At 43.1% G+C, this 288358-nt stretch overlaps 11 protein-coding genes and 1 non-coding gene across 30 annotated transcripts; 6 read left to right on the top strand and 6 right to left on the bottom strand.

Moving 5' to 3' along the window:
* Positions 1–15255: 15255 nt before the first annotated feature.
* On the bottom strand, positions 15256–18640 carry LSM11 (LSM11, U7 small nuclear RNA associated). The gene is made up of 4 exons (XM_078599275.1): positions 18097–18640; positions 17374–17513; positions 16433–16516; positions 15256–16350 (listed from the first exon to the last, which is right to left on the bottom strand). The coding sequence occupies exons 1-4, from the start codon at positions 18575–18577 to the stop codon at positions 15886–15888; spliced, it is 1170 nt and encodes a 389-aa protein (XP_078455401.1). The 5' UTR covers positions 18578–18640; the 3' UTR covers positions 15256–15885.
* A 3028-nt stretch (positions 18641–21668) lies between these two features.
* NOP56 (NOP56 ribonucleoprotein) lies at positions 21669–29413 on the top strand. Its single transcript, XM_078599271.1, has 13 exons — positions 21669–21767; positions 23254–23343; positions 23889–24003; positions 24205–24372; positions 24807–25005; positions 25300–25487; positions 25989–26140; positions 26562–26662; positions 27200–27348; positions 27548–27669; positions 27776–27880; positions 27981–28025; positions 28734–29413. Exons 1-13 carry the CDS (start codon positions 21765–21767, stop codon positions 28929–28931), a joined length of 1635 nt encoding a protein of 544 aa, XP_078455397.1. The 5' UTR covers positions 21669–21764; the 3' UTR covers positions 28932–29413.
* On the top strand, positions 27399–27471 carry LOC144721839 (small nucleolar RNA SNORD56). Its single transcript, XR_013585987.1, has one exon. It is a non-coding gene; the product is annotated as a small nucleolar RNA SNORD56 (small nucleolar RNA).
* SLC68A1 (solute carrier family 68 member 1) lies at positions 29326–35989 on the bottom strand. Of its 3 annotated transcripts, none has more exons than XM_078599273.1 (9): positions 35869–35989; positions 34338–34615; positions 33977–34056; positions 33128–33598; positions 32558–32678; positions 32278–32374; positions 31401–31572; positions 30709–30902; positions 29326–30060 (listed from the first exon to the last, which is right to left on the bottom strand). In XM_078599273.1, exons 2-9 carry the CDS (start codon positions 34479–34481, stop codon positions 29795–29797), a joined length of 1545 nt encoding a protein of 514 aa, XP_078455399.1. In that variant the 5' UTR covers positions 34482–34615; positions 35869–35989; the 3' UTR covers positions 29326–29794. The 3 variants fall into 3 exon arrangements, with proteins under 3 accessions (XP_078455399.1, XP_078455398.1, XP_078455400.1); XM_078599272.1 differs by having other exon boundaries at positions 35605–35987; XM_078599274.1 differs by having other exon boundaries at positions 32618–32678; positions 35605–35961.
* A 2625-nt stretch (positions 35990–38614) lies between these two features.
* LOC144721559 (BRISC complex subunit Abraxas 2-like) lies at positions 38615–46010 on the bottom strand. 5 transcript variants are annotated; one of them, XM_078599265.1, is made up of 9 exons: positions 45918–46010; positions 44010–44100; positions 43883–43919; positions 43688–43754; positions 43358–43548; positions 42494–42607; positions 42170–42254; positions 41917–42028; positions 38615–41075 (listed from the first exon to the last, which is right to left on the bottom strand). In XM_078599265.1, the coding sequence occupies exons 1-9, from the start codon at positions 45984–45986 to the stop codon at positions 40102–40104; spliced, it is 1740 nt and encodes a 579-aa protein (XP_078455391.1). In that variant the 5' UTR covers positions 45987–46010; the 3' UTR covers positions 38615–40101. The 5 variants fall into 5 exon arrangements, with proteins under 5 accessions (XP_078455391.1, XP_078455392.1, XP_078455393.1 ...); XM_078599266.1 differs by having other exon boundaries at positions 38615–41072; XM_078599270.1 differs by having other exon boundaries at positions 40379–41075; positions 43404–43548.
* An 11558-nt stretch (positions 46011–57568) lies between these two features.
* On the top strand, positions 57569–66643 carry LOC144721557 (hexokinase-4-like). Its single transcript, XM_078599264.1, has 7 exons — positions 57569–57727; positions 57892–57987; positions 58539–58638; positions 59756–59939; positions 62869–63024; positions 64274–64513; positions 65460–66643. The coding sequence occupies exons 1-7, from the start codon at positions 57659–57661 to the stop codon at positions 65602–65604; spliced, it is 990 nt and encodes a 329-aa protein (XP_078455390.1). The 5' UTR covers positions 57569–57658; the 3' UTR covers positions 65605–66643.
* Positions 66644–67080: 437 nt separating this feature from the next.
* On the bottom strand, positions 67081–121298 carry IDUA (alpha-L-iduronidase). Of its 8 annotated transcripts, XM_078599256.1 has the most exons (15): positions 120835–121298; positions 120443–120690; positions 114731–114871; positions 90160–90242; positions 89715–89822; positions 81277–81372; positions 80365–80567; positions 78665–78844; positions 74428–74644; positions 72084–72311; positions 70776–70897; positions 70182–70307; positions 69737–69813; positions 69511–69629; positions 67081–68487 (listed from the first exon to the last, which is right to left on the bottom strand). In XM_078599256.1, exons 2-15 carry the CDS (start codon positions 120583–120585, stop codon positions 68384–68386), a joined length of 1947 nt encoding a protein of 648 aa, XP_078455382.1. In that variant the 5' UTR covers positions 120586–120690; positions 120835–121298; the 3' UTR covers positions 67081–68383. The 8 variants fall into 8 exon arrangements, 7 of the variants coding, with proteins under 7 accessions (XP_078455382.1, XP_078455381.1, XP_078455383.1 ...); XM_078599255.1 differs by having other exon boundaries at positions 120443–121298; XM_078599257.1 differs by lacking the exon at positions 80365–80567 and having other exon boundaries at positions 72148–72311; positions 120443–121298.
* On the top strand, positions 91849–113872 carry LOC144721556 (sulfate transporter-like). Its single transcript, XM_078599263.1, has 6 exons — positions 91849–92066; positions 104920–105348; positions 106679–106882; positions 107780–108144; positions 108864–109047; positions 109728–113872. Exons 1-6 carry the CDS (start codon positions 91998–92000, stop codon positions 110748–110750), a joined length of 2274 nt encoding a protein of 757 aa, XP_078455389.1. The 5' UTR covers positions 91849–91997; the 3' UTR covers positions 110751–113872.
* A 1496-nt stretch (positions 121299–122794) lies between the features above and the next one.
* Positions 122795–134293, top strand: LOC144721554 (protein regulator of cytokinesis 1-like). Of its 2 annotated transcripts, none has more exons than XM_078599252.1 (13): positions 122795–123298; positions 125408–125543; positions 126098–126220; positions 127591–127824; positions 127965–128132; positions 129374–129523; positions 129627–129774; positions 129897–130033; positions 131282–131377; positions 131470–131607; positions 131748–131846; positions 132036–132113; positions 132791–134293. In XM_078599252.1, exons 1-13 carry the CDS (start codon positions 123282–123284, stop codon positions 132872–132874), a joined length of 1608 nt encoding a protein of 535 aa, XP_078455378.1. In that variant the 5' UTR covers positions 122795–123281; the 3' UTR covers positions 132875–134293. The 2 variants fall into 2 exon arrangements, with proteins under 2 accessions (XP_078455378.1, XP_078455379.1); XM_078599253.1 differs by having other exon boundaries at positions 123134–123298; positions 125411–125543.
* A 17318-nt stretch (positions 134294–151611) lies between these two features.
* Positions 151612–262076, top strand: HTR4 (5-hydroxytryptamine receptor 4). 5 transcript variants are annotated; one of them, XR_013585923.1, is made up of 10 exons: positions 210233–216063; positions 217936–218037; positions 220063–220153; positions 222575–222697; positions 225845–226045; positions 227775–227928; positions 228575–229221; positions 236203–236353; positions 249699–249751; positions 260097–260133. XR_013585923.1 is itself a non-coding variant. In XM_078599248.1 (9 exons), exons 3-8 carry the CDS (start codon positions 220125–220127, stop codon positions 236315–236317), a joined length of 1269 nt encoding a protein of 422 aa, XP_078455374.1. In that variant the 5' UTR covers positions 151612–151670; positions 217936–218037; positions 220063–220124; the 3' UTR covers positions 236318–236353; positions 260097–262076. The 5 variants fall into 5 exon arrangements, 4 of the variants coding, with proteins under 4 accessions (XP_078455374.1, XP_078455373.1, XP_078455376.1 ...); XM_078599248.1 differs by lacking the exons at positions 210233–216063; positions 249699–249751 and adding an exon at positions 151612–151670 and having other exon boundaries at positions 260097–262076; XM_078599247.1 differs by lacking the exon at positions 249699–249751 and having other exon boundaries at positions 260097–262076.
* Positions 262077–262816: 740 nt separating this feature from the next.
* PSMD4 (proteasome 26S subunit ubiquitin receptor, non-ATPase 4) lies at positions 262817–270168 on the bottom strand. The gene is made up of 10 exons (XM_078599251.1): positions 270030–270168; positions 266830–266970; positions 266401–266515; positions 266100–266186; positions 265730–265798; positions 265394–265609; positions 265158–265266; positions 264771–264914; positions 263579–263646; positions 262817–263121 (listed from the first exon to the last, which is right to left on the bottom strand). Exons 1-10 carry the CDS (start codon positions 270053–270055, stop codon positions 262930–262932), a joined length of 1167 nt encoding a protein of 388 aa, XP_078455377.1. The 5' UTR covers positions 270056–270168; the 3' UTR covers positions 262817–262929.
* A 3803-nt stretch (positions 270169–273971) lies between these two features.
* LOC144721550 (inositol 1,4,5-trisphosphate receptor-interacting protein-like) lies at positions 273972–278300 on the bottom strand. Its single transcript, XM_078599246.1, has 3 exons — positions 278180–278300; positions 276835–276960; positions 273972–275912 (listed from the first exon to the last, which is right to left on the bottom strand). Exon 3 carries the CDS (start codon positions 275862–275864, stop codon positions 274242–274244), a length of 1623 nt encoding a protein of 540 aa, XP_078455372.1. The 5' UTR covers positions 275865–275912; positions 276835–276960; positions 278180–278300; the 3' UTR covers positions 273972–274241.
* Between the last annotated feature and the right edge of the window lie 10058 nt (positions 278301–288358).

Genomic DNA, 288358 nt, shown 5'->3' with positions numbered 1-288358 from the left:
TTGCCAACTTGGACATGAAAGGTTCACAAAGCCACACACATTTTTCAAACGCCAGCTCAGTTAAATCAAATTTTGATGTTGAAAAAAAAGCGTGACCTGGGGGCATTTTCTCACAAATTCCACAGACAAAAAAATATGTATCGCTATTCCAGAACCCCATCTGGAAATGTATAGCGAGTCGAGGCCGCAGAACAACTCGGCCCTGGGCTGACTTTCCCGAGTCTCCCCCGGCGTCCTTGCGCCGATGACAGCTCCACTCCCCGGCTTCAAACGGGACCACATGCGGGGGTCGGCGATGCGAGCCCCATGCACAGAGCCATCCCCATGCGCCGGGCATTATGATTTACGTAGGGGCCCCCGGATCGCCGCTGTAACCGCTGCTGTTGCTTTTGCCGCTGTTGCTGCTGCTGCTGCTACATGGTGTGGCAAGAAAACCGATCCACGCAGCCAGAAACCCTTGGGCGCACTCAACAGAGGCGCTCAGAGCCAGCCAACCCATCCCCAGTGCCCGCTTCCATCCAAGCGCACTCAATCCGCGCACTGCGCACAATGCCGACTTTGTATGGCGCACGCGTTCGAAATGCTAGCTGTGTTGCGCCTTCTCTTCTTTTGTTTTGTTTGGGCCCTTTTTAACGTTTTTTCTTACACACACACACAACACACCCTTGGCACCAAGCAATATTATTTTTGCCCGACTGCTCGAGTAAATTAGTATTGCGCAACCTGGAACTTAGAAGCACACTGTGGATGTGTGCGTGAACGTGGAGGTGTATGCACATCATTCAGTACACACACCACACAATGATGCATACACACCTCAACAATAACGAGTTCGAGGTCCGAGCACGGCTGACATCAGTGGCGAGCGTCATTTGAACTGGTTCGGGACGTAGCGTTGACCACACCATCCACTGGTGCAACAAAGACAAATATCCATGTATCGTCTTAACAGACTGTTTGGGGGAAGTGATGTCAGCGAGCACCTATGGAGGCCTACACGGCACACGAGGAGGTGGGTGGTCAGCCCCTCGCATGTGTATGTGTGCGTGTGTGTGTGTGTGCACCATTATGGAGGTATGTGCGCATCATCATCATCCAGGCATCCAGTAAGGGCCTGGCCTTGGAGGGAAATGGGGTCGTTTGCTCTCCGTCCCTGGCTATCCCCCCCCCCTCGCCTCGCATTTCGCTCGCCTGCACGAGTTTGATTCACCCACCGGCAAAGCGAACGAAGGCGGCAGGGGGAGGGGACGCATCTGTTGATTATAAATTATAATCAGATGCATGAAGTGACACGCGCCAAGCGGCAGGGTCTGACGCCCAATCCTAGTTGCACCCGAGCGCTACTGCTTGGGCTGGCGCTGCCTAATTAGCTGGGAGGCTTTCCTCCGTGCCAAAAGACACCGAAAAATCTGCCAACACGTCCGCGCGTATGCATTTCCCCCGCGTGAACGCGAGCTGCAGGGCAATTGCCAAAATGCGCACTGTTACCTCGCAGTGCCATCTAGCGGGACGGGTCGATAGGTTACCCAGAGAGTGAGAGAGGGGTGCGTAAGTGTGGTTTTGTCCCGTGGGGAGCTGTAGTGTAGCGATACGCGCAATGCGCTACGAACCCGGCCACCCGAGTTCGATTCCACGCTCAACGACAACACCAGTGACGATTATTTTAACCGATCCTGGGCCTCACCTAAGTCGACTCAGCCTCAAATGAGTACCTCTCATGGTGTATAAACATCGCCACTAGGGTGACAAAGGCGGCCTGGTGTGGTACTGGGCCACCCACTCCCTCGTGTTGCCGTGCCGGCCCTTCATAGGTGCTCGCTAACGACACTTGCTCCAACAGTCTGTTAAGGCTATACGGGTGATCTTTGTCTTTGCATATCCTTTGACCTGCCAGCGGCGGGCCTTCGACACTGAGCTCTGAATTAGATTCGCCTCATTTCTATACTTTATTTGTCTTGCTTGTGGTGACTCAGATGAGTCTTGTAAATGAGACTATTATCCCGATCTCTTTTAGTTTTCATCCTGGCTAATAAACAAAACGAAAACTTCAAACTTAAACGTGCACCTAGCCAGGCACACGTGCTGTAGTGACGTCGTCTTCGGTGCTGTTGTTGTGGTTGTTGTGAGTGTTGTGGGGAGTGTCGGTGTGGTGATTATGGTGGTCACATATACGGAGACATAAGTTCCATACCCAGTCACGGCTTATATCTTCACTGGTGCTCGTTTATCACTTGCCTCAAAAGGGACCCTTTATAGCTGACAATCCGCCAAGTAACCCCACTATTAAAACAACAACAACAACAACTATTAAACACAAATGGGTTCTGTAAAAACCGTACCGATGGAAATATGGTGGCATTTAATAGCTTAAAGTTGACAAGAGGCATTGATGAGATCAGCAGTTCTCAACCTGCAGCAGCAGTCGTAGTATTCTCAAGGCCGTGGGAAGTGGTCCGCAGAACTGTCGTCGATACGATTGTATCAGCAAAACACGATATTTTTACGACATAATGGTCTACTAAAACTTGTAGGAGGTTGATAGGTCACCGCGGGACAAGAAATGTTGGAAACGACTGGTGTAGATATTTCATCAGAATGCGAATGTTGATACCGAACCGAATTATTTTCTTGGTAAAGGATCACTCGCAATGGTGTCCGGTGGGTCGTGGGAGTTGTTTGACCATACTTCATCACGCTGGGTTAGTGCAGCCTGGTGAATAGGAGAGGGCCGCAGGACCGGTTCAGATATCGCTCACCACGCATTATGTTCACCGCGGCCCAGTATCAAACTCTGGTCTCCATGTTCAAAATAGTGCAGGGCGCCAACTCACCCGCAACTGTTCTCTCCCGCGAGTCGATTTCATCATGAATTAATTGAATTGAATATATTATTATATGAAGTGCAACTTAGAGCATTAAGTACCCATAGAATATTTTCCGGCACCCTCTCACCCTCCTTCAATATCCCACCTCCACCCCTCCCAGGATGGTTCCGGCTGAATGAAGCCCTGCCCCCATCAAAATGTTGGTACCGGTCAATATCGGTTGTCGTGCAACATAGGATTCTTGAAACGACTCAATAAACGGAAGAGCACTGGGTGGGATAAACACGCTTTTATTTATCTTAACATGTCCCTTTTTATAACAGTGCACAGCTCAGGAACTGATTTGGGGTCTCGTATTATCGCGTCGATCCGCACATAGTCGATGATCCTCTCCGCAAGACCCTTGTTGATTGCATAGCCATGGGTACAGATAGAATGTCACATGGCGTGTACAATCCTTCGTGGCACTGTAACATCATACAAAGCGTCACTCTTCGTTACCTGTAATAATAGTCGTGTCTAGTTAACATACACCTGCTTATACACGCGTTGGTGCATTGGTTACATTGCAGTGATGCGCGCACTGCAATGTGAATCCGTTCGATTACAGGTCACGGCTAACATCAGTGACGAGTGAAATCTGAACTGGTCCGTTGCCCGTCTTCATCAACACGCACTGACACAGCACAGTGAAGTATGGTCAAACAACTCCCACGATCGACATGGGCAAGCCTTCGTCCTCTTTGTAGGTTGTACATCTCGGGGTCCCCAGATGACTGGTGTGGGTGGATGTGTCTCGCTGGTCGAACGTTGTTCCAACGTTGTTCCAACGTTCGACCAGCGTTAGTCCAACGTCCACTTTCCAATGTTGGCCCAACGTTACACGTTTACTGGGTAAAGGTTTCTTGCTGAAGTACGTGGAAGTGCAAATGTCAATCCACTGCTGGATGAGGGGTTTTTTTTCTCGCCGTGTCGACCATGGGACTTGTTTGACCATACTTCACCACGCTGGTCAGTACCGGGTTGGTGAATAAAGAATGGGAATTAACGATTCAGATATAATCCCTCTGATGTTAACCGCGGCCTGGAATCGAACCCAATCGAACAACAGGTCGCCACGTGCAGAGTGTAGAGCGTTAACCGCTGCGTCACCGCTACCCCCAGTCGCAGGTGTAGCTATACTGCCTAGATATATACACTGCTGCGATCTCTTAGAAACGTACAATTTAAACTACTGTCGTTGTTTTCCGTGTAATAAAAAAACGCTTCTCGTAAAATATTACAAAATACATAACATTGATTGTACACATTCCACTTTTAACAACACGAATCTATTGCGAGGAAAAACTGGAAACAACCGTGCAAATGTTGATCTTGACGAATAGTATATCGGCTTGTTTAGCGAAGCATACCTTTCAGACTCACCACCGGAACACAATGGCTTACACTTTAGTATAACGCCACGGGGCCTTTCACATCAGACACTGATTCGAGCAAGTGTCCAATCTCGCTTTGCTGATCACAGCAATAGTCCACATAGTCAGGAATAGTAAGAGTCAGGAATACGACTAATCAGTAGTAGTCCAACATCGTTCATCGAGCGCAGGAGTTGCAAATCAACCGCGTCCCGTTGCGCGTAATCCGTCGCATGATTTTGGAACGCTTGACGAGGGATGTTCTGATGATGGTCGCGACTAATGATGAAGCAGCAGCCAAGGGAAGTATAGCGCCAGAGAAGACACACACATACACCGAGCGGAGCAATCATAATCAGTTCGTGTATGTACACACTGTTGGTGCAGTGGGAGTGGTGGCGCGGTGGTTAGCGCACCGCAGCTTTCAAGCCAATGAACTTGGCGGCCGGATTTTTTTTTAAACCCCACCCTCATGCTCACCAACCTGCACCGACCAGCGTGGTGAAGTATGGTCAAACAACCGCCGTATCCGACTGCTCAGAGAAGCGTTTTGTCAGCAGTTGATTAACAGAGGGCTGTGAATTACTTACAATTGTTATATATGCAACATTTACATTTAACTTCATGTCCAGATGTAAATCGGTGCGAGGTAATTGTGTGCAACTCATTAAGCTCACGTACTGCACTCGATATGAATAGCCGTATGCCACTTTGATGGATAGAACACGGTGGCGCTTAATATATCACTGCGAATTGGATTACCAATGTGATCTGATTTTTTTGTAATAATCGTTCACTGATAAAGCTTGTTCATGATAATCGTAATTATTATATATAGTAAATTTATATATTCTGGAAGAGGCTCTTCATCCTAAATATCGAGCGCTTTCTTTCCTATTAGCGACAGTGGGGACATTTTTATTATTATTGGTAATTATCTTGTTACGTTGTAATTAGTATCATTGTGAATATTGTTATCGTTTGCACTTTTCAACGTACAATTATAACATGCTCACGCATGGTCGCTAAATTCGATATTGTTATATGAGCACTGACGTCACCCTTATAAGTACGTAAACAAATACTGGCTGATGCTGCGTTGGCAGTGGTGCACAAGCACAATCAACAACAACAAAAACTCTACACGCTCGTTTATAACTGCCTTAGAATAAAAATAAGGCCCATTGCCTGAAACGTCGCCGATTATATCCATTTAAGGCAGCGTTATCCACGAGCGTCTTTGGGGTTGAATGTTCACAGGAGTTCGGCGTAACGAAAACAAGAGGGTCGTCGGGCGATGCCGATGACACTTCGAGCGCTATAAACAGTGAAGGCGAGCTGCGTCGACTGCGCTCCGACTCACTCGGCGTTCACACTCCGAGCGTTCAATTTTCGTTATCGCGTGGCGATCCATTCATAGACACCCCATTAAACTCAACAGGGACACGCGATGTGCAGATGACACGGCTTATTTCAAAAGCTCTCGACACGTGTCCCCCCTATCCATCTCGACGTCGCTTACCGAAGTGTTCATTGACGCTCTCCTGTGCAGGATGTAAAATCATCGCTTTTGACAATATTCAAGCACCTGTTAATGGGAATGTACAGAGGGTCAATAGCAACCCGCGGGGTATCTATAACTGGATCACCTATTATTGTTATTAAACTCGTTCAATCGCATATCCGACGCTGACCGTTAATAGAAAATGCCACGCGTCCGATTGTGCTTTTGTTAGGAACTGGACTGATAAACTTTGCTCAGTGAAGACTGTCTATGTATGTACGTATATGTGTTGCGAAATTGTGTACAATATATGTAATCTGTACGCGAACAACAATACTTACGGGGGGGGGGGGGGGATAAACCAGTGCACACAAATCGTAGATGTATTTTGTTTGCTCTAAAGTGAATGCATTGAGAGGGAATGTATTTCTTTGTCAAATAAAAATGTTTATTTAGAAGTCGGCGACAGCCCGCTGGGAACGCGTTCGTCTCCTCTGCCGCAACAAGCGATCTCCATCCATGAAAGCAAACGGCACGAAACATTGCAACGCCCTTGGAATAAAAATAGTAAACGTTATCCTGCAGTGGACTGACAAAACAAAAAGAAACACAATTTGATTTAATCAAAGTAATGACCGTGACGTTAATCTAACCACGACGTCCTGCGCGCATAGCCCTACGGGTACTGCGCGCGTGTCCTAGCGGGAGTGCTGTACGCGCTCTCCCGCGTGTGTTTTCGTGTTGCGCCGCGTGTCGTTCGGCATGATGTCCGACGTTTCGCTCCACCTTGCTGGGTGCTTCTTCAGGAACTGGATTTCTTCGCTTGTTTCCCCCCTTCTTTAGGCACGTGCGGCGAAACGTAGGAACATAATGCCGTCTCACGCGCGGTAAACAACCAGAAAAAAAACACATCGGAGACTAAAAAAACCTGCATTGCATTCCAATGCAAACGTCTCGCACGTCTCACAAAACAAACTCTACAATTACAATGATTTATTTTGTTCCCATTGTTTGAAATGCGCGCCCACACGCGTGCCGCGAGCGTCTGCTAAGGAGGTCTAACGAGCGGCACAGATTTCTCTCTGTCTCTCTCTCCGTCTTCCCTGGGAAGATTCTATCCCGTTCTCTCGCGCGCACGTGCGTCGGAAAGGACTCCGCGTGCTTGCGCATCGCACGCGAGTGACGGCGCGGGGGTGAGAAGGGGGGTAGGTCCCACTCAAAGGCCACTGAGGGCCCACTAAAGAGGTCGCTAAAAGAGGCCACTTTGACCATTGGCCTCCCCGCAGGGCCTTCAAGCTGACCCACGGTTAGCTCTGCGACGGGATGGTGCCGGCGGGACAGCGGTGCGAGTGGTGGGAGTCAGATCTATACTCAGCCCTGAGGCGCAATCCGCCACCACGCGCGCAGCGCTGATTCACAAATAATAGCCACGGGCGCTCGTGAGCGTGGGGGACCCCCATCGTTATGAGCTATTTCTCGGTACGGAGGGTGGGAGTTGGATATCTGAAGGTCGATTTTTGAACATGATACAATTAGACTTTCCCTTTCCCCTACGTAGGAGCCGTACCTGTTTGCGTGCCCTCGCTTGTAAAGCCAATACCGGAGCAATATGGATCCTTTCACCACTGCGCAACGATCGTCGTGGTGAAGTATGGGCAAACAAGCCCCACGACCGACTCGGCGAAGGGAGACATTCATCCAGCAGTGTCCTCCTAGAATGACTGTAAATTGTTGTTATTGTCATTAATGCGATACTAATGCGTAGGAGGTGTTCGCGGTTGCGCTATATTTTATCAAATGTGTTCTCTGAATGTAGCGTGTGTTGGTTGTTCAGGATGCGTCGACGATTTGCTCCACGTTCAGGGATTTTTTCAGAAACTGGATTCAGAATAAATGCCGAACAACATCGTGGTACAACCCGAAAATAACACCGGAAAGATTATTATATAAATTATTTGTGTTTATGCCCGATATTCGCCATGGACACCTTCACTAAGCATGTGAATAATCTTTCTATATATTGTTTTGCAGGTCCCCGTTCTTTCCCTCGACCGCTCAAGCCACGCAACGGGCTTTGCGCCGAGCGCAATTCACACCATCGATGGAAAACCCATTAGCGTGTGGAGGGCAGACAGACACACGGATACGTGGAGAGAGAAAGACGCAAAGGGCACACGAGTTGGCGCGCGCGCCGCCGCCGCGGAGATCAGCTCGCCGTCCCAGCACTCGGCGTGTTTTGGAAACGCAGCTGCGCTCGGACGGGGCGTGTGTCCACTCATTCGCACCGGCACGGAGTCCCGTGATGTCGCGATGATGGTTGTGGTGCCTGTCGGGTGCTGCTGCTGCTGGAGGTGAGAGCAGGGATGGAAGAGTCGCCCCCCCCACCCGTCTCGTCTTTAAATTAAGTGAACGAGCGACGGAATTAACTTTTAAACCAAAATATTATTCATCGTAAGCAACAATTTTTTATGATGATTTATCAGCCCGTGATCTGTCCTGCAATATGAGTTGATCACGAGATGAAGCAAAACCTTTATATCCATTAAAGAACATTGGCCAAAACATGCAATTCCAGGACTCTCCTGAAAAAGAGTCTTGAGACTCATGACTGATGCTGTCCTAAGTAAATAAACGAAGGTATCGCCTCGTTTCGAGTTACACTTAGAACGCACACTCGCTCGCCACCCCCGGCCGCCTCTGCGTGAGCGCCGAGGCTCAATCTTTGCCTCTTCTGCCGCCACTCAGCGTTGAACGGATCCGGATCAAATCATTCGATACCATTCGTGACTCGTTGTCTGAAAGCAAATTAATGAACACGTGCTTCACGCTTTAGGTGAGTCTGCATTGGTTCACGCATGGCGCGGTGGTGCAGTGGGGAGCGGTGGCGCAGTGGTTAGCGCGCTGCGCAACGAATCCGTCGTCCCGAGTTTGATTCCCGCTCACGGCCAACACCGGTGAAGATTATCTGAACCGATCACGGGCCTCCCCTAGATCGACTCAGCCTCAAATGAAAACGTGCGGTGTGTAAACATCGCCACTCGGGAGACAAAGACGGTCGGGTGTGGTGTTGGCCACCCACTCCCTCATGTGCCGTGCCAGCCTTCATAAGTGTTCGCTAACAGCACTTGACCCAACAGTCTATTAAGGCTATACGGGGGGTCTTTGTCTTGTTTGCAGGGCACCAATGCGGCGTCCGTAACAAAGGAGGCTCAGCGCACACGTGCAGGCGATTATATCGATACGTGATTAGAGCAGGGACTATAACATTTCAGCCGGGTCTGTGTCCGGATCGGCGACCGCGGAAAATATCTCCGCAATACTTTAATTATACCTCTCATTATGGCTGTGACTACTCGCAACGTATCACCGACTCCAATATATTCAGTATTAAATTAAGCCTCGGGGTATGAGCAATACATGCGGACCAATCGTGTTTATTAATTACACGACCGTGGACAACAATGAAACCTATCTACGTGACTTTACCGAAAGACCCAAGGAATATGAATTCCCGCAGTCACGAAAGCTTTAAATCAAGATTTAATGAACGGCATGTACAATTCTAGAATCGTGCTCAAAACGCGCCGATAAATCCGTAGCGTTTAGAACGCGATTCTATAATAATAAATATACACATATTCACATACAGAATCTACTTTCACTTGACAATAGAATGCGCGTTGTTAAAATAACGTAATTTATCCGCGCCCACACCGGCTGCTATGGAAAGTGATCCATTGCGCCCCGAACAGTTGGAGTTCGCTGCACCTCCACGCCTGCACCGCGCCAGAAATTGCGCGGGTCCCGGCAAAGGTTTTCGGGAAGGCGACGACTTTGCGAGCGCTCGCGTCGATGTCAACGAACCATAGCCAATCGCAATCATCAACCGTGAACTATCCACTGCTGGATGACGACCTCCCCAAGCCCCGTTTAGAAATTATTCACGGTTAACGCGATGCCACAACGCGCGTGTCACGATCTCATCGCTTCACGTCCGCGGTGGACGTCTTCTCCTCGTGCGTATGCCGCTCAGTGCGGTTACATTCGCACGCCGGTCATCGTCCCATCTAAAGCGACGTGCCCTGCCCGAGCGTGAGCGGTCACAAGTACGCATTGAGCCGCTGTTAGGACGTTCTCTAATCGTAGCGTAACAGTAGTGTAGAGAATTGTAAGCACTGATTCGTATGTTTCAATTGGTGCTCCGGTCGCTCGTGCCGTCAACAATGTATCTTTACGTTGTCATTGTCATTATTGTCGTGGTTTTTTGTTTATCGTTCACGTAATCTATTCCAATTGTGCTACTGACATTATATGAATCAATTCGGAAATGTATCAGCGCAGTGCGCCCCGTGTTCATCAAAATAACGGATGATAAAAATCGATTACGCACAATACAACATTCCCACAGCTACAATGTATCAAAGTTAGGCGCAAAGCCAAATTTTATGCGATGGGGTTTTATGCGTTAATGACCTGGCTACACTTAAACTCAATGTAATCACGGGTGGCTGAAACCTGGTTTCTAACCCAGTATTTGTGCGGTGCTGGCCCAGGGCTCTAACCATTGAGAGTAAGCGACCATCTGATCGTAATGTTTAGTTTAGTGTTACAAAGATAGCGTCGTCGTTTCATGCAAATTACATATCACACTCGCTGAGGAACCACAGACAATTGGGAAGGCGTCCAGTCAGTGAACCGAAGCTCCCAACAATTGTCTAAGCCCTACCGATCTTGTTTATATTAAATTAATATTTCAACCAATTAAAGAGTGCGAATACATGTGGGAGGAATCCGGACCGCCTGGAGAAAACCTGCGTGTGCGAGGGAGCAACACTCGATTCCACACAGAAGGGATAGATGGAGATAAGTCCGCCTTTTAATGTAATGCCTTCTCCTGGCAAGTTGGGGTATGGCACCTCAACGCCGACGGTAAGAGGAGTTCACAACATTTGTGCGATCAACCAACAACCCTCGTTGCCTCCATCACGCTGGATCAGAGGGGTGCATAGCCACCACTGTTTACCGTCGTGTTATATTCACATTAAATCCGGGATTATTATATAGATATCAGTGCATGTGGAGTGGCGACGCAGTGGCTAGCACACTGCGAGTGATATCTAAACCAGAGTTGGGTTCACCTCCCCTCCTCCACCAACAAACGAACGCGGTGATTTTTTGTCAAACAACTCCAGCGTGATCGGTGTCCAGCACTGATTTGATTGACAAACGACCGCACGTTGCCCATTAACTGCTGTCTCCCATCCGCACGCTACCTATGCGCATCGCCCGATTCTCGCACGCGACCAGAAAAAAAACATTCCGAAACAAAGCACCGAGGGCACCCTAATTGGACCGGCTGGCCGTGGTCACTCTCAATCAAAAGGTGACGCCTTCAAAGTCCATAATACATTTTCTGAGAGCTGGTAACGATGCCGCCGCCTCTGCTAAAGACTGGAAGAGCTTTAATTATCAGCGCTGATTGGGGGTGCGCCGGACGTAACGTGAGATTAAAGGCAAGTCTTGCTCGGCTCCAGTTTCTTAAACCTGTTGCCGGGGGTCAGATTATTTGACCGGCTTGGAAACCCACAGGGAGCCGTGTCTGGCCGGGCTACCCCTCTTTCCGGCCACACATCCGCCATGCTGTTTACATTTTTGAGTGACAGCCGCCTGGCTTTAGAACCTTCCTCGCACTTTCCCAATAATGGTAAACATTCCTACGAAGAGTAAAAGCAAGAATCTTAGCGACAAGTAAACACAGCCACAAATGCACTTTGCTTACGCCGTTAAAGTGCGATAATAGAGCAGAACGCAAAGCAACTGATGTTGCTAATGTGACAGGCTTGGCGTGCGCTTGTGAAATATGAATGAAAATATTCTTGGTTCTTTCAGTAAAGTCACGGAGAACAATAACCACAATTTTCTTGCTGTGGTTATCACACCTGATGATGATTGCTTGTGTTGCAATCGAAACGTCGTGATAATTTTATTGTTTTATTTGTCTCATTTTATTATTTTCCTTCTACGTGACTTTACCGAAATAACCAAGAATATGAATCCCTGCAGTCACGAAAGCTTTAAATCTAAATATGAATGAAAAGGTAAAGGTGTGGACCTGAAATAGCTTGCTAACGCCACTGTCGGCAGAATGCCCTCCATTAGAGCGACATCTGAAGAGCTCATTAGATGGGTTTTTGGCCTCCTCTTCCACGCTGGCCAAACGTCTTGGATGAAGTGGCAGTCCCCAAACTTGACCCCACTACTGGTGACCTACCGATCAGCTGACTGTGGTGTACCTGTTTATACAGCCGAATGGACAGAGGTGGTGGGTGGGGTGGGAATATGGATGTGGTGTGTAAACATCACCACTGGTGAGACAAAAGGCGGCCGGGTGTGGTGTTGGCCACGCACTCCCTCATGTGCCGTGCCAGCCTTCATAGGTCCTCGCTAGCAACACTTGGCCCAACAGTATGTTGAGGCTATACGGGGATCTTGGTATTGGGCTCTGGGGGTGGGACAATAACAAACTTGCCTAGGATTTCAACTGCCATGATGGAGAATGGAATCGGTGACGTCTGGATTGCAAGGCCACTGTGATAACCTTTACATTGTTATATTAAATAGCGTTACATTTAATTAGTAATACAGCTTACGTGAGTGCAGACATGTATGAATGTTTAATCCATTCGTCTATGAGCGTACATCCACTTATTTGTAATAAGTCTAACATTTTGCTGTTATTACTCTGTATTATTATATATGTATTCCCATAAAGTCATCGTAATTTGATCATTTTTTTCAGCACCTATAATATATTCACCAGGCACATCTCAAAGCGCTCCATGGATTCACTTACCAGTTACATTTAATTACATGATTTACAAACTCAATACCAAGAACTGGATCATTAATTTGGAACTGGTTGGTGAGCGTATAAATTAATATTTCTACATTAACGTGGATTAAATATTAACAGCTATTTCCTCATTCCTCGTTACAGATTATTTTAAATATTGGCCATATGAATTTGAAAAATAGACAAAGAGAAAAGTACCAAAATCTTAATTGTATACGTAGGCTTTCACGACCAATGATTCATAGTTTATTTTGGGTTAGATTGTGAAAAGTATAATGTTCAATCTTTTAAAGAATGTAAAACCCTCCACCACCCGGCAACTTGATTTGATCGGCTCCGTCGGGTAGTGGAGGGGTTCTTGGTAAAAATTGGCATTATACCTACACGATCTAACCCAAAATAAACTAATTATGGACCAAACGTTTATAAGTGCACAAACAATAACAGAGTTGCATGCCTGGAATTAGAGACAGAAAGGGGAAAGCGTGGAATGGGAAACACAAATGTGACACCATATCGGCTGTTAAGCAAAGTGGACTTGGACCAGAGACATCATGGCTACGGGGGATGACGGTTGTGGTCATGGTTGGGGATGAAATAGCAGCTAAAGGGGAGAATTCGCCTAAGACAGCCACTGCGGAGATGCATCGAACATGGGGGATGAGAACGGTGTGGGGAGATCTTTAAGACGATCTGTTGGGAAATGAATATATGTAAGGGAAGTAGAGTAAATCGATGTAAGACCTGGAGCGATTTAGTTCAACCCAGCTTATAGGTGTGTTCTCTGCACATTCATATTTCAGTTTAACACGTAGGCTTTCGCGACCAATATTATTCATAATAAACGTTTTTGGGTTAGATCTCGTTATTCATAAATGTGTCGTAACCCTCCCACCACCCGACACGGCCAATCAGTAAAAAAGTGTCACGTTCATATTTCCTCCACTTTGAAAAAAATATCCCAACATGTTTTGCAAGTCTTTGATTGAAAACTACCGATACTTAAGAATACGTATGATTTATATATGTATACATCTATGCAACTCAATCTTAATTCTACCCCACTCTGCGATATTTAAGACGTCTTTGGGATGAGCTGTTGCGGCTCATGTTGGTGTGTTTGTTGATTTAGATTGACCAATTGCCCTACGACCAAATCACTCCAATCACTCGGAATGCATCCCGATTTCTTCAGATCTCGGAAGCTAAGCAAAGTCGAGCCCAGTTAGTACTTGGATCGGAGCACACCAGGGAATGAGCGTTGCTGGCTGGGGCCAGATGGTAGTCCAGAAATGGACTTAATCCAATTGTGGAGCTTTGAGTGATATCCCCTTGTACTCATTGCTCTTCTCCATCTACTCCAGTTTCTTCTCATATGACAAACACGCCTTCATGGAATTGGAGAAACATTACCAATGCAGAGCCCTGCTGTAAAACATAATCTGAAGATTTAGTGAAGCGTTTTGAATGCTGACTGAATAAAAGCATTAACATTCATAGTATAGTGGCAGTTGGGATTATTTGATAATTGTTCACCACAACTAGTCACTGTGGTTCAACACACCGAGCCCAAACACGTTTCGTGGCTGTGCTCTACACATATGCTGCGTGTGCATAAAAATGGCTCAGGGCTCGTGTCAATGTGAGGCTGTCTCGTGTCCCGCTGCGTTCCCAAAGATCCAGTAGTGGAGACGGCGGCGGAGGCTCGGGCACAAGGCAGACGCCTGGCGCTGTTTGTGCTCTGTTTTGTCTGCTTTAGGTCGACGTCTCTCAACAAGACCGCCTTAATTGCGTCCAAGCCTGCAGGGTTAAGCGCGCAGTCGTCGGTTATCAACTTGTCAGCCCAACAAGCGAGACATATGACTTACCTTCACAGACACTGCTTACACTTAACACTCTGCTAGGGTTGTTGAATGTTAACACTGGGATTAGTTGTAAGCACTAAATGTGCTCGATGTAGGAGAATATAACAAAGTGAGATTAAGGATGTCTGAAAAGTGAAAAATGTGGCCACTTGCAAAAAACATCTAGAAGACAAAATTCCTTGGTGGAGTGGTGGTGCAGTGGCTAGCATACCGTGCCAAGAACACGGCTACTCAATTTAAATTTCCAACTGCGGGAACATCAAAGGTGATCAATATCTTCATCGGTCCCTCTTCATCAACTGGCGTGAAGTATGGTCAAACAAGCCGGACAACTAACACGGTGGGGGAACCCCTTCACCAGCGGTGTATCAACAAAGGCTTGTAAAATGGTCGGAAGGGCAAATTTTAAATCATCACAATGGATCTGGCCCGGCGTTAGACTCCTACTAGTGACGTGGGGAAAAAATTGTTTTTGAAAGAGCGGTCCATTTTAACATAGCCATGGAACTCGATTTTTGCATCACAAATGACCCACGTCATGACCACAAGCAGCCAAGACACACATTAGCTCTAATGTGTGTTTTGGCTACAGCGAATATGGGGACATGCGCAGAGACTCCAGTTACTCGTGTATGTTTTCCACAACCTTTTTAGATGTGGTCACTTGGAAGTTGTGTCATTTCAATACGAAACGGGCGTTTTGTGTTCCACCTCAATACACAGGCATTACAAGTAAAACACCAGGCAAACAAATGCACTAAAATATCAAGAAACCCATCCCTTAAGCTCAATGCAGTTTGTTCATGAAAATGCAATGTTTATTACACGCCTAAGATTTAACTGGCATGTAAGTATGCAGGTAGTGCCACCTAGCGGCTACTGGTTAAAACAAACCCAGTGGATGAACACAAAACTACACAGTAGTCAACTGTACAGTGCACGTAAACACAAATAACTGTACACATTCAGAGTCCGCAAACGTGTAAAACAAAACACTATTTTCAATTGTAAACATTCCAAAAAAATAAAAAAAAGATGCCACTATAACGAAAATGCATATCTATTATTGAAGCGTACTACTGCTCCCACGTCTACGCTCTCCACGTTCACCAACCCGCACTGATCAGCGTGAAGTATGGTCAAATACCCCCACGGCCCGCACAGCATGGAGAGGTGCCCATCTCGGAGTGTATCGACAATGAGCCGTTCGCGTACACACACGCAACAATCACACGTGTATCAACAGTCACCAAAACAAATGTAAATATTTACAAATGTATGAATTCATTACTTGCCAAAAACTAAAATGACTTTACTCGTACTCTTTTGGTCTTTCGGTAAAGTCACGTAAATAGAAAAATAATAAAACAATATTTTATACATTTACTCTTTTAGGCCGACGCCAAAACACACGGCTGTGTTATCACGTGCCGTGCACCACTACCAGGATGACGCTGTCGCCTCGGATGAAGAGTTGATTGATGTGGCGCCGGTAAACGCGGTCCATTTCCTCCCGGCGACCGGGCCTCTTTTGCCGTTTCTTTCTCTCATCACTCTCGGCTGACAGCGCCGCTGCCCCGGATTCTTCTTTGGCTCCGCGGCAACGCCTGGCGCTATCGAGCGAGCGAGAGCGTTTGCATTCGCGGTCCGCGGCATCGGACCTACAACCCGTTAGCGCGCCCGGCTTTGAAGTGGATCTGCTGCCAGGGCGGTCTGCGGCGGAATCGGTGGCATAACCCCCGCGCGCGTCGCTCGCTGTGCAGCCGGGGTCACGATCGTCCTGCTGTCGTTGCCTTTGTTCGGTTTTCAGGCTGCTGGAGTCACAGTCCTGCCCAGCAGCCGCCACCGCTTCTCTTGCCTTGCTCTGAAGACTCAAATTCTTAAACAGCTGCAAGCAAAATAACGCAATTAAAGAGGTGCACTGCGAGACATGTGCCCTGTGCGTCTGTTGTGCAAGTGAGTGCACGCACCTCGTTCACGGTGAGTCTCGGCTCACTGTAGAAAGCTTGGCCCAGCAATGGCTTTCGGTATACCTCGTCCACGTCGGCTAGTGCCTTTTAGGAAGAGAAATGTTCATGTACGAATGTTATATAAGAATAGGCCATTTCACTCCGGAGCCTATTTAAAATAATTTACGTAAACACAAGTAAAAAAAAGTTAATCTTATTCCCATCATTATTGAATGTAGTAATTATTTCCTTACACTGGAGTTTAGAAAAGCATCGCATTTGAATGACAAAACTTTTCTTTTATTCTTGATTTGAAGCTTTCGTGACTGCAGGAATCCATACCCTTTGGTTCTTTCGGTAAAGTCACGGAGGTATAAAAAATAATATATCACGACGTTTCGATCGCAACACAAGCAACCGTTATCAGGTGTTCATTCATACGTGTGTTGAAAGCATTTTAACAAAAAAATCTGCTAAACACAATTATCTATGTGTACTAAATAACTTAAGAAGTTGTGCCTGTTTGGAATGTCGTACTCCCGTTGAATATTGAATACAATTTTACTTTAATTGCACCCATGTGCTACCTCTCCACGTTACATTGTTGGCTAAAGCTAATTGATAAACCCTATCAACTCCCTGTGGGGCTAGGGCAGGTTAGAGCCAGGGGTGTGATTGTTACATGTGCAAATCACATCATGCTTTTGAGCAAATCAACCACAATGCGCCTGATCGTCAGATCTCGACAGCAAAGCAGATTTGATCCTGGATAGTGGTTAGATATATGCCCACCATGCATCAATCGATTTGAGCACACTGCAGCCAAAATCAATCGTTTCACCGCACTTCCACGCTGCTAAGTCCACACTACCCACCTTCACTAACCCACGCACAGCGTGGTGTACGAATTAAAGTGGAATCGATCTGACCGGTGTCATGCGAAGAAGCGTGCAAGCACGCACCATGTTCCAGAATTTGTCAAAGGCCAGCAGGTAGCCCTTGCAAACGCCGCGGAGGCCCCGGAAGGTGCGGACGTGCACGGATATGGGCAGTCGGTTCTTCACGCAGCGGTAGAGGCCGCCGAGGGGACCGTGCTCCAGCTCTGCCAGGGAGAGGAAGGGTGGTCAGCATTTGAACATCATCGACGTTGCCGTCGTCGTCTGCTTTAACCTTTGTCGAGCCAAGATTCGAAGTGGGTAGTTCCTGGGTGCGTGTTTAAAGGGCAGTGCCAGAAGCAATTGTTACACCGTATTTCTATGCCCCCACGTCAAAGCACCACGCCTTCGACAATGCCACAATTGATCAGCGTGGTGAAATATGATTAAATAACCACATTATGGTGGTGACGCCGAGCATATCATGCATGAGCTAGACACACTGGTCACCCATGAGAGTATCTTTCTGCGCCAAATTCCACAATCCCATGACAAGAGGGGAGTTCATCCTTACAACCACCACCATTCTACAATTTTCCCAGAGCGATAACCATGCCCGTGTGCCACCCAAATCGTAGCGTGATTCGGATGTGACCTGGGGTCACCCCCCGGCTGAATTGCCCCTCCTTCCATCTGAGACACACGGTGCATGAGTCTCCTCCTTCCTCCCCGTGAGCACGGTGCAGGTGCACCGCCTGCACACTCGGTAGCCACGCCACGACTACCACCACCGCCACTAAACCCACGTACTCGACATCCAGGTGAGCACATTTCTGAGTTTCTTGCCCCGTCCGGGACCCTTCTCCGCATCCTCCTCATCCTCCTCATCATCGTCTTCGTCATTCTTCTTCTTTTTCCTCCTCCCATCGTTCACCATCAGCTTCTTCAGCCTCTCCACGCGCTCGGGGTCCGGGGCGGGACGACTTCGCCGCCCGGCCCTGCCCTTGCCCTTGCCCGTGGTCGCCGCCGCCGCCTGCCCCCCCGACTGCCCCGGCGTGTCCCCGCGCCCCCGACCGCGGCCACGGCCCATCGTGAAGGAGGCGAACTCGGCGATGTTGTGGAAGCAACGCACGTTGGGGTAAGGCAGCGTCACGTCGCGGGAGTAGAGCGCGGCTTGAGGGTCGAAGTTTGGCGAGATCAGGTCCACGTCAATAACTTTAACGCCGTCGCCGTCGTCACCGCCACCAACAACAACACCACCATCGTCGTCGCCGCCGCCGCGTTCCGCCATGTCGGCCCGAGTCCGGCACTCGCCCGAGTGCGGTGGCCACCCCCTTTGCGCCACGGCCACCTATCAATGGCCTCTCGTTTACGTCACGAGGGGTCCTCGCTCTGCTTATCAGTGGATGGTGGTGGTGTCGACGAGTGACTGGTGACGTCATCGGCATGTGACGTGGGGGGGAGGTCTCTCGAAGGACCCTGCCGAGACCACGTGCGTTTCCCCCCCCCCCCACGTAACATGGCCGACGAGTTGGCGCCGCGCACGTGGCCGTTCCCCGCACCTCTTGATGAGGGTACGGTCGGCTACGTACGGCGCTAAAGAGGTTCAACGCACACGTACGCAATTCGTGTATAGAAGACCATGGCCGTAGCCATGGAGTCAACATCGGGGGGGACCAAATCTTCCAGGGGGTTTGGGGGTCCCCCCCCAGAAAAAAAATCTGAATTTGAAAACGAATTTCCTGCCTAAAATATTTTTAAAAATCACTAACACGTAGGATGGACTTTTTTTACAAGAATGTCTAATAGTGTATTGTATTACATTTCTAAGTTTTTTCTTTTTTTTACCTTTTCTTGTTTCATTGTATGTAATGGCAGAGATTAGGGATTAATAAAGGACAACCATAACCGCAATCATATAAACAGAAATCTATTTTATAACACTATATTGGGGGGAGGGGGGACATTTTGAGCATATTTGAAAATTGGGGGGGGGGGGTGTCCCCCCCCCCCAGTATATGTCATTACGGCCTTGATATAGACCCTGGGCTCATGTAACAAATGCCACGTTCCTCTAACGAGGGATATATACTCTTCGTTTTTTTTCGGTAAAGTCACGTAGGAAAAAAAGGAAAAATAAATAATAAATGCAGATAAATCTATTAAATCACAATTCATTTTTTTCCATTTATTATTTTTTTCCTACGTGACTTTACTGAAAAAAAACCTAAGAGTATGAATCCTTGCAGTCACGAAAGCTTTACATCTAGAGGGGTATATAGTTTGACACGTAGGCTCTCGCGAACTGTGTTATTCATAATATATATTTTTTGGGTTAGATCGCGTGAATATTAATGTGTCGTTAAACCCACTACCACCCGACAGCCAATTAGTAAGGTTTGTCACGTAAACAAAACATGCCAAATCGTCACTAGTACAGCACACCGGTGTGTTGGAGAGTAAACCCACAACATGTAGGATTCGAGTACGACGTTTCGGCAGTAATTACAACAAGCATCATCAGGCGACAGCGAAATTTGGGGATAAATCATGTTTCGTTCTTAAATAGAGGGATACATGTGATGTCATTTGTGAGCCAGCCCGTTGCAAAGGCCAGAGGGGTGGGGGGGGCACCTCCGATTGGCTTCGTACAGTGCGAAAGAAGTTTAACATACGGGACATATTACTGGCAGGAACCTCCTGGTTACACCAGCCCACAGGGGATTATTGTGTCTGTCGTGCAGGGAGGGGCTGGGTGGGGAGGGGAGGGTGGGGCTGGGTGGGGAGGGAGGGGAGGGTGGGGGAGGGGCTGGGTGGGGAGGGGTGGGGCTGGGTGGGGAGGGGCTGGTCACCCCGTGGTGCCCTTATCAAACTCAACATTTAACCTACTCACGCCGGCTTGTGCCCGCCCTCACAGTCGGGCATATTTGCGGAATACACCACGCCGCCATTGACCCTGGCCATTGACCGAGCAACCCAACGTTCCTACCAGCTCCCTCCGCAGGAATGTTTATACTCTTTGGTTCTTTCGGTAAAGTCACGAAGGTATAAAATAAATTAAATCACATACATTGCTCCATACGTCGCGTATTGTACTTTACCTTTGAAGGCCATAGTGTTATTGATGAACGTATCGATTTTTTTGTTAAGTGTTTTTTTAGTCCATGAGCCTAGACCTTATATTTCACTTGTAGTACCTGATGTGGCATAATTTTAGTGGTTACAATTTGCGTGACCAACAATACTGAATTATGCGATAACCAGTTGAAATTAGTGGGATATCAAAGAATGAACTGTCATGAAGCAGATACATCTGTACTACTGTACTAAAGTATTTTTACTTTAGGTGGTACCAATTTCTGTTGTGGGGCGATGGGACTTTTTTTTGCAATTGCAAAACAAACGAAGGGCCATTTTCCGAAACGTCGCCTGTTACATACCCCTCATCAGTGCCTACCTTATTTCAGACTAATTCAGACCTTATTGGTCACCCCGTGCCCCTTATAAATCTGAACGTTCGTCCTACAAAGTCCCATCACAAGGGAGAGACGCAAATAGACAATTTTTTCTTTGTCCTTATTGAAACGGCTGTACGCCGTATGTACCTGAAAACCAAATTTCTCAGTACAAGAATACGGGTAAACCGTACGGGTTTTGCAGGTATGCTGTTACACACATTTGTAACCCTTTCAAAGTCTCACACACACACGGTCTCAACGCTGAAGAATAGGCTTTACCCTTTCTGGCAATAAAACAGGTGATAAGATGTTAACCAAACTGAAACCATTTTGCAAGGAATCATGTCTGGTTAAGATGCAAACATCTTGCATGTACTTCTGGTGAACATGCAACCAAAACACATGCTCTGGTAGTACTGTATATTCTAGATTTGAAGTTTTCGTGACTGCAAGGGTCCATACTCTTTGATTTTTTCGGTAAAGTCACAAGTATATGTGTTTAATGCAGACTTGATTCCTTGCAAAAGGTTTCAGTTTGGTGTTTTAACACCTATTTTATTGTCAGAGGGTAAAACCTTCTTATGTTTTGCTACTGGCAAGGGAGATCCCATGATGGTCTCAACATAGATTCTTTTTTTACATACTCTTAGGTTTTTTCGGTAAAGTCACGTAGGTAAAAATAAATAATAAATAATAAAAATACTATAAATAATATAAATAAAATAATAAATCACGACGTTTCGAAGGAAACACAAGCTTCCTTCATCAGGTGTAAAAAGGCACAGCAAAATAATTGTAGTGGGAGTTATTTGTGATGGGGCATTAATATATTGGGTAAGAGGAGGGGGGATGAGCCAAAGGGGACGGGTGCAGGATGGGGGGGGGGTTTGGGGTGGAGGAAGCAGAATAATTAAATTACAAATTAATTCAACCGGAAATGACGTCATATTCAAATGAGGGGAGGAGTCAATGAGAGGGCGCGCGTCGTGAGCTCCGCGTCTCCTTTCCACTCGCGCCGCCATGGTGAGTAGCGCGCTTCGCTCGCCCTCCTAACGGGAGGCATCGCTTGCGAGTAAATTTACGGCCACTCGGCCTGCAGGGTGGCGAGCGAAAGCCTAGAAACGCGATGATCTTCCCCCAAAGAAAAATAACCGAGAGTTTAATTTTATTTGGGGTCGAGAGTTTGGGAGTCGCGTCTCGATGCTTCGCCCACGAGGCGGAGAGGCCTGCGGCCTAGTTTGGGCCCTGCGCGCCGAGTCGCTACACGTGCAGCAATTAATACTGCTGCTGAACCCTCTTGCTAATTAAGACTTTAAACTGCTTGAGGGCTAATTTACGCGTTTATTAATTTGTTATGTGTTTAGTTAGATCGTTATTCGTCTGCGTGCGTGCGCGCGCTAAGGCGCCAAAGCACGCACGTGGAAAATAATTTTACTGTAGTAAATTACTAATTTAACAGTTGCGTTAGGTCATTGTGAATGGTATGCATATGTTTGAGTTGGGTAATGTTTATAATGGCAATGCTGTGTAGTCACCCTGCCGAGTTCAGAATATAAAATTATAAATATCACTGAGCAACACGTGGTTCATGCAGCACACGTGGCCATATGCGTGTCGTTCAGCGCGTGTGTGAATTGCAGTCGTGTAGATCTGAAACATTTGCGGAAAAAAACGTATATATGCTATAAATATATCGGTAAAAACATCCGTTATGATTAATTGGGATTAATATGTTGTGGGTTTTCTGTGGTTCTCGGGTTTCTTCCCACGTGTAACACCATTCGTGGGCTTGAACAAATGCCCGTAAAGGCACGCACGTGCAAAGGCAGAGCTTGAAATTTAGACTTGTGAAGGAAAACAATAAATCTATTAAGCATATACATGAATTAGATATAGCAAAATTATTGCAGGACACAATTTATTAAGGTTCTTGAGACTGGGGTTTGCTTGGAACCATATCTTTTAACCAAAATAATGTTTCGTCTCGTTATCTTTCGTATTTTGTCGGGACAGTCTTGAGTATTGGTTATACGGTAACATAATTACAGCGTGGGCCACAGCCTGATAGAAAATTTAACTAAAGCTTCATTTTGGCGATTTCAGTATATTGTTATACATGATGGGAGATATAAAATAACCAAATTCATAGTATTCATTTACAATTTGTGTAATTACATCAACGTTTAATCGATCATGCATTGAACTTGTATCTCCGAAGCTAAGCAGCATAGAGCCTGGTTGGTCCTTGGATAAGCGACCGCATTGCACAGAATAGGTATCGGACAACTATTTGTAAGGAAAGGAGATGACTGCAAAAACAATTGAAAGCAGTGCAGAACATTCTACCTGCGATAACCAGCGTGAAATATGGTTAAATCCCCACCACCCACACTGCATAATCAATCGGCTCTCATCCAGCAGTGGATTGACTAAAGGGTTGCTTCTTTACTAAACCAATGTATATCGATAGTGGTTCTCTGAAGCTGTGTGTGTGGTCTCGTCTGCCCAGGTGTTGCTCTACGTGCTTTTCGAGCATGCGGCTGGGTACGCCCTCTTCTCCGTCAAGGAGGCAGAGGAAATCGGGATGTTGCTGCCACAGGTGAGGTCATCCCATTCCCACCCACTCCCGAGATGAATTTATCTACAGAATAACTCGATGCACGTTGCAGTATGACTTAATGAATTCATGTGTTGTTTACGCCACTTTTCGCTGCCTCAACTGTGGAGTGCATAAAATGAGTGGCCGAAAATGGCGTAGCATTCCGCTATTCTGTGACTGATAAAATATGCAGATGTGCAACAAATTGTAATGCATATATTGGGACTTGTGAACCGTGTATTGTCGCGCTGGAATGCGGAGGTTGAGTCGGAATCTTAAGACAACTGGGCTTATTGGAGTTAATGCCACTGGTACCAAAGTGTTTGACCATTACCTTGGTTTGTATTATAATTGTCGGACAGTCATGGACACATTGAATTGGGTAGTGTTTTGTCGCTGTGAGTCATGACCATAATGCTTTTTTTTTTAAATACATGTGTTTTTTACTTGTTAATACATTTCATTAAAGCAACAGTTATCTTGAGTGTAATGAAATTCCTTTGATAGCATTTCATACAGCTAATTTATTAATTTTTGTACTGCAGGTGGAGGCGAGCATTTTGGACAGATCAAAGTTCAACACCATGGTCAAGTTGACTGCATTTTATCCCTTCAAGTCGGCTCAGGCTGCCCTTGAAAACATCAATGCCATTTCTGAAGGTATGCACGGTTGACTGTTTGAAATGTAGTTCTGAATGACATTTCAGTGCAATGATGCCTATTATAAGCTGTTAATTCACTGACTTTGATGACGTTACATCCTTGAGTTTCGGAGCACTTGTGATAGGATTAAAAATAACAGGCTTTGAATACTATGAAAACATGTTTAAATATTTGGATTGTTCTTGTGTCCTGTTTAAGGGATATTGCATGAGGACCTGAGGCTGCTCTTGGAGACTAACATGCCAGCACCAAGCAAAAAAAATAAAGTGATCCTGGGAGTGGCCGATGCCAAGATTGGGGCAGCCATCCAGGAAGAGCTGGGAATTCAAGGGCAAACTGGGGGTGTGATCAACGAGATCGTCCGTGGTGAGTTGAAAATACAAAACTCACTTTGCCCATTGTGAGTGCTTGTCACGTGACTTTAGGGACATGTTCTCCCCACTAAAATAATAACTCTTGCATGTATCTGGATTAATAGCAACTCTAACGAGTCTCCAGATTGGCTAACTGAAAAATGGCTTCAGTTGTGTGGTCGATTGCTTCGATGCCGTCATTTAATTTTAGTTCATTGGTTCACTACTGTGAGATGAATGGTCTGGTCTGTGTTTTTGTAATCACAGGGCTTTCTTTCAATTGCCACTTGTGAAGGGGTAGTGGTTAGTTCTGAGGTAGCTTAAACGTTCTTCAGCAGGGTGGGCAGAGCCAGGTGCTTAATTGGGATATTGGTGATGGAACCAAATCTCTCACCAATGATTTGAATGCTTTTGAAAGAAGACTGATGAATTCTTTATATTTTACAGGAATTCGCCTGCATTTCCACGCCCTTGTCAAGGGACTGACAGTCCAGTCAGCTGCCAAGGCGCAGCTGGGTCTTGGGCACAGTTATTCCCGTGCAAAGGTCAAGTTCAACGTCAACCGTGCTGACAACATGATCATCCAGTCAATCAGCCTGCTTGACCAACTCGACAAAGATATCAATACCTTTTCCATGCGTGTGCGGTAAGAGGGGTTTTATGTGCACATTTTTAAATTGTCGTACTTGTATTTTGTTTTGTGATCTACAAAAGGAAGTTGCAACCTCTCAACGCTTACCACCGCTAGAAGGCAACCAGCTCTAGCTGTACAGAAACGGGAGGAATAAAAACAACCACTGTGTAATGCTATGGGTCTGGTCCATTTCATCCAGACCTGTATTTGCAGAGTGGTGACATGACAAGTGGATGACGATAAAAGATTTTCATTTTCGGATTTGATGATGCTAACAATTTTTGTAAATGTCTCGTTTCACAACAGCGAGTGGTACGGTTACCACTTTCCGGAGCTGATTAGGATTGTGCCCGACAACTACACATACTGCCGCCTCACCAAGCTCATCGCCAACCGCAAGGACCTGTCGGAGGAAAATCTGGAGGCGTTGGAGGAGTTAACCATGGACAGCGCAAAAGCTCAAGCCATTCTTGATGCCTCCCGCTCCTCTATGGGTAAAGTCATTCATCTTCCACAGCTCAGCTGCTGTATGCAGGCAGGCAGCCAGTCGTTTGGAGTTTCATAGTTGGCACATTAAAGGTGACAATGATGTTAAACAAAATCTGTCAATCCTCTGAATATTTTTGAATGAAAACCTCTTTTCAGACTGAGTCACCAAATGCACTTTTTGTAACCTTTTGTTTTAAATCTCGTTTTTAACGCTATTTAAAGAGTGTCAGGCAAACGTCAGGAGACCTATATCTGTGCAGTAAGTAGTGAAATGCTCAAACTGGACACCATTTGCTTTACCAAACATCACAGTACGTTTCTCATAGCATACTTGAGCATTCAATCCTCAATGTGTCTACATTGATCTTTTGAAAACTCGTTTTTATAACACAGCATAGTGCTGAAATTGCTATGGATATTGACTTTTGGTGCACCCTGTAACAATATAGCAGTCAAAACGCTCGTGGAATTAAGGATGTAACTCAAATTTGTTTTATTTCTTCCAGGGATGGACATTTCTCCCATTGATCTGATCAACATCGAGAGCTTCTGTACACGTGTCATCTCCCTCGCCGAGTACCGCAAAGGCCTGCAGGAGTATCTCCGTTCCAAGATGAGCATGGTGGCCCCTAATCTTGGTACTCTCATTGGCGAAGTGGTAAGAAGTACGACTGGTGCACGTGGACTATGCTGGGCAGTTATTTTAGTTTTTACCCGGTGCCAGTGATGCAAAATCTAACAATCTGTCAATCCTCTGATTTACAGTGAAGAGAAAATGAGTTTGACTGAGGCATCCGTAATGCAACTACTTACACATTACTGTTATGATGTATCGTAATTAAGGCTATGAGTTTGACATGATGATTAGGGAAATCGTGAATTTGAATCGTCTGAAATATGGAAAATGACTGTAAAAACCATGAAATTTGGTACTTATAAAAATTCTGTGCTACGTATATTTTGCAAAAAAAATAAGTGTCCAAAAATCATTGCCTTAAATGTAAACGATTACCACAGTTAACACTGCTTTTTTGTAATGTAAGTGTGAACCTCAAGTTGTGTTCTCATCCCCTCTACAGGTTGGTGCACGGTTGATTTCACAAGCAGGCAGCTTGACAAACCTGGCAAAGTACCCTGCAAGCACAGTACAGATCCTGGGTGCTGAGAAGGCACTGTTCAGGTACCACAACGTCACCTGTATGGGGTGGGCAGCAGTGATGGTAACATCCCTGGGATTGTCGCTCTTGATTTGCCAATCGATCCCACTCGCCTCCCCTCCTGCTCGCTATGTGGGTATGGTGGTGGTTTGGTGGGTGTGGGGAGATTGTACTGATGGTTTAATGCCCAGGGTATGAACGCTGAGCTGCCCACCTCCAGTATGCACTGATGAAAAATATTTGCTTCTCAGTGCATAAAAGTCACATTTTCAGGTATGCTTTGAGATGCACATTATACATTCAACGTCGGTTTAGCTTATGTGCCATGTGTAAAGTTTGCAAACTTAACTCGGCATTTGAAATTCACCTTCCTAAACTACATTAAGATTTGGTTTTGCCAGTAATTGTCCTTTAACCATGTTGAATAGTATGTTGCATCGCATCGGCATATGATCACCTATGTTGAATTTGCACGTATCCAACATTGAATGGCTTGCGGCCGATTCATTACTGCTTTCTGAAAGGTATTGTAAGTTAAGTGTGGTAACCTTGTATGACAGAGCTCTGAAGACTCGTGGGAACACACCAAAGTATGGACTCATCTTTCACTCCACCTTCATTGGACGGGCAGCAGCCAAGAACAAGGGACGCATCTCGCGCTATCTCGCCAACAAGTGCTCCATCGCTTCCCGCCTTGACTGCTTCTCTGGTAAGGCTGGGCAGCATTCTACTTTGTCAGTACACTTGTAGATGTAGACTTTGCTATGATGGTACTATTTTTCGTCAACAGACTTTCACCTCCTGAATGTTGAAAGCATTTTTGTCTGAGCATGCAAAGTCTTCTGAGCGATAAACACTCAAAAAAATAATTGGGCAGTATTTTTAACAAATCGTTTTTATTCCTTCAGAGATCCCAACGACAGTGTTTGGTGAGAAGTTGAGGGATCAGGTGGAGGAGCGATTGTCATTTTATGAGACGGGCACTGCTCCTAGGAAAAACATTGACGTCATGAAGGAAGCTGCTGCAGAGGTGAGCACAGTTAATCACACACCCTGCCTTGTGGGCAACCTATGTTAGCAGTCTTAGATAAAAGCCATGCAATTTTCTCTGAACTTAAAATGCTGTCTTCTGGCAGGCATTGGTGATAACCGATAAGGTTAAGCGGAAGATGGCGAAAAAGGAAAAGAAGAAGAAAAAGAAAGACAAGCAGGATGCGGATGATGCTGCCGAGAAGGCTGAGGTGAGTGTGATTGGCTGTGAATAATTATCAGCACTTCGCATTCATTGATTTTTCAAATGTTGGTGTTTCATGTTGCATTATCGCTTCACTTTTCTTACAGGAGTCTGTAAACGGGGACACTCCAAAGAAAAAGGAACCCAAAGTGGTAAGCAATTGCAATACAAAAAAAACTAAATATATTTCACGAGCTTTACTACCCAGCTTTGCCCGGGACTTGGATTCTTGTCTAGGATTCATTTCATATTCCCTGATATTTAACTGAAAAACCCTAAAAAAATTGCAAGAAAGAAAAAAGCCGAAACAAATCAATTTAACTAAATCTGATGTTTTTCACTCAAGGAAATTCAACCTTAACCCATACTCTTTGTTTTTTTTGGTAAAGTCACGTAGGTAAAAAATTAAAATAAATTAAATCACGACGTTTCGGGTGCAACACAAGCGTCCTTCAGGTGGGGACAACTTAGCGAAGGCGCAACCGCTTAAGTGCGTCTCAGAGGTGGCTGTGACGAGTAATTATATAGACACACTTAAGCGGTGTGCTTTCGCGAAGTTGTCCCCACCTGAAGGACGCTTGTGTTGCGCCTGAAACGTCGTGATTTTATGTTTTACCTACGTGACTTTACCAAAAAAAACCAGAGTACGAATCCTTGCAGTCAAGAAAACTTCAAATCTAGAACCTTAACCCACTTATACATAAGGTCGATATAGGCAACTCGGGAAGGGAATGACGAAGTTTGTTGCATGGTCTGGAAGAATGCTAAACATTTCGAACAGACACACATTCACAAATTTCCCTTTTAGATATAAAGTAATTTTATGTGCTTCAACTGTATATTGAACATTGTGATTGCAGACTCCCATAGAGGACAAGGAAACTAAGAAAAAGCACAAGGCAGCAAAGGAAGAGACTGACAGCTCTCAAGATAATGGCTCTGAAGAGCCGGTGACACCCGTTTCTGACAAAAAGAAAAAGCGAAAACAGGACAATTTCACTGAGCCTGAAGAAGCTGTGAGTGAAAAGAAGAAAAAGAGGAAGAGCACTGCCAAGTGATTTCATGGGCTCCCCAATGCCCATCACACTGTTGATTTATATGCCTGGCATTGTTGGATTATTTTCCACAAGTCTGCCAGACCAATAACTCCAAAAATAAAAAGTTTAGCATTTTTTTTTACTGACAAATGATGTGCTAATTTTCTGGTCTGCTGAATTAAAATGTATACTGTAAATAATGTACCAATCCTTGATAGACCATTGCTATTCTACACAATGTAGTCTGGTTCTTTGCTGTGGGTCACCATGTAAAGGGTTGCATATTCCCAAAGGGGGGGATACATTAAGCATCTCTAAAATGGCTTTGTCCTGCTCCCTTGAAACCTGTAATGCAGTTAAGTGGTCATGTGTAGCTTCAGATGCCTTTTGTGAAGTTGAATAAAAACGCATTGCATAGCTTGTAAAATTTTGTTTTATTTTCACAGGTGTTTGCCAAACATTTTCATAAATAAAATATATTGTTTCAAGCACGTAATTTAAAACTGCATTTAAAGTTTGATTTTATAACTGAATTAACACTTTTGTATGTTTGCAGAGAGTACAGGTTGTCAAATTGCAGAATAGTTTAATTCAACCCATATCAAGTTAACCTCTACCCATGTCCTCCGCAGAAAAATCTTGTCTGATAAAAGTTACTTTGGATTAGGCATTGCAACTTTTATGGCCTTTAAAATTGTCAGTATACATTTTTCCAGTTTTAAGCTTGACCCAAGTTTAAAATTGTTTTGAGGTAGCTGCTACAGTAGCCCAAATTGGCATCCTATGATCAGTTAATTGGCACTGGCTATGTAGTGTCACTGTAATCTCCACTTGGAATTTTAAAAAATATGGTATAAATGTACAGAAACAAAGTTGGTCCTTGCTCATACAGACTTTACCCCACCCATCCATGATGAATTAACCCTGCGTTCCTTGACCCTGTGCAGCACCTTCCCATGTAGTCTAAACTGATACCAGAAGAGGATCTGCACAATGCCACACACCACAGGCACACACACCAGCAACACGAAGCAGCCCTGGCGCAAAGCCTCCCCAGATACAGTGGGGCTTTGTAGGGGTGGCAGGGGCTGCCCAGGTGCAGATGATGTCACTACGGCCAGTAAGGAGCTGCTTTGGAAGATGTCAAAGCCTGCATGCCACATTAAAATAAAATTTAGTTAGAATTCACAGGTTAAAGTCATCTGGCATCAAGTCGTGGCACAAGGTATTAAGTTTGGTTTGAATTAAACGGGGATGGACGCCCACAAGCATTTGTAGGAGACCAAATTTGTGAAGGCTAAATCTCATGCACTTGCATTCCATGGATGTCAATGTGATGAAGTTGGTCTTCCTGCTGTGCCGGTTAGGGTCGCACTATCTCAGGACAAACTTCCATTTTGAAAAGTTAAAAATGTATTGCTCACGCTACTTTCGTTTCTTTGTTAGAATCAGCATTAAACGAAAGTCCAGTTCAAGCATAACAACAAATGTGCACATTACCCTCAAAAGGTGAAATAGTAAAAACAAGTTAGAAAAATGCATATGCATGGATTCTATGCTTTCCAATATGCATTAGTCGTTGTATTTGATAGGTTTCAAACAACAATGGTTCTCCACGTTTTGGACAACCCATTAATCAATTTGGCCAGTTTTCTATAGGGTGTCTAACCACATCTTAAAAGTACAATGTTGCTATTGGATCATTTTTAAAATCCTGTAGTTATATCCAGCCTCAAGCAATGCATTCATAGCTGGAGCTTTTGTTGTAATGCATTGGAAAAAGCATTGGCGACTTTACCTGTGAAGGAAGCGAGCATCCATGTGCCAATAAGTGGAGCAAACGTCTGCCCAGGCTTGGTCACCAGAGCCACCATGCCAAAGAGCAAGGCAGAAGCAGCTTGCCGGCGCTCGTTGAGAACGAAATCCTCGTCCACCAAGTCACTTATGACCATCGACAGGAGCCGGCATGTTCCTTCCGTGAACACACGGTTGCTAAAGAGCACAACGCAAAATACCCATTGAGTAGAGAAAGTTCAGAGTAAACGGTAAGTGGTACAAGATGCGATGGGGGGAAAAAAATGGTGAACAATTTCAAACCATGTGTTTATATGCTAACGATAAAAGAAAACAGCTGTAGCCTAATACATTACTGCATTTATGACTACGAAAAAGATGGGATCAGCACCAAAAATCAGATTCAAATTACATGATACAGGCTTACAGTATTGGCATGTGTGCCAATACACTGCCTGCTTAATTCCTAAAGATGACTTTCAATTCTATATGTGGCACTAATTACATACCTTGCACTGAAAAAAGATGCAAAGGTCACAATAAAATTGGTCACACCTACACAAATAATGTTTAACTGCAGGCAATTTGGCTTCTATTAAAAGGTTATGCGTTCATAATGTTGCATGAGCTTTTACTATAATTAAGTTAACGGCAAAATACAACTGATTTTACAAAGAATGCCTATGTGTAACATACCTAGCAATAAAGAAGCATAGCAATGTACTATGATCAGGTCCAGCCATCAGCATGACCAGGCTGAGCACCAACTTCAGGTAGAAGAGCCCCATGACCACCTTGTAAACACCGTGCTTCTTGCACAGCGACAGGAAGTAAAGATTGTTCAGGTGTGGCGCGATGTACGAAATTCCTGCAACAGTGGAGAGGGCATAATTACAATTCAACAGCATCAAATGTAGAATATCTTTTGGTCAAGACTAGTGGAAAGAAAAGCACTAAGTACTGCCATCCCCAATCCTAAGCCCCAACCTTCAATTGAAACCATAACACTAAATCCTAACCTCAAAACCCAAACTCCTAAAACCTAATACTAAACTGCTAACACCTTGCCTTAACCGTTCAACCCCGACTATATCCCTAACCTCTCACCTGAACCCCATTAACCCAACACCTATGCAACTAAATAAACAGCTCCCTTTAAAATTGCATCAAATGAATCACAAGGTGTGCGACTGGATACATTTCTGGTTTACAATTGGACGAAGGTGCAAGGATAATAGTGCAAGAGACTGGGGAGGTGGGGGGGGTGTTCCTTGTATCAGTGGGAACCAGTAGTGACTTGCATACATTTCACATCCTACTCTTTAATTTTTTCGGTAAAGTCACGTAGGTAAAAACTTAAATAAATGAACAACTATATTAAATCACGACGTTTCGGGCGCAACACAAGCATCCTTCAGGTTGGGACAACGTAGCAAAAGCACAACCGCTTAAGTGTGTCTCAAGAGATGCCATCTCTGAGACACATCTCTGAGATACATTTAAGCGGTTGTGCTTGCAGTCACAAAAACTTCAAAATTAGAATTTCACATCCTGTTTAATGTATTCACATTACCCAATAGGAGAGAGCCAGTGGAGAGGGAGATGCGGTCTGCCAAAAGGTGCTCCAGAAACAAGGGGAAAAAGTTGCTGTTGAAGTGGCAGTGAAACACCTGTCGGCGAAAACACAACCACCAGAACATTTTATCATGCCTGTATGCGGGCTTCCTGATAACACCGACTATTGTACCAGGGCTCATACCACATGACGGAAACATCGAATTATGGAGCAAGCAGCTGCTGGAAGACACAATGCTTGTGACGTACGTGCTGCCCGATAAAGCATTTTCATTCACCTGAACAAGGTTCATGAGAACAAACCAGCGCAGATTGCGATGTTGTGACAGCTGACGTACATAATCCCGCAAAGAGAGGCGTGGTTCATCTGCCTTGCCTTCTTGCTTCTCCATGTACAGTCTAAACAAACAATACAAAACAAATTACGTTATTACTGCCACATTGTGGCCTTTAAAATGTACAGCTTATCGTAGAGTCTTAACACACAATACAAATTTACGTCATGAGGGAAACGGTGGCAGAGTGGTCCGTGCACCGAGCTATGAAGCCAGCCACCCGAGTGTGATTCCCAGCAATGGTTAGCAGCTGTAGAAAGTGCAATCTGAACCAGTCGGTCCTGGGCACCCAATTTCACCAATGGGCACTGACCACCTTGTTGAAGAATGGTCAAACAAGGCCTATGGGCGATACGTCGGGGGGATGGGGGGCATCCTCCAGCAGCAGATTTACAAACAGCCGTAAAGCAATATTGATTACATTGTAGGGAAACTTCGGCAGAACATTTTTTTAAACGATTAATGCCAATACACTATGCTCAAGTCATTTTCCTCTTTAAGTGAGATTCTTACTTGTCCATCAGCTCGGCATCCTCGTGCTTCCTCTTCCCACTGGCCACGTAGGAGTTGCGGAGGAGGCGTGAGCACACGGCAAAGCCCAGGGCAGAAACAAGTGCAAGCACGACGCAGTACCAGCGGAATGGCACCATGTTCTCTCGGCTCCAGGCCACGTACGACGCAAACACAGAGGCTGAGCCCAAGGCGGCAAATGCCGAGCTGTGGGTGTTGAGCCGAGCGCGGTCGTTGGCCGAAACAGCCAGGTCGGCCAGCAAGGCAGAGTGCTGCAGGCCTACCGCAGTCAAAAACCCATCATATAGGCAGAGGCACAGGACAAACTGGAGGCCTGCCGGCGCCCATGCTACCCAAAATGTGAGAAAGGACAACGCGAGCAGAGGGCCCGTCTGGCTGAGCAGATGCAGTCGTCCTAACACCACCGAAGGGGATGAGAGGCCTCCAGAGGAGCTGCTGCTGTTGCTACTCCACCTGACGGCACATCAGAGAAGCAGTTGTTTTGTGAAAGTTAGGAACATTTCAGATGTATGCATTGATGATGTATAATGCTTTCCAACATGAGTTTGTATTTAGAAGTATTTAAATATTAGTGTGGAGCTGACAGGTAGCAGCCAGGGTAAACATTTTAAGTTTAGCTCACATTGGATAATTTTGAGGAGAGCTAATGCGTAAAACGCTTTCAACCTTAATTGTAAAGTGTTAAAATTAAAACGAGTAGAGAAAATAGATGCAAGATTGAACGTGTGTTTTATGTTACTTCAAAATGGAGGCAATGTGTTGACGTATAAATAGAATGTCAGTTCCTGATTCAACAATGTGTTGAAAATTATTAATTTCCTCAAAACTTACTCTTGGGAAGTGAGGAGTTTTCTGTCACTAATCCAGCCAAACAGAGGATCATTTATGCTGTTCCACACCAGGAATATCGTCTGAGGAGTACAACACGTACAATGTAAAACACAATTGCTTCGTGAAAAAGTAATGCGTTGTTGTGCGCTGTGGAAACATTAAAAAATGCATCAAGTACTTTGACTTGGCAAGCTATTCAAACTGTAAAAGTAATCATGGCTTGTAATTCTCCCATTGCGAGATGAGCAAACATAAAAAGCACACATTCCTTTTGGTTCTCACTGTACCGTTTTAAAATGTTACCGTTCAAACTATCAATAGCTTCAGTTCATCAACGTCTCTTTCCATTTCAAATTCTCACCTCGCCAACCCAGAAAGAAAGCTTGTCAATCTTGTAGACGGACACAAACATTTCCACGTAGTACAAGAGGAACACATTTTGCAGGATGGCCTGGAAAAGGGCCAGGGATCCGTACAGAGCAGCAGTGGAAAATGAGACTGCCATGACGTTCAAAACTAAAAATCCTCTTTACCAACTTATTTCAAACCCACAAGTGGCTAAAAATACCGGTCCCAACATCCGCATATGAAAATATTGCCATTTTCCGTTGATTTCTGTACGCAATCTTCAGGGATTTTCTGAAAGCAAAGTGGGGGGGGAGGCAATTTTAAATTCACGACAGGGAGTTGAAGCAATGTACAAGTGTTTAACATCTATTATCAATTTAAATTGCTATCAGAATCTTTTACGTAATTAGTGACAACCAATTACAAAATGCTGTCATAACCTCAAGCATACCACATACAATGTACACATACTGTATTGTTATTTCAATATATTTATTAGTGTTATTACTGCTTCTGCTAATAAGTGGTCACCACTACACTATTCGAGCTTCAAATTCAACACGTCCCAAACACAGTTGTGCAATTTCTCCTCCGCAAAAGCAATTCAAATTGGCAACATGACGAACTTATGTGAATGTACCACTAACAATGGATTGTCAAAGGGATTAAGATAATGTCCACGTACAGCCCCTAGTGTTAATCCATCGACGGGCCTTCCCACGATGTGTGGGGCCGTGGGTGCTACTTAACCATACTTCACCACGCTGGTCAGCGAGAATTGGTGAAGGAGCGTATACCATACCTGTCAACCCCATACCAATCGCCTATACTATTACAGACCAATTGAGACCTTACACGGGAAAAACACAAATTGACCAACATTTTTTTTTATTGTTGCCCGTAATGAAACGGCTGTACGCCATATAGACCTGAAAACTCAATTTACCTGTACAAGAACACGGGGTTAACCTGTATGGGTTGAGAGGTATGGATTATACTGTCCACGTGGAATTGTACAAGGGGGTTCCCGTACAGTCCTCTGCAACCCAAAGCGTAGCCCACGTGTATGGTGTGTTAAACAATGGAAATACCAATTGTAAGACTGTGTCACCAAATACGATTACATAAACATCAGTAACCCGGCGAGGAGACGTTATAAAATCATAAATTATTATCTTGTGGCGAGCTATAACAACGACATTGCATCTAGTGCGAATAGCATCGTAGAGGAATACCATTTTGGCTAGGCGCGTGTAACAAATGCATCGGTGTGCGTTCACCTTTGACTTGCACACCAAGAGCAAAGCAACGCGTATCACTTGTCGAGTTAAAACAACAACACGTGTGTAAATTAAAACGATGATAAAATACCATCAAATTAAAAACAGCCGGCGAGCCGCTGTGCGTCCGCCACGCGCACGACCGCGAGTTAATGAGTGAGCGGTGGGTGTTAAAGAGTGCGCGTCCCACAAGAAGCGTCTCGCGGCGGCAACCCCGAGGAAGGCGATTTAACCAGGAGAAAGAAAAAAAACCGGTCCTCTTACACGAATATAAACCGAAAGATTGTGCGAGCAATTCATTAATTAAGCCAAACTAATTAAGAAAAAGACTCGCGGCCTCGACGACGTCACCGCCTTTCCGCGAACCGCGAATGCCATGGCCACGCCTCCCCGTGAGCAACGGCCACGCCCCCATGCTCGCCCCCGGTCCAATCAGATCGCTCGGAAGCCCCTAAGCCACGCCCACAGTTAACGCCCCTAGACCACGCCTCCAGATGTAAACTAGCCAATAGGGTTTAAGGCGAATTAGCCAGGGCTTTGGCGACCAACGTGTTCAAAAATACTAAGACCAGGTCTGTCTCCCCGACAGACCTGGTCTTCACCTGAGAACGGCTGCTTGCGTTGTGGCCGAAACGTCGTGAGAATTATTTTAGAATGTTTTATTTGTATTATTTTATTATTTCCCTTCTACGTGACTTTACCGAAAGAACCAAGAAGATGAATCCCTGCAGTCACGAAAGCTTTAAATCGAAATACTAAAGGGTTTTTAGGGGGGGGGGTTTGATAGCGTTAAGTATAAATGTGTCGTAATCCTCCACCATTGGACACATCCAGCAAGGGATACCTGTTAACCCATACTGTTTGCTTGTATTCTTGTACAGGGAAATGTAGTTTTCAGGCCCAATAAAAAAAAATCAACATGTGTGCATCCACATATCAAGCAGGCAACATCAGCATGCAATATCACAGACGGTATTGCATGATAAGTAACACCAATTGTCTAAATTAATACATAAAACAGGTTTTGTTTAGTAACACAACTCCCTTGTGATGGGACTTTGTCGGTGGGTGAACGCTGAGATTTATAAGGGCACGGGGTGACCAAGGACACTGATATGGGGGGCGGGCGGTGGTGGTGACAGATATGGTAAAGGTTGTCTCGTAAACAAAACGCGTCAATTAGTTACTACTTCATCCCACCGGTGTGTTGGAGAGTAAATCCACAGGTGGATTGCTTCACTATCTTCGTCACAGCCATCCCTTCGGCATACTCCAGCAATTGTTTCTTGCTGTGGTTGTCCCCACCTGATGACGGACGCTTGTGTTGCGCCCGAAACGTCGTGATTTTATTTTGTTATTTTCATTTTAAATTTTATTTTTATTATTATTTTTATTTTCACCTACGTGACTTTACCGAAAGAACCAAAGAATACTTCACTATCCTGGCAAATCGCCCGATTATGCTGGTTGGTATAATTACCAGCGAAACGTCGTACTCAAATTGAAAAATGTTATGGATTTAGTCTCCAACACACAACCGGTGGGCTGAAGGAGTAACTAATTGGCGCGTTTGTTTACATGGCAAACCTTACTGGCTCTGTCGGGTGGTGGAGGGTTACACGACACATTTATACATACACGATCTAACCCAAACACCTTTATTATGAATAAGCCAATGGTTTTTTTTGTTCACGTTTGTGTCAGTGACGTTGCCTGCAACAAGAAGAGCCCTTTTTGGGAGCTTCGTGGTGGGTCTCTTGCGTTGAAGAGTGCGAGATTGGATGTTGCTGTCAGCTAGAAGTGGTTATCATCGGGTCAATACAGCACGCATGAGATCATGGTCTACCCTAAACCGCATCCGCACAAACCAAGTCAGATGCGGATACCTGATGCCCAAATGGAAACTTAAAAACTATCCAATGTGTGACTGTGGCCACCCAGAACAGAGTCATACAATGTATAACAACGCAATGCCCGATTCACAAATATGAAGGAGACATCACAGCAATGAACTCCGCTGCTGCTCCTAACGAGGTTATCTGGCTTGACCACCTACCTGGATGTGAATTTGTAGTTATTGCTCTGCATCTACATCAACAAGCGTTGCCTTAAAATGTTTATACACTCGAAGCTACATTGTGAAGGTTAAATACAATGTGGCAATTCCCCTTTGCAACATAGCACATTTTCCGTCGTAATTTCTTGCGCTCATTCAATATAAAAACAGCACTGCAAGCGTATTTGAGGCACATTTGGCAACAATGTGGCAGATTAATGATACTGTATATCCAAATAATAAATCAGATTTTCCCCAAGGATGCACATGAGGTATTGCAATATCTATGCATTCGTGACCAATAGCAATTGCATGAATGAAGGGTAATGTAATGACTTATGCAGTAACATCCTGTTGTTATTAGCGCACTGCTCTACGAACCAGGCTTATACTGGTAGGAACCTCCTGGTTACACCAGCCCACAAGGGATTATTGTGTACGTCCGTCCGTCGTGCAGGGAGGGGCTGGGTGGGGAGGGTGGGGCTAGGTGGGGAGGGGCTGGGTGGGGAGGGCTGGGTGGGGAGGAGCTGGGTGGGGAGGGGGTGGGTGGGGAGGGGCTGGGTGGGGAGTGGCTGGTCACCCCGTGGTGCCCTTATAAAACTCAACGTTTAACCTACTCACGCCGGCTTGTGCCCGCCCTCACAGTCGGGCATAATTGCGGAATACACCACGCCGCCGTTGACCCTGGCCATTGACCGAGCAACCCAACGTTCCTACCAGCTCCCTCCGCAGGAATGTGTTTATATCAACGGCGTATAACTGAACCAGTCCTTGTTGATCATGGGAGTTGGTTTGGAGTGGTCTTCTTAACCAACTCTCATAACCAGCGAGGACTGGGAGCCCTTCATTCAGCAACGGATTGAAAGGGGTGGACATTAAAAAAACATTTACATCAATGTTGTACGTTATGCACGTGTGTATGAATGCTGGTAAAAACGTACACAACACAATACATTGTTGTATGTACGTTACATCTTTAATCATTTCTCATAACAGTACAATATATCAGTCGAGCAGTAATTCGATTCAAACGACGTAAAAAAACAAACGTTTCCTTACACGCGAATGATGCAATTTCACATACACGGGCTTGACACCTTAAATGCGCCAGAAGGCACGTAGGAAAGGATACAGTATAGGATCTCAGTCACTTAAGGTCCTAAGGGAACTCGCTCATTGCAGGAACGTGGAGGTAATGGATACTACCATTCGGCTTCATATACTCTCCACCACACAGTGATCGATGCAGCTTGCACTCCCTGACGTCCCATTAGGAGAGATTTATATTGATGGGAGTCTTATCCAGTTGTCTTAGCCCAACACCATATCCAGTATGCGTTGAACAATTCTCAATTATATTTTGGCCAAATGTCTAGTTGCTGTAAGATTAGCACTAAACAAAGCCACGTGAATGACTAAATACACGACTGATAAACTTAAAAAAACAAATGTTACGTTTTAAATTATTGAACGACGATCACATTAGACAGTATGGGGTACTATAATCTTAAATATACCGTGCCTAGAAATTAATTTTAAAAGTCCGATCATTTAAAGTTACCTTACCAAGCTTAAATTATACGGCATTTATTTTGCATGGACAAGTCATTAAAAATAGCACACTCTACAAAACAGCATTTGAATTTGCTTCCAATGATCCCTTCTTGAACTCTTTTATACGCCTTCACTTACATACCCAACACACGAAGGTACTCCAATACAAAACACAACGCACATACTTGTGATGTTCAAGACAGCAAAAGTTTTTTTTAAAGTTGGGAGTTGTAATAAGATTCGATTAACTTACAGCACTAGAAATTTTATTACACAGTTCAGCGATTTAAAAAGTTAATGTGCAAGTGGTGGTGGCAGCAGCTGAGGCTATCTCGTAAGTGGATTGATCATGGCTATAATTATGGTCAACCTTGAAAAGTAGAAAATTCTGGTATTGAGTTACCTGATTAAACAAACTTGATGTCGAGACAGTTGTCCTTACAGGCAATGTTTACTTTATCCAGCCTATCGATGGGAATTATTTGTGCCGTCAGTTTAATACACGAGTTTAATTATTGAAATTGCACAACCACCCATGGGGAAACTCATCAACTGAGACACCAGAATTTAAACCACTTGCTATGTTTGTACCTCCCCTGCAGTGCGCGTTTCAGGTGCGGAATCATTTGTAGTACCAATGTTTTTTTTATATTTGGAGATGCAACCATATCAAGTACACATAAGTTTAGGATAGTAAGTAATCTGTGGCTTAGCTGGGGCAAAGCAGGTCAATGCATGGTAATAGGTTTCATCACAAAAATCATCACTTGGAAGGTACATAACCACATGGCTTTACAAAAAAAGATTAGAATTGTACATTTGTCAAATACGGTATACATACAAGTGAATTAGATCGAAAGATTTTTTTTTATGCGACCATTTCAGCTTCAGAATGTTGGGGAGTTTGAGGAGACGCAGGCATTCAATGAATCATTCAAGGTCTCAATTTCTATATTCACATGATTCTGTCCACTCGAGATTTTCTCATACTTCATAGATTTTACTGCTGTTTTTCCTCGTGTTACTTGCATACTATCAATCTTCTGATTCTGTGTTTTGGACCGGCACCTCTTCGTTGGGCCAAATTTAGCGGTGGCCACACTTTGGCTCGGTCGCCGGTCGCCGAGTGACACCGAGGCGATTGTTAATGTTTCTCTAGCTATATTTTCTCGTTGGGTAGCACCTCCGCTTTGAGCTTTTTTTGAACAGCTTCTTGTTGATAACCGCGTTCCAACATGACTAGTTGAAGGCGATTGCTCTGTTTTGTCATTTTTCCTCAGCTCTTCAGCTTCCGATGAACTAGTTATGTTTATGCACTCTGTATGGTCATTGGAAAGCTCAGTCTTTAATTCTTCAGTTTCCTCCAAAATCTTCTTTTCAGACAAGCTCAAGTCCATACTTACTTTAACACCTGTCTGTTTGCTTGACAACTTTGAATGAGTACATTTTAAATTCTTGACATTTGTTGCTTTAGGATTTAGGCTAGATCCTTGGTTAATCTGGGATGTAGCTACAGTTGGAAATACATGGGATGACGAGTTGCTGGCAATCGATCTTTTCAATTTGACACTTTTACTCAAGGAAACTTCTGATTTTTTCACAAGTTCCGACTTTGATGATGTGGGCATATGGTTTGTTTTATGATCCCTTTGTAAAGGTTTTGGACTATTTGGAGATGTTCTACTACCTCTCAACCTGCCTCTTTGCTGAACGTCTGCATTTATGTCAGACAGCACAACCGTGCAGTTCATATTCACACGTGTGCTTCGAATCTCCACAGAGTTTGGGAACTCCCGCATCAGTGCAGCTTCCAAATCGTGGTTCTCTCTGAAGCTGTTCTCTCCCTGAAGGTTCGTTGCTGCTGCAAACACACATTACAATTATTGCAACTACATAAATAATAGAACGCTCACCTAATATCGCATTGAACAAATACAACAAATATTATCAAATGCGTGGATTATTGAATGCTTTTCCAAAATGTTGTTTGTTCTTGGAGGTATATTAGTTATGACACTACGTTTCAAGCTACGCAAGATGGAAGTCACAAAGGTGCATGACGTGATGTTACAAGATGTCACGTGTAATTCAATCATGGGAAGTTCCAAATGTTAAGTTAATTTTGTGTAACCAGGTGAGAACTCAAGAGACCAGGATAGTCTCATTTGGAAGAGTGACCTGGTATAGGTAATTTTCAAATTTGGAGCCTGATGCCGACACACAATAGCCTACTCTTACGCTATTGTGAATGACATCACAGGGATCATTAACGTCTACTGAAGCAGATAGCGCATATTATTACGGTTACTACACCCATAGATCAAAATCTAGGTTGGCCACTGATATAAACGTCAAGCTTCAAGCATGCTACCGCTAGTCCCGGTCAATGCCCTAGAGGGAAGACAGGGGCTCATGGGCCATTATCCTGCAAGCGCCAATGAAAACAATTTTGCGCTGGTTTTGTCAATTTTTTTGCAATCCTGTAAGAAATTTGGCCGTTTTCTCTACGGCACACCCTAATAGTAGCACAACCTGCGAATAAACTTTTGTTCATATTGAGAGCAACCATACCCCCCCCCCCATTCTAGACAGGGGTAATGCATACATGCTTTTAACCTTATTTGGAAAGCATCAAAAGTAGATAATTTCGAACCAAGGGTTAAGTATTAGATCGAATGTGTATGAGATCTTGTAAATATTACATTTCAACAATGCATCTTTCTTCTTTTCTTCGATGGCTTGCTTTAGGCTGCTAATCTCAGCAAAAAGAACTTCCACAGAGCGCTCACCATCTAAAACATCACTGCATGCATGCTGGGGGCAAAATATAGGCATCAAAATTATACGAAATACACACACACACAACATTTCCCCTCATCAAATATCATAAATTACACGAAAAATTATTTCTAAAATAATGTAAATGTTTTAATGTAATAATTTTACAAGATTCACCTCCAGCTTGTTTTGCAGTTCTGTGTTCAGTTGAAGGATGTTGTTAACATCTCGCATCTCACCATTGTTGGTCACAAATTTGGATCTAAAATGTAAAGACAAAATCATTGATAGTTTATATAGAACTGTGAAAGGTTTTTTTGGATTATACTAAGTGTTGTTTGGCATGATGTCAAACGTTTTGCTCCATATGCTGAAGAAGCTCCTAGCACATAGACCCAAAAGTCAGACAAGGAAAATAGGCGGTAAACCCGAAAACATTTAAACAAATAAAATAAACAGCATTTCATGACTGCACTTTCGTGAATATATGCAAGCCCAAACCTGGACAGAAGATTCCTGCAAGTGGTAGAATGGCAGGGAGGAGGAATATCCCAATAGGATTCCAACCCACTTTGTCCCAAATTACTGATGGTCATGGGAATACGCTCATAAAACCTTAAAGACAAGTCAGAATAAGGGTGTTAATGAAGTACATATTAAACATGTATTGGACAGTATAAAATCAAGCGTGTAATTTATATTGAGTGCCATACATTTTCTATGAATGTTATTGCTCTTAAACTTTAATAATATATAAAAGAACACTATAAAAAATATTGTCAAAACTGCATATCTAGAATTACTTCAGGTTTGTATGAGACTTTTATGAAAACCATATTTTTATTCTATATATTGACAGTAATAAATACATTTCGATGATCAAATAAGTCATTGACAATATTTTCTACTAGTAACAGCCAGAGCTCTAAAAGATGGCAGTGCACTTGTACGTCATCAAAAAATAAGGTTGTTCTGTAAACATATGGCTGATGTCATCGCAAAGGGTTCCATAAAGGGGTGAGTGCTGCAGATGCGCGAGTGATATTGATATTTCCAACACATACTCGGCTGTTTTTTTTTAACACACTTGCCTGCCATATGTCAGAGCCTTCACCCGACAATCTCAATGTACACCCAACAATAGTATTTTTTCTCCCCATACTAATTTATTTTAATATAAAACTACAAAAGCCAAAAAAGTGTTTGTAAATTATAAATCAGACTAAAGACATTTTGCAGCAAGTAATAAAATTAAGTTAATATCCACCACCTGCTCTTGTACTATTAACTACTACTGTAATTAGAGATGTAAAACTAATGCAGACGAAAAGTAAAATGTCCAATATTTAGCACCTGCACATCTACCTTCCATTAGGCTTAAAGAGTGTGTATTCCATGGTGTAAGTGGCACGGTTTGAGGATGACGCCATGGTGAAGAGCAGGAAGACGAGGTCAGGCACTTGTAGTGTGTCCCGTAGTCTCTGTAGCAGCAACTGTTCCCGGAAGGAAATCTTCTGGTCACTCTCCCAGCGAAATTTATAAAATCCGATAACTTCCTGGAAACGGATAAGTCAATGTTACATTAGACCTTAATCATTTTAGGAATCTTCCAAAATAACATGTGCACTAAGTACCTATGTTTAAGATTTAGTAAAACACTGTAGTGTTTATTTTATGCTCACGTTTTCAACTCACCTTCTCTTTGCTCTTAATAATGTTACCAAGAGTATCTTCATTAATGATAGCAACGCTGTTGTAAAAACTGTTTAAACAAAAGAAGCAAAAGTATTACACAAGTGGTATTTGTAAAAGCTTTGCATTGGCAGTCATACAAATCTTGATATCCAAAAACAACTCAATTGCAGTCATATTATTAAGGAACTCACTCACCTGGCCAATCTAGTGCATGGGATATGACTGTAAATACCTGTGAAAACAAAATAAAAACGTACAATTTCAATATTACTGTAATTACATTTTCCTCAGTGAATATTGCATGTTTATTTGGTGCACTTACTTAACACTTGCTTGCTTTCTACATTGCTAATGTTCGAATCACTGATGCTTCTGACCTCATCTTCTCTCACATCACCGAGCAAAAATCCTTCCTGAAAAAAATGTTATGGAGACACACAATATAGATTACAATTAATAGTGACATCTGTACACTCTGGTGTCTCATAACACCACATCACATTGGAAAATTATCCTTACTAAAGCATCTTAGAATTTCAAGAAATGTTTTTTACATGCAAACTATTTTAAAGAGATTTTACTTCAAACAGTAAAGTGAATGTTAGATAACCGATGACACTCAACGGCAACATAACACATTGTTATATAATGGTGGAACAGCTCTCAGTTCTAACACAATCCTGATGCAGCATCTGTTAACAAGAAGTATCGGCCTCATGCAAGAGAGCTAAAACACTTAAAAAAAACTCTACTATTTAGTGATGCTGCGTTGACAGGGTGAATTTTGTTAATTTAACTTACCAGAACATGTTTTATAAATCCATGTTACAAACACAATTGAAAAACTCACCACCTTCGTCATTTAACAGAACATTATACAGTAGTAGGCTGCACTTCTGAGAAAGGATACATCTTGTGTTTCCATCTTTTTCCGAGTTTCGGTTTAAAAAAAAAAACCCACTCGACCCGATTACAAATGTTTCATACTGTGGAGCGGTGGCGCAGCGCTTAGCGCACTGAGCTATGAACAAGGCCACCTTTTAATTCTTGACCAAGGACATCATTAGCGAGTGATGCGAGTATGTCCATCTCCTAAGTCGCAGAGCCCAAACCAAATGTCCATCTGAGCCTCATCGAGAGCTAAATAGGCCGATCAAATGCCTTAGGGAAGCCACCACACATGAGCATACACACCTTGACGTCATCCAACTCGAGCAAATGATTAGGGCTCACCTTTACAGGTGACTGGGCGGTTAACAACTTAGAAGCACGTTTGACAGGTGAAACATACTGCCCTCCTCTTCCACGCTGATCGGTAGGTCAACAGTAGTGGGGTCAAGTTTGGGGACTGCCACTTCATCCAAGACGTTTGGCAAGCGTGGAAAAGGAGGCCAAAAACGCATCTATAAGGAGCTCTTCAGATGTCGCTCTAATGGAGGGCATTCCGCCGACAGTGGCGTTAGCAAGCTATTTCAGGTCCACACCTTTACCTTTTCATTCATATTTAGATTTAAAGCTTTCGTGACTGCAGGGATTCATATTCTTGGTTATTTCGGTAAAGTCACGTAGAAGGTAGATTTTTATTGTTTTATATTTGTATTATTTTATTATTTCCCTTCTACGTGACTTTACCGAAAGAACCAAGAATATACTGCCCTCTAGTAACCCCGATTGGTGCTGCTAAAAATGATTGTTACACAATGACCGACAGATATGGTTTTGAGGCCTGTTTCACAGCGGCATCACATGTGCCCAGAGAGGAAATGAAGTAGCGGGTCGGATAGTGAGTTGGTCACCCTGGGTGCGAGGTAGATTCATCCAGCAGTGGATTGATCACGGCTAGTGATGCTGATGATGATGAAGGAGATGAAAGCCGGCGGTGGCAGTGCTGATGAGAGCCCGGCACTGGGCCTCAACCAGAGAATCGCGCCCTCGACTTTACTCGTTGAATCCCCGGCACAAATGAATTGTGGTTGCCATAGACTATAGCGAGCATCCTTTCGGCAAATAAATCATTTACCTGCGATTAAATAAACGGAGACTGTTCACGATGCGGTAATTACGAAGGTGGGTAGCACACCAAGTCTAGGTTAGTACAGCATCCGCCTTTTGTCTTAAGGTCTCCGTGTTAATGTCTCTGTGTGTGTGAGTGATCAATGTTGTGGTTACAATTCACAGTGTGCACGCGTGCGTTGTGTTTCTTCCTCACGATAAGAAGGCATCGACTTACGTGGTCCGAGGCACTGCTGAGCTGGGCGAGCTGCAGTTGACCCAGAGTCCAGCCCGACAGCCGCGCCATGACGGCCAAGGGAGTCGGGGTGGGGGCGGGGGGGGATGGAGGGGGTGGGGGGGTGTATGGGTGGGGTAGTTTGGATGGGTGGGGGTGGCTAGGGGGGTTGGAGGTGGGGGGGGTTGGGGAGGTTGGATAGGGGTGGGTTGATAAGGATGGATGGGGGGGGTGGAGGAGGTTGGGGGGGGTGGAGGTTGGGGGGGTGGGTGGAGGAGGTTGGGGGGTGGAGGGGAGGTTGGGGGGGGTGGGGGAGGTTGGGGGGTGGGGGAGGTTGGGGGGTGGGGGGGGAGGTTGGGGGGGTGGAGGTTTAGGGGGTGGGGGGGGTGGAGGAGGTTTGGGGGGTGGGTGATGGAGGGGTGGGGGGTTTGGGGGGGTTGGATGGGGGTGGGTTGATAAGGATGGGTGGGGGGGGTGGAGGAGGTTGGGGGGTGGGGGGGTGGAGGAGGTTGGGGGGGGTGGAGGAGGTTGGGGGGGTGGAGGTTTAGGGGGTGGGTGGAGGAGGTTGGGGGGTGGGGGGGAGGTTGGGGGGGTGGGGGAGGTTGGGGGGTGGGGGAGGTTGGGGGGTGGGGGGGGTTGGGGGGGTGGAGGTTTAGGGGGTGGGGGGGGGGTGGAGGAGGTTTGGGGGGTGGGTGATGGAGGGGTGGGGGGTTTGGGGGGGTTGGATGGGGGTGGGTTGATAAGGATGGGTGGGGGGGTGGAGGAGGTTGGGGGGGTGGGTGGAGGAGGTTGGGGGGGGTGGAGGTTTAGGGGGTGGGGGGGGTGGAGGAGGTTTGGGGGGTGGGTGATGGAGGGGTGGGGGGTTTGGGGGGGTTGGATGGGGGTGGGTTGATAAGGATGGGTGGGGGGGTGGAGGAGGTTGGGGGGGTGGGTGGAGGAGGTTGGGGGGTGGGGGGTGGAGGAGGTTTGGGGGGTGGGTGATGGAGGGGTGGGGGGTTTGGGGGGGTTGGATGGGGGTGGGTTGATAAGGGTGGGGGGGGGGTGTGGAGGTTGGGGGGTGGGGGGGTGGCGGAGGTTGGGGGGGTGGGGGGGTTTGGAGGGGTTTGGGGGTTGGATGGGTGGGGAGGTTGGGGGGGGGTTTGGGTCTTTCGGTAAAGTCACGTAGATAGAAAAAGTAGTAACAATAAAATAATAAAAAATGAAAATAAAGTAAATAAAAATAATAAAAATATCACGACGGTTCGATCGCAACACAAGCAATCGTCATCATGAGAAAAAAAGAGGCGGAAAACTGCTGAGGCAGGCTGCTTTTAAGGTTTGAAATGGGTGTAGCCCAAGGGGTCATTAACGAAGTGGGCGGGGCTAGTGGTGTTAAAGTGAGAAATTTGCATGTCAATGTAAGATCGGTGAGCTTCCGCCACGTGGCCATTGTATTGTGAGAGATTAGCATGTCAATGTAAGATCGCAGAGCCGCCGCCACATCGAGGACAAGAGCAACGGCGGCTGTGTTAGTGTGTGAGACATTTAACCTGTTAATGTAAATTCAGAGATTAGCATGTTAAATTTCACACTTTAACATCACTAGCCCCGCCCACTTCGTTCATGGCTCCCGGGTTACACCCATTTCAAACCTTTAAAACAGCCTGCCCCATCAGCTTTTCCTCTCTTTTTTTCTCCTGATGACGATGGCTTGTGTTGCGATCGAAACGTCGTGATATTTTTATTATTTTTATTCACTTTAGAAAATGTTTATTATTTAATCATTATAATTTTCCTATCTACGTGACTTTACCGAAAGACCCAAAGAATATGAATTCCTGCAGTCACGAAAGCTTTAAGTCAATATTCAAGGACACATGTGAGCCTCACGCTCTCACGCATCAAGGCGTGAGACTCGGGGTCACACGACGCCACTAATCAATCTCACGCCACCCACTGGCAGCTCGCATGCATTACACACTTCCCAATTTGAGAGATAAAATGTTTGACTGCATACCAGAGGTCGCAACCGGGTACCCGATACCCGTACCCTACCCGATACCCGGCTACCCGTACCCGGCCGGGTACGGGTACGGGTAGCCATTTGCGACCCTGGTGCGGCCGGGTACGGGTACGGGTAGGCAGTGAGTCACTGGTGAGTCACCGTTTGTCACTCATTTTGGGTAGGGTACGGGTACGGGTATGGAACGGACACCCGTACCCGGCCCTGGTGCGGCCGGATACGGGTACGGGTAAGGAATCAAAACCCGTTTGCGACCTCTGCTGCATACGACGCCTCAAGTTTGTTTGATTTTGTTTTCGCTTTATATGCTAAACTAGAGAATTGTTTTTCACCTAAGGTTCGGAATTTCAATATGCAAACTGGCCACTCGGATCATAACCCTGGATATTTCAGATTTCTGGCAACGGCCTGATGATGCTGGTTGTAAATACCAGCGAAATGTCGTATCAATTAGTTAAATGTTGCGGATTGCTCACCAACACACCGGTGTGCGGAAGCAGTAATACATTGGTACGTTTGTTCACGGTGACACGTTTATTAATTGGCCGTGTCGGGTGGAGATGGAGTTACGACACATTTTACTTACGCGACCCAAAAATCAATGATTAATTATATTGGTTCCGGAAAGCCTACGCATTAAACTTAATACAGCACTTATTTTATCCAGCACAGATGCAAGGAACATTGAATTGGAATACATTAAAATGTCTTTGCAGACGTAACCATACTTGTATCCTAGAGGGGGTTGCGACGCCTAGGCTAGGGGGGGGGTTATATTCAAAGTAACTCGAATATCTGGGAGGGTCATATACAACTGGTGTTGTGACACGTGGGAGCTCACACACATGTGAAATCGTGACAGATGGAGGGATTCGCATCCAGTGGTGTTCATATCCTTGTTGGGGGTGGCTCTTTTCCTCATATGGATTCAAATGGGTTGGTCTGGATTAAATCAAGTGGCATTCATGGCCACTTGCTGGGTTCAATTGCATAGCAGGTAATGACAACTTGATGGTGATCACGTTCAACGGGCTTACCAAAACCAGACGTAATTAATTATGGTTCTTATTCATAAACAATGTGAAAATATGGACTTTCCCATTTTCTTTAGTCACCCAATTGTCACTGAAGAAGCAACACATTCCTGACTGGAGTGCACTTTTAACATCAGGCATAAGACAAAGTAAACAATAAAACCCATCTCATTGTGGACCATACATACATATTCAATTCTGCACCTTCACGATCTACTTGTTGAGAGCACCGAGGTTGTAAACATGTTACCATGGTGCTGCCCTTTTGGGGATGGCTGCTCAAAGTGACCCAGTTGGGGAGGTCTCTGGTCTGCTGCCATTTGTTACTGCAGTGCCGCCAAAAGGGGTTGGGCAACACGTGTGACACTCTTCATTTGCAGCGTGAGACCCTTTCCGAAGCGTGTCAGGGCGTGGAGGCAGCAAGCTGAATGAGATGATTGCGTCTGGATGTCCTTAGTCACGAAAGTTACCTGATTGAAATATCTTGTTTTCTTTTTTATATCGGAAACCACCATCATTATAGAAGCATTTCAATGGAGCAAGAGGCGGAGGTGAGATTCTGTCTGTGAATTTGTGCAAAGTAATCTAATATGCTACGGTAATTTTTCAGTGTTACATCTTTCGCATTTAGAGAACTTTGGAAGGACATGTGTAGAATATATGACAACCACAACATTAATATTGAAACAGGAAGGTACGTTTAATACAATGTCAGCAAGGATTTAAGCTAAATATTTTCACAGGAATGAAATCCAGATACACTTAAGGATGAAAATGTTTGTTGTTTTGTACAGGCAATGTTGGAATCAATCAAAAGCAAATAATGTGCGCCTTCATATAAGATTTTAGAGTGAGTTCGATCATAGATGCAATACCTGTGCATGCGTTTTATTTGAAAATAATCCTATATGTTTATTGTTACCTTTGCACTCTGAGGCGTTACAACATATTTTACAATCACTGCAAGGTGATAAAAAGTTTACGCCTAGGGTTTAACACAAAATATAAGCAACCATATATGGAAACTTGTAGGCAGATTTGCTTAGACTTTTGCATTTGCCAAGCTTGTTATATTATAGTTTGTACATAGTTCGTACTTGAAATATATACGGTACATTGTTCATGAATATTAATACAACTGGATAATGGACAATTTAGATGCCAACCCACCAAGAGAACAAGCTGTATTTATGACGTTTTTTGAGAGTTGACAAATACACAAGATGAATCAGGCCCTGGAAAAAACTAACGAACATCAAATAACATGCCTTCTTTAGGCTATACAAGTGCATACCATTAAATTAAAACTAAGCTCTCACAAGCCTTAATTAAATATAAAAATTTACACTGATGTGAAAGAGGCACATCACCATATATTGCATAAAGTAGCAGCGTATAAATCGGACAAGGAAATAACACTATTCATGGCTATTTACATCAACTGTAGAAGATATTTAAATAAAATTGTATGGAAGAAATTAGGGGCAAAAACAAGTGGAGAAAGGATGCACCATTACAGAATTGCTGATGATGTAGTTAATTACAAATAACCAATGAAGAAGGATACAGAGATTGGCACAATATACACACGATAAGCTTGCAGCAGGATATGCATATCTATGGTAAGTATCTAAGGCAGATCCAAGTAAAAAATTAGATTAAGGTGTGAATGAGAGTAGGATGTAGTACTTTTGGAAAGCTTAATTTGATAATAAATGGCATCATACTAGTGCACTCCAAGAAATTATGAGCAATCAGTATACATTACATGCTTATGACATTTGGGTTAGAAACATGAATGACAAATAAAATAGGGAAAGAAGCTTTAAACTGCACAGATAAGTATGGAGAGTTGTGTGTTTGGATTTACACTGATGCAGAAAGAGGAATATATGGATCATGGAACAAACACGAACGGTAAACTTCACATTGAAAAATAAGGAAAGTAAGTAGCTTAGGCAGTATACATCATGAGTCGCGATGATGGCTAATGGACGAAGCTGGTGATAGAATTACATCCAAAGGAGAAAAGATGCCTGAGAGGTCAGCCACCATGCAGATGAAGCATTGAGACGGGCTTCTGCACAGGAGAGATATTGGTTGTCGCATCGTGAGACTGTGTTGTATGGCAATGGTAGAGCGAGGCCTTTATCCAGCAGCACATGTATCTTCAACGAATCTTCAGATCTTTCTTTGTTAAGTTCATCCGAGATGGTTAATGCTTTGCACATTCATGGTGATACCTTTATGTTTATGAATACATTGGGATCAAGGATATTCAAAGGAACATTAGAAGTTATATTTGTTTAAATACATTGGATGGTAACTTATGCCTTCAAAATGTAACACGAAAAAATAATGGAAATTAGTCAACGGAAACATCTTCAGCTCCTGTCCTATTTCTGATAACTTTTTGGGAGGTTCTTGACCTTTGAAAAAAAAAATTTTGCTTGTTTATATCGTACAATTCAAATACTTCATATATAATTTAAGTGCAATTGAATCTCAATACACGGTACAGAGACAATGCGCAAATCTATAATAAGGGGAATGAGGCAGTCAGTCATAGGAAGAGTAACAACAGGAAGATCTTCAGTCTGAATTTGAACGAGGGCAGGAAGTCAAGAGCACAGATAACTTTCCAATCGGGCCCAGCTGGGGAGAAAGAGCGACCTCATACTCAGCGTAGATTGACGGGGGAGTTTCGCTCGAAAGCAATGGTCGCTGGATGGTGCCATGAATGGGATTCAATGCATGAGCATAAACAGGCGCAGGGAGTCAACAGCACATGGATGTTCTTCTTGGTTCTTTCGGTAAAGTCACGTAGAAGGGAAATAATAAAATAATAAAAATAAAACATAATAAAATACAATTCTCACGACGTTTCGGCCACAACGCAAGCAGCCGTCCTCAGGTGAAGAACAGGTCTGTCGGAAAGACAGCGTCTGAATGAACACCACCAAGCTTGGCAGCGTATATTTAAGCTGGGTTAGGGGAGGAAGGGCGCCTTGACAAAGGAATTTGCATATCAACAGAGGAATTTTGCATATTTATGGGATTAGTCACTACTTGTGGAATGCGTAGGAGGGGGGTGGGTCTCAAAGTCATATTATGCCCGTGCATTATGTAGGTTAGCAGTAATAAAGGGAAGGAATTTTAAGAGTAAGGAGCTACACGGATGTTGCTGAAGTGGATTGCGAATGCTGCAACGGTGTGTGTGTGTATGTCTGTTGTCTGGGCGTGCGGGGCTGCAGGTGGAGCAGCTGCTGCTGGAGTTTGTGCTGGACCAACAGGAGCTGGAGGAGGTGATGCACAGGATGCGCAGGGAGATGGAGCGAGGGCTTCGGCTGGAGACCCACCAGGAAGCCAGTGTGAAAATGCTGCCCACCTACGTCCGCTCCACCCCTGACGGCTCTGGTGAGCTCTGGAAATTATTTGTTTTAAGCCTTTGCAGTTGAGGTTTAATGTTGATTGAACACATTCGGTCTGTTCGTATGTCGATCTATAATGGGGGTACACGATAACTTTCATAAAGAAGATCCAGTGTAAACGAAGGGTTCCGAATAAATTTGCGTTGCTATTAGACATTTTCGCTAGAGAAATCCAGCCACAATGATCAAAATATGGAGATAAATTCGTGCACGTGGAGGATAAGCCTTACCGGCCAAGGCAAGGATGTCATGTCACCTACCCCCTCCCGATGACGTCATCACACATGACACCTTCGCATCATGCGCCAAGTGACAATGTCGTTGTGCAACTTTGAAGGTAATGCGATCATTGCTGATGAATTACTTCCGAAGGACAAACGCACGTTAAAAAAATGTTTTAGAATCCGTGCGTTCGGATGCTTTTTATTCCCTCATAATAAGGTGTGTATCGGATCAATTGCTTATGCGGTAAATTATATATTGGACAGACGGGACGTAACATTAGCGTAAGACTAAAAGAACACCAAAGGAACATTAAATTCTCTGTCAGCAGTGGCAGAGCATGCTTGCCAACAAGGACACTCAATTGATTTTGATAACGTTGAAGTGTTATGCAAAACTAATTATAACTGGCCAATACTAATTAGAGAATCCATCGAAATCGAGAGAAATACCAATAATTTTAACCGCTCTGATAGCTACAGACTTAGCGCAGCCTGGAAGCATATTATAATTAATTAATACATATTACATTTCCTTATAGAGGAATCACATACTAATTAACTGATTACAATACCCCTCCACATCCGCCTTGTGATCCTGAATTATTTAAGACCGGAAGCAGGTGGATGGCTTCACGATTCTGGCAAATCGCCCGAAGATGCTGTATGCAATTACCAGAGAAACATCGTACTAAAATTCTAAATGTTGTGGATTCACTCTTCAAATACACCGGTGGGCTGAAGGAGTAACTAATTGGCGTTTTGTTAACGTGACACATTTTTCACTGATTGGCCGTGTCGGGTGGTGGAGGGTTGCGACGCATTTATACTTACGCGATCTAACCCAAAAGCCTTTATTATGAATAATACTGGTCGCGAACGCCTACGGGTTCAACTTTTTATTCCCTTTTTCAATTAACAGTATCTGTACTGTACCTGCTGTGTCTATGGATATGGCTCATACCGGGCCCTGGTGTGAACCTCCTTTGCAGAGGTGGGTGACTTCTTAGCGCTGGACCTGGGTGGAACAAACTTCCGAGTTATCCTCGTGAAAGTGGGACAGAACGAGGAGGGCGAGTGGAGGGTGGAGACCAAGAATGAGCTCTACTGCATCCCCGAGGACGTCATGACGGGCACTGCAGAGATGGTCAGTAGTGAATGTGCCATAACGGATTTGTGTAAAGTATTGCTTTTCGATGTTTGCCCTGAATGGAGTCCCATAATTTATATGCCAAAAACATCAGTAAATCCAACAGCATTTGCCAGATTCTATTAAACCACAATAAAAACAAATTACCAGTTAGAGCCCACTGAGCGATTAGGTATTTGTCAGAAGCGACCTGGTCACAAATGATATAGCTCTATGAGGTGGCTTATCAGGTGGACAATTATAGCAGACAAATACTCTAAATGCATGTTTCTAAATGTGGAGGGGAAAACTGGAGGGCTGTGAGAAACATCCACGTGACTATGGGGAGAATATGCAATATCAAAATATACAGGCGTCAGGGTCGGGATCGAACCCATGACCTCCATACCAGGCGAGGGAGATAAAATCTCGACACCGTGGCACCCCTAATTCTTGCTGACGAGACCCAGAAGATCATACCCATCCAGAGTTTTTAAGGAACGAAGCAGTTAGACTTCTCCACAAATCTGGCTGTCGCCTGATGAAACTTTGTTGTAATTACTGGCGAAACGTCGTAAATAGATTGTAAATGTTGTGGCTTGGCTCTCCAACACACCGGTGTGCTGTAGTAGTGTAGTGAGCGACTTCCGAGACACATCGAGAAGAAGGCTTCTTATTTATTAAGAGCACACTGGGCAATACATTACGTAACGCAGCTACACATAGGCGATCCTAACACGTAGCCCCATCTCCGGCTTCGCTACGCAAGCTGTTTGACGAGTGTGGCGACGGCGACGGAGGGAGTCTTCCAGAAGATCAGCCACGTGGTCGGAGACGAAGAGATGACGACGAGTAGCGATGCAGCTAGGACCCAGGACCCGCAACAGCCACGAACCTCTGGTTCGGGCCCTCTTATATCTGCCCCAGCGCGGCCAAACTCCACCTCTGGCCACGCCCCTTTTCCAAAACCTTCGAGCTGGTTCCCGGAGCTTCTCGACTGACTTCGCCTTTTACCTTTATCCCAGATATGCCCCCCATATAATAAGCCATTATGTAACGCAGCCATGACCGTAATTACCACTCCCGGCCGACAGGTGTCACCCTGTCATTACATCACACCCCCCCTCCTCCCCACCGTGGTTAAAAGATAGCCGTCCTGGCTAACAATAATAACCAAACACACGTGAGGCAGAAAAAGTTCCGCCATAACTGGAACAATATAACAAAAACAATTCTGAATAGGGCAGACCGATCTGCAATAAAAGGGAAGGATTCAACCAGCAATCCAGAGAGGTAAGAGAACAACAATAGGAACAGAGAGGGGAAGAAGAGAAGAAACAAAAAAATCCTTCTATAAAACACGTGAGTGTAACCTCCTCAATCTCCACATACACACGCAACCAACGGTGTTATCTAAATTTGAAACATTTGGACCGAGTCCTCGACGCCGGTCCGTCCATGGGGACAGTCTTCGCATCTTTGACAGAAGACGTGGGCTCAGCCTAGAACCCCAAAGAAGGTGGTTTCACTGCCGGCTTCGCAGGTGTCATGGCTTCCGTCTCAGTCAGCGACTCCGCGCGTTCGACGAGATCACGGGCCACGTCGGTTAGGGGTTCTGAAACTGTGGGCGGCACAATACAGTCCTCCTGGCGCACACTCTCCATTGGCATCTCCCCCGGCTCGTCGGACACAACGTTAAGCTGTTCGATCAGCGTGGCGACGGCGACGGAGAGTCTTCCAGAAGATCAGCCACGTGGTTGGAGATGGAGAGATGATGACGAGCAGCGACGCAGCCAGGACCCAGGACCCGCAACAGCCACGAAGTTCCACCTCTGGCCACGCCCCCTTTCCAGAACCTTCGAGCTTGTTCCCGGAGCTTCTCGACTGAATCACCTTTACCTCAGATACGCCCCCCTTATAATAAGGCATTATGTCATGCAGCCATGACCGTAATTACCACTCCCGGCCGACAGTAGTAACGAATTGGCATGTTCTGTTTACCTGACAAACCTTACTAATTGGCTGTGTCGGGCGGTGGCGGGTTTAACGACACATTTCTATATTTATGGGATCTAACCCAACAAAAAACTGTATTATGCATTGAGAGTTTGCTTGTGGAAACAAATGCCACTTGATAAAATAGTTCTGCAAAGGAGTTCCGTTTATGTATTTATTTATACAACTAGAGAAGCCATTGCTGTGCATTGTAAAATAAAAGACATCTGTCATTTGCACAATCTTCTCAAAATCAATGTACTTGAAACACTAAAAGTAATCTGCGTTGTTATGTAATAATAAAATGGCAATAAAGTACGTATTGAACTTTTTGTTTTATATTCTACAGCTTTAAAAGAATATTCTGGAAAAAGAGTTGCATTAATAGGAGCGCAAATTGAAGAGTGAGATCAATTTTAAATTAACCGTGTCAGTCTTCTGTATTCGTTACTCTCACCTCTTCAGTGTCGCCATCTATTATTACGACTTTAGAACTGCTTACACCCTTCCAATGCAATACTTATTTATTACATGGAAAATTGTATTTAACCAGTTACCCAGCTAGTTTCGGTGGCAACGGCCCGCAGCCACTAACAAGATAATTATTGTTAGGGTGGAGATGAGCCGACTCAGCAGCCAGCCCGGAAACTCAAAGCATATAAATTTGTTTTATAGTAGCATGATGTGAAGACAGAATGGGGTTCTGCTCATGTATGCTTTTAGTCCTTTAAAAAATATTTCCACTCATAACCCAGCACATGCACCACACACTCTCCATCTCCACAGGCAAGCTTTGTTTTGCCTAATGTCGCGTGAGCAGTTCAGTTAAGGGAACAGAAGTCTCACGAGCCAAATGCGCTTGTTCCGATGTCAACATATTAAATGATGCGTGAAATGGTTCGTGCAGTTTACACAGAGAGATCGACCTACAGGGAAAACGGACAGCACATAGCTGACAAAACCCCGTTGTCTTTTCCTGAATCGCACGTAAACAATACCATAAGTGATGACATAATGATGGAGTCAAGATAATACCACGGTTAACATTATCACAATGCCAATTTTACCTCTGAAGAACAAGCATCAGTTTTCACATTAAACATTATGGAGATATACTGAGGTTACCTGGCTGGCTGGGTGGCATTGCTAATGCAAGACAAAGATCCCCCGTATAGCCTTTAACAGACTGTTGGATAAAGTGCTGTTAGCGAGGACTTGTGTGAGCAAGCACGGCACAGGAGGGGGTGGTGTGGCCACCACCATGCTCAGCCGCCTTTGTCTCCCCAGTGCTGATGTTTTATACACTGCACCAGCTACTCATTTGAAGCTGATTCGACCTGGAGGAGACCCAGGACCGGGTCAGGTATTTGCCACTGTTAGTGCTCATGATAACCCATACAATAACCCACTGACACACCCATACTGGAAACAAACACAACAAACATGTGCTGGATACTGACACACTGGAAACACAACAACAAAACAGTCGTCATTCACCATTTAGTGATAATTAGAACATATTCTTTGGGTCTTTCGGTAAAGCCACGTAGATAGAACAAATAAAAAAAAATAACAATAACAAAATAATAACAATATCACAAATAGATCAACCAAAGCGTTTGTGCCAGGCGAGGTGCACTTTGAGACCTGGTGAGGTGTTAAAAGTGTTTTGGGTTAACTGACTGAGATGGCTGGCAGATGTACCATCTGTCCTCCCCACGCTTTTGTAAGCGTCGCACCTCCATCCCTCAATTGTGTGAATAGTCACACAACATAACCAATCCGGAAGTACGGTAAGGTACCGTGGGTGTTCACGAGCTGTCCACTGCTATGCCCTGTGGAAGACAATGCGTTTGTGTTACTCGCTTTGATATTCCACAGTTGTTTGACTACATAGCAGAGTGCATTGCCAACTACCTGGACAAACTCAACATGAAGCACAAGAAACTACCTCTGGGCTTCACCTTCTCCTTCCCAGTTAAACACGTGGATCTGGACAAGGTGAGCCTACCACAGGCAAAAACTGCCATGCACCTCCGATTAGCACGGTTGCCTACGTACGGTGCGAAAGGATTTCAACGTACGTACGTACAACTGCAACTTGCAATACTCAAAGGGACCGTGTTGGACATAAGTTGAAGATGCTGTTGTTTTTGTTGTTGCAGGGAATCCTTATAAACTGGACAAAAGGGTTTACGGCAACAGGAGCGGAGGGAAACAACGTGGTGGAACTGCTTCGAGAGGCAATCAAGCGACGAGGGGTAAAAGTCTGCACAGTTAAACAACGGCGCATTGAATTGCTCCATGCACCTGCACCGTTCCCGTTCCGCTGCGATGTGCACAGATGACGGCTTTATTGAGGGCAATATTGGCACGAAAAAATCGATTAGATTGATTGAGCCCAGCCCTGAGGAGTGACTTTACCTCTGGCCTGTCTTTGTGCTGTAAAGAAGGCCCAGTGCCCGAAACGTCACCTATTATATCCTTTTTTTGTCAAGGCAGTGTTGCGAACGAACGTGTTGAGATATTTGTTGTGCTTGTGCACCACTGCCAACACGGTATCATCTATACAAAAAAATTAGTTAATTATTCTCTTCACCATTTAATATTCGTTTAAAGTTAATTTAACATTGACTGCATTGTAACCCCCCTGAGTTATTGTATACACCCCCTCCCCCTTAATTTAAAATGAGGTCACGATGCAGGCTTGAGGAGGGCCAATGTGAATAAATGTGAAAAACCTAAGAAGATGATTCCTTGCAGTCACGAAAGCTTCAAATCTAGAAATGTGAATAATTTTACTCCTGGCCAGGACTTTGATATGAACGTGGTGGCCATGGTGAATGACACGGTCGCGACCATGATCTCGTGCTACTATGAGGATCACAACACGGAGATTGGAATGATTGTGGGTAAGATGAGCATGACCCCTGCACCTTTTACAAATGTACGTGATTAAGCAGTTAATAACAATTCAAGTACCGAGGTAGATGTTATCGGGTCATCTTTATTATCAGTTAGTATCTTTCCAAAGCAATTTTTTTTAAAATGGGTTATACGTATTTGTACTAACATTCACATTTACTCGTGTCACATTAATCACCGAGTAACTACAGTCCAAAGTTGCTGCCTCACTTCTGTCAACCCAGCATTAAAAATGACTAAACTACTGTTAGTCAAGGAGCATGACGAGCTTGTTAGCGTAAAGTGTGGGGACTCCTGCCTATTGCAAGACGTCTGACCAGCGTGGAAGAGTATGCCAAAATACGCTCGAGAAGGGCTCCCACTGGAGCTAGCTCTAGAGCTAACTCGAGTGGAAGCCCTTCTGGCAGCAGTGACGTGAGCGGAAAAATTGCTCGGCTGCATCTTCACCCGCGACCCTTCTGAATGTAAAACCGACAGCAATTCAAACACTCCACCTGCACTCGTGCCAGTGACAATGAACCAGAGCCTACGTAGGGCCATTATTACCACGCAGCCTTGCTGCTCTCGGTTGACGGTGTCCATGTGCGTGCGTGCACGCATGGGCTTTATGGGCCACAGCTGAGGGCCCCATATTTCATATATGCAGCTTTATGATTGAAATGCAATACGGTAGCAGTAATTTGATCATGAGAGCCATACGCTCACCGTATGTTATGTGCCAATAACACGGTTATAAAATAAAATATCTATATAACAGGCGGCACTTAAGGCAATATGCCTTCTTTGCAAAAACAGAGGCTGAGAGTGGTAGAATCAAAATTTTTATAATTTTGTTTGTTTTAAACTGTGATTTAGCTTCATAATTGTATACCACCAACCAATATTTGTTTGTTGTACAGGGGCATATCACGTTTTAAAAAGCAGATCTGAAATAACCATGGTTAGTCACCAAAGAATGTTTGTCACGTGGCATAGGTGGCGGTAAAAACAGCAAACGGAAGGAATTGAATTCACAGCAAGGGGTCCCTGAAACTATCCAAGGCCCCCCCACCACCCCCATAAAACTTACCGCGGCGGCGCGTGCCTGCATGCATGCGCGTGCAGGCACGGGGTGCAACACATGCTACATGGAGGAGATGCGCAACGTGGATCTGGTGGAGGGGGACGAGGGCCGCATGTGCATCAACATGGAGTGGGGGGCCTTCGGGGACAGCGGCGAACTCGAGGACCTGCGCCTGGAGTACGACCGCAAGGTGGACGAGACCTCAAACAACCCCGGCCAGCAGCTGTGAGAGCCTAGCACCACCGACCCGCCAGTAACTGACGAGGGTTTGGGAGAGTTAGGGCAATGGAGAAGCTGCTGCTCGTAACCACAAATGCCGAAACATTCAAGACCTGTGGACTTCGGGTGTGGTTAATTGGAGGGCCGTGGCTTTTTTGGTGCTTCACGCGCCCCCCCCCCCCCCCCAATGATCCGATCGAAATCCCTCATTTCGATCGGATCATTGGGGTTTATTAGTAATAAATCGGCATTTTGCGACCCCCACTGCCACTGTGTAGCATATTATTATGTGCCAGGGACTCTATGAGATGATAGGAGAATAGTCTGAGTCCATAATTGGCAATAAATAACGGCAAAGCAGTTATAAGTGACTCAGAATTGTGCGCAGTTGCGTATACAGTACACGACTTCCCTGAAGGCAAACACCTTCAGCGAGCGCGATGCCGATCACATAACGCGGTTCTAATTCGACCCTCGATCGATGGCTATGCCATCGCCGCACACGCGTCGAATAAAAAGCAAGGGACAAGTCCTTACTTACTAACAACTCCTCTATCATTTTTCATTGCTGGAGGGGTTGCCCCCCTAACTGAAAATCCTGGCTCCGCCATTGGTTTCTGGGGTGCGTTGAAGCTATCAAAACAAAAAGTGTAACATGCAGTAACTTTAGGTTACTTGATCCTGAAATTAAGGTGATTATCAGATTGGCATTAACGGTGACATAAAATAAAAAAAAATACTGCAATCTGCTGCTGGATGAAAGTCTCCCCATACCATGCAGTCATGGGGTTTATTTGACCATACTTCACCACACTTGCCAGTGCAGGTTGAAGGAAGCATCCCAATACCAGTTGAGTTATCACATACCACTGATGTTAACCGTGGCCGGGAATTGAGCTCAGGTTGCTAAGTTCATTGCTGAGTGCGCTAATCACTGAAACGCAGCCCCATATAAACGTCAATGCGTTTGACCTGCTTTTGTACAACAACAAATATTCTTGCACATTTCCACAACAAAAACAAATATTAATCTAAACTTCACTTAAAACGCTAACATATTCAAAACCCACCACAAAAAAGTTATCGACTGGACTTTACATTTGGCAGAAAGTTAAATACCATCACCCAGAGATATGAACATATTGCAACATAAAGCATAAAACGTGTATCTAAAATCATCATCAGCCACCGTACAGAAGATTGATTGCCGTCTCAGCAAGGAATTGCGTTGTTTATTTAGCTTTTTTGCCAATCACCTGCACTTACAGGCCGGTATATATAGCGGCTGAAAAACAGCAGCAGATGGTTCACAGAACTGAATTTCGAGCGACCATCAAATGCAGCTGCTCGGTCCTAACAAGTAGAGTGCTTTGTCCACTACAAATGGAAGCTTCTTGCAATATTTTGCCATCTGGTAAATTTAGTGTATAACTTCAATTTCGTGAAGTTACATTCACAAAGTATCTTCAATGGTATTATTGTGAACATTTTAGAGTTGCGTTCGATATAATTCAGCTTATAAAAGTGCTGCAACTTAAAGAGAAAAGGTGATAGAGTGATTGCCTGCAACATGTGTCATCGCGATCACACCAACCACCTATTTATATTTAAAACTAAACAATGTTTTATTTGACCACGTAAGGCCCACTGAGATATAGAGCTTTTTTTCATAAGCGACCTGGCCACAAATGATAGCTCAACGAAGTGGCTGATCATATGAAAATGTATAGCAGCCAAATACTCTCAACAGATGTTTGTAAATATGGAGGGAAATATCAAAGGACCCGGAGAAAAATCCACGCGACTACAGAGAGAACACGCAAACTCCAAATATACAGGCGTTAGGGTCGGGATCGAACCTTCCAGGCGAGGGAGTTAACATTTCCACCGCAGCACTCTATTATATAAATTTGTCTGCAGAACATTACATCTATCGTTTCTATTAAAATCATTAAAATCGAATCTTGCAATCAAGACACACGCATCTAATCGAGCGTGAAATAAATTACTAATCAGAGTTTAAATGTATTGTTTGTAAATGTTTTGTCATGACCCTGACAGCTATAAACGGGTGCTACATTCACCACAATGGCAAACAAATAGATTGTTGAATAAAACCGTGACACCAATTTGCGACAAGTCATTGAATCACAAAGTAGATTTTTTTTTCTTTTATGTTGAATGAGTTATCTCTTTATGGTATAATAATAATGTTTATAAGTGGCGATTGTAAATGAGATTAGGTGTGGTCAGCATAGTACATGGCCTGAAGCTCACATGGCATAATGGATCAATATGTACGTAATGGTTAAACCTCTTCTAGGATGCAGCTCTTGCAAGCAATGGCGAACTATTGAGAATTTTAAAAAAAAAATTGCAATGGGAATGTACAAACCTCAGAGCCACTCACAAACACACATATCCATGCTCAATAAGATTGGTGCAAATAACAAATGTACTCAATTATTTTCATAACAGTGAAATACATTGGGTGACAAGTGGTTAAATATTCGTGTAGAATGTATATCACTGAATTATTGTTAAAAACCTGTGCTTATTGATTGTCTTTTGACTATTTTTGGAGCAATCAAGATTGACTGTAAGCAACTAACATTGTCTACTTAAGGTAGTCAAAGTTCGGAGTTTAAAAGTCTCCTTTCGATTTATGATGACATCAGTATTGCAAAACACGATCAGTATAACATTCACTAACGATGATTCGAGAAAATAATTAAGAAAACATGCTGGATCCAAAGCGTAAAATGCACTCAGTTAGCATAATTTCTTAATGACATGGAATTTATCACACTTATGCAATGTTAACACATGTTAAAACATGATATTGTGTGACAACAGTGTCCCACCTATACTTTGTACCCTGCGTTTATGAGAGCTTCTCAACTATTTAATGAGCTTTGCCTTTCAATATTCCCAGGTTTGAAAAGCTAATATCTGGAAAGTACATGGGCGAGTTGGTGAGGCTGCTGGTCATGAAGCTCACCAACCAGGGGCTGCTCTTCGGAGGAAAGGCCTCGGAGAAGCTGCAGACGCACTTCAAGTTTGAAACCAAATATGTGTCCCAAATCGAGAGGTGAGTAATGGCATTTCAATGAGCTCTACCACCATCACCTCACAGCATTCTTGCTAGGCTAATTTATCTCAATTGTGTCATCGGTGTAAAGCCAAAGTATCAATTCGGCACAATCGGAGAACAATACAACCCTTTGTGTAGAGAATGGCCCACAAAAGTGCATATTTCAGAACTACTTCTGAAATGTTTTTATGAGACCTGTTCAGCCAAGTAGAGGGCAGCATGTTTCCAATCGCTTTGCCATTAGAGTAATGCCCATCACAATGAGATTAAACGTGTATATTTCATGATAATTGTTTTTTTACCCTGATAATGTCCTTAGAGCCTAGTCTCACATGTGAGACTAGGCTCTAAGGAAAGCTGTCTCGGGTGTGGACCAATCAACTTCAAGGACAGTGCACATTATCAGAGTTATGTTCTTTTGTTTGTATTATGACTGCAAGTATTACGGTTTATGCAAACATGACTCCTTGTAAAAAGGTGTCAGTTTTGTTGCCAGATAGAAGGGTAAAAAACCAATTATCATATTTTTACTGGCAAATGAGGTTCCCATAGTGTCTATATTTCATTCTCAGACCTGGCTTTAGCCACATTAAATACAGAACCAAATGTAATGTGATCGGTTTTTTTGTAGTCACCGGTGAGTGGGCTGAGACCATCAACTTAGGATACGATAGAACTTGGTAATCACAGGTGGCTGGCTGCCTGAATTTAAATCCAGGTTATCAACAGTGGCAGCTCAGCGCTCTGACCTCCAATTCACCCGGCCACTGCCCCAGATAGTCTACCGTAGTGCTTAAAATAGCCTCAAATCAGGTTGCTGCCATGATGCAACCGTCAACTCACTGGACTTGCAAACCGCAGGTTTGCTGGTCCACCTTCACGGTAGTTGTAACAATGAGAAAGTTTCTTAAATCCCCAATCGGCAATATAAATTGATGCAACGCAGTTGATTGGCGGTGCATGTCTGGTGGGTACAGCGCATAAGACTTGGTCACATTCCCATACGGAAGGGATTATTTACGCCTCCCTCGAGTGGGGAAATGCTTCCACGAACGGTGGAGTTGGCAATCAACGTCAGGGCTGCAACTTCATCTTCATAAAATCACCTTGAGCAGGTGTAAAAGAGCAAACAACTGTCCACCGACGAAGCGGGCCATCCCAACGACGGCCGTGCCAGTGCCGACACCTTTACCCTTCACCTCGACCCTCAAATCGTGTTGTGTGGTGCGTTTAATGATTTCGCCAGCAGCGATGACGGCGCGGAGATGAAGCAAACGCTGAACGTGCTGCTGGGGCTGGGTCTGCAGCCCACGGAGGCAGAATGCCGGCTGGTACGGCGCTCCTGCCAGGCGGTGTCGCGACGCGCGGCCTCCCTCTGCGCAGCGGGCATGGCAGCGGTCGTCAACAAGATTCGTGAGAACGGCAGCCTGGAGCAGCTCGAGATCACCGTAGGAGTGGATGGCTCCGTGTACAAGCTGCACCCACAGTGAGAATGAGAGCAGCTCGCTCGCTCGCACACCGGCCCTCGCTCTTGTGATTTCAGGCGCGCTCATTTCCACGAAGCAGTCGACTTCTGCCACACGTACGTCTATTTCAATGGCACTTTTTTTTTTTACAAGTGTCGTTATTTTATAATCTGCAGCTTAAACGTCGATCATCACTTCTATGGACCTGCCCACTTCTCCTCTATACTCTCTGGTCACGTAGATAGAAAAATGTATAAAATAAAATACGACGTTTCAGTCGCAACACAAGCGGCCGTCTTCAGGTGAGAAAAAAATACCTGCTGTTTCTATCTACCCCCCTTCACGTACTCTTCGATTCAGCAGCAACCAAGGCACTCTTTAACACGTAGGCTTTCGCGACCAATATTAATCATAATCAACGTTTTTGGCATTTGTGAATGTTGTAGTTTCACGCTTCAACACACCGGTGGGCTAAAGCAGTGAAATATTTGTCTTTTGTCAACGTGACACTTTTTTACTGATTGGCCGTGTCGGGTGGCGGAGGGTTACGACACATTTATAAATAACGCGATCTAACCCAAAAACGTTGATTATGAACAAGGCACTCTTGTCAGAAGCCTCCAGTCAACTTCGCCTCAGTGAGAGGTCACTCATTCTTCCCTGCTGCCACAGTTGTCTGGAAATACTTGACCCCATGCTATCCGTGATGTTGACTAAAAAAAACAGAGAAAAAAGACTCCCTGTTCATGCTCAAGAACCGTCTTACTTCTGTTGTGTGCATCACTGGACAGGGTAGTTTCACAATGTCATCATCATAATCAGCGCGCCACTCACAAGCGTGGCCCGAGTAAACCACCGCAAAAAAAAAGTAGTCTGTCGACTATAACGTTCAGCCGAGTCGATTAATCGACTTCATACTCTCAGCTTTAATTTCATCCAACTGCTGCGGGTGTGTTCACGGTGCAGGTTCAAGCATCAAATTGCGACGACGATGAAGCAGCTGGCGCCCAAGTGCGATGTCACCTTCCTGCAGTCGGAGGAAGGCAATGGACGTGGGGCTGCACTCATCTCTGCCGTGGCGTGCAAGCTGGCCATGAGGATACAGCGCTGAGGCACGTGTACAAGCCCAGGACAGCGGACTGCGGGTCAAGCTGTTAGACACTTTACCTGAAATGCCGGACAAGTTATCACACGGAATGTATAATGTGGAGGTCTCCTGCGAGAGCCCTCACTGCAAGAGCCGTACAACTCCGCTGTAAGAAAGCGAGCCGTGACGTAAACTTAAATATACACAAAATGGTAGCGTCATCGGATGGGTTTTGAACAGGTTTTCCACTTTAATGTCATTCGTAATGTTTGTTCGCGAAAGCATTTTGACCTTTTAGAATACATTTAAGTTTATTTCGCCACTCTTCTAGTGGTGTTGTAATCTCTTGCTCCAACGGATAACTTGACCGGCATTTCGGAGGTGTCTGTTATCTTGAGCGCAGTGGACAGCAGGCACCAACTACAGACCTCACTGAGACACCATGTTCACAAACTGGGCTCACTTTGCTGACAAGCGCTAAGCCAACCTCACACGCTTGAGAATATTTTGGGGGCGGGCGGATGGGAAGGTCGATTGGTTTTGTATTTGTACTCATTAGGTGTATGTTTAGCTGTTTAGCCAAATGTTTAAAGCAAAAAGACTACTTTGTAGAACAAGTAGCTATCACTTATTGATTGGTGGCCGGTTGCGTCAAATTTACATTTGCCCTTGGTTTGTGACGTGAATCAGTGTGAGCTATGGGGAGATTTCACTTGAGGAATTTGACGCAACTGCCTACAATCGGGCTTAATTTCAGCCGGAGCTATCTGGGGTTGAGCTCCAAAAAATGTTTCCTCTTCAATCAAGTGGAGGGGGGGTATTAGAATTCAGGGGGTTGGGGGGGGCAAAATACAGTCCTCAAAAGAAGATTAAGCCCTCTTGGTGCCGATGTGCATATGATTTGTGTATGGAATATACATTCGTAGACTTTGGTTATGTTAATCGACGTGTTTATTAAATTACATTACTACCGAAACATTGTAGATTGAGCTGCTTCCGGTGCATTTACATAAATTGCGTTTTTCATTTAAAAAAAAATAAACGGCAACATCATGTAACTAAACACTTCTCTCATAGTGTACATACAATATTGACGTGCTGTCCCTTGAGAAATGCCTTTCAATGTGTATGGGTTTAAAATAACACTGGACTGTTCTTTTCCTTCTTGTGTATGGCATTTGAAAAAAAGCAACAGGCGACAGTTGGATGTTCAATGTTGTCAGCCATTCCACAGCATCTAGAGTAGCTAAGCAGGGTCCGCTTGTTAGACCAGGACATGCGTGTTGTATTGGGGTAGCTGAGGGGAGTAATACACTTGTTCCACCAGGACATGCGTGTTGTATTGGGGTAGCTGAGGGGAGTAGTACACTTGTTCCACCAGGACATGCGTGTTGTATTGGGGTAGCTGAGGGGAGTAGTACACTTGTTCCACCAGGACATGCGTGTTGTATTGGGGTAGCTGAGGGGAGTAATACACTTGTTCCACCAGGACATGCGTGTTGTATTGATATGCCTGAGGGGTGGCACCTGACTGCATTTGCAGTTTGGCCAGTCCCTGATCTTCCATTTATAGAGGAAAAGTCCACACCGTCCATGTGTTGTTCGGACATGGTTGAAAGTGGTCCAATAAGGTTCTTAATACTTAACTATCATAACTTTACAAAACATAAAACACATTGCCTTATTTCAAGCATAAATAAATGAAAGAGTAAACATTCATTAGCACAGGGCGTTCAATATAGTTGTCAACCTTAACAAGAATCTGGAGTAACTTGGTTATGAACGTAAGGTAGCAGAAGATGTATCACCAATACAAATATACTAAAGAATCGCTTGGCTGGTGCTCTTGTTTAGCTTAACAGCCTTTCTACTCACGTGGTGATCAAAGGGTTACACATCTCGAGATGCCCATTGTTCTGTTAACCTAATAAACATTTTGGATGATTAATCTTCAACATTGAATAAGACAACTGCACAATTACATTCTAATTTCGTACAGACTATTGTGGCATTGTGGATTGAAAACAATGTAAACTATTTTCTACTATCCCTATAAATCAATTACAGGGATATTAGAGGAATTATTTTTACAGATGATGCTGAATATTATAATATGATAATTGGTTCTTTACCCTTCTATCTGGCAACAAAACTGACATAGTGTAGATGCTTGCCCCGAGCTCTCATACTCTGATGGTGCATTGTCTTTGAGTTGTGCGCCTTTTGGCGTCATCTGGTCCAACCCATATGAGACTAGGCTCTAAGGAAATCTGTCTCGGGTGTGGATCAATCAACTTTAAGGACAGTGCACATTATCAGAGTTATGTTCTTTTGTTTGTATTATGACTGCAGGTATTGCGGTCTATGCAAACATGACTCCTTGTAAAAAGGTGTCAGTTTTGTTGCCAGATAGAAGGGTAAAGAACCAATTATCATATTTTTTACTGCCAAATGAGGTTCCCATAGTGTAGATGCTTGCCCCGAGCTCTCATACTCTGATGGTGCATTGTCTTTGAGTTGTGCGCCTTTTGGCGTCATCTGGTCCAACCGATATGAGACTAGGCTCTAAGGAAAGCTGTCTCGGGTGTGGATCAATCAACTTTAAGGACAGTGCACATTATCAGAGTTATGTTCTTTTGTTTGTATTATGACTGCAGGTATTGCGGTCTATGCAAACATGACTCCTTGTAAAAAGGTGTCATTTTTGTTGCCAGATAGAAGGGTAAAGAACCAATTATCATATTTTTTACTGGCAAATGAGGTTCCCATAATGCTGAATATTTTTTTATCAGGATGGGACTCATTAAGTTTGCGAACGGTCCTTATAATAAACAGGAAGAGAGAATGTTCCAGGACGACTCCAGTAATCAACAGCACGGACTCTGTAGAATCCCGTCACAGATCCACCTGGCAGAGAGACACAAAGATGTCGAACACTTGGACCATCGTTTTAAAATTCATCATAATCAGCCTTTCTTAACGACGTTTAAACCAGGTGTGCTAGTGCACACCTCTGATCCAGCGCTTTAGAGGAAAGGGTTTGTGGATCACAAAGATTGAGAAACCTCCACGCCTGCAGGGCTGTGAGGTGGCCATGAGATGGCTGCAAAGCAAATGGATTCTTGACATTTTTCTGTGGACTTTTTAGTGTTTTCCCCTCATATGCGCATTCTAATTTTCAATAATGTAAAAAATATTCTACACGAGAATCAGGCAAACAACCCAATTCAGGAGGACCATTGTGAAAGCCAGTTTTGAAACTCAATAAGGCTTTCTTGGATAAATAAACATGACATGACATTTACAGCTGTTATCTAACTCCCATATGTGCTCCGACTTCAAGTGTCTGTCTCGAGTTTGGTAAACATCCGGGTCATTGTGTTTCTGAAGTCAGCTGGTCATAAACGACCACAACCCTATAAATGTGAATATAGCATGACAAATTGATAGGTACCACAATGATTTCTAATGACCCACTTACCTTTGTGGATTGAGATGTATTTTTTGGTTCTTTAGGTAAAGTTACAAAGATAGAAAAAAAAACCACGACGTTTCGATCCCCAGTGGGCTACGATCGTTTTGATCGTTTCGATCGCAGCCCACTTGGGCTACACCCATTTTAAACCTTTATAAATAGTTTGCCTTTAGAGGCTAACCCCCTTTTCCTGATGACGACCGCTTGTGTTGCGATCAAAACGTCGTGGTTTTTATTTTTATTTTTAAAAATTCTATCTACGTGACTTTACCGAAAGAACCAAATAATATGAATTCCTGCCGTTACGAAAGCTTTAAGTCAAAATATATTGAGACGGATGAGAGTTATGGGGTGGAGGCTTTGAAAACACAATATTGTTTTCGACATTTATTTCACCCTATTATTTTATTGTGTGTTGTCTATAAATGTGTTCACACTGTGTAATTAGGACATACCTCCAGGATCACTGAGAGTTGGGGAGTGGACGGCGAGGGTGAAAATGCCGTCCTTCACGTGGATCCTCGCGTAGCGTTCCCCCGTCGGTGAAAACTCCACCTCAAACGTTTTCAAGCACCTACCGGATACAGCCGGGGATTAATAAACACCATACGAGCACGTGGCTGGAAAGCATTCAAGTTCATACGTGCGTGAAAGCAGCTTCAACAAAGCGTGTACTCTCACCGGGAACACGCACCACCGTCGTCCCACACGACGAGGGCCTGACCTTTGGTGAGAGGCATCACGCGGAGTCCAGCGACCTGTTAAAACGCACGTAGCGACCACATCAAATGTGCAATGAATTATAGAAATGTTAAAAAAATGCAGCGCTGTGGAAAAAGTGAAATCATGGTGATTTTTGCCAGCAATGTGGATGAACCCAGGGCTTAGTTTTAGCAGGATCTGTCCGTATCAGCGATTTTTTTAATATTTCTGCATACCCGGCACATCACTTTCAGTATATTTCTCACTATGATTGTGGCTACTGAGTCATGATCAGATAACCAGCGATCCGAAAATTCCCAATGAGAAATTAAGCCCTGGATATATCACCTAAAATCTTGAGAATGCTTCATTTATGACTAATAAAGTAAGTTGGGTTTACAACAAAACATTGCTGAAGGCTCACCTGACATGGCACACCTTGTGGCTTAGCACACACATGCAGCAGATACACCGACGGCTGAGGCAGGGCCAGTGTGAGTCGCAACGGGCCAACACCCAACACAGGCAGCGGACTGGTAACCACCGGATCCTAACGGAAAAGAGCGACACCAACAGCACAGCATCTGTCAACCGCCAGGAGCAAATTTTATTCATTTGTACGACTAGGAGCTGTAATGAAACAGTCGATCGGCAGGTTGTGTGTGGTGGGGCACAGTGTGGGTACTTCCACCTCTTATAAGATGTCTGGCTATTGTGAAGGAGTAGGCCAAAATACCCTCTAAGAGGGGCTTCCTAGAACTCTCTAAGTGAAGGCCCTTCCGACAGAAGTCGCGTGAGCAAGATATTGCAAGCCTGCACCTTTAACTTTAACTATTGCGCCATGACATGTAGCCTAATATTTTACTTTTGTGAAAATGCAGATGTCAGTATCAATGTACCCACAATCATGCCAGTCTCCATATGTTGTGTTCCGAATAGTAGCACTTCCGGCAGCAGTGACATAACCAATCAAATTGCAGGTCTAAACTTTTACAGTTACCGAAGGGGCTGTGATTACCTCCAGTTCACGCAGGAGTCGAAACTGCTTGGGAGATGGAAAGGGCGGGCTGCCCATGGCTTTCCACAGTGCATAGGGATTTGTTTTCTTATTGTCCAACTGATATCCGACGTACACCAGTTCTGGAAAGGAAGATCAATATACAACCTTGGCATCTCCCACCGAGTACTCTAATCCTGCATGACACAAACTCCAGTCCTGGTGACCCACGATCGTCGGCCTTCCAATGTTTACCAATCTTTATTCTTCACATGTACAGGCAATGTGTGCGTCATCATGATCCTAATTCGCCCATTTAAAATATTACTTGCAAATGACTTAATTGGTAAACACGTAGCGATTGCCGCCCCCAACTGTGAAAACTTAGCAGGACCTCCTGAAAGTTATTGAGACTCAGCAAAGATTTCGTGGGTAAACAAATATAAATTAAAACTATATGAAATTTACGCCACTAAGTGTTGCAGGCACAGCATGGTTGGTAATCGGGGGAAACTGCACAGTAGGAGGGCAAGAGGATTGGAATTGAAGAAACACTGCTCTATGCACTGGCATTTAAAGTAAAATGATACAGCAATAAGACAAAATTTGTAGATGTGGTTTATGAGCTCATGCATGGATTCGTTGAATAAAATATATTTTTACACTGATTATATTCTAAACCAATTACTTCCAATTTATGCACATTATATGAAAATGCTAAGCTCATATTACATTCATAAAGCAAACAAAACAGATAGATTAAAACCGCAAGGACAATTGAGATAACACTAAAACAAAATATAAATTATCGAACCAAATTGCAACCACATATCATGACACTTCATGGAAGCGCCGAAAGAGTGAAGCACTCCATATATATTCAACATTCTCTGCAATGGAGCGGTGCCACGCTATGACCCCTAGGACCTGCCACGGCTAATATCAGTGGTCATGTGTGCTCTCTTAACCCACCCGCACTGACCGGCATGGTGAAAATTGGCCAAACATCTCCCATGACTCACAGCATGTAGGGAAACCATCATCCAGCAGCGGATTGACAAAAGGTTGCTGTTATTATTGTTGTTCATTTATTAATAGAAGCAGAGAAGGCAGCGGAGAATATGGTTTGTTGACATCAATGAATCCGGAGGCTGCTACTGGAAAAGAACAACACTGCCCAGCAGCGAGAATTGACAGGCTGACAAGCACAGCAAGGTTATTAAACACCCTCCAGCAGGTGTAAAAGCACAAGCTGCTCTGTCAATTGATGAAGCAACACATTCGGACTAATGTGCCGCGCAATCACCGCCCGGCCTCTTAGTCGGAAACCTTTGTCAGACGGGAGGTTTCTAACGACGACGGTGACTGGGCTGACGCAGGTAGACGTCCTCACGTCGTCGCTGTTGTAGAGGAGCAGGGAGCATTGCCAGCTGTCGGTAGCCGAGAGGCAGGGGCTCACGGCTGGCTCGTGAGTGCTCGCCAGGACTCCGAATGTCCCATTGGCCCCTTCCTTGTGCCCGTCGGGAAGATAAGCGTTCGCCAGTACTTGCCGTTCTCCTGCAGGGGGCATAGTAGATACGCAAGCAAACGGCCAGGGCACAGCCAACGTCGGCAGTTGCAATGCAAGATGAAGCACTCTTGGTTAGCAGGCATGTAATGATGCGTAGAGTCATTGGTTAAAACTGGTTATGCTCCAGACATTAAATTAACTACCTTCATGCTGCACGCCACGCTCCAGTAACTGAGATTTTCCGTCAAAACCCCAAGTGAACCCGGGTTCAGACGAAGTCCACTGTTTAAAGTGAAGGTCATCTAAATGCCATGTGAGATTTCGTAACTTTCAATTGTTTATTCGCATTCGATTGATCACTTAGTTGTGCTTTAAATGCTGTCCTGTTGTTACATTCGATATGGAAATGGGGCATTAATGCCGAAAAAGTATGCAAATGTGAGCATTGCATTACAATGCGGGGTGTGGGGTAGCCGCATTTACACCAGGGGGTTGTGGCACTGCTAGCAAGAGAAAACAGCCCTCGCAGCAAGCCCTGGCAGCAAGCCCTCTCATGTGCAACGAGATTTGTTTATAACAAGTGTGGAGAAAAAGTCTTGCAGAGCCAAGTTCTACCTCTCAGCCACAGTGATTATGGTATTACGACAAATAAGGTGATTACGATTAGCGTTCAGTGTGAACTGCACGAGCTTGAGAGCAAAGCGAAGTCAGCGTGATAGGACCGTGGCGTGGAAAACAACACGCGGCTGGTGGTGTTTGTGAGGTTTTGCGCAGGAGACCGCCGCACAAACCGTGGGGATATTTTTAGTGCCATTCATATTCTGGAAAGCCTCTCTCCCACACGTCTCTCACATAGCCTCTCTCTGGAGAGTGATGGGAAAGCCGTCAATGTCTACGAGGCGAGTTTATTTTTTTGCCCCCCCCCCTTCCTCAGGTCATACGAGGTCATCCAGAGAGCAACTAAGCTCAGGATGTTTTCACCTCGAAGAAAAAAACCACAGGTTCCTAAAAAATGTTTAAGTAAAATTTTTAATTTAAAAGCATTGTGTAATGGTTAGGACACTGGACCTGTGATCCAGAAGTCCACCGGCTTATCCCGCAGCGGCAGTTGGAACAACGATTAAAGTTTGTCCCTGCCACCGCCGCCGCCCCACCTCCGTCCACCCAGCAGAATAATTGGGTCCACCACAGTCAGTCCATTGGCTGGTCGCGTTTGGTGGGGTCGAGTGTGGGTGCTCCAACATTTTCCAAGACATTCTCGACAGTGAGGAAGACTCGGCCAAATACCATCTCGTGGGGCTCCTCTATAACTCCCTCTGTAGGTTGAGGCCCTTCCGCCAGCCGTGGCGTGAACAAGCAGTTGCAGGGCCGCACCTTTACCTTTTAGTGACGCCATACCCTTCATATGACCTTCTGCAGTGGCATGTTAGACTTTGATATTTCTGTGGGAAAAATACTTTTCACATTATTTTTTTAAACGAAAGCTCTCAAATATTTACCCCGAGTTAAACCTTCATAGTTATTTCAACAGATAACTTTATCTACGATCATTGAACTGTAGGAGTCAATAGCTGAAAGAAAAAAATCAGAATGTACCGACATATGTTTTTAAATACATATTCAAGGTACGTGTACCCCCATGCTGAAACCTTTGGTATTTGTCTATAACGCAATGTCTATATGAATGTACAGTCCCTATTATTAATCCACTGTTTGATGACGGCATTTATATACCATGTAGATCGTGGGGGTAATAGACGTTGGGACATAATATAGTACAATGGATTTTGCTACACTGCTTTCTGCTGACAATTGTAGCCCTATAGCTGTATTATTTGGCAGATCATTTTCATATTTTTTTTGGAGCGGCATATTACAGCCCTTTGCTTTGTGTTGAAATATGTACACGCATACTCAGACATGTTTATTATTATCAGTTTGCAAGTAGGGGCCGATGTTACTCTTTGGTTTTTCCCAATTAAGTAATTTCCAAGTATTTTTAAAACTCAAATTGAGTCAAATTTGCACCATGTATGTCGGTACACATGGCCCACTATTTTTCTAATAACGTCACGGGATATTTTAACGTCCATGAGTAGCGGAGCTATTTAAGTAATTTAACGGGGGTTATCAGCCACCCCAAAAGGCTTTCGCATCACTGACCGAGGAGAGCCAGCAATCCCATGGCGGACAGCACGGGCTTGCGGATCATCTGCACGTGCGGCGGCCTCGTGTCGTTGACCTGGAAGCGTGCGGCCAGCGTGCGCTGTGTGAAGACGTGCGGCGAGTAGCTCAGGAAGGCGTTGTCGTTGCTGAGCAGCGTGTACTTGATCGTGCTGTTGGGCTCGGCCATGAGCAGACGCTGGTGTTGAACGATCACCTGGGTAGACATGCGCCATCGTGCAGAGGACATCAGCAGGCTGCGGAGATCCCTGATGCAAGCGTTTATAGTATAACAAAGAAGAAAAGTGATGCATACGCATGGTTTCTGTAATGTTTTACAACTTGCGCGTGTCCTCGGAAGTGTTTATTCACGGTACAGAAGCTGACGGGTAGCTGTCAGGGTAAATAAGTGTTACTTCCAAATAGCGTGTGTTTGTCTGCATGTTTTGGGCAACTCTTTGATCAATTTGGCGAGTTTTCTTCATGGTAAGTCCGAAACAGCAACACAACTTTAAACTAATATTGAATCTATTTTGGATCATCTTCACGAGTTACCGTGACCCCACGTTACACATGTACAGATGGACACTCACATCGTGTTAAAAATCCACCCTCTGATTAGCACGGTTGGCTACCTATGGTGCGACATAAGTTCTGCCTATAACTTTCATGACGAATCAATCTATTGAAGGTTCAGAAAAAAAACAAGCCCTAAACTAAATAGTCATCGATAATATTCAATGTTTGACTGCTTCCCAGAGAAAATGTTGCCAATAGTTTTGCAGTATAATAACTCCCATTGTTACTTTGAATTGTTAATAAATGTAATTTTTTATTTAATTTTATTTTAATTTTATTTTCTATCTACGTGACTTTACCGTAAGAACCAAGAATATGTAGTACTGTACTTCATTTGTAATGAATGCGAAATTTATCCTGAGATTTACATGACAATGTGGAGAAGGTAGCTAAATATGAGCAATGTAGCTAATTCACAAGCCTATTCTAACAATTATCTTAATCCTTTACATCATATAAACATATATAATACAGTTTCTTATGGTTATATATAGAATAGGCCAGTATTTTAATACTCGTCATTAATCATTTAATTTTTTCAATAAAGATCCAATTTCCTGAAATATATATTTTGCCAGTGCTATTCTTCTGTTTATCTCTGTGATGCATCTTCCACTTACTCTCATCACGCTACCTAAATAGTTAAAGTGTTAGACATTTTACGTCCTATGCTAATGAAATCGACACCATTTCTAAATTTGTATGCATTATTCAGTGTTACCGTATGATACGCAATTTCATTTCTTAATAGCCTTGCGTGCAAGGCCAGTGGCATAGAGTGGTTGGCATGGGTTGTGATGCAAGGAATAAAATGCACCCCCCACCCCGTCCGCATTCTCCTTTCTTCGTTGACCAGCTCCCCGGCTCGCGCAGTTGCACCACCTGCGCCCACGCGATAGCTACCCCCACACTTTGCAACGCATACTGCCACCCGGCCTCTAAGTGAACAGCATCCTTTCCATCATGTCCCATCATGTCCTTTCCATCATGTTTAGAGTATTTCGCAGCTATACATTTCCACATAAGCCCACTTCGTTGAGCTATCATGTGATCAGTTTTAAGTTTAGGCTCCCTAATCTATTCATCATGTCAAGGGTGGCTTGATTTACCGTGCCGGAATAGCTCTGCAACTCCCCTCCCCTACCGCTAATAAAAACACATTTACTTCGTGAAAGCAAATAAACACAGTTGAAAAGTTTGAGGCGTGTGAATATCGCGATAGCGCGCTGCCCCATGGCGGTGCGTGTCAGCAGTCCACAGCAGCTGCCAAAAAACACGGTGACTTCTTCACACTTCAGTGAAATAAAATAAAAAACGCACCAACTACATGCGGGCACGGCGGAGTTACGCACCTGCGAGACCGCACAATGCAGAGGCCATGCGCCTTCACGGCGCGTCCTGCTGATGAGCAGTCTCTGCAAGCAACGTTTCTCCTTCGTCGTGGTTTCCCTACGACTGTGTCAGTGGTGAGTAAGTTGTAAATAATGGGACCGCTTACTTCAACACACGACTGCCTCTCCCCTAACCCTAGCCTGCGTGGAGAGCATTGGTTCGGAAAACGGTATGCAGAAAATGCCTTTCCATCGCAATACAAATCACTGTGTGTTTGTATCTTTTTTAACCCTGGCAAGCCTAACTTGATCGTTCATATATCCATTTGACAAACAACAAACACGCAAATATAAATAATTAAATTGCTCGCCAGTTAAAAAGAGAACATCACAAAACAGTGCATATTGTTTCAAATGTTTGTTGTTTGGCCCTCAAATGTGACTAATGTTGAAGACGCTCTGACAATTAAAAAAAAGAACCCACCGCCTGCCTTATATTCATCAGCACTAAAAACCATTTCAGTATTTTTGGCTAACTTTACAATTTCTTCTCGATAAATGGCAAAATGCTTTTACCCCTGGAAAAGGGCAGCGACAAGCGTAGAAAATGTCACTTAGAACATCAACGCCCTGAAGCAAAAAAACAGAACATTATTTATTAGTAATTGAATATACGGCTACTAATATTCGTGATAAAGGACGTGCTACTTGTAGAGTGCTTACACAACTGCCAACCATGTCGATAATGTAAGCAAACAAATGCTATCGATACTCGTAAAAACGCAAATGGTTCGAGTTGGCAAAGACAAGCACGGCAATATTTATCTTTATAGTCAAATAACGATGGTAATGGTTGTAAAAACAATCACAAAATTAACACAACGCCTCTACTTCGACCTCCAAAACAAATACAGTAAGCAAATGTGATTTTCTATTGCAACATATACATGTACATCACGATGCCAATCCACTGCTGGATGATACGCCGTGCAGGCTCCAGAGATTATTTTACCTCAATTCACCATGTTGGTCAGTGCGGGTTTGTAAAGGCCAGGCAGCATAGAAACATTTAAAGCACAGTACAACAAATTATCGTATTGCTGTCCTCTGCTGACCAGCACATACATTAACAAAAGTGCAATGCGTTGTGCATTTTCGGCTGTGGTTAAGGGGAGGTATGTGCAGTCGACAAAGGAATGCAACGGACTATTCACGATGAGTCAAACATCGCGACTGCTACTCAGTGACCCTAAGCAGACGCTAAACTTGTGTCTAATAATGACTGATGTGTGCCGAGCATTTTCCTCGCAGTTTATTAACAAGAAGCCGATTTGCCATTTTTCAGACGTGGTAAGGAGGTACATGCAAGTCATGCTTAGTAGACTTATTTACCGTACATAGTGCAAGTAGCACTCGTGCTAGTCAGAATAATAATAAATTATACATCGTAATTTTTCTGGCGCTAAAGCAACATTATGCAGTGTCACACACCACTCACGAAAGCATCACCACCACCATTCAACATCAGCCTTGCTCAATCCGCTGCAGGATGAAGGCCTCCCCAAGACGCCGCCATCTCTCATGATCCTGCGATATAATGATCCAGCCAGCACCTCCACACGAGCCGAGTTCATCACCCCATCATCTCCTCAGTAGACAACCTTGCGGGTGCATCACATCCATCGGTTGCCACGTCCATTATTATTCTTTGACCATCAGCCATCAATCCTTTCTAGGGAAGTGTCCCTACCAAAGCCCACGTTTACATTTCTTAACACTCATTACGATGCCTCCGATTTGCATTTGTTCCCACGATTCGTGCTTTGCTCTTTTGCCTCTCACTGAAATAAAAATGATCTCTCTTCAGTTTGCTCCATTTTATTAAACTGGTGTAAATATGTCTGATCCTTATGTCATAGCAGCAGTAGCCATTTATTATAAAGCATCTCTTTCTGGAACACTGCTATGTTGATTGAAAGAGATGCTATGATCAAGTTTAGCTTTTCCAAAAGCACCCACTCCCTTCCCCCTCCTTAGTACATAATTTTTTACATAATTTTTTATTGTGCTCCACTTTCAATATCTGTTGTAGGTACAAATACTCCTCTGCGTGTTCCCATTGTGGCCCTCCGACAGATATCTTCGATTGTTTGCCAACCTTCTTGTAGGTGGCATTGGCTTCGCTCATATAGTCGTACTTCCCGAATCCAATTTTGCAGCCTTCTTTCTTTAAGTTCCGCGAACATTTCTTGCAGCTCATTCCCCATCAACGTCATGGGGATCAGAACGCGTTTCTTTTTGAACACCGTGATGGTAAACCACTCTACCTTGGCCACCATGGCTGCGTAGGTGACGTCGGCCCTCCACTCTGTCGGCGTGGACCACCCGACGAGCGGGTCTGCCTCGTCGTTGTAGATGGGAGTGGCTTGGAAACGTGGGAAGAGGCGCTGGATCAAGTGCACGGCCTCGAGCTCCTGCTCCAGAATGTGCATGGAGCTGCCGTTGCCCTGCGTGACGATAAAACGCTTTGGTGATCAATGCGTGCAATGTCGAAAATGCAACGCGGCACACTTGTCTATGGGTTCGCAGGTTTAGCAAAAACGTAGAAAACACATTCCTGCGGAGGGAGCTGGTAGGAACGTTGGGTTGCTCGGTCAATGGCCAGGGTCAACGGCGGCATGGTGTATTCCGCAAATATGCCCGACTGTGAGGGCGGGCACAAGCCGGCGTGAGTAAGTTAAACGTTGAGTTTTATAAGGGCACCACGGGGTGACCAGCCCCTCCCCACCCAGCCCCACCCCTCCCACCCCCCACCCAGCCCCACCCTCCCCACCCAGCCCCTCCCCACCCTCCCCACCCAGCCCCTCCCCACCCAGCCCCACCCAGCCCCTCCCTCCCCACCCAGCCCCTCCCTCCCTACCCAGCCCCTCCCTGCACGACGGACGGACACAATAATCCCCTGTGGGCTGGTGTAACCAGGAGGTTCCTACCAGTAAAAATCAGCATAGCTCTACAAAGTTGTGGGAACTTCTTCAGTGTGCTGAGAGTGAAACGTCGGACATCATGCCGAACAACACGTGGTACAACCCGAAGCTGCATTGGAGAACCGTACAGCACAACCACAAAAAAACTACGCAGGAATAACATTTCGTGATTTCAGAATATCTGAAAGGTAGCAAGAATTTCTGAAATGGTGTCCAAAAACACTCCATTGACAACATCACCTGAAATGCACCTGATCCTGTCAGATCTCGGATACTAAGCAGAGTTGATCCTGGAAAGGGCTTGGATGGGCGTCCACCATGCACAACAGGTTGTTATAGGCTGTGGATCTAATGTAATGGGCAGCAGAGGCCAATGCGGCATACTCCATTGTTGAATTGTACTTCTTAGTTTTCACTTCTATACTCCCCTCCTTGACAAACCCCTACTGACCAGAACACAGTGAAGTATGGTCAAATAACCCCCACGACCCGAACGGGTGTGGGGAGGCCCTCGCCCAGCAGTGATGCGACAAAATGGCTGTACGTATTTAAAAAAACACACCATCAGCAGACATTCTTTTTCTTGTTCCCATTATGACTCCACCCAATCCGAGGAATCTCATATTTAGGCTTGCTGAGCTTGCTAAACCTGAGCGTGCCTTACATAATATGACACAAAGTGTGTGCACTGTGTGAACAGCTGCAGGCAATGCTGCTGTCAATGGGGGAAACAATCTACGCATTTGACAGTTTCTCAGCACAGAGCATTTGCTCATCTCCAATGTGTTTTCTGATTTTACCGCATGTTATTCGCCATATCTGATATTTTGCTAAAAAATTCTGGGAACTTGCTCGGCTTTCGGGAGGAACTTCCAATTGAGTTCCAGAAGAAGCTCACAGGGTGGTACAACCTGAACACACATCAAAGAGCTACGCAGCACAGCCGAGAAAACCCACGCAAGCGGCAATGTCATTCAAACACTTTGAAGTGTCAGCTGTGACGCACGTAATTTTACTGGGAGAGCAATCGATAACGGCGTCACCTTCTTGTGCATGGCGATGTAGTCGAGGCGCACCCCACGCTCCCCTGTGAAGTAGTTCGCTCCATTGTGGCAGTGCTGGAGGAGGGCCCAACACATGGGAGAGCGTGGTGGAGGCCGGAATGAGTCCCCGGGTCCCCCGAACCTCAGCCGCAGACTCGCTTGTCGCAGCCCCTCCGAGCATGCGTCATAATAATTTAGAAAACCTGACCCATGGAACAACACGAAAAGATATTTTTTTTAAACACTAAAGTCATCACCTGCACTCATGAACATTAACCGGGGCTTAATTTGAGCCAGGCCTATCTGGGTCGGCGACGCGAGAAAATATACCCGCACCCGGCATGACACATCCAGTATAACTCTGGCTGTGGCTACTTGGGTCACGTGCCACCTAATCTACTCTACCAGCAACCCGGAAAATATTCAGTGATAATTTAAGCCATATATACTGAGCATTACTTTGCACTTTGTGCTTATTGATTGCATTGTGGTGCACGCAGTTACACTTGATTATATAATCACATTCATTCTATTTGTATAACCAGTGCTTAATTTCAGTTGGAATGGTCCCAAAATGCTGTTCTGGGCATTATTTTCGCACTCCATATCCGTCTCATCTTATTTTGAGCTAAATGTTTATACACCTGTTCGTAGGATTAGCTTAGCCCCGAACACAACTACAGAATGGAGCGCACGTAAAACAAGTTCTGTATTTATATTCGATGTGAACACCTCGTTCTAATAACAAAAATTACGTGCACGTTTATGCTAATTTGAAAAAAGGGACATATTTTAAGTGTATGGTATGCAGGAGTACAAAGGTCAACTTATTTTTGACATTGGATTTTAAAAGCTATGCGAGCTGCACACATGGATACGCACTGATCGCCCTTCAGAGATTCCCTGCGTTACCTTGCACCGTCATGCTGATGTTGTCGAAGTCGCCGTGATCTGGTTCATTCCAAGTCTCGAAGTTCCACTGCAGGACTTCACGCAGCCCATACATATCTGCCACGAGATGACATGCCCCCATTTCTTTCGGCACTCGGTGAATTTTCACTTTTGAAATGGTGCATCACGAAGGCGTGATTTAACTCCATTGCTTATTTTAAGTCGGTAAACAATTCAGTGTTGCTGGCGCACAGGTATCCCACAGACAGGCCGTTACAGAACATTCACTGCTTGGGCGTGCTTAGCTGTTTCCACCACAACCTGTGGATATTCTGTAATAGTCATACACTTTTCGATTTAAAGCTTTCGTGACTGCAGGGATTCATCTTCTTGGTTCTTTCGGTAAAGTCACGTAGAAGGGAAGTAATAAAATAATAAAAATAAAAATAAAACATAATAAAACAATTCTCACGACGTTTCGGCCACAACGCAAGCAGCCATCCTCAGGCGAAGAATGAAACACCCCAAGCTTGGAGCGTATATTTAAGCTGGGTTAGAGGGGGGGGAGGTGGGAAGAAGAGCGCCTAAACAAAATAATTTGCATATCAAGAGGAATTCAGCATATGGAAAATGCGTAGGAGGTGGGCGGGGGGGGTTCCAAATCAATACTATGCCCGTGCATTATGCAGGATTAGCAGCATCAAAGGGGGGGGGGAAGGGGGGGAGCATTAACAAAGGAAAGGAATGTTAATAGTATGTAGCTGTAGTTACTAAACAACCACGTAAAAAAAAAACTACAGTATAAACTGCATGACAAACTAAAGTATAAACTACATAGCATCATCAGTAAACTTACTATACTCTACAATAAGCTGAGTTACTAAACAGTAAGTAATACATGAAAAATTCTACGTTGTAAAAAATTATATAATATGCTTCCATCTAAACTTTATTCTCTTACATCACACGCGTCTATACCGTACTATATACTTCCATAGGCAAAACCAACATTAAATTACATACTGTATTGCTATAAACCACCCTATACCTTATACATTTTTAATATAACACTATGTATTATTCTACCCACCCTAATGTGTATCAAAATGGTTTATTACGTCCTTCCAGTGATTGCTAAGCCAGAATCCATCTTCTCGGTTAAAATTGTCTCTGTGTTTGTAAATGTGGATCGCCTCATGTACGAATCTCTCATGATAGCCAGATGGCTTGCAGAGAACCTCTGTCTTGGAGAAGTCAATGTCATGTGAGCCCACTGAGTTGTAACAGTGATCTGCCACGGCTGAGGTGTTTGTCCTACAGTGTTTCAGGTCAGCTTTATGTTCACGGATGCGGTCCGAGACATGTCGTTTGGTTTCCCCAATGTAACTGCTACCACAGAGGCAACTTAGTTTGTAGACACCAGGGTACTGTATGTCTGGAACCACATCTTTTACAGACGGTACCAGATCACGGATTTTATGTACTGTGTTGAATCGGACCTGGATCTTGTGTTTAATCAGGATTTTGGAGATCTTTTTTGTGACCCCAGCAATGTAGGGTAAGGTGATGGTCTTGAAAGGCTCCTCAACAGGATCTTTCTTGGTGGTTGGAGTGATGGCTTTGCGGATTGTGTAGTCGGAGTAACCATTAGCCTTAAGAGCTTGGCGTACGTGTTTGAGTTCACTGGAAATGTGTTCATGGTCGGAGATGCATTGGGCTCTATGATATAGAGTCTTGATGAGAGAATTCTTCTGGGATGGATGGTGGTGGGAATCCGGTTTTAGATAAGCATCCGTGTGGGTGGCTTTCCTGTAGACAGAGTGGCTCATTGAACCATCAGGTCTCCTTTTGATTAGGACATCCAAAAAGGGTAGCTTGCCATCATTTTCGACTTCCATGGTGAATCTGATGGCTGGGTGTATGGAATTGATATGGTCGAGAAATTGGTCTAGAGCAGGCCGGCCATGTGGCCAGATGACAAAAGTGTCGTCTACGTACCTCTTCCATAAGGTCGGGCGTAGAGTCGCAGTCTGGATGGCGTCCGTCTCAAATTTCTCCATGAAGATGTTGGCTACAACCGGAGATAAGGGGGAGCCCATTGGGGTGCCCTCAATTTGCTTGTAGAAGGTTCCATTCCAGGTGAAGTATGTATTGGTTAAGCAGTGTCTCACCAGGGGGGGTACCCCAGCATTCAGTCCTTGATGAACCAAGTCTTCAATGATTGCGATGGTGTCAGGCACAGGCACCTTGGTGAACAAGGAAACCACATCAAAACTGACAAGCAGGTCGTCTGGGGACAGGGCAATCCCCTTGATTGTTGATACCAGGTCAGTAGAGTTTAGTACTGCAGAGGTGGTTTTTCCAGTGAAAGGCCGTAGGATTTCGGACAAAAAACGAGCCAGTTTGTAAGTCGGGGAGTTGATAGTAGAGACAATGGGACGAAGAGGTGTATCTTCTTTATGTATCTTTGGCAAGCCGTACAATCTTGGTGGCCTGGCTGCAGAAGGTTTCAACGAGAACTGTTTGGTCTGATCAATTAATGCGGTTGAAGCAGAAATGATGTTGTTGGTTTTGGAGACGAGGCTGTTGGTGGGGTCTCTTTTTATTTTTGTATAGCTGCCATCGGTGAGTAGTTCTTGAATTTTGTTGTTGTATTCTATTTTGTCCATGATGACAGTGGCATTGCCTTTGTCGGCTGAGAGGATGACAATGTCATCAACAGTTCTCGTTGAAACCTTCTGCAGCCAGGCCACCAAGATTGTACGGCTTGCCAAAGATACATAAAGAAGATACACCTCTTCGTCCCATTGTCTCTACTATCAACTCCCCGACTTACAAACTGGCTCGTTTTTTGTCCGAAATCCTACGGCCTTTCACTGGAAAAACCACCTCTGCAGTACTAAACTCTACTGACCTGGTATCAACAATCAAGGGGATTGCCCTGTCCCCAGACGACCTGCTTGTCAGTTTTGATGTGGTTTCCTTGTTCACCAAGGTGCCTGTGCCTGACACCATCGCAATCATTGAAGACTTGGTTCATCAAGGACTGAATGCTGGGGTACCCCCCCTGGTGAGACACTGCTTAACCAATACATACTTCACCTGGAATGGAACCTTCTACAAGCAAATTGAGGGCACCCCAATGGGCTCCCCCTTATCTCCGGTTGTAGCCAACATCTTCATGGAGAAATTTGAGACGGACGCCATCCAGACTGCGACTCTACGCCCGACCTTATGGAAGAGGTACGTAGACGACACTTTTGTCATCTGGCCACATGGCCGGCCTGCTCTAGACCAATTTCTCGACCATATCAATTCCATACACCCAGCCATCAGATTCACCATGGAAGTCGAAAATGATGGCAAGCTACCCTTTTTGGATGTCCTAATCAAAAGGAGACCTGATGGTTCAATGAGCCACTCTGTCTACAGGAAAGCCACCCACACGGATGCTTATCTAAAACCGGATTCCCACCACCATCCATCCCAGAAGAATTCTCTCATCAAGACTCTATATCATAGAGCCCAATGCATCTCCGACCATGAACACATTTCCAGTGAACTCAAACACGTACGCCAAGCTCTTAAGGCTAATGGTTACTCCGACTACACAATCCGCAAAGCCATCACTCCAACCACCAAGAAAGATCCTGTTGAGGAGCCTTTCAAGACCATCACCTTACCCTACATTGCTGGGGTCACAAAAAAGATCTCCAAAATCCTGATTAAACACAAGATCCAGGTCCGATTCAACACAGTACATAAAATCCGTGATCTGGTACCGTCTGTAAAAGATGTGGTTCCAGACATACAGTACCCTGGTGTCTACAAACTAAGTTGCCTCTGTGGTAGCAGTTACATTGGGGAAACCAAACGACATGTCTCGGACCGCATCCGTGAACATAAAGCTGACCTGAAACACTGTAGGACAAACACCTCAGCCGTGGCAGATCACTGTTACAACTCAGTGGGCTCACATGACATTGACTTCTCCAAGACAGAGGTTCTCTGCAAGCCATCTGGCTATCATGAGAGATTCGTACATGAGGCGATCCACATTTACAAACACAGAGACAATTTTAACCGAGAAGATGGATTCTGGCTTAGCAATCACTGGAAGGACGTAATAAACCATTTTGATACACATTAGGGTGGGTAGAATAATACATAGTGTTATATTAAAAATGTATAAGGTATAGGGTGGTTTATAGCAATACAGTATGTAATTTAATGTTGGTTTTGCCTATGGAAGTATATAGTACGGTATAGACGCGTGTGATGTAAGAGAATAAAGTTTAGATGGAAGCATATTATATAATTTTTTACAACGTAGAATTTTTCATGTATTACTTACTGTTTAGTAACTCAGCTTATTGTAGAGTATAGTAAGTTTACTGATGATGCTATGTAGTTTATACTTTAGTTTGTCATGCAGTTTATACTGTAGTTTTTTTACGTGGTTGTTTAGTAACTACAGCTACATACTATTAACATTCCTTTCCTTTGTTAATGCTCCCCCCCTTCCCCCCCCCCCCCCTTTGATGCTGCTAATCCTGCATAATGCACGGGCATAGTATTGATTTGGAACCCCCCCCGCCCACCTCCTACGCATTTTCCATATGCTGAATTCCTCTTGATATGCAAATTATTTTGTTTAGGCGCTCTTCTTCCCACCTCCCCCCCCTCTAACCCAGCTTAAATATACGCTCCAAGCTTGGGGTGTTTCATTCTTCGCCTGAGGATGGCTGCTTGCGTTGTGGCCGAAACGTCGTGAGAATTGTTTTATTATGTTTTATTTTTATTTTTATTATTTTATTACTTCCCTTCTACGTGACTTTACCGAAAGAACCAAGAAGATGAATCCCTGCAGTCACGAAAGCTTTAAATCGAAATTTAACCGCCTCTACGGGGAGGGTTTCCACATAACTTTGAGATCCTTCAACAAGCTCCGGGACAAGAAGGCTCAGCTAATCGAGTCTCTCACCTTTCTGAAGAGATGCCGCGACTCTAAGGTAATACCGAACGCATTTACACTAACATCTGCTGCTGTAACTTCTTCTAATGCGAAACGAATTCTGTCTAGAACTAGCTTAGCTCTTATCTCAGAGAAAATCAGACTTACGCGCACCGAACTAGATCAGTTAGACAAGACACTCTACAAATCACACTTATCCTTGAGTGCAACAATGTCCACATCGGATTGGGAACATGTGGAAAAAATGACTGCCTCTTCAGCTGCCGCTATGTCGACTAAATGTAAGGACAACTTGATTTCCAAATTCAACCGCCTCTCAAACAAGAAACCGGACCCACACATTGAAAAGCTAGATGTTAACAAAGTCGTAATTAATCGCAGTAACAGTCCTATTTCTGAAGGTTTGAAATCCGTTTTAGCTAAAGGACTAAACTTTGCAGTCACACCTAGACACATACCAGTTAATGATATAATTGCTCGAGTAGATGTAGCTCTCAAGGGCTTGAGTCACATCGCTGCAGACGTAGCAAGATCGGAAATCTCTGTAACCCTCAAAAACGCTAAGATGCCAGCTAGCAACATCAGCAAAGATGAGCGTTTTGAATTAGCTCAATTAAAAAAGAGGGATGACATTGTCATCCTCTCAGCCGACAAAGGCAATGCCACTGTCATCATGGACAAAATAGAATACAACAACAAAATTCAAGAACTACTCACCGATGGCAGCTATACAAAAATAAAAAGAGACCCCACCAACAGCCTCGTCTCCAAAACCAACAACATCATTTCTGCTTCAACCGCATTAATTGATCAGACCAAACAGTTCTCGTTGAAACCTTCTGCAGCCAGGCCACCAAGATTGTACGGCTTGCCAAAGATACATAAAGAAGATACACCTCTTCGTCCCATTGTCTCTACTATCAACTCCCCGACTTACAAACTGGCTCGTTTTTTGTCCGAAATCCTACGGCCTTTCACTGGAAAAACCACCTCTGCAGTACTAAACTCTACTGACCTGGTATCAACAATCAAGGGGATTGCCCTGTCCCCAGACGACCTGCTTGTCAGTTTTGATGTGGTTTCCTTGTTCACCAAGGTGCCTGTGCCTGACACCATCGCAATCATTGAAGACTTGGTTCATCAAGGACTGAATGCTGGGGTACCCCCCCTGGTGAGACACTGCTTAACCAATACATACTTCACCTGGAATGGAACCTTCTACAAGCAAATTGAGGGCACCCCAATGGGCTCCCCCTTATCTCCGGTTGTAGCCAACATCTTCATGGAGAAATTTGAGACGGACGCCATCCAGACTGCGACTCTACGCCCGACCTTATGGAAGAGGTACGTAGACGACACTTTTGTCATCTGGCCACATGGCCGGCCTGCTCTAGACCAATTTCTCGACCATATCAATTCCATACACCCAGCCATCAGATTCACCATGGAAGTCGAAAATGATGGCAAGCTACCCTTTTTGGATGTCCTAATCAAAAGGAGACCTGATGGTTCAATGAGCCACTCTGTCTACAGGAAAGCCACCCACACGGATGCTTATCTAAAACCGGATTCCCACCACCATCCATCCCAGAAGAATTCTCTCATCAAGACTCTATATCATAGAGCCCAATGCATCTCCGACCATGAACACATTTCCAGTGAACTCAAACACGTACGCCAAGCTCTTAAGGCTAATGGTTACTCCGACTACACAATCCGCAAAGCCATCACTCCAACCACCAAGAAAGATCCTGTTGAGGAGCCTTTCAAGACCATCACCTTACCCTACATTGCTGGGGTCACAAAAAAGATCTCCAAAATCCTGATTAAACACAAGATCCAGGTCCGATTCAACACAGTACATAAAATCCGTGATCTGGTACCGTCTGTAAAAGATGTGGTTCCAGACATACAGTACCCTGGTGTCTACAAACTAAGTTGCCTCTGTGGTAGCAGTTACATTGGGGAAACCAAACGACATGTCTCGGACCGCATCCGTGAACATAAAGCTGACCTGAAACACTGTAGGACAAACACCTCAGCCGTGGCAGATCACTGTTACAACTCAGTGGGCTCACATGACATTGACTTCTCCAAGACAGAGGTTCTCTGCAAGCCATCTGGCTATCATGAGAGATTCGTACATGAGGCGATCCACATTTACAAACACAGAGACAATTTTAACCGAGAAGATGGATTCTGGCTTAGCAATCACTGGAAGGACGTAATAAACCATTTTGATACACATTAGGGTGGGTAGAATAATACATAGTGTTATATTAAAAATGTATAAGGTATAGGGTGGTTTATAGCAATACAGTATGTAATTTAATGTTGGTTTTGCCTATGGAAGTATATAGTACGGTATAGACGCGTGTGATGTAAGAGAATAAAGTTTAGATGGAAGCATATTATATAATTTTTTACAACGTAGAATTTTTCATGTATTACTTACTGTTTAGTAACTCAGCTTATTGTAGAGTATAGTAAGTTTACTGATGATGCTATGTAGTTTATACTTTAGTTTGTCATGCAGTTTATACTGTAGTTTTTTTTTTTACGTGGTTGTTTAGTAACTACAGCTACATACTATTAACATTCCTTTCCTTTGTTAATGCTCCCCCCCTTCCCCCCCCCCCCCTTTGATGCTGCTAATCCTGCATAATGCACGGGCATAGTATTGATTTGGAACCCCCCCCGCCCACCTCCTACGCATTTTCCATATGCTGAATTCCTCTTGATATGCAAATTATTTTGTTTAGGCGCTCTTCTTCCCACCTCCCCCCCCTCTAACCCAGCTTAAATATACGCTCCAAGCTTGGGGTGTTTCATTCTTCGCCTGAGGATGGCTGCTTGCGTTGTGGCCGAAACGTCGTGAGAATTGTTTTATTATGTTTTATTTTTATTTTTATTATTTTATTACTTCCCTTCTACGTGACTTTACCGAAAGAACCAAGAAGAAGATAGTCATACACTGTTGTCTTGCATGCAGTGAAGTAGCATCTTATATTCAGGCAGATTGGGGTAATTGAGTCATTAGCTAAATTAGTTCCGGCCGGATATTTCAGTGGTTTGCGAATGCAGTTCCCCAATGAGAAGATTGCAAATTCAAATCCTGGTTGGGGGTCAACTCAGTCCTTCGTCCTGCCAGGTCAATAAAGTGAGTACCACCGTTTAGTAGGCAGCCAAGAGTGGTTGCCCTATGAGTGAACTCACTCCTGCCATATCGAATGTAGAATTACAATCGCTGCCTTATGGACTGTATAAACAGGGATTGAGCACTCGCATGTGAAACCTCTGTGGCATTTTTTGTTGTTAACTTTAAGATAAGTTAGATATCAGGGCCGGCCTTACCACCACGCAAGTAAATTTGAATGACTTGCCGGTCAGATAAGGGCACGGAGTCAAGCGCATTCCGAATCACACGCCGACATTACCCCGCGTGTGGCCACACGCGGGGCAATAATTGGCGTGGAGCGTTTACCGATGTAGCGCTTTGCCAGCTCCGAGACCAGGCTCCTCCACGCCACCAGCTGCGTTTTGTTTTCGAAGTCGGTGAAGAAGCCAGACGGGCTGCCCATGAGCTCGAATCCTGCCAGGAACACGAGACACTAACTGCTCTGTGCGGCGCTAGTCTTGCACACGTGTGCGGTACACCGACTCGGACCGCGTCAAAATATGATCACTTGCACGATCGTGTAGGAGGGAGTATTTTTGTTGTATGTGTACGCACCCCTGTCACGTCATTTTAATCAAGAGAGGCTTCATTGGACACATTTTTTTGGTGAAAAAGCAAATTCACTTACGACGTTTGCAATTTCCGAAACAAAGCAAAGAAATGTTTGCAGTGCTTCGGTTACTTGTGGTGTGTTTAATAAACAGTGCAGCCAGTGTTACATTTGATGTTTTCAAACATCAGCCCTACTCACCAGGTCTAAGACCGTTTTGTATGAGAAGCTCAATCATCGAGTCCAGCTGGGTGAAGTTATAATGCAACCTTCCATTCTCCTCCCTGCCAGTTTAGAGATTTACATCACAATTAGAAATGCATTGAGCCACGAGGAGAGCATACATAATCCATTACTGACGTGGCTAATATTCTGCGAGTACTCAAATAAATAATACATTAAGAGAGAGAGAGAGGGGTTAATTGGTGATAAATATTTTTGGATGAGAGAACGAATCCCCCTTGCTGAGTCACCGTGTGTATGACGATTTTTTAGAATCGCCCCGCGCAGCCTTCAACGTTGCAAAACCCAGTCTATCCGGTTTGCCTACCGGAGGTTCCTCGCAACACAAAGGGCTGCGGACAACTACGTTTAAAGGGCAAATTAAAGAAACAATCCGTTAAACAATGTGAACCGCAAACCGCACAATAGAGCAACGCATGTGAATTGTGCGTTTGGTTCTTAATTACTATTCGTGTGCACCCCCCCCCCAATCTCGTCGCATCTGGGAAGACAAGGCAGGCGTTTGTGCCCGGAGAGAGGGATGGTTGATGGGTTTCACCAACACGCATCAACAACAACAACGCAGGGCTCCGCAGTGGGCAGCAAAACGCATTGTTGTACTACACTTCTATACGTCCAGCCTCTATATCTCCCCACCTCCACCAACACGCAATGCTCAGTGTGAATGTGAAGTATGATCAAATATCACCCATCCAGCAGTGGCTTGACACAGGGCTGCACAGAATATTTAGACGTGAACAATGACATTATTTGCGTGGATAAGCAACAAGTGGCACTTTTGAATAGCTGTCCAAGTAATTGTGACTCAGGTGGGTGTGAAGAAGCACTTTTCACTTGAGTAGTCTTACCTGCTCCGCAACTACTTTGGGGCACTTATGCACGCTCTCAAGCATGCTTGGCAGTGAACGTTTACAAGCATTCGCTGGCAAAGTCAAATAAATGGTCTGGTTCTGTATTTAACACGAGTCTCCCTCGTAATGAAAGACCTGTTATGTCTACGGGCTCTAAGAATCCTCATCGTCCGTGGTTTAATCACAATCATCAGCATACAGTACCTCGAGTTCCTACAATGCCACTGCATCTCACTGACACATGAGTTGGTCCCATCGCTCCTTAACGGGCTTTTCAGCTTGACGTATAAATATTAAATCAGGATTATGATGGCATTGGGGTGTCAGTAAATTTTTCAAACCAATGCTCGCAAAAATCAGATCCCAGGCATATGAAGTGCATGTGCTTGTCTGTTTTTAAGGGGATATTACGTTTGTGATTTGAAACAGACGACTCGTAATGCGGGCGACCTGACAAGAGTTACGACTACCACGTCTACCTCGATAGCCTTTCGCTTCCAAGTTAGCCTACACAACAACACTTACCACGGTTAACCTCACCGAACGACAATACTTAACGAACGCGCCAAACTTAGTGCAGTAAAGCAACAACAACAAAACCGCGCAGTAACTGCCTAAAACTCCCTTTAAAAAACAAAAAGTAACACAAAATTGTCAATTCGGCAAACTTTGCTCCTCTCGTCGTCGTTAGAATTCACAACTCATTGCCAGTTGTTTAGCTTGAGTACGGTAAATGAATGACGTGGGGTATCCGCCCCTCTTGTGTGGTATTTCGCCTCTCCCTAAATACTGTATGTGCTCAACTTGCCCCTGCCATGCTGGAGGCTGGGCTATTGCTGTGTGCACCGCCACCGCAGCCGCACGTGGCACGCGCGAGTCGCTGTCACATCACTCTGGTGCTGCTGCTGCGTCCAACACCGCCGCCGTCGCCAACGAAGCTCACTCATGGACGAGCAGGAGAACGAGGACTCGGGTATCAACAAGCACCTGCTCGGTCCTGCCGCGGAGGAGACGGTGAGCAATGCACGCAAATGCAATCCAGTGGTTTAACTTGAGTTTTTGTCGTTGTTGATTCGTTTTCGGTGAAAGGCAACAAAAGTTGAGTTGTTGAGTCGAAAAGAGGGTCAATTACAAATATTGCGGTGCACGTGGGTAGACCAATAATTATTCTTCGTGGGATATCGCCACGGGATTTGTGTTGCTGTAATTCCTTTAGGAGATTGAAATTGGTTGTCATCCCAGATCTGACTTGCTGAGTTGTGGGTCCTTTGTGGTGTTTTGGTAATGAGAGAAGATGAATCTCAGTTGATGCAAATACGGATGTATAAAAAAAATTGTTACAAAAATTTCGTTGACAACAATATAAACATAATTAATGTGCTTCTTGTTATTTGTAAATGGGAAAGCATGTGAAACACGCTTACTAATATATAGTATTCATAAATATGACAGTATTGCTTTATGAACCATTAGTTGGTGTGTTTTGTAAGATAATATCACAAAGTAAATTATACGGAACTTATAAAGACCACAATTAAAATGAAGCAGCATCCCCCCCAAAAATAGCATAAATTAAAGGGACTTTTGTTCATTTGTATTCGACTATCCATTCATTCTCTCACCACTCTGTGTTGATCATGGACAACACTTATTTGTGTAAGCTATGGATTATTGGACTTTCTTTCCTGGTAATCTATGTATATAATTTGTTTTACAGTCTTTTGGAAATCGACTACTGGAAACGGGCAATCCCCATGCATTTCAGTCATTGGGGTTATTTGGCCTTATTCCACCACACTGGTTAGTGCAATTTGGGGAATAGGGATAATCAGGACTGCTTCAGATAACTCACCACCGATATTAGCCGTAGCTGGCAATCGAACTCCGTTCGTCGCGTTTGTAGTGCAGTGTACTAACCGTGGCATCACCACACCACGAAATCTATCCTTCCATTAAACATAATCTATGCCTCGAGTTTTCGGGCTGGCTGCTGGCTGGCCTCCTCTGCACCACAACAGTAACTCTGTTAGTAGCTTCGGGAGGTTGCTACTAAAACTAGCTAGGTAACTGGCTAAACAGAATTTCCCGTGTAACAAATAAACATTTATTTGAATTGAAGTGACGGAGCAATTTTGGAATACGTAATATATAGCAATACCGAAGAGGTGGGAGTAACGAATACAGAAAACTGCTATGGTTCATTTAAAATTGTTCTAACATCTAAATGTTAATTGGGATGTACCGGATTAACAGCAAACAGATTGAAACAAAGTTATTCGAAGTTGCGTATTATGATAAAGCGATCACGATTGCTATGTAAGCGACATGAATGATGAACTTAAAATACTGACTGAGCGCTATGCACAATTTTCATGGCTTCAGTCATAAATATTGATAAAGCATTTTATGTGAAGGCGTTGCAGTTTCGAGTCAAGGTTGAAATATGTCTGATAAAGTATGACGCGAGATAATACGATTGTAATATTTTCCGCACGTCCGATCAGCACGGTTGGCTAAGTACAATGCGAAAGAAGCTTGTTTATTCATCGTGACCCTAAAACTGAACAAAAGAAGTTTCATTGTGTAAAATGACCACCTGTTTGCGTCATCGTTACAGTAAACGTACTGGATGTCATTGTGCACGTACGAGAATGACGTTAAGAAAAATGTTGTTCTGCTGCTCGTCGTCATCATTAGCTATGTATGTATGTATGTTGAACTTCTTTCGCATCGTACTTAGCCAACTGTGCTGATCAGCGGACGTACTGGGAAAGATCAAACTAAACACAAAAAGTAGTTATAAAATAATCGGTTTTCAATTTAGAATGGATAGATCCATCCATCAGTGGACAGATCAATTGAGCTATGATCTATCCACTAATGGATAAAGGCCTCCCTCAAAATGTTTCCATCTCTCACGGTCTTGCAAAGCAACAATCCAGCATGCTGCTGCTGTATTGTTGTTGAGCTGTCTCTATCGTTCTGTTGGATATCCACTCCTTTGCCTGTCACCCCTGTCGTTTTGACCCGACCACTGCTGGCCGGCACCTAAATTTGTACAACGTGTCCTTCCCAGGCCCACTTGCTTTTCATCATAGTAAAAGATATGACGTCTCTAACGTGTGTAAGTTCTCCAATTTCTTTTCCTCTTCCCATCTCTTAAGTGTAATTCCAAGAATGTACCTATGCATGCATCTTTACCTACATTTATTTCTGCCACTACCGAGAACACAAGCTATATATATATCAATCCTGCTATCCAAGGTACATTTGTCTTTAATCTAACACAACTTACTGGCTATTAACAGACATAAGCTTTAATTAAATAGGTGAAACCGCCACAATTTCCAACTCATTTTGCAACATTGGACCTGATGTAGTATCCCACAGAAGCAATTAAACACTCGTTCGTAATAACACGGGGAGCCAAGGTTGTTCAGCCTGGCGTGGGCAAACAAGGTTACGTTGATAGCTTGTCTACGCAGATAAACAAGGCTGACAACAACTAAACTTTGTACGTGACATTCCAATAGAGGCTTGCGCTCAAAAAAATTATCGCAGTCGTATTGATGAACGGCCATAATTGTAACGCACTCCAAGAAATTCCTTATTATGGCGAAACACCCATTCGTTAAACATGTTGGTTGGGCAAAGCAAAATATCTTGAAAGAGGCAATGAAATGCAGGTAACATCTTAATAGTCAAGTGTCCATGTTTCTGATCTATATTTTTCGCCTGATGACGGACGCTTGTGTTGCGTCCGAAACGTCGTGATCGATTATTTTTCTACCTACGTGACTTTACCGAAAGACCCAAAGAGTATGGATTCCTGCAGTAACGAAAGCTTCAAATCAAGGTTTCACCTGTTTAGTTCATTAGTTTGATCCCAATGCATCTTCAATTATTTTCCGAGGGAATACACACTCTGCTGTATTTTCTAGTTATCCCCCCGAGAACAACTACGTATTTTATTGGCTCACAGTGACGACATCATATTTACCCCCCTATATTTATGACTGAAACAGGATAATTTATCCACAAGTATGGCTGTCGCCTAATGATGCTGGTTGTTCTAATTACCGGTGAAACGTCGTACTCGAATTGTAAATGTTGTGGGTTTACTCTCCAACGCACCGGTGTGCTGAACGAGTATTTGCATGTTTGTTTACGTAACAAACCTTACTCATTGGCTGTGTTTGGTGATGGTGTGTTTAACGACAAATTTATTTTTATGCTATTTAACCCAAAAAACCTCAGTAGATATTGGTTGTGAAGCTGACATTAAACTAATTAATTTTGTTGAGAAACTTGCTTCATGTTATCTTTTATTTGTTCGTATTCATTCCAACTTAGCAGTTTTATTTCTTAATTTCTTCATATATTGTGCATTAAAAAAATAAAAAAAAACATAATTGTTTTAACAATGCAGATTACATTCCTACTCGGTATACTATGATAAATGATCATAAATATTAAGAACCCTTTTGGCAATCCAGTGCTGGATGAAATCCTGTACATACTGTGTTAATAGTGTGCAGGTTGTATGTATGTTGAACTTCATTTGCACCGTACAAAGCCAACTGTGCTAATCAGTGGTGCCGGTTGGTTTGGCGTGGGAAGCGGACTGTTCATGTAACCCTCATCACTGATTTCAGCCGTGGAGTTATAGTGCAGTGCATTCACCGCCGCACCACCACTCCACCCCAGTGATGTATACGCATTTTATTAAATAACAGAGCTCTAATTAAGGCACCCTTGGTAAAAAAAATATACATCCATCAGACAATCACTCAAACGTGGGTGATTGTGCAGGGCCTGACCATGTCGAATTTGGAACAAAATACACGTGCAACCAATTTTTTTACTGTTTGGCAATGTTTAGAAATTAACTTTGTGATGTCAAAAAAATGGCTAAACATTCAACGAGGGTTTTTTTCCAGTTTTCTTTTTTTCCACAGTTTTCTTTTCCCCCCCACGGTTCTTTTGCATCAGAAGCTCGAACAAGTAGGCGCCCTGACCGATTTCGCATGACTAAGAAGACCACAACGTTTATTAACTCGCTGGTCAATGAACGCTCGCTCATGAAACTTAATTATCCCAGCAAAGTTCACTTGGCATGCCGTTCCGTATATTGCACAACTAAAACCAGTACTTTTCCAAACTATTTAGAAAAATGCACCATCGATTGCATATGTGGGAAACCTATCTTGATTCCAATGCACTTGTACGAATGCCCAATGAAGAATAACCGTTAAGCACAAACAAAAAGCTCACCACCATCGTCAATAGCACCGCCTTGCAACAGACAGACCGTATTCTCCAGTTTGTAACACGTCCTGGAAAGTAAGACACAAAACCTTTACCCAGCGTCAATAAATGTATACAAATCTGGTTATGCACATGCACCTACCGGATTATGAGATGCATCCAACTTAAAAACAAATACGTACAAGTAAAATAAGTGCATATTATAATCCAGAGAATACGGTAATCGGCTGAAGCTTCAGTCAATGGCACTTCTTCAAGGATCTCTTGCCCTCAATATCCATTCATAAGCATCAGCTGATGTATTATGTATATTCTGTATTCAATGTTTTCTGTTGTAAGACGATGCTATTGATGAATGTGGTATTTTAGGGTTTTTTTCCTTTTGCACCACTGCCAATGCAATCCACTCAACTGTAAAAAATTAGTGCTACAGACCAATATGCTCTTTAGCCTCATTATGCATGTGAAATGTTTACATAGCTGCATACAGTATGATAAACGGAGCAGTGGTTAGTGCATCGGACTATCAACCAGGTAACCCGAGTTTAATTCCAGGCCACGGCTGACATAGGTAGCAAGTGACATCTGGACTGGTCCTTAGCCACCCTTTACCGGCCCACACTGACCAGCACGGTGAAGTATGCTCCAACCATCACCTTCACCAACAATGGCGTGGGGAGGCTATTAATCAGCAGTTCGATTGTCAAAGCGCTCTAGTATAGTGGAAGCATCTTTTTTAAAATCATAAATTAATTATTTAAGTGATATCTCAACTTGTCCTGACAGACTGAACTCAAGAACTCAAGCGTGCAGCGAAGTTGCCTTCATCCAGCTGTGAATTGGCAAAGGGCTCAACATTATTATTATTACAGAGCATTAAAAACATAATTCTTACGAAACATTCAGCTACATACATGACCATTTTGTACCTACAAAGTTAACCTTCACTTACAGAGCTAACCTTCACTTGCAGAGTTAACCTTGGACCCTTTCAACATCATAGGATACAGACCAGTGTAATCTACATTAAATTATTAAAACCGGGGCCAGAAGATCATGTTTACGATGTCCCCTCAGACGCTCTGAGGCACAATAATGAGCAACATGTGGCTGCATTCCTACGTGATTTGAATTTAACTCTGTTTTATGTAAATATACCTGTACCAGGCATTTTCTTACCTATAACCTCGTGAGATTTTGGAAGCTAAGCAAGATGTTTTGAGCCTGGATAGAGCTTGAATGGGTGACCACCATGTACAGTATAAAGAAGATGATGTTGGCTGCTGCAGAGCTAAATTGTCAACCGGGGGGCAGTGCAGACAAATCCATTGTTGTACTGACTGTACTATGTTGCAACGTTTGTTTTCCCTGCTTTCGCCAAACCCTTGCCAACCAGCCTGGCGAAGTAAGGTCAACTCATGGCGTGGTGAGACCCAAACTGTGGACTCACAAAAGAGCTCTAGATGTACATGTCCCAGTCCTCTTATCTCATTCTATTTAAGCATTCTAAACTATGCATGAACAACGCACAGTAGGGTATAACAAAGAGCATCACATCACTATTCACTGCCATGGAAACCCACACGTGGTTAGTGTGGTGGTCCTGTTGAAGGCTCTATTGACAGTCACAAACAAGAAGAGCCTTGATAATGGACCCCTCTCAGCACGTTTTAACCGTGGGCTGAAACGAGTACACAAGCGGGTGAACCTTGGACTTGGAAATCATTACGCTGAACATCCAACCATGCCAACATCACATGCACCATCATGGCCTGCCTGATCAAATCTAAAGTTCAATTCTCTCGCCCCTTTGACGCACTAATAAATATTTAACGGTGACTTGATTAGTGAAGTTATTATGGCAATTCATGCCAACGCTAACCACAATGATCCGATTGCCATGGTTCTCTGTTCCAAATAGGCTCAGAGGGTGCGGTTGGTAAACGGCAAAATAATAATAAACCCGCATTGCTCTGTGGTCCAATAAGTTCGAGTCGGAGACCACCCAGACGTTTATGTTGCAAAATGAAATAAAATCACTTGCATTTTTGATGTTACATAATGTATTGGTATAATTGTCTCATTGGACTTATAGAGGTGACAGTTTGGTTTGAAGATACCTGTTAGACCAAAACATCACAACGTCGTTTGCAGTGAGCAAATAGCACTTATTTAAAAAGTAACATGAACAACAACAAAATCTATGTATAGTTTGAGAAAATTATTAATACAGCGCATACTCCGTGATTAATAGAGTTTACATCTATGGTGTGTGTTAAGTTTGACTCCTGGCCATGCCTAACATCAGAGGCAAGTCATAACTGAACTCGTACAAGGTCTCCCCTTTTCCAATGTGCGCTTTCCAGTTTGGTAAAATAAGCCTTCATGGACCAGCACAGTGGTGGAGGCTTTCGTCTTGTTATGCATTAATAAAAAGGCTAAAATGTATTTCATTTTATGTTAATAAAATATGACGAAGATATGCACGCGCACATTACTAAATGTCAAAAAGACTGCTCTCCGAATGCAAGTTGCATATTATTAAAAAGTAGGATTATATATCATGGGACCTCCTTTGCCAGTACCAAAATATGAGAATAGGTTTTCCCATTTTTTCTGGCAACAAAACAGGTGTTAAGATATTCTTGGTTCTTTCGGTAAAGTCACGTAGAAGGGAAATAATAAAATAATAAAAATATTAAACAATACAAATTATCACGAAGTTTCGACTGCAACACAAGCAATCATCATCAGGTGATGATTGCTTATTATTGTTTCCCTTGTACGTGACTTTACCGAAAGAACCAAGAATATGAATCCCTGCAGTCACGAAAGCTTTAAATCACAATTTAGGTGTTAAGATGTTAAAACCCCAAACTGAAACCTTGATTCCTTGTAAAAGGTTTCAGTTGTCTTTGTGCTGTATGCCTTTTGGCGTCCTCTGGTCTAACACCGTTTTGAGAATAGGCTCAAAAGAAAGCTGTCTCTGGTGTGGACCAATCAGTTTCAAAGACAATGCATATATTATCAGAGTATGTTTTTTGGTTGCATTCTGACCATAGGTATTGTGGTTAATGCAGACATGATTCCTTGTAAAAGGTTTCAGTTTGGTGTTTTAACATCTCAACACCTGTTTTGTTGCCAGAAAAAAGTGGAAACCAATTCTCATGGGATTATATACACAGTAATGACATTGTATAATTAAGTCCGCACCAAGCTCTGTTAAGCATATTGTTTGGATGCCAAGGAAACTGTATTCCAGTGGGATTGGTGGCTCATTCTTGTCAACATTCTATTAATGTGCATCACATTAGTCAAAGCACACCATCTTAACGCGTTTCCAACATCATTTCCTCGTGCGGAAAAAAATTGCTTACATTGTGGTTTTGATATACACGACTACTTAAGTTGATCTAAAAAGGTATGTGACGTCTAGTTCTCATTTTTTTTCATTACAACGCACACACACACACGTGCACGCACTGAACGTATTTTGACACACTCGTTCTGTCACAACCGATGTGGGATGATTGCTGATGTGGCGCCTTTTGGAGAAGGAACCAATCCACTCTTAGCTGCCGGTGGTGAAAGGTCACCAGGAAGACATTAGCATAAAAAGTGGACATTGAGCACGGGCTGCTGCAGTTTGGGACGAGCTTCTTTGGGCATGGCAGGGTTGGTGCTGCCCTACATGCGACTGAGAAGGCATGGTGAGTGAGTGGGAGGGCAACGCCTTCACATCGCCACGACCGGCGATGTACATTATAAAGCGCTGGTTTGTAAAAAAGAAAAAAAACACGCGCTGGTATTGCCACTTGTGTTGGTCAACTTCCTTTTCATTTTTTTTTACTTCTGAGCAGCTGCAGTACTTGTACACGTGACTTCATGTAAAACAGCCGGTTGGCTCTTTTCGGAGGTCAACTGTACTGCAGTTAAAGTACGTTGTGTTTTCACACTTTGCCAAAATGGGGTTGTAAAACACTATAAATGTGCGAGCACATTTGGTACCAGTGATCACAGGGGGGGGGGGGGACAACGTTAAAAGTTGAACGTCTTTTTTTGTCCAATCTCGAAAAACTGGTTATACATGGTAAAAAAAAGGAAGGAACAGTGACCTAATGATGACCATTACAAGATCATGGTCATCACAAGCTTGACCTATACTTCGAGCAGAAGGGTTCAGCTGCACCTGGAGAAAACCGGTACTATTTATTGCCAGTCGCAATTGGATTTTCTACCTGCCTGCAGTATACAACAACAATGTTTGCTGACAAGTTGCTGTTTGTAGATACAATAAAACTCAAGGTGGATAGCTCACAGGAAAGTAGTTTTTTTCACTGCATATTTATTATTGATAACAGCCATGATCAATCCACAACTGGATGAGGGCCTCCCCGTGTTGTGATCTGCTCACAGTCATGCGATGGACTTGCACATGAGCTAATCTCATCGCTCCATCTCCATGGGGGTCTTTCTCAGGCGATTTCCATCATGTCACCACTCTTCCATTGGTCGTCATCCCTTCTACTTGGCAGATCATTGTATGAATGTATGTAGAACTTCTTTCGCACCTTATGGAGCCAACCGTGATAATTGAAGATGCGGGGAAAGGACAACAAACTTAAGACAAAAACGTTTCTCAAGAAATGAGTTTTGAATCTCGATTTAAAAGTGCATAGCTCCAGTGGCTTCCGAATATCGGAAGGAAGATCATTCTAGATGACCACAGAAGCGCATGTGAAAGCGCACGATGCAGTGAACGTCTTTGTTCGATGGATAGCCAAAAGCCGCTGCGAGGATGACCGGAGTTTGCTTGATGGTTTTATGCTCCTTGACGAGAGCATAAACTGTCACTATGATGTCACTAAATTGAGTTGATTTTTTGATCCATGTGTTCCACTTCCCGTCCCATCTCTTGGTGCAACTCCAAGCATGTTTTGCATACTTTTCAGCTTATGTTCTATTATATTCGTGAGGAAAACGTGTAAATACAGTATCGACAAACATACTGTACACTCATTGAAATATATCGTTTACATTTTTTATGTGAAATTTGTTACAAAGTTTATTCTTGTTAAGTATAACAAGAAAGATAGGAATTATAATCTTAAGTATTTTTCCAAATGTATACATCTACTGTAAGAAATGCATTGGCACGGTAACGAATCATGTAAATGACACAATGACGAAAAATAAATGGCTTTTAAAAATGTACTATTTTAAATAAAAAAATGTTCCTATGACATACATCTGTGATACCATCACAATCGGTATGAACCAGAGGTGTGGACTCGAGTCATGTGACTTGGACTCGAGTCAGACTCGAGTCATGAATTTGATGACTTGCGACTCGACTTGGACTTGCATAACAATGACTTTGTCCCACCTATGAGATGTGGACTCGAGTCATGTGACTTGGACTCGAGTCAGACTCGAGTCATGAATTTGATGACTTGCGACTCGACTTGGACTTGCATAACAATGACTTTGTCCCACCTATGAGATGTGGACTCGAGTCATGTGACTTGGACTCGAGTCAGACTCGAGTCATGAATTTGATGACTTGCGACTCGACTTGGACTTGCATAACAATGACTTTGTCCCACCTCTGGTATGAACTCAAAGTCAACAGGTCATCACAGGTAATATTGATTCTTACACACGTTGGCACCACTTCTGCTAGATGACTGTAGTTGTTGTAAGGTCAACGCCCATCATACAAAGGTCTCCTCTTACAGAATGCCCCCCCCCCCCCCCAGTTGGCTTGAAGATTTTGGATGCCAGCTAGGGTTGCCACCGATTCTGGTATTCCCAGGATCATGCTCTTTTTGAGGCAGCTGTTTGGGAATTCTGTAAATCTTACCGGGGCATTCCAAGTCCCAGTTTTCGTTATCTGCATAATAATACAGCACTCAAGAAAATTCATTTAAATGCAGTTCTCTGCTGGTATTGTGCGATATTCTTCCCATGATCTAGATTTTTGTACCTTCAGAGGTGGCAATTTGTTTCATTGCTAAACTCTGGGTGTTCACTCTAATATATTATTCAGGAACCTGCCATGTACAGGTGCCCCAACCATCACAACATCCTCTTCCTACTTACTGGTACAGCTAACGAGTGGATTATCCATGTTGTGGATTAATCATGTTTGCAAAGAAAATAAATAGGTTAAATCTTGACTTAAAGCTTTCGTGACTGCAGGAAATAGGTTAGCTTTACATTCTCACTCTTTATGTTATTAGCCGCTTCTTACTTTTCAAAGATCATTTACCCCAGTGTACACAGGACCACAAACATGTCAGCAAGTAAAGTGATCACTTGCAGAAATAAACGAATTGTGTGTTCTCTGCCTTCACTCTCATTGTAAACATGTAACCAACAAATGTTTAAAAGTCTAATATATGTGCTGTTGTTTTGTCTTAGCCACATGCACACGCCTCCAAAGACCCTTGATAATTCAGCGAAATATTTGGTAATGCTGCGTTGACAGTTATGGATGAGGAAAACTCAACACATTCGTCAATAACACTGACTCTAAAAGGAAAAATACATAATAGGTGACATTTTGGGCATGACCCTTCTTCATAGTTCACTGAGAGTTAGCTGTGCAGATAATACTTTCTTATTACATATTGTGAACTTTCAAAATGCTTTCCTTATCTTGTCATGAAATTCTAAAATCCTCTGCATGCACCTACGAAGAAATGCTCATGTAAATTAAAGATTTAGTTACTGATGTTGATATTACAGAATAAACTGCACCGTGTACGTACTGCATACAGATTATGGCAGGTTCTAGAGACAAAGTAAGAAATCTATAACAGATCTCCTTGAAGAAAACGAACACAAGGAAAGGCTTGGTATTTTTAAGCCCTTCTACTTAAATATACACAATGTTTCTCTTCCTCCTCTGAATACCTCCGTCATTACAACAAGGACACTCACAACACGCCCACAAAAGCCCGGTCTGTAATGAATGGAAGGTTAGTCTAAGAGGGCACACAACTTGATTTTATAGCCCTGGCCAGTGTAATGCTTTACTTCACTGAAAGTCATCCTTGTGTGTTCAAACCGCAACTGAATCGAAGTCATTCATTCACCGGCGATGGAAGCGCCAAGCTTGTGCTTGGCGCTAATGCGGACTTTGTCAACTCTTTCACGTTGTTTGAACAGCATTACGTTTCTAAATTCGTGCCAGTCATAGTTATTTACGGTATATCTCGGAAACCACGCAGGAGAATCAGTTTAAGTTAATGCAAGCCAGCTAACCTGATTTCACACGCAAGATAAAGTCCGTTTGTGTTGAGTTTATGAAGCTAGAGTAATACTCTATAAGCAAATAGGTCAGCCCTGTCGTGGGGGGCTGGAGGGGGCTGACCCCCTCACTCCCCCCCCCTCCTCGCCATTCTAAAGGGTCATCCACTCATCTAAATTCTCATGGTCAAGTAAACAAAAATGCTGGTAGAATATTTAACACCAGTTGTGTTTTTTGTTCAAAGTTCACCAAAATCTGATTAAAAATGTGCAAGCTTCATATGATTCATTTGATATCCCAAATGTCTGCAAGAGTTGGCTGAATTAAATTACCAATGCAGAATGACAGCAAAAGCAGAATGTATCCTTATTATGTTTAGCGTTAAACATTTGTTTACGGTTTGTTTGATATGGATAGTATCGTGCCCGCAATCGTTTGCAATCCCCGTAACCTTGAAACAAGGTTATGCTTCGGGGCTGAAACACTGTCAGCCTGATGGTAAAATTATCCACTTAATATGCAACAATAACCAGATGGTATAGGAACCTTGCATGACACGAGGTAGTAAACCTGATAAAATCTTTCACGGCTAATTTATCTGAAATAGCATTTACTATTTACTCTATTCTGAAACAAACCTTCTCAACACTGGTAGCGAGATTAAATTGTAAATACATTTGCTAAACATAAGCCAGATAATTTGGGGGAAAAAAACCCACAGTATAGTACTTGGCCTCCAATACATTTTTAAAAAGTTTGGTCTCTTACAAAATACACATCAGCGATTGAGTGGGGCAGTGGCCGATAATCTATGAACCCAGAAAACGGAGTTCAATGTCCAGCCATGGCTAACATCAGTGGTGAGTGAATCTGAATGAATCCCGGATGCACGCACCATTCAACTTGCACTGACCAGCGTAGCGAAATATGGTCATAGAACCCCCACCCCCCAACAAGACACTAATTTGCTCTTTAACACTTTCCAACCGAGGTGTAAAGCATTAATGCACCAGCTCCATCTGTCTATCAGGAGCAGAGGGTTCACAATAATGCTAATAAATGATCCAATATACACAAAACCTTCGTATAAAGTTGCATTGCTATTAGGGACACATCCTGAAGAAAACCAGCCACAGTGATTGCAAACTTTCCCGCAACTTAAATCCAGAGCTTAAAGGATAAGCCTCGTCGACCAAGGTCATTGTGTGACACCACCTCGTTGTGAGGAGTTAAACGCATAGTTATTATCGCAATGTAAATACTGTTGAGGACTAACATATTTTGGGAAGCGTTACAGAAGCCATGCATAGCGTTATTTTTCTTCCTTGTTTACTGTCCCTTCAGGAGATGGTGGCCGTCGGGAATGGCTGCACGGAGCCGCCTCGTGGGGATGGAGGCACGTGCGTGCGCATACGTCTGCATGTACGGGAGCAGGCCCCCTTCAATGCAAAGGTGGCGCTGGCCAAGACGGTGGCCAACAACTGCTGCTGCTCCCCCCATGAACTCAAATCCTTCTTCCTGAACCTGTTTCCCGTACTGCGCTGGCTGCCAAAGTACAAGGTACGCGAATGGATACTGGGCGACTTCATGTCGGGGCTCATCGTGGGCATCCTGCTGGTGCCCCAATGCATCGCGTACTCGCTGCTGGCTGGACAAGATCCCATCTATGGACTCTACACGTCCTTCTTCGCCTGCATCATCTACTTCCTCATGGGCACCTCCAAACACATATCCGTGGGCATCTTTGGGGTGCTGTGTCTCATGATTGGCCAGGTGTGTGGAATATTTATACTACTATAATACAAATGTATATAAATGTACACCCCCTTTGTCCCATCCAGACCCTATACGGAGGCTGCTGGGTCCAACCAATTTTTTGCAGCAGTCTCCACTGTTGGCAATTATCAAATGCCATGTGTTACTGATGCTTCCATATCATTCTTCTCTGTTCTAGTGCCTGTTCCACCATATTTTTTTCGGCTTGTCTTTTGCCTTGGTTTCCTTCTACGAGCGTTACTCTTGCTTTGCTGGATTCCTGTTTGGTGGCATTTTTCTGTAACCATAACATAGCAGCTTAAAATACATTTGCAGGATTTTGGTCTTCCTACGCCATACCTGTCATGGGGAGTAATTTGTCTGGACTTCACCATGCTGGTCAATGCGAGTTAGTGAAGGTCAGCCGTGGAACTGGTTCAGAGATATCACTCGCAAAATAAATTGGCAAAATGAAAAAAAAAATCTTCAGAAATCATGCAAAGCGAATAAAAAAGAGAGTAACATTTTAAATTCTGAACGTGCCCTATGCATGCGACCAACTGCAGTTTGTTTACCGTACATTATTAGTAGCCAATCAGTGAAGAGCTTTGTGAGTCTCCCTCACTTGGCCCAATCAGTGGCACTCTTCGCCAGTCTTCCCTCTCCCACCTGCTCAAGCTCCTCGTGTTCATAACATTGTATCATGTGCAGTAATAAAGTGATCATCATCTTCATCATCCAAACGACCATCTAGTGCGAGTGGCCTTATTCGGCGAGAAGTGCGGCTTAAATCCATCTCTTCGGAAACGAAAAGGCAGATCATTAAGAGGGTAGAGGCGGGAAAGATGAAAAGTGAAGTGGCGTGCCCGTTAGGATTTGCGCAGTTCACCTTCAATAGCACGTTAAACCAAGCAGACAAAGTAAAGGCTTCTCTGCAGCAATCTAGTGACCTAACTGCCACTAAACTAACACGCACACGAAGCAGTGTTACTGAGAAAATGGAGAAAATGTTAAATGTTTGGTTGGACAGTACGACACAGCGTGACATTCCACTCGACCAGGTGCTGATAATACAGAAGGCACTGAGCCTAGTTGATGTTTTCCCCTTTTCTTCCCAGGAAATGCATCCCCCCTATACCTCTTCTGTTATAGCTACCTCTGGTAATGAAGTTTCCAACAGCGAAGAGAAAACATGGAACAGATCTATTTCGTAAACCGAATATTACTGTAGTGTTTTCATTCCATGGGTTTGATGTGATGCGGATCAAATGTTTGTACGTTTTTGCAGTCTCCCCAGAATGCAATGAGGTTTCTCATGTTGAGTTGTTCGCATTGAATCCCGTTTCAGGTGGTGGACAGAGAGCTGCAGGTGGCTGGTTTTGCCGAAGAGGGCATTAAAGGGCACGATCACGTCGCCAACAACAGCATGAATTTCTCCATCAGCGATGAAGAAAATGGCTTCACAGTGATGATCGGGGGGCTCCCCTGTGGCCGGAGCTGCTTTGCGATTGCTGTTGGCACCACGGTCACGTTCATGGCCGGAGTTTACCAGGTTCATAGCCATTGTTACCAGCATCACTTTTGCACTTAGAAAGTTCAACCCAATGATACAAATATTATAAACGGTCATTCATATGAAACTCGATCTAGTAATGGTTTATGCAACTGTTAAATGAGCATTGGTATAGAATCTGAGAGATAAAGGGTTTAAGAAAAATGTAATATCGATGTAAACCATTTTGAGAAGTTGATACATTACTCCAAGAAAATGTTTTACTTCATTCAAGTTCCTATCTTTGTTAATGTATGATATCAATAGCATACCATCAGGAGTAAATATGCCTGAAAAATAAATAATACAGTGAATCTTATTCTCAAAATGTACCGAATGCCAATTTTATATTTGATATAAAATGTGGGAGTAAAAAGTTGATCCAACAGGTTTCCAAAATTTGTCAACCCCCCCCCCCAATTTTTTTTCATTTGGGCATATATGCCTACACATCCTACATACAATAGAGTCAGTAGTATCTACACACATTGGGGGGTAGGGGGGGAGGGCATCAGTTGGGATGACGAGCAAGGAGCGTAGCGCCGAGAAGCCCTTCGCAGGAGCTAGAACAAGGCGGCAGCAGGCCGCTCACTATACATACATTAAAATGTGCTTGTAGTGTTGTGAGAAGCGATTCCTTACAATTAATTTAAATTATATGTAAACTATATGCAAATGTCACATTCAGGCACGTGGATCCAAAACAAATTGTATGAGCCAGTAAAATGAGACAAAAAAACATTTGAGCCTCGAGTCAAAATCTCAACTCTAAATCGTGACAATTCGCCAAATATCCTGAGGAGTGAATCATTACATACCTCGTATGAGCTAGGTTATGGAGCGCAAAACAAACCCTTGCACTGGTGTCTTTCTCTCCACCCATGTCGCCCTGCTCAGGTCGTCATGGGAATTTTCCAGATGGGGTTCGTCTCAATTTACCTGTCGGAGCCCATGCTGAGTGGGTTCGTCACCGGCTCGTCCTTAACTGTCCTCACGTCGCAAATGAAGTACCTGCTGGGCATCCACATCCCGCGCACCAGCGGCGCCGGCTCCCTTCTCAAGACCTGGTACCACATTTTCAGCCAGCTCGGCAACACCAACGTGTGCGACGTGGTCACCAGCATCATCTGCATCCTGGTGCTCGTGCCCGCCAAGGAGCTCAATGAACACTTCAAGGCACGCCTGAAGGCCCCCTTCCCCATCGAGCTGGTGGTGGTGGTCGCAGCCACGCTGGCGTCGCACTTTGGCGGCTTCAAGGAAAAGTAAGTCGTCGTTTGTTGTGTCGCGTTGTGCGCGATGTTCCAACATAGCCTCCTCTTCCTCTTTCGTTGCTGAAACGGAAGTCTTTAAAGTTGTTTACTTGGAGATGTGGCAACTTGTCATTAGATAAATAATACATGCTGACATAATGACCAAATCACCCGAGAAAGCACCCAATCCTGTTAGATTTTGGAAGCTAAGCTGGCTTGAGCCTGCATGATGCTTGGATGGGTGACCACCACGCAGGTATTGTCGGCTACTGTTATGTTGTCAACTATTTACTATATTATATTTTACCATGTAAGGCCCACTGAGCTATATTGCTCCTTTTCAGCAGAGACCTGGCCACAAATGATAGCTCAATTAAGTGGCTTATCACGTGGAAATTTATAGCAGCCAAATACTCGAATCGCATGTTTCTAAATGTGGAGGGGAAAACCGGAGGACCCGGAGAAAAATACAAACAACTACGGGGAGAACGTGCAAACTCCAAATATACAGGAGTCAGGGTCAGGATCAAACCCACGACCAGTATACCAAGCCCCTCAAAAGAGGGTCAGTTCAACAAAATCCACTAATACTGTACTATGCTACACCGTTTATACTCCACACTTTGGCCAATCAGCACTGGCCAATGTGGTGAAATATGGTCAAGTAACCCCCAATAACCCGCACTTGTAAAAATCAAACATTAATTACTCGTGGATTTGCTGTGCTGCAGTTACAGTTCGAGCATCGCGGGCCACATCCCCACCGGGTTCTTGCCTCCTCGTGCACCCGAGTGGACACTGATCCCGCGCATCGCCGCCGACGCCGTCCCCATCGCCATCATCGGCTTCGCCATCACCGTCTCGCTGTCCGAGATGTTCGCCAAGAAACACGGCTACGCCGTCCGTGCCAACCAGGTCCGCCTCGGCACTCTTGCAGAAGCGAAGGATATGGGGACTAATGCAGATTTTTAAAAAATATTTTAACAAATGCCTGTTTAAAGTTGAGTGATAATATTGCTTTAAAGCTTACGTGACTGGAGGGATTCATCTTCTTGGTTCTTTCGGTAAAGTCACGTAGAAGGGAAATAATAAAAATAAAACATAATAAAATAAAAATAAAAAATAAACAATATTTCCCTTCTACGTGACTTTACCGAAAGAACCAAGAAGATAATATTGCTTTTGAAATACCTCTTAAATATTAAACAGCATTTTTCTTTCTCTACACAAGTTTGTTATGTATTTCCAAAAATAGAGTTAAAATTCAAATGTATTTTTACTTTTCAGGAAACAATAGAGCAAAATAAGCTTTTGTAAAACAAAGCTGTTTGAGATTTGACAACTATATCTGAGCTACACATCAAAGAGGACATCTGCTGCAGTGATTAAGCAATTAAATCAGCTCCTGTGCAGGAGTGAGATCAACAGCATCAACACTGGACTGAGAGGAAAGATGAAGGCGTGGGGAGGCCTTCAACCAGCAGTGGATAGACAATGTCTGATGATGTCAAACTCATGACTATCTTCTCCTCAGCTCCCCTTTGCCCCAGGATCAAACCCAGCTTATGAACCTGTTTGCTATGCCTGTGTTTCAGGAGATGATCGCAATCGGATTCTGCAACATCGTGCCCGCCTTCTTCTACAGCTTCACCACGAGTGCCGCCCTGGCCAAGACCCTGGTCAAGGAGGCCACGGGTTGCCAGACACAGATGTCTGCCGTCGTCACGGCCGGTGTCCTCCTCCTCGTGCTTCTCCTCATTGCCCCGCTCTTCTACTCGTTGCAAAAGTGCGTGCTCGGTGTCATCACCATCGTCAACCTCCGCGGGGCGTTCCGTAAGTTCCTGGATATACCGCGGATGTGGCGGGAGAGCAAGGTGGACACGTCCATTTGGTTCGTGACAATGATCGCGTCGGCGCTGATCAGCACGGAGATCGGGCTGCTGGTGGGCGTCTGCGTGTCGCTGCTCGTGTTCATCGTGCGCACGCAGAGGCCGCGAGCGGCGCTGTACGGGTGCGTGCACGACACCAACAATTTTTACGCCGACCTAGAGGCGTACAGCAATGTGGCGGAGGTTCCCGGCGTGCGCGTGTTTCACTTTGACGCGCCGCTTTATTACGCCAATAAGGAATATTTCAAGTCGCAGCTCTCTCTCAAGACCCAAGTCAATCCCGCGCTGGTGTTGACAGCGCAGAAAAAACGACAGGAAAAGCTGCAAAAGCGGAAGAAGCTTTCGGGCAGCGACAACGGAGAGATCGTGAACAAGCAAGCAATGTTAGAGTTAAATAATATTCTGCCGACATTTGACTTTCACACAATAGTCATTGATTGCTCAGCAATGCAGTTCATGGACTCGGTGGGTGTAGGAGCAGTTAAGTCCATTATGAAGGACTATCAGAGTATTGGCATCAGGGTTATCCTGGCATGCTGCAACCCATCGGTTATGGACTCCCTCCATCGGGGAAAGTGCATTTCCACCATCGAAGACAACCTGACCTTCTGCTTAATCCACGATGCGGTGTTGTACGCAGAGGCTGAAGAAAGGAAAAGTCACCACGACAACAACGTAGCGATCGATGGGTTGGAAGTCAATCGGGAGGTGGGAGCCTCTGAAGTTTAGGAGGCAATCAAACGAGACGTTTTTAAATGATTGCTGACTGGCACATGCACAGCCTTATATGATTGGCTACATTTACTGCATTTTTGAGTTCTTCAAAACATGCGTTAACAATACCATACGAGGTATATGAATGCAATGTACAGTAAATGTAGAGTGCCATAGATGATGCCAGTTTATGACTAACTTCACAAACACAGAAACTACAAACTTAGCATTTGATTGAAATGAAAACCAATCAACTGCACTAATATTCTGATCAAACACAAGCACTTGGAAGTGAAATCTATTTTTGAAAAGAAAAAAATGTTGCACAGCTTAATGTACTGTAAATACTCGGCTTTATAAGAGTATTGTCTTCTTGAGATGGGAGGAAAGATGCTTTCCTCATGAAAAACCAAAGCACTTCTATCCATGAGCATTTGACTATATATATAAGTCAAGGTTAGGCTTCGTCTTAAGTGAATTCAACTGTTTGTAGCAAATATGGTAACAAATGCAAATTTTAGTCTCCATTTTTATATATATATACACACAGAAATATATTTTTAAAAGAGTACAAAAAAAATACTTTGAAGCACAGTAGTTGCGTATATTCTAGCTCGGAGCTAGTTTTGAGTAGCCTTAACAGTCGTCAGTGTACAAGTACAGTCAATGGTTTGCTTGACCGGGTTAAATCTAACATTACCACGTGAAGGAAACACCAACAAGTCTAAACCTTCCACATAGACATATCAGGTACTAATTACCTTACGGTTTATGCAAATAGCATGAAATAATGAAGCAAATATTACTTTACTGCAGTTGTTGATGCAGTGCATATCTGTTTTGGGCCCAATAAACTCTTGGGAGATTTTTTTTTTTAAATACCAAGCTGTCTAAAGTTTGTCATACACATACAGTAGTTACTTGCTACGTTAAACTACTGCTTTTATTGAGACTGTCTAAAAAAACATTAAAGAGTGGACTGTTAGTCCTTCACATACTGTGCCTTAAACCGCTGCTAGAAATGAAACACTCGCGTGCCACAACATTAACCGTGTTTCCAGGCCAAGATCTCATTGTCATATCTGGTTATGGTCCATGAGCAGATATCGTGATACAGCAAGATACCTCTTGAGCAGTTCACCCTAAACATGGACCAGTTGAAGTCTGAGAGCAACTGAGGTGATCGTCTATTTGCCCATCATAAATCACGGTGTTACCCATCATAAATCACGGTGTTACCTGATAGAATGGACGGGGGATTTTTTTTTTACATTCAACTCGGGTCACGCGAGGATTGTGTCCTCACGGCTATTTGAAAGGTGACCGATCAGTACGGCTAAGAAGCTTGCAATAACAGATAAATATTGTCTGTAGGTTGTTGCGAAGTGGTAGGGCCTCGTCTGTTCAAGGGCTTTATGCAATGAAGTCCTGGGCCGTATGTTCCCCACCCCTGTGGTGTATATACCTACACCAAGCCTTACATGTGCGAAGCGACATTACATGTAATATTTCTGTTATTTTATTTCATTGTTTTCTATTTAAGCTAATATATATGCAGAACTGTACTGTAATGCTGTGCAGTGGCTGGGTGGTCTATGTGTTTGAGTGCGTTATGGGAAAAGTATTCATGAGATTTTTGATGTTTTATAGTGGATATATCTCAAAAAGGAGATATAGCTCAAAAGGATATATCTCAAAAAGGAGATATGTTGGTGTCACGGCCAAATAAATCGTCCGCAATGAAAATTAGGCATGTGAATAAACATGCTAGAGGGCCTCATTTTTAATCAAATGTATGCACTTTTAAGCTTGAGATTTCGCACGTGATGATGTAATGTTTTTAATGAATAAAAACGTAGAAAAGTACCATTGCACAAAATGCACGTATTTTACATGTGAAGCCCATTTGTCAATACACTGCTGGATGAGGACCTCCCCATGCCATGTCAGTCATGGGAGAGATTTGACCAGACTTTGCAACGTTGGTCAGTGTGGGTTTCTGATGGCAGGGAGCATAGACAAACAGTACAACAAGGGATTGTGTGAAAATTACTCTGTGTCGACCACAACATAGCCCCGCAAGCCTGTGAACATCTGTTTTATGTACGGTGGTTGCCCAAGAATTATTCAGGCTCAATCCTGCTTAGATTTGCAGATCCAATGATAGCAGGCACATTCTGGGGGGTGTGGTCATAGGAACTTTGCACAATATATATGCAGTAGTTTACTCTAGGGGGAATTTTTAATAATGTATTGATCTTTAATGATTATACATTTTAAATTGTATGTATGACTAAACCAGCAGAGATGGCAATGCAGGTGTGTTTTATTAATTCACATACTAAAAGCATACCATGTCAGGTACTATCCCCTTATACTGTGCCTTTTATTGATGCTACTGTGACGTAATGGTGAGCAGATTGGACTTGCAAGCTCGAGTTCGCCTGGTTGAATATCTTGGCGTGGCAGCTAAAACAATGGGCACCTCTGTCCACCCAGCAGTATAAATGGGTACACCACAGTTCGTCAATAGGCAGATAGTATGTGGTGGGGTAAAGTGTGGGAAACCCACCTCTTGCAAGATGTTTGGCCATCATGGCAGAGTAAACCCAAATGCCTTCCAGAGGGCTCCCTCTCATGAAAGCCCTTCTGCCACCAGTGGGGTGAGCAAGACATTGCAGAGCTGCACCTTTACCTTTTTTAGCCCCTTTTACTCAGCAGGATGATACACTTTTGCAATACACTTGCATTATATACATTATATACTGTAAAGTGGACAATATGTTGAATGTTTATGTGTGCTTTCACTCAGTTTTCTGGGTTTAATGTATCTTGCAGTGTCTCTGTGGAATTATCAGGTGAAAGTATATGCCTCAATACCCTGCCAAATTAGGGTAATTACTAACTTGATTTAATGGTGATTATGGATGGCGTTGGTTTGTGTAAACTGGGAAGTTTCATTCTATTATTCACCTACGTTGAAAATGGTAAAATTAACTTATACATTTTGCGTATGTTAAATTATTCAGCATAGGTAGAAATAAATGAAGACATGTTTCAGGGTTGGTAACAATTGTGCCCTCTCTATATTCTGTGAAACATATATATTCCGATTAAAAAATATATATATATATCTGCCTGTATTTGCAGTGTCCAATTTCCATGCAGTATTTTTGCACTCGTATAATATTAATAATTTAAATTACTGTTAACTAATATGTTTCATGTAATGTCCTTTATTTTTAAGTTCTCACAGCATTAAGCAAAACATTATATTCTGCACACATGAAAATAAACACTATACTGTAAAATCAGAACCCGCATATGACAATTATTCGAACACGAAACTTTCATTCACATTCTGTAGTTCCGTCAACTACAAAATGCAATTACATCAAACACAAAGCATGCAAAAATAAATACCAATCGGCTGTTTTAGCTCTAATGTGTTTTCGGATTATACCACGTGTTGTTAGGCATATAGCCATAGGCTTTATCCCATATTCTGTGATAACCTTTAGAAACTGAATATTGAATTCCTGAAAAAGCACGCAGCAAATAACAACATCAAGTTCCTGCATATGCGGAACTGAAACTGGATATTGGTATTCTTTGGTTATTTCGGTAAAGTCAAGTTGATGGATATTGGTGGTAATTGCTGGGTACTTTTCAGTAACTGGATATCCAGTTTATGACGAAGATCCCCTATAAGGGATTAAACGTATGGCTAAAATGCCAAACAACACGAGGTATAGTACAACCCAAAAACACATCAGAGAGCTCTGCAGACACAACCATGAACCCCTGCTCGGCCATCGCGTGTTCTGTATTCATGAATAACAACAGCAGTGTTGCAGAAAAACAAGCTCCGTCATTTAAATGAATGGCATGTCAAGGGCAAATGTGTTTGTGCGCAGGAAAAACACGAACTATGCATAAGCAAAACAAGGTGCTGAGTGACGGGTACAGACCAGTTGGTCACTTGTGCGTCTCACCGCGCGGTAACGAGCTCCAACAGCCAGTGGATGCGCACCTGCCGGATCCCGCCGTGCGGCACAGCGCCCACGTAAGCCATGTTGAGCCGCTCATCGGGACTCAGCATAAACTTGTCGGCCTGATTGTGGGGCAAAGGGGGGCTGAAAAGGAGAAGACAAACCCGAATCTAACATGTTCAACATCTTGATTTAAAGCTTTCGTGACTGCAGGGATTCATATTCTTGGTTCTTGCGGTAAAGTCACGTAGAAGGGAAATAATAAAATATTATAAATATAAAACAACATTCTCACGACGTTTTGACTGCAACACAAGCAATCATCATCACCTGATGCAAATTCTCACGACGTTTCGACTGCAACACAAGCAATCATCATCATTACCTGATCATCATCACCTGATGATGATTGCTTGTGTTGCAGTAGAAACGTCGTGAGAATTTTGTATTGTTTTATATTAGTATTATTTTATTATTTCCCTTCTACGTGACTTTACCGAAAGAACCACGAATATGTTCAACATCGGTGAAGATCAATCCACTGCTGCCAAGTCGTCGCCATCTCTTAAGTCGTGTATTGTGACAATCCCCCTATCACCTGAACACCAGCTGCGACTGTTCCAGGGTGTACTTCTACTGGGGGAACGATATGTGAATGTACTTCACGCTGGCTAGGATGTATTGGTGAAGATACCCATGCCTTCTTTCTACACAGTAGCCACGACGAAGCGTGATATCCAATGATTTATCATCCAAATTGTTGTTGGAAGGTTCAACGATGATTTAATGTAACAATAATTTACAATCGTTTATCAATTCACTGCTGGATGAAGGTTTACCAATGCTGTGTCAGTCCTGGGGGGTTGTTTGACCATCCTTCACCAGACTGGACAGTGCGGTTCGTTGAAAGGTGATGCATGGGGAGTGAGATACGATTCTGATAGCAGTCGCCACTAATGTTAGCCGTGGAGGAAATCCAACTGACGAGACAGTTTTAGTGTAGTTTGACTAACACTGCACCACCACTGGTATTCATTTTCATTTGTTCAACTTGCAAGACTTTGATACTAGTCTTTTTCGGGGTCTTTTTATAGCATCATCAATCATGATCTTGACGAAGGCCTTCCCAAGCCTTTTCCATTTCTCATGACGCTGCGATGTAATTCATATTCCACTTAACACCTGCACACCAGCTAAATCCATCACTTTATCTCAACAGTGTACGTCATCTGAGTTCTAATATCACTTGTTGTACATGTTAACGGTGATCGGGAATATAACTCAAGAGCCAGGTTCACAGTGTATTGAGTTGTTTTTAAAATAAGCTTTTGTTTTTGGGCACAAGCAGCGATGGAAAACGCATTAATGCCTTGACAGCCAACATTATACTCATCAAGTCAAATGGTTGAGAACACTGCAACAAACTTGGCAGCTATAGTCCATTTAACTTGAGTAAACAACAGGGTACTCTGTATGGTGCCTGCCTTTTGTTTTCATGCGGTGATGAGATTTTCACAAAACCAACCACGTACAGTGCAATGGATAAATTATAAATCTTCCAAAAAGTCATAATTTTTCAATAATAATAAATCGCACCACCTTTCCTCTGCAAGATTTTTTTTCGAGAATGCAGTTCCAAAAATTGGAATATATTCTCATTCCCAAGTGAATTATCACATTGGAGACATTGCCGCAGACGGTCACTGTGGCCGCATGGCTTTCCTACGCACAAAGGATCAACACAATACTGTACTGTAATTGTATGAACTTGAGCATGTCAGCAGGCAAGCCACGTGCAAACCATTACTTTTAGGACTCTTGGTCATAATGCATTGTCAGTGTGGGCAGGAAATGAGTTTGCAAGAATCTGAACAATGAAAACACGCTTCTGAGCACTGCAGAGTGTGCGCAGTGCGCCCTCTACCGCATCTACTTACGAAATGTAACCTGCAATCACGGAATTGCATTAATGTATAATTCCCAGGTCTATCATGTAACACGAAATAGCGACCGATTCTCCCTTGGTTAAACAAAAACCATCAACCCCTAGATTACGGGGCTGTAGTTAAAAATTATTTATCTTATACTTATGCACTGTTATTTTAAACTCTTAGATACTTACACATGACAATATCCTAATATCGAAAATGGAACACGTTTACAGTACTATTATCCTACACCTTTTAAAGAGAATAGGATGAATATTGCAATAGTCAAATAAAATGAAATACATTAATTGGAAACCAAAAATGTACATCCCTTTGTTAATCCACTCGTGGATGATTGCCTCCCCATGCCTTGTAGGTCAAAATGAAATTCTTTTACACGTTGTATACACTACGATCAAACTTATGGAGCCTCTGTCTCAAAGGCTTCCCAAAATCCCCATCTCCACACTCAATATTAACCAAAATGCCATTGCAAGACTTCTCACCCATACTGTCAACGAGACCACATCAGCCTCCACTGGTTTCAAATCCAATCCCGGATCAACGTTAACATCCCAGTCACCATCGATCAAGAGTTTCCATTGACTCGCCTCTCCTTGTCTTATTCGATATTTACAAGAGCGCCTTTTCGTAAGGCGCGTAATATATTTAAAGGGTCGCTATAATACAATAATGATACTGGTAGGAACCCACTGGTTCCACCAGCCCGCAGGGGATTATTGTGTCCGTCCGTCCGTCGTGCAAGGAGGGGCTGGGTGGGGAGGGGCTGGGTGGGGAGGGGCTGGTCACCCCGTGGTGCCCTTATACAACTCAACGTTTAACCTACTCACGCCGGCTTGTGCCCGCCCTCACAGTCGGGCGTATTTGCGGAATACACCACGCCGCCGTTGACCCTGGCCATTGACTGAGCAACCCAACGTTACTACCAGCTCCCTCCGCAGGAATGTGTTTTGGATTGCCGTGGTGTGCAAGGGAATGAGGAATTGTGACTGCGATCGAGGAGGCCTACTTCGGTTTACGAAAGGGTAGGGAAAGGTCGGGATGAAGTGTCGGGGCGAGGAAGAGACTGGGCAATGTAGAAAAGGAACGCCGGTTTTTTTCTCTCGTCTGCATATGACTGTCAAAATAAAACGTGACAACTCTTTATGCACAGCGTCTTGAGATACGGTCGCAATTTGGACGCGATATCTAACCACATTGTGTTGTAATTGCAGTACAATTCAGGATATTGTATGCGACCCCTGTATTTCATCAGCACGCGTCAACATAACCATGAAGACAATCGAGACAACAACGTCTGACACTTTCTAACGTTTAACCAACTCCCAAAGGTCACGAGAAAACAGCTGGAGCAATCTCGGGTAGGACAATGTCCGCGTTCTCAGCAGAGGGCAGTATAGCAACATAGTTACGGGTACTTTGGTTTAAAGCGTCGGCTTTCGCGACCAATATCGTCCATGATATGTTTTTTTTTGGGTTAGATCGGTACTTTGTCAGTTTCAGTTTCATTTATTTGGTATAGCCTTGTGAGCCATTCGGCTCTTGAATCGGGTGCAACCGCAACAAACAAAAAACAAAAAAATGAACAAGAAAACATCTTAAAGTGACTAAGCCCAAACAGAAACATCCAGGAAAAAACTGCAAAGTCTTCCAGAAAAAAAGCACCGTACACCAACGCTGTGCAAAAATCCCAGTGGGATACAAGTCAAACAACAACAACCACAAGACAACTTAGATTAAAGCCATCATTCTAACTCCGTACTACAACAAACATGGCCAAACCAAAAAACTTTTCGAAATCACCAAAATAAAGCCATAAGCAATGTAACAGTGATCATAGGAACTGTGACCGAAATTTCACGGTTGGCTCAGAGTCTACGGCTCCTCTCCGCCTTCACCAAAGCACACTCAACCCTGACGAGCGCGGTGAAGTTTTAGTAAAGCACGGGTCAAGTAACTCCCACGGCGTGCGAGGGGAGGAAGCACTTATTCTAATAGTGGGATGACAAACGGGGCTCTACATTTACGCCGTACATTCAATACAATAGGTATAACGTGTGTGTGTGCGGGGCTGTCAGACACGTGCACAGTGCACTAATTGCGAATACTGCAGGGGGTTGGACATCGTGTGAAGAGAGACAACTTTTTGTTAGCAAATGTAGAGGCGAAATTCACGAACTGCCTTGCAGCAGTGGCAGCGATAAGTGCGTTTCATTTACAGTTATCCCACTAAAATAAGGAGGCATTTTGAAGAAGCGACGCTTTTAGTTAAACGTCTCTGCATACATCATTGGACCTCCTTAGCTAGTACCAAAATATGATAATAGGTTTTCCCCTTTTTTTCTGACAACAAAACAGGTGTTAAGATGTTAAAACACCAAACTGAAACCTTTTACAAGGACTCATGTCTGCATTCACAACAATATTTGTGGTCAGAATGAAAACAAAAAACGCCTTTTGGCGTCCTCTGGTCTACCACCGTTTGAGACGAGGCTTCAAAGAAAGCTGTCTGGTGTGGACCAGTTTCAAAGACAATGCATATATTATCAGAGTATAATCTTTATTTGAAGCTTTCGTGACTGCAGGAATCCATACTCTTTGGTTCTTTCGGTGAAGTCAATATTTTATACCTACGTGACTTTACCGAAAGAACCAAAGAGTATTATCCGATAATCAGAGTATGATTTTTGTTTGCATTCTGACCACAAATATTGTGGTTAATGTAGGCATTATTTCTTGTAAAAGGTTTCAGTTTGGTGTTTTAACATCTTAACACCTGTTTTGTTGCCAGAAAAAAAGGGAAAACCTATTCTCACGTCTCTGCGTACACTTGCACGGTGTCCCACAAATCTCAATACACTTCAACGCTTTCCTCTGTAACGCATGGGAGTCACCAATTTCACAATACACGTAAATATCACCCCCTGTTGAGAAATAATGAAGAGCACCGTTACCATCAGTGCGGTAAAGTGTTTATAAATCGATCACCCTGGGAAAGAAAGGCTCAACACAATTTCTTGCACGCCTGCCACCGCTGTTGGAATCGCCTTCACGAGAGGGAGCTCCAAACATCTTCCAGCGGGTATTTGGCCTACTCTTCCACGCTGGTCAGACATCTCGGAAGAGGTGGGTGTACCCACACTTTAACCCGACCACACTCGACCCACCGATGGACGATCGACTAAACTTGTGGTGTGTATACTCATTTATGATGCTGGGTGGGGGCACGTGAATGGCGAGGCATTCGTGAGACTTTCGAGGAAACAACGATTTCAATTGCCGCACCGGGAAATCAAACCACTCCACCCCCCCACCCCCTACCAAAACGGGTCGACCTCCGCATTTGCAACATTTGCTAATTTGTGCGGTTGTTACAACATCGTTTCGAGTGACGAAGACAATGATGATTCTATATCTTCTTAGGTTTTTTCGGTAAAGTCACGTAGGACGGTCCCACCTGATGACGGAGACTTGTGTTGCCTCCGAAACGTCGTGATTTTTGTTTTTTATTTTATTTTATTTTCATTAATTTTGACCTACGTGACTTTACCGAAAAAACCTAAGAAGATGATTCCTTGCAGTCACGAAAGCTTCAAATCTAGAATGATTCTATATTTGAAGCTTTCGTGACTGCAAGGGTCCATACATAGTCTTTGGGTTTTTTTTTGTACCGAAAAAGCCAAAGAGTAAAGACAACGATGGTAGCGGATGGATGGTGGAGGCGGTGTGTGTGGTTTGTGGTGGCGTTGTGGGTGAAACCACCAACCAGAATCCCGTGCTCGTCCAGAAGTGATGGAGGTGACCCGTGGTATTGGAGACGTCCACGGTCACGGACCGAGGTTGGCACGCGGTGGCGGCCGAGACGAGGCAGAGGGCGACGCACGCGAGTTGGCACCCACGGGCGTTCATTACGATCCCGATTGTGGCTCGTCACGTCCACGTCGACTGGGGAAACTCGTGGCCGTCAGCTGTGCAACAACGTCTGTTCCAGAGGTATCCCCACCCCTCCTCCTCCTTCAAACGCCAAGCGGCCAGCAACACGCAGCACTATCCATATACATATCCGATATGGGTTTTTTTAAACAATAAAAACGGCAGTGTGTGCGTGAAACGGTCTGAAATGCGCCTTACGAATGACGGGAAGTCTGTGTTACTTACACTTTATATATATATGTCTAAATATACTTGACCGTAGTATTTGCCAGCTTAAAGGCAAATGTCGTCCAGGGGCGAAAGAATCCCATGAAATGACTGCATCACCACCGTGGTGCCACATTTATACCGGCATGGCTACATTCCATCCCTGGCAATCTCTAGACTTCAAGGCTTTTGAACTTGATATCCTACGGAGACAAGCGGCGAGTTTTATCCCCCCCCCCCAAAAAAAATGTTTGTTTTGATTTTAACCGTGCAATCACTGAACGTCGATCTTTAAAAAGCGCCCGCGGCGACACTGAGCGGACGTAAAAAAAAACACCCCGAGATTAAACAACAAACCCCTATAGACTGCACCAGGGCACGTTACGGTACGATAGTGGTTGATGGTGGTGGTGGTGCGGTGTTGTGGGCAGTCCGGGATATTCACGAAGTCAACTCTCCTCTCTTTTGAAGCTACCCCTTGAACCCCGACTTGAACCGGACAGGATCTGGCTAAGGCTACTCCTGTATCCGGCGTGGTGGTGGGAGGAGAAATGCGTAAAATTAGTGTGACTAACAAGTAACATTGCGCTTAAGACTCGATAAATTTGGGGATGGCGCTTTTTGTGGTCACAAAAACTGAGCAAGGGAACGAAAAATGAAAATCTGCTGCCGGTGATGACTCGGATGTGGGGTCGGGGAGATTGAGATCGTGTCACTTTAGATGTATTATTACTCGTGGGTAGTTGTGGGTATGTGGTCAGGATTAGCTTTAGGGTTCGTGTTAGGACAGTACTTATACTGTTAGGAAACACCTGGTTCCACCAGCCCACAGGAGAATATTGTGTCCGTCCGTCGTGCATCCAAAAATGGGAGGGGTGGGGAGGGGCTAGGTGGGGAGGGTGGGGAGGGTGTTGAGGGGCTGGGTGAGGAGGGTGGGGAGGGGCTGGGTGGGGAGGATGGGGCTGGGTGGGGGGTGGGAGGGGTGAGGCTGGGTGGGGAGGATGGGGGTGGGAGGGGTGGGGCTGGGTGGGGAGGATGGGGGTGGGAGGGGTGGGGCTGGGTGGGGAGGGGCTGGGTGATGCTGGGTGTGGAGGGGCTGGTCACCCGGTGGTGCCCTTATAAAACTCAACGTTTAATAATCGTCGTTGGTTTAGGGGTAATGCAAGCGCAGTGGCTGGTTGACTATTTGGTAAAGTTAGTCGCTGGTTAGCTAGTTGGGTTAGTGGGGGTTGGTTTGCCCCCAAAAATGTTTGGCCCATCTTGCAATGTGCGCGAACTTGCGGCTATAATGAAGTATGTAAGTTCAGGGTATCAAGTGACTGGTGAGCGACTATTGAGCTATACCTCAATTTTATAAAATTACCTCTTAAGTCAGCCTTAGGTTAACGACTACTCCAACCCTTACACGAATGAACACTAAGTGTATCAGTTTCGGAGAGACAACCCATGCACATCCCCCCATGCATTTGTAAACAAAACAACGATCCATAACAACAGTATACACTTCGTCCCGCCATAGGAACGTGGGATTTTCAATGAAATTCTGACAAACTAATAAGAAGCAACCCACCCCAAAACCATCACTGGACTAACTTAATTTGACTCGGGTAGCGCCAAGGTTTAATTTCATGGCAACTCCAACGCGGCCACATTGAGTGAGGATAGACTTTTAAATTAAAGGGGTGATGGTGGGGTGGTGGTGGGGGGTGGTGAGAGGGTGGTGGTGATGTGGTGGTGGGGGGGGGTGGTGAGAGGTTGGTGGTGGTGATGTGGTGGTGGGTGGTGGTGGGGGATGGTGGTTGGGTGGTGGTGGTAGGGGGGTGGTGGGGGGGTGGAGAGAGGGTGGTGGGGGGGGTGGGGGGTGGTGGGCGGGTCGTAGTGGGGGGGGGGTCGTAGTGGGGGGGAGCGGTGGTGCAGCGGTTAGCGCCGCTGCGCTACAAACCCGGCGTCCCGAGTTCGATTCCCGCTCACGGCCACCAACACCGGTGACGATTATCTGAACCGGTCCTGGGCCTCCCCTAGGTCGACTCGGCCTCAAATGAGCACCTGGTGCGGTGTGTTAAACATCGCCACTGGGAGAGACAAAGTCGTGGTTGCTGGCCATCCCACCCCCTCGTGTTCCGTGCCAGCCTTCATAGGTGCGACTCGTTAACAGCACTTGCCCCAACAGTTTGTTAAGACTACACGGGGGTTCTTTGTCTTTTTTTGGTGGGGGGGGGGGTGAGTAACAGCGGCATGACGTCATTGCGCGTGACGTCATATCGGCAGAATAAGGTTCCGCGTTCGAACTAATGACGTCACGGCGTCGCGATCCAATTGGGGGAGGCGATGCGCGGACTTTGAATATTTTAAAAAAATTCGTTGAGCGTGGAAGGTTGGAGTCGCGTTGGGAGTCCGTGGTATTTTCTTATCATCATCAAAAACATCAGCAGCAGTAGTAGTAGCAACAACTCCCGGACTTAACAATGAGCACCAACGACAGGTAAACTCACACATGAGACCACCATGGCCCCAAATGTTATTTTATCTGTTCCCTGCCGCGCCCGCTGTGCTTAATTATTTTTAGATTTAAAAAAATGTCAGTTCTCAACCGACTGCTCAACTGTCGCGTTTCATTTAGACATCGTTTTTATTGAGGTTATCTACTTTCATGGGGTGTATCTTGCTCGTGTTCAATTTGAAATGTGGAACAAGGTGAGGTGGCACGAAACTCCACGGAAGGGGCCTTAACATCTCCAATTCAAGACGCTGAGACTTGGAAAAGCGTTCCCTTGACGAAATACAACAAGTTGTTATTCTCGCGTGAATCCCACATGCTTCGAAAGTCACGTTGTTAATGTGTACAACTAAAATAAAGTAGATATCTAAGGAAGTTGTAACCGCGAATAAGATAGTAAAAGTAACCACCATCACTCCCAGCGATTTTAGTTAAATTAATGGCCAAGGACTGCATTGTTCTTACCATGTGGTGAAGTACGGTCAATCAGAACCAGAATGTTTATTACTACAGAATGTTTAAACCAAGCCCATGAACGACATGGCGTGGGGGAGGCTTTCGTTCTCTTATGGGTACATTTACACATTTTTATGTCTGTAAATTGTGATTACCACTACTATCGTGAAATATGCTCTTAGTTTGTTTACTTTTCTGTTGGGCTTTATAAAAAAAGGACATTGAAGAATTATTGCTTTTTAGTTAACATTACGTGAAAAAATGCGAGCATCGTCTTGCCACTGTTTCAATTTAAGAAGCAGGATAAACAATTGGAACCGAATCTTGTTTTTATTTGAATAAGATGAGTTTACGTTTTCCATAACAGATTTGTTAATGTTAAACGACCGCTACTGGAATCGTGTAGCCCATTCAATTATTACTGTGCTGCCACCAAAGATATTGGTTTTAAATCCAGTAAAAATAAGTTGTAGTCTTCACATTGGTGCACAAACACATACATTAATTTCACGAGAAATGCACATCGAACCATGCATGTAAAAATAAATTGCAGTTTTATAATTTATGGAAATTATGTGAAAGTATATGCTAATGCTACATTTAAGTTGATCCGTGAACAGAAACAATACAAACGAATATTTAACAATTATATAAAACACATAATTCGTATTTCATTAAATTCCATTGCAACCCTCAATTATTACGATTCATCAGTTGGCTGTGGAGATACATTACGATACATGGCTTTATTTTGTGTGTGTGGCAGATGTGGAAGGGGTGGCTCAGTGGCTAGTGACTGGGCTGGGGCCACCAGAGTTTAATTCCCGGCTAACAACTGTGACATATCTGAACCAATTCCGGGCCTCCCCCAAGCTAACACATCCCAAATTGAGTGATGCAGTGCGTAAGCATCATCACCGAGGAGACAACGGCAGCTGGATTTGGTGCTGGACACACCACCCCCTCGTTGGCCGAGCTGGCTTTCATAGGCACTCACTAACAGCCTGTTAAGGGTATACTTGAAAGGATCTTTCTTTGTCTTTATGTAGTGATATCGCAGGATGTCACTGGGTAATAATGCCGGCCCTAGAGGGGCTCTGTGAGCGCTGAGTGAGAGCGCTGGATGGCATCTCGCTTGGCGTGCAGTGCCAGCCCTACAGGATAGGGTGTGGGAGTGCCGGCCAGAGGAACGGGCTTACTCTAGGCCATGGCACTCCGGTTGACCCGAGAGGACACGTGACCGGTTAAGTCTACAAAGGTCCCCGATTGGGGGCTTAGGGGTGGTCACGTTGTCTGGGTGGAGATCCTGCTCGTGGCCAGGGACAGAGCCAGCCACGCCGCAGAGGATATAAGCCGGGTCCCCCAGAGGGACCGGCGCTGTTGTTCATCCTGAAGAAACCTTCGTCTACGTTCTACGTCCTACAGAGTCTCCAACACGTGGACCCGGACCCAAGCTGGGGTCCGGTCCGTAGTAGCTAGTTATGGTGTGATTAGCGTAGTTAGCCTGGTGGTCACCACCATAGGTTGTTATTCTGTAAAGGGGTAGTTACCCCGTATGTTGTGTGTTGGTGTTAATAAATGTGTTGCCTCCGAAGAGTACGTCTTCAACTCAGTTGAACTCATTACATTTGTGTGTAGCAGTAACATGCTGAAGCAAGGCTTACAAGAGTATGTGATGAATGCCCTGAACCGGCTGCAAACCGTGTGGGAGGACCTCGGCATCGTAGAGGTCCAGCGGGAGGAGCGAATAAAGAAGGCCAAGGACCTAGTGGAGGTGAGGACCCTCAACAAGTCATGACAATGAAAGCATTTTTTAAATAGTACCTAGATGGTATGGGATTGTGGTGTATGTTAAATCATATTTTTGTCTGCCAAATTTAATTCAAGACAACTAACTTCCCACTGCCATAGCCAAATCACCCTAAGTGAATCCAACCTCATATTTCCGAAGCTATGCAGAGGTGGACTATGTTTTAAATAAGTTCTACATACATACATTAGTTCTCATGCTTGACCATGAGGGTTTTGTCAGGTATTTTAGGCACGATGCTGTAAGGTGGCCAGGATATGGAAGTTTTGAGTGTTATCCCAATGAGCCTGGGTTTTCACCAGTTACTCCAGTTTCCTCCCACGTTATAAACAATTATGGTCGTGGCTAAATTCCAAATTCAGGGCCCTCATGAAAAAGTATTGAGACTCGGCGTGGCATTCGTGGCTAAACAATTCATTTTTGTGACATTTGGCAAACATTTGATATACAAGCAAAACTTAAAAGTACTCGAATAACAAACATTGAATTTGCATTAATTTTACGTTTGTGCTGCACAGCAATTGATGGAGCAAATGATTGCAGAAGAAGAGGACTTAAGGGAAAGTGTAGAGGAGAGGATTCATGAGCATATGAGCAACATTCAAGAACTCTGCAAAGAGCTGACTTTGCCAGCATATGAGGTATGCTGGGAGCACGTATTATGAATTCTAAACTAACAGCAAAGGTTTTAAAGTCATGTTAAATGGGAATTGATTGTCATGTCTGCAAAATAACAATGCAAGTAAGCCCATATCGGTGCATTTGTTTTATTTCTGTTGAAATGTGCTTTTACACTTACATTGGCTAAACAATCACTCAGATGTGTGTGATTTAGTGATGATGGAATAAAAAAAAAATCATAGTTAAATGCTACTAATTGGAAAACGCAGCATTTGAACCTTACGGCAATACCCTCGCAAAATGTCTGTGACGCAGTCATTTTTAGTCTGTTGATGGTCGGCGATGCGGCAATCGACTCATCTCGACGAGCTGTACATAATGCACTACGGTGCATACGAGCATTCAGGGTTTCAGCGCAATCGTCCTTGCTGCGTTTCGACATGGCGGAGTAGCACTGATTTCGGATTGATTGGTACCCCAGTCTGGAGTTAAGTACACCCCTGCAAAAAATAGTGTCCCAGAAATCAAATATGTAATTGCCTTGGCAATTAAAGTGACCAGTTTCTCTGAGTGAAATTCAACTAGAGTATAGATTATATTTAATTATGTGCTCTGCAAAGCCATTGCCAAGACTGGTATGTACAACTGTTTTCTATATTGTGCTTTATTCAATATTGAGTTAATTTTTAAGAAGCGTTTTAATATGCATTCGCATAAATGTTTAATTGTGTTTATTAAATGCTGTAACATACTTGGTTTAATTTCAGTGCAAATATCAATTATATGCAGGCATGGATTATGGCAATGACTTAGTATTCATGGTGGAATGCAAATTTAATTCATGCTTTGTAAGGTCTGATGGATAAATAGAAAACAATGCATACATTAAACCTAACACTCATGAATGCAACATGTTATCCATGGGTTTTGTATTCTGCTGATTTAAAAATATCAATCCAAACAATACAGAATAATGTCGCATATTCAACTCGCTGGGAACTGATTTATGTGAAAAAGTCATATGTGAATATCTATAGACAATGACATTACTCCATGCACACCCACAGGTTAGTGGAATAAAGTAAAGTGCAAACTGTTTTAAACACGGGAAAATGTTTGACTTTACTTGAGGTGTAAGAAATAATTTCCGAAGATGAGGAACACATTACTACTATATGAAAATGTATTCATGAGCACATGTGGAAAATAACAGCACCATGCACAAACAATGTTCTGGGTCTGGGCAGTCATTTGGCCAGAATGAATATGTGATGTGCTGTATTTCAATCTTTTAGTCAACCACTTACAGCAGTGGCTTGCATGATTATGGTCTTGTAAGTAGAATAATGTGCTACGTTCTCGTGAGCATTTTTTTATGAATTCATTTCAGCTGATGGAGGAGTACCTTGTGCTGCAGCTTGAGAGCCACTTGCGGCAGAAATTGCAGCAGCTGAGAGCGAAGAAGGCGGAACGGCTTTCTGTGCTGCAGGAGCTTGAGCATCAGCAGGCTATGCTGACCAAGGCCCTGTGCGTATCCTCTCACCCCAAGCCAGCCGGGTCTGTGCCCACGGAAGACGAACTCAATACTCTACGTCATTACGTTGATGGCCTGGAGCTGCAAAAGGTCACTTGTTTTCCAGGCCAGGTTTTCACGGGTTTATTACTTTGCATTGAAATGAATGTGTATTCATGCCAGGCTGATGTAGTATTAGATGTGTCATTTACTTTGTGTTCAATGTTGTTTTTGGATTTGTTTTCCTACAGAACAGTAACTTCAAGGTGTTTGTGGCCTACAAGGAGCAGATTGAAGCGTATTTTCAAATTCTAGGTGTTGGCCCTGAAACGGAGTTTGAGAGGGAGGTGATTTTCAACAATGAGAAGTTGTGTCTCTCAGATGACAGACTTTTGAAAGTTGAAGAGCTTCTCAAAGAGGTGGTGGTCAGGCCTGAGCATTTTTGTTGTTGTCATTTTTTGTTTTGTTTGTAGTATGGAATAGAAAATATTAAAAAAACATCAACATTTTTCTATAAAAGGTTTTTTGGGTTATAACATGTAAATATACGTCGTTAAAACCCGCCACCACCCGACAGCCAACTAGTAAGGGTTGTCACGTAAACAGAACATGCCAATTCGTCACTAGTACAGCACGCCGGTGTGTTGGAGAGCCAAGCCACAACATTTACAATCTGAGTACGACATTTCGCCAGTACTTACAACTAGCTTCATCAGGCGACAGCCAGATTTGTGGAGAAGTATAACTTTCGTTCCTTATATGGAGGCGTAGATGTGACCATGCTTCCGCGTTCTAGTTTTGCACATAACTTCAACATTATCAAAATAAATTGAGTGTCCTTGTTGGCACGCGTGTTCTGCTACTGCTGACAGATTATTTGGGAGAATTTCATATTTCTCTGATGTTATTTTAGTCTCGTGCTGATCATTTGTCCTGTTTGCCCAACATAACGTTTACAACACGTGCAGTTAATCCTGTACACACCTTCTGTTGATAGCCAACAAGGACACTCAATTGATTTAGATAATGTTGAAGTTCTGTGCAAAACTAGTTACTACTGGCCAGGACTAATTATAGAATATCGAAATTGAAAAAAAATAACTTTAACCGTTCGGATAGCTACCGCCTTAGTGCTGCGTGGAAGCGAATAATCAAATAATACATTATTTAAATGCATGCCCACAAAGGGCAGCATACTTCAATAGCGATTACCGTTGGTATGGCTACTTTAATTCACAATCGAGGGGAAGGACAAGTTCAAAGGGCTCGCATAATGCATAATGTACATTGCCCCAGTAGTCCCCCCTCACGTGGCGCAAGAGCGCAGAAGCGTGGTCACCACATCTACGCCTCTATATAAGGAACGAAAGTTAGACTTCTCCACAAATCTGGCTGTCGCCTGATGAAGCTAGTTGTAATTACTGGCGAAACGTCGTACTTAGATTGTAAATGTTGTGGCTTGGCTGTACTAGTGACGAATTGGCACGTTCTGTTTACGTGACAACTCTTACTAGTTGGCTGTGCCGGGTGGTGACGGGTTTTAACGACAAATTTATATATTTACGCGATCTAACCCAAAAAACCTCTTATGGATGATATTGGTCGCGAAAGCCCACGTGTTAAACCAACTAACATCCTAATTTTTTGGTTCCTTTTTCAGGTGCAGTTTAAAAAAGAAAAAGCTGAGGCAACGTGCCAAAGGCTACGCTCGGAATTGGAAGCAATGTGGAATCTTTTGCAGGTGCCTGAAAATGAGCGAAACGAGTTTGCTGCAAAAACGCAGAGCTACCAAAAATCAGTGGAGGAAGCTGTAAGCAGTGTGCGAACGAATCACATTTTTTTCTGCCATGTGTTAATTGATACATATTTTTCACAATTAACTGTTTCTAACTACACTTTTTTTGTTTTACTAGCTGACTTCCGAATTGAAGAGACTAGCACAGGTGAGGAAAGACAACATAAAGTGGCTAATTATACCTGTCCGGAATGAAATTGAGGACTACTGGGGAAAGTCCTACTATGGGCAAGAGCAGAGGAGGGCATTTTCCCCATTCTATAATGGTAAGCATACACTCACTGCTTATTTTACAATATGGAAATCTCTGGTCCGGTAATTTCTTATTACCCTTATTCTGTTAAATGTCATATTTCAATTTTCTTTCTCCTAAACTTCTTTTCCACAGATGAATACACTGAAGACTTACTTGTTGAGCACGAGAGAGAGTTGGAGCGCATGAAGGGCTATTATGATCAGTACTGCAAACTTTTCTCCCACGTTGCAAAATGGCAACAAAGCTGGAAGATGTTTCTAGAGTTTGAGGTGACATTTTATGATATGCGACATTTTCAATATGCTTTTAAATTTTTTCCAACTAGGGTCGAAAGGATTAATGCATTATCTCTGTCTGTCTAACACGGGATCATGATAACTTTCGTGAATATGATCTAATGAACACAACTTTCTTGTGTTGCTATGAGGGATGTGCTATATAGAGAACTAGACAAATTGATCAAAGGGTTGCTTAAGACTTGGCGATGAAAACCAACGCTAAAAGGATAAACTTTGGCCAAGTCGATAACATCATGCACTTAACCGCCCCTCAATGACATTATGATGTGTGACTTCATCTCCTACAGTCCCACATGTGCCATGTGATGTCATTATTGTACAGCTTAGAATATCTTTACTTAAAGTTTTCGTGACTGCAGGAATCCATATTCTTTGGGTCTTTCGGTAAAGTCACGTAGATAGGTTCAAATAACATAACAAACCCACTGGCTATCAACAAAGATTCGTTCATGAAGCCATCCATATATATAGACAGACACAATTTCAATCGAGAAGATGGGTATAACCTGAGAAATCATTAGAAGGACGTTATCAACTAGTTTAAGTCATAACTAGCTGTGATATTCCCATCCTACCACCTTCCGTTGTTAGTTATTTTCGGCTCTCTGATTTTACATTAACAGGTAAAATTTCTCACCCGAACACAGCCACCTTGCTCACTGAGCTCGAGATTTTTGCTTTGCGATGTGCCATTAACATGCTAATCTCTCACATTAACATGCTAATCTCTCACATTAACATAACCACCTCAGGGTGCCCGCCGTGGAGGCCTCTCAACGATCTCAAATTATCATGATAATGTTTACTGGGCAGCCCTTTGATTGGTGGGAAAACCCACCACCGTTACGGTCGCTGCCCACCACTTACATTAACATTGGCTGCTGACATTTGGGCTACGCCCATTTCAAACCTTTATGCACAGTTTACCTTTAGAAGCTAACCCCCTCTTCCTGATGACGAACGCTTGTGTTGCGATCGAAACGTCGTAGTTTTTTTGTTTTGTTATTTCCTTTGAACCTATCTTCGTGACTTTACCGAAAAACCCAAAGAATATAGCTTAAAATATATCACTAGTATTACTAATTACTGAGAACAAATGCATATTCTGAAGTGTTACAGAAACCATGAATATGCATAACTGTTCGTCCTTGTTTCAAATACAAACCTACTAACAATACTTATACATCTTAAGCTTAAGTGTCTTCTCTTGTTGAACAGCGAAAAGCGGCAGATCCAAATCGATTTGCTAACCGTGGAGGGAATCTACTTAAAGAAGAGAAGGAAAGAGCTAAACTGCAGAAAATGCTTCCCAAGGTACAGTTCCAAAAATGCACAATAGTCATGTGCCGCATGAGCGTGGCATTGTGTGAGGAGCGCTTGTTGAGTGTGCTGTGGTACATTTACAGCTGGAGGAGGAGCTGGCAATGCAAATTGGGGAATGGGAGGAAGCCCAGGGCTGCAAGTTTTTCGTTGACGGATGCAACTTTCTGGCATACATCTCCATGCAGCATGAGAGAAACAGAGAGCGAGAGAAGCAGGAGAGGGTACGTGATTAAAAGTAGTTTGAGCATTGTTTATGCTTGTGCAAGGGCATACTTTAAACATGATTCACTCTTTAATTAACCAATGAGGTCAGTTTTATTTTGTATCTGTCCACTGACACTGGGAATGCTGTTCCTTTCAGCAATTGAGGAAAGACAAATCGGAAGATGTAAACAACACGACAAGAACTGCACAGAAACGACCATTTATTGGCACCCCTCTTGTCAGCAAAATCAGAAAGGTAATCTGTAGCCTGTGCACTCGGATATACATCAAAATATGATCAGCTTGTATGTGCTGATATTTTGTTGAATGTAATAAACGTGTCACTTGGTCAACAAAGCAAAGGTATGCGTAAGGAAGAATGTCTCCTTAAATCTAAAATGTTGACATGATTCCACCTAAAAATAAGCCTTTTTTTTTCTTCCAGTTGAACCCAACTCCAACTGGAACAACACCAACCCTTGCTGACCCCACTGCTCGCAAGCCTCATTTGTCTGCCACAAGGGTCCGTAAAATACATCTGCCGTGTGTTGTCATATTTAGAGAAGACAATATAAATATATTCAAGTTACTGTATTTTAATGCAATGTCCTGTTTAGTTTACATGCTATATCATACAATTGTCATTCATTGCCAATGCTTTTATCTTTTCACGTGTTTTCTTGTATTGATTGCTAACACTTAAACTGTTCAATTTATTTCCAGCTAGGGTGTGAATATTTCACAATTTTTCTAACATTTTTCATTGCACTGCCGGATGACAGTTTACCCAGCTGTGTCAATCATGGGAGTTTTTGACTATACTTCACCACACTAGTCAATAGGGGTTAGTGAAAGGAAGATGTGGGGGTCTTGCAGGAGCCGGTTGAGAACTTAAGGATTCATAGCAGAGTGAGCTAACCACTCTTTCCTTTGTGAGTGTACATCATTTTCACTTCATGGTGTGCATTTAATAGGCTGTTTTACTTAAAAGTTCCTCAGGTTCCTGATAAAATAGGTTGAACCTAATTTATTAATTTTACTTTGATTACGGTGTGCAGCATGAGCAAGTGCAGCCAAATCCATTACTGTACTGCACTTCTATGCCTCTATGGTCCATCCCTCATTATCTGCAGAGTGTGATAAGACCCTTATCCGGTAGTGGATTCACATGTAATTTATTTATGTTGCGTGTTGATTTAGGCCCAAGCCAGACCACGGCTTGGATCGCAGTCTCAACGTCCCTTGCAGAAAGATCAAAATAAAGAGAACGCCATCGCACCATGATGGTCACCAGAGTCCCACCTGGACTTTGCCTCCAGTGTCACCCTGGATGCTCTTGGCGACAGGTCCAGCCAGCTGTGCCTGCTGTTGTGACGTTTTTTATATGGCTTTTTACACTTCAAAAATGATTACTTACCATATTCCATACCACAAACTTGCATAGTAAAGGAGCACTTATTTACAATTCTGCTCCTTGCATTTTTATACAATAATAAAATACACGTGTAGATTAGTAAATGTGTAATGTTTGACTATTATTGGGAAAGAGGAGTTTGCTAACCACCTATTTGTAATGGTTTATCAACGTGTTACAAATCAACCTCCGGTTCGGTACTATTTTTGGACTTGACATCTTCAAACATGTATTATGAACAGTTTATATATGATTTTAAAATGTATGAAAAAGTACGCCATTTCTACATAGTTATTTTTTTTCATGTTTAAAATGAATTGTTCTGCCATTATGCAATTAAAGGGGCTGTATGTTTGTAGTGTGCGTTTTTACTTGTATTTAGTGGTTTCAAACACCAGAGGGACCCCTCGCACAAGTGTCTCTGATGTACTGTAAAGCAAAAATGAATGTACGTCATTCTTGCAAAGCTTTTTTTTTACTTAAAATTAAACATTCTCATCAAGTACAATCTACCACATCGCTGTATTTATAATGTTACACATTGTTACGGTAAACAAAGTTATTTTTTTTATATTGGAGTGTGAACCTAGGCTTTGTGAAACTAACAGGACATGCCAAAACTTAAAATACTGTTACCTGCTGTTGTATAGTCTTTAAATATGTATATCACTGCACATTAAATGTTGGCTTGTATCATTTCTAAGTCTCATGCAATAACTCTTAAGTGCATTATGCAGTAATTAAACATTTATGCATTAATTTGACATCACAAGGTGATGTATGTGCAGTTAAAATTTAATTGGAATTGGCTGCCATTTAATATATGTTGGTAAAAAAAATTCTACAGCATCACTTAACTTGATTAGGGAGCATCCTGGTTGAAATTCGAGTAACGCAGTACTGCACATGAGATAAATTATTCAATTAAGCCCATGCGCTGGTGTACTTAATGATACAATGACCATTGAGCAGCGTTGGCAAAGAAAAGTAGAATTGTTTTTAAAACGAATATGCAACTTATCAACAATTAGTTTGGGAATGAGTGCTTTTTAGCTGGTTAATAATAAAAAATCTTCATACCGTAAATGTTACATGAGCAAACAGGATTTTGTTTTATTTTTGAGTAAACATACTTTTGCAAGTGCCCTCTTTACTAGCACGTCTTGCATTGTCTTCAGCGTTACGGTTTGCAGCTCCGCGCGCGTTCATTTTAACTTAATATCACTGAATACTTCGTATCCATGGTGCAGATTATTCTGTGGGTGAAAATAAAGTTTGAAGCTGTGGAATGTGGTGGCGTCATTGTTCGTTTCATCAGCCTTCCTGCTGGTCCTGTGGCGCAGCGATGTGGATATAAATCACTTTTACATTGCTGTGCCGCTTTATCTTCCTGTTTCGTATGTAAGGCATAATTGTCCTGCTTTTGACGAGCAGTGGCCAAATAAATGAACCTGCATTCAGAACGTTGTACATGTGCTTTCTATAGCCAATGGTTATAATTGTAAACGCTGTTCAACCCGTGGAAGGCAAGTCTGGACAGCATAATTGGATGTTTTCATGAAGCATTCTTAACATTCCTTTATGTACCCAGAGTTCAAATTTGAACGCCCCATGTTCAGTTTAATCACAAATTGTGTTTTAAATATATCACAAGTGGTGTGATAATAAAACACTTGAGGTGTATTTTTGTTGTTGAATTTGTTTTATTTAACAGACTGCTTGTCAATCCTCTAATGAATGCAGGGACTACCCATGCCATCTCGGCCATGGAGGTTGTATATACGTTACTGGATTTCTCGCTGGTCAGTGTTGAGGGGCCCAGGTCACGCTTCAGAGGGCACTCCAAAATTGAAACAACAAAGACGAAATGACGCGTGCACTGTGATCGGAGTTGCTACATATTGTCATTGGGACACTTGTGTTTGTGGACCGAGGGAATGTTTTCCCCACGCATTTTTGTACAGTACTTGTGTCTGCATATGTGTAGTAAGTCCAATTGAGTCGCAGACGATGTTTTTTTAGAGGCAACACTTTCATTGTAACATCAACTCGCTAACAAAGGGGTAACTGCCCCTTCACAAGATACAACCTAGGGTGGTGATCACCCAGCTAACTACTCTATACGTAGGAGTTACAGCTACGGTCCCCGACCACGTGTTGATGCCTCGTAGGACGTAGAGCTTCCAGCATGTAGACGTGGAGCTTCCAGCTTTTAGACGTGGAGCTTCCAGCTTGTAGACGTAGAGCTTCCAGCTTGTAGACGTGGAGCTTCCAGCTTGTAGACGTGGAGCTTCCAGCTTGTAGACGTAGAGCTTCCAGCTTGTAGACGTAGAGCTTCCAGCTTGTAGACGTAGAGCTTCCAGCTTGTAGACGTAGAGCTTCCAGCTTGTAGACGTAGAGCTTCCAGCTTGTAGACGTGGAGCTTCTAGCTTGTAGACGTGGAGCTTCAGCTTGTAGAATGGCAGCGACCCTGGTCCCTCTCAGGGACCCACCTTATATCCTCCCTGGTCGGGGCCGCTCCGCCCTTGGCCCCGCCCACCTTCTCGAGCGTTCTCGCTCCCTCTCGATCCCTCTTCCCGGACACGTGTTCACCCCCCTAGCCCCCCCCACTTGGGGGCCTCTCTGTGGGCACTCCGGATCACGTGTCTACGGGGTCAACCAGAGTGCCATGGCCCGGGGCAACCCTGCCCATGGGCTGACACTCCCACTCCCCCTTGTGGGAGCCCGCACTACACACAGCGCTCACCAAGCTCCGCTAGGGCTGGTACTACACCCACCTACTGGGTGTACGTGATGATGGTGCATCGCACGCCGTGCTGTGCTAGAGCCGGCCTCACACAGCAACCCACCCGGTGCTGTCCGCGATGTAGGGACATCGCACACCACGGCCCTCTCAGGCCGGCACCACACAGTGACATCCCCGATGTCACTACATATGCATGGACTGCCAAGGGAACTGCTTGGGTATGGGGTTATATTTACGTTCATGCTGCAAGAAAGCCCACAGCCAGCTATGACGGCTTTTAGCGAGACTTATTGATCTCACGTATCTTTTTTAAAATGGTATAAAGTATCACATTTTGATAGTGTACCATATCTAGCGAGATAAAAGCAACCGATGGACGATTTAATGGATATCTGTTAACAACCAGGAATTGAACAGCTTGATGTGAATTGCGATGCCAATCGTTAATCTGTAAGGGTGGTTGAGAGTAACGGGCCCTCTCGGGAACTTTTCATGTCTATAGTTTCACCTGATGACCTTAATGCATTGCTAAAGCCGCAAAAGCAATGTGATCTCGTATTGAACCTCCGTTTAAAAAAAAACACACAAAGCAAGACCTAAGCCTTTAGAGGTTATAAAACGCTTGAATTGATTCAGCTGGGTTATGCACTTTCAAATAGTTTATACTTAAGCAAGAGCAAACACTAAACTTGGCAGCAGGCATGTAACAACCCAGCCCTGGTGATTAGATGAATGTTCATGGCTTGGGGTCACGATTTGATTCATGAGGTAATTATTATTTTTGTATTTCATTTGTGTTGTTAGAACTGTGTGTCTCATAGCATGTTGTTTTTACTGTCTTTGGTACGCATACGCATTGTGTGTTTGCCTGTCCGTATATTCTGCACACTGCCTTTCTCTCGAATTTCTGTTTCATTTGTATTTTATCGTTTTGTTTTTACTATGTTATTGTCTGCTTTATATGCTCTGGGCTCATGTGCCATTTTGTAGTCAATAAAATACTGCCTTATGCACTCAGTTGTACTATGTATTGTGTCTAATGTCCGATTTCGTCCATTAACCCTAGAATACACACGCATAACTTTTGCACGAATCAAAAATAATCATGAGCATCAGAATCTTAATTTGAACGATACATCGTTACACTGCGTTGGGAAGTATGTCATTACGCTGAGAGAATTGGGATAATATTCATATTTAATATTTTACTTGGGTGCGATTGGGCGTGTGACTTCTCCGTCGACTACAAAGGCAAAACAAAGATCTAGGAATGAGAAAGTAACAAGATAGTGAAGTTAGCAGTGAGTACAGATATAATCCTCACCGATTGTCTCTCTGAACAAACCAATTCCTCTAGAATGGGTGTTCTCTCCTAGATAAATAAGCATATGCCAATTGTATACATTGTTAATCAGGAAACATTTTTTTCATTTCTCCTTATTGGGCCCCATGGTGTAAATTGTATTTCCCTTGAAGGAAACAGTGTTGGTGAAAAATGTGTCGATTTTTTTTGCTGTACATTGGTGGTTTGTAGAGCAGCAAAAGTATACAGCATCAGTCCAGTTATTGGAACCTTAATGCTGTCTGAGCCTTGCAACTGTACTCACTGGTAAACTAAACTAATATCTTTTTTTAAATCCTTTATATTAAGTTCGCTTGCTTGCGTGCTTGCTTGCTTGCTTACGACCGTGCAAATCTTTCTGTCGTTTTTTAACCCACTTCCCGTGATCCAATCGAGCTGACATTTTCCACACAGACTCGTTGTGCGAGACAATTAATGTTCGTGAAAAAAAATTCCCAAAATTTTACACTTTTTAGGCAAAAATTTTTTATTTTACATATATTCAAATAGAACTCATTCATGGCTTTGGCTGAACGTCACAGTGTAAGAGCCCAGAGCGTAACCCCTCCACAGGCCGTGGCGGAGTAGCGCAGTTGATAGCGCCCTCGCTTCCCATGCCAAAGGTCGCGGGATCGATCCCCGCGTCCTCCACAGGCGAATATATTTTAAAATTCTTTATATTAAGTTCGCTTGCTTGCTTAGGACCGTGCAAATCTTTCGCTCGTTTTTTATCCCACTTCCCGTGATCCAATCAAGCTGACATTTTCCACACAGACTCGTTGTGTGTGACAATTAATTTTCGTGAAAAAAAAATTCCAAAATTTTACACTGGTTAGGGAAAACTAATTAAATATTTAATTACCAATTGCTTAATGGTGGCAGACAATCATCTGACCCATAGGTGGCAGCCATCTCAAGCCAGAGGACGAGAGGACTCTAGCCGCCACGCATATAAAAGATTTATAGTGAAAAACTTTGTTTTTACGGGTTTACTTGTAATTAGGTAAGGCTCGCTGAGCTATAAAGCTCTTTTTCAAAAGCAACTTGGCCACAAATAGCTCAACGAATTAGCTTCTCAGCTGGAATTTTACAGTAGCCAAATACTCTAAACGCGTGTTTCTCAATGTGAAGGGAAAAACCGGAGGACCAGATCAAAATCCACGTGACCACGGGAATAACATGCAAACTCCAAATATACAGGCGTGTGGGTCGGGATCGAACCCACGACCATTCTGTATTCCAAGCGAGGCAGTGAACATCTCACCACCACATTTCTCATCATGTCATATACCCACATAATTCTTTGTTTGCCTTTGGTGGTCTACAGAGGTCAGGTGGCAAGAGAGCGGCTTAAGCAACAACTCATGTTGAAGTCACACACGCAGTCATATCCAAATAAGTAAAAAACAATTTGAATCAAGGCCTTGGAAACCTAAAATTAGTCTACTAGCTTGGGCATATATAATGATGGTTATTATCGATATTGAACTCAACATAATCCTTGTGGGAAACATAAATAACAAACAATAAATGAGCACACATTATTTCTCCATCTACCTGCCTTTTCACAAAACAAATACATGTATTTGTTTACACAACCCTTTAATCGCACAGCCTTCTTGGAGTGCATTTTTCAGAAGCATTGATTCCAGACAAGACAAGCAAACTCTGAACCGATTTTGACAAACAATGTCTCATTAGCAGTCAGGTTTTCTTGAATCAATGCTCGTGAACTGACAATCATACAAGCAAGGACACTCTCTTTACGACATGGTTCTTAGTTCGCTGCAACATTATACATTCCTCAAAATCATCGTAAGCAACGTTACGTAAACTATATCGTCGTATTAAGGCAGTGATATAACGCTGTTTGAAGCCAGTAAAAGCCTCCGTTTTGGCATACATTTGCCTTGAGGGAGACGTCATCATGTAATGAAAACCAGGCGAGTGTACCTGTTTAAATTGGCAAGAAGCTTCTGGGAACAATATAGAATAATTTCCAATTGGTCTTGTTTGCAAATTTCTCTCTACTTGTCAAGAATTGCATTGATGTGAAAAATGTTGTTGTTGATGGTATATAGAAACACATGTGAAATCTGTCACGTCATTGATACAAGAATTTGTTAGCCCTGTTATGTATGTACAGGGCAGTGTATGTGCGGTTAATGTGAATCGTAAGTGGGCAGTGTTGCTAAGTATGTTTCAGTTTGTTGTGCTTAGGCCTGCGGAAGCAAAGTGTCACAAAGCTGCTATCTCAAGGAGCCACCTGGACTAATTTGACCTTTAAATAACAATGTGAGGATAGGAACATTTAATTGCAGAGTGTAGAAAGTGTTTTTTAAAGCAATGCTCGGTCAATTTTCCTTTAATTCTGCAAAACATTAGGTTACATTTGAATTGAAAGATATTAACTAAATATATAACAATGCAAAATCGAAACGTTTTAGATGGTCTGCTTAACAGGAAATTAAAAATTTTGTTTTAACACCACATAAAAATGGAAAGTTGAAAGGTGCAGCCCTGAAACAGCTTTCCTTTGCCACTTCTTGTGCAAGGGCCTTTGCTAGAGGAACTATAGAGAGGGCTTCTCTGGAGCGTATTGTGGCCTCCTTTTCCACGTTGGACAGATATCTTGGAAGGGGTAGAAATACCCACATTTTATCCAACCACAGAGCGACCTGCCGCTCGACATAAGAGTGTATCCAATTATACTGCTGGGTTTGACAAAGGTGGTGAGACTTAGGAAACTTGCCCATTATATGAACTGCCTTGCCAAGAGATCACACGACCTATTTCGGGATTGCAAGTCCAGTGTGTTAACCATTGCACGATAGCAGCATGAATCCCCGAATAAACATCCTTAAATATCATTGAGGTCAAACTCCCACAAATTAACAGTGTATCTTCAAGCATCTGTATTTATCCACATGGTTAGCATTAAATAACTGGAAAAATCAATATAATCTAAAGTATAAAGATCTGCTACGTTTTCCTGTTTTGGATTTCAGGGATGGATTTTAGTGTGTACTCTTTATTATTTGCTCAATATGAAATGTATTATTTTGTAATTTTAAAACCTTAATATGAATATAAGTACTATATTCTTGGGTCTTTTGGTAAAGTCACGTAGATAAGTTCAAAGAAAATAACAAAAAAACTATGACGTTTCGATCGCAACACAAGCAATCGTCATTGGGAGAAAAAAAATAGCGGGAAAGCTGCTGAGGCAGGATGTTTTAAAGGTTTGAAATGGGTGTAGCCCAATGTTTTCATGGAAATTTTTGAGACAAATGCCATCCAGGCATCCACTCTACGTCCGTCTTTGTGGAAGAGGTACGTAGATGACACGTTTGTCATCTGGCCACATGGCCGACCAGCTTTGAACTAATTCCTCAACCCTATGAATTCCATACACCCAGCCATCAAATTCACCATGGAGGTGGAAAAGAATGGCAAGTTACCATTCTTCGCGGAAATCCACACTGCATCAGCCACATAATTGGACTGGATGAGGAACCTTTGCATTCATTTATGATGATCATTAAGAAAAAAAACTGTTACTTTTCACAATGCCATACGAAAGAAGAAGAAGTATTAAGCCAAAAACAGCAACTATCAAATGACCTTGTGTTGGCAAGGGACAGGTTTCTTTAAACAAAATACTAAAAAACAATCAATTATTTGTTAATTGAATCAAATATTTGTCCATAATCTCACACATACCTAAGTAGAAATCCGCTACGGTCATGTCTGAAACTGCGTATAATTATGAACCTTTCGTATGAAGTTGATTTCCAATATGCCAACTGGAAACACAGTTTGAAAAGAATAATCTTCAAATCAATAAAGCTGAGTTTTTAAATAAATAATAATATGGAATCTATTAACTAAAAATACAGAGAATGCAAATGACGGTCCTTTCGGGTTATTAGCAAAACAGCCAATGTTGTACAGTATTCTATTTAGTACCGTTTTAATAATGACGTGAAGATTGAAGTTGGACCTCATTCCGTGGAGCTTTGTACCCCCTCCCCCCCCTCCTGTGGTCTGTGCCTTATACTGGGCTCGAGTTTTGTTGCAAAATAAAAATATATAATGACTTCAATGGCAAGAGGTCACTTCGTGGTCAATGCCACCACACCTCAACAATTGATTCCTTCCCCCTGCTAGATAATTATGATGGGGGGAAAATCGGATGCAACATAAGTGAAACGTACATTCCGGTCACAAAAAAAGTCACATATTTGGCAGATTCCTCAAAAGAGTAGCTAACCGTGATCTGACCTTTAGATCGTTATTTGCTTTCGTGCAAAATGTTCGTGTGATTTTTTTTATATTACGTGCAGCGAATTACAAGAAAATAGTATGCCACTAAATCGTTTGACTTTCAGAACTCAATTGTATCTCAGTCCCGCTGAATTTTTTTGTCGGCAAAATTTTCAATGATTGGCATGACATGCAAATTTACATTTTGTAAATCGGAGGCATGAGTAAACACCTTCTTGGTTCTTTCGGTAAAGTCACGTAGAAGGGAAATAATAAAATAATAAAAATAAAACATAATAAAATAATGACGCTGTCTTTCCGACAGACCTGTTCTTCACCTGAGGACGACTGCTTGCGTTGTGGCCGAAACGTCGTGAGAATTATTTTATTATGTTTTATTTTTATTATTTTATTATTTCCCCTCTACGTGACTTTACCGAAAGAACCAAGAAGATGAATCCCTGTAGTTACGAAAACTTTAAATCGAAAAATGAGTAAACACGTTGTGTAATTCTACAGTATTGTTGCGTGGAATCATATTGGCGATGGAGTAATTCGAAGCAATGACACGATAGTACATATTAATGACGAGGACGTTTCTTTGGGTTTGGCAACTAGCTAAGCAGGGCGATCGAATATATGGTAATTTAATTTGTCAGCTGTTATTCTCCAAGTTGTTGGCACACTGGTGCCCTTGTCTGGCCAAATGCCCTATGGCAAACAAACCTGTGACCACTCTAACTACTAATTTGCATGGCAAACTGGGACGCTTATTTAATGCGTAACATTGGTAAACAATCCCAACCACACCTTTGTTACAGGTCCGCTCAGCGGTAGAGCGAGCTGCTCACGATTGGATTGTTGGAAGTTCAAATCCTGGTTGGGGGTTGACTCAGCCCATCACCCCTTCGGATTGGTAAAATGAGTACCACTGCAATTGGGAATCAACGAAGCTTGTCCTTCATCATAAATGTAATTTTGGGTTTGATTGCGTAAATATAAATTTGTGGTTAGCCCACCACCACCCGACAGAGCCAATCAGTAAGGTTTATCACGTAAGCAAAACGTGCCCATTAGTTACTACTTCAGCACACCCCTGCATCAGTAACCATAGATAGCACACCGGTGTGCTTAAGTAGAATCAAAATGGCACGTTTTGTTTTCGTGAAAAGCCTTACTAATTGGTTGTGGCGGGTGGTGGTGGTAGTAGTGGGTTAACGACACATTTATATTAATGCGATCTAACCCAAAATAACTTGTATTTTGAATTGCGTTGGTCGTGAAAGCCTGCGTGTAAAAGTGCTTGTCCTACGGATAGACTTACCCTCAAAATAGGAATGTGTAAATTTTACTCCTGGCTCAAGGCTGTAATCAGGATATCACTGTCTTAATGCCCATTCGATCTGGATACCATTTTGACTATATATTTACATGCCTCTTTCACTTTCTTACCAAGGTGCATCGGTAATGTAAATTCTGACATAGTTGGATCATTTTTGTAATCATGTTTTAATGCATTAAATGCGACAGTAACCATAGATTCTTAAGCTCACTATACAAGCAGTGGATGTCTAATAATCGATTAAAATATAACCAAATGATACGATACTGTTTCGTTTTGGATAATGGAGCAATTAAAACTGGACAACAGTACAACGGCCCCAAATTCTGGAATTTTTTCTGCTTGTTTGGGTTGGGGAAGGTCAGTGATTTGTTAAATGCCTACTTTATTGTCAGGTTACGTGGCAAAGGATGTTTTATAATTAAATTAATGTTGTGACTCACTTGTGTATACACTATGTGCCTGATACCCAGCAGCCATTGTTTTACTAACGGTCAATATTTTTAAGGATATGATACCTCTGTTGTGCATGAACGTATGGTCTTAAATGAAGTGATGGCACTGTGGCAATTTGACCTCAAAACGTATATAAGAGCTGTGTGCAGAACATTATTTGTGTAGTGAGTCACTTCTGAGACACTATTTTAGGAGGCAACAACGTTTATTCTACACTATATATCTTACACACTGTTCACACACGGGATAACTAATTACGGGTCGAGGCAGCCAACATGCTGTCTGACCCACGACGCCGGAGACGAAGACGTAGCACCTCGGGTTACATTCCACCTGTAGACAGCCCTGATTCAGCCTCGGGGCTTCCCTTTTATGCCCCTCAGCATGGACTGGCTCCGCCCTCGGCCACGCCCCCTTCTAGAACCTTCCAGGAGATCCTGGGCTGACCTCCACTTTCCACCTGCCCGGCTCCGCCCTTAACTACGCCCCCTCCTGGAACCTTCAAGAAGGTCCTGGGCCATGCTCCACATGTCCCCTCGGTCATCTTTGCCTTACATTCGTCACCCTGGCCCATCACGTGCTTTGCTAGCCAGTCGGGGTGACGTGTCCCCACATGCCCCTTTCTGCCAGCAGCCAGCATCACGCACCCTAGCGACCCACTGCGTGGTATGACATGCTGTGCTGGTTGCTACACCTATATTTCCTTATCCTATTGTACCCAGCGCTACGCGCCGTAGTGATCCATTCTATGTCACTACATTAAAAAACACAGCCGTCCGAGCTGACCTCCACACCCTGCGCAATGGGATGACCCATCAGTGACCAACAACAATTCTGACATGATGACAACAACAACTGTCAGCACCATTGCACGAGTCAACACAACAATTACAACCATAAGCCCTCCTCGCGAGTCAACACAACAACAACTGTTAGACCCCCTCACGAGTCAACACAACAACCAACAAAAAAAATTGTGGTGTAATAACCCACCCTCCGGACTATATACAATACGCGACAACCGCTGACCCGCCACAGCCCATGAACCCAGGAACCGGCAACACACAGCCCGGCTCGTGTCCGTGACCTCTTGCCAGATGGTGGCGGGATGACCAGGGCAGTCATTTAAACCGCACAATTTTCTAACGGGCCCTCGTCACCTGGGACAAGGGCAGTTTTCCCGGGTGTCCCGGGGACGACTGGAAGATGGCCTAACGGGCGCAGCCCCTCCCGGACAGAAGATGGGGGGGAAGAAGATGCGGGTATTGGCCGCTCCCTACTCCTTGGATGACTTTCCGATGGCTTAACGGGTGGTTCCATGGTCATCAAGTGCTGGATTCCTGTGGGCGGAGGAACAGAAATCCGCTGAGGCACAACCTCCATGGTCGCACGCCCAGGCTAGTCGGGCACATCAGACACCCGGCCTTGGAGCAGTGGGGATGAAAGGTCTTGACAAGGCAGAAAATAAAGGTTTAGCCGCAACGGGTGCATGTACCATTGTCTGCGACCGACCTGGATCCGAACGTATTGCGGCCTCTTGACCTCTATCCCCTCGACCGGGCCCTGCCAAGGTCTATACAACTTAGGGGACGTGCCCAAGGGCACCTGGGGGCAATGCAGCCATGCCCTCTCCCCAACATTCCACGGCTTCCCTGACTCATGAAGTCCCGCCAGCTTCTCATTTGCCGCTTGGCCGAATTCCTACAGGATGCCTCCCGCGCTTCAGTTAATCGTTTAAGCGTGAGGCACATAAGTCCCAGCACAGCGACCTTCTTAACAACTGGGCTTCCATGGGGGGGATTGCACTCTCTCCCGTACATTAAAAAGAACGGTAAGGACCCGGTAGAGGCGTACCGGGCCATTCTATAGCCCGCGAGAGCCCCCAGAGCGTGTAAGTCCCAGTCGGACTGTGCCTCGTTGACCTGCTGGCACAACATAGACGTGAGAGTCCTATGCAAGTGCTCCACCATCCCGTCAGTCTGGGGATGGTAGGGCGAGGTCTGAATTTCTTAGTACCCAATAGATCGCACACTTCCTTCAACAAAGGTTATATATGTTTGTGGTGGGTACAACCTAAGCGTCGTGATTTATTATTTATTTTTTCTATCTACGTGACTTTACCAAAATAACCAAAGAGTATGAATTCCTGCAGTCACGAAAGCTTAAATCAAGATTGAACCAACTCTACGGGGAGGATTTTCACACAACTCAGACATGACTTCAACCGAGAAGATGAATGCAAAATTTAGTCATCTTTGGAAGGACGTTGATCAACCAGGTATAGTGTTAACTATTGTGTTGGCCGACTCTCTGAGTTGCATTACATTTTTAGGTTTGCTAAGTTTCTCTATTTTATTTTTTCTCTCTATCACCTTTTTCCCTCTGTAAATTTCACCCCCACCCTCTCGCCTGTTGCGGCAGCACCCCCTCCCCCTCCTCGGATTAGCCGAGCTCATTCCACCCCTACCCTCTCTGCGATTACATTTACTTGCAAATTCTATCCCTTGTCCCGCCCACTTACCCTTGGGTTGTACCCACCACAAATGTATATAACCTTTGGTTGCAGTAGCTCTCTCGCTACATTTCCTCCTCAGCAGTCCGCCTGCTGTATTGTTTGAGGCCCCCCCCCCACTTCACCAACCCGTACTGACCAGCATGATGAAGTATGGTCAAACAACTCGCATGACCAACATACCGTGTGGGGGAGCCTTCATCCAGCAGTGGATTAACAACATTCCATTTAAAATTTCCAACTTGCATGAGAGTGACTGTTTTGTTAACAGTGCAGTGACCACTCTACACGAGTTTGTAGCACGTTCCCAGGCTCCTCACTGGAGAATACTGAATGTGTTGTAATATTATATATAGCAGTGTATTATGCATTACTTATTATTTAACATTTTAGTTTTTTCCTCTATGTAAATGAACACTGTGTGAGATGAATTGCAGCGATCACAAAACACAACTGTCAAAGGCTTGAAATTAGTCAGAAGCCAAACCATAAATACAAATTACTAAGCATTTCAATTTTAGCAGTGTACGTTTATTAACATTACAAACACTATCACTGATATTCCACCATTGTGACAATTAAATGTATACTAATCTTCAGCTCTTTGTCAGTCCTCTACTGCATGAAGGCCTTTGTGGTGCCAGAGCCGCGGAACAACTCCGCAAGCGCAGCGATTGTCCACTACCCCCCACCCTCAGCACACGCACACACGCAGCACTCGCACCCACGTAGTGTCCTGGTGGGGGATTGCCTGGCACATCAGGTTTTAATCCCTAGAGGGAAAGTCCCACGGTTTCCCGGTGCCAGGAGATTGGCCGACCCTCGCAGGACAGGTTACATTGCGATGCCCCTAAAATTGGTTTAAAATTGTATGGACGCAGAAAGAAAAGGTTCCCTGGGCCAACCGCAATAAGTTACTCACCACATGACATTGGGGGGAGGACGGAGGGCGAAATATTAGGCAATAAAAGCGCAGGCGCCCTTCCAGACAATGGGCAACGAGGGACAATGTGTGGCCGGCGCTGCCACCGCGGCACTCGAGGAAGGACGTGGTAACAAGGGGGCGGTATCTACAGGTAGGCACACGATTGGTCGCGTGGGACAAAAGCCATCCCGGCCCTTTCAATTGAGGGGATTAGGTCACGGTAAAGGAGATAAAAAGCGCAAGGGCGCAGGTAAGCGCGCGATTGGCTGTGCGGTGCGACATCACCCTGGGCCTTTGAAGTTTAAGGAATAAAAATAAGAGTGGCCCAGGATGATTTTCGGTCTCCTGTCTTCAACCTTCGGGCCGTCAAGACCCACTCCCTGCCGTCCTGCCTCCTCGAGCCGCTCACAGCATCCGTGTGATGCCAGCGAGTGCTGCTACGAGGCAGTGATAGGTAAAGTTTAATATCGTCCTTCTCCCTCCGACTCTCACAGCGTCCGTGCGATGCCGTGAGTACAGCTTCGAAGTACGTGGTAGGACGTTTGAGTGACTGGGTTCGTAGGCAGAGTTAGGCGAAGCTCTTGTCGCTAAATATTCCCCCCAGGTAGTGTGTATTTGCGCCGTTAATAAACTTTAGTACAGAGTATCGGTGCAGTGTGATTTGTGTGTGTGGGTGGAACCTCGGCGTGGTGTTGGTAATTTGAGTGTGTGTGTGAGGCGCGGGTGTATTATAAACATAAACGGCCGCCTACGCTTGCGCGTCCATGCAGCTGTGCCACGCGAATATTAGGGCGGGGGCGGGGTGAGTCAAAACCGCTCGCCGACGCCCGCGTGTGTTTACGCGCGGGCGTGTGTGCGAAATAAGCGCCTGCAGGGGCGCGCGCGTGCACGCCACCGCGTTCGCTTTTGAGGCGGTGTACGCGGGAGTGTGCGAGATAACCCCGGGCGGTGGTGAGCCAGCCGGTTAGAGCTGGCGCGGGGGTGGGGGCGATCACCCGATCGGCGGGGGCCCGGCAAGAGGCGGCCGACAAGCAGGAGGGGGGAGTGGAGGGGATGGACGTCGCGCCCCGCCCGCTCACAGGGAGCGGGGGGGGCGTCGGCCCCCACACCTCCCCACGCTGCGTTCGTCATAGGGGTTGTTTGGCCATACTTCACCATCCTGGTCATTGTGGATTGGTGAATAGGTCGGTGGGGGTGGGGTGTGGGGGGGTTACTCACCATTGACAATTGTGGCTGGGAATGAAACTCAGAGCGCCAGGTTCATAGAGCAGTGTGTTTACCGCTGTACCATCGCTCAACTCACTGTGTCAATAGTCCCATATGCAAAAATATTGTTACTGAATTGTTAAATGCATACTCTTCAACCTCGGCACAGGAATTATGGAATGCTCACGTCTTTAGAACTGTATTGAACAACACTAAAAGCTTTAAGCTTTTCCTCTCTGCGGCCATTAAAATCTGGAATTGATTTGTACACATCCGTGGCGTGAGATCGCTCTCCTGCCACAGATGTTAGAAAGTGTTCCCGGAAAAAAACACAACAGCAGCAAAGAGCTCGTAACATATACAGCCCACTGGAACGCACTCAAATTTTCCACTGCTGCACCGATGCATCAGTAAAACGCGACTCCTTGCGATTACTTCATAACAAGCTCCGTCGGGGATTACTCTGTTTGCAAACGGAGTAATCCCCTGATAGCAGCAGGGAGGCTGGCTGTCACTGTCAGCTTCAGGTTGACGCTCAATTCTCCACCTGACCGTGTGTGTAATGAAGCTCGCACCTTACGCCAAGCCGCTGACGTCTGCAACGTTGCAAATAAAATTGAGACAAGTTACTGCCCTCGCCGTGTTTGTCCTGTCTGTTATACCCGGCATGCATACAGATGCGTAGGTCTTGGCGGCTGAGCCGTACGACTCTCTCCAACGGGTTTTCGAGTTGTGCCACGTGCTGTTTGGCACGATGTTCGACGTTTCGTGCCACCTGCCGTGAGCTTCTTCAGCAACTTAATTTTAAACAAGCATGCGATGTGATACAACCCGCAAAACACAATGGAGAGCTACGCATAGGGATGATAATATGGTGGTTCATTTGCGGGTATTGTGCATCCTGCATGGAATGCGGTGTTATACGTTCTGCATCAAAGCCAAATCGAACGTACTATTTATTTTTTCAAAGCTATTGTCTTTGCTCGTGTCTTTTATACATGGCCTTTCACTGCCAAATATTAATATTTTCAGCAGATTTGCGGATGATACGGGCATTATAACAACAAATAGGGATAAATCACCAAGGAGTCCCAAGGGCATGCACACGGCACAGTTATTATACACAAAAAACTGTGGAAATGTACAGCCAGATATGATTGAAGAACGTAATGAATAAGGCTGCAAAGTTGGCCTCGAGATAAACATGAATGAAACTCAACTGATATAAAACAAGATTACTAAGCAAGTGAATATATTTGTTGGAGTAACCCAAATGGCAAACAAATGCACGTCGAGAGTAATTATGGAATGACTGGAATCAAACCGATTGAATAAAAAGATGAGCGAGAGGAGGTTGAAGTGCTTTTGGAAATTGGAAATTATATTCAAAAGCAACTTACTGATGTGCCTAGAGATTAATGTTTTCAATCAGTTTATATCATCCGCTATGGAGTGTATTGGGAACATCGACATTGAAATGGAAAGCATGGCAAGGTGCATGCTTGGAATTACCCACACACAAACACAGAAAGAGGAACACACGAACTAGACGTCGTATTGACTGTTAAGAAACGAGGTGAGCTTAGGCAGGACACATTGTTAGATGGGTTGACATCACGACCGAGTTACAGATTTACGGAACATATCCAAAGCGGTGACAAGGCCTGGTGGTTGTGAGTTCGTCGCTTGTTGCAGAGGTTCACGGTTCGAATCCAGCGGCCACCCTGATTAATACTAAAGGTGCGTATCAACTGTAATACATATGCACCGTCTGGTTCACAGTGGATGCTAAAGATCCCGTGATATCATTCACAAGAGTAAGTCATTGTGTGCTGGTGTTATTGTCCAAATTTGCCAAATGTATAAAAATTACCTGCAAATTACTCAATAGTAATTTTACACAGCAATCATCATCCACTTCTGCAAAATATTGGTAGGACCCTCGTGAAAAAAGTCATGAGACTTTCCTGGGCAAACACGCATAGTAATAAAAATTCTGATGATCCAAAAGTATAGCTACTATGGAGATAGAGCATTGGAACGAGGTCATGTGCAGAGGTTATATGAATGAATGGTTACATCGGAAGACCATGATGACAACTTCATCCAGCAGTGGATAGCACATGGTTCGTAATGTTTGCACCCAATACAGCTATAACATTAATGGATATGAATATGAATATTCAGCATGGTTCTGAAGTAATCTCTTTGCACTGTAAACATATTCTTCCACCTCTATAGAACCCTGAATTATCTTGATCGTGTGTGAATAAATAGTTGCAATGGGAGCGAGCTGACAGGAACATGAAAATTTGATCAACAAATTCATCTGTGTTGACCTGCCACAAACACCTCAGGGCTAAACTGTTGAATGGGTGCCTTGTTGAATCTGTGATATCATATTATATATATGTCACTGCATACGTTTGTATGTATTTGCCAGGTCACCAGGATGGGTACTGATCTGAACGTGTTTTGGGTTATGGCATTCATTCAGGATGCTGCCATACTGAAATGGTGAGCACACTGGACTTACAGTCCATAGGTCAACAGTTCGATCAACCGGTACAGCATTTTAAACAATTACTCCACCTCTGTCCAGCAATATGAATGGGTGCACGATGAACACGTTTGGCTACGTACGGCATAAATGGTAGGTGCTGGGTATAAATGGTAAGAGGAGGTGCCAACTCTGAATTTATTGGCAAGTCACATGTGGTAAAGTCTGGTTACTCCCACCTCTTCCAAGACATGTGAAGAGTAGACCAAATACCCTCTAGAAGGGTTCGTTGGAGCCCCCTCTAGTGGTTTGGCAGCACCATTACCATATATAAACAGTATAGAAATATATATCTGTATAGGTTCATACGTGTGTTACGCTGCTGAGAGATGGGCACTATATTGAAAAGTATTTTAGGACACGGCAATTATTCGGTATGCTATTTTAAAAGAAAATAGGAATTATCTGGTGGGCGGCATTTGGTTCAGGAATGGGTCAATTTTTTTTTCTCCTAGCCAAGTGTATACACATTTACTGAATGAACACACCAGAGAAATATAACTACGTTATTTTTCCACATTCATACAAAAGAGTTAGGGGTCAGAAGGAGAAACTAAAAATAGGCTGCTGACTCCTACAATCTCGTCTCATGTTGTGATGAGACTTGGCATGCTATTCCCACTTTACCTGCAGTTCAAAAGCCATTCTCGCAGTTCAGATGTTAACCATAAGATTCCATGTAAAATGAGCATAAACGGCATTGCTCTTTGGTCCTCTTTCAAGCAGGATCTGGTAATATAAAAAAAAAAATCTTAATCTCCAGTCAATTGTCAATTGGAGTTAACGTCAAGCAAACGTAGCTGATGGTAAAATATTGCCATTCAAAAAAATCGAGGTCACCAATTGCTTCTCAGTAAGCCGCAATTTTTCACGAACATGCCACCATCACTGCGGCGTACTATTTGGTCTGCAGCCCCCTGGAAAGGAGGCAATCTAAAATACCTGCAACGGCAATTTTAATGATTTACAGTATTTGAAGACACTTAAATTCGTAAGGTTAATATTGCTCCTGTTCGAATGTAGAGTGGTTTTGTAAGCACGGAGGTGTCCCTACTGTGGGACTCAAATGTAGGTCACACTATCACACTGAGCCAAACCGTGTCCTATTTCTCAATTTTATGCGCACTTTCAGCACTGAGAATTGTAATCGACCATTCCAGGAAGTTTGTCCATTTATCAGGAACAGGATGTCAATTTAATAAAACATAAATAATAAAATATTAATAAGAACACATTCATTTCCTTTTATTACCAGAATACAGTGCATTTTTATGGAGACGTGGATTAGAAGGGCGCCAAAGTTCCTCATTAGTAAGTACTAATTGTTTTGCTGAATATAAACTTGTTTTAAAGAATCATATTTCTATTTAGGCAGTGCTTATGCTGTTTACATACATTCATTGGAAGTTTATGCTCAGTGTGTTTATATACAATTTGTACATCAGTCAAGAGTGTTTTCAATGAAGTTGTTGTTAGGCTGATTTTGCTGACATCTGTACATATTAATCTTACAATGGACTAATTTCAGCCATTGCATACAGAAAACGAAAGTGTTGCAGAGTAACACCCCAATTTACGTCTCCCCCTTTACATTGTTTCGCCAATACTTCGTCACTAATCTAACTGTATATTTTATTTCACCAAGTAAGGCCCATTGAGCTGTATAGTTCTTTTCCAGAAGTGACCTGGCCACAAATGAAAGCCAAACAAAGTGGCTTATCACGTGGAAATGTACAGCAGCCAAATATTCCACGCTTACGTCGCTGTATTATTGGAAGCAGTGGAAGATAATTATTTCCTTAGTATTCCTTCCGAGGGCAGTGTTTGTGAAGAAGGCCAGAGGGCTGCATCGTTTTTGTTTCTCAGTGAGAGGTTTATATTGGAGTGTTATGCCATTTTCCAAGAATGCGTACGTGAACGAGACTGGTAACGGAATGGCAGCCACAGTAAGGAAACACATTTATCTGGAACTGCTTTGTGTTTAGCTTGTTGTCCCCCCCCCCGCACTGCCGATAAGTACGTTTGGCTACGTACGGTGCGAAAGAAGTTCAACATACGGTACATACCCAGGAGGACCACCACTACGGAGATGGAGCGATGAGATTCGCTTATATGTGAGAGTAAGCTTCATTGTGGCATTGCGAGACTGTGAGGAGTGGAAACAATGTATGGATGCCTTCATCCACCAATCGATAGAACAAAGTTGACAATGGAGGAAACATTCATATTCAGTACTTGTTCTGCATACATACGTACACGTGTCTTGGAATTAACTAGAACTGTTTAACAGAGCTTACAATGTATGAATACTGTGTACTCGCGATAACTTAGGATATAAGAGTTGCGTAATTATAAATGTACTAGCATAAGTACCCGGCGTTGCCCGGGTGAAAAATATATTTCTTAATAACCTTACATATATACACAGATGGGCTGCTACCCCTGCCCCCCCCCCAGGCACGATCTCCTCGGCCGCTGTGCAGTAATATGTACGGCCTATAGTGTGGTGGGGTGTCGAGGCCTAGTACCGTGCAGAGCCTCCGGCCTCGCCTAGATTGCCCACCCGGCTGAGGCTGGGTACCGGGGCCGTTACCCCCCCCCCCCGCGCTACAATAATACTGTCTAATTGCTATAATTTTATAATCTACCGACCCTATAATAGTAATTGCACACATTGTGGTGGGGGGGGGAGTGAAGAGGACGTGAAACTTTGATGAATTTACCTCAGAGTCGCGTGTTAATGCGTGCGCATATTTTTAACGGGAATTAAAAATGGCGTCCACCCCGCAGCGAATGGATCGCTACCCGTTGCCAGGGGCAACTGCCGTCCAATGAAACTGCGTATGGTCCGGCGACACACAGACAGACAGACAGATTTGCGATTTTATATATATAGATTTACTCACTAAATTTACATACAAATTGCCAACACATTCATCAGTAACACTGCCCGAACGGTGTTTTTTGTTATTTTGTTCTTGTTATTTGTGCGTGTGCGCCACTGCCAATGCACTTATCACAACAACAAAAAAGAGAATAATGTTTCGTGCAATACTGTGGTCTGTCAAATACGGCTTGTGTACTGGCAAAAATGTACGTATTTACATTTTTAAAAAATGTCCAACGCAAACAAAGACAGCGGCACAACATGTTAAACAGCGTGCTTAGTGGTGACGACGACGACGAACACAATGCTTTTAAGACCGTGAAATCTCCCAGCTTGCAAGGGAGGGGGGAGGTTGAGGTTGTTGACCTTGAGATTCTGAGAGGGATATTCACCGGCAGCAGCGCGTTCACTGGAGGCCACTGGTTGAGAGGCTCGCTCAGGCAGATGGGGGGGGGGCATTGCAAAGCACAGCAATTGCCCCAGGCCTCATTGGGCATCATCTGTTTGGTGGACGAGGAAGGCATCTTGACATCTGACCAACAGATGGCTTCCCTGTGGTCAACCACACGAGGTGTTTTTTTTTTGGGGGGGGGGAGTGGGGGGATTCTTCTCAATCTGAACTTCAGTAGTGATGAGACCGGTTTACCATTTTGTAGCCTTTGATTTTGTGCCACTTAATAAAACCGTATCGATATGACCCTTGCGATATTCCAATCGTCCTTGGCCTTCCAAGTAAAACAGCGCTGCAAGGAGGAGGCCCTGAAGCGGTTTGCTCGTTTGCTTTGACAGTGGCTTTTTTCTAGGATCAGTGACAGCTAACAGTGGGTGACGCTGGCAATTTGACAAACCTAATCGCTGTGACAGACTTTCCACTTTTAATCAATTCACAGTGCACCACCACTAAAGGGTATTGTTGAGGTCCCTCCAGAGTCGTTATGGGATGGGGGAGGGAAACTCCAGGCATGATTTGTAAGCATCGTTAATTTGTGGGAAATATTTTTTTTCTGTCCAATTCCTTGCAGATTTTCGTGGTGTTAACAAATATGGTGTCGTTATTCAAGAGTAACACTTTTTTTAAATGCGTTTAATGCACGCAGGGAAGCAATTACACGCTAAATATTACGCAGTGAGTCACAAATGTGTGTTATGACACCTTTATTCTACAGTTTATAGAAGTATACTCAAGATCTTTAAAATCGTAACAAATTTGTGGTTGACGATTCTGACTTTATATATTGCTCGCCGCTGATGTTACCCTGAACTAATCCAGCCCCACCTCCCCCGTCTCCCCTTCACCAACCTGAACTGACCAGCGTGGTGAAGTATGGTCAGAGCACCCCCCCCCCATCACCACTACCGAGACAGTGTGGGAAATGCCTTAATCCAGCAGTTCTGTACCCTGTGTACATACACTCCAAACCTCAACAGGTCTTATCTCAATGTTTATATTGTTAAACCGCTTTCCCTTTCATATATATAAACATTAAGTGGGCTTGATAAAGATCTACATCTGGTATTCATTGCAAAATGATCGTGGTTTAAAGCGGTTTATTTCGGAAGGAGAAAATGTAATTGCTTGTAAACCCCCACACTCCCTATTCCCCCTCCCGTATTTTCACTCTCTCTCCCATTCTCTCTCTCACATTATATACTACAAATATATAAGCACAACCGAATGGTAGCTATGTTATTGTGCTAAAGCATCTTCCTTATTTTGCCGCTGAATGCTGGTCCCATGGACCTTTTTGTGGGATTAGCTTGATGCTTCCTTTCACTGGCTTTCAAGCCGTCACGTGGGCAGCAATTAGTGTCCATCCACATATTTTATAGCTCGTTAATGCAATGTTCTGAACACTGCAATTTTATCAATTGGACCAAATGGCCCAACAGATGTGGGTTTTTTTTTGTGTGTGATAATATCTTGACTTTCGCACAAAAATAAATAAATCGCAGTTTTTCAAGTCGTGCATTAAATTACAAACCGTGACATTGTTTTATGCTCCTGTGTATTCTGGCAAGGATAAAAAAAGTGTTATACGGTTTGGATGAAGGTATATTATTATATAATCGTCAGCCGTGGTCAATCCACTGCTAGATGAAGGCCTCCCCAAGCCACCACCACCTCCTCTCACGATCCTGCAGTGTAATATTCCACCCAGCACCTGCACACAAATTATGATATCACCACTCCATCTCCTCTCGGACGAACTCCATTCATTATTGATTTTAGATCAGGCGTTCAATTAAAAACAATTTATTGTCTTGTTTTTATCATCCAACTTGAATTTTCATATTTTTGTCTCATTCCTCCAATTTTCTTTTCAGCTCCATTAACCTAATGGTAATATGATAGTTTGCATACCTTTATAGATATTCCATTTTCATTCTTATATGCGTGAATCAGTGTTTTATCACGATCGAAATGATTTTTTCCGAATTGATAACTTGATGCATCCAATTACCGGCCTACTGACCATGACTGTTAATCCAATGAAAATTGTAACATGCTTGGTATGTTTCAATTACACTTAATGGACAGCTGAACTCAACCATATTTGATCAGATGCACTGTTATATTTAATGATATCCATTAACAATATAATAATTTACAGTCCTCTGTCAATCCACTATTGGAATTAAGGCCACCTTACACTGTCACTCATGGGAGGCTGTTTAATCATACTCCGTCACACTTCTAACCGGGTGGTGGCAGCGCACGCCTGTAATCCAACACTGTGAAGGCGAAGGTTGGTGGATCGCACATTTGTTGTGAATCTCCCTACCCGTGGGCATCGAGGTGTCAATATACCCTGATTACACCAGGAGAAGGCGGTACAACAAATGTCGACTCTGTCGGTTCCATCTGTATGGAATACAGCGTGCCCCCCTTTCGCACACACACACACACGTGGATTCCTCCTTGTGCTTTGGTTTCCTCCCCCACGTAAACATTCATTAATTGGCTGAAAACATTTTAACACATTCCTGCGGAGGGAGCTGGTAGGAACGTTGGGTTGCTCGGTCAATGACCAGGGTCACCGGCGGCGTGGTGTATTCCGCAAATATGGCTGACTGTGAGGGCGGGAACAAGCCGGCGTGAGTAGGTTAAACGTTGAGTTTTATAAGGGCACCACGGGGTGGCCAGCCCCTCCCCACCCAGCCCCACCCCTCCCACCCCCCACCCAGCCCCACCCTTCCCACCCAGCCCCTCCCCACCCTCCCCACCCAGCCCCTCCCCACCTTCCCCACTCAGCCTCTCCCCACCTTCCCCACTCAGCCCCTCCCCACCCTCCCCTCTCCACCCAGCCCCACCCCTCCCATTTTTGAATTCACGACGGACGGACGGACACAATAATCCCCTGTGGGCTGGTGCAACCAGGAGGTTCCTACCAGTAATAGATATAGAACTACAGAGCTTTGGGGGGAATGTGGTGCTGGCTCAGCATAAGGCTGCCCTGTGGTTCCTTGCGCCTCTGAATTGTTCTCTCTTTATTTTCGAGAGTGAGAAAATGCTGTGCCCGTTATAAATGGTTGTGTTGGTCGTTGCGGATTGGTGAAGGTGGCAGTTAAGTGCTAAGTACTGCTCGCAGGACACTCGCTTCCGATGGCTACCGATGTTGACCATGGCCCGGAATCAAATTTAGTTTGCTGGGTTCATGTCAGAGCGCAATAACCACTGCAAGACTGCTCTACATTACCAACATACCAATTACTACATCAATATGACAATGTGATGTAAATAAACGCTTTCTGGATTCACTTCAAAATATAGTATAGTCACACAAATGTAATAATAAGGGGTCTTCATAATTGATACACTCGGTAATTCACACTACAATGTTTACTTTGTCATCTGAGCATGAGAAAGTGATGGTTTATGGAAAGCTGGATTATATATATTTATTTTTAATAGCTGAATCTCATATGTAGAGTGCTCTTGGTGAAGCCACTCGGAGCACACACACACACGCATTCATAACAATATCCTGGCTCTCATCTTCTGTCAGTGAAAGGAAATCCGCTTCGCTTTAAGCAGCATCCCCACGTCCTGTCCGGGGTGTAACGCTGCGCGGCTTAAGCGGTCCGAAGAAATGTTGTAACACTATCAGATTCGATTAGCATGTAAAGCTAAAGTGGAATGAGATCACTCAATTGAATTTAAAAGTCCTTATTTGCTCATTAGGTGCTTTTCATGGGGAATGTTGCAAACTGTTAAAAGGCTGAAAATAAGCTTTATTGTGTTAGCACCACGTATGTTTCTGGATTTACAACATTAAAACGCCCCATCATTAGCGACCACACTTCACATGTTTGTGAACGAAATAATACCACTAAAGTGTAAAATGCAGGTTTCATGGAAGGGGTTATTTAGCAATGTAGTTGAGTAGAGTAATTATTGTTTTATTTTATTTTAATGAATGCCTGCTATAGGAACACTGCAATACGACAATTTTCTTGCATCTGCAATAATTTACAAGCTGCATCGTTCCAGCGTCAAGCTAATTTTTGGAAATCTAAGTTGTTCTTTTTATTTCCCCAACAACAAATGGCAATAACGCAAGGTAATTATAATTTCCGTGGTGACTAGTGCAGTATAGCAAATGTATACTTTGGGAAATACAAGTATTCTACCAAGTAAGCCTCTATATTGGTCCATTAAACGTGAAATATTAAAGTAGGAAATTGGACGAGGGCTTTGTGCGTGAAAAATGAGGCCAGAAGGTCAGGACAGACAAGAGAAAAGAAGACGCAAATCATGATAGCAACAGCTGCAATTGATGAGGTTGTTAAATTAATTGTTTAGTATTTTTCAGCACGAGCATGCTATGAAATTGACATAATGCAAATAACCCTCAAGTTGGGTATTTAAAGACACATCTGTTCTGTATTTATTGTGTACTGTATATGCAGTTTTCCCGTTTTGGAAACAATTAACTTCATAGAAAAAAATACATGAATATTAACGCAGGCAAACACTTACATTTTTTTGTTAACACATTCAAAGAATTATATTAAAACACATGAAATATGTACCCATTCAGACGCTGTCTTTCCGACAGACCTGTTCTTCACCTGAGGACGGCTGCTTGCGTTGTGGCCGAAACGTCGTGAGAATTATTTTATTATGTTTTATTATTGTTTAATTTCCCTTCTACGTGACTTTACCGAAAGAACCAAGAAGATGAATCCCTGCAGTCACGAAAGCTTTAAATCGAAATGTACAAAATACTTTTCTCCAATGCTAAGCATTGTCATTTAGCTGCAGAGTGGCGCTCAAAGGTCTGTTGCACAGGTTAATTTGAGCAAGATTGCACGACGCGTCTGCACGTGAGCAATGCATAATTAGTGCCGCTGATTTTATCTGAAAACAAATAATATAAGCTAATTATTTTGTGCCCATAGATAATACGGTGCGGCAGCTTTCCACAAAGTGCAATGTTGAACTTGGGTGACCTCGCAGGGGAAGCTGCAGTTTTGCTCGTCTCTCTCTACACACCAGGGTTAATTGATTGTGAACGCTTTAGCGAACTTGGCAATATCGACCACTGTGGCCTGCCTGGACGGCGCTCAGTCGGCGGGCACATTTCCGAGACCTCCGGTGCTTCCTCTGCCACTTCGGACGAAACCCTGAAAAAAATTGATGAAAGTCCTTTTTCAGCGGTAAACGACGATGGTTTTCTTTGTACCTTAGGACAGACCCGTATAGGTGAGGGCCTGAGACCTGAAGCTCTGCTGAAGTCGTAGACCCTCCTTTTTATAGAAAAAAAATTTGCAAGCATCATTTGATGTGTAAAGTGTCCGCTATAGTTGGAGGAGGCTAGATAAATTGAAAACATTTGTACAAATAAGCGATGGGTGTCTACCCTAGGGTTAAGGAAACAGCTCGTATATTGGTGAGTCATGCAGGAGTATTCCGTGTGTGTGTGTGTTGTCTTTGAGTTAGTGTCGGTCCGGTCAAGCATCATCACTTGGGATCCTCTGATGAGATGGTAGTAACCTCCCTCTCGCACCCCAGTGTTATGGGTTTGATTACTGTGATTACAGCTGGAAGGATTACTGGAATATGCCATTTTATTGACTTTTTTTGGTAAAATATCGACTACATTGTGATGAGACTGATGATACTGATGATGTCTACTAGCTCCATCTATTACCTACCCATTCGGCGTCACATGTGGAAATAGAGGTGACGCTATTTTTCCCAACTATTTTCATGTTATCCATTTAGTTCAGTACTCGAACCGATAGTTGATAGAGTAATTGATCGACGCAGAGAGCTGAGCACTAGCTGTGATTGCTTATACGCTATCGTAGTTTTGTAGAATTACATTGTAGACGTAATTTTATAGGCAATGGGAACGCTTGTCATCTTTATGCTGTGCATGATTAGAAGCTCAGATTTCTAATAGTTGGTTCATAACCTAAATAATTTTCACAATTAAATTCCTTCATCAGTAGGAACATGGCTATACAAGAGGTTTCTATGGAAGCATATACTTTATTTTTTATATAGTCTTCATGACAGAAATGAATTGTGATGAATGTAGAATTTGTGTGTGTTCATGTTATGACCTTTCTCAGATCAATTTAGCAAGAAAATGTTGGGCATGTGAGAGTAGTGTATTATGTTCTCAGACTCATTCCAGCAAACCATACGTCTTTCCAGTCTGAATTGACAGCTTAAATCGGGTCGATTCCTGCACACTCCAGAATGGACATATCCCTCTTATTTTACAATGTTGTTAGTGGTTGGTAGCAAATATGGTGTGAAATAGTATTTCTGTATCGTTTAACGAACTCGGAATTAGTTGGGGAACACCTGCATTTTTAAAACATATGTTCCACATTGTTGTTGAGAAGTCGCTCTCGTAAATCGTTAATTGTTTATTAAAAAAAAAACATTTACAATGCAAACTCTATAAAGGTTATTGCCTCTCCAGTGCCTTTATAAGATGTCCTACACATTGAAAAGGGACCTTTAAATCAGAAATATGTCACATGCTGTAAAATGTACTCCCCATTACTAAATACCAGATACAATTAATTACCCGCGGACATAGGAGGAGTGATTGTTTTAATCTTTGCCAAAAGGACACTTTTTGCAAGCTCTTTGTTGATTAGCAATGGTGGTTCCAGAAGCACTTTGCATTGGAGTTCGCAAAATGTTGGCCATCTTACAAGACAAACACTGAGGAATTAGATGTTGACGTCGACATTCAAATGCTCTATATGGGAGAATACAGAGAAAGTGAAAGGTGAAATTCGCAAATGGGGGGGAAAATTTTTCAGGTAATGCTACCATAACAGAGAGGTAGGTTATACAAAATAGTATTACAATAATGTTGTAAGTCAAGCATTTATGAAGCCTCTTCTCGAAAATAAAGAGCATGACCATAAGGAGGCATTTATTTTTACGTGTAAAATCAGCAACATTCTTGTGGCTTTTTCTTTTACAGTTTTCGGCCACTGCACACATCAGGGCACACAAAGTCTCTTGAGACCAGTGGGAAATTTGCCATTAGTCTGCTGCAGCTCTACGCCAGGCTGTGAGATTTTAAAACATAAAATGCCAGCCAAATCTCTGGGCCCCATCGGATGCCCTGCGGGAAATTACAAAGATGATTATGATGACCAGTTAGAATTCCCACAATTTGGTGACTGTTTTCTTTAACAAATGATTAATTTGTGACAGTTGCTATGGATTTTTTTATGGATGACTTTACAAGAAGTGTACTAATTTGTCTGCTCCGATGGACTAAACGCATAAGCACGTGCGAAAACAAATGTTCAGACTTAACTATTTGCTAAGTTCTTTCATCTGTTTGTCTTGTATTGGTTGTCCGCTTAATGATGCTAGTTGTAACTTCTAGTGAAACATCGCACTCCAATTGTAAATGTTGTGGATTTACTCTCCAACTCACCGGTGTGCTGAACTAGTAACGAATTTCCATGTTTTGTTTACGTGATAATCCTTACTCATTGGCTCTGTCAGGTGGTGGCGGGTTTAACGACACATTTATATTTATGCGATCTAACCCAAAAACCTGTATTATGGATTGTGTTGTCCTGTTTACACGAACATAACAAGGGACAATTGAACACTTATTTAATAGAAACCAATGCCGCAGTAATATTTTACCAATTCCATCAACGAAGAGACATCTAGGCACAGGGCATTTATCTGTGGGAAGTTGCCTATGTTGGCTCAGTTTTCTTTGGCATTATCCCTTATATCCACAACTTTTTGGGCCAGTAAAATGAAGAAGAAAAAATAAATCAAATCCCAAACATTTGTTATTGGAGTGTTAAACTGTTAAGTTACAGTGTAGCTTTTGCTGACAGAGAACAGTGGACTTGGTTCCTCACTACAATTCAGTGCAAATGTATTGAGCCTAGACGAAGCATTAGAGTCATGAGGCTAAACAAAAAGCGTATACTGAGTGTTGAAAAAAATCATAATCATAATTGTCATTTGCAGTACATGTGACAAAGGAAAATGTTTTCAGAAAGATATGTCAAAAATATGCAGTCACGTGACCGTTCGTTCGTTTTTCAATCCGCTTCTCCTGGTGAGGGTCGCGGCGGCAGCGTGTTGAGTTGGGCGGTCCAGACCTCTCTTTTACCCTGGCTACAGGCTCGAGTACTTACCACACTATGCTACACTACTATACACAGGCTCTAGCTCTCCCTGGGATATTCCCAGGCGTTCCCAAGCCAGCCGAGAGAGACATAGCCCCGCCAGCGTGTCCTGGGCCGGCCCCGGCTTCTTCGCTCATAAATGGTTAAATACAAAAATCAGAGAACCTCGCCCGGGACACTCCCTCCCCCCCCCCTTGGAACCAGGTCTGGTGACCCACGTAACCCGGTCGGGCCCAGCCCAAAATTGCTTCGTGGTGCCGTCCTGTGGGCCCACCATCATCCGCAGGACGAAGGGTGAGGGGCAGGTGCGATGCCTGTGTGACAGGGAGAGGCATGGTCTCAAATGGACGGGACCTTGGCGATCGACACTAGCTTTAAACATATGATCAACAGCAATCCCCTCACTCTATGTGCACAATTAAGATATTACGAGGCTTCAAAATGCACCTACTGCGCAGTGTTTAAGGATGTCTCCAAATGTTTGCCCACACCCCTCAAATATGTATGACAACAAACTTCATTTTTATATTCCGTATCACGCGTGCATTTTTATGTGAGAATCTTGGTGCATTTTATTTTCTTTCAGATAAAAAAAATTGTTTTTAAGCAGCCGCATGTAGCATATCATTATATAAATTTGCTTTATCGGCGACAATGTTGCGTGTGGAAATAATATATTAAAAATGCATATCTACATGCCGATGATAATTGATTGCTAATTAAAGGCACACAACCATAAATGAAAAGCGTACTGCTAATGAATTATCCCACTCTTTTTTTTATGAGATAGATTATAAGAACATCTGCCTGAAATGTTGTCCTGGAATGACCTCCGTCTGTAACTAATGCTAATTTGCTTGGTCACATGAGTAACACCTTGTTTTCCGCACAGTAAGTGGCCTAAGCGTGCTGTGAGAATAGACCACATATTGGCCTTATCGAGAGGAAACATTCCTCAATTGAGAGTGCACTGGACTATAAGCCAGCATGATATCTTTGTCTCCCGCCCATGCAATATGGTCCTGTTTGCTTTACGCCCTACATCTCCAAATCCCATGGAGTCCATAAACATCTGCCTGCTCCCGCTGTGGGTTTATGAGTCCCTTTTGAGAAGGGCTCACTAGGGTCTTAGTCCAGCTGTTGGGTTCATCATAACAGTGCGTAAGCCTGAAGGTTCGTTACAGTAAACCGTCTGAAGAGGCAAGATTTACGCCACGACGCATCTGGCCTAATGGATAATCCATGCCAAGAAAGAGAACGATGCTTTGCCTATTTGCTTGATCTTAGAATTGTGCATCGCTTACGTATGTGGCTCATGGATTGTCTCTACTAATAATAGACTGCTATCCACATAGTTGAGAAATATTTATTTCCACCAATAGCCAAGGTAAACAGTCCTGGATTTCATAACAACATTGTTAAGGCTCTATCTTAATATGATGGGGAGTGGAGGTCACGGCTAACATCAGTAGTGAGTGATATCTGAACTTGTCCTGGCCTCTTCCCTCTTCGCTTATCACTATAATTGACAAGGTGTAGGGAAGCCGTTATCCAGCAATGAATTGATAAAGGCTTATAAATGATATTATTAGTTTACAATGCAATAGATAAGTGAAAACTTCCATTATTTTAAGGATTAGCACCTGTGGGTTAAAAAGTTTTAATGGTTGAATGTAGGTTATGTATAAACCAGTGGGATACAAATGTTAGATATAATAATATGAATAGTTTTCAGCCCTTTGTCAATTCTTTGCTTTCAGAAGCCCTCTCCACAGTGTTGTTCATTGGTCTTGTTTGACCATGCTTCACCGCATTGGTCAGAGGAGGTTCGTGAAGTGGGGTGCCCATGACAGATTGAGATTATCACTTACCTTTGACACGAGCCATGGACGCAAATAAAACTGACGTTTGCTGGGTTCATAGCCACTGTGCTGGGTTCATAGCTTTAGGTCATTCACCACTACCCGTACGAGCAAGACAAAAGCAAAAGCAATTGCGCCCCCGTGTTTAAATCTAGCGAGTTTTATACCAGCTTGCAGAGTTGCTCCATGGAGCTTGCAAGCTACTGCTGCATGCTCTATAAATTCTGGCCTTCGGCATCTCGACCCGATCAAAATGTTAAGTGCGCAGGCGCAATTCGCGGGCAGCTCGGGGTTTTTTTTGTCGTGCATCAGCGACAAATCAATGAAGGCGTTTGCTCAAGATAAAGTGTTCACTTCCAGATAGGCTCACCTGTGTCACTCTGTCCGCGATGAGGTAATACTCGGGCAGGTACGAATGTAACTGTGAATGTCGTGAGTGTCCGTCCACACCACGGCGGATGGCTGTCTCTGGTGCAGGCCGATCAGTTTCAAAGACAATGCATATTTTGTCAGAGCATGTTTGTTTGCATGCTTTGCCACAAGCATGTGTGGTGAATGCAGACTTGATGCCTTGCAATAGGTGTGTCTATTTGATGTCTGAACATCTGAACGCCTTTTGTTTTATTGCCAGAAAGAGTAAAGCCTATTCTTATTTTTTCATCCGATGTGGTTTCGCTCGAACATCTACAAGAGACGGCCACCCAATTTCAGTCGTGCTCGCCAATTCCCAAGTAATTAAAGGCTCAAAGAGATTTGCATTTATATAAAACATACCCTCCCCTCTTAACCTTCGTGAAATTGCAAACCATCACGCTGTCTCTTTAACAAAAAAAAATCCTTCCAGAATGTTTCCTTTTCCACGTAAACGTCTCTCGATACGGCGAGTTCAGTGCCGTTAACGTAAAAAAAAATAACAATTGTTACCAAAGAGAGGAAATAGGCTTAAACGATTTCAATACATCGGTTTAAAAAAAGAGGAAGCTACACGCGGGAGAATTCGAGTGTGATTTTTTTTGGAGGCGCGTCTTACTGTATATATTTTGCTGACACAGCACGCATACGAAAGACCTCGCAGTTGCTTCATTCAACACCATAATGGCCAATCAGCCCACACTCCGCTTCATAAATCTCAGCTTCTGGCACTGGCATAATTGTGCTGGCTCCATCCACGGGGATTAAAATTCTATGGAGTCCCTCCTGCAAATGCTCGGTTGAATTGTGTTAGTCATATAAAGCACGTACGGATAAAAAAAGGCAACAATTATACATGCGGCATGTAGTTAGCATTGCGACCAATACGTGCAGCGTAGCAATCTTAATCTTTCTTTCTGGTGGTTTCACCGACAGCGCCTTTGACACATACATTTTATATTGCAAATGTCATGCCAAGCCGACTGCACAAATGGAAAAGTAGCCTTTACGCCGGTGAAAAATGGCAATGCTGTGGCCATCTAATCTGCCATTTACGTTTGTGGCCTAAAACTAACATGCCAGGTTCCACACTTAATTTGTATAGCCGACGTAAATGTATTGTTCATCATCGACCCTGATCAGTCCACTGTTGAATTGAGGCCTTCCCAAGCCATTACCATCTCCCACGGTTAAGCGTTGCAACACTCCACCTAACGCCTTGCATATGAGCGCATTTCATTGCTCCATCTCCATTGTGGATGTGCTATTAGATGCATTCAATTTCTTGTATTGTTTAAAATTATTTGTATTAACATATTAATACGTATAATATACATATTATATTCTTGGATCTTTCGGTAAAGTCACGTAGAAGGGAAATAATAATAAAATAATAATAAATAAAACATAATAAAATTCTCACGACGTTTCGGCCACAACACAAGCAGCTGTCCTCAGGTCAAGAACAGAATTGTCGGACGCTGTCTTTCCAACAGCTCTGCAGTAACGAAAGCTTTCAATCGAAATACAAATTATACATTATAGATTTTTACTATGATTGACAAATATACATTATACTGTATGTCAAATGTAGTGGTGCGACAATCAATAATCACAGTGACATCATTGTTATAAATAAAAGTGTCTGATAATATAACAATATAATATTGCAGTACTGTCTCCAACCTTAGTGAAAAATAAAGATGAATAAAAGATGAAACTTAATATTCAGATTGTTGCTCAGGTCCCAACAATACCGGTTGTTTAAGGTATTTGCGAGCACTGTAGGGTCAACATGGTAGTAGCTCTGTCATGAATCACCAGCATGTACTTTGGGTATAAGATATGCAGCCGCTGGCTGAATGCGGAATGAGTCCTCAATGCCCTGGGTGGTTGGATGGAATCCAGGGCACACAAACACCACACTTTAGGATGTTCCCATGGAGATAAATTACAGAAGATTCTCAAGTTGGGACAGTAAACACATAAACATTTAGAAGGAAATAAACAATATTTTGATTATATTGTAAATAGAAATTAAATTTGATAAATTCATCCATGTTTCCACTCCCTAATTTGAATGACTGAAATTGTATTTTTATTTGCATGCACTTTTTACTGTTTTGCTTTGGAATGAAATTGCTTGCTATATCAGAAAAAAAGATGAAACTGTCATCAAACTTTAGGCGTAGGGGGAAATTGGCAGTAGATGTGTTTCAATGTTTTATTATGAGTGGTTACTGGTCATCATGTGGTGAAAACACCAATGGATAGTTTTAGTTTCCTCATAATGGGACTGATCTTAAAATAAATATTTGTTTGGGAATGTTTGAAATTAAGTCAATTTTGATTTGGGTTTCATTTTAATTGTTAGCTCCTACATCACAAGTACATATGATCAAGCAAAAAAAAAATAAGTTTATGACTGGCACAATATTATATTATTATATGATATTACATAATTCGTTTTTGTTATATCAAATAATAATCGCTGCATTAAATTAATCTGTGCTTGTTCGAATCTTAGAATTTTGATAGTCTTGTGTTAAAATAAATAGTATGGCTAAATTTGGCAAGTGGAACAGATTACTCCTTTGCTCACTCAAACAAGTAGAGGCAGGACCCATGTCCTGCTCAGAGCCATTCGTGGATATTCCACATTCCTATCGCTGATGTCAGTTTCATCATACGGCTGAGTCAATCCCCAACCAGGTAAATTCTCAGCTCTTTCAATGGCAAGCCACATATTCTATCCACCCGTGCCACTTGGCCGAATTTGAACGTATTGTTACAATGATAATTAAATTATGTGAAGTTGTCAAAGTGGTATTTTAATGTTATGTAAAACGAAAATCGGGCTAAAATGTTTTGGGACACCACTGGATCTCCTTGTTCCACTGTTTGCTTATTGGAAAAAAATGTTGGCTTGTGCTTTTGTCCTTTGAAGGTTTTATGTTCATTTTATAATTTATTTGTACATTTTATGAATTATTGATGCAGCAAAGTAGACATGGAAAGAGATACCTTTTAACATATGTTCATTATCCGGTAGTAATTTTTTTACTCTTTGGTTCTTTCGGTAAAGTCATGTAGGTAGAAAAATAATAGATCACAATTAATTTTGGTTTCACAAAATAACAGCGATGCTCAGCCGGCCAAGGACATATTTTTCATCTTGCATGCTTAATTCAATTCGCACATATTTAAGAATTGCAGCTGGCGCCTGCAGCACAAGAGGACAATTCATATTATTGTGTAAGCTCATCTCACAGTTATAATCCAATGTTCACAAGAGTCATCTGTCTTTGTGTTTTCGATTATAGGAAGCGGACACGCAATACAATAAGGCCATTGCACCTGCTCAGTTCGGCAAAATCAGCTCCTGCAAAGTCGCGAGCATGTGGCACAACCCTGACCAGAGCATGCATGTGTTTGTGCACTTATCCAAAGTTGTATGCCTATGATGCCCCAGGAATCCCAAATGCCCTTTAAGATTACATGAGGGAAAATATCAATAAATAATAAGCTATCTCATCAGCAAACTAGGTGACCTACAAGCGGGCAATACAGAGACACACATGGTGGATTCTTTTGATGTAAAGGTTGTTTTTTGACACAATAGCATAAATTTTGACATTGATTCATTTTATGGATAAGCCTGTGTTTTACTGAAAAATGTCATACACATGTGAAGCATGAATAATACATGGCTCACTGTGCCCGGAGAGCAGTGTGTAACGGGGCAATTGACTGCACAGGTTAATATTTTATGAATGCTTTTATTGTTGTGTTAGGTCCTTTTGTTATATGTTGCTTCTTATTGTGTATGTTCCTTAAAGGATTAACCTTGCCTTGTGATAAGCTTTTGCTGGAAGCTTATTTGTCCGTGACTCACTGCATTGTGAAAGTGATTAATGCATATAACAACAGCAACAGCATAAAAACACTTTTTGTCACCATGACAAACTATTATGTTGATATCTTCAGAGACTGCAATACACTCTCTGACCATAATTGCTTTGTTATAAAATAGGTGACTGTTATATGCACTTATGTTGGGGGTGTTATGTTGTGGGGATCGGTGGTGCAGTGGTTCGCGCACTGCGCTTTAAACCTGGCGACCCGAGTTCGATTTCTGCTCATGATCAATAACGGTGGCGACATATTTGGACTGCTTCTGGGCCTCTCCTAGGTTGACTCAGGAGGCCGTCCATAAATGACGTCACGCGATTTTTTACGATTTTTGACCCCCCCCCTCGTCACACGGCGTCACAAAAAGTCAGACCCCCCTCAAATATGACGTCACAAAGCTCTGCCCCCCCCCCCCAAATAAAACATGCTTCAAATCGCTTTAAACTATTGTCATTGTAGTGCGTAGTTAATGTGCCGCTGCACTCTGATGTTGTAAAAGAAAACATGTATTCAAAAGTCTATTTAATCAAGTAGAACGTGTTGTCTATATTTATTTAAAGTTGCGCATTTTGATGTGACGTCACATTTCTCAACCCCCCCCCCTCGTCACACATCGTCACAAATGTCTGAACCCCCCCCCCCCCCAGGTGCGTGACGTAATTTATGGACGGCCCCCAGCCTCAAATGAGTACCTGGAGTGGTGTGTAAACATCATCACTGGGGAGATAAAGGCGGCCGGGCGTGGTGTTGACCTCCCACCCCCTCATGTGCTCCGCCACCCTTTATAAGTGCTACTTACTAACAGCAAACCTCTCGTTCTTCACCCAAGCACCCATCGTTGCAAAAATTGCCATAGTCATAAACCAAACTTTTAAACTTTGATTAGCGCATCGTGTAGAGCTCGTCGAGAGGAATGGACTGCCGTATCGTTCGCCTTCAACAGACATAAAATGATGTCGCAACGCAGTTTATGCGAGAGCCGGGGGCTTATGGGACCCCGGGGTCCCGCCATAAGGTTCACTTGTCTGAACAGCCCGTCAAAGGCTATATGGGGGGGGGGGTCTCTGTCTTTTGTAGGGTGCAGTGGTCGCGAAGTGATTACACTGTGTGGGTAGTAAATATTATTTCCTAATTGCTTATGCCTTAAAAGTACAGAAAATGGCTATTATTTCCCACGAACTTTGCTTTTGTGACCAGGACGCAAAAGCAAAGTGAATAATCCACTCCATTAATAACGCTGTGTAACAAATTAAAAAAGCATAAGCAATTAGAAAATAACACTTACTACCCAGGAACAAAAATCGTGTAACATAGTGTTACTGCACTGTGCCCTGAATCTGGTGACCTGAGTTCAATTCCCGGCCAAGGCGAACATCGGTCATGAGGGATAGCTGGACCCAGTCCTTGCCCTAACCTCTGTTTGACCAGCCTGTACTAACCAGCATGGTGAAATATGGTCAACAATCTCCATTATTATTACTTCATACTATATAATCAACACAATCAAAGTGGTTTCCACTCACATGAGCATGGGGAAAAAATTACTCATCGAACTTGGAACTCCGGGTTTATAGCGCAGTGCGCCAACCAGCATGATACAAACAATAATCCCTTAGCAAAAACGTTGCTAATACTGGAGGAAATAGTTAACGTAGTAGCATTGGAGGTCTCCCTTCCAAAAAAATATCGCACTTGATCATCATAATGCACCCCAAGGCCAAAGGAAACGTGTAGCTGAACTCCACGCCTGCTGAAGCTGAAACGGAGTAACCTGCCAAAGCAGCCCTCCCTGAGAATTGCCAGAAACAGGGGAAATTGCCATTTATGGCACCCGAATGTGTAAATTTTCCGCGCAGATGTAAAGTATTCCCGCTTGATATTTTCACGCACGTGTTGACATTTCGAAGACTCCGAAAGCCCTGTCTCTCTTTTTGCTACTCCACTCGAACATAACATACACAACGTTTGGCAGCTGAGCTAAAAAGTGGCTCTGGAGGAGAGAAAAAAACGTTTTATTTTCACTATGCGGCTTTTTGTAAATAATTTACATTTCTTATCGTTTTAATAACACGAATGTTCATTTGTTACACAAGCTCAGAAGTGCACTAGTGATTTGTGTTAGTAAGTGCCGTGCCCTGCACATCAGTTTGTGTATTTTATTTTATTTTCGTACGTGTTGCAGTTGCGAAGCAGTGAAGCACAGATCTGTGGAGGCACCAAACGTCACGGAGACCGGGGGTTACTGGACGTGTGCCTGTAGCACAGATGACAACTCCAACTGATTGCTTTCCAGCTATTTCTCCCTGCCCATTCTGGCAAATATATCACATTCGAATGACTCAGGATATTGTCGAAGAACGCCTGCTAAATGGATATAATTTTTTCTGGAAGTTGAAAAAAGATGTTGTTGCATAGTATATATGTTGGCACTTGTCCCAAACTGCAAGCATGGTAAGTGTGAATCCTGTAACACCAAAAAAAACGAATTTGTGTTACACATGGCTGTTACTCATGGATGTAATTTATGACCTAGCCAATGTTGAGCTCCTGGAGAACATACCGTAGATTAAAGGCTTAATTCACAACTACGGTGAAGGTAAAAAGTTAAAGGTTCAGCCCAGCAATTTCTTGCTCGTGCCACTGCAGGAAGAAGGGCCTCCAGTATAGCGAGCTGCTACCAGCCTGATGTGTTTTTTTTGTGGATTAACTATTTGCACATTAAAACATATGGACCTGGTGTCGTCTTTATAAGCTCAGATATTCAAATTCTGCCATGTCAATCTGTAAAAAACTACTTGTCTGCAAATGCAGTGTGGGTTTAGTGTTAGTGATGTCTTTATTGATTCGTGTCTTTTCAAACAGAATCTTTTTTGTTGAACTTTTTTTCCATTTCTGATCATACAGTAACCAAGGGAGTTGATACAAGATGGCAGCTGCAAAGTAGACGGGACAGCACCTGATGTGAAGAGCGATTTGCTTTTAATCCAAAATCACTAGCATTCAACTCCACTTCATGCCTGCCTTGTCGATTATGCATTGCCCGTGAGAGTCTGCAACATATTTAGTTTTTTTGCCACGCGGAACGTGGGAGTGTACACGCCGCATACTTTTCCTGCCAGTCCGACAGCAGTCACACAACTCATGAATGTGTTGTGGCAAGGTTTCCCATAACTAACATCATCATCGTCGTCATTGTCATCGGTAACCACTGCTGGAGAGAAGGACTCCCCAAGCTATCGCCATCTCTCATGGTCTCGCGATGCAACATCCATCTCCGCGGGACTCGTCCCTTTGGGCGTGTTCCGTACTTTGGCTGCCACTCCTCTGGGACTCATTGGTGATGGGCTCTCGTTCTTTGTGGGTGCCCTGGGACTCGTCAGTGCTGCCCTGGATGCCCCGACTATCCATGGCGGTCCTTGTTGTTTGTTGTTGTTGGCGCTGGGCCCCAGTCGCTTCGTCTGGGGTTGTACCACGGTTGTCGCCTCTCTCTCTCTCCCACGTGTCCCTGCCCTAAACCCGCTCCCTTTCCCCCACTCGCCTTCGACCATTAACTGAAGCCACAAAAGCCATGTGGAGGAAGAGGATATATGAAAAGAGATGGATGTGTTGAGAATGATTGAATACACAGAATTCAGTGAAACAATTAGGAAAAGAACGGAGAAAGAAATTAGAGAACACAACACAAAATTGATTGGACATGCCAGAGTAAGCAATGGGAACATGAAAACAGCAAAAAAGGAAGTTGATGATTGGCAAGTCACAAATAGTAACCTTTAGGAAGACTGATGAAACGTAGTACTACAGCTCACAACCTCCTCTCTACACCAGGGCCCGTTACTTCCAGGCGTCGTTTTTCCGTGGCAGCCTCCCGCCGTCTGGAATGCCACCCTCACTGCACATTCACGGCAGCGTTCAATCCACACACCGACTTTTAAGAGCCACTCAAAGGGCCTCACCTATTTCGCTCGCCTTTTGAACGACAGCTTGGCTCCACGCCTCAGAATCAGTCACTTATGTCCGTGAAATATTTACGTTCATTATAACAATTGCATTATTACGTTAGAGATATGGTCTTAAATTAGTAGAGGAATGTTATGCAGATGGCTGACTGTAGTAAAAAAAAGGTAGTAAATGAAATGGGGAGGTTCCATATGTCACACTTAAAATAAACATTGCCATTTACTGGATAAAAAAATAAAAAGCTCCTGGACCTGACGGCATAATTGGTATATCAGGAAAACAAAGTGGGACCAGTTATTGGAAGAATTTTTTTTAACCTATTTACGGCATGTTTACACAGCAATGAAATACCTCATTTGTGAAATTACGTCATAATTAACACGAAATCACACCATCAATTTGCAACTCTAGAAGTCAGGGTATTTGTCAAGAGAATCTAGGTGTGGGTTCATATAAAGAGATTTTATGACAAAGCAAAGGACTTTCTTTTATTGCAATGCCCAAACAAAATGGCCGCCAAACAAGACAAATACACTTTGGATGGAGAACACGTGCGTCAATAACGTGTTGATATACGTGCTAAAATCTCCCTGGCAGATTATAGTCCTTAAAAAAATCCAGGGAGACATTGAGACAGATTTTGGGAGAGTGACACCATCAGGAACGAATTTTGGGCTGAACAAGGATAAGAGGAATGTGCAGCCATTGTTCCACTGACCTTCCCGGTCATCTTCATTTTGGCAAAGATGTCGTTTCATTCTCTCCCGTTCAGGGAGGAATTTTTAACACCAATTTACAAAAATAACAACAACAACAAGATTACGTACTTTACTATGAGCTGTTAAAAAGGGGCAATGCCCAAAAGGTCGCTGATTAAATGTATATTTCTTCTTTTCAGGCAGTATTATTGAGGAATTGAGTTGTTTTCGTTTGCTTATTGTGTTTGCGCACTATTGCCAATGTGGCATCACGAAATAATAGCCCACGAGAGCTCTTCATGACTACTACACACATATATATGCAAATATTTGTGTTACTGCATTTTCAGTGGTACATAAGCATGAATCACACAAACACTCAACACATTTGTCCATAATACTGCCTTGAAAAATAGGCGACATTTTGTCACCTATTGTTCATAACACATAGAGAGGCCAGCGAGATTGAGCGAATAATCGTTGGACATTGCAATACATACTATGGGAACCTGAGAGAAATTAAATTGAAGAATGTCTCCGCATCACTGGTCTTAAATTGATATGAGAATAGTTACCCATCAGTGGATATTCAGCAACAGACAAAACCCTTGAATATGCAGGGCTTTGTCATTGTCACATATTACTTTCTGTTTTATCTCGCTTGCAGTAAGCATGTTACAATCAAACAATTTTTTTCATTCAGTGATACCAGCAGTGAACCTTTGCAGTGCCACAGTCGCACAGTTATACAGTATGCATATGTCATGTCATGCATGATTGCTGCTCCCCATTGTCCAATTCATTATACAGCACAGTTTTCACGCGACATCTAAGGCGGTTTACATGGTCTACAGTCTGTCTTGCGTGTGACGTTGAATGTCAAACACACACGAAATGTGGCTATTATCATAATTGGCACACAAAAAATGCGTGCGTTTGCATTAACGCCTGCTTGTAGCATTCTTTTAATGACAACTAATGGCGGTTGAAACCAATCTATATATTCCAAAGGAAGGCACGTGACATGATCAGTGGCAATTAAAATAATGCAACCCACTGCATAAATTAGTTTAATGAACACAAAATAAATACGCCGCTTTCTCATAATTGCGAATATCAGGTAGGCCAGGAGAAAAATTTAACTTGATTCAAAGGAATTGGTTTTCTATAGACTTAACTCCAAAAAAATCTTTGGAATGAAAATACAATTGAGTGAAACCATGACCTGCAAGTAAATTCATTAAACGACATTATAGATTGCACGGAGATATTTGTTTTTCCCAATGCAGTACGAAAAATTAAAATTGCTATTTTAAACGCGAAGGTCGTGTACAAATTCCACATAATGATTTTTCATCTTAGAAAATATAGTTTATAGAGTCCTCCAGAGGTTCCAATTATAGCACCGAGGCTTTTTAGTTCACAGCTAGAGAAATGAATTTGGGAATAAATTCAACATTGCTTCCTCGTTCTTGAAGTATGTGTTGTGTGGCGAAGGTTTATAGGAATAGAGATGGTGACATTACTAGCAACACCTGCCGCTGACCCCATATGAGATAATGAGCCCCACGGCATACATAGCGAGGTTCATAAATAAACTCAGCGCGCGTTTATGATTTTGCATGGACCCAGCAAACATCTAAACCGTGTCGGTTGTCGGCAAGTGGCAACACCAGAAAACAATTAATCTGGTGTCTTTTTATGCCAAGCCACACATTAAGTTTTTAGGTCTCATATATATACATACTTCTTTGGTACTCTGTTCCTTGCAAGTTTATTCCCAAATCTCACCCAATCTCGTCGGATCTCGGAAGCAAAGCAAATTTGAGCCTGTTTAGTTCTTGGATGGCGTGACAATCGTGCACAAACATGTTGCCATCGGCTGCTGGAGGGCGTTCATGATGGGAGGCATTTTGCAGTGCATTAAAATTTCATTGTTGCTCTGGACTGCTATACTTCCATGTCTACGCTACCCACCTTCACCAACCCCCACTGACCGTCGTGGCAAACTGTTGTTGCACAACTACCACTATCAGCACGTTGTATGGGAGGCCCTCATCTAACAGTGGATTGACAAAAGAGGGGAACGTGTGCATTAATTGAAAAAGTAACACTGTAAGCAGAGTCCGCATACTCAAGGATCAGTGCTTGCTCCAGCACTTTTTAACATATACATGTGACCTCCCTGTCACCATCAGCCGGAAATGTGGCTACGCGAATAACCTGGCACTTGCCGTCCAAAGAAGGACCAAAATTGAGGACCAAAACGACCTGTGTGAAGACCTCAAGAAACTCGAAATGTACTTCAAGTACTGGAGGCTCTGCCCAAACGCAATGCAAACTGCCATAACATAATTCCACCTGAACAATGTAAATGGCGGTCAGAAACTGGCCATCACTTTCTATGCTGAAGAGGTCCAGCACGAGAAGTACCCAAAATACCTCAGTATAACTCTCAACAGGAGCCCACCTTCCGTCAACACCTGCAGAATACTGCTGTAAATACTGCTCTAAAAAAAATATCGTGCATAAACTGGCCGGAACAACATGGGGAGCAAACGCAACGATACTCCGGACGGCCACCACAGCACTAGTCTTCTCTGCGGCAGAATATTGCGCCCCAGCCTGGAATAAAAACGTGCACATGAAGCTGGTGGGAAAAAAGCTAAATACAGCCATGAGGATCATCTCAGGAACTCTAAAGAGCACACCGCTGCCATGGCTTCCGGTCCTCACAAACATCGCTCCTTTGCAGCTCCGTCGCGATGCCACGTGTGTGAGGGATAACCGCAAGGCCATCAGAAATCCAAACCTCCCAATAAACAAGGACATCTTCATGCTACCACCGTACAGGCTCAAATCCAGAAAACTTTTCTGGTAATATGCAAAGAACCTCCGTGACGATGACAAAATCACCGAAGCACAATGGAGGGAAGCCTGGGAAAACACCAACCCCACAATCCTCCATCTCGGATCTGACCAACTGAGGAAGATCTGGTCCTGCTTGAATCGCATCCGGACACTCCATGGGAGATGTGGGAACACTTTCTCCATGAATGGAACATTAACGAGAGTCCAGTTTGTGACTGTGGTGCGACGTCTCAGATCGTGCAACATATCGTGAACGACTGCCCAATCAGATCATTCAACGGCCATCTGAAACAAATCTACGTGGCTACTCTTGAAGCAGTCGAGTGGATATCAAATCTCGACATCAATTTGTAATATGTTGCAATCCCCAAAAATGGCATACGAAAGAAGAGGAATTGAAGACAATACATACCTCTCTCTCTATTTTCTGTAAATTCTATATGTATGAATGTCATTGGATAGCCGAGTGTTTGAGTCACTTCTTGAGTGCAATGCTTTGTGGCCACTTTGGTCTTTATTCAGAATTCTGTTGCTGAATATATCTACACAGATATGTAAGTCACTAGTTTGTAAAGGTAAAACACGCAGCCCAGAAATTGCTTGCTCACACCATTGCTTGTGGAATAGATTCCGCTATGATGGGACTCTTGTGAATTTCTCGAGGGTAATCGGTCTCCTCTTTCATGGCCGGGTGGAAGTATACCCTCACTTCACCGACCTGCTGATCGACTCACTGTGGTGTGCCCACATACTGCATACTTCCTGGGTGGGCAGAGGTGGGGGAGGTTCAAGAAGCATGCCCATGATTTCAATTGCCACACCGGGAGATCGAATCGAACCACGACCCTTGGATTGGAAGTCCAGTGGAATCCCGTTTAACCTACGTGACTTTACCGAAAAAACCTAAGAGTATAGTGTATAGTATAGAGTATAGTGTGCTAACCATTACACCAAGGAACCTCCCCAGTCAAATATATATCAATGACATAAAACTCGATGTGAACAACAAATATTCCACCTTTGAGAAATGAGCACACTCGTGAATTGTGGCATGAAACGTGTTGGAATCACGTTTGAAAGCTGTCCACTCATGGCATTGGAGCTGGCAGATATCCTCGACCTCCTATAATGTGACGGTAACTCTGCTGTCATTGTTCATTGGCCCCGCAGCTCTGCTTGCCAGCCACTTGCCACCGCAGAGTGTTAAAAGCGCATCTGCGAGCAGTCCACATGGTCAGCCTTAATGTCTCTGCTGCAGCTGGCTCAGATCTCTTCTCAGCATGTGGCTTGTGTCACGACCCTTTCTGGCAGCAAGAGGGCTTGAATGTCAGCACATGCAGATGTGTGGGATATAAAGCTCCCGCTCACATACCAACCCACAGTGCATTGCTAGTGGAAAACTTTACTTCACCGACCAGTGTTGTTTACGTGCTGTTAAAAAAAGAGAGACTTATATGTGATCGTTGCACCTTAACATATCCATCAGTCATGCTTCGAATTGTTTTTATGTTATTGTGTGTGTGCGTTTCTGCAGTAAACAAGTGTGGCTGCATTATTTTCGTCGCGTTTCTAAACGTGGATCGGTTTGTTTTAGCACGCCTACGTCAAGGAAACGATCTCGCACATGCAGAAAGGAACGGGTCGCAACTTTTTGTCCCCATTCACGCCACCGATGAGGTAATCTGGCTCGCACCCAACGTACGCTCAAGTGAGCGCACCGTGCCGTTATTTATAGGAAAAAACATTAGGTAGGATTTTTTGTTGTTTTAAGAACAGTGACATTATTTCATTTGTCCATACCTCTGCTTCGTCCTTTATCTGCGTGTGATGCCACCATACCGAGGAAATAAAATATAAAAAAACGCCCGAATTCTTTGCAAGATTTATAGCAGCGCTATTTCCATTAAAGATGAATAATGTGCAACAAAAAAGAAGCGGAAAATAGATAGGACAGATATCGTGTGCTGTATAATGACCATGCTCAGAGAATCTGGATTCCACAGTGGGGTAATTCACCCTTTTCTTTTTTTAAAGGGAGTGCACTGGGCTAAGCTGACAGCTTTTTAGTTTGATTCTTGCCAAGGAAGAGAAAAAAAACAACTGAATTATTTCATGTAAATTGCACTTAACCGTCATAGATGTGCCATGCAGGGGCAACTTGTATCTGGCTTACAGCCAATGCATTTTCAGTGTTTGATCCTATATCCAATGTAAGCCGGACCTTTCACAAATATGCAAAATAGAAGTTGCACATTCGTAAACATTTTGCATCAATGATAATACAAATTGGACACTTCATAGTGCTGGTGGAAGTCAGATTTTTATTTGACTCAGCTTAATTTTCTCCATGGCAGATTTGACTGAAGTCCTGTTTCATTGTTTACTATATATTGTGACATGCGCTGCAGATGAAGGCATTTATATTGTTATGAAGCGCAAGTACATAAAAATTGCTTGTCAAGCAAACAAATTACAATGGCCTATGAAACCTGAATATGTAAAATGCATGCAAGCTTGGGTAACAAAAATGCTGGTTGCAGATAAATATCAGGATTCACGTAACATTTATTTTGCTGTGTTAGTGCTTCTGAATAATAAGGGAATTAAAAAAAGAAAAATACATAGAGAATGAAGTATGTATGTGGAACTTATTTCGCACCGGACATAGCCAACGTGCTAATCGGAGGTGCGATTAGCACGGGTGGGAGCAGTGGTGCGGTGGTTCGCACACTGGTCAACCCAGTCACCTGAGTAAAAATTTCCACCGTGGCAAACATTGGTGGCAAACGTGATATCTGAACTGGCCGTGGGCTCCCCTGATTTAACAACCAACACTGACCACCATGGTGAAGTATGGTAAAACAACCTTCCTGACCAACATGCTCTGGGGATACCTTCAACCAGCAGTGGACAGAGAGCTGTACATGTCTTTTAAAAAAACATATGATTCCTTTTGAAGGATGATAAATTCATATATTGGTCATTAGCACTTCATGAGCTTTAAAGAAAAGGCTATTTGTTTGAGGTTTACGTTTCAATGAAGCCACATTTCAAGCAATACATTGATGAGTGTAATATCTTCTATTTTTTTTTTACATTTGTTATGTTAAACATGACTACGACTTTAATACATCGCATGAGACATTCAAACACTGAGGGCTGTCATTGGAAATTATATTCAGTAAAAATATGGCAATTGAAAATAGATATGTAATTAGGTATGTATAGTGGGATTGAAGGCAGCCAAGAGATGGCAGTACAACAATTGATTCTTTAATTTATCCATGAGCACCTTTGAGTCCTGCCTCCTTACACATGTAGTAAGCCCCTTCCGAGACACGTCGAGTAGAAGGCTCCTTGTTTATTAAGAGCACACGGGGCGATACATTTTGTAACGCAGCTACACATAGGCGATCCTAACACATCGGCCATCTCCGGCATACACTACGCTCGCTGTCCGACTAGCACAGCGACAGCGACGGAGAGGGTCTTGCAGAAGATCAGCCACGTGGTTGGAGATGAAGAGATGACGACGAGCAACGACGCAGCCAGGACCCGCAACAGCAGCCGAACCTCTCGTTTAGCCCCTCTTATATGCGCCCTGGCGCGGCCAAGCCCCACCTCTGGTCACGTGCCCTTCCAGAACCTTCGAGCGGTTTCCCAGAGCCTCTGGACTAACTCCCCCTTTCACCTTTATCCCAAATACGCCCCCCCTTATAATAAGGCATTATGCAATACCCACATAACCGCAATTACCCCTTCGGGCTGACAGGTGTCAACCTGTCATTACACATGCAAGGGAATTGGTCAAATAACAGAAAACTTGACAAAAAATTGTTGAGACTCAGTGAGGCTTCCCTAGTTAACTAGGGAATCATTATGAGTGTCGGAGACTAACGAAAATATTCTCATGGTAAAAACTTGGAAACATACCAGATCATTACCCTTGTAAATAATTAACGAGATAGCAACATCACAAATGTGTACAGTGTTGTTGGTTATGATTGACAACTGAACAACATACCCAAAGCATTCCATAGTTTATAGACACATTTAGCAGTGAGTTATCTCGTTCCGTGAACCCTTCCTACTCCTCTCCTTATTGTGCCTCTTAGTGACACTACCGGAATCCGACATTTCTAAAATCATCTGAGAATAATGAGAGCTTTTATTAGCTTAAAACGGTGTTAACAGCTAATGCACATTCTTTTGAAACGGCACACTGTGAGAGTGGCATATTCTTAAACTCTGGAGACGCCGTTCAATCAAAACGTGAACTTGTGAACTTCTCCCTTGTGCTCACAAACAAAAACCTCTGACAATGATTGATGGACGTTTATAATCATTGGACAACTTTTACACTTTCATAAAATATCTATTTTGACACTCAAAGTTTTTTTTTACGACGTAAAGGTCATCGTGGCTAGGTTGGTCCAAATAATGAAATCCATTGCGCAACATTAATGTGAGCAGTGATCACAGCTCATTAAGTTCGACATCACCCGGAGATGTCCACTGCACATTTCGTCAATTGTTTCCACTTTCCTTTGCCTTATGCCAATATGCTCAAATGTTGCCACATCTTTCTGGCACCAATTTAGTTTTTCGTCAAGCCAATTTCTGTTAGGTCGTCTCATTTTTTCCGGTTTCTTCTATTTTTACAAACAACATACACTTTACATTTTCCTGTTGTTGTCCATCCTACATGTGTGTCCAAAGAGTGGCAGTTTTCTTCTTTTCACTGCCTGCATCATCAGGTCTTCTTCGATGTGCAACCCTTTATATTACGTCTATGTTAGTCACTCTTTGGGTCCAGCTTAGATGCAGTATCCTTCGGTAGCAATACATTTCGAGCACCAATATCTTATCTCTGTCAGTCTTGTTTAATACCCAAGTCGCGCAGGAAAACAAAGCTGTTCTGAACACACACGTTATTAAGATGGTCAGTTTTGTCTTGTCGCTGATTTGCTTGCTTCTCCAGATGTTATTAAATCCTGCCAATACTCCTATTGCCTTTGCGATCCTCGCTCTTATGTCTTTCATGCAGTTGTTGTCTCATGTCAGTAGACTTCCCAAATGCACAAATTAATTTACATTCACAATATTTGCTGATTTCTATTATCACTCCTTTCTCAAGATCCTCCCTTCCGAACACCATCGTCTTTGTCTTTTCCACGTTGACCCTGAGTCCTGCATCCTTTCCTGACTTATTCAGCCAAAGAACACTTTCAGTTCTACACACGCACGGAAACGTTAATGCTGCGAAGTGCTTTCCGATGAGTAGGTTAATTTCGCCTGTACGCGACTTTCAGAGCTTGATTATTGATTTGTGTGTGTTTTATTGTTTTTTGCAATATACGGCTAAGCAATACAATTCTAATGGGTGGCCTCCATCAACACTGATGAATGTACAAAGTGTTTCAAACAACGCACGAGCCTATTGCCACACATACAGTGTGGAGCAATGCTCCACATCAAACATTAAGGCTCTGCCCATACATCTAAAGTTTTACTTTTGATGGGGAGCAGTGGCACAATGTGTATAGTGCTGAGTGCCCTGTGCTACGAACATCAGTGGTGATACCTGAACCAGTGCTGTTCCCCAACCTCTGTCACTAACCTGCACTGATCAGAGTGGTAAAGTATGGTCAAACAAACTCCCGTGACGAAAAGGCATAGGGAGGCCTTCATCTAACAAGAGATTGACAAGAGCGCTGTAAATAATAGTTATGTATAAGTATGATATATTCAATATCATACTTTAGATTTTGTAAAAATGCTGTAATGCTCCAAGCAATTATTGTGTTTTTTTACATGGAAGAGTATAGTTGATTTAGATTCTGAATAAACATGAAAGTAAACACTGCAAGACAAACTCAAAGCCAAAAACAACTCGGGGCGATTAACGGGAAACCTGTCTTGAATTCACCTCTCAGCCACGATGGCCGTGACCTCTCAGCTACTATAAAAAGTACTGCATGTGGGAACCGCGATGTGGTTGTCGTTCACTGGCTACCTTGTTACGGTGATTAGTTTCAGATTTAAACTATCGGATTTTTCAGATTTTTGGAAAATGGGTCAAAGTATTATGTAACGAAACGACGTGTCTTCGTGCTAACAAAAGCGACTAGTGCCGTATTATCCTAGTAGCAAAAGTAGCTACATATGCTACGGGACCCGCACTTTCAAGGGCCCCGCGCTAAATGCTTTCAAGCTATCAATTCCGGTTCAGTGATTCTGCACTTGCTGTATTTCTATAGTACTATACTGCCTTCAACTTTTCTGAACGATTCATCCAAAACCGAATTTTATCATCATCCGAAACGTTGTATGTAAGACCAATTTTTTTGTATTTTAAAGTTTAGTTTGCACTGCCCGCACAATTGTGCGGGGACACACAACGGGGGTGGAGGCTTGAGTGGGGGAGGTGCGTGACGTCATCACGCACGGATCCAACTGAACGCTGTGGGATGTCGGTCACGTCAGCCAGCAAAACTTTAAAAAGAATACTGTAGGGTATGATGTGAAAATCGGGAGCACTTCCTAACCTTGTAGCTACATTAACGAATATCTTACTTTGAGATGGATAAGAAATCGTAATGCACGTACAGCGTTAGGGTTAGAGGTGGTTGTGTTTATCTCTGGAAGCAGTGTGTGTGCTATCCGAGACACAATAATTAATACACAGCCAACCTCTTTGAAATCAGATGGATGACACACGTACGCAGATGAATATCTGTAATGCATCGATATTGTGCGCGCTGGTTTTAGAGTTACAATAAATGGATGTGCAGAGTAGTTTACACTGTAATAAAATGCAGGATAACATGTTTAATGGAATTGACAATAAAAAGTAAAACTCTGGTCCAATATGTACTAGTCAACCTCATCTATAATTTGTGCTGCTCCGTGTAGACAGTTGTGGCTTACTTGACGCGTTAATGGCATGGATAAATGCCACATGGTGATGCATTTTGAACATTATTTATTTCGTAGTTGTGCATGTTCCAGGTGCAACTTATGGACCTTTTCACCGATCCAATGAATCACCGATCCAATGAATCCAGATCAGCTGTTACCCCCCCCCCCCACCCACCACCCTTTTGCCAATCCACTGTTGGCCAGTCATGGGAGTTGGTTTGACCATACTTCACCACACTGGTCAGCGTGGCTTTGTGAAGCTGATGGCCAAAGCAGGAGCGCTTCAGATAGTACTCACCACTGATGTCAGCTGTGCCCCATGACTCAACTCAGGCCGCTGGGTTCATGAAGCAATGCACTTGACCACTGTGTCGAGTTTTTTTTCCCCAGTCATCGAGCATAGGTAAAAAGGGCTGCCCCTGCACTTTCTTGTTTACTCCAGTAAGGATCCCCCCGACCACTTGAAGAAGCCCAAGAGAACTACTCTCGAGGTTACGTTGGCCTTCTCCTCCACGCTGGCAAGACGTCTTTGGAAGAAGTGGGATTACCCACACTTTACCCCACCACATTCAACCTGCCCATCGACTGGGGTGTACCATTTAATACTGCTTTCCCCCCTCACGCACATCTTTATTGTCTTACGTAATCAGCTTTACTTAGCCAACGAGTCTTTCCCCCCCCTCTCTCTGTTTCTCCGTATGCATTTTAGAAATGATTTAAAACACGTGGGAAACATGCTATTCGTAGTTTGGGAGAGTATCGTCCAGACATCATAAATAATTTAAATTGCCCTTTTTTGCTATTATTTCGGCAAAGAGTTATTACTTTAAGGAGTTTATAACAATGGATTTACATATCATGCAAGTGTTGGTGGTGGCACACGCCTGTAATCCAGCATTGTGGAGGTGAGGGTTGATGGACCACACATTTGTGGCCAATCTCCGTACCCGTGGGCATCGAGGTGCCATGCCCTGGCTTGCCAGGAGAAGGCATCCTCACGCTTATAAATGTTGATTATTGGCCGAAAACCTCTTCATATATAGGGGACTGCAGAGCTTGGACAATTGTTTTGTTATCTCCGGCTCACCGCATGGCTGCAGCCTTCTCGCTTTTGTGGTTCTCTCCCTCTTTCTTTTGGAGTGAGTGAATATTATGCACGTTACGTGTCAAAATTATTATTGGATATGCCTATGCAGTGTGCGTATTTGTAAATAAGTATAAATTTCAATCGTAATATATTTTGAAGATTCCATATTTGTTGTTGTCATGGGGCAGAGAATGTCATTGTTTTATTTTTTTTCATCCTCAGTGGAGTTGACAGTTTGTTTACAACCATTTATCATTTTTTTTATGTTTGTGCTGACTGCACAGCTTACAAATAAGGAAACTGTTCAAAGTTCAATCGGCTCAGGGCTATGGCTCCTTCACTTTTAACAGATAAATGGACACTATGTATTGATGCATGCCTAATGCACACACACACACCCACCGTAGCTCACGGTTCATGCTTCGCATGAAAATCTCGGTGGAGTGGGAGCCTCGCCTCCCAGTATGGGCTCCCACCATTGTAGCTGCTGCTGTTGTTGTTGCTGCCGCTGTTGCTATGGCTGTTGCTTTTAAGTAGATTATACTTAAACAAATCACAACAGTTCACACACGGAAAAGGTGAGAGGTGCAGGGCTGAAAGTGCTTGCTCACACTGCTGCTGGTTGAAAGGACCACACGAGTGGGAGTTCTAGAGGTGACCTTCTAGAAGTGATTTGGGCTCGACTCTTCCCACGCTGGCCGGATGTCCTGGAAGAGATGTGGCAGTACATAATAACACTTAACTCCACCACATGCGGCCTTGCTGATCGTCTAACTGTGTCGTACCCATTTATACTGCTGGGTCGGTTGACAGAGGCGAGGGGGGTGGGTTAAGAACCCTTTTCATTGCTTCAACCGCCGAGCTGGGGAAGTGAATCGAACCGACAAAACAATATTAGTAGGGCATAAAAGAGATACACTTTCTGAAACAGTGGTAGTTTCATACCAAAATTTGAGGTTGTATACAAAGGAAACGGACCAATTGTTTTTGCATGGAGCACAACACTGCTACCAACAGTGGTAGGGCATTTTTTTTTTATTTTATATGTAAACTTCAGATTTTACATGGTGCGCTCTTGCAAGTTATGTTTGTATCGCGGGACATGATGAATGAGAATATGGTTTGGCTGTGCGCGGCCATCACATTCACATGCATAAAGAATCCACGGGAACAGGATTCGCCGATGTGGAATCACAGACTTTTCGATGAATGCATAATGCATTTCTTTATCTATTCTCGCCCGAATTGCCTTACTCCTTGAAAAAAAAAGTAAGATAACGTACAGTAATTTAACATCTCCGGGGCTCATTAGTTTTGGTGTAAGTGCTTTACTTCCCAGTGGGCACACCGCATTCCGTTGTGATTTAGCGTTAGTTCAATCCCAATGCATTACCTCTGCCCGGATGCAATTCATTTTTTTTTACTTGGCACCTGCTACATTTTGTTCGTCGAGAGATGCATATGGTGTGAGCACATTGATGCTTTCTACAGGACGTGTACGTTTTGTTACAGCTGCTTTCTTGTTTTTCCTGCTGGACGGTGGTGTTGTTATAGTGGTGGTGGCGGAGGGGCAGGGGGGCAATTGGAGATTTTTCCAAGGCCCAATATGCCACTGAGCAAGTATTAGTTTACCAATTTCATCAACAAATGTAGGACGGGTTATTAATATTACAATGTTAAGATGAACCATAAAAATGATACTTGATTTTATACCATTAATTAATTGATCTAAGGGGAGAGGAGGTAGGGGATTTCTGCCTTGGTGTCCCAGAGGCAAAGATATGTGAATCCCTCTGGATGACCCAGTGGTAGACAATGCAACTTGTCCTTCCCCTGGCACCTCCGATTAGCACAGTTGGCTATGTACGGTGCGAACGAAGTTCAACATACTTACAGAAGAGCATGAGTTCTAAACTAAACTATTGAAACTAAACTATTTATATCTTACCAGGTAAGGCCCACGGAGCTATATAGCTTTTTTTCAGAAGCGACCTGGCCACAAATGATAGCTCAACGAAGTGGCTTGTCATGTGGAAATGTATAGTTGCCAAATACTCTAAACGCATGTTTTTAAATGTGGAAGGGAAAACCGGAGAGAACATGCAAACTTCAAATATACAAGCGTCAAGGTTGAGATCAAACCCACGACCTCCTGTATACCAGGTGAGGCAGTTAGCATCTCGCCACCAAAGTGGTTAATAGTTCAAATCCACCACTGAGTTTGATGTCACGCTTTGGATCACATCATTGCATTATATCTGTACCAGCCCTGCCGTAGTAAGTGTGTCAACATCACCACCGGGGAGACAAAGACGGTCGTGTGTGGTGCTGGTCACACCACCCCCGCCGTGCTGGCCTTCAAAGGTGCTTGTTAACAGCACTTGCCTCTGTAGTCTATTAACGGCTAGACGGGGGATTTTTTTCGCTTATAGGTGCATGGATACGTACTGCATACATAATTTCACATATTTTTCTTGGATGGGAAATGTCCTTTATAATGAGTTAAATAGCAAAAAAAAACAATAACTATACAATGCAATTTCAGGCCCAATATGCACGTTATAGTTCATGAAAGGTACAAAGAGATAATAGCAATAAAGCTGTAAAGGCCAGTGCTTTATATGCATGTTTCTTGCAATTTCTATGTCTAAATTCTAGGCTTTAGAGCTTTGCAATTAGAGTCTTGGCAGAGCTCATCATTTTGGATTACTTATTTTGTGGGTTGTAGGAAATATGAATTTACTTCATCATATACGAAATGTCAAGGTGAGATGTAATGAGGCAAAGACGTCACACAATACTGGCTCCTCTGCAATGAGTCATATCGCTCCCCAAAGGGCTTCTGTAATTTCCACTAATGTGTACTTGTAAATCTGATTTATGCAATATAAATAGTGAAACTTGTTGTAATGTTGATTATAGCATTAGTGTGAGAGCATAGTATTGTACGCTTTTTTAAATGAATCATTCCACGGACATATTTCACCTTCAAAAAAATTCCCTTTGCAAATTTTGTAAAGCCATTTAAGCACTCTCCATGAATTCAGGATGTGGTCAAGCGATATATATAGCTTTTTTGTTGTGTACAATACTAAGTTCAATGACTTAAACTGAATTCTTCTATCTTAGGCTGACACATTTACTGTTGGAGCAGTAAAAGTCATGAAGCTGCCGTGATGAGAATGGCACAAGACGATGATAACCACCCATGCCTGCATTATTATATTTTACATTTCAGGCTTCCAAGAATGTGATTACATAAAAAAAAGAAATTGAAATGGATTGTATAAAGATGTCAACTGTGTTTGAAAGCTAATATAATCACAAGGGGAATGCAAACAAATTAACTCAGAGAAACAAATGTGAGACTGTATAACTTCACAACAAATATATTTTTTTACAAGGCGTGTGCACGTTAAAGCAAGCAGTCGCATGACATAAACTCCGATTGTTGTTATGGTTGTGTAGAGGTGATAGCTACTTATTATTCGGGGACCTACGGTACAGCGTTGCCTCCCTCGGTAAACGGTCGGGGTTAGGAAGAGGTGAGAGCGGATCGTATTTACAGATTCCCGCCAGACAAACGGCCAACGGTCAGATAAGGGGAAAGATGATCCAAACGACAGATTGGGAAGAACCAATCAGAAGGGTCCACAAAGTAGCGTGTGATTGGACAAGCCCAGCCATGAACCAATATAAAAGCTAGAGCGCTGAGAGCTCTGGCTCAGTTCTCTACACACGAAGACCAAAGCACGGTCTGAAGAAGATAGGACCCTGGACCAAGCCTTCCAGCCCTTCTGAGGGCTGAGGCTCAGTGTTCCAGTGGTCAGGGGAGAATAGGTCCTGGATAGGCAGGACCCTGTGCACCAGCCTTCCAGCCCTTCTGAGGGCTGAGGCTCTGCGTGACCAGAGGTCGGGGACCCACCGAGCCAGCGGTGGGTCAGTTAGCCTCCCCTAGGTCCCAGCCGGAGGACGCTAGGTTATGCAGGTAGACTCGAGTGTAGTTCCCGCCAAGTCTGGAGGCTGTACCTCCTTAGGTTAATGGGTAAGGGGACCGTATACCCCTTGTGTGTTAGGGACCGTGTCGAAGAAAGACAATAAACAGTGTGTACCTCAAAGGAGTGTATTCGTCCGTGATTCAAGACACTACAGTTGTATCATGCCGTCATTGCTCAGCACAACATTGCAGAATGTGGTGCAAAACGTCGGACATCGTGCCGAACGGCAGCTGGTGCCAAAGAGCTACACAACACAATCGCGGAAATCCTACACAAGAATGTAATAACATGAACTTATTGTATTAAAATAGTGCATTTAAATTATGTGAGTGGAAAATGAAATACACTATATTAGACATTCAGTGCGTTTAACGGAATGCTATTGGATGCTATTTTCAGGTTCAAAATCATTTCATACATTTTTTAATGTTACCCTCTCCCGTTGATAGCAATTACAGTAATCTTTCCTGGCAAATTCATGGGATTTGTGTTTATTTGTTTTACACAGATGCCAAGTGGAAACGTATGAAAACAAACCACGCGGACCATTTCCCAAGGCAACCTCTGCATTTTCTGAATTAAGTCCCGATGTGTAGCCGTGAAGGTGGATCGCGATTTGTTGCTTAAAATATGCACCTGTGAAATAGTTTGTGTGTATCGTATTCTCGCGTGTATCATCAGTGGAAGAGTTGAGACCATAAATGGACATTTCCGGATGAAGAAAAAAATCAATTTGGACAACTAAGATCGCTTCACTATGGTTAAAAACTCTATACTCCTTGCGCTCCCACCACTGGTAACTAACTCAAATTAAATATCTAAATTGGGTTAGAGACTAGACTTGGAATGTGGGTTTGTGGGGGCCAAAAAGGAGGACCCTGGGATTTTGATGGGCAATGGTGCAGAAGCCTTCTCCGTATAGATTTTCTTCAAAGCCTGCGAGAATGATAATCATGCCAAATATTTAACCATGAGAGCCTCCCTGGATCATAAGACTCCTTGAGAAGGATCCTGCATTGGGGTGTTTGGTCATTAGCGAGTGTTTGTTTTGATGTGGGAGAACACAGAAAGACCCCGACGAGGCATGCGATGGGACAACACTTGGCACTCGCTTTTTCAGACCACCTCGGAGCCCCATGCCGACAACACATGGCAAGCCTAGGTCGTCACTCATCCAAGTACTGTAATTCCATGCTCATTTCCAACATTGCTGCTGAAAGATTGGGCACGACTAGGGTGATTTTGCTTCTAGGTAACCGTCTTCAATCTATAATCATGGTATGCTTCTCTTCTCCCCTAAAATAAGTTTTTAGTACGTCATGAATTAACAAACCTAAGGATCATCAATGAATCTTGACTTAAAGCTTTCGTGACTGCAGGAATTAATATTCTTTGGGTCTTTCGGTAAAGTCACGTAGATAGAAAAAATAAGAATAATAAAAAGAAAGTAAATAAAAATAAATATATCACGACGTTTCGATCGAAACACAAGCAATCGTCATCTGGAGAAAAAAGATGGGGAAAGCTGTTGAGGCAGGCTGTTTTAAAGGTTTGAAATAGGTGTAGCCCAAGGGTCATAAACGAAGTGGGCGGAGATAGTGATGTTAAAGTGAGAAATTTGCATGTCAATGTAAGATCGGAGAGCTACCTCCACGACGACTAAGCTGCGGAGGTGGCCATTGTATTGTGAGAGATTAGCATGTCAATGTAAGATCGCAGAGCCGCTGCCACATCCAGGACAAGAGCAATGGCGGCTGTGTTAGTGTGAACCTGTGAATGTAAAATCAGAGAGTCGAAAATAACTGCTAACATCGGAAAGGTAGGATGGAAACATCACAGCCAGTAATGACTTAAACTGGTTAATAACGTCCTTCCAATGATTGTTTAGTTTGTACCCATCTTCTCGGTTGAAATTGTATCTGTGTTTGTATATATGGATGGCTTCATGAACTAATCTTTGTTGATAGCCAGTGGGTTTGCAGAGTACCTTCGTCTTGGAGAAATCAATTTCGTGTGACGCCACCACATTAAAACAATGATCAGCCATGGCTGAGGTATTGGTCCTACCGTGTTTCAGATCTGCCTTATGTTCACGAACATGGTCCGAGACATGTCGCTCAGTTTCCCCAATGTAACTACTGCCGCAGACACAGCTTAGTTTGTAGACGCCGGGGTATTGCATGTCAGGGATCACATCCCTCACAGATGGGATCAAATCACGAATTTTATGTACTGTGTTAAATCGAACCTGGATCTTGTGTTTGCTCATGATTTTGGAAATCGTTTTAGTGACCCCTGCTATGTATTGCAAGGTGATGGTTTTGATTGGGTCCTCAGATGGTTCTTTCCCAACGGTTGGGGTGATAGCTTTATGGATTGTGTAGTCTGAATATCCATTATTCTTGACAGCTTGGTTTACTTGCTCGATTTCACTGGCTAGGTGGTAATAGCCGGAAATACAAGGAACTCTATGGTGTAGAGTTTTGATGAGGGAATTCTTCTGGGATGGATGGTGGCGGCAGTCAGGATTTATGTAGGCATCCGTATGGGTGGCTTTTCTGTAGTCAGTGTCCCATTGAGCCATCTGGTCTCTTTTCGATTAAAACAGCCTGCCTCAGCAGCTTTCCCCCTCCTTTTTTCTCCTGATGATGATTGCTTGTGTTGCGATAGAAACGTGATATTTTTATTATTTTTTATTCACTTTATTTTCATTTTTATTATTTTATTGTTATTACTTTTTTCTATCTACGTGACTTTACGGAAAGACCCAAATAATATTATCGATGAAACCTGTAAATTATACGAATACGTCATTATAGCAGAAAGAAAACATAGGTTATTTACAAATTTCGGACTAAATATCTTCTCAATGTTTCCATATTATGGCCATTTATCGGTAAAATAAGTACCACAGTGTGTGGACGAACGGAATGGGTATGGACAACAGTTATTTGACCAGAAAAATACGGTGATCTCTTTTGTTACACGATGTTATTCATTAACATCATCAAAATAATGCCTGTGCTCAATGTCCCATGTCCACAAGCATGTTTCGTTGTTTGAAGCGAGCACAATAAAACAATTCGGTGCGATTGAAGTCGGTCACACCTCTCTGTCTGCGCGTTGTGAAACCTGGGCCTTGCTTTTAAGCACCTCCATATTTACTGCCTCCCGCAAGCAACGACAACAAACGCTAGAACTTTGGACGCTTTATTACCGAGAAATATTTCATTTACAGCAACGGGACAGTTCTTGCAAAATCTCCGCCCTTTTAAACGTGACCCCTAGCTCCATTCGACAGGGGCTGCAGGCACAGAGATGGAGCTTGTATTGGTGGCTACATGCTCTATGTATTAGTATTTCCTGAGCATACTTTGCACCTACGTTTACAATCACATACATATCCACACAAAGATTTCCTCCGAGATCCATCTTTTAGTCTAGAAAGAATAGTGGCCCAAGTGTTTTTGGCAAGTACACACGGCATTAAATATTGTCGGGAACAGAAGTATAGTGGTTAACTCTCTGCTTACATTCCATTGATCAAGGGATAACTCCTAACCATGCACAAGAGCAGACATTCCTATCTAGCTCTCCGATGTACTTTCAGGTTGTGCCACGTGTTTTTCGGTATGATGTCCGACGTTTGGCTCCATGTCCTGGGATTAGAAATGTTGGAGCCAAAAATAGTTGCAAAACATGTTGAGTATTTGAGCCAAAATAAGGGCCGTCAATAACTGAAGAAGCTCCGAGTACATGGAACAAAACGTCGGACATTATGTTGAACAACACGCAGTGAACCCCAAACACACATCAGCGAGCCAGCCAGCATAAATCTGGAAGTCTAACCAGGAATATCCCCATGTATGTGTCTGTATAATGAGAAATGTTAAGCCCTATGTTAATCTAATGACGGATTAGGCGCTTCTCAGGCCTGACAGTTATGGGAGTTGTTTAACCATACTTCACCACACCAATCGGGAGAGGCGATGGCAGAACTGGTTCAGATATCACTTTCCACTGACGGGTTAACCGTAGCCAGGAATACAAGATCGGGTTGTCAGGTTCATAATGCGCTAACCACAGCGCAACCACTCCATCACATGGATGTGTGTACTGCAAGTATGTACATGTTATCACTACGGGAACGAGTTAATATGCCCTCATCTCAGGCTTCATCAGGGTTTATGGAAAGAAAAAAAAAATCACCCTTTATGATTACATGCAGTACATACATTACCATATACTGTACAAATAAAACAAATGTATGTATGAATGTGTGCACACACACGCGCACATGCATGCACGCATGCAGAAAACCGGGGTATGTTCTCTTTGTTTGGTAGGCAAATGCTGAGTGAAATGTGCCCTCTGGACCCAGCATGACTTACACACTGGGTGGTGACTCACAACAGCACATCCATCACATCACAGGGTCAGCAGAGCCATTTTTTTTAAGTCATACAGGTAATTGCAAAAAAGAGAAGCAGAATTGCAAGAGATGGTAATTGCCTTGGGGGATGCCTTCAATCAGCAGTGGATTGATCGTGGCTCCTGATGATGATCGTTTATAAGTATATTGTCAGCGAGAATGTTCGACATATTTGCGTTGCTGTTGATATTTGCTGTTGATATTTGAATTGTGAACAAAGACAATGGCATGCGACGCAGACAAAAAACATGGCAGGTAGTATTTTAATGTGATACATTTGATCCAGGTGGGACAGACTATGGCGCTATTTGTTAAGATGTATGAAGTATGTTTGTATAAACGCTTGGCACACGAAATCGTCTGCCAAGCTGTGTCAGATGACAAAATAATCAAACCATTACAACAAAGAATACTGCTGTAGCAGTACAACATCTGGACTACATATAGTGACGTGCTTTTAAAAGGATAAAATGTATTATCCATTGTATCTTAATACTATATAAACAACAATTACTTATTGATTATTTTCATATCTCTATTTGCCTAATAGTTACCTTCCTGCGTCGTCTTATCTGTGCTGGATGTATTTGCATTGGGCAGTAATTTTGGCGATATTTTCCAGCTTCTTTTGCCAAATCCAACAATATTATGGAGTTGGCGAAAAAAATAGCTCTGCAGCGACAAAAAAAACTTTGAAATATAGACACACAGACACCCACACACCTCCAGGCACGTTTCCAGTAACAGGCCTTTATCCTATTTCCATTCTTGTTAACAACAGTTGTATTACAACATTTATTGCACGACGTGATTTAAAATTTAATTATTTTAAACTCGCCTTCTTGACCGACTTTTTTTCAATTCGTTGGAATGTTTTTTTATTCTTCGTGTGAATCACCCTGTTTGCACGACAGACACGTGTGTGTGTATTAGCATATTGATTTTCTGATTTGGGGGGAAACAGTTGGGTGGGGGGTGCAGGTTTCGGCATCATCAGTGGGAAGCACATACCCCCTTAATGTGCCATTACAGGAGCTGACTGTGGCACATGCTCTGGTCAACATCACACGCAGCTACTCTATAGCATAAACAGCCGAGGCGAGGAATCTGTTCACATTCCTCCGGTTTTAAAGTCTCACCGTTAACATTGTTTTTCCTCAAAGTAAACTTTGCCGGGTTCAAAGAATGGAAAATATTAGCAGCGGTTGGAATTTTCGATTCTTTTAAACAGCATTTAATTCGTTTTTTTTTCAATGTATATTTAAAATATTTACGTCGATCGTAAACACATTATTTCGGGAGCATTTAAGTGTGTTATTTTGTTTATCGCTTAGATTCTAGAAAAAAAGACACACGTGTATAATTTACCATTATTGCCATACTTTTGTCGGAGATGAAATGCATTTGATTCAGTGTAAACTGATGCAATCATCCAAGGGGGTCCGAAACGTGGGCTTAATGCAAATATATCTAGACATTGTATAGAACAGCTACACTAAGATTGCATTACAAATCCACAAAATGCAAATTGGAAGACGAGTCAGGGTTAAAAGATACACTACCAACAAAGTTATCACAGTGACATTAAAATATATTTTCAGACAAATTTAATTGGAAAAATGTATTGACTAACTATGGATTATTTTATCACTAAATATTTTCCAGGTTACTTGTAGACTGGAAAAGGCAAGTTAATATTATCCACTGATGTGTGAATACTATCCACAATAAGAAGTACACTGAATGGAGTTTGCTGAGTGTGGAATATTTTCGGGGTTGCAGACTGAGCCAAATGTGGCCGAAATGAATTCCTGGGGATTATCAAAATCAAAGAATCATGGAGAGATGCATGCTGGGAATTATACTGAAGGAGAGAAGGAGCATGCGGTTCAGAGAACATATGCACGTTAAAGACATGATATTGGTAATTCATGAAAGTAAGTGGGCTTGGATAGGAAACATGAATAGAAGGAATGATAGCAGATGGATGAGACTGGTAACAGAATGGCAGTCACAGGGGGAAACAACCATGATGACAGCCACCGCAGAGCTTGAGTGATGAGATTAGCTCACGTGTTGTAACGCGATAGATTGTGGCATCACGGGGCCATGAGGGATAACAATGGCTTGAGATGGCCTTCATCCAGCAGTGAATAGAACATGGCTGATCATTTTGCTCATACAAATATCTTGAAAATATGTTTTTTTTAAATATATGTTTTTAATGTATAACATATACATGTCATCGACATGTATTTTTTTTATAGTTACTAATGTGTCAAAGCTTTGGATTTTATTTTGTAAAATGTATTTTCAATTGTAATATATATATGCCCTGTGTGGCAAGCCTAACTTGCATGACTGAGTTACGCTATTGTGAGTGTTTTGCTTACACTGTGCAACTATTACTTCGTAGAAATCCATCATCAATGTCATTTGTCAAAATGTTTTATTACTGTAAGAATGCATTATAAACCACTTTAAAACATTCGCCATGAAAAACATGGTTTGATATGAAGCATAATTTAAAAGGACATCAATGGGAAGCGGTCTGACCTTTACGCATTAAAACGAGGAAGCTATCTAGGACCACATTCTCGCTGCGAGAGATCAGTTCCTAACACAGCACCCATTTAAGAAAAACCCCATTAATAGAATGTAACTAAATGGATAGTAAAATATGACTCACAGTGCTTTATATTCAATAGGTGTGCTACTTTTAAAACATACAGTTCTAGTTTTAAATATACAGTAAAAATACAGATACAAATATTAAGATAAATGTAATAATCCTATTAATATATACTATGTATTAAAATGTATTAAATATATATAACATATACAGTTATTTTTAAATATACAGTTATTTATTATTACAAGCATCTTTGTGGTGGTATTATGAAATCAACAAATCGTAGTTTTATTCCAGCACATGACAAATATCAGTGGGGAGTGATAGCTGCACCGATTCTACCCCCACCACCGCAACACCTCCCCTTCACCAATCCACACCGACCAGCGTGGTGAAGCATGCTCAAAATGATCCCCATTACTTGAATGGCAAATGTCTACGCATTTTTTTAAAACAAATGAATATTATTTTCTATGTATTTTTCCTCCCCAAAAAATCCAAAGATCTTCCATTTAGCCTGAACAGACTGTTGGGGCAAGTGCTGTTTGTGAGCACCTATGAAGGCCGGCATGGCACACGAGGGGGTGGGTGGTCAGCACCATGCCCGGCTGCCTTTGTCTCCGAAGTGGCAATATTTACACACTGCTCCACGTACTCATTTGAGGCTCAGTCGACCTAGGGGAGGCCCAGTTCGGATAATTGTCACTGAACTCAGGTCGCTGCTCCGCACAATAATATTGTCCACAAACAAACATACACACATTTCAGATGCTTATTTTTTTTTTAGTTTAATAATACGAGTGTTAACCATACCATGGAATTAGGTACAGCCACAACTTGTGATATTGTACATGTATTCTTCTCAAGCATCTTGGCTACATGACCTAACCTTTGTTAAAACAAAGGGGGAATAAAGCCCTCATATATTTTACAGCTTCCATCCAAGCTAACTAATAATTTACAGTTACCTGGGCTAATTACGGTATTTTATTTTCCAAATAACCAGCACAATGTTAGGACACTGCGAATATTGTGCACGTCGTATAATTTAAGTAAAAAAAAAACACATCAATAATAACGGCATTAACAAGCCACGGTTTACTCATAAAAGCAGGCTATTTAATAGTCATAATTATTGCTGAGATTATCGGGAGATGTGGGAATTGCTAAACGTATATGTTCTAAATCAATGTTCTGTTCTATTTCTAACATGAGCAATGTTATCGTATTTGTCGCCTGGGTAAGTCGAGAATCGGGGGTGGTGGTGGGGGGGGTGAGTCATCGGCTTTCTTCCGTGAGCTACAACCAATTTTAAGTTTGATTATTTAAAAAAATTACGGAGAATTTTATGAAACTAACTTTTATGGATGTGTTATTTATGTCATGTGCATTATAATATGCCCGAAGAGTGATTCTAATCATATGGATTTATTTTACCTTCAATAACACCGATACTATATTTTGTTCCCGCCAATAAATTGTATAAATTATACACACGCTCATAGGATTTTTGGAAAATCACGATATATCTACTTAAAGTATAGATTGAATTACATACTTGAAGTGTATTTATTTATTGGCTTGCTATTTTTATGCATAGAATTAGCTTTCAAGATTTTCTAATAGTAGAGCAGATCATTAAAGTGTGCTCTCAACATATTTTTTCCAAACACAATCACAGCATAGAGTTGGTAGAAAGTATCATATCTTGCATGAATATAATCGCACGGCCTCGTATGAAAAAAGAAAAACAATATATACTTTAAATTTCGATTTAAAGCTTTCGTGACTGCAGGGATTCATCTTCTTGGTTCTTTCGGTAAAGTCACGTAGAAGGGAAGTAATAAAATAATAAAAATAAAACATAATAAAATGAAATAATTCTCACGGCGTTTCGGCTGCAACGCAAGCAGCCGTCTTCAGGTGAAGAATGAGACACTACCAAGCTAGGAGCTTATATATAAACTGGGTTGGAGGTGGAAGAGCTCCTTAACAAAAAAGAATGTGCATATGAAGAGGAATTTAGCATATTCATGGCAAATGCGTAGAAGGTGGGCGGGGGGGGGTTTCAAAGGCATATTATGCCCATGCATTATGCAGGATCAACAGCACCAAGGGGGGGTGCAGGGAGTAGCATTAACAAAGGAAAGGAATGTTATTGATATGTAGCTGCAGTTACTAAACAACCACGTAGAAAACTAAAGTATAAACTACATAAAAAACTAAAGTATAAACTGCATAGCACCATCAGTATACTTACTATACTCTACAATAAGCTGAGTTACTAACAGCAAGTAATACATTACAATTCTACGTCGTAAAAATTATATAATATGCTTCCATCTAAACTTTATTCTCTTACATCACACGAGCATATACCGTACTATATACTGCCATAGATAAACCCAACATTAAATTATATACTGTATTACTATAAACCACCCTATACCTTATACATTTCAACATAACACTATGTATTATTCTACCCACCCTAATGTGTATCGAAATGGTTTATTACGTCCTTCCAATGATTGCTAAGCCAGAATCCATCTTCTCGGTTAAAATTGTCTCTGTGTTTGTATATGTGGATCGCCTCATGAACGAATCTCTCATGATAGCCAGATGGCTTGCAGAGAACCTCTGTCTTGGAGAAGTCAATGTCATGTGAGCCCACTGAGTTGTAACAGTGATCTGCCACGGCTGAGGTGTTTGTCCTACCGTGTTTCAGGTCAGCTTTATGTTCACGGATGCGGTCCGAGACATGTCGTTTGGTTTCCCCAATGTAACTGCTACCACAGAGGCAACTTAGTTTGTAGACACCAGGGTACTGTATGTCTGGAACCACATCTTTTACAGACGGTACCAGATCACGGATTTTATGTACTGTATTGAATCGGACCTGGATCTTGTGTTTAATCAGGATTTTGGAGATCTTTTTTGTGACCCCAGCAATGTAGGGTAAGGTGATGGTCTTGAAAGGCTCCTCAACAGGATCCTTCTTTATGGTTGGAGTGATGGCTTTGCGGATTGTGTAGTCGGAGTAACCATTAGCCTTAAGAGCTTGGCGTACGTGTTTGAGTTCACTGGAAATGTGTTCATGGTCGGAGATGCATTGGGCTCTATGATATAGAGTCTTGATGAGAGAATTCTTCTGGGATGGATGGTGGTGGGAATCCGGTTTTAGATAAGCATCCGTATGGGTGGTTTTCCTGTAGACAGAGTGGCTCATTGAACCATCAGGTCTCCTTTTGATTAGGACTTCCAAAAAGGGTAGCTTGCCATCATTTTCGACTTCCATGGTGAATCTGATGGCTGGGTGTATGGAATTGATGTGGTCGAGAAATTGGTCTAGAGCAGGCCGGCCATGTGGCCAGATGACAAAAGTGTCGTCTACGTACCTCTTCCATAAGGTCGGACGTAGAGTGGCAGTCTGGATGGCGTCCGTCTCAAATTTCTCCATGAAGATGTTGGTTACAACCGGAGATAGGGGGGAGCCCATTGGGGTGCCCTCAATTTGCTTGAAGAAAGTTTCATTCCAAGTGAAGTATGTATTGGTTAAGCAGTGTCTCACCAGGGGGGGTACCCCAGCATTCAGTCCTTGATGAACCAAGTCTTCAATGATTGCGATGGTGTCAGGTACAGGAACCTTGGTGAATAAGGAAACCACATCAAAACTGACAAGCAGGTCGTCTGGGGACAGGGCAATCCCCTTGATTGTCGATACCAGGTCAGTAGAGTTTAGTACTGCAGAGGTGGTTTTTCCAGTGAAAGGCCGTAGAATTTCAGACAAAAAACGAGCCAATTTATAGGTGGGGGAGTTGATAGTAGAAACAATGGGACGAAGAGGTGTATCTTCTTTATGTATCTTTGGCAAGCCGTATAATCTTGGTGGCCTGGCTGCAGAAGGTTTCAACGAGAACTGTTTGGTCTGATCAAATAATGCGGTTGAATCAGAAATGATTTTGTTGGTTTTAGTGACGAGGCTGTTGGTAGGGTCTCTTTTTATTTTTGTATAGCTGCCATCGTTGAGTAGTTCTTGAATTTTGTTGTTGTATTCTATTTTGTCCATGATGACAGTGGCATTGCCTTTGTCGGCTGAGAGGATGACAATGTCATCCCTCTTTTTTAATTGAGCTAATTCAAAACGCTCATCTTTGCTGATGTTGCTAGCTGGCATCTTAGCGTTTTTGAGGGTTGCAGAGATTTCGGATCTTGCTGTTGAGGAGCCTTTCAAGACCATCACCTTACCCTACATTGCTGGGGTCACAAAAAAGATCTCCAAAATCCTGATTAAACACAAGATCCAGGTCCGATTCAATACAGTACATAAAATCCGTGATCTGGTACTGTCTGTAAAAGATGTGGTTCCAGACATACAGTACCCTGGTGTCTACAAACTAAGTTGCCTCTGTGGTAGCAGTTACATTGGGGAAACCAAACGACATGTCTCGGACCGCATCCGTGAACATAAAGCTGACCTGAAACACGGTAGGACAAACACCTCAGCCGTGGCAGATCACTGTTACAACTCAGTGGGCTCACATGACATTGACTTCTCCAAGACAGAGGTTCTCTGCAAGCCATCTGGCTATCATGAGAGATTCGTTCATGAGGCGATCCACATATACAAACACAGAGACAATTTTAACCGAGAAGATGGATTCTGGCTTAGCAATCATTGGAAGGACGTAATAAACCATTTCGATACACATTAGGGTGGGTAGAATAATACATAGTGTTATGTTGAAATGTATAAGGTATAGGGTGGTTTATAGTAATACAGTATATAATTTAATGTTGGGTTTATCTATGGCAGTATATAGTACGGTATATGCTCGTGTGATGTAAGAGAATAAAGTTTAGATGGAAGCATATTATATAATTTTTACGACGTAGAATTGTAATGTATTACTTGCTGTTAGTAACTCAGCTTATTGTAGAGTATAGTAAGTATACTGATGGTGCTATGCAGTTTATACTTTAGTTTTTTATGTAGTTTATACTTTAGTTTTCTACGTGGTTGTTTAGTAACTGCAGCTACATATCAATAACATTCCTTTCCTTTGTTAATGCTACTCCCTGCACCCCCCCTTGGTGCTGTTGATCCTGCATAATGCATGGGCATAATATGCCTTTGAAACCCCCCCCCCCGCCCACCTCCTACGCATTTGCCATGAATATGCTAAATTCCTCTTCATATGCACATTCTTTTTTGTTAAGGCGCTCTTCCACCTCCAACCCAGTTTATATATAAGCTCCTAGCTTGGTAGTGTCTCATTCTTCACCTGAAGACGGCTGCTTGCGTTGCAGCCGAAACGTCGTGAGAATTATTTCATTTTATTATGTTTTATTTTTATTATTTTATTACTTCCCTTCTACGTGACTTTACCGAAAGAACCAAGAAAATATATACTTTAGTTTATGGATACATATTTAAATTTGTTCATTTATATGAGAATGTGGTGAGAAAATGCAAACCCGTCATCCATCATGTAAATTTCACTCAGGCAAAGACTATTCTAAGAAAGCATGTTTTATTAATATTTTTTGGCGAGGGTAATATTCACTTCTCATTTTAATACAATACATATACTTCATGAGCATGATTTTGATGCTAGGCTGAACTGCCATTTCATTATAATTATACAATAATAGGAATGGAACGCGTCCGAAGGCACGATCAGCGAAGAGATGAGGCGGAGAAATTGGCTCGTGTGCTGGTGTTCCGTGGATTCTTATACCGCAGGGTCGTGAGAGGGATTTTGAAGGCCTTTAACCAGCAGTGGATTGATCATGGTGGCTGCTGATGATGTTGATACAATAATGCGAATAATTTTAGCACTCCGTGTTTCCAGTCACCTTTAAGTATCATTAAAATAAAAAACTATACATAACAACAAGCTGTAACATGTTACGTCCATATACAAATCGTTTCCACACATTTAAGCCCCTTGATGATTGCCACTGCTGGGATAAGACGGATGTGTTGGTCATTGCTGACCAGAAGGTTTTCCCATGTTTTTATCCATTGAACATGGTGAACTCATTGCCCTGCCTGTGGATTTCAAACCCGCTCGACTCATTCTGGTGCACACATTGTGACTCGTCTCTGTTGTTTGGCGAAAATGTCATGGCGCAAAACTGTCTCAAAAACATAACCAATTCCAGAACGATCAGCTTGGCATCCTCGTAAAAAAACATTGTGTAGGCTCATTTTTAAATCAATACCGCGTGTCTAAAGATGTGGGGGTCTTCGGCGTTAGAGAACCATATGGTGAACAAACCACTCCGAGACAATGGAGTGCCTCGCATAAGAGGTGCCATTGCAGCCAATTATTGAACCAGGACTTTAAATATGCAGCAGCTTTGTTTTTCTTCTTGGAAACGAAGCTTACCTTCCTGACTTTGCGTGCGTTGGGACATGTGCCGGGAGTCCTGGTCTCATGCAAGATCGTTTTTATTGGCGAAATATACATTCGGACTCGGGCTGGTTCATATTAAATACTGTACTGTGTGTTCACGAAGAGGTATGGCTGAGTGACAAAATAAATAATTGTGAACCGCAACATCACACATGCTTGATGATCACGAACCTACTGTGATTCAGCTTCATTTGGTTGTAATACTAATATTAAGCTACGATGATATGAGTCAGAGGTATTAATGCTGGTTGCATGACTGTGTTTTTACTTGTACATCAGGAATAAATTACAAATGCAATGTGCGTGTGTATTTAAAGATATCAACGGACATCGTGAATACGAAGCGGACATGCATAGTTACCACAGAATCTAGCGAACGCCGCAAAAACTATTTTTAAATACCGTACATTAGAGTGTGCTCCTACTCTCTCCTTCAACACACTGATCTATTTGGTAAAGCATGGTCAAGAATACTCCACGACCGAAACGTTATTTGGGGAAAACTTCTCCAAGAAGTGGAATGACAAAGGACTGTAAATAAGAATAATAAAAATGCAGCATATGTGTGTACATATAATTGGACTGCAATCTTGTATGCAGTGTTGTAAAGTGGCCACAAATATAATTTACTGCTGTGGTGTTAAAATAACAACAATAACAACAATTATAATGTCAAGTCACTGCCCGATGAAGGCTTCGCCATGCCATGTTGTCCACGGAGGTTTGTTTGACCATACTTCCCCACGCTGGTCAGTTTGGGTTGGTGAAGACTAGGCCCAGAACTTGGTTCACATATCACTCACTGCTGATGTTAGCTGTGACCAGGAATTGAAATCAGGTCACCGGGTGCAGAGTCCAGTGCACTAACCAAAACGCCACTTGCTCCCCCATCCGCTTGTAATACTGTATTGGATGTAGCATTATCTTATATCGCTGTAGCATTAGGAGGGCTTTAAGGGTTTCACTAAATGTAGACTGAAATGTATATAAATGGCAACAAACACACACCATCGTGAATAAATTCAGGAAGTTGATGATACGTAATTTTATTTTTGCAAATGAGCAACTGCAGAATACTAATCCCAGAAATAAAGTGTTTGTTACGTAAACTTATGCTGTAATCAAAGTGTGTTTATAAATGTTCTGTTTGTTTATACATTTTCTGCTTCGATAATTTTGAGAATATGCTTTGGGGTAGATTTAATAAACAGATTGTGGAATGTTCAAAATGTCTATTATAATAGTGGCTTCCTTGCCAAGAACGTAGTTAATATGTCAGTCTGTGGTGATTATTCCCGATTGTGTAAACTCATTAAAATGGCACCAGAAATGCAACCACTCTTGTGAAAGACTTCACGGATACAGCTAAAATCAGCTGGAACAAATATGAAACATACAGGCAACTTGAGCAAAACAAATAAAATGTACAACTCCTTGGGAAAGTGTTTTGCGATAGCTACTGCATAGGCTTCCAAAGTTGTGCTTTTAGGGTTCGATCGCGTGTTGTTTGGCATGATGTGCAACGTTTCACTCCACGTGATGGAAGCGTTTTCAACTCCTGAGCGAAGCTTCTCGCTTTATGACGAACAGCACGCAGTGTGACCCAAGAACACGCCGGAGAGCTATAGCTGCATCTGTAACTTAAAAAATGTGATTCTATAAGTCAAACAACTGACCGCTAAACGTTAAACTACAGCCTCGTCGAAAAAATATATAGTTTTGTGAAAAAAATGCATGCAGTCCTGGCCACTTAAAAGCTTCCAGGTGCATTCCCATGCAGGTATTGGCAGTTGTGGCTTGAAGCTGTCGAGATGTTGGGTGCAAGATGGCCGGGTGGGTCAGGGGTCAGAGCCCTGGGCAGGGTTCTAATCTGGGTTTCAGCCACTCATTATTAATCCGAGTTCTCAATTGTAGAAAGTTGATGGTGTCAGCCTTTCCACCAATCCTGCAAAATTTGGGTTTCCTAAAAATGTGGCGCATTTTTGCGACGTGCAATCAACAATCTTTGCAAGGCATTAAAAGGTTCGTGTGGTCGAAAAATATACTTTTAGCACGTAGTAGGCTTTCGTGACCAATATTATGATGAATAAACATTTTTTGGGTCAAGATCACAAACATACAAAATTCAGGTTGTGAGATTGCTCTTCAACACACCGGTGGTGCTGCTGAAGCAGTGATAAATCGCAACGTGTGTTCATCACGTGACAACTTTATTAATTGGAAGTGTCAGAGGATCATTTACAACACACATTATATTTACGCGATCTGACACCAAAAAAATCGATGATTAATCATCAATAGACTTATTGAAGTGGCTTCCGAAGTGTACCTCTCCGATGTGTTTTCGGGTTGTACCGCATATTGTGCAACCCACCTGTACATGGTAGCAATCCAGAAGTAGCTTTCTCATGACAATTTCCAGGGTTGTTCTCTGATGCAGGGTGATGCAGCGCTAGATGCAGCATTCCGAAAGGAAATGTATTTGTTCATGACAATGCCGATAGCACACGTGAAATACAATTGTGGAAGAATACAAACAAAAGACACTGAGTGCAATTTACACGTTTGTGGGGCATCAGTCTGTGGTGGAGTGCCCGTCTGCAAATGAACAGGCGGAACATTCCTGCCAGACTAAAATGGCTCTCCATCCACATTCAAACGGCACTCATGCTACACAAACAGTAGTAGCAGATTGATTGTATTACCTTGTGTTATTCTATCTGCCTACTCGTTCAAAACCCATGTAATAAGCTGCATTGAAGCATTTGCACTGGCAGGTCGCTCAACTTTTAACTTCCTGTGGACATCAAAACCGTTAGAAATATGACACAAAACACAGGCTGTTGCATGGAAACACGGTAAATTGTTTAGAGTATTGGTATATTGTGCCGTGCTTATTTATGGAAATGTGAAACGCTATTTTTTTGCCTCCACTAGATCTTGGCAGACGTGTGCCAGTAATAACTTTGGCGAGATTTCTTTCCGTGATGGATGAGACGAGGCTGTTCATGTCGCCAGACCTCCTGGATGAAAACAATGGCCTAGTAAGAGCCATGCATCACGCAGTCTCGCGTCTAATCGGGGCATATGTATGCCAAGGCAGCCGGATTTTTCTCATTACTTAGTTACCTGTGAAGGGACATTAGGTCTCAAAATCACCGAGGACGTTATGCGATTTCATTACGAGGTTGCTGTCTGATCTTCTCACCACCTGACGTGCATAGCCAAACGGCATCTTTCATTTTACGAGTTAACATGCCCTGCTATGCTTTGCCATAACTTTATTCTCCACAAATGTCATGGAACTATAAAATTATCTGAATGTGCACATGTGCTCCAGATTTTATTTGGGTATGGTGACATACCTATAACTCAAGTACGATACTCTGGAGGCAACGGTTATTGGACCACTAACCCTTGAACCGGAGAGACTGCGAGATTGCCCAGTTACATAATGGCCATACATAAATGGGTTTGTGAACCCTTACTGGACATGCCTTTGAACATTATCTACTTATGTGCGTGACTTTCTCCATGTACTCTTAATTTCCTCCCACATGCACAAAAAACACTCCTTTCAAAGGAATCGACCATTCACCAAAATATTAGACCCTCCAGTAAAACAAATTAACTCAGTGAGATATTTTCAAGTAAAAAAACATTTTAATTATTATTATGTTGACTAACTTGATCCAAAGTTCTCCTCCATATCCAAGTCTACCATCCCCTTTCCACAGGACATCAACTAAATTTACCAGCCGAACAGAATGCTTGTGCTGCACCCTGTTACCCCATGAGCCATAGGTCGTTGGCAGTTAGTCAAAGGAAGGTGGATGGAAAGTCACGGAGAGCGAGGCAGTGCAAGAGAATAGGCTTGTGGATCATGGAAGAAACATGGCACATATGAAAACTGCACACTGTGCTGCATGTAGCTATTCTCATTGTCACGACAGTAAATGATTGGTTTTAACAGCCTTGGGTCTGGGGATTCTCTTGCCCTGGCAAATATTGTCACACGCAAACTCGAGTAATATGAAGTATACTGTCCTATTGTACAAGTGCATTTGTAAAAATATTTGCCAGCCCATGTAAACAGACGCTATGACTTATTATAATTGTTTTTATGTGTTCTGGTTCGCTGGTGAGAGGTGCATATTCACTGTCAAGTTAACCTGTCCCCCAACACAATGTGGCAGGTGTAGACCATTGCAAAGGAACAGACAGGAAATGCTGTAAATGATTCTCTTGAAAGCTGGAATGTTATTACAGATGATCATGGCTTAACTATCTTTGCTTGACTTGGACTGCCGCGAGTCTTTTTATTTGGGTACGGGTTCTAGTCCAACATAGCAAACTTGTTATTTTAAATATCATATTACAGTTATTCCCAGAAGGATCGTTTCGACAATTTCACACATTGTCACATTACAAAATATGTTATTTTAACAATTAATTCTTGACTTCAAGCTTTCTTGACTGCAGGAATTCATATTCTTTGGGTCTTTCGGTAAAGTCACGTAGATAGGTTCAAAGAAAATAACAAAAAAAACACGACGTTTCGATCGCAACACAAGCCGTCGTCATCAGGAAAATGGGGTTAGCTTCTAAAGGCAAACTGTTAATAAAGGTTTGAAATGGGCGTAGCCCAAATGTTAATGTAAGTGGTGGGCAGCAACCACGACGGTGGTTGGCTTTCCACCAATCAAAGGGCTGCCAGGTGAAAATTAGCATGTTAATGTAAGATCGGTGAGCGGCCTCCACGGCGCGCGCGCTGAGGTGGCTATGCTAATGTGAGAGATTAGCATGTTAATGGGAGAGATTCGCATGTTAATGGCAGATCGTAGAGCTGCAACCTCTAGGTCGGCGCGAAGTGGCTGTTGGTGTGAGCCTGTTAATGAACAACTAGCATCGGAAGGTGGTAGGATGGGAACATCACAGCCAGTTATGACTTAAACTGGTTGATAACGTCCTTCCAATGATTGCTTAGTTTGCACCCATCTTCTCGGTTGAAATTGTGTCTGTGTCTGTATATATGGATGGCTTTATGAAGAATCTTTGTTGATAGCCAGTGGGTTTGCAAAGTACCTTCGTCTTAGACAAATCAATTTCGTGTGTGCCCACCGTATTAAAACAGTGATGAGCCACGGCTGAGGTATTGGTCCTACCGTGTTTCAGATCTGCCTTATGTTCACGAACACGGTCCAAGACATGTCGCTTAGTTTCCCCAATGTAACTACTGCCGCAGACACAACTTAGTTTGTAGACACCGGGGTATTGCTTGTCAGGGATCACATCCTTCACAGATCGAATCAGATCACTAATTTTATGTACTGTGTTTTATGTACTGTGAATTCCCTCATCAAAACTCGAAACCATAGAGCTCGATGTATTTCCGACCATCATCACCTAGCCAGTGAACTGGAACACGTACACCAAGCTCTCAAGGTGAATGGATATTCAGACTACACAATCAGTAAAAACTATCCCCCCAACCATTGGGAAAGAACCATCTGAGTACCCAATCAAAACCATAACCTTGCCATACATAGCAGGGGTCACTAAAAAGATTTCCAAAATCATGAGCAAACATAAGATCCAGGTTCAATTTAACACAGTACATAAACTTCGTGATCTGATCCCATCTGTGAAGGATGTGATCCCTGACATGCAATACCCCGGAGTCTACAAACTAAGCTGTGTCTGCGGCAGTAGTTAGTTACATTGGGGAAACTAAGCGACATGTCTCGGACCGTATTCGTGAACATAAGGCAGATCTGAAATACGGTAGGACCAATACCTCAGCCGTGGCTCATCACTGTTTTAATGCGGTGGGCTCGCATGAAATTGATTTCTCTAAGACGAACGTATTTTGCAAACCCACTGGCTATCAACAAAGATTCTTCATGAAGCCATCCATATATATAGACACAGACACAATTTCAACCGAGAAGATGGGTACAAACTGAGCAATCATTGGAAGGACGTTATCAACCAATTTAAGTCATAACTAGCTGTTATGTTTGAATCCTACCACCTTCTGATGTTAGTTGTTCATTAACAGGTTCACACTAACACAGCCACTTCGCGCGCCGACCTAGAGGTTGCGGCTCTGTGATCTGCCATTAACATGCTAATCTCTCACATTAACATAGCCACCTCAACCCGCGCTCCGTGGAGGTGCTAATTTTCACCTGGCAGCCCTTTAATTGGTGAAAAACCAACCACCGTCGTGGTTGCTTCCCACCACTTATATTAACATTAGCTGCTGACATTTGGGCTACGCTCATTTCAAACCTTTATAAACAGTTTGCCATTAGAAACTAACCCTCTTTTCCTGATGATGACTGCTTGTTTTGGGATCGAAACGTCGTGTTTTTTTCTTTGAACCTATCTACGTGACTTTACTGAAAAACCCAAAGAATATTAACAATTCATATTATTTTCATACATTGTCACGTAACAAAATATGTTATTTTAACAATGAATGTTGTTTTAACATTTACCATTTTCGCTTGCTTCCCTTTATTGCTATGATCATTCTCCAAGCTCCTCTTCATATTGATATTGAAAACAACAAAAAACAAGGGAGGGAACCAGTGACATATGCATGGGTTCAGTAATGCGTTTCAACGTGCATTTCAACCGAATTGGTGGCAATAACGGTGGCGCTTGCACTGGGCGTGCAAGAAGCGGTAACAATCCGCAAGCTGTGATGAGATAATGGGGTCTGAATAGGTCCCAGTAGGACGTGCCTCTCTCAGAAGGACCAGAAACCTTTAAAGCGTGTCCTTGTAGTATGCTACTGGTTTCATCTTCCAAGCTTTGGCAAAGCCTTTGATCGTATGCAATGGATTTCAATAGCGCATGTCCCTAACGGTAAAATTAATTCAAAGGAAAGTTTTGTTCACATTGGCTCATCTTCTTTGGTTCTTTCGGTAAAGTTACGTAGATAGAAAAATTATAATAATAAATAAATAAAGTTAATACAAATACATTGTTAAGTAATTAAAAAACTTATGTCGACTGACTGTAGCCTGGTTCTTAATCGGAGTGAGTGTACTGGCAGTCTATAATGTAGACTGTAGCCTGGTTATTACGTTTGGTGAGTGTACTGGCAGTCTATAATGTAGACTGTAGCAATGATTATTAAGCTGGGTGAGTGTACTGGCAGTCTAGAATGTAGACTGTAGCCTGTTTTTTAGGCTTGGTGAGCATATTGGCAGTCTTTAATGTAGACTGTAGCAATGGTTATTAAACTGAGTGAGCGTACTGGCAGTCTATACCGTAGACTGTAGCGTAATTCTTAACCTGAGTGAGTGTACTGGCAGTCTATAATGTAGACTTATTCATGGTGTTTTCGGTAAAAAAAATTTCACTTTATTTTTAATTAAAAAAAATTATCTACGTGACTTTACCCAAAGAACCAAAGAATATGAATTCCTGTAGTCACGAAAGTTTTACAGTCAAAATTGGAGCATCTTTGCAGGAGTTGGCACGGCCTGCCCATTTCATACGGATAGATAGACAGATAGATAGACCACGCTAACACACACATCCTATCAACTTTACCTCCATAGACATTACGAACAAAACGGGCAGTACAATAATTGTGATGTAAACTGGAAGAACGTTTTTGCACGCTCTCTTGATGCACACCACACGTGCTACGGACACAAACTCTGGGGTAAAAAAGGAACACGTACAGCACAGTTGCACTGAGGGTGGGTGTGTGTAGAGGGCTAAGCGTTTGTTACATTGCAGCTGTCTCTTGAGGAGCAGCATGCAACGCACAGGAGGGTGCTTGATGGGGGCTACCACGCCCAGCCACCTCTCGGCATCACCGCCAGGCTATTGGCCCCGGGCAGTCGCCCATCAAATGCAAAGAAAAAGCTTCACTCAACAACAAAAAAGCACACGCTCTGCGGATATGAGCCCGTTGCACTATTATCTATCAGGTTGTCCACAGCGCCACCCATTTTGCGGGCCATTAGTGCAAAATTGATGCTGTGGGGGGGGGGTTTGAGTGGGAGCTGGTTGTTATGTCACGTCTGCGTCATTACAACAGACAACTTCAAAGTTCGACATCCATCGCAGCCTCTTAGGTCGTGGCTCAAACTCGAAGTAGTTTTTTTTTTAAGAAAGTGCGGGTGTACCCAGATGAAATACATTAAACAATTATATTATATTGCATTGAATATGCACATTATATTTATCATGCGTTGCATATACATTATATACTACGTAATGTGTTGTAGGGTATTCCATATACACGATATGCTATGCAACGTATTCAAGTATATTTAATATGCTTTATATACTATGTCATGTATTGTAGTGCATTTGATATTCATTACAGACTACATGATGCTATTGTATTGAATTGAATCTACATTACATACAACTTAATGCATTCTAGTATTTAATATACTGCACATTATGTATTACATTGTGTAGAAAGAACACAGCCTTTGCGCATATGCAAAAACAATGAGCATTTCCTGAAGAAGAAGATGCATTGTGCATCAAATGTTCTCACATTTATTGCGATGGTAGCCTTAGACAGTTTACTTCCTCAAAAGTGCAATTATTTTTGCATGTGTACGAAGGCTGTGTTTTTACACATATTTGTGTCTTGTTTGAAACTTAAAGTTGTCCAGCCTACACTTTTAGTCTGTTATGGTGGGTTGCTCTCGCCATTTACAGATGTTGTTAAAGTGCCACGTTGGTGAGATGTTAATTACCTCGCCTGGTATACAGGGAGTTGTGGGTTCGATCCCAACCCTGACGCCAGTATATTTGGCGTTTGCATGTTCTCCCCGTGGTCGCGTGGATTTTTCTCCGGGTCCTCCGGATATTCCCTCCACATTGGAAACATGCGTTTAGAGTCTAGATTTGAAGTTTTCGTGACTGCAAGGATCCATACTCTTTGGTTCTTTCGGTAAAGTCACGTAGGTGAAAATAAAATAAAATAAAAATAACTAAATCACGACGTTTCGGAGGCAACACAAGCTTCCATCATCAGGTGGGACAACCCCATACAGTAAAAAAAATTGCTGGGGTTGCCCCACCTGATGACGGAAGCTTGTGTTGCCTCCGAAACGTCGTGATTTAGTTATTTTTTATTTTATTTTCACCTACGTGACTTTACCGAAAGAACCAAAAAGTATGCGTTTAGAGTATTTGGCCGTTATACATTTACATGTGATGAGCCACTTCGTTGAGCAATTATTTGTGGCCAGGTCGCTTCTGAAAAAGAACTATATAGCTCAGTGGGCCGAACCTGGAAACATAAAAAAAATAGTTTAACCGATATCCCTGCGTTACACCTCAGTTTTCTGGTATGGAATATCATCTCATATCTCTTAGCAGTTACACACCTCCGCATACTTAAACCAATGATTTTACTTGACCGCCAGTGCTGCAGACTGTTACATTTTCTCGTAAAATGTAGTGGTCGAAAAAAATAGATACCTTTCAAAGCGAGTATCTGCTTGTGTTCTATCGCAATGCACATCGTAACTATTTTCTGCACGGCTAAAGTGTTAAGAATATACATTGTTGTATGCCATCTGAATCGATGTACAATTTGAACATTAACTCAAAATAATACAGCTTGTTGTTATATTTAAATGATACTCAAAGGTGGCCAGAAACACACGCCACTATACTTCTTCACATTGTTCTATCAAAATCACCATCAGCCATTATCAATCTACTGCTGGATGAAGGCCTCCGCAAGCCACCACCATTTCTTACGGTCTTGCAATGCAAAATCTGCCTAGGATTGAACATGAGCTGATTTTCTTACTCTTATCTCCACGGTGAAGGCCCTCCTGGGCCTGTTCCTCCTTTGACTGCCACTCCATTGTTAGTTTCGACCACCGGCAAGCATTCTTATTTTTGACATATCTTGTCAAAACCACTTACTTTCCTTAACAGTCAATGTGATTTCTCCAACTTGTGTTTGTTCTCTGATCTATGTGTTCATCTTAACATCTTTGCCGCAACTTGTCCTTCCCCTTGCACCTCCGATTAGCACGGTTGGCTACGTACGGTGCGAAAGAAGTTAAACGTACATAATTAGGTATACAATCACTCACGGAGTACTTTTTTCAAGTAATTCAGCACCACCCTTCCATTATACAGTACAGTTATAGCAACATAAAAAAACATCACAATAATTTATTGACGTCAAGCACACTTTGTACCTTTGAAAATGTAAGGTTCCAGGCCTTAGGGCAATGTATCATTGCCGTACCTGGGCAGTGCCTGTTCACAATTGTGTTAAATCCAAGTGATGTCAACGCAAAGAGGCCTGGGCTTGTGAGTGTGACCCTTGGCCAGTGGCTTCTATGTTTACAGTCCACAGATTGATAACCTCGGGGCAAATCTTCATGACTGTGCAGGATGTTAATGATAAATTATTTCAGAGACCAAAGAGCGTGTTATTTGCCAGCGATTTACAGTGAAGAATTGTAAAATGAAAAAAAGAGCAAGTTTGGCACAATTTGGAGTGGAAATATTTGTAAAAAGCCATCTCCACGTGGACGCGGCTATATTTGGAATATATGAACAGTCTGCTAACCAAAGCGTCTCCTTTTCGTGATTTACAGATGTGTTTTTTTTCTGCTGAAAATAGCTCATTAAATCCAGTAATTGTGTTGAGAAAGAATGCCGGAACGAGAAAAAAACAGAGAAAAACAGCACTTCAATCATTAGCACAAACTCTGCACGGAACAGGTGGATTTACTGTTGCGGTAATGTGTGAAACAAAACACACGCACTGGGGGGTAAGGATGGTTTATGACAGGGGATACCATCAGAAAATAAGTCTTCTTTTATTTTGCAAAGCAGCTGCAGCCTATGTCTTTTCTGTGTGAGGTTGTAATGTATCTGGCAATGTCCATTAAAGGCCCCCGCTGCTGCACAAAGAGTAATAATAATGCATCATTGACAGATTTTGTCAATCCACTGCTGGCTTGCCAAATCCTCCCCACGCCCTGTCAGTTGTGGGGGTTGGTTGGCCATACTACACCACACTGGGCAGTACGAGTTGGTCAAGGGGTGGATAATTCCAGTGTTCGCTCATAAAACCCTCATCACTGGTGTTTCCCGTGGCGGAATCGAACTTAGGTTGCTGGCTTCATAGTGCAGTGTCCTAACCACAAGCCACCTTCCCACCCCCGCAGAGAAAATTCCAGAAGTTTCGATGTGTTGTTAAGCGCTTCAGTGGGAGGGGGTTCGTGCTCTTCGCTATGACAAAGATCCCCCGTCTAGCCTTAACAGACTGATGGGGCAAGTGCTGTTCGCGAGCACCTATGAAGGCCGGCACGGCATACGAAGGGGTAGGTGGCCAGAACCACGTGGCGATGTTCACACATCGACGTAGGACCGATTCAAATACAGTAATCATCACTGGTGTTGGTCCTGAGCGGGAATTGAACTTGGGTCGCCGGGTTCGAAGCGCAGCGCGCTAACAGCTACACTACCGCTCCCCACTCTGCGCTATGAACCCAGACAGTCACTGGCTAACATCAGTGACGAGTATCTCTGAATCGGCCCTGGGCACCAACTCACCTTAAATTTGCCCTGACCACCGTGATGAAGTATGGTCAACTCACCTAGCCGCTGTGGATTGACATTACGTTACAGTATTTATTGTGTTCCAAATAATCCGGTGAACATCGTGTAACATGTATGTATATCACTGCATTGAACTTTAGATAGTTAAAATGTTAAACGTTTGATTGATAGACTTTATTTTATGAGGTGAAAACCCATTGAGACTTGAAGTCTATTTTTCAAGGGTGGTCTGGGAATATTCTACATGATTTCGTCACAATTGTACAGAAATGGCAATCACGAGAAAAATATACAAGCATTTATACTAAAAACACACACTTGTACGCATTCCATAATTGGGCATAGCATGGATGTTCGTAGTGGAGATGGAGCCATGAAATTAATTTACGTGCAATAGCTAGGTGGATTATAATATCGCAGGATTGTAAGTGGCAGTGACTTGGGGAAGCCTTCATCCGGCAGTGGATTGACCATGGCTGCTGCTGCTGCATTGGCCATGCAATACAATACAGCACCGTGTATTATAATGGGGCATATTATATGCGAATTGAAAATAGCGCTCTAATTCACTGTGCTTAAATACTTAATTAGTTTATTTTACAACCTGAGAAGCAATTTAAGACATTCGAATCTCCGTCATTGGCGATCTGGATAAATTAAAAATTTCCCCCTTGATATTCAATTATTACGAATAATAAGCACACGACATATACACACACGTATTAAAATGAAATAAAAACAGTTTTAATCATCTCGTAATTGGGCATACAATAATTACAATACTATTGCTAATCGACACTTGTAGTGAAGCGGTCCAGTCGTCTCTGCTTAATGCGCGTGCACGCACGCACGCGCATGCACTTTATACCAATCCAATAATTGTGGCCACTTTGCCTGCACGCATTACTTGTAATACCTGCTTATGGATGTGCAGCACTGTAATAATTTACGAGCATTAATCATGCGTCCAAGCCAAGAGGGTCTTGTGCCAGCATGTGTTTGAGTCTGTCAATGCGTGTGTTTCTCTGTGGTCTCTTTGTATTTGTGTTGTATCTGTGTGTGTGTTTCTACGTATGGATGCCTCTGTATGTACGTATGTGTCTTTGGTCTGTGTGTGTGTGCCTTTGTTGTGTCTCTAGTAACAATTAGCACCCCCTAGGTAGAGTCATCCTGAAATGATTACCTGGTGCGATGTGTCAACAATGGCACTAGGGAGACAAAGGCGGATGGGCGTTTTGCTGGACACAGAATCTCCTCGTGTGCCGTTCCTGTCTTCATAGGTGCTCGCTAACAGCCCCGACAGTCTGTTAAGACTCAACGGGGGGGGGGGGGGGTGCTTGTATTTTGTTCCTCTGCATGTGTACGCATGGTGCGGTGGTGGTGTCTTTTTGTGAGCGGTGGCGCAGTGGTTAGCGCACTGCGCTACAAACCCGTCGACCTGCGTTCAATTTCCGACCACGGCCAACATAAGTGGCGAATATCTGAACCGGTCATGTACCTCCTCTTGGTCCACTCGGCCTTAAACGAGTTTCTGGTATGGCGAATACATATGTGATGTATACACATCGAAGGCTACACGGCATATATATTTCCCCTTTATATGCGCGTGCGTCTGTTAATGTGTGGGCCTGTAATCTCTACGTGTGTGTGTGCTTATTCATGTGTTTGTCCGTGTTTGTCTTTAGTCTGGGTATGTGTGTACATAAATGTATGTACTGTATATTAATGTACGCCTTTGTGTGTGTGTGGGGGTCTGTGTACTTGTGGGGAGCGGTTAGCGCGCTCACTCAAATGAGTACCTGGTGCGGTGTGTAAACATCGCCACTGGGGAGACAAAGGCGGCCGGGCGTGGTGCTGGTCACCCACCCCTCGTGTGCCGTTGCTGGCTTTCGTAGGTGCTCGTTAAAAGTGCTTGTCCCAACAGTCGGTGAAGGCTATACGGGGGATCTTTGTCTTTGCGTACTTGTGTAATCACCCACGACTCCACATTTCTGAGTGTTTCCCACCAATACTCAGCAGGAAGCAATCAAACTCCCGATCAGAGAGATATGTCGAGCTGTCCGTCTCTCCTCTCTCTGTTCGACTCTCATTCCCAGTGTCCGGGGGATTATTCCATCGTTGGCGGCGGTGAATGGTGGCTGAACGTGGCGAGGTGTCGGGAGGTTGGTCGATGAACCAAATTCGTTGTATTCCATCGTGGTGGTTGGTGGCGGTGGTCGCACTTCGTATCTGAACCGCGCCATCGTCTCTCACCTCTTGCGCAGACGAGGCTTCTTTACCAGACTGTTGGGGAGAGTGGTGTTAGCACCAATGATTTAATATCCTTTGACAGCCACCATGCCAAAGAGACAAAGATCCCCCGTGTAGCCTTGAACAGACTGTTGGGCCAAGTGCTGTTAGCGAGCACCTATGAAGGCCGGAGCGATACACGAGGGGGTGGGTGGCCCACCAACACGTCTGACCGCCTTTGTCTCCTTAGTGGCGATATTTACACACCGCACCAGGTACTCATTTGCGTCTGAGTCCACCTAGGTGATGCCCAGGACCGGTTCAGATATTCGTCGCTGGCGCGTTGGCCGTGAACAGGAATCGAACGCAGCCCAGCGGCGCTAACCACTACGCTGCCGCTCCCCATACCTATGCCACACACGGACGCATCTGTCACTCCGTCGTTTCTACGACGCCCAACCTCGCGGTGCTGAGTGAGTCACTTGGGATTAACTCGGCCGCTTTGCAGCGCACGCCGCGTTCCATTCCGGGGTGGGGTGGGGTGGGGGCGCGCTGGTTCCACGGGCCAACCAACAAGAGACGCCAGGCGCGTCCTCCTCCACCACCACCACCTCCTCCTCCACCACCTCCTCCTGTCGCCACACGCGCGCACGCTCGCGCCCCTCTCTCTCTCTGCTCTTCTTGCGCCCGCGACTCATCGGCCTCCGCTGCGTTGGTGATTCAATTTGCGCATCTCTCGCTCGCGTCTCTCTCTCTCTCTCTTCCCAAAACCGCGCGGCACCGCAAACGCGCGGCGCGCATGCGGCGAGCTGCACAATCCCAACTCGTAAAGCCACCCACCACCACCACCTAACCACCGTCACAGCCCAGCCACCCCCACCCCCCTATATTACCCCCCGTGACATAGTTCACCGAGAGAGAAGTCGTTACGAGAAGACAGCTTGGGCTTGCTTGGCTGTGATGAGGCTTGCGCTGAGAAGTGCATCCTGATTTGTCGTGGGATGGCTGAGCATCGGCGCTCCGGAATACCGCTCGGTGCCGGCAACATCATCATCAGCAGCAGCTAACAACCAGACTACGGACTGTTCGTCATCCCTGGCGCCCCTGGTTGCCCCGTACCTGTTGGATTCGCAGTGGATTTGGATATCCCGCACTGGAGGTAAGTGCCTTTGTGTTGCTTGCTTGGTGGTGGTCTGTGATATTTATTCCTTAGTGGTTTGTGTTGTTCCTGAGTGGTTTGTGTTGCTTGCTTCGTGGCCTATGTTGTTCCTTAATGTTTTATGTTGCTGCTTGGTGGCCTGTGTTGTTCCTTAGTGGTTTGCGTTGTTCTTGAGTGGTTTATGTTTTTCCTGAGTGGTTTGTGTTGCTGCTTGGTGGTCTGTGTTGTTCCTGAGTGGTTTGTGTTCCGCCTGAGCGGAATGCGTTTCTGGTTGGTGATTCGCGTTGCTGCCTGGTGTGTACTCCCCCTTGCATCGCTAAAGCGCCGGTCGCTTGCCTTCCGAACCCGGCTGGAAAAGAAAAAAAAACACACACAACCCGAGTTCGATTCCCGACCACAACTCGCACAAAGTGTCGAGGGGTACCACACTGAACCGGTCCTTGGTTGACCATCCGCCTCGAATTGAGTTATGTGCCTCCCTGGCGGTGCGGCGTTTAAAAAAAGGCCATTCAGTACCCGGTAAGACAAGCGGCCAAGCGTGCTCTTTGGACCACACACCACCCGCACACCTCCATCGTGCGCTGCATTTTGTCCTCAAATTAACGCGACAAATGTGCGCGATCCGTGGTCGGGGATTATTGACGGCGGGGAGGCGTCTTTGTCGCTGCCGATGTTGGGCACAACCTAGTGCGTGCCCGCTGATTTCACCTGGACGCCAGCGATTTTCCTCGTTAGGAGGTCGTCATCAGAGGTCCTCCCCACCCCCTACACGAGCCCCCCATCTCTCTCCCTGAACTGATGGATAATATTACCTGTTGGCGAGAAAGAAACTGACCGCTGTATGGAAGATAACCTCACGTGCCCGTTAGCCCGTGAGTGGAGGCGTGCCTTTTAAATGTCAAAAACGCGAGAGGTCATTATTCATTGTGATGGTGTGATGGGGTGGGGTGTTTGTTGTCTATTATGCACGAGCCTTTGGCTAGCGAACTCTCCGGTTGTTCGGCACTGTCCGACGTTTCGCTGTTGAAAAAGCTCCCAGCACGTGGAGCAAAACGGCGGACATCGTGCCGAACTACACTGGCTACAGCCCAAACCCGTATCGGTGGGCGGGGGGGTGAGCTAAAGCAGAACAAAGCACGAAAACCTAAGCAAAGTGTTTTGCCTTGTCTTGTTGGCTTTTGACTTGGCGCGCTGTGATGTATGCGCCCGTAGTTTCTGCTGTTTGTACAGGTAGCTGGTATGTTTGCAAGAGTTAAGTGGAACAGGTATGCGCAGTGACCGGTAGGTAACACGTACGTGTTTTACGCTCTCGCTGAGAGTTTACGACGCATGGATAATGAAACAGTGAAATCTTTGACATTTCACATTTTAAAAGATTAATAATTGAAGCGTTTGCCTAGAATCAAGGTTATGATCTGTAAGTTACGCCTATACGCTTTTTGCTCTCGAATCTGTTAATTTAATCCATTAATCAGCGCCACGACAGCTGGACCGCTATTTAATTAGCAGAAAACTTGAAGTAGACTAATTCTCGCTGGCGTAAGGGAATGCATTCGATTACAAAGACAATTAGTGACATCGCGATTTTACCCGAGCAAAGCACCGTGGTCAAACATGAAACAAGTGTGCTTCGTGTTGCGCTGCAATCTTCAGTACGGTGTTTATTTATTGAACGTATTGATATAAATTTCAACTCCTTGTAATGAAATGTGCGAGGGAGCGGTGGCGCAGTGGTTTGGCGCATTGCGCTATTGAACCCGGTGGCTCAAGTTCAATATCCGGCCACGCATAACGTCAGCGGCGAGTGTTGTCTCAACCTATCCTGCCTTCCCCACCCCTCCCCAATCCCCTTCACCAACTTGCACCGACCAGCCAGTTGAAGTATGGTCAAACAACCTCCACAAGCGACTCTGCGTGCTGATGCCATCACCCAGCAGTCGATTGAAACAACAAGGGACTGAACAACGGAAAACGGTATAATAAACACGCGGGCGGGATTGCATTTCACCGTTTGATACGATTGACGCGTTACACCGTATTTATCTGAATGAAATAATGTTCGCAATCGACTCGCGAATGCAACTTTTGAATATTTGGAACCCGTTGCCGTGAATAAGGGATGTACGTGACGATGTACGTGGCACGTGCGTTCTCGTGCGAGTCGACGAATGCGGGCAGGAACACTATGAGCACGTCGCGCGGATGCAACGATGCTTAATCTCTAGCATACAAGGGCTGTCGATGTGAGATTGCGGGCTCCGGGGTAAAGGTCTCAATCGTAAACGTTGCTCAACAGAGCACAGAGGTGCGCACCGGGCAAACAGCACCCGGAGCGCAGTGCCGCGTGGCCATACAAACGCGGCACGCCACCACCACGGAATTATCTACACTGCGCCATACGCAGCAACGGTGTCTGTATCTCGCGTATAAAGACATAGATGCCCCCCCCACCCCCATATTTAGCCTTGTACGTGGAATGAAGGAGCAAGGGCTGTTTGCGAGCACCTAGTAAGGGCGGGTTAGAGCAGAGAGGGATGGGATGGGGGTGTGGTGGAAACGAGCAGCACGGCTGGCCGTCTTTGTCTCCCTAGGGTTGATGTTAACACACCCGCACCAGGCGCTCATTTATGGCAGTCTGGCTCGGATATGTCAGGGCCAGACAACCACTTGCATGGTCAGTAATTGAATCCAGGTAGGTTTGCAGATATAGCACGTGTATTTTATTAGAGATAGTATGATAACTACCCATGACGAAGATGAATAACACGAAAGCAATGTTTTAAAGACTGATACTTCGCATAACAAACGAAAGGGCAAGATTCGTCTTCTTGGTTCTTTCGGTAAAGTCACGTAGAAGGGAAATAATAAAATAATAAAACATAATAAAATAATTCTCACGACGTTTCGGCCACAACACAAGCAGCCGTCCTCAGGTGAAGAACAGGTCTGTCGGAAAGACAGTGTCTGAATGGAGGCAAGATTCGTGTAAACATTTTAAACCCTGAGAATCTGAACGTGCCTAGATGTAAATTAACTTTTTAATTATTAAAGGTGAACTAGTACCTTTGGAAAGTCAAGTTGAGTATGTCATTAAATTTGCCATGTAACTACATTGTGTCTACAATGCATCATATATGGTGGCCATAACAGGATTTCTGCTGAGTGTGTGCTAACTTACTTTACTATGGTAGAGGTAAATACTCCAAGGCAAAGGATATTACATCATAAAAAAGCAGTTTGCCCTCTTTGTTAAGTGCAATATGTGCAGGCACTGTAGAGCATCTATTATCATTCTTGACTATATAAGAATGATATGCATTGGCAGTGGTGCACAAAGCACAAATCACACCAACAACAACAATTGAGCGCATTTGTTAATAACACTGCCCTGAACAGGGGGGGCGGGGGGGGAGGATGTAACGGGCAACATCGCAGGCATTGAACCTTCTTCATCGCAGAGAGAATGCGTTGAGTTTATGCTTTTGTTTCGAGTGTATTCTATACTCTGCATCAGATGGAACTTGTGCAGTCAAACCTTATTTAGTATTGTCTACTGAGGAGCGTTACTGCTAAATTGACATATGTTTAACTTCTTTCGCACCGTACGTAGCCAATGCCACAGGCCAAGTATTTGTTTTTGAAGCGATGTCTTGAAAAAAGGAGTTTCTGAAATCAATTTGAATTCTATGACTCGCCCTTCCACATCGCAAACTGCGTATCTTTTTTTATAATAAACCGGCCGCGCACAAATGATGAATATTGATGATGCTGCAAACATTTTAATTACGGTCAGAACACGAAACGTGTGCCTGTTATTCAGTCAAATGTGGTTTTAAAGGAGTGCAATGCTTCATAAACAGGTACAAAGGTCAACTGTGATTTTTTTTCCCTTGACTTTTTGCAACATTTGCATGTTATAACTTGAATGGGCATCGTCTTGTGCGAAATCCACAGTCGTCAAAGCTGATTTTTTTTTCTCTCTTCAAATTTCCCCCGCAGATTTTGGCTGCCGCCTTTGCCCTGTGCCTTTTCGGCACGTACGCTGATGCCAGAAAACAGAAATGTATGGCAATAACACCACCTTTAACAAGTAAGTGGCTTTACTGTGTTGACCGTAACCTGGCATCGTCACTTACATGTATACCGGTCTCTGTAAAGTGCAGTCGAGTGTATTTTGTCGAAGGAAATGTGGTAGCAGTAACACGATGGACCATTTAATGAGTGTACGTGGACGAATTGGTGTAATTGTTTAACAAGTTACCACATGTTTACTCATGCAATATTATTCTTTTTTTTTACTTTGTAATTGAGACGAAGCACTGATTTGGAACGCTTGCAGAGCAATGCAATTGCCCCTATGCAATAGAAAATTGCCTGTAGAAGAATATTATCAGAACTACTGCCAAGGTGCTTTCAAAGTGACCTCCTCATCCCCTCCGAGTGTGGATTAGGCTTTCCCACTCACCCTACAGAGAATAAATGTCCATCGTTTTAACAGGCAAATCAATTCATTATTTGTTCTCATTAATTTTTTTTTACAAGGATGATAACATTAGCTCGCTACGCTTGAGAACCCTGGATAATCACAGGTGGCTGCCAAGATAAGAACCCAAGATCTTAGGCGTGCCATCTCGGTGCACTGACCCCTAAGCCACCACAAATCACCTATATTTGTTGGTGTCTCTTGAGTATATTCATTTACCCTGATATCCATTGCAGCCTCTGTCATTTGATACTTTTCAAATGACACATGAGCGTTTGTGACTATGGAAAGCTTACACCAATTGCATATTTTATGTCCTGAATGAAAATATAAAAACAAATGTTGATCTGAAGTGCACAAAGCGTGAAGAAGTGACGTTTCTTTAAATAGATGCTTCAGAAGGTGGCTTTAAGGAATGAGACAAGCCTGCAGGTGTTAAACATGTTGTCACAATCGAACGCGGTGCACAAAAGTGGACCAGACTTAATTTACACATTGTGTGGAGAAACTCTATCCAGGAGATGTATCGGCTAGCTTGAGATATTTGTGATGTTATATTCTACATTGAAAAGAACTTCAAGATAGCATTGGCTTAGACACCGACATAAAATTTCGCACCAACTTTTCTGGCATGTCAGGGCATTAGAAATGCAGCCCACACATTCCATCATTAACATGCAGGTAAATGGGCATGCAGTGAGCAAGAGTGGGCATGTAGGTGTAAGGCTTGCCAACATGAGATATCTTAATTTTTTGTCTAATTTCTCTTTACTTTATGGGTTCTGCCTAGAATATATCTAATTATACAGGCTACATTAGTCTCATAGCTACAGTGGTATGCGTGCTTGGATATTAATTGCACAAAACACAATTCCACACATAGTATTGATAATAATAATGCTATTCAAACGTCATTCTGTGTGGCTCGCCTTTATCGCACAATATGGAATGGGTTCTGAAAAAGCAGGCCTGCACAAAACAGAAAATGAAAATGCAATTGCCTTCAATTGTTTTACTTAAAAAAAAAAAGTAATATTGTTCAACATTAATATCTTTTGGAAAAATCAATTGTGGCACCTAGTAATTGCTGCATGCTTTCTACAATTCATCGGTACGGAATGGAAAATTGCACAGAATTGCTTTCCGCCTTCATGACTTGCCCATCTCTCAGTGATTGGCGTTGTATTGGAGAAGACCGTTGTCAACGCATGTGCAAATGGTGAACTTCGTATTTTTGGAAAGAGCACATTTGGGTTTGAAATGAATAGTTAAGTATTTTTTTGTAAAAAAAATAACAACGTTCAATCGGTTATTCCCACAGCACTTTAGTACTCTATACATTTCACTGCAACATTATTAGGGATTTTAATTTGGTCGAGAATTAAGTGGTGGCGTGGAAGCATCGTGGTTAGCACACCGCAATATGAAGTGAGTGACCTGGATTTGATTTGCAGCAATGGGTAATGCTAGTCAGTGATGAGTGATAGCTGAACCACTCCTGAGTGCCCGCACTCCTTCATCAATCTATATTGACCAGGGTGGTGAAGTATGGTCAAACAACCCCATTGACAGACACTGGCATGAGGAGGCTTTCGTCCAACAGTGGATTGATGAAGGGCTGTAAATAAAATCTAGAGAATGAAGTGGCATGCGCTTCTCATCTGGTTATTCATTGGATATATTCGGTGGCTATTTAAAGTATGGCCAGTAGGTTTGGAACACAGCATCATGATTAAATACTGAGCAAATGAGAGATCGTCTTCCGAGCAGACTGAGCTGGCGAACATATGGCTAAAATGTTTTTCTCAAAAAATAAAAAATAAACTGTTTGGTTCAAAGTTATTGACTTGTTTGTTTGTTTCACACTATAAACTATCCTGCTGTTGGTACAAATTATTCTTTAAAAGCTCAGTAGAGCATTTGATAGGTTTTTTGACCACGATCAAAGACGCAGCGTGGTAGCACTTTGCCTGCTGGAGGTGGCTGCAGCTAATACCACGTCCCTCTTTGCTCTTGTCATCCCGTAAGCGATGAGACATCCAGCCAAGCCGAGAAGTACATCCTTGCTGGCATCTTCTCCATCATCATCGCTGTGACCATTCTGGGCAACCTGCTGGTAGTGGTTGCTGTGTGCAAGGATAGACACCTCCGGTGAGACCCTCTGTCGATCATCAGGTCCAACGACCTATGTGGAGACGCAAAGTAGTTTTGCGTAAATATGCCATTACCCATGACGTTTCACGGCAGTGCGTAATGAGTTTGTGCAGGGCATTGCTTCTTGCATTGATTGGAGTCACATATGTTGCATGGTGTGATCTTTCCTAGAGGCATCTCGTAATTGTTTTACCAACCTGCCTCTGCTGATGAGACCCAGAAGGTTGAAATTGTCCACAGTTTGCTCATTTTTAGCAAATGCTGCTTCATAAAATTGACGTGGAAATCGAAAAGTCCGATGGAACAAACAATCGATGTATTCATGTATGGAGACACAGAGAGCGGAGTTTATACTTTTATCCAGTCCACCTGCAACCCCCCCCCTGCCGCCCCCTCAACCGGGACAGAAACAAACCGCAGGTGTAAACTGCCTCGGAACACTTTGAGTGCACGCGTTCACTCGGCTGGGCCCCGTGGTTACGTTTGCAGCAATGGCTTTAAGCCATCCCATTGATTGTTCCAGAAACATAAGAGGAGAACATTGGCAGCGGATCCTCATTTGACCCTTGCAGGTTGGCTCGGTGTTACACAACCACACCCCCTTTTTCCCCCCCTCTCCTCTTATAATCCATCTGAAAAGGAGAAAAAAAGCAATGCGCAAATGCATCTTTTGTGTAATGGCACCACTTGTCCGGATATAAATCCCATTTAAGAGGATGTGTTTCCTACTGGAAGGATTAGTATGGAGTTTGGTTAGCATTGCTCACATTTAAAATGTATTTGCAGCAGAACGAGCGTCGCTATGATATCAAACGCATTTATGGTATAAAATTGTCTACAGTGACACAGCTATTCCAAGTAGGTATCTGACCTTGTACCAATCACCCACCCCCGCCTTATCTGCTTCACCAGATTTGTACAGACGTAGAGAAAACATCTCTTCCCCCCCCCCTTCCCCCATGTCATATACTATATTATAATGGGTTTACCCTGCTAGCTGGTTGACATTGACTTCAAACTATTGCCCACTGTCTCAGCCAATTTCAGAAGCCATCAAAACCTATTTGTCTGCCGTGTGTGAGAGGGACATTCTTTGTACGCCAACGCAACGCTCTATCTGCTTCATTACGCGTACGAGATTCTGAAGCAATAGCTCTGTATGAGATTCTGTTTTATCAGACTTTTTGTGGTGGCGGTGGTGTCGTGTGAACCGTCGTGTTGAAAGTGGAATGTGACGTGCAGTATTTTAAATAAGCATGACACACTGACCCTTATGTCCCATATCGCTCGCTGTGGAGATCTTTATTTCTGGTCTGTGATGGTGAAACAAAACAATATATAATACTTTCCTTTTATTAACTTGTTAATTGTATTAATATACAAGTCAGTTTATGAGTAGACCAAATGCAGTCTCTAGAGGGGCCCTCTAGAGCTCCCTCTAGTAAAGGCTCTTCTGCTAGCAGTGGCATGAGCAAAACAATTGCAGAGCTGTACCTTTACCCTGTGGTTTATTTGCAAGCTTTTTTGTTTTGTTTTTCTCGCCAAAGTAAATGCCACTTGCTTTACAAAAAATAGCTATTGAATATATTTATTTCATTCGTAGTAGCTTTTGGATGCATGACCGAAAGCAAATAAACAACACACGCAGTTGCTATAGACAGTTTTCACGCAGCTTTAATTTACGACACACTATTATCTTTGTCTGAGGTCCTCATCTGGTGGTCATACACCCAGCACTACCCATTGCATCAAAAATGAAAAACCTTCTAATTAGCAGGCTTTTGGAAAAGGCTAATGGGAATCTAATATGCCCCGTATGGTCTACTCTTATGTTCCCATTAACGCATTCCAGTGGACATTGTGAGAGATCTGTGGTTGAGGTGCATTATACATTTATTTATTTGTGGATGACAATAGTCAGGATTGTGAGTCACAGCTGAAACATCTTCATGAATTGAGGGTTCAAACTCCCTCCTTATGGTTGAGTTTACATTCCCAATGCGTCGAAAACCTAATTAACAGCCAACTCTGTGAATGCATAAAAATTTCATACGTGTTCATTGCCCAGGTGTTCACGGTGTCCATTTGCGGTTAACCCACTGCGTTTGTTGTGCAGCAGCAACGAAGGGCATAAAGGGAGCACCTTTTATTTTATGCGTCTGTGCTTGCGGGCATTCGCCATAAGGTTAGCAACTGGTCACGGTGGGAAATATGGTATTATATACAAATATGTGCTTGTTAATTCAACTCCGCCTGGAACCTCCGTGAATAGATGCAAGCTAAATGTGACCCAGAGGCAAAGAATAGAGGCGTGAGATTGAGCTCTTCCCTACCTTGACATGGATTTCAAAAATGGCTCTGGCACATTCAACTTTGCTTTGGTGGCTGCACATTAAGTGGCCTCGGCTTCTGAGTCATCAGATTAGCTCACCCAATGCATTGTCAAGTTTTGGTGTACGAGGTGGTGGTTCAATACCTTTTTTTAATGGAATGAATGGATGCTTACTTTTCAATTTATAATTGCATGATTGTCGTGGCCACATTTGTTGTGGATACGATGCTAACCCCACAGGGATTTTTTTGTTACTTGAGGTGAGAAATTTACAAGCTCGGGTATAAACCAGTGTCCTTATAATATGCTCTCTGAAGTTAAATGCTGAATCTGTTACTGAGCTGTAACATTTTTAACCTCAAGGATGAGACACTGAACGCATATTTTAATGTCATGCTTTCCCACCTGATGACGGACGCTTGTGTTGCGCCCGAAACGTCGTGATTTATTTTATTTTATACCTACGTGACTTTACCGAAAGAACCAAAGAGTATATATTTTAATGTGTTTTTGTATCCCTTTGCCACAAGGTTTTGCTATTTTATGATGGGTGTAGAAACACTTAACAAAACTGACACTTAAAATTTTTTATTCTTTGGGTTTTTCGGTAAAATCACATAGATAGGTTCAAAGAAAATAACCAAAAAACTACGACGTTTTGATCGCAACACAAGTGGTCGTCCGTGACTTTACCGAAAGACCCAAAGAATATGAATTCCTGCAGTCACGAAAGCTTTAAGTCAAGATTCAAAAATGTTGTCAACGATGCATTCGTTTTAACAATGCCCATGTTAATTTATATCGTTTGTTAGAAAAATCAAGACCAACTACTTCATTGTGTCACTGGCAGTGGCAGACCTTCTGGTGGCTATTCTTGTGATGCCCTTTGGGGCTGTGGAGAGGGTGCAGAACGACTGGCCCTATGGCGACAAATTCTGCATAATTCGCACCTCCTTTGACGTCATGTTTACCACTGCCTCCATCATGCACCTCTGCTGCATCGCGTTGGACAGGTAATTCCTCACCACAACATCTGTCCACTCAACGTCAATTTCCACGGTGGTCCCAAAAACCCCGCCCAAAGCTCAGTTGATAAATTATCCCCCCCCCCTTCATTCCCACATCCTGTGCATATCACCAATCGTAGCCCCGATAGTATTTATCAACCCCAATAACTCTAAACCTCTGCGCATGAAGTTAGACCTACAAATCTGCATTTTAACGCTGGGGTTAGTTCAAGGTTGTCAATAAAAAGCAGATTTTTTTGGGTGAACTCTTTGGTACATTGAATAGCGTAATGAAGAATTGGAACTTCTTACAGACTGTGCCAGGTATTTAGTTTCTGATACTTTTGTACTAAGCCAGTTTCCTTGTGACTTTCACAAGTACTGGACAGCATGTAATGCTCATTTTCTTCCATGATCCAGAATTTGTCAAGTACCATAACATGAAGGAATTCTAAAAAGGAGAATATTTCGGATAAAATGCATACTTTCAAAAGACTTTCTGGAACATTGCTCATTTTTAAATACACGGTGTCAGTGAGGTTGAATTCACTTGCACATATGGTACAGGTTAGTGATGAGTCCTCCTTCCCAAGCAATTGGGATTCAAATCCAGCAGTGACTAAACTCAACTCTAATGTCTCACAGTTCACCAATTTGCAACGGAATTCTCAATTTGTGTGCACTGGGGGTAACCATTAATGGGTAATTACACGCTACTTTAAACATATCGGGAGTCAATATGGATACAATGACTGCCATTACTGCTATTGACCACACCTAGTGTAAAAAAAAATGTGCACCAGCTTAGAACGCTGTGCCATTATATTGTCTAGGCATGCACAACTATTCTGGTCTCTGAGATATTTTTTTTATATATATGTGCGTAAATCTTAATTTGGACTTTGACTTTGTGCCTGTGCCAATAGGCCTTGACTCAAGTCATCTCGTTCTAATATTAGCGCTCAGTTCTGCACTTGGCGCACGGTGGAGATGAAAGACACCGCATATTGCCAATAGCTAACAGCCTCCAAATGTGTTGCACCTCCAAACCAACCGCCTGCTCTCAGCGAGCACACTTTTATTTCTGCGATCCTCGAGTTCGTCCATCCCCGCTGCGTATTCAATGAGGATAACTTTATTGGCATGAACTGATGCAAGCACAACGTTGCTCAACAAAGTGTGCCACCCGTGTGCCTATCCATAACCCACTCTGGCAGCCACGTGAGGAATCTTGCAGAATAATTGCGGCAATATATCACTCTGCGTTGAAGAACGCTCTGTGGTTGTGCCCCATTTGTAATGGACTTTGATAGGAAATAATTATTTATATCGTGCTTCATTTACAAACAAATGGCATCGTGTTGAAACTTTTTTTGAGAAAAAATCGCCAATATTCATCATTATAATTGAATTAGTGATAGATTAGAAAAAGACTAAGAGCTCTCACTTCTGTTGTGCGTGCAATTGCCAAACTCTTGCATTCAACTGCGAAACACTTTGTGTACTCAAAACCGACTGCAGGCCAGCAGAAGTTTCGTTTCATTGTCGCAGTAATTTATGGGAAAGCCATTTCATGCAAAAGTCCATTTAAACGTTTCGTGGATTTATCCTTGGTGATTGACAACTCTCAATGGTGATTACTCTGCTTCTCCACTTGCCGCCCCTTATATGTGCACAAAGTTGCCCGTGTGTGTACACTCGGGAAGCTTCAACGCAAACGTGTGTCCGTGTGCAGGTTCTACGCCATTTGCTGCAAGCCCCTGGTCTACCAAAATAAAATGACGCCGCTGAGAGTGGGGCTGATGCTGGGGGCGTGTTGGGTCGTCCCTTCCCTCATCTCGTTCATCCCCATAGCCAACGGCTGGAACATCATCGGCATAGAACAACAGGTGTTTCTCTTGGATGCCTGCCAGCCCCTCGCTCGGTCGCCGCCATATCTCTGATAAGACTCACATTTGCGGTGGCCTCATTTCAGCCATGTCAAATATATTATTAATTTGTCGGCGACTGTGTTTATATACTGCGTGAATGTGTCTCTATGCGTCTGACAGTAGGATATATGCATGTGTCTGAGTGGTAGTGTAGTGGTTAGCGCACTGCGCTACGAACCCCGGTAACCTGAGTTTGATTCCAGGCTTTGGCTAACATCGTTGGAGGTATATCTGAAATGGTCCTGGGCCGTCCCTTAGCTTGACTCGGCTTTAAATGGGTAGCTGGTGGGGTACGTGTACATCGGCATTGGGGAGAAAAAAGCGGTTGATTGGACGTGGTGCTGGCCAAACCACCCCCTCCCCCCCGTGTATTGTGCCAGCTTTCATCGGTTCTCGCTAACAGCAATTGCCCCATCAGCCTAGGTAGGTTATACAGATGATATAAGTCTCTATACATCAGTAACATAGCGATCTTAACGCTGGGTTTTTTTTACACGCTGCGTGATGTAAATATTAAAAAGTGTGACTTGTTTTGTGCGAGCTATTTCACGATTTTCTGTGGCTTCGCTGCGGTAACCTAACCTACGAGTCGCGTGCGCCACAGCTTGAGCTCCGGCTAGGTCAGGCGAAGGAGGCGAACCAGACGCACTGCATCTTCATGGTGAACAAGGTGTACGCGGTGGCCTGCTCTCTCGTTGCCTTCTACATCCCCCTGGGGCTCATGGCGGCCGCGTACCAGCGCATCTACGTGACGGCCCGCGCCCACGCGCGCCAGATCGGCTCGCTGCAGCGCGCCGTCTCGAAGGACACCACGGGTGACGAAGTGACAATGGTGACCTCGGGCGCCGCGTCGCCACTGAGGGCCCAGCATCTGGTGCCGGTGGCCCAGGCCACGATGGTGCAAACGCAGTCGACGCGCTTCCGTCACGAGACGAAGGCGGCCAAGACTCTGGCGATCATCATGGGCTGCTTCTGCCTGTGCTGGGCGCCGTTCTTCATCAACAATGTGATCGACCCGTTCGTGAACTATGACACGCCGCCACAGCTGTGGGACGCGTGGCTGTGGTTGGGCTATGCCAACTCGGCGCTCAATCCACTCCTCTACGCGTTCCTCAACCGCTCGTTCCGCCGCGCTTTCCTCGCCATCCTGTGCTGCTGGGACGCGGCTCGTTACCGCCGCTCGTCCTTCAGTGGCCACTCCGTGCGCTACTCCGTCAGCACCAACGGCAGCACTGTCCAGCCGGTGCCCAGGTGAGCTGTCCTGGCTTTGGCATGCTCGCGTACGTGCATGGTTTCTCCCTTTTCAGTATTTAGCTGCTTGGAGAGATGTTTACCGGTAAGAAGTGTAGAAGCACTGGTGTCTTATTATATCTATTTGCCGAACACTTTGCCAATAGGGTGGGAGCGGTGGTGCAGTGGTCAGCGCGCTGCGGTATGAACTTCACGGCCTGGGTTTGATCCTTGACCACAGATAATATATTACGCGAGTTATATATTCCAGCTGGCCTTTAACCCCCACTTCACCAAGTCGTGCTGATCAGCATAGGGAAGTATGGTCAAACAATCCCACGTGACTAAAAATTTTAAAACATTCGTTTTTTCTTCCCCCCCCAGTGTATTCCAATTGTGCTAATGTCTCGAGGCGAAGACTTAGTTTAGGATCTCACAGAGCAAACACACCTGATGTGTCAGAGAATGTCTCTCAAAAAATCCTTCCAGTGGCCTTTCCCATGCCCTCTGCAGTGAGATGGTTTGCCGCTTGGCAGTCAAACCATTATTTTCAATTTTCAGAACTGGAATTTAGTTAATAAAGTTCAAACCAAATTTAAATACGATGTGTTTTTTCACGTGTGTACAGTCATTAGTCACTGAGCTGAGAACATCAACTCGCTCTACTTGATGCCCCGGTTTTCGAACCATAACTGGTTGCCAGGATTCAAACCCAGGTTCTCAGTGGTGCTGGCTCAGCACTCTGACCCACCACACCTTAGCCAATTGACAATTATTTAATCGGTGTTTTGGATGAGGGGTGGGGGGGGAGTTGCAAAATTTAATACGTGAAAAAAAATCCTTCTGTTCCCAATTGAGGAAACAGTGTCAATATCCAGTTCTTACCAGTCGGGCACTCGCCTGATTTTATTGTTTTATTGTAACACGGTTGGTAGTTCAGGGTCCAAGTGTGTGTTTATAGGTCGTTAAACAAATACTTGCATAGTATGTGATAGCAATTCCTTCACTTGTTACATTACTTTAAGTGGTACGTATTCCACGGTAAACAGAATGCCTCTGGGTGCTATGTCACATTGCATTTTGCTTGCTGGCGAATCGTGGATTTTTTTTTTTAATATGAAGCAGACTTCAAATGGCTCACAAGAATAATTCAATATTCTGTGTTGTGGCGCTGTTGGAATGTTGTTTTGTTGCCAAGAGATGGATGTCCATTGAAGCCACATGGGCAACAAGCAACAGCGTCGTGGCTTATCAGCCACCTTATTTTTAGCACAACCTCTTTTGTTTTTAGATAAAATGCTTTATGTAACTTTTGATCTGGGTTAAGGTACAAAGGTTCGTTGTAACTGAAGGCGATAAGCTCTATTGCAGGTCTCTCGCAAGTTGTAAAATGCTGAAGGTGTGCGTGAAGCATGGCATTTGGTGCTGCGTTACTTATTCAGCATCATTTTTAAAACGAGGGTATATCATCGGTTTGATTTAAGATCTTTTTCCCCCTCCTTGCACTTTACTAGGAAAGCCAGTTAGATGCAATTGGGCGCTTAATTAGTTTTCAATCTGTCTTTGGCTGGAATTTCACAACTGGTGGCACATATATATATACGTTCAGAATGGCAATTGGTGACTTATTGTCGGTAACAAAAATAGTTTTTTTTATGGAGGAAGAAGACGTGCAGACATCGCTCCGATTCGCAAACGTCTCTCTCTCCGATTCCCAGCAAGATGGCTATAATATGCTTGTAATGAAATCTCTTCCACCACTCTTAAATTAATCGGAATACAGTTTGATGAGCTCTAGCTCATGTTATCCTGCATGTTGGATGCACATGTGCAAGTCCACTCCTACGTGCATGTAGCGTTGTTTTGAATATTTTAAAAAGGGCTATTAGCTGTGATGTTTCTACGGATATTTAGTTTTGTAAAACCAAATATTTGGTGTACACAGGATTTGCAGTCTTTGATGTTTTTTTTGCCCCACTTCCTCATGCTAAGTAATTGTGGAAGGTTGTTGCTCAGCTGCATGACTTATTTGCCTTTCGAAGTTTACCTGCAGGTGCCTTCATTTATTAACATCAAGTCAAAGGGATTTCCTGCTCTAATGAGCGTTGAAGCAAGTACACATCTGCTGTTTACAGCATTTAATCCAGTGGTGGAAATTCCACATTTTTATGACAGAGTGAGTCCATCCTTAGGACAATTATCAATCACTTGCCTACAGAGCTTGTGCTCATCCTTTCAACACCAAAATATTAGTGGATTGAATCGAGCACCAAATGGCATTTTAACTTGCGACCTCCCGATTGTGAACTGCACGCTCTACCGCTGTACCTCCCAGCCAGACATAATTTTCTACAAATATATTTTCATAAATTCTAGCCATTCTCAATCCAATGCTAGATGAAGGGCCACCCCACACGATATTGGCAGTGCCAGATTAAGCTAGTGTGGGGCCTGTAGCATATATTATAAAGGGGCCCAAAGATAAAAAAAAAAAGTAAATATTAAAACACAAATTTTTAAATCTTGACTTAAAGCTTTTTAACTATCTACGTGACTTTACCGAAAGACCCAAAGAATACAAATGTTTTACTTGTGTAGTAAAGTAAGTTATTTTTATACAGCCAGATAATACGACAAATCGCTAACCTTAAACACCCAGTCGTTCATAAAAGTTGAAGGCACTATAGTACTATAGTAATAAAGAAAGTGCATAATCACTGAACCGGCATTGATAGCTTGAATGCATTTAGCGCGGGGCCCTTGAAAGTGCGAGGCCCGTAGAATATGCTAGTTTTGCTACTAGGATAATCCGGCACTGAATATTGCTCATAGGTTTTTTTTTACTTACCATACATCACGCTGCTGCTAGGTGTGGGTTGGCAAAGGGCGGACCAGGACGGCCCCTCCCCCTGCTGCCCCCGCTGAAGGGGAGATGGGGGGGGCAGGTCTAGGTTTTGATATTATTTGGCCATGGTGTTAGCCGTGGCTGGAATGGAGCTCTGGTTCCTCTGCGGTTAACAGTTGAAGCGTGCTAACCAGCTTGTTATGTAGGCAGTGCTCATGCCCCGTTTGCAGCCCCGGATCCAGTGGTGAAAATGTCCACCATTTTACAACCACTGTTGGCTTCTCGACAAAACACGGTACTCACTTTATTCACCTCGGAGGGATGATGGGCTGAGTCAATTCCCCCCCCCAAAACAGGATTTGAACTCCCAAAACATTCCTCTTGTGAACCGTTCACTCGACCACTGAGCCACCTGGTCCGTAATTTATTTGAAACTTCTGCCATTTCCCAAGCAATTACTTCATACTGCATGTCTTTTTAATTGAAAAAGTTTAGCACCAGTGTAATGTGAAATAGAACAAATGATTCCAGGTGCAAAAGCTATTACCGTGCACTGTTGGCTCCGTCCGGTGCAAAATAAGTTCAACAAACATACGTGACCGTGTTTTTGCAGTGCTCTTTGCAAAGACTACTGCTACCTGAAAAGACGATTGTTAAATATGTATTGTGTGTTTGTGAGACACAGTATCTCTTCTTGCTGCAGATAATGTTTAACAACGTGGGGCAGGTTGAAGTTGCAATGTCAAGACAATGGCATAGCACCACTGTAGATTTAATCGCACAGAACTTAAAGGTTAAAGAAACAAACAAACAACAAACATGTTTTTCTGAAATCAATTTATGTTTTAGGGGGCTCCCTTCTCAATCTAGGGGTGGAGCGTATTGCTCATGTTTAATTTATTTTGCACCATACGTAGCCAACCGTGCTAATCGGAGGTACAATGGTATGTGCACTGCGCCAAAACCCTGCTACCTCGGTTCGGTTCCCAGCCGTGGTTAATGTCAGTGGTGAGACGATATTTAAACTGGCCCTGCCTGCCTCCCCCCACGATTGATGCTGCGTGGGGAGGCATTCATTAAGCGGTGGGTTGTTTGAGGGCTGTTCTCAACTATTTTCAATGTGATCCATGAAATTGGGGAAACAGATTACTTATTTGCCGATGCTGCATTGTCAATGGCGCATGAGCACGAATAACAACAAGTATAACCCGTAAAAACAAAGTTTTTCACTATAAATCCTTTATATGCGTGGCGACTAGAGTCCTCTCGTCCTCTGGCTTGAGATGGCTGCCACCTATGGGTCAGATGATTGTCTGCCAGCATTAAGCAATTGGTAATTAAATATTTTAAAAATGTTCCCTAAACAGTGTAAAATTTTGGAAAATTTTTTCACGAACATTAATTGTCACGCACAACGAGTCTGTGTGGAAAATGTCAGCTCGATTGGATCGCGGGAAGTGGGTTAAAAAACGACCGAAAGATTTGCACGGTCCTAAGCAAGCAAGCAAGTGAACTTAATATAAAGGATTTAAAAAGGACTCGACACATTCGTCAATAACACTGCCTTGAATGGACAAGTGTATTATTATAGGTGACTTTTCAGGTAATGGCCGCTGTCGCTGCTGCTGCTACCGCTGCCGCTGGTGGAGAAGGGCCATTTGAACATCATGGCGATACCCCGGGGGTACAATAGTACCCCGGCTCTCGAATAATGTCCGTGATGCAGTCATTTTTAGTCTGTTGATGGTCGGCGATCCGGCAATCGACTCATCTCGACGAACTGTACACGATGTACCACTACGGTGCATACGAGCGTTCAGGGTTTCAGCGCAATCGTCCTCGCTGCGTTTCGACATCGTGGAGCGTGGCACTGATTTCGGATTGATTGGCAGCCCAGTTGCGGAGTTAAGTACACCCCTGGAAAAAATAGCGTCCCAGAAATAAAATATTTAATTGCCTCGGCCATTTTGTATTATTTGGTACCCCGGAGTACAGCTATAAGGATCATTTGCCGAAACGTCACCTGCTACATGTTTTTTTCCTTTCATGGCAGTGTTATTGATGAATGTGAGTGTTTTCGTGAAATTGGTGACTTGTCAGCCAGCTGACGTAATAATGTGAATTTAAACACGGTGCATGCGGGGAGTCGAATGCTGGAAGCCCTTAGTGCTATTTTTATCGCATTTTCTGAGCACAGGCCCAAAATGCCAAGCGACCATCAACAAACAGAAGAGGACTATTGAGGATGTAATAGATACAACTCAATATGTTCCTTGATTTGAGCCATGTTATAAGTCCTTGGGAAAATATCCCATGGGAGCGAATGCCAAAATTGAGCAGCACGAGCAGGAGCAAATAAAAAGCATAAAGAGAAGTGGTCTGACCTGCGGTGTGGTGTTGGAACATGGTAAGAATCGGACGAAACAGTTGGCCTGTTGGACCGAGTCGTCCAAGTGGGTGGAGGAATCGATGATCGTGTGAGTAAAGTTAGATATATGTTGCAACCTTCTTACAAGCTCGACATTTTTTCCAGAAAGCGTGGGCACCCTGGAGGGACGAATGTGACCTTACCACGCACCGACATTTGGTGAATGCTTGGACTGTTGCACCGAGAGATATTTCACCTAACTTCATGATGCGCCGTTGCTGTATTAAAACAGAATTTTATGAGCTGTGAAGTGTTGTGAAAATGAACCCCGGTTATAAAAATGCCCTCCCAGTGTTTCTACCCACAGTTCTGGTTAACATTATAGACCCAGATTACTATAGCATGCTTTCTTTGGCCATGTGAAGCTGAATGGACTTATGAAAAAGTCATGTTTTCAGCAATATTCAGACAGCACATGCGATGGACACAGCAAGAGCTCCAAGCTTTAATATCACTGTGGCATTGTTGAAATGCAACGTGATTGAATTTATTTCATGCATGAGTTGATTTTGAATATTCGTTTAATATTTAAACAATATATTTTTCGGGGCAAATTTGTATGACCTGAAAGTAAAATATAATGGAAAAAAATGTTCACGTAATTACAAACTTTGAATGTATACTTCAAATTACTTTTCTTCCAGAGGACGTTCAGTGAGAAACATTCTAATATTTGCGGTTATTATCACACTCCATTAGTATTTCATCTTTTTTTTCGACAGTGCCTATCAAAAGCGATCTGCTTTTGTGTGCTGGGCAAGGCACTGCAGAATTCACCTGGGGCTGGGTGGCCCCCACAGTGCGCCTCTTCCATTTTCTTTATCTCAGGGTCGATGATTTTTTGGAAAATGACTGTTGGTCCTCTTGTTGACCTTTAATTCAAGCTACAAATCTCCGGCTAGCTTTTTGTGTAAGGCCAGGCATGACATAGTAAAGTGTTTGCACTCCATAAAGAGTAAACCGCTGCACTATTGGTCCAGCTATTCCACTGAGAGATCAGCAAGTGCAGGACCGTGATGATGTAGGTGTAGTTGTCCCCTTATTTATAGGCTTCGCATGAACACGCTTTGATGCAATATGAAGAACCGACATGCTTGTTCAATTTACATTGATGTTGAGCATTTACTGACGGTGATGTGGACTAAAACTGCCCTCTGAGTTTACAGGTGTAAAGCTCATAGCTGTACAATGACGATAATGGTTAAATACCTAGATGGTGGCAAGCACCAAGGATTAAAGTAAGATTATGACCGAGTGAGTGTAGGGTTACCGCGTAGCGTGTCTTAGTTGTGATGTACAGCTCTCCCGTGTGTTTTCTCGTTATGCTGTACGTTGTTCAGCAGTATGTCCGATGTTTCGCGTCATGTTGCAGCGGGTGAAAAGTCAGAAACATTGGACATCATGCAAAACAACGTGGGGTGCCACCCGAAATGATCTTTGGAAACGTAATTGTACTTTTTGTAAAATGGACAGTCTGGCTGTTATATCATTGCATTGTTAATACTAACACACTGCAGCAGAAGCGCAAATCCTTTACGGCTGTACTGCGGTGTCCTCGAGTTTAAGAGGCTTTTGTCCCTTCTCTGCACTCCCTCTCCTCCTCTCGCACCTCTCCCTGTCCTCCTGTGCTGCGCGTGTGCCGTGCGTGAATGTACGCCGTGTGGTACGCGCGCATGTGCGTGCTTCCACGTGTGTGTGTGTGTGCGTGCGCGCGTGTGCCTCTACACAGCGCGCGCGTGCGAGCTCGCGCACGCCTCACCAGCCGCCCGCGGACTCGGGCAGCGGCGTGCCCCGCTGTCTCCAAACTGGTGACACATTTCTGTGGGGCGCCCAGTCCAGTCTAACCCGCTGCTAAAGCTTCTGGGCACCTGCCCTGCACTGTAAGTGTCTGCTGCACATTGGCTGTGGGCTGCAGTGATTTAATAAACAGAGTTAGCTGCTCCATTAATTCCAATCTTTCTGCTCCTCGGCCATGCCAGAAAATGACATGCAAATGGATTCGCTTTGTTTTTGTCTCAAGCTGATGTTGTTACCGCTCGCATTTGCGACTTTTCCCATTGCAGTTGGACAGTGTTTTCTTTTGCTTTGCATGGGGCTGTGCTTTGTGAATGGATACATTTTTACATTATTTTTTGTAAATTTATTCCACTTTTGTTTTTGTTTGACGCTTCGTGCATGCATATGCCTGAATGTGAGTTTGCAACTACTGGCTCTTAAGTAGTTGCAGGTCAGTGTTACAAATACGCGTTTGCATACAAAACAACGTGCATGCAACTTATTCAGATTTTTATGGGAATATTCTTTTGAATACTATTTATAGCATGAATGTCTGCACACCACTAATGTTTTTGTTGTACAAATGCTATTAAGCGTGCAGCATATGCAATGCAGTTTAATTTCACCGCTATCCTTAGTCCACCATGAAAATGTGTCCTAGATGGTTTTTGTACCTGGATATACGTAATGGATCAATGATAATAATGTGTTCGCTTTACAATACTCCAATAGCACAGATTTTTTTTTTGCATTAGGTGCCATATATTTAAGCAATCTTTCTGTGGAAAATGTATGGCAGATGACATTCAGTATTATATTTACAGTAACCAATTGGTTCATCATCCACCATAACCTATCCACTGCTGGATGAAGCCCTCCCCTTTCCTTAACCATCCTCATGGCCCTACGAAGAAACAATGCATCCCATTCCTGCACGAGCTGATCTCTCCACTCCATCTCTTGGGTGTGTTATTTCCTTTGGTTGTCATTCCATCATGGGTCTTTTTCCATTGGCCATCGTTCCGCACACTTAACATTCAAAATAATGCCTCAATTATGTTTGTTCCCTGATGCATGTTTAATTCCCAGCATGTATCTCTCCATGCTTATTGGCACACTTGTTCGCTTTTGTTGCATGCTGTTTGCCAATCTCCATGTTTCTCACTGATATGTCATGTCCTGTTATATGCACTGATTGAAAATTTTATTTTTCAGGCACATTTATCACAGCAATGTATTTCTATGAAATATGTTTGTATGTTGTTTTTTGTTTAAGAATTTCAGTTTTCTAAAAGCACTTCATCCTGTTTCGATTTAAAGCTTTCGTGACTACAGGGATTCATATTCTTGGTTCTTTCGGTAAAATCACGTAGAAGGGAAATAATAAAATAATACAAATAAAACATAATATAATAAAATTCTCACGACGTTTCGATCGCAACGCAAGCAATCGTCCTCAGGTGAAGAAACAGGGCTGTCGGAAAGACAGCGAGACACATTAGGACGCTGTCTTTCCGACAGCTCTGTTTCTTCACCTGAGGACGGCTGCTTGCGTTGTGGCCGAAACGTCGTGATAATTTTATTATATTATGTTTTATTTTTATTATTTTATTATTTCCCTTCTACGTTACTTTACCGAAAGAACCAAGAATACACTTCACCCTGCTTTATTTCTTCATTTTGATCTCTATCCTCCTCCGATAGATCACCCACGTGACACATTCAGTTGTTTTATCTCTCGAAAATGAACTTCTTTTGCTCAGCAAACTTGTTGCATATTGTTTCTCATGTTTATTTTGTGCCAAAAATTGCACCCGTCTTTGTAACATCACACTAGATTGGCCGACAAGATATTCGTTATAATAACCAATTGAAACGAACTACAATAAATTATTGAAGGACTAAATTGTTTACTGTTATGTGAGTACAAATGATGAATTAGTTTAAGTGCTCCCAGTTGTTCTGGGTACCATTTGTAACTATTAGCCTTTTTTTTACAAAGGATGAAATGAGGACACTTACAACTAATAAACAAAATGTACAGTTATACAAACAACAACGGAAACATTGCAATGCCTGTAATTCCTCTTGTGTACTGCATGTTGTCCAAACTATCAAAGTATTAAAATTGGTTGAAGCGAAAAAAAATAGGAACACGTTTCCACGTAAAACTTAGAAAATGTGAAATCTGAAAATTCGTACGAATATAATTCAATAAATAGTTGTGTGCTATTACGTTTGACATTTCTGAAACTTGCCAACGGGACTGAATAGATGAGCAACAGTTACACATCGGTGTTAAATATGAGGCTTTTGGGATATGAACTGGCAGATGCTCTCAGTGCTGCTGTGGGTGCACTGTGTGTTTATGTGGCTATGGGGGTAGTCACAAGACCCATGTGCACATGTGGGTATGTAGAGAGCAGAAGTAATTACGCATAATTTAGATGTTATCCTGTATGAATAGGCCATGTTAAAGCTTTGTGTGAAGTAATGCTTTTTTTTACAATTTAATTGTGTATATATATATTTTAAATATAGTTATTTTCAAAGTCAAAGTGGTTTCCTGCTTTCTTTAAAAATTGGGCAGTATTAATCTCCTATTTGCTCTGAGCCGGTGGTTGAAATTCCACATTCCTTTCGATGGTGGGGTCGCGAATCCTGAGGACAACCACAATTGACATCCACACAAAGCGACGTTCTTACTTTATTGATGCTGGAGAGAGAGGTTAAAAGAATCTCCACCTCGGGTTCTGAACCCAAGTACATTTCCGATTGCAGGCTGCACTCATTGTAACCATTACACCACCGGCCAGCTAATGTTCCTTAAGCTTTCAAAATTATTATTTTATGATAAGGAACAGAGAATAACAATTCTCGAAAAATATTGAGTGATTAATTATCTTATTTAAAAAAAGGTATTGTACAACCTGAAATGAAAATATATATGTTACAATCCCCCAAACAAGAACCACCAAATTTGGGTGGTGGTGCAGTGGTAATTTAACTGCGCTATAAACACAGAATTCGATTTCTGGCCATGCCTAACTTCATTGGCAAGTGATATTTTTACTGCTCCTACCTTCCCCCCCCCTTGACCGACACACTAACCAGAATGGTGATGTATGGTCAAACAACCCCACTGACTGACACGACATATTGCCTTTATTCAGCATCTAGATCCGCAGAGATCAGAAATTATTAAACATCAGAACATCAGAAAGGTTACTAATGAGAGGGGCCATTCGGTAGATCCAACTCATTCGGGCACGACAATTATCCTCTGTGGTCTGACAGTATGGGGCGATGATCTATATGGATAATCCCAATTAATTTATGCAAGTACATTTTCAGAGATTTCAAATTTCGAGCACGATGCCAGCATAGAAATGGCTTACTCTTGCAAAAGATGTCACCTGATCTCTAACGTCCACTGTGAAGAAAATTGTGAATATTTCTTTTTATAGTTGACATGCACAGTATTCATCAGGGTGGCCGCTGGATTCAAACCGTGAACCGATGCAAAAGTGGCTACAGCTAGGCCATGTCACCAGCCCATTCGCATTATCATGGTGAAGTAAAATTGTATATTTTGGTAAGTAATTTGGAAATATCTATGGTACATGTCTTCAGGAGCACTGGGAAAGCTTTAATCATTTGCAGCAATGACGTAAGCATACAAACATAAACTTTAAAACACGTGGCTTACACTGGCTGTGGAATGCGTCTTCCCATTTGACACACATGTTATTTTGTCAAGATGGTTTATGCGTAAAAGATTCCACATTGTTAAAATGTAAACACAAACCATTATCAGTTAATCCTTTGATCTGTGTTATGTGAGCAATGGTTAGCACACTGCACTTGCAATCTAGATACATGGGTTCGATCTCCCAGAACAGAGCTGCAAGTTATTATTGTTATTTTTATATATCTCCCCACTCCTGTCTGCTCAGAAGTGTCAATGGGTACACCCATAGTTAATCGACCGGCAGCCCTCGTGTGGTGGAGTAATGTGTAGGGACTCCTACCTCTCCCAGGATGTCTAGCGAGTGTGAAAACAAAATTTGTGCCAAATTACCCCTCGAGTGGTCTGTCTAGTTGGGTCCCTTCGGCCAGAAGTGGCGTAAGTAAGAAATAGCAGGGCTGCGCTTCTACGCTTTTTACTTTTTAAATTAGTTATTTTTCAACAATAACATTTGTTGAACGCATTAGCGGCAAACAATCTGTGCACATTAGATACTAAACCTCGATCAACACGTCACCTTCATGCCATCTGTTTTTGTATTTTTTACGTGCTTAATCTTTTTTAGATTAGAAAATAACCAATATACTTCACCTAATTTTATGTAATAACAAAATCCTTCAAACAACATAATAAATGTTTTGTCCGCTATTATAGGTCTCGAGTATCAAAAAAATAGTACTTAATACTTTGCATGTGTTTCAGCACAATTGCAAATAGATTTTCCGTCTTAAATATCACGTAGCTAATGACCGCTGTACAATCAATACAAGGCATCTTTCAAAGCCAAACATTGACTTTTCCTCTTCTTGATTTCCTCGTGGGAATGTCCGCCGCTACTAATTAATTCGAGCGTCGTGCCGCATTGAAAGTCTCTAAAGCCCTCCAGATTGGCGAGCACTTTGGTTGCAGCCCCTCATAAAGTCGACTTGCAGCAGCGTTGGCTGCCATACCTCGTCTCTCACACTCATTAGTCAAGCCATAGCGGAAGTCGCGCCAAACACTTTGCCAAAAACACGGCCGCTGGCAACCGTATCTTATGTTTTTTGAGTAACTGTTTGAAAGCAATAAACAAGTAATGATAAGTAATAATCGTATGTACACGTGTACGTATAGAGAAGGCCTATTATATTACTATACATCTTATTGATGTTATTTTTTTTATGCATGTTTAAATATGGTATTGTTTTTTTGTAGCAGTCCAAGGTCCTTATGGTGAGCTCTGGCTTGCAGATCGCACTCTGCGTGGTTAATATCAAGTGATTGGTTAACGGGTATTCATCCTTTGCCTGCGCCGTAGTTAAATGTTGCGCACATTTTGGAATTCCATATACAGCACTTCATGTGTCACGTTCATTCTATCCTTCCAGGTGGCTCGGCAATAGAGCGAGTAGCTCACAATGAGAAGGTTGCGAGTTCGAATGCCTGATTGGGGGGGGGGGGGTTGACTCAGCCCATCATCCCTCTGGAGGTCGATAAAAAGAGTACTGCTTTTGGGGGAAAGTCAACAGTGGTTGTCCTATGTATAGACTCCTACACCATAGTAATGTGGAATTCCCATCACTGTCTTGGGGCTGTAAACGAGAGATGAACACTGCCTCAATATTTACTTGAGCAAGAAACTACTCTGACATTGATAATTGGTTTTTTTACCCTTCTATCTGGCAACAAAACTGACACCTTGTTTTACAAGGAGTCATGTTTGCATAGACCACAATACCTGCAGCCATAATGCAAACAAAAAACATAACTCTGATATTCTTTTATTGTCAAATGTATCGGTAAGATAATCAGACAATTGTTGCACTTGTTAATTTTGAATTTTTACTAAGGTGGTAAACGGAGGTTACATTTTGCATGGAATATTTTCCTGGACTCTCTCTCCCAGGTAGCTCTGCCTGAAACCAAGCTTTGGTGGCAACTTAATTGGGGAGCTATATCTTGTGTTCAGTTGGTTCTTGCAAAAGATCGTGTGAGTAGTAGCGCCTCGGTGGATGGCAGGTTAGTGGCCATGACCACTCTTTACATTATATATTTTGGAGTGGGAAGTATTGTGTTCACTTCTGTGTGTTTGTGTTCACTGTTGTTTAACTTCTGTGGCACAGCATTACAAGTGACAGCACACAAACTCCGGGCATCCTCACAGCGGTTTTTGGCTAACTATCGAACAAAGACGGTTACTGCATTGCGCGCTTTCAGATGCGCTTCTCCAGCCATCTGGAATGCTCTTCCTTTTAATCTAGATTGAAAACGAATTTCTTTAGAACTGCTTTTTGTGTTTAGTTTTGTCCTTCCCTGCACCTCTGATTAGCACGGTTGGCTGTGTACGGTGTGAAATAAGTTCAACATAAATGGGTGCAAAAACTTTGTTTAATGCCACCTTGGATTAAAATATTGGCCCTCCTCTTTAAACAGTTTGAAGCATTTGTATTCTCAAATTAAATACTTTGTCAAATTATTAATGGTCACCAATTGAAAGTTACCAATAACAATTAATTATAGAAGCAAATGCAAAGGAAACTGCTGAAATTAATTACCAAGGCCTTATTTTAAAGAAGAGTTGGATGGATGCAAGCTAATATAATTCATCGTTTTTTTAGGGTTGACTGAATAACAATGGCCTGTTTAAACACCAGTACAGTAGTATACAAAATTATAGCGAAAACACCATGAAAATGAGGTTTTATCATGCATGGTGAGGATATCATTTTATTCATTTTACATGAGACGAACTGTATAGCACACACAATATCGGGTGAGGAAAGTGGGTGTTATCCAATAAACAGTAGGCTAGATTACTGGCAAGCCAAGATCTATCAGTGGCATCTATTATATACTAGAAGCATCGACCTTTTAATGCGATTTTACAAAAATCAAATTGATTTAAGATAAGTCCTTAAAAATATGGGCTTGGTATTGCTTTCATCTGCACATTATGGAGGGATTTGATTGGGATTTATGACATTTGGAGACAGAGTGGCTGAAATGCTGTGGTAGAGCAGCATTCTGTGTAGTGTTTTTCCATTTTTATTTTGAGATGGAGCCATTTATGAGACACTGGAATAAATCCTGCACCTGTCTTGAATTTTTTTTAAGGGTAAATAAATCGACTTTTCTTTCTTCGTATTTTTGTCTTCATATCAGGTCTAATCCTTTGCGTCAGTTGTCCATGTGTAGGCAAAAAAAGTCTCGACAAAACCAAAGGAATTCAAACGCTTGTACCAAAATAACAGTGGGCAGCTAGGCAGCAGGCCAATGCGGGACACATGAGCTGCCAGTGCATATCTCTGTCAGCTGACTGCCAGAATGATGGCTTCAGTATTCTAGACGTTTCTTCCTTTTGCTGGGCCACCGCCGCAGCCTGCTCCTGCTCAGCTCGGACAGTGGCTCACTCGAGCCAATCTCGTACGGGTATTCATGCAGCAAAAAATATATATATAAGAAACCTCCATTAATGCCTACGGGGTGAGCATGCCCACTTGGCATGAAATGATGCATCAATTCACCGACTAAAAGTGTTCTCATGATTCATGATACACTGCCAAACTGTGGACCATAGAGCAGACCCACTGTATTCTGCGCTCCTTCAATGGAGGAATAGCAAAATTACACGAACTCTACCTCCTGAGGCCATCTCGTGGCAAAGACCTCGACATTGGCATTTAGTTCCTTAACATATTGCCACAATCGAGAGTAGAATAGAATGATACACTCGGCATCAGAGAGTGTGAGAAAAATCGATTATTTATAATCCATGACAATTCGGTGCATATTATAAGATGTTTGGTTTAATGCAAATGAATGAATAATACTTGCAAATGGGACGAATGAATATAAATGACAGGGAAACAAGACAATGCAATGATTCTTGATTTGAGTAGTGACTCTGGATAGTGACAATTATTCAAATCGCGTTGGGATGGCACAATGCCAATCCCTACCACCGTGCCATGTAAAAGGAAAAAGTGCAGCCCTGCGATTACTTTTTCGTGCCACTGCTGGTGGAGGGGCCACTTGAGGGGATCTCTAAAGGATATTATGGTCTACTTGTTCACGTTGGCCAGACATCTTAGAAGAAATGCGAGAACCCACACTTTATCTCTAACACACGCGACCTGCCGATTGACTCACTGTGGTGTATACATTTACACTTATGGGTGGAAGAGAGGTGGGGGGATTTAAGAAACTTGACCATTTATTGCAACGACCAAAAACGAACCTGTGACCTCTACATTTCAAGTCCAGTGTGCTGTGCAATACACCATGGCAGCATCTCTCGGTGCATTGTGTGGCAGGAAACCTTATAATTAGATTTTTTTTTCTTTCCCTCTATTATTGCACGTGTGTTCCCAATTTAAAAAAAAATCACTGCTGCATTGTCAACGTTTGGGTCAAATGGGAAAATTAAAGGCGAAGAATGAAAGGGATTTAATTAAAAATGTAATGCTACTTCTTTTTAGTTGTACTTTTATCTTTTTTATGTCCACGACTAATCACTGCTGCCCACGTGGATGTCATTGGCTGTGAAGTGAATTGATGTGGGAGAACCTTTAATTTGAGATTAAGCAGGATTACATGAATAAGCTGTCGACTCGTAACAGAAGCACCAATTGAATCTAAATAGAAATCTTTCGGCTGTTTGTGGTTAGTGAGGCTGATCGAACGTGTTCCAGTGACATCTGCTGTTATGAGAACAGTGGTTGAGCACACCTTACCATTTCCCAATGCGTATATTACCTCATGCAATATCGGATCCGAAAAGTAGACCGTGATTTAAGTAAATCTATGGAACAATTGAGGTTCATTACGAATTGTGAACTCGTGTTCATGGTACAAAAAAGCATTGAGAGAACCACGCTTGGGAATTACACTGAGTGAACAGAAGAGATCACTTGGATTGGAAAAAAATATTCAAGTTGGAAATATCTTACTGGCCATCAAGAATAGTAAATGGGCTTGGGCAGGACATGTGACTATACAGGGAAGATGACCGGTGGTCGAGCTTGGTGACAAAGTGTCAGCCAAAGTAGAGACAACACTTGAGAGGACTTCCTCCTCAGAGATGGAGTTGAAGCGAGATGGCTTGGAACGAGAGTTGTTAAAATCGTTTCTGATTGCATTAAATTAAGGCGGGGGGGGGGGCAGTTGCTGGTTTTGCCACACACATTGAAATGTCTGGCACGGCTTTACCCTTTTTAACTGAGAAAGGAAGGTAGTCTTCCGTGGTGTAATGGTCAGCACACTGGACGTGCAGTGGTCGCTTGTTCGATTCCATCTCCCGGTGCAGCAGTGGAAACAACGGTGCAAGTTTCTTATATTTTTTCCCACGGCCTCTGTCCACCCAGCAGCATGAATGTGTGCGCAGCAGTCGTTCGGCAGGTCATGTGAGGTGGGATAAAGTGTCGGTTCGCCCACCTCCTTCAAAGAGTGCACCAAAAATCCTGCATAGCTCTTTCTCGTGAAGGCCGCTTCCTCCAGCAGTGATGTGAGCAAGAAAGCAATTGCAGGGCTGCACCTTTATCTTTCAACTGAGAAACGAGGGAAAATATACAACGCAGTGACTTGTGCCTCTGCGGTTTTGTACGTTCGTGTCTAACAATTGGTGCATTCATGATCAACGTTCCATTGAAAACAATTCCCGGATTTTTCGCATTCGAAATGGCAATCGATTACCGAAAACGGTTACCGGTTATCGATTAACAACTCTCGTTCTTAATTCGCAGGATCATGAAACTGCTAAATCTTGGGTCCCCCTCCCGCCTCCTTCACCCCCCCCCCCCCACCAACAGTAAAATGAAGTATAGTCAAAGAACCTGACATGGCATGAGTCGGCCTTACTCCAGCAGTGAATTGGCACGGGGCTGTAAATAACGTTATTGTTATCATCATTAAAACCTACTCGAGGCTTTCCTTGAATGAGTTATGAAAGCCGACATGTATTGCCCATTCAGGTACAGGGGCTGTAATTTGGTTTCCAACTGCTTTTAGATTACATTGCGATGTTTTTTTTTACACACTGTGACTGAAAAGGCCGCTGGGTAACATGCTCCATAGAGAATTGAGTGCATATACAAACTCAGTGCCATTTTGCGAATCACAGGCTTGTCATTGCGTCTTGTTACGATCCCTTGGTGCGAGATTCAAACCGTGAGCATTTTTTTTTAGAACCCAACAACAATAACGGTAGATTGTGTGTCTCGAGGCCACTGCTCTGGAATAATGAACTGCTGTGTGGGGCTGAGCGCTGGGGTGATGCCAGTGGATGCAGCAGGCATTGGAATGCTCTCTGGCGAGGGGACGAACAGCGCGCACTTACCTACGCACGATCCTTGTAAACTGTGGCAAAGATTTTCGAGAAACATTTATACCAAAAGCCATTAGGCCTCCTTTACAAACGGAATCATTTATTGTTTTAAGATTCTTGTCGATTTAATGCTGGGTTTGAGGGTAAATATTTTAAAGAATCTGATGAGAACAAATAATTAACCGCCCCCCCCCCCGTATAATGCATAAGTGAATTAATTAATCCGTAAAGGCAGACAAAATATGATTGAGTCATTGTTGTCACCAAGCTCGACCACCGGTCATCTTCCCTGTATAGGCACATGTCCTGCCCAAGCCCATTTACTATTCTTGATGGCCAATAAGATGTTTCCAACTTGAATATTTTTTTCCAATCCAAGTGATCTCTTCTGTTCACTCAGTGTAATTCCCAAGCGTGGTTCTCTCAATGCTTTTTTGTACCATGAACACGAATTCACAATTCGTAATGAACCTCAATTGTTCCATGATTTACTTAAATCACAGTCCACTTTTCGGATCCGATATTTCATAGGAGGTAATATACGCATTGGGAAATGGTAAGGTGGGCTCAACCGTTGCTATGTGTGCGAACATTTATTTTATTGCATGTAAATATTGGACCTGTTTTTGATGGCTATTGTCATTCCGTACATGGCTTTAACTAAATTTTCCCATTGCTCATTGAGGGTCAATGAAGTCTGTGGGCAGCAGAAAGCGGTATGGTGACAGCACCATTGGCTCGGGGTTGTAGCTCGGTTTCCACTTTCATTAGCGTGGCGCGTGTCGTTACAGAGCATACAAGCTGCTCGCCGGTTTATAATTAGCATGCCTAATTATGCGTGTTGAGAAGCGTTGTAGTGGGTGTCTGCGTAAGTAATTTAAGGAGACATTACCGCAAGAAATTGCAGTCCTTGCCGAAATGTGACGCAAATCGCCGCAGTGCTATATCTGTCGCCGAGCAGATTTTTTCTCGCACGGCAGTAATTTGTACATATCTCATTATTATGAACCATGCCTCAATTACGGTGAATTAGTGGGAATGGCGCGACGCTGATTTGGCGTGATAATATATAGGTAAGATGTGAGCGTAGACGTAATAATTGTGTTTTTTTTAATGCACAATTGGGATTCGTCTAATTTGATCACGATATCAACAACATTGTGTTGACCTTGTAGTTACGGTCATATAAACAGCAGGGCGGTGTAACGCTGTCAGTAAGGTATACAGTGTAAATCAAGATATGCTACTCGTTAAATTGTGACGTGAGTCCAGCAGAAGGCATGATATGTGGCCGTGTGCAGCAGGAAAATGTGTTCAGGAATGGCTTGTTTGTGCTTACACGGATAATTATTTACGAACGTAAATACTAAATTAGACTGCTTTTATTGCACGATTATGATACAGGGAGTGGAGACGTTTTGGTAAAATTACCATGAGCCCTGGTGAACCGTCGCGGCATAAATGACTCGCTACCCCCCCTAGGGAATTCAACAAATTGTCTCAATGTTGCAGCTAAATGTAGTGCCTCTAGTAGCTGCAGGCGTGACACAAACCGGTTCATAAAGATCAAAGATGTCATCATGGCTTAAGCCATTGATGCCACCACCACACGTTGTCAACGATGTTTGCCCTATGCCAGATCCCGCAGCTGTTTCACAGTAGACACGTAACCTCCACGATCGGCCCCGAGCAGTAAACCACCATCTGATCTTGAGTCGTCCTGCTCAGTTGCCGGACTCGTGGTGTCAGTGGATGAAAAGATATTGATTATTGCACACACAACTCTATGTGTATCATGAGCTTAAGACTTGATCTTCATCGATGCATGGTTCTACCCATCATACGCACCGGTCTTTCTCGGCTTCAGCACTTGTGGCCAAATCCAGTGTGCCGGTTTGTGTCACAAATATCACTGAGTGGCAGAGCAAGATTATACACATATATATTATTGTCTATTCATATGCAAATTAAGCAATTGCACACTGAATGCACCTGATGGTTGGTAATCACGGAAAGCTGTACCATGGAGGATTGTGAGGACTGGAGTTCAGAAACGCCAGCAAATATCTATCTCCACTTTCTCCAGATGTAAAAATCGTGGTTTTCCCGTGACAGATTGTATAGCCTTGTTTAAATTTAATTCATTCCAGTTTTATATTTTGGAGGATGTTTTTTAAAATATATGTACTGCACAGCTGTGTATTGCATGAATGCTCGTGCATAATGTAGATTTACCTTAGATTCACATTTCGTGTGGCATTAGTTGGACAATTTCAAATTTTCAGAAATACATATCAGACACTTTAATGATGTGGATGATCGTTAGTGTAATCACAGTGGCCCTTTACTTAGGTAAAGTATGTCTATAAATTTGGAATGTAAATCAGATATAAATAATTTGTCCACCTTTCTTGATGAGGCAGAACATTTTATAAATGCCATGGTGTTAGACATACTCGGACAAAACAACATTTTCATCCATGCTGTATGTGCATTATTTTTCGTTTGTGTGTCAAGTCATTTACTTATTTCATAAATCAGATATTTGGTTAATCTAGCGGTAATTATCTTCCAAATGACACACAGTATATTTGATTGTGGTGGAGTGGTGGTGCAGTAGTTGGCACACAGCACCACGAACCTGGTCATGAAAGTTTAATTTTTGGCCATGTACATAATTATCAGTGGCAAATAACATCTAACTTGGTTTGGCACTGCCTTTGACAAAGACAGACACGATGAAGTTTGGTAAAAAAATAAAAACCCAGTGACCGACAGAGCAATGGCGAGGCCTTTATTTAGAGAGACAAAAAGCTGTCATTGATGATTATGTTATTAGTTTGACTTGAGGTCGAAATGTTAAGGTTTGCCGAGCTTGTGGAACTCCTGGCTGCATGTGAAGTCCCTAATAGAGCATAGAGACAGTGGGCTTCTGTCTGTGCTTTGGGTACGGCGCTCTCAATGTTTGCCCGTTGGTTCTGGAAACTTGGCAAGCACAGAAAATAACTCCACCCCCCTCTCCCCAGGTTTATTTCTCTACGTACATTTCAATCGAGTCGGGGGATAGTTTTTTTTATCCAAGAGGACGATGACCATCGCAGAGAGATGGAGCGATGAGAACAGTTCCATGTGCCAGAGTGAGAAGGATGATAGTAGTACTGGACCGTGAGCAATGGTGACAGAGTGGGTAGGCCTTCATCCAGGAGTGGATAGACAAAAGTTAATAATGACCTGGTATAGTGTGCATATATATAATAATCCGTTGATTTAATGTAGGCTGTTACTTTTCTTTATCGTTTTTAGGAGCTCATCTTTGAACCCCATGAACTTAATCTCGGCACATTGATCCAGTCGATTTGGAACCGTCTTGCTAACACATGCTTTCATGTTGGATTCTTAGGATTGCATCTTGAGCTCTGGGCGACCTAATCAATTCAAGAGACAGACCTTGAGGTATTTGTGTTTGAGTTTATACTGTTTTTGAAAAGGGTTAATTATTGTTGTAAAATTACATCGTAGCATGACATGCTTTAGGATGTCCTCATTGATATATGATACTGTAATACATTATTCACTAATACAATAACGACTCTTACAGCAGCCAACTTTTTTACTGCAGCATTGGAAGATACAGTTTACAACTACGACCCAACACCGCCTGATGGAGTCACAATTTGTGCTACTGTAATGTTGGTAACTACTGTTAATTGATTTTAAAAAATACTTTTTAATTAGGTACATTGGGATACAATTTTTAGTTATTAAGTTCAGTTTTCCAATAGAACTCCACCTTGCTCTCGTCTGCCTCTTTAATGCATTGTTTTGATCTCGGTCCACCTTTATTAACTGCCATAGTCATGCATACCCTAGTGGTTGTCAGTTGTGTCCATCCAACAAATATTTCCAGTTGTTTAGCAAAATTGTGCATGTTTTTTGTTTTGTTCATATTTATCCGGAGTCCAACTTTGCAGCCTTATTTATTAAGTTATTTGAACAATATGCATTTTCGCAATCTCAGACGCTGTTACATTTTTGTATATAAACCTTTCCGACATCCCTTCTTACCGATGCGATTGGCTCGCCTCAGAATCCTGCTACTTGCTATGTATCACAAATGTGGACATTGACAAAGAAAATTGGGGGAAAAAAGTTGCATACTTATAATTACGCTGAGAGACAGATAGGAAGACCATGAAATCATCTCATTTCAAGGAGCTGCATGGATTGTTGCGTGACAATGATGAAGGCAGACCTTCATCCAGCAGTGAAAAGATCATGCCCATGATGCTGATAATCTTAAGGCGTTGCAATTTGAAATTCTCATCATGCAGAGTAGGAAAGTTGGAGATAATTTAGCAAGCCCTGTCAATGCTAAGCCTTTAGGGTTTGAAGCGTGTGTAATATGAATGTGTTTTTACATGTATCTAAAATTTCAAATTGAAATGAAATTTGTAAGACGTAATTAAACTTTAGTCCTTAGGGTTGTGAATTTAAAATATTATACATACGAAAAATCGAAAAGGTTACATTTTAAAGGTTATTTTAAATAATAGGCTCCTGTTTCAATGCAACCAGGTATTGGCCATGGCTTAATTTGTGCATTTGATGTGCCTAAGGCTCTGTGCCATAATAATGTACAGTAGAACATATTGTTTGTATCTTTTGCGAACTTAATATGTCATATACCAGTGTCCAGAAAGTATGTTTATAATAGCTAATATACAATAATTAGGTGAGGTGGTGGTGGGCCAGCAAGTCAGCACACTACACCGTGAACCCAGCAACCAGAGCTCTATTTCCAACCTTGGCTAACATCCCTTCCCACACTTCACAAACTTACACTAACTGATGTGGTGAAGTACGGTTAAAAAAACATGAACGACATGGCGTGGGTGGCCTTCATCCATTAGTGGCTTAGGAATGGCTGGAAATGAAAAAAATTGTCATCATGTACATTTGCACCAGAGCATCATATTAGCAATATTAGATTCCTAAACATGCATTATTATAGTCGTATAATGCTCCCATAGTTCTGTAGCACATACTGTTGAGAAATAATTCCATCTCAGAATTTTACATTAATTCCTGATGAAGACAATCAGATAGGCAGAAGTGTGAATGCCTGTCATTTTCTGTGAAAGTATGCACTCATTCATGGCAAATTATCGGCCATTGTCTTTCTATTACGAGGCATCTCTACACCGTCACCATCTCTCTCTCGGTATTGCGATCCCACAATCCATCTTGCTGCTGCGCATGAGTTGATCTCATCGCTCAATCTCCTCCGTGGTGGTCATCCTTTTTGGGCATGTTCCCCTCCTTTGCTTGAAATTCTGTCACATTTTACGTCCATTGGCCATCATCCCTTCTAGCAATATGCCTGCATATGTTGTCCAATTCAAGTGTTCCTCCTTTGTCTCTGTGTACCTGTTGTTCCAAGCATGCATCTCTCCATGCTTTTTCGAGTAGAATGGACATCAGTTTCCAGTACGTAAGGCACCTCAATTTTAGACACACTATTTGAAAGCTAATGTGAAAAGATTTGGTTCGATTTCTCAAGATGTTTTTTTTCCAAGTTGGCTTTAGGATTTCAAGGTATGTTGCTCCCACCCCCAAAGTGGCTTCTTTCATAAAATCTTTACGGTGGAGGGTATCCTTCCTTTTAAGGATAGAGCACTTTATATGCAGGAGGCTAGAAGAGACATCCGAAGAGCTGTTATGGGTACGTGACTAACTTGGCATTTAAAAGGTTAGTGGGTTTCATTGCTTATTTTTTGTAGATCTATTCAGAGCCAGATTCTTATTAAGTCATGTAAATGCTGCCAAATGTAATTTAAATTAGGCATGTTTAACACTACTAAAATAACAAAAAATAGATCTTCTGGATTGTCTTTTTCGAAGAAATGTCTCAATTTATATACTACACTGCATACATATATATACTGTATTATCTGTATTATAAGACACTTTACCCCCTGTGTTTTAAAACAAACTATCAGGGGTGTGTCTTTTGTGTGCGACCAGATTTTGTTTAACTTTAATGACACCGGGCACAAGTTTGGGATGCATTTTACTTTCCAGAGTGTCTTATAATCCAGAGAATACTGTATATATTTTTTTACAAATTATATGACGGGAAGTAAAAGGCCAGACCCTAACATACACAGGACTGCAGTGTGTTAACTGGACATAGGGGTAGTTCTTAGACAATAATGACGCATTTCTCATTAGTGGTGCATGGCCATGTTAAGCACATAGCTTACCATTAATCCTGTCTATAAATGAATGCGTCAGTACCAATGTATGCATATTTGTCCCGTTTATATGTGAAAACATGTTCTTTATCAACGTCTTCACGCAAATGCTAACCATTCCATGGGGGAAACATTGCCTTGTCCCGGTATAAACCTTGTGCTCTCATTTTCTTGGGGCAGATTCTAGTTTTTACTTAGTCTTGAACATTTTGCCCAACGTTTAATAACTGCACTGTACACATTTCATGTGTTGAGCAAATTAAACCTTGTATTCTGTCAGCTATACGCAAATTTTGATAGTCGCAAGGAACCTGCAGCAATCCTGTGTACGGTACTTGAATGGATCCTCCTGGACGTTACATTAAGTTTGCCCGGATTCTGACATCAACCAATGTCCACTTGCTCAATACAAGTTGGTGTTTGTCCTGGGCACCGTTAAACTGAATGATTGATGGGAACATTCGCAAAATTGTGTTAGGGGAGCAATGAAATGTGTTTTAAATTGTGTAATAAACACATCTACGTTACCGTGACAAACACTGCAGTTACCGGGGCCAGGAAGCAAACTTTGAACACTTCCTACGAAGCTGTTCCAAAAATGAAAATTTTAGGAATTATGGTCGCACACTGTACCTGTGCGTCTATTTTTGTCCGTGCAATAAGCAGGCAGTTAAAAATGTCAAAGTAGGGTTTACACATCCTTTATATTTACAGCTGCTCCAAGGGAACCGCAATAAGCGGGTGTCAAATTTATGTTTATACACCACAGTGCACTGTTGACAGTAACATCCAAAAAATCAATCTATTTTAAAGTCCCGGTTGTAGGTTCAAATAAGGTTGTTGTTTTTCTCATTGTTCAAGCAAGGGGTTAGGTTTAGTCTCGACAACCGAAATGTATCCTCGTTATTTTTTTGAAACTTGTTCGTCGTTGGGAGAACGACGTAATGAAGACACGTGTCCTTCTCGTGTCAGTTTTATAGGCGTTTACTTTCGAAAAACATTCCAAACAGCACTTAATGTGAGTCCAAAAAAGCCACGATTTAGTTAAGGTGGAGGATAGTGTTTACGTAGAGCTGGGGGTTTATTGGCTTTGTAAACTGTCAAAGTCTTGACGGGAATTTTTTTTTCCTAAGAACCGGTCAACTTCCTGCGGTTGTCAGGAGCTTGCAATGGCATAATAACAAACCATAATTACCATGGACAATGAGAAAAAGAAACCAGGAGCTTAATGGGCCACTTCCACCACTGAATGTGGAACGTGAGCAGCAAATCGAAGAATTTATACCCTTTAGGAAATACTGTACTTGGAGTACCTAAATAGTCTTGCAGTGTGAGCAATACATACAATTGATCGAGGAATCCGCTTTTAATTGTACTTTATGTTCACCTATGTCTAAAATTGTATCTTTGTAGACCATAGATTTGGTGTTTATATATTGGTCACTGTGAGCTTCAAATTTCGTTTTCTGTTCAATTGCGTATTTGAGAGATGTTATTTAATGCGCGGAGATTGCTACTGTGTAGCAAAGCCCAGATGAATATGTTTGATAGCATCGCATTAGCAGTTATTTGTTGTACGAAATGGTTGCGTGCCAACATAAGGTCGTGATTGCGGGATATTTGCATGCAAAATGAATGTGTTATACCGCACTGCAGTGCGGCATGTGGTGGAGTTCAGGTGTTAATTTTTCCCAGAACTCGTGCTTACACAAGTGCTTAAAATAATTGGGTGCCAAATGCCCATCTGTTTGGCACTGGCTGATTGAGTACTTAAAAAAGTGAGAGCCAGGGACACATTATACGGTGAGCTGTCTAAATGTCCACAGAGCTATTACTATTATAATACGTATATTTTGTGAATCCTTTTGAGCAATTGGCATGAGAGTAGATTTGGAAATTGGGTTGTCAGCTATGATTTTAGTTTGTTTGTATTGGATGACTGTAATTGTAACCCTAAACCTTTCTTCTCTTTGACACTTGCGTTTGGTCGTGGTATGTAGCAGCACATATTTAGTCGTGATATTATTGCACATTTACTCATCGCGTATATTTATTGCACGATTTTGAAGGGCAGCGTTAATTTCTTTAGTGTTTCTCAACGACAGTTGTTAAAAAAACCAAGCGGCAAGAGGTTGTGTCTATGTCTGTATGTACGTTCAACTTCTTTCGGACCGTACGTAGCCAACCGTGCAAATCGGTGGTAGGAAAACAATGTTTTAATATGAAGGATTTGGAGATACTGCATTGGCAGTAGTGCAGAAGCACAACTAACAAATAATTCAACACATTTGTCAATAGCACTGCCTTAAAAGGAAACCTAACAGGTGACGTTTCGAGCAATGGCCCTTCATAAATGTTACTGTGAAGTTTGATAAATTGTATGCAAATGCATGTAGTGTTGTAAATTGGAAAATTATTGCAATTACATCTCGGCTACGGGCACCTGAAATGTAATTATAAAATAAATGGCATACCATACCATGGTGGAATTTAACTGACACTTGTTTCACAGCTGCTGTCATTAGTGTTATGCAACTTGTAGTAATGTCATTGGCAAGGGTAACGGCCTGTTCACAGCATAACTATGCAAATATGAAACACTTAAAACAATTGTCGTTTTATATTATACTAGCTTTACTTCCCGGCTTCGCCCGGGACTTGGATTCACCACGCCCGGCCGCCTTTGTCTCCCCCGTGGCGATGTTCACACACCACACCAGTTACTCGTTTGAGGCTGAGTCGACCTAGGGGAGGCCCAGGACCGGTTCAAATAATTGTCACCGGTGGCCGTGAGCGGGAATCGAACTCGGGTTGCCGGGTTCGTAGCGCAGCGTAGCGCTAACCACTACACTACCGCTCCCCCCACACACACACACACACGCGCGCGTCCATAGGTACACATAAACGCGCTTGCTGCAGACACACGCAACTTTCAGGGTGCGTACAGCAGTAAAAGACTCAAATAATAAACCAATGCTGCGCGAAGAACGCCTTAGACCTGCAACACATTTGTATGGCACTTTACTCGCAGAGGGTTGGGGGGGTGACATCAGCAGGCACACTGCATAACGCTTCCGCATGCGGTTGACATCACGGATGTGACGTCACAGCTCACATCGCCGTGCAAAATATATCCCCCCCCCCCCCCCAAAATGCAAAAGTCTATTTTATACTTTTTACATGGTGTACAGTCTGGAAACTACCCACATGCCAAATTTCAAGTTTGTTGCATGTCGGGAAGTATGCTAAACATTTTGAACAGACACATTCACAAATGTCCCTTATTTATATATATATTGATGTAAGCCATGTAAAAGTAACTATGATGCGGGATAAATTTAGTAACTTTGATAGGCATACTATCCTTGATTTGTTGGTTGAATTATAAAAGTCAAAGATGCGGGCTCTGCAATTTCATGCTTACTCCACTGCTGGTAGAAATTGCTCCACTATGGGGGTGGGGGGGGGGGGGTTCTAGAGAGCCACTCTCGAGGGTATTCTTTGGCCTACTCTTCCATGCTGGCCAGACTTTACGCCACCACACACGACCTGGAAATCAACTAAATATCCAGCGATATCTTTTTCTTGGTTCTTTCGGTAAAGTCACGTAGAAGGGAAGTAATAAAATAATAAAAATAAAACATAATAAAACAATTCTCACGACGTTTCGGCTACAACGCAAGCAGCCGTCTTCAGGTGAAGAATGAGACACTGCCAAGCTAGGAGCTTATATATGAGCTGAGTTGGAGGTGGAAGAAGAAGAGAGCCTTAACAAAAGAATGTGCATATCAAGAGGAATTTAGCATATTCATGGGAAATGCGTAGGAGGTGGGCGGGGGGGTTTCAAAGTCATATTATGCCCATGCATTATGCAGGATCAGCAGCACCAAAGGGAGGGGGGGGGGTAGCATTAACAAAGGGAGGGCATGTTAATAGTATGTAGAAGCAATGAAACATGTGAATGGGAAAACGGTGGCAGGAGATCCGCAGCGGAGCAAATAATGCATTCCCTGTGGAGAACACAAGATACACAGTTAATGCCAGTGAGTGGACTGCGGTCTGAAAGTCACCATAAACGTGAACAACAATCAGTTAAGATCCGAAGTGGTTTATTACGTCCTTCCAATGATTGCTGAGCCAGAATCCATCGTCTCGGTTGAAATTGTCTCTGTGTTTGTATATGTGGATCGCCTCATGAACGGCAGGATCCTTCTTGACGGTTGGAGTGATGGCCTTGCGGATTGTGTAGTCGGAGTAACCATTAGCCTTAAGAGCTTAGCGTACGTGTTTGAGTTCACTGGCAATGTGTTCCTGGCCAGTGAACTCAAACATGTACGCCAAGCTCTTAAGGCTCTTAAGGCTAATGGTTACTCCGACAACACAATCCGCAAGGCCATCACTCCAACCATCAAGAAAGATCCTGCTCAGGAGCCTTTCAAAACCATCACCTTATCCTACATTGCTGGGGTCACAAAAAAGATCTCCAAAATCCTGATTAAACACAAGATTCAGGTACAATTCAACACAGTACGTAAATCCGTGATCTGGTTTCGTCTGTAAAAGACGTGGTTCCAGACATACAGTACCCTGGCGTCTACAAACTAAGTTGCCTCTGTGGTAGCAGTTACATTGGAGAAACCAAACGACATGTCTCGGACCGCATCCGTGAACATAAAGCTGACCTGAAACACGGTAGGACAAACACCTCAGCCGTGACAGATCACTGTTACAATTCAGTGGGTTCACATGACATTGACTTCTCCAAGACAGAGGTTCTCTGCAAGCCATCTGGCTACCATGAGAGATTCGTTCATGAGGCGATCCACATATACAAACACAGAGACAATTTCAACCGAGACGATGGATTCTGGCTCAGCAATCATTGGAAGGACGTAATAAACCACTTCGGATCTTAACTGATTGTTGTTCACGTTTATGGTGACTTTCAGACCGCAGTCCACTCACTGGCATTAACTGTGTATCTTGTGTTCTCCACAGGGAATGCATTATTTGCTCCGCTGCGGATCTCCTGCCACCGTTTTCCCATTCACATGTTTCATTGCTTCTACATACTATTAACATGCCCTCCCTTTGTTAATGCTACCCCCCCCCCTCCCTTTGGTGCTGCTGATCCTGCATAATGCATGGGCATAATATGACTTTGAAACCCCCCCGCCCACCTCCTACGCATTTCCCATGAATATGCTAAATTCCTCTTGATATGCACATTCTTTTGTTAAGGCTCTCTTCTTCTTCCACCTCCAACTCAGCTTATATATAAGCTCCTAGCTTGGCAGTGTCTCATTCTTCACCTGAAGACGGCTGCTTGCGTTGTAGCCGAAACGTCGTGAGAATTGTTTTATTATGTTTTATTTTTATTATTTTATTACTTCCCTTCTACGTGACTTTACCGAAAGAACCAAGAAGATGAATCCCTGCAGTCACGAAAGCTTTAAATCGAAATTTATCCAGCGATACTTCCATACCGAGAGATCACGCCGAAAGTGAACTAACCATTACATTGCGCCAGGATATGCATTATATCTATTTAGGTAATAAGTATAACCCGTAAAAACAAAGTTTTTCACTATAAATCCTTTATATGCGTGGCAGCGAACTTAATATAAAGGATTTAAAAATATATTCGCCTGTGGAGGACGCGGGGATCGATCCCGCGACCTTTGGCATGGGAAGCGAGGGCGCTACCAACTGCGCTACTCCGCCACGGTCTGTGGAGGGGTTACGCTCTGGGCTCTTATACTGTGACGTTCAGCCAAAGCCAAGAATGAGTTCTATTTGAATATATGTAAAATAAAACATTTTTGCCTAAAAAGTGTAACATTTTGGGAATTTTTTTTCACGAACATTAATTGTCTGTCACAACGAGTCTGTGTGGAAAATGTCAGCTCGATTGGATCACGGGAAGTGGGTTAAAAAACGACCGAAAGATTTGCAAGGTCGTAAGCAAGCAAGCACGCACGCAAGCACGCAGGCAAGCATGCGAACTTAATATAAAGGATTTAAAAATAGCAAACACCGTCAATGTATTAAGCACACTGAATGTTTATTTCAAATTCCAAAATAATGGGAGAGACTTAATTTTAATTGCTATGATGTAAAACATTTACATAAGCATTGCGTGGGCCAGCAGTGTAAAGTTCAGAAACAAAATGTATCTCAAGTCTGGGGTTGGTATATTTCGCTTAATTGTATATACTTAAGTATTCCTTGTTATTTCTAACATGAGATGCTCCATTTAGTCTCAATTCTGCTATTTGAACAAAGTTTAATATCACAAGTAGCCCACAAGGTTATTGTGCTGCCCTGAAATGCAAATCTAACGTTAATAAGAGTAATCGCGGTCCTCGTGTAGTGTTCAGCACAACTATTAGACAACTATTAGACCGTGTAAATAAATGTCCATCATTGCAACTGATATTTGTTCACGCGTGGTCATTCATTATTTTTCTCGGTTTTAATTGCAGGTATTTTAATACCTTTCATATCAACGTTTGTACATGAAAGTATCCTTTCTACTGGCTATGCATGTCAGTCATATTGTGTGAAGTGTTATTAGGTAGACATTTGTATGCTCTGCATACATCATGAGATTTAAGACCTTCTGAACAGATGAGGCATAATAAAGACGATCACATAATCGTAATTGAGTATTTCCATGCAAACAACCACATGGGTACTTTTTTTTCATTATATTAATCCACATCTACCCTTTGAAGGAAAAATGCCATACGGCATGAAAATAAGTGTCGCACATGAAAACAATTATGAAGCTTTTAATTAGTTTTTGAGCAAGATATTGATGAACGTATATTAAAAATTTTCCATACAGAAAATGGCAATCATCTACAGGAGTATAATTGAGTAAATGTTTTTTTTATGTTACGTCTGCATTTTACAATATATATTTTTTGAATGCTAAAAAGATAAAGACATTCTTTCGGGTGCTTTGTTCGTCATAGTGAAACTGACATGTAACAGATATTGAAAGTCACACTCTACAAATCTCGTGGTATTTGTATGCCAATAAATATTGGTGTCTGCATTTCTAAGATCACATTACTTCAATAGAAAAAGTGTAAATTGTTTATTTTCTCATAACCGGATTTTCCATAGCATCCACTCCTAGTGTAATACACGAGGAGAGTGGTTGGGAATACGAATGCAAGTTAACAAGAATTTTGGGGCACAGCGACCTTTTCATATTTAACAAGCGAGGCATTATGATTTCAGCAAAATTCATCATTTCGTCTGACATTTATCTATCCACTGTTGAATGCAGGTCTCCCCAAACTGTTGTCATCTCGCGCATATGGTGTTGCGATAATCCGTACGGCTCCTGCACAAATCTGATTTCTCTCCATATGGACCACCATCCCAAACTTTCCCCACAATCAAGATCGGCTGAAAGCAGACAATGTTCATTCGATAAATTCGCGGGCCAAGTCCTAATTCGTTTTGAGTACTCTTTGCTTACTCTGAATCTCGGTTATAATATCAACGTAATTTGTGCGATTGCCTTTCAGATATTCTACATTGAGGAACGCTGGCGTACGGCAAAATGGCCACAACAGAAGATTCAGCCTCTCCAACAAAACAAATGGGACTGAAGAGAGGGAATCATGTTTATAACAAAAACTGAACATCGATTTGATGTCCAAGAACATTGATGTCTTTTGAGATCGAAGATGAAGACAATACACGTTATTGTACACGTTTATAGTGCATGCACTACTTAATGGATGTAAAGGTACATGTTTATAAAGTTTATAGAACTTTCAACGCAAAAAGCTATTTTTTTCATCCAGTAAAATGTTCGTAGATATTCCACCTGAAAAAGCTAACAATTCACGTGTAAATAGTTTGTTTGGATACGTGTACTTACCAATAACTCACATTTAAATGCGGCAATCACAAATTCAGAATTATTTGATTAAAATAATTTACTTACTTTTTAAAATACTTGTCACCATGTGACTAATCTATTTAAAAAGCCACTGAGGCCCGATGCCGTCTCAATTGGCAGTGTTTGCAGTATGATGTTTGTAGGACTTTTAACTTAATTTATATATTAAGATCTTTCCTTCCAGGCATGGATAGGCTGCTAGACAATGTGTTGATATCAGTTGAGCTGAGGTTGTATTTGTGAAAGCACTGTATACATTGATATGGCTCTCGTATGCCTTTCATCTGTGCGAGTAAGTGGAGAATGTAAAGAGCACATTTTCTTACACTTTGTAAAGAATATTTAAACGCTTTTAATGGCCATCACGTTGCGTGAAAAGCTGAATGCTAAAACATTAATCCGTTCAGCCTTGTTTCCATTACTTGGGTTTTATTTTTTTACCAGCTGTGTATTATCGTTTGTCTTAAATTCCTAAAGATAGTCACAAAATATTGCTCCCCCAAATATATAAAGCAGGATGCTTTTAGTTGTCACATTTGTCCAGGTTACAGTATTAACATCTTGTAAATGTAAGTTTTTCCAGCATCATACATGAATGTAAGTGGTTATTTATCAGTGCATCAATGTATTAAAGATGTCTTACAGCCAAATAATGTAATTGATCAATCAAAATCTGTAGTTCTTAGCAGTGTTTTATTTAAATTTATTCGTAATGCATCCAGCACTTTGTTATTTTGTTATATTTCCACAATGTGTTTTTTAAAATAAGTTTTATGAATGTTAACTCATAGGGTCTATTGTGAAAACATACTATTTAAAACATGTTTAAAGGGTTGTTAATATTATGAAACTTAAAAGCTTAAACATCATGCACATGTTCTGTGCATACATAACCGGGAAACCAAAAACCGGCCTGAGCATTTACCCAGCACACCATGTGGAATCGTGTTTAGTCTCGTTGATAATGCTGCAAGTCTGCATTATAGCACATACGCTCGAAATGCCCTTTTTGTGCACTCTTGCATTTCACTTTATACCAGAGGTGCCCAACCAAAATTCCTGGTAATGATGTATCGGGAGTGTGGAGGTTGTGGCGCTTTTGAGGTTGGGATTTCGTGGCATTGAAAGGGTCTTGGGGGCAAGAGGGTGAACAGTGGTGCATGACTTAACTTTTGCAAAATTGGGCTTCAAGGCATAAGAGCATTAGCGTCGGTGGTGTTAACATTTTCAAGGCATGTTTTGAAGGCTATACCAAAGCTTGCCACCCATTGTGCGATTAAGCATGTAAAATACATTTTCTTTGCAGATCGCGACAAGCTAATGCTAACATTTCACGAGCCGAGTGACATTGTGGGGATTTTTTGTGTATGCTTTCCAGTCTGGATAAGGGATTAAGATGGTCCATACCCCATAAGGCGTGGGTGGGCACTCGTACTTTATACAAATGTACATTTTGTAATTGGTGCAAACCAAAGAAAGTTGACCATTACTGTACTTGTTTAGTTTGGGGACTTTTTGTAAAAAAGTGATTGTACAGAACGGATTAAGTTTTTCACTCCTTTGTACATATTCTGTGTAAGCAAATAAAATCTATAATGGACTCGGTTTTGGTTGTATTGTTACAAAATGTAGAACTGTACAATTTATAAGTATTGCTGGCAGAAACACCACACGAATAATGAAGCTGCATGTGGTCAAATTTTTGACAAACTTCCACATGACCTAACATTGTATGCCTTTTACTTAAGTTATTTTGATTCACGGCTAAGCAGGAGGGCTGTTTATACAAATCCTGGGAAGAATTTGCACACTTTTGCATGGTTCAAATATTTAATCACATTTTTATAATGCACTAAACACTTTATAAAAATGTTAAATCTTAATCAAAATCCTGATCCCTAGGTGTAATGTGATGTGAAAATTTCCTTACAAAACACTTAAATGGTTAAATTAATAAAAGTACACTATTTTATTGTAGCAACCAAACAAGAAAAATAATTATGAAAAATTGCAATGAACGTTTAGCAGTTAACTTCCAAGTCCAGGTTTTTTGTAAGACAACTGCTATAACTATGACTGCTTAATTACTTGTTTTTCAGTATTCTCCAGTCAAATGTAAAGTATCCGACTCTAAGATAACACATTTTAAAGCATAACAATTGTAAAGTTAGGCATTTATGAAGACTATCAATGAACAACACTTCCTACATTTAGATACTTGATAAATCTGCCAACAGGAACCTCGGAGAAATGCTATTTTAAGTATAAAACACTCAAGCACCTTTAAGCCTTTACAATGTTTATTGTAAACGCTTAAGTAGTAGGACCACCACTAAGATAAACGTGCAATATTAAAGATCTTTATTTTGCACAGATAAGCTTTACACATAGCACATTTTAAACTTTCACGTTCAGGGCATTGCAAGGTTTGGAAATGCATTTTGCAATCTGCTTTATTTTTTGCTCTCGTCTTTTTTGTCCTTGTCTTTCTTGGTGTCTTTGGCCTGAGTGCCTGACTGAGAGGCAAGCGAGCCCATAGCATTGCGAATAGCCTCATTGGAAGGATCTACTCCTGGCAAGTTCTCCAGCACACTCTGCAGGAACTCTGGGTCTTGCATCACATCATAATCATCCTCTTCATCCGCCTGCAACAGGAGAAATGCATTCATGATTATTATTTCAAATCAACATGACCGTTTCTATGGGTCAAACTGTCAACATTTCCTTGCCGAAGCAAAAAAGACCTTCTGTTTAAACACTCCTGAAACTGACAAAATAAACTTCCCAATGTGGTTTATTTTTTAAGGAGAGAATGTCTTCCCTATGCTCGTAGACATGCTTGAAACGGTGATTATGCCAGCTGCAGTCTGGCGTATACATATTGTGCAAGATGAGCCAAAAGCATAAGTAATTTTATTAAAATATCCATGTGACATGCGTAAAAGATTTATTCAAGAGAAATTAACATATAGCATACTAAATGAGGTGGCACTTTAATTTGTTTTACAATTAAAAGTTTATGCAGTCCCCTTTAAAATTAAGAACGTGTTATCATAAGAGTATTATTTGTTTATAAATAACCCTTTATAAAACAATCTTCACCTTCACAGGTGGTTCAGAAGTATCCATGGCAGAGCTCTCTGCCTCACTTGCTCCTTCTCGACCAAATTCTACAGAGGGAGAAAAAAGAAATTGCAGTGACATGCAGTTTTGCTACCAAAATCCTCAAAATGAAACCATTAAGGATAACCAACAATGTATCACCTTAGGGAACTAGAAGAGAGCATATTGGAAGATAAAAATGTAATGCACAGCCTATTATGGAAAAAGTAATAACATAAGAAAATGAAGTCAGCCTGTAATGTTGGAAACCACTTACGAATACCACATTACAGCAATCAAGAAGTCTATTTGTGAACGAACAATGGGCTTACTCCATTGTGAACATTTTTCCTAAATGGTGTTACAAAGGTGATTAAGTGTCAGAGTGCATTTATTATTTTAAGTACACCCAACTGTAAATGCTGCCATAGTCAACAAAACCGACTGCACTCGTGGGAGAATTAATGCGAGTTGGTTCAGCTGGCCATTTTGTAGGTATTGAATGGCTTATAACCAAAACGCATTAAGCTGCATGTGAAAGCCCATTTTGAAGTCCTTTGAGAAACCAAATGAAATGGCACAATTTGCGAGCGAAATATTGCTTTAATGATTCATTTGTAATACTTGCCTTTAAAAATAAATTTTGTACTACAAATTGCAGATTAATCGATTGATAAAACGTGTTTTAAAAATGATCATTTATATTTGTTTTGTTACTGGGCTCAAATGGCTCAGACTTTTGCCAGTGCAATGAGATTACATTCCATTACAACATAACTCACCGATTATGCATTCATGTCGAATTTCAAATTTCACTGGTGAACCATACAAGGCACTTACACTGCCTTAGATAAAAGTGCTATACTTTATATGCATAAACTAGCACGTTCTTTATTACCAAGTAAAACTGAATGTTTTTGGAATCTTATTTAATGCCTATGATTCCACACTGAATGATTTATGCAGGAAATGTGAACACTAAGAGCGATTTCCAATAGAATGGGATTTTATTTTGAATATCGCTTAGGGAAGCATAAATTACAGCCAAGATGGAGATTTATACCAATATAAGGTGGTCATAATCGTAATTGAAATGCATTGGTGATGCCAAATGCACGGAATTGCTCAAGAGTCGGCTTATATGGCAAGTATTCTTAGCAGTTGCTTGCAATGGCCAAAATGTGTACGGTACCTGATGCCTGAAGAGACATCTGCATGGCATAAGCAATTTGTTCTTCCTCGGACATGCTGCTAAAATCTGGAATTCCTGGGCTGACCGTTTCCGGCTGCTGCATGGACATTGCTAGGGCCTGCTCCAGCAAAGCCTGGTCAGAGTCTGCACACAAATACACACACACACACAAGCAGAGATTCATATGTGATGTCACATTTATACATAAAAGCTTTCAGATTATAATTATTCATATATATATAAAAATTGAAGATGTAATGCATTTTCTTAGGTTTTTTCGGTAAAGTCAAGTAGATAAAAAAATTAATGAATCCTTGCAGTCACGAAAGCTTCAAATCTAGAATGTAATGCATTTGTATATTTTCATTGTAATTTTTTTTGTTTCACCTTCACCAGCAGCTGGTTTCACTCCGGCCTCAGCAGCAGAGGCAGCTGCTGCTCTGCGTGCCTCTTCCTCTTGGCGCTGCCGCTGTTCTTCCATAGATACACGCAGGGCCTAGAAGAAGATTGCACGAGTTAACAATTCTGTTTGCCAGTTATGAAGCAGTATACTAAAATAATACGTAGAATACAGTAACTTGCATGTCTAATGTAGGACGCAAAAGGAGAAAAGTTGTTTTTACCAGGGCCAGTTCCGGGTCGGCATTTGGGTCTACCCCAAATTCAAAGTCGCTAGGTCCAAGACCAAACCCAACTCCACCCTCTCCAGCCAAAATGGGAGAGCTAAGCAGAGCATCAGCCAGGCTCGAACCTGGTGGAACAGTCACGAGATGGGAGCCTGTTCCTTCCTTCCCATTCAGTGTGTTCACAAATGCTGTCAGCTTCTCAGTGTTGCTCCCCTGTTTTCAAACACATCCGTATGAGTTTAAAATAAAAGACAGGGCCTTCTCACCAGAAACAACTGCAAAACAATGTATGTATATTTTAACATTGGTAAAAAAAAAAAGCTTTTAACGTACCTCTTCGCCAAAGTTAATGATATCTACATTAACTTTTTCCTTTTTTAGACGCTTTGCTAGCTTCAGGAGCTGGAAAAAAGGCAATGGTCAAACGAGGAAGCAATGGTGCGGAACAGACAGAAGGCAATGAACCATTAACATAAATTATTGTGCTGCTGCTGTCCCACCTGACCAATTCGGTGCCATGGCATGTGAAATATATTATTTTAAGCAGCAGAATCTGCAGCAATTGTCACATTAATAACCACACAGATGTTTTATAGCTAATGGGTAAAAGTTTTTCCCACATTTTTAAATGAAGCCGTAACCCCCATTTATAATGAATGTGATGAGAAGGCATAAAAAAACATATGCTATGTGACCCACTTACCTCCTTTTCATCATTGAGGATGGGACTTCCAATAAAAACTACAATCCTCATCTTGTGGTTTTTTCCCTGGCGATGTTTCAATGCCAGCTGTGTAGTAATAATGAAAATGTTTATAATTAAACAAACTCATACGATATGAATCCATACATTTGAATGTAGTATAATTTACAAAAAAATACACTTTGTTAAACCAATATTTAATTTAAATTAATTAGAGCATACCAGTGTTTTCATAACATTTAAGAATCTTTGGACACAAGTAATGGCGATGCTCCCATCAAAATAACTTTTGCACACTCACGTGAGCCACACGAATCCCTGTGCAGAAGTTAATATCTCCCTTGGGCTGCACTGAATGAAGTTTGGATATAATTTTTCCCGTGTCCGAGGTCAATGTTGTCAGCACCTCACAGTTGCTGCCAAAAAGTGAGCAAATATAGTTGATATGAATATATTCGCAAATTACTGTAAAAGCAAAAACATTCAAATATTTTGACAATTTCGTTTTTTATACTGTCAGAAACTTAGAATAAATATACATTTTTATTCCTGGGGGCTTTAAAAATAGCAACACAGCTATCACTATATTTTGATTTATTAATGGTGCCGATTATTTCTCATCTAATGATATACTGTAATCTCCCCAGCTTTGCCATATATTGACGTTAATTCACAATTAAAAAGTTAAGTTAGTTTCTTGTATCATTTGAGTGCACCCCTGCTTGCTTACTTGGCTAGTGTGATAAGCCCAACATTATTTTCCGGGTTGCTGCGGGTTTTAGAGTGGCACACGATGTTCACGGCATCCTGCTGTGCTTGCAGGCGGGTCGGCACAAAGTCCCCATTCCGCATGTATTCGCTGTTGTCGACGCTGCTCAATTCAATGTAAAAAAAGGGGAGTGTGGCAGAAAAGCAATGTCATTTTTGAGAACATGTGACAGTGAGGTCAGGCACATTTATGTTGATCATAAGTTAGACAACACCCGGAGAAATGAATAATGCTGGACATAAGAGCAAGTGCAGTAGTTAAATGATACACAATGCACATCAGGTACATGATCCTTCTGTAAATGTAATATTGTTGCATACAGTATTCCCTCATTATTCGCGAGGGATATGTTCCGGAGAGGCTCATAAATACCAAATGTCGCAACATCTGCAGATGCTTCTAAAGCCTAGATATGTTTCTCTCATCTCTTCATTGTATAACTTTATCTCATCACTATATCTCATTACTAAATCTCATAAATTTATAACATCACGTTTTCTCAAAACTTTATTTCTCTCTCTCGATGGAGTCGTGTAGAGTTCCAGATGCGATTCGTGGATAGGCAAAATCTTTGCTCAATAATGGACTGATTGGAATCTACAATGCACCAACGTAATTCCGAGATTATAAATTATCCTTGTTGGGAAGCAATGTGGTTTTGGCTTTCATTGCAATTTGAAATCCGATATGGGGCCATCCATTTATTACGTACGCAAAAATATGTCAAAACTTGACCCTTCTCCCCCTCCCTGTCCCTGTACGCACGTGTACTTTTTATCGCCCCCCCCACCTGCGTACATACGCTTGACGCACCCCCCCCCCCCCCCCCCGAATCCTATAGAACGGCCGATATTTAATCCACGCAGAAACGATCAAGGATTAATAATATTAACGTTTAACGCAAACAGATAGTCCACCGCCGGACTATCTAACTCATTTGAAGGCCAATATAGACAAATAATTATCGAGGCTTCACCACGCCACCCCCCCCCCCGTTTCCTATGCATACGTACATTGTCAGTAGACCCCCAATACGCAAGCGTACGAATATGGGTTAAACCCCCCTTCCCCCTCCATGCGTATGAACTAAATGTATGGCCCCTATGCACACGAAGATGGGATTTAAACATTCGAAAAGCATCCTGTCGCTAAATAGCATTCCATAATAAGTGAACACTGTTGAAACTGAGCAGTGGAAAACACAAAAAGGAAAGATGTATCCAGCATTATAGTGCATAGTATTTATACAAGAGCACTGCAACTACAGTAAATGTAATGTTATTATGAAGGTGTTCTTCTCATAGAATGCATCATCATCTAGAAATCCACTACAACCAATGAAAAAAAGTTGTACAATTACGAGCGCTCTCATGGTTAAATAAAGGGTGCACCAATTTGAAGATGTAGTCCAGTCATGAGGCGCTGTATCAGAATCTTCAAATTTCAATGAAAAAATAGTGAATTTAAATTTTCGTTGGCAATCGACTTGACATTTCCCTTGGGAGCCATAAACTACCAATGCGGAATGTCAACAGTGGAGGTCTCTTCCAGTTACACCAAACCTTCCAGGGGAATAGGCAATTCCCACCAGTGGCTCATGACCATCGGTGGTGACAAATGCAACCTCACTGCTCATTTCAGCATAGAATATCAAGATTAATTTAAATGGGCTCTCACGTCGTGTAATACAATCTGCAACCAACCAACAGATAGTCGTATTGGGCCCTCCTCTGGTCAAAGGAAGTAGAACAGTCTAAAATAATATCATTCCTGCCTCTAAATGAGTATTTACCTGGTTAAATGTCAGTCAATCGAGACAGATAATTAATTCCAATGGATCTTTACCTAGTCTAAGGAATCAACAGATTTACTATCTTGACAATTAATAACTATACAGTGCAGGTGTTGCATCTCAATAATGCCTCAATGATGTCAGTCAAGAGTAGTGATGGAACTTGACTCACTTTATTGAATCAGAATCTGTATTGACTGGAGGAATCCGATGAGCTATTAAGTTATACTTTACAGATGTCCGGTAAATATGGATGAAGAATGCAATCTAATTAGGTACTTAATTTTACCAACGGGTCCGCACATCAATGGCTCATCGGTAGCTTAAATACGAGGGCAATCAATGTATAAAAATAAAATTTAATTTCACCTGCTCATTCCAGAAAATATTGTATTGCATATTAATTGGCTTCAACCCTTCACCAACCCCAATGACCAGCGTGAAGGAAAGCCAAACAACAACACCCATTACAAACATGGCGTGATGAGGCCGTGAATTGACAAAAAAATATAATAGGATCTTTAAAATGTACTTCAAAGAGCCCTCGCCAGGTTAAATAATTGATACAAAACAACATAACCTCTCTCAGTGGGCCCTCACATTGATTGAATACGGGGAAGTAATACATCTATTGAATATTCTAACGTGGCCCTTTCCTAGTAAATAAAGGATGCAAGTCAATCAACATAAGTAACGCTAATTGGGATGCACGGTTGCATCTCAAAACGCCTTTAAAGTACCGGTCCTGTATAATTATGGCGTGACGTATGACTTCTATGGGTCCTCAGGTTATTAAATACAACTGTGTACATATTCACAGTCCTGTTGGATGAAGGCCTCCCCACCCACCCACCCACCATGCAGGGGGTGATGTGGTTAGTTGGAGCACACGTGTGATTGTGATGAAGGACCGATTCGGACACCACTCGACAGAGGACAGCGTCGGAATCGCGACCGGGAGTCAAACTCGGATGGTCGTGGGGGGTTTTCAGGGCGAACGGTGCTGCCACCGCACCGCCCAAAATAAACGCTCGTAAGCAAGTCGATGTACAGATACGTGCACGCAATAATAATAAAAAAGCAGTCGTCATTTAAAACATGGACGGACAAACACACGCGCACAGAAAAATTAAACGAATTAAAACAAAGGAGGGATGACAACAACAGTGCCAGATGCCCCCCCATTACAAGGCACTTTTGAGAGAGGCCTAACCCCTCAAGACCTCGGCCTAGTTGACTTCACGATAAACCCTGAGCGAACCAGCCCGTCGGACGTGGTGGGGGGCGGGGGGAGAGAAGTCGCTCGAGTGTGAGGAGGGTGAAACATCGTGCGGTGCAGAGCCTGCGAAGAGATCGCAAGCGGACTCACCACACCATGGTGCTCTCCAGCCCCATCGTTGCGGCCTCTCTCTGCGAATGTTTCAGCGGCCGAAGCTAATAAGCGGGAAGCCGATTGGCGGACGGGAGGAGGGGTGGGCGTGGTCGTACGTCGGTCCGGCGGACCAATGAGCGGTCGAGGTTTCACGAATCGCGCTCTCGCGGATGTGACGTCATAACGGCGACTTGTGAGCGTCATCGATTGGGTTTAGGGTTATTTATTTATTTAGGGCAGTGAGAGAAAGAAAACAAGGAGCTTGTTTTATTCTTTGGTTCTTTCGGTAAAGTCACGTAGATATAAAAATAAGAATAAAAAATAAAGTTAATACAAATTACACGAAAATAAATCAACACTCGGAGTGAGTGTATAATGTAGACTGTAGCCTGGTTATTAAGTTTGGTGAGTGTACTGGCAGTCTATAATGTCGACTGTAGCCTGGTTTCGATTTAAAGCTTTCGTGACTGCAGGGATTCATATTCTTGGTTCTTTCGGTAAAGTCACGTAGAAGGGAAATAATAAAATAAAAAAATTAAACAATAAAATTCTCACGTTTCGATTGTAACACAAGCAATCGTCATCAGGTGTTTTATTTATTTTTTATTACTTTATTATTTCCCTTCTACGTGACTTTACCGAAAGAACCAATAATATGTAGCCTGATTAAGTTTGGTGAGTGTACTGGCAGTCTATAATATAGACTGTCGCAATGGTTATTAAGCTGGGTGAGCGTATTGGCAGTCTATAATGTAGACTGTAGCAATGGTTATTAAACTGAACCTGAGTGAGCATACTGGCAGTCTATAATGTAGACTTATTCTGATTCTTTCAGGTATAAAGAAAAAATAAAAATAAACTCAAAAACCACGACGTTTCGATCGCAACACAAGCGATCGTCATCAGGAAAAGGGGGGTTAGCCTCTAAAGGAAAACTGTTTATAGAGGTTTAGAGATGGGCGTAACCCAAGTGTGTCAGCAGCATGGGCGGGGCAGCTAATGTTAATGTAGGAGAAAAGACATGCAACTGCAACTACACAAATCAAAGGGCTTTGTTTACGTTTCCTATACTTTCCACTCCTATTGTGTTTTTGTATTGCTTGTTGTTGTAACATTCTGACCCGCCCCTCCTGGGCATATGTGAAAAATAGCTATATTGCTCATCGGATTCCTCCAGTAGAGTATAAATATTCTGATTCTGAGGTGGAATTAAATTGGTGACAAGAATGGACACTCACATGGCCGTTGGTCAAAACTGACGACCGAATGGTAGCCAAGGGTGTGATCCTAGAGATGGGGTGATGAAATCAGCTCATGCACAGGTTGCAAAATCAATTGCTACATCGGTGGATAAAAGATCACAATTCTGAGTTTGTCACCTCTGAAATCCAGGGTTTAAATCCAGACAACCAGCCGCCTCTGATTTACGCTGCGTTCTCACCAATGACTGCAGAAAACATTGAATATACACGACTGTTATAGGCAACGTTTCGGTAAATGGCCGTTCTTGGAATATCTGAAATCGTGATCCATTGTTTCAGATTGATGACCACAAGCACTGCAGCCTATTCTTAGGTTTTCATGAATACTGTATTGTAGTTAGTTTAGCTATTACTGCAGTTGTTTCCCATTGAGCTAACACGCTCTAAATGCGGTAGCCCTGCGTTAACATCAGATGTTACATCAAGCAAACTTGGTTTTAAACACGATTACAGGCGAAGTTACATTTAGAAACATTCCGGCGCATTGAAAAGAAGTACAAGCCAACGATACATCAGAGATGACGGAATCCTTCAGGTCATGTGATTTAATTCAATGCAAACCATTATTTGTGGGATACATTGAAACCACGAGGTTCTTCTGTGCGGTTGGAAATTAAATGCGCGATAGGGAAGTTACCATTGTCCCATGTTGGTCTCCACAGAGCTCTCAGTATGAATGAGGACACTTGAGTTTGCGCTTGACCTCAATGCGGGCTGGGAGTAATTTGGACAATGCAATAACATAGCGCCATCTAACGGGCATATTGTATATTACTCTCTGGGTCTTTCGGTAAAGTCACGGAGGTAGAAATACTAGATCACGATGTTTCGATATCAACACATGCCATCGTCCTCAGGTGAAACAATACAGCAGGCAGACTGCTTAGGCAAGAGGAAATGTACATTGCTTTCAAAACGTCGTTATCTATTATGTTTCTACCTACGTGACTTTAACGAAAAAACCAAAGAGTACGGATTCCTGCAGTCACGAAAGCTTAAAATCAATATTGGATTTTTTTTTATCATGCAACATGTCAGTGGTGCACAAGCACCACTGACAAAAACACTGCCTTAAACGTTTTTAAGCCAATGCTTTTAACGAATGTTGTAATGGGAATGCAATGTTCTGAATTCACTCTTCCATGCTTTAAACAGTATATGCATTTATGAAATGGTATTTTATTCCAAACTTCAATACAAATACATGTTGAATAGTTTTTATTTTATTGGGGCATAAAAACAGTGCAAAACCCTTGATTTCAATATGCATAACATAAGCATTTGTTGTGCCTTTGTAAAATAACAGCAGTTTTATACACAAAAGCTACTGCAAGTACCAGTGTTACAAGACTACAAGACAATTATTTAATATACCAGTACTGTATTGTACTTTTAGGTTAGGATTTCCCAGTATGTTGCGTATAATTTATTGTACCAAGCAGCATTTCAAAGCCAACTTAATTGACTAAAATAATCCAGACTGAAAGCAATCCATGATTTAAAAAAAAAATACAGTTAAAAAACCCCTAGAAAAGATAATTTCAATTTGACATTAGATTTTTTTTTTAAAGAAAACCGTATTCTAAAAAGGTAATTTATCAGCACAAACTTTTATGTAAAATATAGGTAAACATACGTTACAAAAGGTAATTGTAAAGCGTTACATTACATTGTAGCAATATTCATGGAGCAGCGTTAAAATTGTGATTTTAAAATACCATATATAACCATCAGAAATGTAATACAACGGATAGAGTTAACCTTATTGAATTAAAGTAGTACATAATTGCAGACATAGAATACTTGGCACTGCATCAAGCTTTCCTCAGAGCCAATACGCATGATCTGATACATACTGTAGTATTGTTTGCCTTATGTGCTACTTTATTTTGATCTTCATTACATTTACTCACGAGCACAATGTCAAAAAAACATAAAACTAGTAGTCACTTGTGCAACACGTTAAGTGGAAAACCAGCAAAATACACGTTTGAAACATGCATACCACTTAAGAAATTCAACCTTACCATTTCAGTGATATACATAATTGTATTATAAGTTTAAGTATGTTCTTAACCACACACGTATAGTATCATCTGCTGCAAAAGTACCATTCATCAGCCCTCCACTGCTGGATGAAGGCCTGCCCAATCATTCATCCCCCAAGGTGTCACAATGCAACTATATACTGCACACCAGCAGTGTCCTTTGGCTACCATTGCTTAATCTTAACCACCAGCCATCCTATGTTGAATATTCCTGACAAAGCCCATATTAAATACAATGTCTCTAATTCGCATATTTTCTCCAATCCTACGCATTCCTATATTTTTCAGTGCAATACATGTCAAGCACGTAGTCGCGCATGCATCTTTGTGCATCTTTTAACCTTTGTTCAATTGGCAAAGTCCATGTTTTTTATTATCCATGTCATAACAGGTAACATACAATGATTATATTATTTTTAGGCACATTGTTATGTTCCTTTTCATTATCAAGTTCAGTTTTCTAAAAGTACCATGAACGAAACGAAATATAACTTTTATTAATGACTGTATATGGTAGTTTTCTTTAAAGTTCTGTAACTATTGAAGTCATTTGATAATTTCTGTCAGACCTGGGAAACCAGTTAATAAGATACCATTACGTTGTACAATCTATACAAAACTTATTTTTTTCATGTAAATGAGGTTACAAGATCTTGTTTATTCTCTTAATTGTGCAGTTTCCAGACCAACAATTCAATGCTTACTGGCATATTTGCCAATTACCAATTGTCAATAATGGAATGTAAGAATTAAAAACATCCAATTTTTACTTCTTTCAGTGGAAAATAATGTACTCTGGTCCATTAAAATGTAATACTGTACTCAAGTGTTAGAACTTCAAATAATACATTGCTGAAAAATCCTAACTTAATGTAATACGGTTTTATCACCAAGTAGCTTCAGTCACATTCTTCGGGAATAATCAGTGACAATTTGTTCATCATCTCTTGAAATAAGGTGCGCGTTTGTTGGAAAACATGATCCCCAATGAGGAGTCTACCAAATACATTCGGAGATGGGCCATCACAGTATACCTCCGGAATACACAAGCACTTGCTAGCCTCTGCACTTCCAACAATTGCATGGCTAAGGTGCCTAATTTCAAGACACCTTTTTAGTAGACACAGCAAGTTGCTTAACTGTTCTCGCAGATGCTCCATTCCAGAGTTTTCAGGTGTCAGGCTATTGTCTGCTAACATGTGGAGCAGAGCTGTGCGCAGGTGGAATAATTTCAGCCCTGCCTCCTGCTGGAATGAACGATGCGCGGTGTTCAGCCTCTGCTGCTCAATTAGGTAAGACAAAATGTTCAGACTCTGCAAGTGACCTAAATCTGTAGGGAGCCTTTTGACGAGATATTTCATGTAGACTTCTTCACACTTCAAGAAAGTAGGACTCCAGTGCAGTTGTGGGAAGTCAATTGCAATCTCTGAATACATGCTTGGCACCAGGTATATTTCAGAGTCATTGTACCTTATAGCTGGAATAGCATCAAAAAACACCTTTCTTCCAGATTTGAAGATCATTTTCAGTGCGCAGGGAGAATTAATATCTCGCAGTGACAAATCAAAATCGTATTTACGTGCAATGTTTTTCCAACCTTGTGTGATTAAGGATGCGAACCAAAGTAGTACCTTTCCTGCAATCAGTCGATTTGTTCTCATATTGTAAAGTGACTCATCAGCTGTTAAGCTACATCCATTAGCACCCTTGTCCATAGATGGACTGTTGTGTGTGCTTAAAAGGCACAATGTGTCATCATCATCTTCGCAATCATGGCAACAGCAAGCACATTTTTGTTGTGCCGAATTAGAACAGTCATTTGAATCAATCTTTACACTGACATGTGTGAGGGACTTGTTTTCATTTTCCACATCTATCTGAAATGTATATGGTTCTGGTGGAGACAGCGGGATAAGAAACCTGAAAGTATGAGGGCTCTGAAAATCTCCAGAATTTGCCAGAGATACACATGTTCCAATAAGCAAGTCTGTATTAATGCAATGCTTTAAAGACATTTCATCTACCAAGTCATCAAGGAAATTCTCCACGAACTCTCGATTGTTTGTAATTTCATCCAATTTAGACTGCACTTGATCATCATAAAATGTTTGCAAAGTGTCACTGTTGGGCAGGTTTGATATTTGGGTAACTTCATTATCCTCGTTTAGCTTCAGCACTAAATCTGATTCGAAAGAAGGCACATCATCATGAGGGACACTGTAAGCTTCTGGAAAGAACAAATAGATAAGAAAAAATATCAGTAGAAGTATTCTGTTCAACAAACTACTGTCAAGGCCAAGTATATTAACATAGATATCCGTCATTTTTTTCTCCACTTTTCCAGTGGCATCCACAGAATACGATTTGGATGCAAATTCCTGTTCGAAAATTTCCATTTGCAGCTCCATCTGCCTGGCTCGCTCATCCATCTTCCCCTCCAGATCCTCTCGTCTCCAATCCCAAAAGGTGGGCTGAAAGCAGGTCATCACCAGCAGCACGCAGAGGTTCCATGTAGTCCTCATCGCCACTTCGTAACTTCGTCCATGTGATGATAGCTCTCGGCGTTGCAGCTGGGAAAACACAAGACACAGGGCGATGTATAACTAGCTACCCCACTAATTGATTTCATTATTGTTCAAGTGATGTCTCCATCTATATATATAAAAAGGGAAATTTGTGAATGTGTGTCTGTTCAAAATGTTTAGCGTACTTCCTGACATGCAACAAACGTGAAATTTGCCATGTGGGTGCTTTCCAGACTGTACACCATGCAAAAATTATAATAGACTTTTGTATTTTGGGGGGGGGGGGCGCAATAATGCATATATTCATCTTCTTGGTTCTTTCGGTAAAGTCACGTAGAATGGAAATAATAAAATAATAAAAATAAAATATTATAAAATAATTCTCACGACGTTTCGGCCACAACGCAAGCAGCCGTCCTCAGGTGGAGAACAGGTCTGTCGAGAAGAGAGTCTGAATGACACACCCCAGGCTTGGAGCGACAATTTAAGCTGGGATGGAGGGGGGGAGAGCGCCTTGACAAAATAATTTGCATATCAAGAGGAATTTAACATATTTATGGGAAATACAGATATGCGATTAGTACTACTTGTGAAATGCGTAGGTTTAGCGGGGGGTTTAAAGTCATTATGCCCGTGCATTATGCAGGATTAGCAGCATCAATGCATATATTTTGCACGGCAAGTGAGCTGTGACGTCACATCTGTCATGTGACCCGTATGCGGAAGCATAACGCAGTGTGCCTGCTGATGTCATGCCCCCCCCAACCCTCCGAGGGTAAAGTGAAATACAAATGTGTTGCAGGTCTAAGGCGTTTTTCGCGCAGCATTGGTTTATTATTTCAGTCGTTTACTGCCGTACGCACCCTGAAAGTTGCGTGTCTGCAGCAAGCGCGTGTATGTGTACGCGCCTGTGTGTGTGTGGGGGGGGGGAGCTGTAGTGTAGTGATTAGCGTGCTGTGCTACGAACCCGGCAACCCGAGTTCGATTCCCGCTCACGGCCACCACCGATGACGATTATTTGAACTGGTCCTGGACCTCCCCTAGGTCGACTCAGCCTCAAACGAGTAACTGCTGTGGTGTGTGAACATCGCCACTGGGGAGACAAAGGCGGCCGGGCGTCGTGAATCCAAGTCCCGGGCGAAGCCGGTTATATTATAAAGTCGACATCACTTTCACAACATTCAATCACCTGTTGAGAAGAGGGTCATTAGAAATACGTGGGTATTCATAAATAAGTTGATCACCCTGTAACATTAATTAAATGAGGAATGCGCATTGATGGGGGGGGCAGAGTGATAATCGTAGTTTTACGAATTCGAAAACCTGAGTTTCATTCCCCGTCACGGTTAACATGATGCTATCCGAATCATTCTTGAACCTACTTCACAAAGCTGCACTGAGCAGCATGGTGAAGTATGGCCAAATAGCCCCATGATCAACACAGAATTGCGGTGGATTAGCAAATTGTTGTACGTTATACATATTTATAATTAGTATGCACAATGCAGTAATTTCCACGTTATATCACACAATCGATTCTGATGTTTTTAAAACAAGCAAAATAAATGGATGTCTTATGACAAATTGTACACTCATGGATTTTCTAAACAACGTTCATACCCGCAACGTAAGATAACTCCAGTGAATAAAGCAATTATCATGTTAATGTTTCCACGAATAAAACGGGATAAACCTGGCCTCATGTGGCCCCCATCAACATTGGTGGACACTTACATACAGTAAGGTTACTACTTTTTAAAATCTCTTCCCGGTTTATAACGTTAGGCTTGGTGCGTTTTAGTTCCGACTGTTAAGCTTAACCACTACAATTGACACGTTGTTAGAATCACTTCATTATGTAGTCAACAGATAGGGAAGTGTGAAGATTCGCGAATCTGCGTGCGTTTATCAGTGACCCAAAAAAAAAACCCTACAACGTAAACGCTTCCCAACTTAAATAGTACATCCCGAACGAGTACTGTATCGTGTCTACGCGTATCGAGAATAAACCTCTTCAAAAGTTATTACATTAGACACTTATTTAAACGACTTAAAAACTCATCCGGGCATAACAACCAAGCTGTAAACGATGTAATTATCAACCCAAAAGGCAATCTCGCGTCGTAAACGAAACGGGGGCCTTATCTTCTTACGATTATATTTTCAAAATGATCTCCGACAAAACTAAATCGAATAACGCTTGAATTTGCGCGGTTATTTTGTTCTTATTCTTCTTCTTCGTCTCAACAAATTACACGGGACCAAATTAGGCGAAATAACCACGGGAAATAACAACAATAATAACAACAAACTTTTGCCCCGGCGGTCTCGCTGTAGGCCGGATGGCGATGCGTCCCATTAGAAGAGTGAGAGAGAGAGAGGCGACGGCCCCAGTTTCCTGTTTCGTTAACAACGCTTCCCTGACAAAGGAGTTGTGGGAGTGGTTGGGTGGGTGGGTGGTGATGGTGGGTGTTGATGTGAAAAGGTGGTGGTGGTTGGGTTGGTGATGGTGGGTGGTGATGGTGGGTGGTGGGTGGGTTGTGGTTGGGTTGGTGGGTGGTGGTGATGGTGGGTGGGGGGTGGTGGTGGTGGGTGGGTGGTTGGGGGGTGGTGGTGGGTGGGTGGTGGTGGGTGGGTGGATGGTGGTGGTGGGTGGGTGGGGGGTGGGTGGTGGTTGGGTGGGTGGTGGTGGGTGGTGGTGATGGGTGGGTGGTGATGGGTGGGTGGTAGTGGTGGGTGGGTGGTGATGGTGGGTGGTGGTGGGTGGTGGTTGGGTTGGTGGTGGTGGGTGGGTGGGGGGTGGTGGTGGTGGTGGGTGGGTGGTGATGGTGGGTGGTGGTGGGTGGGTGGTGGTTGGGTTAGTGGTGGTGGGTGGTGGTGGGTGGGTGGTGGTGGGTGGTGATGGTGGGTGGGTGGTGGTGGGTGGTGATGGTGGGTGGTGATGGTGGATGGTGGTGAGAAGGGTGGTGGTGGGTGGATGGTGGTGGGTGGGTGGTGGTGGGTGGTGGTGGGAGGGTGGTGGTGGTGGTTGGGTGGATGGTGGCGGGTGGGTGGTGATGGTGGTCGTTGGGTTGGTGATGGTGGGTGGTGGTGGTGGTGGTGGTGGGAGGGTGGTGGTGGGTGGGTTGGTGATGGTGGTGGTTGGGTGGTGGTGGTTGGGTTGGTGATGGTGGGTGGTGGTGGGAGGGTGGTGGTGGGTGGGTTGGTGATGGTGGGTGGTGGTGGGAGGGTGGTGGTGGTGGTGATGGTTGGGTTGGTGATGGTAGGTGGGTGGTGGTGGTGGGTGGATGGGTGGTGGTGGTTGGGTTGGTGATGGTAGGTGGTGGTGGTGGGAGGGTGGTGGTGGTGGGTGGATGGGTGGTGGTGGTTGGGTTGGTGATGGTAGGTGGTGGTGGTGGGAGGGTGGTGGTGGGTGGGTGGTGGTGGGTGGATGGTGGTGGGTGGTGATGGTGGTAGTTGGGTTGGTGATGGTGGGTGGTGGTGGGAGGGTGGTGGTGGGAGGGTGGTGGTGGTTATGGTGGGTGGGTGGTGGTGATGGTGGGTGGGTGTCGATGGTGGGTGGGTGGTGGTGGTTGGGTTGGTGATGGTGGTGGTGGTGGGTGGGTGGTGATGGTGGGTGTGGGTGGTGGTGGGTGTGGGTGGGTGGTGGTGGTGATGGTGATTCAACTTCCACGCAGATCATAAGGGGGTGAGCGGCCCTCTCCGCATGAGTTCCTGCGACTCACGGACGGAAACGAGCAAAAAAAACCGAAAGGGACGAGTCGATTGTAAATGTCGGAGCCGAGATTGTAAATCTAGATTTGAAGTTTTCGTGACTGTAGAGATACATACTCAAGCTGTACTGTTAAAGATTAACTAAGTGTCGTGGCTTTGCTCTCCAACACACCCGGGGGTGCTGTGCCCGGAACGAATTTGGCATGTGTTTATGTCTACGTGACAAAGCTTACTAATTGGTTGTGTCGGGTGGTGGCGGGTTTAACGACACATTTATATTTACGCGATCTAACCCCCCCAATCATCAAAGCCACCACCATCCCCCCATGGGAGCAATTACTCGATTAGGGCAAGGGGGATCGGCAGCCGTTCAAAGAAGAAGGAGAGCGAATTTTGTTTGGGGTTTTGTTTTTGATCCAGAATAGATCGAGAGCATCATCGCACACGCAGAGCGACTTGTACACAAACACAGCAGCGGGTATACAACATGACACAACTCAATTCTGACTTTTATAAACAACAATTTAGGTGATGGAATAAACTACGTCTGTTTAGTCCCCACCCCCACACCCCTTAGTTAATCTTTAACAGTACCGCTTGACTACATTTTGTCACCAAGACATTCCATAGTGACCCATTCCATGCCATATTTAATACATTATCTTTACGTTAAATTGTGTTTAAGATTTTATTTTTAAACGGCTGCCCACAAGGGGGCAGCCAAAGAGCCGCATTCGGCTCCAGAGCCACAATATCCGACCCCTGATCAATGGGCTAGGGGACGACCACGAAGGTCAATCGGGTTTTAGGTTTCAACAAAGATAAAGTTCCCCCGTGTAGCCTAAACAAACTCTTGGGGCAAGTGCTGTTAGCGAGTAGCACCTATGAAGGCCGGCGCAGCACACGAGGGGTTGGGTGGCCAGCACCACGCCTGGCCGCCTTTGTCTTTACGTACCACACCATGTACTCATTTGAGGCTGAGTCGACCTAGGGGAGGCCCAGACACGGTTCATACAATCGTCACTGGTGTTGGCCGTGAGCGGGAATTTAACTCGGGTCGCCGAGTTCGTAGCGCGGTGCTCTTACTGCTCCACTCCTGCCCCCCGATTGACCCTGAACGACCACCGGGATCAATCTGGTTTTAGGTTTTAACACACACACGCAAGTCACAACGCTTGCTATGTTCGGATAGCTTTATCCTGACTCCATCCACGAATGTAATGAACGCATGGCTACTTACTCAGCCCATCATCCCTGATGGGGTCCATAAAATCGACAACCGCTTTCTGGGGGGGGGGGTGGGAAGTCAACTGTCGTTGTCTTATGGATAAACTCGCCCCCCCACCGCCAGACAAATGTGGAATTTGCACCACTGGCCCAGGGCTGTAAATAGACGAGCATCGTCCCCAATGCTCATTTGATCAACACATCACTTTGATGAATGGCACATACGGTACCTGTATATGCAATCTTCTAAAACATCTAAACCAGGTGAGAGCAAAACGTTTACAATAGTTAATGTTAATTTATAATTGTAAATAACGAGTTATTACGTATTCAGTTGGTTATACATCTGGTCCAACCCATGTGAGACTAGGCTCTAAGGAAAGCTGTCTCGGGTGTGGACCAATCAACTTCAAGGACAGTGCATACATTATCAGAGTTATGTTTTTTGTTTGCATTATGACTGCGGGTATTGTGGTCTATGCAAACATGACTCCTTGTAAAAAAGGTGTCAGTTTTGTTGCCAGATAGAAGGGTAAAAAAACAATTATCAGGTTTGAGCCTGGTTAGTGGTTGAATGGGTTACCAATGTTCACGGTTGTCGTAGGCATCTTCAATTCTAGATTTGAAGCTTTCGTGACTGCAATGATTCATATTCTCAGGTTTTTTCGGTAAAGTCACGTAGGTAAAACATTAAAAGTAATGAAAGTAAAATAAAACAAAACAAAAATAAAAATAAAATTCACGACGTTTCGGAGGCAACACAAGTCTCCGTCATCAGGTGGGACCGTCACAGCCAGATTAGCTGCATCAAGTGAAGCAATGATTCAAGATGTAATCCCTTATAAGCAAGTTGAAGGGGGGAGGAGAGGGGGGGGGAGTTCATCAGAATGTGGTAGCCAATGAATGGAACGTATCGGGAGGGGGGGGGGGCCAACAAAACATTTGGCGACGGCTTGGACGCGGCTGCTGCGCACGCCAACACAATGGGCAGAAAGGGGGGAGGGGAGGTCTGATACACATGATAGAACAAAGGAACGAAAATGCCCATGTTTATACCAATGCAGGCTGAAAAAATGAAGAGAGTACTGTTAAAAATAACTGGGGATGTTAACACTCGGTGAAGTAAATTAAAATAGTGCCTGTCAGATAAGATGGTCCAAAAAGTGTAATTAAGTCTTTTTTGTGTGGTTAATAACATCTTTCCAGTGATTACTGAGTTTGTACCCATCATCACGGTTGAAATTATGTCTGTGTTTGTATATTTGTATGGCTTCGTGTACAAACCTTTGATGGTAGCCAGGAGGCTTGCAGAGAACCTTGGTCTCGGAAAAGACAATTTCATGAGAGCCCGCCGAGTTGTAGCAATGATCGGCAACGGCCGAAGAATCAGTTCTGCCGTGTTTCAGATCTGACTTGTGCTCGCGGACACGATCAGCAACATGACGTTTTGTTTCTCCAATGTAGCAATCACCACAAATGCAACTCAATTTGTAGACTCCAGGATACTGTAAGTCAGGAACGACATCCTTCACAGATGGAATCAGATCACGGATTTTATGCACTGTGCTGAATCGGACTTGGATCTTATGTTTGTTTAGAATTTTGGAGATCTTTTTGGTCACGCCTGCTATGTATGGTAACGTGATAGTTTTGGTCGGAGTTTCATGTGGTTGTTTCTGTGTGGTGGGAGAGACAGCTTGGCGGATAGTACGGTCAGAGTATCCGTTCATCCTGAGGGCCCGATGTACATGTCTTAATTCATCAGTCAGGTGGTGTTGGTCAGAAATGCCATGGGCTCTGTGGTATAGCGTTTTGATGAGAGAATTCTTTTGAGATGGGTGGTGGTGGGAATCCGGTTTCAGGTAGGAATCTGTGTGGGTGGCTTTCCTGTAGACAGAATGTCCCAAGGATCCGTCAAGCCTCCTCTTAAACAGAATATCCAAGAATGGTAGTTTACCGTCTTTCTCCACTTCCATGGTGAATCTGATAGATGGGTGTCTAGAATTGATGTGGTCCAAGAAGTGGTTCAATGCTGGGAGGCCATGTGGCCAGATGACGAAAGTGTCATCCACATATCTCTTCCACAGGGAAGGACGCAGGGTGGATGTCTGGATGGCGTCTGATTCAAACTTTTCCATGAAAATGTTGGCTATAACTGGTGACAAGGGGGAGCCCATAGGGGTGCCCTCATTCTGTTTGTAGAAGGTGCCATTCCAGGTAAAATAGGTGTTGGTGAGGCAATGCCTAACCAGCGCAGGTACATCAGAATTCAATCCCTGTTGGACTAAGTCCTCAATTATTGTTAGGGTGTCCGGTACTGGGACTTTGGTAAACAAAGATACTACATCAAAGCTGACGAGAATGTCATCAGGAGATAGTACCATGTCCTTAACCATAGAGACTAATTGGGTTGAGTTGAGTACTGCCGAAGAGGTCTTGTCTGTGAAGGGGAGCAGAGTATCTGATAGAAAACGGGCTAGTTTGTACGTCGGAGAGTTTATCGTCGACACGATGGGTCGTAGCGGGGTGCCTTCTTTATGGATTTTAGGAAGACCATAGAGTCTGGGAGGTCTTGCCGCCGATGGTTTTAGAGAGGGACGTTTGCTTGGTTCGATTAGGGAAGTCGAACTCATGATGATACTGTTGGTTTTTGTCGTTAGGCTTTTAGTGGGATCTTTTTAATTTTGGAGTAACTCCCATCATTAAGAAGGTCCAGGATTTTGTTGTTGTATGAATCTTTATCCATGATGACCGTGGCATTGCCCTTGTCTGCCGAGAGGATGACTATATCATCTCTCTTTTTTAAATTCGCGAGTTCAGAGCGTTCGTTTTTGCTGATGTTACTAGTGGGTTTCTTAGCATTCTTGAGAATAGTAGCTATTTCAGCTCTTGCTACATCAGCATGGATGTGTCCTATGCCTCTGAGGGCTACATCAATCTGAGAAATCATATCCTCTACTGGCATCTTCAATGTTGCGCTACGTCTTTCGGCAGCGGTGCAGCATAATTCATTGTTGTACTCTGCTATGTGCCTCGATACTGCCACGTTTATGTTCCCCGCACTTACCAGCGTAATGAAGTATGGTCAAACTAACCCCACGAACTGCACTGTCGGTTGGACACATAAACAACGTACATAAAGTAATGACGTGTTTTGTCGGTACCAGAACCTTCCCAGTGAATCGGAATCATAATATTTATGCTGGAGAAATCCGCTGACCCATGAAGCTCTTTTTCACAGATGTCCAGTAGCGGCAGGTCAGAAAGTTACAACAATAAACAATACAGAAAAGATCGGAGTGCAAAGTATAGAAAAGATACGCAAATCTAGATTTGAAGTTTTCGTGACTGCAGGGATCCATACATACTCTTTGGTTCTTTCGGTAAAGTCACGTAGGTACCTACGTGGTACCTACGTTACCTACTCAAATCACTAAAATAATAATTATTGATAAAAATCACAAGACAGTACTGTATATACCAGGGGTCGGCAACCTACGGCTCCGGAGCCGCATGCGGCTCTTTACGGGCTGCTTCTTGACGATATGTACGTATGTACTCAGATGCATTGCGGCTCTTGAAATACTGAATTTTGTACCGAATTGGAAAGAAATGGCTCTTCTTGTTATTTTGGTTGCCGACCCCTGGTATATACAAATTAAAGTTCCATTAAAAATAAAAAGTTATCTTGGCAGTGTTAATCACTCTCGTGTCATGGAACTCTTGAAATTAGATGTGTCATCAGGTTATTGTTCAGAAGCTGGTATCTGGTGCTACAATCGTTTTGAACTAGTTTACAACACATTTGTTACCATTTTTTTAAATCTCAAAGCTGTTTTAACAATTTCCAACAAAAAAAAGGATGGACATAGTTCACACTTTTATCACGACACCTATTTGGTTGACTAAAATGACACAACAAATTCAATGTATACTTTATTGTAATGTGATACAGCACACCTAATTTCACGAGAGGATAAAAAATCTTAATATAATATGCAAAACATTGTAATTGGATACACTGTGCTGTATAATAACTGATTGCGATGCTCTAAGTAATTAGAACGACTGTAATGTATCTTAATATATTTCAACAAGAAGGAATTACATTATTTTAATGAGAGTTGCATGTTTCTCAAATGCCCCTTTCAAATAAGGCTTGGATACATTGTATGGTGCAAGTATCCATACAAAGGAATAATTAAGTGCGTTGAACTGCTGCACTCACTAAATTAGAAAATCATTGTACTGGAACGTTTTGAGAAAAATGTAACCGGATATTTGACACCAAATACAGTAACCAGTCAGTGTTGTTCGCTCCTGGGTGACCACTTATTATTTAATGAAGCTGCACTTATCGCACTTCACAGGGCCCTATCCCCGGGAAGCAGAAAGAATGATTTACTGTCTCTTTTATTCTTGAGCCATGATTGAAAACCCCTTGGCTCATCAGATTCACAAAAGGGCCATGTGGAGAGGCTCCGTGAGAAATCCCTGTTGCCTCCACACGCACACAAATTGCAATTACGCCTTGCAGTGCAATCAACGGTGGTAGTGTAATGCTGTCAAGTTAATAAGATGAATGATTACGTAATTTATTTGTATATTCAGGAAGTCATGCCACATTTGGATGTTTGACAAAGTCCATTTCTAAGTGGCATGTGGGAGGAAAACAGTTCCTGGAAAATAAAATCCACTAACACAAGTGAAAAAATATTAAAAGCTCCACGCACATGGATTCAAATACAAACCACTTTTTGTAATGCCATCTCACGGCAACATCGGAGGCCAGCATGTTTGGGAGTTTCACAAATCTGTGATCCACCAACCACCACCGCCTCCAAAGCACTGAATTAGAGGCATGCGACTGTTCAACACCCACTCGTTCTTGGCTACTTGCCCAGCGTTTTGCTAGAGTTTTGTTGTTGCCTTTTTATGGTGTCGTAATCCGTCGCATTAAAGATGTGCGTACTTCTATAGCCCCGGGGCAATAATAAGACGGCTTACCACCAGGCAAAATCCATCATGCAAACTGACTGTGGTTTTTGCTAGTTGTGCCGAATACTCGGAGGTTACCTGAAGCCAAACATATATGTTCTGCAGTTTATTTGTAATTTGCTATCTTGATTGACCGATTTCCAAAAGGTAACCAAACAGTACATTTTAAGACCAGAAGTTACTGTGACTGCAATTACTGTATAAGTCGTAGTAACCGTTGCATCAATTGAAATGCATTTCTATGCAATTATCAATGTTCTGCAGTAAAGGTGCATAGTGATGTACGCCTGTTGCGCACCAGGAGCTGATGGTGAAGCTTGGTTGACAACTGCTATTTCAGCCGTGCATTTAAGGCACTCAAAACACAATAGGGTTGCATACTCACGAATGAACTGTGATGCGCGAGCACTAGTTTGGATGTATCAACAAGGTTTACAGCTTAGTAAAGTTAATTGCTGGGGATATGTTTGAAATATCCTAAGTCTAAAGACGACTGCGGTTGATACACGTTATGCAAGTGTAGTGGTGGTATTGACGTGCGCCGACTGTGACAGTGATGGATCACGGGGCGGCGCGGGGTGCGGGGTTGGGCACGCGTTGTGGGCGTGGTGTGGACGCGCGCGCCGGGAGTGACAGATGACGGGGCGGCGCGGCGTGGGTGGTGAGGCACGATGAGATGTGGGAAAAGAGGATCGTAGCCAGCGCCCAGCGATTGGTCGAATAAGTGGGTGCTCGCAGCGACGTCCGCAGGTGGGGTATAAAGGGGGACGCGCGAGAGCACTCGGGGAGAGTTACCCAGTTGAAGACCCGAAGACGGAGCTGAAGACCTAGTGCCCCGAGACCCCTAGTCCCGCCGTCCTTGTGGGGACCGGGGCCCTGTGTGGCTCGGAGGCGAGGCTGTGGGACCCGGGGTCCGACGCCCCCGTGGGTCGGGCTGGGGACCCACAGTCGAGACGGATACCCCGGGCAGGGAGTGTCCCGAGTAGCTCAGTGGGCGTCAGTCGCTAAGTGGATGTTGGTCATCCGAGTAGCTCAGTGGCGTTAGTCGCCGAGTAGCTAAGTGGGTGTTTGTCACCCGAGATACAAGTAGGTGTTAGTCACCTGTAAACGAGTTTGATAAAATAAAGAGTGTGTTACCCGTGAAGTCGTCTCCCGCCGAGTTACTACATTACAACTGGCGTCAGAAGTAAACCTGTCTTCAAGGAGTATGGACACGAGGAAGACTACCCGTACCCACGAGCGAGGTCGGGACGACGACGGAGTACCGGGGACACCGACCTCGGGAGTAGAGGACGAGGAGTTGCCGCCGATGCAGCACTTCGCGGTGATGGCCGACGCTCCGCTTGCCTCCGACACCAGCCTCCAGGACGCGCACTCCCGGTTGGCGGAGTTGCTACTCGCCGCCGCCGCTGTCTTGGCCGACATCTCCGTTCCGGCGAGCGGAAAAAACGGCTGCGGGGGTCGTGGAGGAAGCGACGGTGGAGGATTCCCGCCAAAAGGCGCTTCGCGCCAAAAGTCTGGAAGTTGCCGCCGTTTTTGGGGGGCCGCCACCGATTGGCGGGAAAGACGGACGCCACGTGGCCGGACACCTCCGCGCAGCGCAGCCCACGTCATCAGCGCGCGCCGGAGCCCTCCATTTTGCGCCTGACAACCGAGCCGACATTTTACACAACTACAGCGGAGCGCGGGAAAATCTCTCCGACGTCGACGACGATCGGGTCCTCCAGCAAAGATTGCCCGCGCTGTCGGCGTTCAAGGCGGATGGGGGCGACTGGGGAGCCTTCCAACGAAGGTTCCTCGCTCATCAGGAGATGTCGGGGTGGTCCGACACCACTGCCCTGCGTGCGTTGCCAGCGATGCTTGACGACGACGCGCTTGCAGCCTTCACATCTGCTGCAAGGTCGTCCCGCTCTACGCTCCAGGCCGCACTACACCTGATGGCGAAGGTGTTCGGGCCGCCCTCCACGTGTCGCCACCAGTTCTACGATCGGCGGAAGGTGGCTGGAGAGACGACGCTCGCCTATCGCACGGCACTACTCGCCTTGGCGGACGCAGCGTTTCCCCGTATGGATAAGGAGGGGAGGGACGCCATGGTGACGGAGCAGCTGCTGGTGTTGGCCCACGAGTTGGGGGTCCCCATCAACGTGGCGGACGAGATGGATATCTGCTCCCTGGCGATCGCCACGAGCATTCACGCGTACGAGGTCCTCAAACGCAAGCCGGGGGTCGTCTGCAAATGGGCGGGGAACGCGGCACTGGCCGCCACGATCGCCGAACCTCAGCCAGCTGTGGTGCAGGAGCAGGCCTTCGCTGCATCGCGTCTGGGGGAGTGGAGAACGGGAGGTCGCTCGCCCACACGTTCGCCCCGCAAGCTGGAGCAACCGAAACCTACGACGTCCGTCGTCTGCTACAACTGCGGCCTTCGGGGTCACGTCGCAGCCGGGTGCCGGGCCCCGCGTCAGCGCGCCACAGGACCACGTCGGGACGACGACCAGGGCCACAAGTCATCCCAACAAAACCCGGTGCCTCGGGCTTGACGGCTGCTGACCGTC

The sequence above is a fragment of the Lampetra planeri genome, chromosome 12, assembly GCF_965212315.1.
Source record: "Lampetra planeri chromosome 12, kcLamPlan1.2.h2, whole genome shotgun sequence".
Classification (NCBI taxonomy): domain Eukaryota; kingdom Metazoa; phylum Chordata; class Hyperoartia; order Petromyzontiformes; family Petromyzontidae; genus Lampetra; species Lampetra planeri.
This window is presented reverse-complemented; position numbering and strand designations above follow the sequence as displayed.

Coding starts and splice junctions, on each gene's coding strand:
- LSM11 (XM_078599275.1), bottom strand. CDS start 18,577: ATGGCGGAACGCGGCGGCGGCGACGACGATGGTGGTGTTGTTGTTGGT. Junction 17,514..18,096: donor TGTGCTCACCTGGATGTCGA/GTACGTGGGTTT, acceptor TCTCCCTGGCAG/AGCTGGAGCACGGTCCCCTC. Junction 16,351..16,432: donor CGAGACTCACCGTGAACGAG/GTGCGTGCACTC, acceptor TTTTGCTTGCAG/CTGTTTAAGAATTTGAGTCT.
- NOP56 (XM_078599271.1), top strand. Junction 25,488..25,988: donor TGCCTCCCGCTCCTCTATGG/GTAAAGTCATTC, acceptor TATTTCTTCCAG/GGATGGACATTTCTCCCATT. Junction 26,663..27,199: donor GCTGAGAAGGCACTGTTCAG/GTACCACAACGT, acceptor CTTGTATGACAG/AGCTCTGAAGACTCGTGGGA.
- SLC68A1 (XM_078599273.1), bottom strand. CDS start 34,481: ATGGCAGTCTCATTTTCCACTGCTGCTCTGTACGGATCCCTGGCCCTT. Junction 33,599..33,976: donor AAACTCCTCACTTCCCAAGA/GTAAGTTTTGAG, acceptor ATGTGCCGTCAG/GTGGAGTAGCAACAGCAGCA. Junction 32,679..33,127: donor GATGCCGAGCTGATGGACAA/GTAAGAATCTCA, acceptor TTGTTTGTTTAG/ACTGTACATGGAGAAGCAAG.
- LOC144721559 (XM_078599265.1), bottom strand. CDS start 45,986: ATGGCGCGGCTGTCGGGCTGGACTCTGGGTCAACTGCAGCTCGCCCAG. Junction 43,755..43,882: donor CCATGCACTAGATTGGCCAG/GTGAGTGAGTTC, acceptor TTGTTTAAACAG/TTTTTACAACAGCGTTGCTA. Junction 42,029..42,169: donor AACTGCAAAACAAGCTGGAG/GTGAATCTTGTA, acceptor TTTTGCCCCCAG/CATGCATGCAGTGATGTTTT.
- LOC144721557 (XM_078599264.1), top strand. CDS start 57,659: ATGAAGCACAAGAAACTACCTCTGGGCTTCACCTTCTCCTTCCCAGTT. Junction 57,728..57,891: donor AACACGTGGATCTGGACAAG/GTGAGCCTACCA, acceptor TTGTTGTTGCAG/GGAATCCTTATAAACTGGAC. Junction 57,988..58,538: donor AGGCAATCAAGCGACGAGGG/GTAAAAGTCTGC, acceptor ACTCCTGGCCAG/GACTTTGATATGAACGTGGT.
- LOC144721556 (XM_078599263.1), top strand. CDS start 91,998: ATGGACGAGCAGGAGAACGAGGACTCGGGTATCAACAAGCACCTGCTC. Junction 106,883..107,779: donor TCATGGCCGGAGTTTACCAG/GTTCATAGCCAT, acceptor CGCCCTGCTCAG/GTCGTCATGGGAATTTTCCA. Junction 108,145..108,863: donor TTTGGCGGCTTCAAGGAAAA/GTAAGTCGTCGT, acceptor GCTGTGCTGCAG/TTACAGTTCGAGCATCGCGG.
- IDUA (XM_078599255.1), bottom strand. CDS start 120,585: ATGAACGCCCGTGGGTGCCAACTCGCGTGCGTCGCCCTCTGCCTCGTC. Junction 80,568..81,276: donor CATCAGCATGACGGTGCAAG/GTAACGCAGGGA, acceptor TCCATGGGTCAG/GTTTTCTAAATTATTATGAC. Junction 70,308..70,775: donor GACTCCTGCGTGAACTGGAG/GTAATCACAGCC, acceptor CTTTTCCGTTAG/GATCCGGTGGTTACCAGTCC.
- LOC144721554 (XM_078599252.1), top strand. Junction 127,825..127,964: donor ATGGCCTGGAGCTGCAAAAG/GTCACTTGTTTT, acceptor GTTTTCCTACAG/AACAGTAACTTCAAGGTGTT. Junction 129,775..129,896: donor ATTTTCCCCATTCTATAATG/GTAAGCATACAC, acceptor TCTTTTCCACAG/ATGAATACACTGAAGACTTA.
- HTR4 (XM_078599248.1), top strand. CDS start 220,125: ATGTATGGCAATAACACCACCTTTAACAA. Junction 222,698..225,844: donor TGCAAGGATAGACACCTCCG/GTGAGACCCTCT, acceptor ATCGTTTGTTAG/AAAAATCAAGACCAACTACT. Junction 227,929..228,574: donor TCATCGGCATAGAACAACAG/GTGTTTCTCTTG, acceptor CGTGCGCCACAG/CTTGAGCTCCGGCTAGGTCA.
- PSMD4 (XM_078599251.1), bottom strand. CDS start 270,055: ATGGGGCTGGAGAGCACCATGGTGTG. Junction 266,971..270,029: donor CTGGAGAGCACCATGGTGTG/GTGAGTCCGCTT, acceptor TGAATTGAGCAG/CGTCGACAACAGCGAATACA. Junction 265,610..265,729: donor TCATTAACTTTGGCGAAGAG/GTACGTTAAAAG, acceptor GTTTGAAAACAG/GGGAGCAACACTGAGAAGCT.
- LOC144721550 (XM_078599246.1), bottom strand. CDS start 275,864: ATGAGGACTACATGGAACCTCTGCGTGCTGCTGGTGATGACCTGCTTT.